This window comes from Haliotis rubra, unplaced genomic scaffold (genome assembly GCF_003918875.1).
Source record: "Haliotis rubra isolate DU_JTF1 unplaced genomic scaffold, ASM391887v1 Scf274, whole genome shotgun sequence".
Taxonomy (NCBI): domain Eukaryota; kingdom Metazoa; phylum Mollusca; class Gastropoda; order Lepetellida; family Haliotidae; genus Haliotis; species Haliotis rubra.
Window position 1 is genome coordinate 531,166 of NW_025766825.1, and position 242,074 is coordinate 773,239.

Sequence of the window (242,074 nt, forward strand, 5' to 3'; positions counted from 1 at the left end):
AATTCACCCCAGCGCTTGGGGTGAAAAGTGGTTTCAACAGCTGTGCTGCACTGGTTGCGCTCATAGCACATGCGCAGTGAAATGGATTCGGGTAGCTTGGAAGCGGGATGTCCGGTTATAAGGTCGTGAGCAGGAGTAGTCTAATCAAAACAAATAGTAAATAATCTACTCATTACATAAAAGAATCTTGTTAGGATCTAGATCTACTCAGCTATGTGTAAATCAGTGAGGCGTTCGACATTTCAAGACGGAAAACCTTCGCTGGTGGTGAATACTCGGTGAAGGCTTTGATGTGAGCTATTTTTCAAATGTTTTGTTGATATTTCACAGGTGCGAGCTTTTTATATGTTATGACAGTAGATTACCGATTCAACTGTTTATATTATTTCATTTGTCCATTTCACCACACGTTCTTCTTACCGAGTCACTTTCTCAGTTCGATACTTAAAACCAATGTCGTTATTTAGCATTGACAGAATTTCTAACTTTGATATAGATATGTTGTTGTCACAGACAAAACTCAGTGTCTGTTTTATTGACACCTATGTGTCTGCCTGCCTGTCTGCTAATGACAATATTCAATACACAACTGAGATCACTGACCACATGCAATTTGAACTTAACACCTATCAGGCTATACACCATAAACAAAACGCATTGATTTATGGCCCGAGTTCGGTCTCTGTCACATTATGTAATTACACAGACAGGCAGGTGTGATACTTGTACACATGACATGTTATGACTGTTGGTTGCAAAATGTTATACACAAAAAATCAGCGTGTATGAGCATATACACACACACAATGACCCGTGAGGGCATCGGCAAATGAACCAGCCGTTACACTTGAGTGCACACCCACCCGCTCTGACTGGGTTCGGTATCTCGGGTGCTTGTCGTTTTGTCGGAAGTAAACACAAGTACAAAATATTGCACTTTTGATTTGCGATAGTGCACTTATAATTTTGTTTATATGTTTTTTCATAATAAGCAATGTATATTATATGTCATGAATAAGTGATAATTGTGTTTTAATTATTTTTGATTTTTTTGTTGCATGTGACCTTTAAGATACATAAAATTCATGTAGATATTTGCACTAATCTAATACATATATTAAATCCTACACTGTTTTAACTACGAACACACTAGCTGAATCTTAAATTGGTCTGACACATGAAGGTGACTTGAAGATAAAACCTGGTGCTCTCAACGATCTGAGGCCTTTTTTAATCATTGTTTATCTGTATTCTGTCTAGAAACAAGGCCAATACATGACATCTTCATATACGTGTCACTTTCCATCTGAATCTGTCCTAATTCTGAGTATACCCTGACAACTGCACTAAATAGGATTGCTGACAGGGATATTATATGGAAATATAATAAACAATGCCAGGACGTGCACCCTACTGCAACACTATTCTACTCACCAGCTCGTGTCACTTCCCGCCAAGGTCACTCACGTCTCGATCGAGTAGTCATGTGACGTGATCATGTGACTGAATTGTTCATGTTTTCTATCTAATATAAGAATCAAGTTATTATGCTAAACAAAACCAACATTTATTTCATTTCGCATACTTCCATTTTCGCTTAAACAAAAACGTGAAATGTAACAATTCAACTTGTTTTAATGGTCGCAGCAACTTCCGGTGGCTATTCTCTTGTCCTCCCTCTGTATTAGTCTGCATGGACCAAAAGCACTTCGTACTGTGTGTTTTTTCATGAAATAATTATTCTTTACGGAATCAGTTTCCATCTTTCATTAATCAAAGTAACTGGAGTATAATCTGGGTAAAGATAGCGTAAGCAAGTGTAAAAGATCTCCACAAATAATTCAGCACAGATTATCCGAAGGCGGGAAACGGAATGGCCATATTTGAAAACATGGAGGCACTTTGTGTTGTTTGGTGAGGAATATGTTGAGGATATTGTAAGTATATGACTCTTATTTACTCCTAAATTTGAAAATATGTTTTCTTGCAGTTTGTTTATATGCTTTGAAAATCATGCCATGTTGAATTTGAAGGAGAAGCTCTGTAATTCATGCATTATTTCCATGCATGTCCAACAAGGGGAGGGAGAGTGTTTGTTTAATGGGGGCCGCAGGTAAGGGGATTTGAGCTACCTTGATTCACACGACTTTCATTCAATCTCGGCAGGCAAATTCACTCCACTTAATCCCAAATCAGTCTTTGGCGTAGTTCAACGTTCCAGTGTCGTGTCGTTGTTTATTTGAATTGTTGAAAAGCAATTACTCTGAGAAATTAGTGAGAGTTTCGGTTTCCGCTCAAACGTCAGGTGCGGATCCCCATGGTGGGATCTGTGAGTGATCGGGTACTTCGTGTCCCCCAAAATTTATTGCCTTCGCCACAATATAACACCATTATGAAATTATTTTTGCAGTGTGCGGCGGCCCAATGTATTTTTGTATTCTTTTCTCCTACAAAATGGCTTATATTTTACTGAACGGTGAATTGCGGCCATGAATACCCAGTGCATTAGTACGAGTTTGTTCGGAGAGGCGCTACACAAAGCCAGTAAACCGTAAAACGCGAGGTCCACTTTTATAGATTGAAGAACATTGTGTGTTTTTCATATGAGAAGATAGAACACACATGTTTCTTATTTATATTTTAAAAAGCTGGGTCATGTGAATGTTTATTATTAGCAGCTAACATTGGCAAATCCAGGGAAGGGGTCTGCTCTACACCTGTTTTCTGACACCATGAAATTCCAGCTTATTTCTTTTCAAATTTCAGTTTGAAAATTCAAGTCCTAGTTGTTATTGTTTCATGTGAACGTTAATCAGATATGTTTGCACTGCCTGGTAGGACATGAGACATCCCCTGTTATCTGGGGTGAGATACATTTGATAATTCTGATTTACATCCAATTGAAGTCGTTAATTGTCAGGCCATTCGGATCACCTGTGGTAATTACTATTCAAAGTGTTGTGATGTCAATTACACTAGTCGAGCCTGATGCACTCAATATGCGAGTTATAAACATGACCATCGCATGCTTATCTCTGTTTTGGTATATAAACGATAAATGCATGTTGTAATTATTTTTTGCGTGTTTGAAATATGCCGACTTGTGTTTCTTGTGGGCTGTAGAGACGGACATTGTTTACTTTGTGTTGAGGGTCTTATCTCCCATGTTTACATTTTACAGTGTGTGATATATTAATGAGATAATTTTCCTTAGCTTCTTTCCTTTTATAAACTGAAGTGCACAGTTTGTAATGGGGAAGGGGCGGTGGGGTAACCTAGTGGTTAAAGCGTTCGCTTGTCACGCCGAAGACCCGGGTTCGATTCCCCACATGGGTACAATGTATGGAACCCATTCTAGTGTCTCCTGCCCTAAGATTAATGGAATATTGCTAAAAGTGGCGTAAAAGAATTCTCACCCACTGTAATCATGAACTATGGCCTTCACCTGGTGATAGAAGTAATGCTGACGTTTGAACTGTTCACATGTGATGGAACATCTTGAAGAAATTGGGATGGTTTGAACTGAATAAGTACTGAACCTGTTAAGCACTTGCGGAATCTGTATTCCATAATCTCTAATATTGATTAAATATGTGTTTGAAGGCTGTGATTCTACGATTATGATGTTCGGAGAGTTGCACTGCATGGCAAATAAAGTGTACTTATTTCATTGTATTTGAAATGGATCAGTAAGTTGTTCATGACACTATTTGTTGAACAGTTTTGCCTATAAAGATGAACCCTCGCTCACCATGTCACATGGCCCCACCTCTTGTATGAAAAGGTAGCAGAATGACAATAAATATGAATACATTTTATGGTCAGTACACATTTGAAGGGTCACCAAAATGTGTTGAATGTGACCCAGTAATTTTCTTTATCTTCCGTCACTAATGTGATACTTCATGTATTTTTTCATTTCCAGTTTACAAAGTGAAAACATTTTTATCATCCCAGTTCCATCTTTCAAGGGTACAGAATGTAGAAGAATCTTGTGAAAACTTTTTTTAATCTTCAGTGTGTGTATTCATTACCAAATCCTGCACTAAGTATAAGGTGTGCAGACAAAACCCCCAGGGACAAAAACCCGTAGGACAAAACCCCCCACCACGTAGCTCAAAAAAAACCCAAAACTCCAAATGAATAATGAAGATTGTTTATCAGTCAAATATTTATTCAGCCCATCTGAGCACTAATTTGCCTCCCAACACAACCTGATGTTATGTCCCACACCGATCAGAAAGTATAAGACTCATAAGCCCTTAATTGAAATACTCCTTTAATACTGTGCTATGAAAACACCAAATCACATTAAGTGCAAAAAGCATGGTTTTATGATTTAAACAGTATTTTTTTAATTTCCATTAATGTTTACATTTTTCATAATACACGACATAACAAAATGGAAATAGGATTAGCAAACAGGCCATATGGCCTATGTCAATGCTTCTCCGCATATAGTTCGTTATTATCTTGACATAATTCTATGGAGCAGATATTAGGACATTAATCAATGAATCAAAACAAAATAAAAATAAAGAAAAGAAAATATAGAACAAGATACCAAGTGCATTTTATGTTTATAGGTTGTTACTTGAATTCCGTAGAGCGGTTAGTTTCAGTTATGTAATTCTGAACCGATTTTATAAGGTTTTCATTGTCTAAAGGAGATAAATCGTCATTGCCGTGAAGTATAGTATATATGCTGAGGTGGTTAAGGACGGCTAAGCATGGTTTTACCCCACATCCGCCATTGTCTAAATGGTAAAAAAAAAAAAAACACCTTGATGTGTGTATTGGAGATTGTCTGGACCCCTAAAATTATCCATGTCTCATATGCAAGTAAGATTGTTAGTATGACCAGTTAACTACGGTACAATCTGATGGCCCTACTATGTATGGAAAACTGCTTGTGAATCAGTGTACATATTTTGAACCCTCAAGGAAGTACATGTAATTCCCGATTTGTTATGTAACCTATGTAAGGTAAAGATTGTTATCATAACATCTTTGTTATTAACACCTCTGCTTCTGTTGTTTGTACTGTTGTACATTTCGTGACTGTTTTTGGGGGGGGGGTGGATGTTCAACCATGGGATATGTAGTTAACTGCACTTAGGGCATTGTACTTACAGATCTGTGTATGACACGTTTCACAAGGTTAATTTTCTAAATGATTATATGAAAATACTAAAATCGCCAATCAGAACACTTGATAAATTTTTTTGCAAGACTGGAAAACACTTATCTAATATCACTAATGCTTATAGAGATCAGTTTTTTTTCCAGATCCAAATTGGAACATAATTGGAATATTTCTTCGAGTGAGGACTACTGTCAGTTGATTTTCAGTTTTTTTTCAGCACAATTTAGAAATCTGGGACTTGTGAAGACTGATGTTTGAATTTTAAAAATTAAAAGTGTCTGCAGTCAGTCAGTCGGTCAGAACCTAAAGATTGGCTCTCTATTTTGTTCATAAATTTATAAAATATACTGTAAAAAACTAATGTATGTAATCCTTATTGAAAGGTTACCTAGACATTCTCAACCTTGTATACGTAGAGACAATTTTCTGTATAGATGGTGTACCTGGTTAGTGTAAGTGAGTGAGTTTGGTTTTACGCCGCTTGTAGCAATATTCCAGCAATATCACGGCAGGGGAGACCAGAAATGGGCTTCACACATTGTACATATGTGGGAAATCGAACCCGAGACTTACGGGCGACCGTTTTAACCACTAGGCTACCCCACTGCCCCTGTTTAGTGTGCGATAAGACATTGTGTCTGTGCACTTTGGTTAGTAATGATTAGCTGCTTCGTGGATTAATAAAATATATGTTTAGTTAAAGGTCAGAATATTTTGATTTGGAATCAGTTAAATAAAATGTTCTTAAGTCAGGCTCCCCGCTGTAAAGTATTTGAGACGGTGAAAAAAACCATAGGAAAACTAGTCTTGGAAAAAAAGTCATAAGAAAAATTCTTTGAGACATGACTGGCATTGTGTGATGTGATCATTCTGATACTTATATTATGGGTTACATGTAGGTGTTATGGACTGACTCTAAACATCTAGTAGGATTTGTTTCTATCGAACATGAGGCAAATGTCAATGTATGATCTGTCAATCATCCAAATGGTCTAAGTTTTAATTCTTTGTTTATGAAAACGGTAGTAACAGGATATATGTCAACCACAGTGTCATGGACTTTGATTACAGGTCAATATTCCAACAACTGTGACCAAGTAATTGTATTCTGTAAAGTATATGATTATTTCGTATAATTCCTCAAGAGAAATGTGTGCGGTCGGAGTACAATCACTTGACTGTTCTAATCAATTGAGCGTGAAAGGCAGAGTAGATTTCCATGTCGTTTCCTGGCTTGATAACACAGTAGATCTGATAGAGTTGTGTCACAAACCCTAAATTACTTCTAACTGTATAGAGCCCTGCCATGATTTCACAGGTCCCCTGTGGCAGGTGCCTTTAGGACAATAGATAATGGAGGTTTGTCACCAACTCACCAGCCTCTGATTGAACCTGGCCGTTCTGCTTGAATTAACAGGTGCTTGTTATTGAAATAAAACAATTGTCAGCTAGCTTTTTTGTGTTATGAGATCAGGCTTTGAAATGCAAGGTGTGAAAAACAATGCTAGTGTGAGAAAGATATGTTTAGCGACAGTGGAATGAATGTAATTGTTTAATTGGACATGCTGGCCGGCTTGTGGTGGGGATTAGGAAAGATTTGTGTTTAATGTGACTTTGTGGGGATTAGCAAGAGGGGATTATTTCTCAGGATGCAGCCAATGTTTTCATTGTTTGACATGTTTTAGTCTCGGACCCTTTAGACATTGTCGTCTAAGACTTGGAAATGGAGGTAGGTCGTGGAAAAATCGTCCATTTTATCTGTCGCTCATTCACGTGTCAATTCCTCGTTGGATGGATGAGGTAGGGCTGAAATAACAGGTGCTTGCTTTGTGACATGTTTTTAAAATTCTTTATTTATTCTGCTTTAGACATTTGCCTTGTGGAGTATTGTCTGCTACATGTTTAGCTGATTAAAGGTGTGGGTGATGAGACTTAGAATCTAACCTATGTACAAAATTAGAGTGTTTTGAAGGAATCAGAACCAGAAAACTTTCATATTCACCCTGAATGTACAAATTCTGAGGTTTCAGTAAACCTACTGAAGATTTTCTGCAGAAGTGTTACAGTAGACAAGATATTGCCAGATCATTATGCCCTAAACATATTTATTTCAAAATGTGGAACTGGATTGATAAACGAGATCATTATATTTCTGTGATGTAATATAGATCTGTCTGAAAATATTGATTGTGGGCTTAAATTCAAGATGTTTTCAGCACGTGTACTTAAAATCAGTATGTATTCTTCTAATCAATTATTGAATATTAATGTTTCAAGGAATGTCATCCGTTCTCATCCAGTGAAAATATAGATAAATTTGTAAATGTAATAATGTTAATAATCTTTTATATACCTGTATGCCTTTCAGCTTTCAGCTATGGCAAGAAAAGAGCAGTTCAGTGTGGCTATTCAAATGATGCAACAGTTTTTATGAAACTTTATCCTGAATTCATCTCTTGCCTTTTGTGAGTTTTGAAAACATTTGTCAACATTGTTAATTCATGGATTTGGCAGGGAAAGGTTGTAATGTCTTAAAATGTATGTTTGAAGTTGTTACAGAGCGTTAGGAGCCTGTCTGTCGGTATCCATCCCTGACAGAATGAATTATGTCATCTCAAATCGTAGCGCCTGCCTGCAGAGCCCCTGTCTGTGTGCTGTTATAATAGATTAGCCATCTATTTGCAGCCTATGCCACACATCTGGTTAATGTAATACCTTGAAAGAATTTATGTTATAAAATACCTACCTGACAGTGTGATGTTAGCTCAGTGTGTCAGGCTCGAGGGATGACCTACATATGGAGTGGTATGATATAAGCTATATTGACATGTAGGGACTCTGGTTATTCAATAACTGATCTGTCAACTCCATATTATGTCATGGCGTATGTGCGATAGTTCAACTCTGTCCTGGGGCGGTGGGGTAGCCTGGTGGTTAAAGCATTCACCCATCTTGTTGAAGACCCGGGTTCGATTCCCCACATGGGTACAATGTGTGAAGCCCATGTCTGGTGTCCCCCGCCGTGATATTGCTGGAATATTGCTAAAAGCGGTGTAAAACCTACTCACTCACTGTCCTAGTGTTAGGGTATTTGTACGTAAATGGCTGGCATGAGCAATGAAACACTTAGTAAAATATATCTATATATATATATTTTAATATTTGCTATTATTATATGTTTATGTAATGCAGGTAGATATATAAATTTGATTACATATGTGGAGATACTTTCATTATAAATATGTTTGCAAAAAGTAACATTTCTTTCTAGATCTTAACCATTGAAATTATTCTGACAGAAATCTTAGGTCAGATGTGAAATGTTAGAATTCTGTTAGTCATCCTGCTGAGATCTGTCGACAATTATTCTGTAATCCTTCATTTGGCCGTATGAGCATGCTACACATAATCTTAGTCAAATCAAATCTCAATTTATTTTCTACTATATAAGCTCACTGCATAACATGAAAAAACCCAAACACATTTAAAAAAACACTTCAGGTTGATAACCAAACTGAGAAAGTCATGCATGTCTTTTGTAATTGGCTGAAATGTTTTCATAGAGCTCTGCATCAAGGCGTGTAGACAGTGTAAGGAGTCTATTGACTGGGGCATGTACATGGTTGAAGGACTTCTGTAAACGTTCACCCCGACCAAGGGCTTACTGGAAGCTTTGTTCGCGTCATGTTCCTTAGATTAGGCCTCATTTCCTAAGTACATGGGCAGCCTGAACGGACTTGATTCTGTAATAACCGTACAACACATGTTCGTGCCATGTTTATCAAATCAATACCAATATGTACAGATGCCACGTTCCTACAACTGATGTTCTTTAGTAGTCGAGAGCGTGATACTTACGGGGTTTATTGATGGTCATTAATATAATTGATCTGACGGGGAAATTTGCAAAATGATTAAAAAGTGTTTTTAGATGATCATTTGGCATTTGTGATGCAGTATGAAATTGGGTACAGTATGTCTGCGGAATGATACAAGGGCTCTGGATAATTTTCTGAGTCATGGAGTATTTATACACATGTTATCATTCACATGTTTTTATAATTTTCTTTGGGTTCAGAATATTTTTCTCTCTTTGAGTCTATTGTTTTTTTATGATCCCAAAATAAATGGCTTAAAACGTACTTGGTTAGAAGTCATTGAAGTAGAATTCATGTAGACTGGTATTGGAATGGCAAATAATGATCGGGAAAGAAATAATGGCACACAAACTGAAACAGCTACTTCATGTTCTTTCACAATGATTTGCTCTGTTATACAAAGATTTGATATTTTCGTGCATATCTGTATGTAAGAAACTCAAAACCAGCACATTTTAGTCAGATCTGTAGCCAGTCTGGAGTTCTATTTGCTTCGACTGATCTCCATGCCTACATGACATTTGGAATGGTTTCCATGCTCGCTATTTAGTATCCAGGAAAGCCACTCAATTACGAAGTCCCCTGTGATATTTACAGGAAACCATATTGTGAATAAGTAAATTCTGCTTTCATTACATGGCTTTTGAATGGTGCATATTGCATGTCAAATTTATACTGGGTACAAGAGCTTCAAAGCTACCTAGCAAATTTATAAATGATTTGAGGGGCGGTTGGGTAGCCTAGTGGTTAAGGCATTGACTTGTCACACTGAAGACCCGGGTTCGATTCCTCACATGGGTACAATGTGAAAAGCCCATTTTTGTTGTCCCCTGCCATGATATTGCTACAAGTGGCGTAAAATGAAACTCACTCACTCACTGTAAATGATTTGTGAAATATTCCTAACAAAGCCCCTTTGTCAGTCCTCTTGGTGAAAAACGATTTTGTTCAAAGTTAGGAATTTTCAGCTCTCATTTTCTTCAATTTGATAGCACTGCATTCAAGACAGTTATGTTCATCTTCATATTTATTGTTCGTGAAAAACAATTTTTGTTGAAAATGGGGAGTTTTGAAGCTCATATTTTCTGAAATTTCGATTGCACTGCATTCAAAGCAATAATGTTCATCTTCGTATTTATTGTTCGTGATCGGTGAACTACAAGTCGGCATAAAACAGTGTATGGGGCCCTGACATTAGTCATAGCAATAACATGGACATGATTAATTCCAGTATGGGAATTTGACTGACATTTGCGGAGACTCGGGACCTGACAGTCCGCCTCTGAGTCGGTCTACGTGCATCCATGCATAACGTTCCATTACCTAAGCATCCGAACATCATTGTGTTATAAACTGAGGGATTTGTTCAGGATTCAAATCTTAACTGCCTTTGGCTGGCAATTGAGGAAAAAAATGTTATCCTATTCAAAATTAGAATTCTCATTCTGAAGTTCAAGGCTGTTTTAACATGGTATTATGAACTGCCATTCAATGCAATGAAATATTTCTAGGCATAAAGCGCTTTTTCTCTTTGACTGTCTTTTTATCAGTGAAAACCAGGCTACCTCTACAAAGCCCATGAAACTAATTTATGAGTTCTTTCATGGTGTGGAGAATTAATAATTCCAATTTTGGAATATTTAGAGACTTTCTGCAGACTTTGGCCAAGATAAATCCCTGTGTGATGTCATTTTTCCTGAGCATGATGTTATGTCTTCTTAGCAACCTGATGTCATTATTTTGTAAAGTATGCATTTTCTTGGTAACCAACATAATTTCACTAGGTGACAAATTGACAATGATTTTTCACCACCATGGTTGCCTCACAGTGGCACTGTGTTCAATGGGTTTGATAATTAGGAATAAATGAGAATTATTTTGTTGGCCTTTATGTTAATTTTCTTCGCTTGAAAATTCCACAGCCATTTATCATGTTAATGGCTTTCAAGAGACGTTAAGAGCAAATCATTAATTGTACGAACCAAATGACCCTCTTTTAATATGCGGAAATAGTTTGTGAACCTGCAATTGAAACTAATGTTGTACCCTGTACTGGTGAGGGTATTGATGGACACTGTGGGATAATAGCGCTGTGATTGTGTCTGTTTAGCATGTTTAACGTTGGCTGGTCTGCTGTGCCAGTGAAAGTGCTATATATTGATTGTACGAGATTTCTCTCGATAATGGATGTATGTCACGGGTGTGGGATTGCAAGCACGATTTGCCGTGGTAGGTTAGGGTGTCCTAGAAGATTTGGCTTGTGGCATTTACATTCCCAACTCCCTGGGGAGAGGGAAGATCCGGGATTAAGGGTCAGGCTCACTGATTTGGGTTGACCATGTCTTCAGTTCCTAATTGTGTAGATTGGTGCTCATGCTGTTAATCACAGGATTGCTTGGTCCAGACTTGATTATTTACAGACCACCGTCATATAGGTGGAATATTGCTGATTGCGGCGTAAAACTGAACTCACTCACTTATCCTGTGGGGTACGGTACAGTGGGGTAGCCTTGTGGAAAAAGCATTCTCTTGTCAAGATCCTGATTTGATTCCCCAGATGGGTACAATTTGTGAAGCCCATTTCTGGTGTCCCCGGCCATCATATTGCTAGAATATTGCTAAAAGTGGCATGAAACCAAACTCACTGCCGGGTACCCATTCGTTGCTGGGTGAACTGGTTTGTTTCAAAAGAGCCACTTGGCAAACGAAACACCACTTGAAATATGACCTCTGACAGACAAAATCCTCATAATAAACCAAATTGTCTCCTTGAAGCAGTGTATGAAATAAGGCCCATCCAATGGTCTGGTAAAAAGTTTTGATGTTTCATACATCTGAGTAAATTCACTATGTTTTGGTGTCTGGTCTGGTTAAATCAATTTTGGGCAGGTAACATTTAGGAGAATTCATTTGGAACCACGGCATCAGCCGGAGGTTTCAAATGAAATATTCCCGTGCTTCAAATACTCAATAACACCCCGAAATTGGCCAACACATGATGTTTATCGACATTGTAAACACAAAAGTAAACCAAAAGGTCTACACACGTTTTTGTGTCTGCACTCGAGTACGGGTACAGCAGTGAAACGTCATCAGCCGGCTGTTTCGGCTGTCTCCCATGGTAGCATCTGGAACTGGCCATTTGTGACGTCATTCGGACTTTACCTCACAATATGATTTTAATGACGTCATCACAGCTGACGACGTAACAATACAATGGTGTGAGCGATGTTTGTATGTATTAATACGCTGCGAATTTCCGGGAATCGAATACCATTTGATCACGTTTTTTCAACCAATCAGATTAAAGAACACAGTGACTTTTGGTTTACAATTTGAAATTACCGGTACCAGCCCTAATGCTTGGCTGGGTTTTTGCTTTATTTCATACACTGCTTGAAGTACCAGTCAGTCTAGACAATAAATCTACAGAAACAAAGTAATAAAAAAAATAGCTTTTTCTCCTTTATTTACCCAGCTGCCTTGCCTTTGATTAGAAAAATATACAGCACTTCTAGTGGTGCCCCAAGACCTAATTGTGTCTGTAATCATATCAAACATCTTATATAGATTTTGATTTATATTACTTTGTTATTAAAACAAGTTAAAGCACTCCCCAAATGTATTTGAATTTCAAACCACCAGAGCCAATTAACTACAATTCCATGAACCATGCAACAGGATGCCCTTATAAAGAATTATCATTTAAATTACAGGTGTTCAAGTTTAATAAAAAACCTGAACATTTTCAGACAAAATCACAGGTATCGTATTCCTGTCCTAAAGCTTGAATATTGCTAAGTGCAGACAAAACTACAACTAACAGTTAGCTTCAAGTTGCAGTAGCTAAAATATTGTGCAATAAAGTTCCTGACAAGTATCTCTCAGCTTGAAGCTATTGACAATAAACGCCAGGGCTTGATGTTTATAGGGAATATATACTAATATATGTCTAGTAAAATATATAGTGTACTGGCCAAGATGGAATAACATTGTGAGTTAAGGTGTGTAGTAGCAGATACATTTGTCAGATGTGGGATTATTTGTTCAGTGTTTATTTATCATGTTTATTTGATTAAAAGAATTTACCAGGCAAACTGATGATGATTTGGAAATTTTAATGTGCGCTTTCTGACATAATGCATGTTTCACACACTGTTCCACTGTTGTCCATAGATACAGTGGACGATTGCTAATGATCTAGTTCAATTCATGGATGATTCTAGATGTGTCTATATAAGGATTTATCATCCAAAACTGTGTTCCACAGGAGATATCGCTTGTGTGAGATCAAACGATATCTCCTAGGAGATATCGTTTTGACAGTAGATTTTGTACAATGCCCTGACAATGCTATGACGTCATGTACTTGATGACGTCACAATGCTATGACATCGCTTCACTGCAAGTCTAATGGCAGTACCATGTTCAGAGATGTACATTTTTCATTGAAAATTAATGAAGAGTGATTTTGGATGATAAATAGAATCTCACCCTCGTGTCTTCTGATATCATATATATCAACACTCGTTGATAAAAGTAAAAATATCCTCGGCAAGCCTCAGATATTTGTAACTTTATTAACTCGTGTTGATATAATTGATATCAGAAGACACTTGGGTGAGATTCTCTATGTATCAGCTTAATCTTCAACTTACTTGCAGCAAGTGGCAAGACAAATTTAATAAGGGCTCCAGATAAGGGCTGTATCGACGTATGCACGGATAAAAAAATGTGCACGATACAGTAGGAAATAATTTAGAAAACATAGCACATACGCACCACAGCAATGGTGTACGGTCTTAGAATCATTTACAGACGTATTTATCTGAAAATGTATTGTTTTATTGTTTATTGACCTGTTTACACAAGAGTAGCAATGTTGTGGTGCATATATGAAACGAAACACAAGATTACTGATACTCCAATAAATTCCATTCAGTACTTTAAATGTACTCTTAAGGTTTTCAAGTACTCCTGTGTTAACAAAATCTTGAAAAATTATCTGGAGCCCTTTTTTAATCTAATCAAAATTTAATCCTAGGAAAAATCCCTCCAGTCAGTCAGTGAGGGCAAACTGTGTGGTGGGGTAGCCTAGTGGTTACAGCATTCACTTGTCATGACAAAGACCAGGTTTGATTCCCCAATTGTGTAAAATGTGTGAAGCAAATTTCAGGTGTACCTCACCATGATATTGCAGGAATATTGCTAAAAGCTGCGTTAAACCGTACTCAATGCATTCGCTTATCATTCCTGTGTTTAATCCCCAACCTGGGTGCAAAAAGCAAGGGCAGTTGATTGTTTCCTGAGAATCAGTTCTAAACACACCGCACGCCGAAGATCCGGGTTCGACTCCCCACATGGGCACAATGTGTGAATCCCATTTCTGGTGTCCCCTGCCGTGATATTGCTTGAATATTGCTAAAAGCGGCGAAAGTCACTCACTCACTTTAAACACACCTGTAATAGTAAGCATGGTAAGTGCATGTTTCCAGACTGTTTAGTAAAGTGTATTCGACGAGTCCCTGTCTCCTTGTGCACGATGTCATATGGTTAAAGACAGGTTTCTATGTTTTGTTGTCATAATAGTAGTTGTATGGAAAATAGGAGAGTAGGTGTCTGAAGAGTTTTTGCAGACAGAAGCAGTCAGGCCATTACAGTCTGAATGTTAATTCATGTGCTTTCCACTTCGAGCTCTGTATATCCCCAAATAACTCACTGGAGATGTTTGTGATCAGAAATAAGTTAGGATTCTTGTTCATCTGAGTTCAGTTTTTTTTTCTGAGTTCCTTTGAACAAGGTATTGAGTATAGTTCTTTGTGTTAAATATAATAAATGAGATTGTCTGGATTAAAAAATATAGTGTATTTGATAATGCTATTAATACCAGCTCAGTGACGTGGGTAATGGAGACTTATTGACCTAGAGGGTCTTTATGATGTTTGAAGGTCCTGGCCAAGTCCCAGTTCCACAAAACAATCGTAGTGCTGAAGTGATCGTAACCCCCATATAGGGCTGGGACGATTCACCGATACATCATGATACATTTAAGTTTGATACAGCTATCGTATTGTCGACTGGTGTATCGAAACAAAACGATACATGACTTTTTTCAAAACAGTATTATCTTAAACATGTTAAAGTACTTATTTAGAGAAAAGTATGCAAGTATGATAGTTCCTGGTTGGTTTATTACAGTAATGTTATCGTTATACACAAATTCCTTGAAATAAATCATTTTTAATCTTAATACTGTGTCATTCTTTCAAGGTGTATGTATATTGATACGTATCATATCGCAGGTAAAATATCGCGATACGTATCGTATCGTGACATAGTGTATCGTCCCAGCCCTACTCCTTTACTTTAACATAGACTTACCACTGTCGTAGTGCTACAATCGCTTTGAGGAACGGGGGCCCAGGTCTTAATATATGGAACTTGGAGTGAGTAGGTTTTATGACGCCTTTAGCAATATTCCAGCAATATCACAGTCGTAGACACCAGAATTGAGTTTCACTCATTGTACCCACATGGAGAATCGAACACAGGGTCTTTGACATGATGCGCAAACACTTTAACCACAAGGCTACCCGATTAGAGCTTAAGAACACAGACTGACAACATTTATAAAATGGAGGATCAATAAATCAGACCCATTTTCAATCTTAAGCATTAGCAGCTATGTGTGTTATCTTAGTAATATCGAGAGTAACTTTAACTTAAATTGAACAGCCTATCCAGATGGTATACATGTGTGAAGTACAAAAAGAGTTCGAAAGACAAGTGTTCTCTGTAGGAAGCGAGTCAAAGAACATCTGAAGGAGAACTCCCCAAGGAGTATACAACCCAAGCAGTCTGTTAGCAGATTTGCATATCAGAGCTACAGATAACTTTTTGGGTCATTGAGTTATGTACTCTCTTGTGTTCGTCTCAATTGGGTATCCTAATTTTCCTTTGAGTAACGAAATAAATTGTACTCACCTCACTCAAACTCAATTGGGTATTTGGCCATTTTCCATTAATTTTAAAAATATAATAAAGTTTAAATGTTAGTGTTTGTGATTTACATTTGATTTGTAATATGAGAAACGATAAGAAAGACTGCAAGTTGTCAAGTTCACATCCTGAAATAGAACCTCTCAATATACTTCAGCTATTTTATCTATCTACCGGTACGCAAGCTAACATTTGACATTTTTGTATGTACACATGTAGGATCACATTTATTGAGTATTTATCGAAACTCAAGCGTACTTGTACGCAATAGACTTAATAGGAATTGAGTTTTCACATAAATATTTGAGTAATTTACGCAGATACAGCTTATCTGTACCTCTGCATATTTATTCTGAAAGCTGACATGGATCATTATTTTATTTTGTTTGTTTCCAGATGCAAGCAATGACAGAGTTCCAGGTGGTTGAAGTGTAATCCTGTCAGTTTGGTAAGTTTGGTCAGTTTGCTTTCTTCATTTTGCTTAGGAAACACATTCCGTGTGCAATGTTGTTCTAATGTATCATTTATGCTGAAGACAGAGGTAGACTTGCTACCCAGTAACAATAACTGTTAGGGCTGGGATGATTCACCGATGCATCGATACATCACAATACATTTAAGTTTGATACAGCTATTGTACCATCGACTGGTGTATCGATACAAACGATACATGACTTGTTTTCAAAACAGTATTATCTTAAACATGTTAAAGTACTTATTTAGATAAAAATATGCAAGTATGATAGAGCTACTTGTTTGTTTATAACAGTAGTGTTATTGTTATACACAAATACCTTGAAATACATCATTTTAAATCTTAATGCTGTCATTCTTTCAAGGTGTATGTATCGTGATATGTATCGTATCGCAGGTAAAATATCGCGATACGTATCGTATCATGACATAGTGTATCTTCCCAGCCCTAATAACTGTTAGCTGGGGTGGAGTAGCCAGGTGGTTAAAACATTCACCTGTCTCACCAAAGACCTGGGTTTGATTCCCCATGGTGCAATGTGTAACAGTAAAGCCCATTTCTGGTGTCCCTCGCAATGAGGTTGTTGGAATGTTTCTTAAAGTAGCATAAAATCATACTCACTCACTTCGCTGGTGAACTGAAATGACAGTGAAAGCGTGACTTGACTCATTGGATCCTGGTTGTAAGGATATATGCTCATGCTTTCACTCACAGGTTTGGGTGGCTCTGTATTTACAGTCCATAAGGATATGGCCAGAATATTGTACTCACTCGCTAACTAAGAAAGTCAACTGTCATTTTCATTTTGAAATCTCGTATTCTGTTGAATGGAACAATAGCTCCATCATAACAGATCCAACATGAGAACAGCCTTCCTGACTTGGAGGGACGGCAAGGTAGCCTAGTGGTTAAAGTGTTCACTCATCATGCAGAGGACAGTTCGATTCCCCACATGAGTACAGTGCGTGAAGCCCATTTCTGGCATATATTGCTTGAATATTGCTAAAAGCGGCATTAAAATAAACTTAATGACCTGGACTTCAGTGAATTAATGGCCACAAGGCAACTGTCTGCGTATCACATAGAAAATATTTATTATTCATTAACAATAGGTATTGATGACCAGTAACAATTTAGTCAGTTTCCTCCCTTTTAGTGAAGCATGGTTACGTGTTCATTGTGTTTCCCTAACCACTACTGTTACCATAGGCAAGTAAGCATTTTGCTGGTGAAACAAATCTCAAGCCCCCAATTTATTTTTAAAATAATTACAAATTTTACTCTTGGAAGGGAGAATGCATTGCATAAATTCAATGTCAACCCAGTATTTTCAGTCATTTACTTCAAATGGGCTTATGTGAGTCATGCATTTTATCAGCTCCTAAATATCACAAATGGCTCCCGAAATTGTCGAGCTCCTATCGCAGTTAACTAAGAAGCTGGGGTAATGTGGCATTATGGGGCTTCATCTGACAAGGGACTCCTTGCTAACTTATAGCCAGGCTTTAAGTAATAGGAATGTTCCACTCGCACTGCCATATCTGCCACAGGGGACACGTGATTCCGTACACTCTGCAAGGGCGGGGTGGTCTCCCTTTGTATATTAATCTATGCTGCTCAAAACACTTTAAGGAACACCTTCAATTGGAAGACTGCTGTATTTGCAAGCCACAACCTATAGTCTTAAGAGAAAATTGGATTTAATTTTGAGTTGTATAAAAAAGTTGTTTGGGATATTTAGAACGAATCAGGATTGATTATTGCTTTGCAATTATTGTCCTGATTTTAGGGGCGGTTGGGTAGTCTAGTGGTTAAAGCGTTGGCTGGTCAAGCCGAAGATCCGGGTTCAAATCCCCACATGGGTACAATGAGTGAAGCCGATTTCTGGTGTCAACCGCCGTGATATTGCTGGAATATTGCTAAAAGCGGCGTAAAACCAAACTCAGTCAGTCAGTCAGTCCTGATTTTAATAAGATTTAATGCAGTTCAAAGTACACACAGGATACACAAAGTCTGTGGTCTAGACTACCAGTTGTCCATTTTTTGTGGAAGATGCGGTGGCTGAGTGGGATGGATGGCAGGCTTTGTGTGCTGGCAGTGCCTGACTCAGAGAGTGGGTTCAAATCCCAGATGGGTCTCAGAGAGTGGGTTCAAATCCCAGATGGGACTCAACCCAAAAGTACAAGAATCTGTACTTAAATGAGAAAGTGTAAACCCAAATATAATGTGTTACATTCAAAGCATTCTTAACCAGTAACCTCCACGTAAAGAAACGTTTAATTTTCCAGTGATATTTTGTGAAACTACAAAGATTTACACTCCAAGAAGAGCAGAGACATCTGCTGGACCCACTGACTTCTCTGCTATTATTTCACCTCCCTAAATGAATCTCATAATTGGAAAACAATTTGTCAGAGGTTCATGATTTAAATAATTTATTGGGATTAATTCAGTGACTTGAAGCTGAAATTAGCCAATTGTCAGTCAGCTGATTAGAGCAGCACAGGACCCCCGTTGGGAGTGAGGGTTACAATAGGTCTGCAGCAGAGTATGCTAGCCGAACGAGGGGACTTAATGGATTGGGATGGTCATGCTCCGTGACCTGGTTGATTGGCGCCATTCTACCCTGGTTGTGTGGATCAGTGGTCAAAATATTATTCAAAATGTTCAATGGACGTATCGACCACCTAATTTAATGGTTATTATATTGATCACTTGATTCAATGATTACAATTTTAATAACTAGATTCAGTGGTTATGATATTAATCACTGGATTCAGTGGTTATAATATTGATCACTTGATTCAATGGTTATAATATTGGTAACTGGATTCAATGATTATAATATTGATCCACCCGTGAAGATCCAGGATAGAATTGGTCTTCAGCAACCCATGCTTGCCACAAAAGGCGACTATGCTTGTCGTAAGAGGCGACTAACGGGATCGGGTGGTCAGGCTCGCTGACTTGGTTGACACATGTCATCGGTTCCCAATTGTGCAGATGGATGCTCATGTTGTTGATCATTGGATTGTCTGGTCCAGACTTGATTGTTTACAGACCGCCGCCATATAGCTGGCATATTGCTGAGTGCGGTGAAAACTAAACTCACTCACTCACTCACTCACTATAATATTGATCACTGATTCAATGATCATATCACTCACATGATTTAATGGTCATAATATCAAACACTTGATTTAATTGTCATATTAACAATTGCTCGAATCAATTGTTATAATATTGATCACTAGATTCAATGATCACTGGATCATTGATCATCGCTGACCTCTGGATTCATTGGTCATAATATCGATGACAGAGTTTTATGTTGTCCAATCAAAACTATTTATTGGCTGCCATCTTAAAACTGAAATATTTATTAAAACTGGTTTTATCAGAATTACAGTTTTCAATTTGTACCAAGATATTTCTTAAAAGATGACAACACGTTCACTCTTTTAGTCAATTTCTATTTGTGTTAGAGAGGGCATTTAGTAGTTGGCACCAAATAGTGTATATTGGGTTAAGAACATAAAGACTAGTAGCCCTAATGTGTTTAACCTCTCTCGGAAGTGTGATGTAGATGTAAGAAATGGCATTAGCAAGTACGTGGAACATATACGAAGACAAGTGTTGCACGAGGTGGGATTCTGGTATGTACGATGGCGTTATCAAGACTTGGTCCATACGGAATGGGGGATGCTTGACACGTGGTGGCTGTTTTCACATTCTACTCACAACGTCACTGGTATCCTGTAATCAAATTATGCTGTCAAGTAATTTATAAAGTGTGACAATACAGGAACACCTTTTGTCTATTCTTGTTCATGGTGAGAAGACAATTCTCAGTACCAGAGGGGGCGTACAACAATCTGTGCTTTTGTTATCGGCAACTTAGCTTTTATCAAGATTAATAATTGGATTCTTGCCTTATACTCACAGTGTAATAACATAAAACCAATATTCGATACATGAATAATATATGACAGTGGGTAGAAGGGTGTAAAGTTCAATGTTCTACCAATATTATTATTAATATTCTTACTTCCTTATGTAAAACATTCAATTTTTTATTACATATGAGCCATTAAGAAAACTTAAGATAACTGCCTGCCAGTCGTTATTTTGTAATAAAAAAATTCAGAACCACACAAAGAATAATCTAATTATTTTTATAACCTGAAAATTTGAATTTGGCATTAATTTATTTCTATATTACTGTTGACACGACCCCTGTTCGTGAGAGGTGCCTCCTTGACCATGGTGTGGTGTGGCTACTCAAGTCATTATACTGACAGCTGATTGGCTGATCAATGTTGCAGGCAGCCATCTTAACAGAGAGGCACTTTGTGCTGGGTTAGTCAGACTTAGAATATCCCGTAGGGAATTTAATTCCAAATTCTATGCTCAGCAAGACACCATTCTCCAGATCTGTCAAACAAACCTAAAACTGTAGAGGTAATTATATTTGTTGTGACAGCACCGAGTGACCTTTACTGCAGTACCCATTTACCCTGAGTACAAAGTTTACCTGAAGCTTTTTAAAACCACCTTTACATTCCTGAATCAATTTGACAAATAAAATGTTTTGGGGTAAGACTTAAAAATGCCCAAGGGGAAAAAAGAATTAAATTTTTTAAATTTCTCATTTTGGCATCTAAAAATGGATTTTGTTTACAGGGGTGCATTTTAGGCATATCAAAGTATTTTGTCAGATTGATATCAGTTTAGGAACAAAAGTGATCTTGGTTATTTTTGCAATAACATTTCACATTTTGAATTGATTGCTAAAAGCGGCATAAAATCATACTCACTCACTCATTTTGAACTGAAGGTTTTCATTAGAAATCTAATGAACATATTTTACAGAAAAAATCTGTTTCTAAAATATGCTTATAGAATACAATAAAAAGGAGCCCAGAGACTTTCTTTCTTTCCAGAAACTTTGGTAATCTATATTTGCAGGGTGTGAAACTCCCAAAATTTCAGCCAGACCTCAGGGCTAGTTAGATGTAAAACTTGCCATATACATGTCTAAATTTTAACCCGACTGTCAGGCAGGTGAATTTGAGAATCTGGCAGTCCGTGTTGAAAATAACCTATCCATGGCGGTCGCTGATATTTGCCATCATATTCTTGACTTGCATCATATTCTAGGCTTGCATGGACTGCTAGATGTATTTGCCATCATATTCTAGACTTGCATGGAGTGTAATGGGTATAGATGTATTTGTTTCAGGGTCTGTATAATAGACTGGGGTATTCCCCAGATTTTGAAATGTTACCAACACTAAAATGACCAGAGGCCTTCATGGTTTATGTCAATCAAATCTGTCTGTTGGCAAAGAGGTCCTCCCTAGCAGATCCAAAACCCAGCTTGAGTCGATGACTAGGTTTTCATCTAGACAACTGGAGTCCATATCCCAGTTTGCTTTGAGTATGTTTATAAGCTTTCCAGCACCATGTAATCATGCGGGTGAGTTTACAAGAGTGCCTATCGTCAGGAACATTCATCACATCGGGCTCTCTCTCTCTCTCTCTCTCTCTCTCGCTCTCTCTCTCTCTCACTCACTCTCTCTCTCTCTCACTCTCACACACACACACACACACACACACACACACACACACACACACACACACATGATATAACTGGCGTTGTTAAACCAGTCTCTCACTCCTTGACTCAACATTTACTGAATTCTTAATCTCTGTTAAAAAATTACTTGCTACTAATAAAAAAATTATGCGACTTGTGAATATTAGACTCTCTGGCACAACAGACAGAACAGTTAAATAGAAAGTAGAAAATTGGAATTTTCTGCACTGTTCATTTCATTATAGGTAATTAAGGCAAATAGATTTTCAGTTTTCTTGCAATTTAACACCAGGATCGCTTTCAGGAACACGAATGTAAACATTGTGGACCCAGCACACTAAACTGTGTTGCAACCAATAAAAAACAAGGTCGAAATGTTTGCTGATTCCCATTATTGGATAATCTGGATGCAGGGTATTTAGATTTTTTAATATCAGTATTTATATTGTCTGTTACTAAACTGAAGGCAGACAGTAGAAAAAATGAGAAATTTGTTTACATTTTGCATCAATGGAAATATTGCCAGAATAAATGGACGGGATAAGGCGCTACAAAACGGTTCATGGAAACCGCTGTGGTGGTATGCTGGGCCAGCGGTGTTGGCGTGCGTCTCCATGACAGACTTGATGAAGATGACTCATCGCCCATCATTGCTCGATCAAACCAGATCAGCTTGCTTCCTCAAGTCTTCATTCTTCATTCATATGCCTGGGAAAGTTCACCCGCGTTCTAGTTTAACTTAAGAGCTACTTTTTTCTTTTAAACTTATTTTGAATTGATTTTCAACTTTTGTTTTGGCAAATTGAGAAAATGCTGATTCAGTGTCTATTTTCACTGGTAACCATAGAAATTGTGTTCAGATTTCGTCAAGTGGTGGCTTTCTACATCTTAACAACTTTAGTGTTGGGAATTGGTTAAAATCTCATAATTGATGATTGGTTTATTACAACCGATCAATCATCGAAAAAAATTGGTTAGCGTCATTAATGGAATTTGTTAATGCACATAAAAATGAGGAAAAAACGTAGTTCTATGGGGTTTTTTTGGCAAAATTTCACATCTTTAAAGGATGACTAGTATGTCAGGAACATAAATTTCTTGGAGTCTTTAAGATAAATTCAATCATGACTTGAAACGAGCTTGTAGTGCTTATGAAATGTAACAGACAAAACCAACCTTGTGAAAAATAAAACAACAAAACCAACCATGCTCTTTAGCAATTTGATGCATGATCCTCATGATAAAGCGTTGGCTCGTCACGCCGAAGACCCGGGTTCGAATCCCCACATGGGCACAATGTGTGAAGCCCATTTCTGGTGTCCCCCGCCGTGATGTTGCTGGAATATTGCTAAAAGCGGCGTAAAACCAAACTCAGTCAGTCAGTCATGATCCTCATGCAATTCATCTGCATAAGGTTTGCAGTTGGTTCCCCCACGTTAAAAGAGAAATTCATCTTCAATGTGACCATTTATATACATAACATATAGTGAGTGTTTTAAGTGAGTCTAAACTTTTGATGGGTAGTATAAATAGGATATTGTCAGCATCAAATGAACAGACATGGAGTCTTTCCTGGTGTACGACAACATTGGATAAAATTAAATCGGGGCCTTAGAAACAAACCTTGTTCATTGGAACAAAAGTTTCTCACCATATACAAGTTGCTTTGAAGTGACCAGATACTGAACCAAATTGAAAGGCTAGATTTGTATGAATTAAAAGACTTTGAACCTTGAGATCGTCCAGATGAATTTTCGATTGCTTTGTTGACCTGATCTCGGCAAGGAGGGTCCCGCGAGAGGAACAGCCTCTTTGCCAGCTTGGACGCAGGTGTAGATGGGGTCGACGGGCGGCTGATCGGACACAGATTCAAATGCAAACGTTTACTAATCCCCTGCTACCTGTGCCTTGTGTGCACAACTGTCTGTGAACAAGGTCAAGGTCGACTGCATACAAAGGGTTTCAATCTCCTAGCTTATGTGTGTCTAAAATACATGGGGGATTTAAGCTGTCGTAGGTCTGTTGGTTGGGTGATGTATGGGATGCCCTGTTGACGGTAATGGAGGAGAATAGTAATTTCATTCATCTGACGGACCTTGTCTGTAGAGGTATGGTCATATGCAACTTGCGATATTTAATCAGGTATTGATTTATGATCGATTGTTTGAAAAATAACAGTGGCGGTTGTGATATTTTTGTTGTCAAGTTATTGGTTAGGGGAGCGTGTTGCATGATAGATTTTCGGTGTCAGAGGGCTCTGTCTATTGTCTCGACAGATATATGTATGGACGTAGTAGCCTAGGTAATAGAGAGCACCTGTTGGACTTGGGCCTGCTGGGATGGCCTCAGTCATATCAGAGGTTTGGGGCAGTGGATATATTGTAATTCTGTGCTATCCATATTTATTTAATCCACTTCATTGAACAGTTTTCCCCAGCTAACTAAGAGTAAATGAGGTTTATGCATAATTGTTGTATTATGAGTGAGTGAGTTGGGTTTAACATTGCTTTAAGCAATATTCCAGCAATATCACGGTGGGGGACACCATTAAATGGGCTTTTCACATTGTACCCATGTGGGGAAACGAACCCGGCCTTTGGCGTGACGAGCAAACGCTTTAACCACCAGGCTACCCCACCTTCCCTGTTGTATTATGCGTTGATATTACATGGTAATAATAACCATGTTCAAACTATTGCAATCTTCTCAGCTATGTGGTTAGAGCATCCGCCCGGGAGAGCGGAAGGTCGCGGGTTTGATCCCCGACCACGTCATACCAAAAGACGTTAAAATATGGTACTTGTTGGTCCCTGCCTGGCGCTCGCCATTAATGGGTACAACAAGGACTGGTCGGCTCGGAGTCAGTATAATGTGTCTGAGTTGGGTATTCATGCTTCACTGCGGCATGGTATCTCAGTAGGCTAGCACTATAAAACCAGCTTAAGTCTGGACTAGTACAAGCAGCCGCACATACACATACACACGCATGCACGTCGTCATATGAGCCAAATATTCTCAAGCACGACGTTAAACCCAATTTCACCTCACCTTCAGTACCACCTTGGAGCAAGGCTACCTTGGCCAGTGCCAGTATTGTTGAACTATCCTCAACCAGTTTAACGAGGGCCAGTCCCGGGTTATCGATCCTTCTGACATCAGGGCTTCTGACGTGTTGTTCTGTGTGAACACGACTTTCGCTTCATTTCATGATTAACCTCAGTCTGGAATCAAATTGATTCAATGGAAACAAAAAAAACACATTGAATGAAAATTTAATATTGATTTTACTGGAGACGACAACCAAGGAACTACAGATAATCACTGGCTCCAAATTACTCCTGGTTGGGAATGATCCGTCACTGTACTTCATTGTATGGATCTACCTGGCGAGTGTACAGAACTCGGTCGTACAGTTGCTTGCTACATTGTGTCTGTCAAAGGGCGTGTTTGCCGAAAGGATGATGGATTAATCTTAAAACTGTTCTGTCAGCTTCTCACAGGCCAACAAGCTCAAAGAAATTGCACCAAATCAAACGCAGTTTAGGAAATTAAGGTTTTTAATGAAATCTCTTGTGATCATCTTATTCTCAGGATGTGGTTGGGATGTAATTTACTGGGATTTCTTTCTTCAAGTCTGAGATTAGACTTGAATGATGCATGCTGGGATAAAGTGGTAAAAGCCGAAATTCTTGTTGCATGTTTATAGTATATTTAGCCCCTGCAGATACGGCTACATTTTGATTGAAGATATCATGTGTACATGTAGATAAAAGTGATTTACTGCCATGGTTACAAATTGAAAATATTTTCAGCTGATAATTTCATTTGACTAGTATCAGAAAGGTTGCCATGGTTACCTGCATTTTACAACTGAAAGAATATAGCAGTCTGTCCTTACAGCTTTGCTGCAGGAATGCATTCGCTGGGGGGTCAGAAATCAAATCCAGATTTTCAGTCTAAGGATGGTTGATTAAGAACTATTGCTCTAGCCCACATTCATTTGGGTGGGGAAAAACTGGGGATACCGCTTTCCTGTCTGACCTGGGTGGTTTTTTTTGTGAGATTTGAGTTGCATAATATTGATTGATCCTGATAAGGCTATAGATAAAAATATTCTTGTTTCTCAGTACCACCTGACCCCCCCCAAAAAGTTGTGTTTTTTTTTTACAACAGAGAATATGCAAGGTTGACACTCAAAATGTACATGAATTTTTCACACTTAAGTTTTGATTTTCTATCAGAAACGGTGTAAATGTCCACAGAAATCATGGGGTTTTGGACATAAAATAAAATAAAATGTAAAAATAATATCCGCCCACCCGACCCATATTTTGTTTTTAGAAGTGATGAGAAACAAGAATGTTTTTTTATGTGGCCCATTGTTGGCCATAAAAGTAGTTGTCGTTGCCGTTGCAATTGTCAAAATCTGTCATCATGAGAGAAAAAAATCACCCATTTCTTCCTTCCATCCGTACATCCATCCAGGGGCAGTGGGGTAGCCTAGTGGTTAAAGCGTTCGCTTGTCACGTTGAAGGCCCGGGTTCGATTCCCCACATGGACACAATGGGTGAAGCCCATTTCTGGTGTCCCCTGCCGTGATTTTGCTGGAATATTGCTAACAGCGGCGTAAAACCATACTCATTCACTCACTCACTCACTCACTCACTCCACACACAGATCCTCACCACTCCATCCTCCCACCCTCACACACCGTCCTTCCAGCCAACCATTCCTCCATCCTGTGACTGGGCTAATTGGGTAATTTCTGTCTTGCTGGTCAACAGAATACAACATGGTGCTCCAGCCACACGACATTAATTTCAATCCAGGCTGACAAGCGGAAACGTCCAAATGGTTTTGTAATAGGCATGCCATAAATATACCCATGTGATTAGACCAGGGAACAGATTAAACAAGTTTGTTGCTGGGTACTGTTCGGGATGTTCAGCCAATGTGTTGAAATGTGATCTTAGCTCAGTAGGTAGTGTCATGGGTTTGAATCTTCAACCAAGGTGAAAGTGTGAAGGTTATGTTGGTTGGTTATGTCATGGGACAAATGTCAGGTTTTCAATGTTCGGTGTGAGCACATCCCTGTTGGTTCTATATACCTTACTCCTGTAAGAGTCTCTTGTGAAATCGGGGTGGTGGGGTAGCCTAGTGGCTAAAGCGTTGGCTCGTCATGCCGAATACCCGGGTTCGATTCTGGTGTCAGCCACCATGATATTGCTGGAATATTGCTTAAGCGGAGTAAACTAAACACACTCACTCTTGTGAAATCTACAGAAATAGTCTACCCTGCAACTTCCACTGTTGAAGTGTGGAGGAAGCAAAGCTGCATCATCTACGTATTGCTGGATTATTGCTAAAAGCGGAGTAAACTCCAGCTGCTGGTGTTGGCTTCCGTTTAGATGTAGTCTCTGAATCAATAGAAGTTTGATAGTAATAAATAATCCTGTTCATATGGAAAAGAAGCCCCATTGAGATTTGGGATTCTGAGCCTGAGGAAATCTAGACTTGCTTCATTTAGGGCTTTTAGCATTGCAGGGAGGGCTAGGCAGTAGGAAAATGAATGCGGCTCAGGGATTGAAACTGACTAGTTTCCTTTGACGATCTAAAACTTTCACTCTTTGTTTAGCATGCCCATAGATTAATACAGATTCTCTGAAAATATGTAATTTTGATGGAAACGAGGAACTCCATGTGGTCAATTTGAATAGTTTACCTGGCTAAAAGAGATATGTTCTGTCAGTATGACATCAGATTGACTTGACACCAGTGGGAATGCTGAATTTGCTCATGTGGGTCACCCACCAGGGTAGCATGTCTCTGATAAAGTCTAATAAGACATTTTATAACCAAAATAGTAAGTGCAAAATTAAAAAAAGCCCATCAATGACTTTCATTAATTAAATGACTGATAGCATTCCGTAGCATGTCCAACAGCACATTTTTTTGTCTGGACATATGTTGTTAAGTTTATGCTCAAGTTCTTCGTCATCATCTGGTGTGTATTTTTTGTTATTCTTGATTCTGTGCTCAGATGTCTTACAAAGTTAATTTCTTGTAAATGACTCCTTTAATGACACCAGAATGAAATGGAGGAAGACTCTCCTGACAAGTGATGAGACTTCCCCAAGACATTGAGTCATCGCCACACCTTTGAAGTGTGCTGGGTCTCTAATTAGCCTGTCAATCCCGCCATGCGATAGAACAGATCTTTGTTGCTCAATAACTGACCGTGAGCCTTGCAAAGACACCACGACTGCCCTCCATAAACATCAGTGGCTGCTTCTACGACAAAAGCGGGTCTGTATGGGCGCAGGCCGTGTGGCTGGGGGATCTGTAGGGCTAATTACCCTGTTTGATCCCCAGCGTCTATAGAGACAGGCGGTGAACGGCATGTAGAGGTCAGGCCAATCGTGCTGGGCAGTGAATGGATGTCGCCAGAATTTCATAACTGACCTGTGTTTGAATTTTTGTCCAACAGGGCTGATTTTTTTAAGAGGGCAGTTGTAATTTTTTGCTCTGAAATATTAATGAGGTAATCTCAATGAGAATTTTTTTTAATCATTTTCTTGCCTGTTTTCCTCCCCAGACCTTCCCTCCATCCAATATTTTTCTTCTATCTTTATCCTTTTGTGTGAAGTCTTTTCATCCTTCTACATCATCTTGAAACTGCCCTTAGGGATGAAATATTCAGCAGATCTGCTGTGGCCTTAGATGAAAAGTCTGCTACTTGTAAAGTGGTTGCCATATTTCTCAGATGATGTGGCGTTCCACATCGTATATATCCTTCATATGCACAAGAAGAAGATATTTGTAGTTGAATTTTAGCAAATTTCAGAATTATAAGTATAAAGGATTTTTAAGTGACCTAGTGGTTTAAGCATTCGCTCATCACGAGAAGACCCGGGTCTTTTCCCACATGGGTACAGTGTGTGAAGCCCATTTCTGGTTGCTGGAATATTGCTAAAAGTGGCGTAAAACTAAACTCACTCACTCTTTGAAGATGGTATGTGATGAGTATATATTCCAACTGTGGGATACGGATGAGCAGCCATTCACGGGGCATTGTATATATCAGATACAGTTTACCCCTCTAATGCTGTAACCACGACAGCAGCCTCTTCAGATGGGGAAACATTCCTGTGGTGTATTGAGTGTGTGATGTCCTGCGTTCCGCCTGGGTGTGCTGTAGTTGCCGTCTCCTCCGCAGCTTCCTGTCACAGGACGCTACCCTACATACAAATAACGGCTCGACTGCCTTCTTCCAGTGAGTCAATACTTCAAACAGGGATGTTGGTTTTCTAACATAATCCTGTGTAAAGAGGATAAAGTCCAATCATTAATCTGTGTGTCCCCAACCTCCCACTCCCCGTCTTACCTCGCTCATGGGGATTCCGAACCAGGATGCTCTGCATCCCCGGAACTTAGCCACGGCCCATTACCTCAGAACAAACCCAGAACCTCGGAACAGACCCAGTACCCTCAGAAAAGACCCACCACCCACCCACACACAGGCCTAATAATATAAAAATGTTGCAGTTTCTTAGCAGGGATAGAAATAGTTTTTTTTGTAAGTGTGCCTTAGGGCACCAGACAAATATTATAAGCGTGCCTTTCAGAAATCGAGTATGCCCACATGTTTTTAGAATAAGTGACAATGATAATGTTCATTTTGGATTTATTGTTAAATAAAGAAATGGGTTTAGGAGCATTTAGATATGTATGGCATTATTCAATTTGGAAAAAAATTATTGTTTGGGGGATTAAATAATTAAAGGTGAGTTATGTTTCAGAACAAATTAGGCATGCCATAAGGCCACCGAGAACATTTTTTATCCGTGCCATTTCAGCATTTACCGTGCCATGGCACACTAATATATGGGGTATTTCAAACCCTGCATAGTCTTTCGTTGGCGTTTTTGACTGTTTCAGTAGCAAGGTATTATGTTTATGTTGCTATTTCCACGATTAATATGGACTTTTCTGCGTTTTTCTGCACAGTAGGAAAGTTTTGTTTAGTAGGCCTGACACATAACAAGTTACAAACACCACAGGCCTGTCTCTGCAGGTTTCATCGGAAATTTCACAATTTGAAAAGTTCACAAATATGGATAAAACCTTTATCTGTATTTAAGAAAACTCAACAAACCTACACTTTCTTAGTAAAGTACAGATAGTACTTTGTGGAGTCTTTATTAATTTACTTACTAAACTTTGTGAAAACTCATGAAAACTGAAAAATTGTTTTCTGAGTATATTTCCAGAAAACGCAGGTATATATTTATTTGCCTGTTTTATCTTCATGGAAAACACAGGTATCTATTTTATTTTTTTACCTGTTATCTTTATCGAAAACACAGGTATATTTATTTTATTTTTTTACCTGTTACCTTTTCCCCAAACACAGATATCTGTTTATTTTATTTATTTCCCTTATGAGAAGCAGTCCATTGTGCCCCTTTTCCACTGTCACCATTCAGTGATTTCAGTAATCCTGCAGCGTACCCCTTGACATGAGCCTGTATAAAAGAGACAAATAACATTCCAACAGTCTCATCGCGACAGCCCCCCTCCCTCTACCCCCTCCCCGGCTGCCGTGGTGTGCAGTGACCATGCAGTGCTCTGTCTATAACTATGAGGTCCGCAGCACAAACACAGAGACCTGTGTACCCTCCCTCTGCAGACACCCCATTCTCAACACAACAGGCTTGTTTAGTTAGCCACAAGTCAAGAGGATTTGCAAAGGATTGTGGGTACAGCAGACATTATGCTAAAAAACATGGCTGCCGCTAGGTAGCAGAAGCAGGTGGGAGCTATGGCCGTTGACGAGATTGGATTAGGTCTGTGACTTCTAATGGAAAAACGAGTTGGGAAATGGAATGTGGAACACAGAAGGGAGAAGGTAGGTCGGGGAGGGATGCAGGGGGGACGTGTATCGCTGGTCTAGGTACCGGCTGTCTTGTTTTGTCTTGATCACATTTCTTGGTACACATGTAAACATGGAAGTCGTGCACTCAAGGTGATCAGCAGGAACTGATCCCTGGTGAACGTTGATCGGGCCGGTTTGGATTTCGGTTGATGAATTTAGGGCTTGTTTGTGGAAGGGATCAGGTCGTGGCTACAAAATGAGTCATTGTGTATTATGCAGGGCTCCGTAGGTATGATACATTCTTATGATAATTACCTACGTTTGTGTCGGCGCATGTGTCATTGTGTTGTTAAATCAACACATTGTGTCATTGCATTGACACGATTCATGAAGAGTCGTGTTACTCATATAGACATCCAAAATATTGACAGGTGATAATTAAATGAACTGAAACAGTGGTGTATGTAGGTGAGTCACCTGACAATAAATGGTGATTTAATGTATTGGAATTTATGTGAAGATCAGGGTTGAAAATTTGCTGATACAGCTGTAAATTAATTTCCATTATTGATCATCAGTTAGTCATCCTGTTTTTTTATCATATATAAAATACTTACACCTAATGTGTAAGTCTTGATGGACTAAAGAAGAATCAATATTTTATGATTTAAAATCAGATTTCTTAAGTTGTTAAAAATTCTGTCATATTAGGAGACATTAATATTTGCCTTGAGGAAATATGCAGACTATATCGATTATTTTGTGTATTTATTTTTTTTAAATTACAAAAATATGAATTCTGTCAAATAGAGCAGGAAAACAAACAATCGCTTGTACCTGTGAATAATCACTCCTTTCTATGTTTGTTGTTCCTTTGGAGACCACAATGCCAACTTTGTAATGTTAATGGCATGGGTCATTTTCATTATGTGTCATTGTATCGTATGCGGTTGGGATATATCAACCAGACTAGATTACTTACAGGTCATTGTGCTAGTGGTGGTCCGATTAATTGAAATAATCGAAGATTGGTCGCAATGACAAAACGACCAAGCAATCGATCTTGTTTTCTCATAATCGAACACAAACAATTCTGGAACACTTGTTTGCATTAACAATATTTTTCACAAGGTTGGTTTTGTCTGTTACATTTCATAAACATTTCAAGCTCGTTCCAAGTCAGGAATGAATTTATCTTAAAGACTCCAGGAAATTTATGTTCCTAACATACTAGTCATCCTTTAAAGATGTTAATTTGCACATGCATTTTGTGGAATTTGCAAAAAGGCTCATAAGAACTACATGTTTTTTCTTTGTTTTATGTGCAGAAACAAACATAACCAGAAAAAATTGATAAATGATGCTGACCAATTATTTTCGATGATTGATCGGTTGTATTGAACCAATCATCAATTAAGAGATTTTATCCAATTCCCAACACTAAATTGTGCTAGAGCTGGAATATTGCTGACTGGCTTAAACAATAAACATTATTTCTTTGACTGGTGTTTTGGTTAGGTTCTGTTGAAAATTTAACCCGATTCGCAATCAGGATTTCAAATAAACACTTAGACTGTGCACATGCTAAATCTTATCTGTTGTTTATATCAGACACTCTGTGCGGTTTATTAGATTTATGCCATTGCACAGATGTGATTCTGGTATCTTTTGGCAGAATGCTTGTGTTTTTGTGTTTGTTTGAGGAGATAGGGTTTGTACAGGATACAGACGGCACCCTGATGTACTTGTACCTGTTGTTGCTATCTGTAAGTAGGCCAGTAGTGATTGGTTAATTCATTCATACTGTGTGCCCCTTTATATCCCGCTGATATAGGCTGTATACAGCAGATAGACACAGCTCTTATCACACAAGAGAGACTGGTGGTAGATAATACACTCCTCCACAGTATGTATCCCAGGTAGCCCCAGGCGTTGTTCTGTATTGCTGCAGGAGTTACGAGACATGGTCGTATTGCCTAAAATACTGTCATAAAGTACAATACGCTGTAAACAAGGTGTGTTTTATTGGAAGCCTGGGGGGATACATGTTTTATTTTTCACCTACTTTGTGATTTCCGTTTGTTAGAATGTTGCTTTTATTGTCAGAAGCTTTTTATGATGGTGACAGGTTTTGACACTCACTGATTTCTCCCACTTGCCAAGAGGCCAAGTAGAAAAGTTAAACTACTTGCCAATCACAGATACTACTTGCCCCATGTTACTTATGGCATAGAAAGAACTAGACAAACAAAACACAGCAAGTGAAGAGTTTTAATGAATGAATTGAGGTTAGAAGTTGAAAAAATATGTACTTGCCACTCAGGCAAGCCTTTTAGCAATTTTACTTGCCCTGATTAATTAGTACTTGCCACGGGCAAGCGGACAAGCATGAGTGTCGAACCCTGAATGGTAGTTTTGAGAGACGGGTTATCTGGGATGTTATCTGGATGCAGAATATTGTCCTGCACATACAAAATGAAGAAGGAAAACAGATCAGCCACAAGACCCTTTGACAGAAATGATTACAGATTTTTCAAATGATTGGAGCATATTAAATTGAAACATACCTGTATTGTCTGATATTTTTTTTATTTTTTTTATTTAGAATTCCCATTTCCAATATTCACAGACATTCCTGTCATTTGTAAACGTACTACTCTATTTGTCGATTGTACAGTGGTCTAGGTTCCCTCCCGGGGGGGTAGCCTTGTGGTTAAAGCGTTTGCTCGTCACACCAAACACTCGAGTTTGATTCCCCACATAGGTACAATGTGTGGAGCCCATTTGTGGTGTCCCCTGCCGTGATATTGCTGGAATGTTGCTAAAAGTGGGGTATAAGTCAACTCACTCACTGTTGTGATATTCGGATTATCCAATAAATGATAATCAGTGCCTTTGGTAACAACTCTACATCTATTGTAAAATAATAAGTCTATTAAAAATCAAGACACAGTTATCAAAAACTTTTTTATTAGTTCATTATTTAATATATGTCGCCATGATGCAGCCTTGTTTTGTCATTTGCAGCTATCTTTCCATGTCAGGCCGGTAGGGAAGCCTAGTGGTTAAAGTGTTTGCTCATCACGCCAAAGACCCGGGTTTGATTCCCCACATGGGTACAAGTGTGAAGCCCCTTTCTGGTGTACCCCACCATAATATTGCTGGAATATTTTCCATGAAAGGTATTCCTCTTCTGCGGGAATGTTGCTAAGCGACATAAAACTAAACTCACTCACTGCAAGTTAAATCAATATCTGAGCCCTGTATGCACCAGGAACATGTTTTCAATCCCTAATATGTGTCAGTAACTTCATTAGCGTGTGTTACTGTTAGGATCATGTTGGAGTGCTGGCACCTAACACAGAAACACGTTTCTAATGCAGTTAGAGAATGCACTAGCTCACACAAACCATCAGCATGTGAAACAATCACTTCAGTTGATGGGGTATTACCGACACGCTTCCCGGGACCAGCACCGCCTGGCAGTCTGGCCCAGGGAAACCACAACGTCCCTCAGGTCCCTACTGGGCGGCCATTTTTAATTCACTTCCATCATCCAGCGGAGGATGATGGATGTAGATTTGATCGCTCAGCAGTTTGAGCAGCTGAAGGGAAATCATGAATTATTGACCAGAAACTGGGAATGTGTGTGATATTTTGTCGGAGTGAAATTAATACTCTGTAAACGGACAGTCATAGACACATTTGCATCCATGTTGTCCTATTTCACTGGACATTTAAAGCCTTGCGTCATGAGTTGAGATAGATCAAATCCAGTTTTCTCTCATTTATTTGATCGCAATGACAATCATAGAAATTAACTAAGTCTGATTCTCTTTGTTTGGAATGCAGACCTGAAGTGAATAACAGCATCTCAAGCTTGTGTCCACTTCCAAATCACGAACACGGAAACAATACAGACTAGATCATCCAGTCTGCATTTCTCATATCTACTGCCTGGGTGTTGTATACAAGTATGATGCTATACAGACCATGTTTATATGCTGATAACAGTGTTATACTTCTATGTTTATATGCTTGTGACAGTGTTATACAGCCCATGTTTATATGCCTGTGACAGTGTTATACAGTCTATGTTTATATGCTTGTGACAGTGTTACACAGCCCATGTTTATATGCTTACAACAGTGTTATACAGTCCATGTTTATATGCTTACAACAGTGTTATACAGTCCATGTTTATATGCTTACAACAGTGTTATACAGTCCATGTTTATATGCTGGTAGCAGTGTTATACAGTCCATGTTTATATGCTTGTAACAGTGTTACACAGTCCATCTTTATATCCTTTTGACAGTGTTATACAGCAGTCCATGTTTATATGCTTTTGACAGTGTTATACAGCCCATGTTTATATGCTTATAACAGTGTTACACAGTCCATGTTTATATGCTGATAGCAGTGTTATACAGTCCATGATTATAAGCCTGTAACAGTGTTACAAGTCTTGATATTATATATGCTTGTAACAGTGTTACACAGCCCACGTTGTTTATATACTTGTGACAGTGTTTCATGGTCCTCACATCAGGTTGTGTGTAGCAACACAGTTTGGATATGTGATACCTTGTTTGATCTGATACAGCTTCTGGGAGAGTGACAGACAGGGAATAATGGACATATCTTGACAGAATTTAATACACTGATGTTTTATGGTTGGACTCGTCTGAATAGTTGTCCGTCATCAAAGTTTGAGATAAAAATCGTGTGTGATCTCCATCGAATCGTGTTACAATAAGTTGACAAGGATTGTTGGCCAGAAAGCGGAAACACTTTGTGTGCTTGGGTGAACATGGCTTTCTCTAATATCAGAGTCATACTCTGAGATGTATAATTAGGTGTGGAATGTGACATCTATCCATCAATATTGTACTTAATGGTAGATAGCCATTGTGTTGGGAATACGCACTCGTATCACCTGATAGTTTACGACAATATGGTCCCATCTCACATTAGATTGGACTGGTATGGGGTTGTTGGACATTGTGAATGTCCCTCCATAGCAGAGCAGTCTCGTTGGATCAATAGCATATGGATAGCTAGGCATGTAGACTCAAGTTTGGGTGATATGGAGGTATATGATACGGTTTATGTCACAACTTATCATATCTGTACTGTTTCATAAGAATTTGGGACACTTGCCTCCAAGTTTCATGTCATGAAAGTAGCCGTTGGAAAAATTTCTTTGTAGATCATTATTTTTTTCGAATATTCACATGCATAATGTTTGTTACAAATTTACAGCAGGGCTCCAGATAACTTTTGGGGGTGCAGGTGTACTTACACCTCATATTGCAAGTGGAGGTGTACTGAGAATTTTGGAGGAGTACGGACATGTTTTTGTGGGAGCGAGTTGGTGATGTGGTTTGTTATTTTTAATATTAAACAACTTTTCAGCTATGAAACTTTATATATGTAAGACTTACAAAGGTATTTATGTGCGTCCATGATACGCTTGAAATGTTATATTATGTCGTACTTCATTGAGTTTTAGGCGTACATTACGCCTGTACGCCCCTTGTCTGTTGTCCTGTACAGTTCTAATGACCAAGTGCTGAGTGTTCAGGTTTCCTGACAAGTGGGTTGACCAATCGCGTCCACTCTTCCATGGGGCCAAAATCTTTGAGATCGGTGTGGTACTTGCTATGATGGTGTTGTATAAGAATTCTACTGGGACGCAATATTGTATTTATCACATGGTTAGACAACTGACAGGATGATTGGATGTTTTTATTTGAGAGTGAACTGGTGTGTTTTTCTGTAAATGTTGTAATGATGTGCAGAAAGGGGGAAGGTTGGTGGTTGAGTCCCAGTCTGTCAAACTTCAAGACTTTGAAACAAATGGAATTAAATGACTGGTGTGAGTGGGATGTCCATGTTAAACTGGGGAATGGTGTCTCAGTGGGCTAACACTAACCCGGCACTAAACAGGATGCTATAAACATGACGTTCAACCCTTTTCCGCCTCATTCTGGGTTGGACTTATTTGATCAGGCTGTGACATAAAACAATACTCACTCACTCACTCACTGTGCCTACTGAAAAATATTTCAGGGCATGTACCCTCTTAGGTCTGTCATTGTTGCGGCTGGGTAGCCTAGTGGTTAAAGCATTTGCTCGTCATGTCGAAGACCCATGTTCAATTCCTCATGTGGGTACAATATGTGAAGCCCATTTCCGGTGTCCCCCCGCTGTGATGTTGCTAGAGTATTGCTAAAAGCGGCGTAAAACCCAACTCACTATCATTGTTGCCCTTGCTTTATTCGAGTGTTATGCACAGGTAACATTAACATGTAACCTTGAACTGGGAACACAGCTGAGGGGAGATAGTCCCCCTCTAACAAAGGTAAATGTACTGCTAGTCTGCTATCTATGTAATTGGTACTCTTCTGTGACAGGAGACCACTAAACAGACAGTTTAGAATATCACACGTCACAGTCGAACTGGGACCGGAACCGGCATACTTTATGCTGCCCAAGCCAGTGACAACAAACAGTTGATTCTTATAGACTGGCTGACTTTAAATAGTCTCTCCTGAAAAAGATTGTCAATGTTTGCAGACACTTTAGGGAGAAAATATCAAACAGGTGACGTGACTTGGAGAGACGGGACGTGTGGAGTTGTATACGGACAGACTGACATTGGTAGCCATATAACTTTTACATTCACTCGTAGAATATAAACATGTTCTTGATTCTCTGACTCAAAACGCTCCCCGCTCGCAGGAAAACAATTACTAGATAGGGCTGTGATGTTTGTATATATTTTAATTGCCTTTTTAGAGTATGTGTTTTTGTAGCCTTGGCCAGTCTGGTAACATTGTTAGATTTCTATGACTTCTTCATGGTATTAAAGTTTGATTCAGCATTCTTAGACATCAAGAAGAAATTTGAATAATATCTGAAGGACATTTCGGATTAAATGTCCGAGAAAATGTATGGATCTCAAATGTGTAAGTTCATTTCTCACATTGAGAAGCCTGTCACTGATGGTCTGTACACGCATTGGGCATTTTAGAATGTTCTTTTACAAGTAGGGAACTCTCTTGGAGTTCAAACTGAGTGCCTTTGGCCAGAAAAATTGAAAAATTCTAATTATGCCCAAATTTTATTGATCTATTTTTAATATTATTTTTGTAAAGTCAGAGAAAATAGGATTTTTTCATTGAAACTGCTAGTATTTACTGCCATTTGATGCAGTTTTTAGCCAAATATCATCATCTGATCAGGGGTTAATACCCAGAAGATCGTTAGGGCAACTAATAGTGTGTAAATGTCCAAGTTTATGAAACCTTGACCGATCTCATTGTACCCTCTTATGTGGCTGCAAACGGATGTAAACAATGGTTTCATCACAACATTGTCTGATCTGATACTCTTGTTTAAACCCATTCCAGCCAGATGAAATGATTAAAGAAAATCCCAAATTTCTCACAGCAAACATTGAGTTGAAATGACCCAGGACCAAAAATAAACTTGATAGAATGTAACCGAGTTTAAAGTGATAGTTCCTGTGTTCTCTTAGAAGTATTAACAACCCATCACCTGGGTCCTTGCTCTGCAGCTAGGGAAAGGCAATCGCATAGGAATTCATTACAGAATGCTTATATATTTAGCACAGAACAGATTAGACTAAAGAGGTTCTGAGACAGTTAATGCTTTTATAGCCATCCATCAGTTAGTGAGAAAACAAAATGGCCGACAGCAGCTTGTGAAGTCGTTGTTTATAAACAGCACTCCGAGCTAAGGTTCAAGTCTTTCACACTACCTATCTATTTCTTCTATTCAACCACCATCTGCTTCATGGTGGGGCTCAAATTAAATGTTTTTGCCTGAGAGGCAAGATGGCAGCCCTAGATTGGGAGGATCATGACTGTACTTCCTTCCAACAAATTGCATTATGGGAAGGCACTTTGTGGAGCATCAGATGGTAGATCTAATTAGCAGAGCTGGGTGTGAGAGGTGATTCCCCAGCGACAGATAGTGTTCTGTACATCAATACAGAAGTCGGAGATCGACTGTGTTAGGAGTCCAATAGTGTTTGTGCATTTTGTGAGCAATAGTTAAATGGTCTTTGTGATTTCAAAACAAATTTGGAATAGTTATAGAAACATGTTTTTCTGTGAAAATGTGCCGCTTTGAGCACACACGAGTGTTATTAAAATAAAATGGTCAGATGAGAGTTAGTACATTTGTTTGAGATTGCTGGGGATGTTCACTTCTGAAGATCCGGGTTAGAAGTGATTTTCAGCAACAAATGTTTGTCATAAGAGACATCATAAGAGACAATAAGGGATTCAGTCGACAGGCTTGCAGACTTAGTTGACATGTGTCATTGTATCAAAATTGCATAAATTGATGCTCTTGATGTCACTCACTGGATTGACTGAGTCTCCGTTACTTACAGATGCCATTTAACTCAGACCATTGCTGAGTGCAGCAATAACAAATAAACCTGGAGATTTTGATTTTGTTACTGTGCGACTGAACAGGAAGACATGAAAATATTGGATTATATTTTAAAGTATGGGAACAAATACGGCTTGTTTAGCTATACTATGTTAACAAAAATTTAATGAAGTGAAATATAGTAATAATGTGGTGGGGTGGCCTTGTGGGTACATTCCCAGATAGCAATGGTGTGTTGGGCCAATGTTGGTATATGGTTGGTTGGTTGGCCAACGGTTTGACAACATTGGCCCAACATTACCTTAATGACTTAAAAGTAACGGTGGCTTTGAACACATTGGTCCAACAGTGGGCCAACATTTGAAAAACTCTGCCTATTTTCCCTGGTCTTACATCTATTTCACAAAGTTGGCTCAACGTTGGCCCAACATTGTGAATATAAGAGTGAGCACACAGCCATTTTTAGCCGTGTTTTCGTATTTAGATTTTGATGAAAGTTGAGATAATTACACGGGCAAAATGAAAGAATCTATTTCCCTGTCTTTCAACTATGATGCAGTGAATTTTACAGCATTGTTTTCTCCAAATTGAATACCACACTTGTCATCATTGATAGCTCTACCTGATATTCAAAGAGCAGACGACATTACAGTTCTGGAGGCCAACTGGTAAATATCCATTGTTATTTCTGTGATACTGAATTGCAAATATATTGTGTCAGAATTGGTTTAAATCATCATTTAGGTTAAATAAACTGACACATTGAAAGGCAATTGATTGAGTACATAAAAGATTTAATTGACTCTTTTCTTTAGGTAGCCAGTTTTAACCACTTTGATAAGCTTCATTTCTTTTTCGATTATTTAAATTTATTGTGTTTACTTTATTATCATTATGTGTTTGTCAGTTACACTCCTGTTTACATATATACAACTCTCTCTATTATTCATCTTTACAACCAATAATTGCTAAACATCATCATATCAGATATATGTGTCACAGTTATAGTAGCTACACGTCATATCCAAATAAGCCATTGTTTGAACGGCATTCTAGAAGTTGGTGAGTCAAAATTGAAACATATAACTTCATGGATGCCACCTTTTTAAATTGTATAGATCGACGTTTCGATGTAGATTCTTACACTGTTATCAAGCTAAAAGTCACTACAACCAAATGATGAGAAGTATATACACTCGCGTAACCTTGATTCATGGATACAAGGGAAGTGCGGCGAAATTCATATCTTAAATGCATGATTTCATTTTGTATACGCACTGCTTATTTTATTCATTGATTCAGCAAATTAAAAATGCCTAATATTCCACTCGTGAATGAAACATTTGTTTACCGAAGCCAGTTTCAATCATCACTAATTCGCGTGCCCATAAAATGTGACGTCACCTTGTTCGTGGATTACTTAGTCGGTCAATTTGTACCACAATGTACGACATCCCACTGCAGTAGGTATTGACACCAAGGAAAGCAGACAACAAGAAGTGAGAAGGTTGGAGCTAACGGTATCTTTTTTACTTGACATTTTGTAAAAATAAAATTTGGTAATGGTGGCATTAGTGATCTGGGGCTATTTATCTCAGTGCTGGACAATTATATTTAGTGTACTTGCGTGTAATGTAACTTTCTCGTCAGCGAGACATAGCATTGTATGTACCTCAAAAGTACCGCTTCGTGACGTCAGTTGAGACTTAATTTACGAGATAGCATGATAATTTCTGCGATCCAAGAATCAAGGTTATCCACGAATTTAGGTTACAGTTCTGTACATGTACATTGTATGTTTTGTCCAATATACATAATTGGGAGCGGCCAGTTAGGGACTTAGAACAACAAATGGATCTAGTGATAGATCTACAACCAATAAACAGGGGGGTTGGGGGATGACCTCAAAAGTTTTCTTTTTGTGAAGTCCTGATTCTTGGTGGATAAGATTTCGAATTTGCCCAACCACCCTCCTAAAACTAAGTCTGATCAAGCACGCTAAGAACATTTGCTCCAGCAGCCATGACCTAGAACATGAGCTGAATCACCTACAACATGTCTTCACGAGCCTCAACCCACCAACTCAAAGTCCGTTTGATTTCATTTGAGACCAATGAATTGCTCACTAACACAAAATCTAATAATTGCAACAAAACCAAATTTTGCAGTCACATGAAAACGACAGACCAACTCTGACCGAAGGGGCCCGTTTCACAAAGCTCTCATAAGCCTAAGATCTCGTAACTTTTCTCGTAGCATTCGTACCTCCTATACCGTAACTGTAGACTTATGATAGTCGTAGCACTACGAGAGTTTTGTGAAACGGGGCCCAGGTGAGCATGTTGCACGTGTGCAACTGAAATTTCACAACACAAGCTTGATTACCTGGCTGTTCTATCTGCAAGTGGTCCTCCCTCATAAGAAATAGCGAAAAGTGACAACAAAATAATGACCGGGTGTCCAAAATTATGAGACAAATCATCAGAGTTGGTCTGTTGTTTTTATGTGACTGTGCACAATTGGTTTTGTTGCAATTATTAGATTTTGTGTTAGTGAGCAATTCATCGGTCTCAAATGAAATCAAATGGACTATAGTCAAGAGGACCACCTCCACCACCCTCCACAACAAACCCAAACTGTTAATGTTAATCTGCTGGTTGTCAAAACATACTACACATAATACTTCTCATAATTTTGTTGTAGTCACTTTTAGCTTGATAACGGTGTAAGAATCTACATCAGAACGTCACTCTGTGCAATCAACAAGAAGGTATCAATCATCAAGTTGTATGTTTCATTTTCAAATGAAACATAACGTCAAATACTATTTCCTTTTACGATAGATCTCATGTCTAAAATTATGATATCTGACAGTTTCATGAAATTTTTTTTGTGTTTTAGGAGCAGTTCGAAAAAACCCGTCAGCGGCGACAGCCGAAAGACCTAAGACAAGAATATTTTCAAGAAATACAATATTGTTCAAATAACAATAATAAAAAAAGAATTAAATAGTTCACTTGATTAACTTGTTTTGTTGTTTATATATGTTTCTGATTGCAGAGGTCAGGAAAGAGCTAAATGTTGAAATACAGTTGTGCCAACATAAGGCCAACTAAATCACAATGTTGGGCCAAGTATGGGCCATGGTTTAGTACAAAGGTCAAGAAAGAGCTAAATGTTGAAACACGGTGGTGCCAACATAAGGCCAACAAAATCACTACGTTGGGCCAATTATGGGCCATGGTTTAGTGTGAATTTTCATTTGTTGGCCCAACAATTAGCCAACATGATGGGCCAACGTGGACCTGATGAGCATATCCAAGTGGGCCCATCGTCAGTTTGACAACTATGGGCCAACCAAACCGGTGATTATGGGCCAACTATGGGCCAACATATCAATGCTATAGCTGGAAGTTTGCTAATAATGACGTATGACTGTACTCATTTATCAAGCAGACAGATTTAAGATGAAATGACATGACAGGGCCTCCATGTTAAAGGCATATACCATGTAATGTTTAATCCCTATTACTTTTTGTCCTCCCAGCCAGGAGAGTTAATGAAGGGAAACAACTCTGACATACTGTCATTAGTGGTTGGCTTGTAAAGCCATTAAGTTGGAGAGATTCAGATGTTTTCATGCTTTCGTAATGGCAGCTTATGAACAGGGAATGTATTTTTAGCTGTGTTGGCACAGTATACCCAAGAGTTAATATGGCCGCTCCCAGGAGCCATATTGGGTATTGTGTTGGCAAATTGGATCACATATAATTGTCGATGTTCACTCGGGTCATTCTCCAAAAATGAGGTCTCTGAACCCATGAAATTAGGTTAATACATTTCAGCGTTTATATGAATGCAGTATAGAAAGTCTGTGAATAGTATTGAAACCAGGTTACAAAGAAACATTTAAGAAAAGTGCGTTTTGGACTTTTTGATCAACTCTTGACAAAGGGAGCTCTGAGTCTATATACTTTCCGTTTATAAAAAGTTGAGTACATATACACATCTATACAATATTGAGTACATATTCAATATGTATATATATGCAAAATTGTTATCAATATTTTTGTGATCTTCCTTGACAGTGTGTGTTCAGTTTTTGTTTGTTTATTCACATTGATAATACCTGAAGATGTACAATGAATGCTAATTCGCTGATTTTATTTTCAGTCACCCTATTAGCAGTTGTCAAGTAAGCGGTATCTAAGATGGACGGAGCAGAATCAGTACGTTCTGGTCGCAGTGACAGATCCGAGCGGTCCCACCGTAGCCATGGCAGCCACCATCACCGTCACCGTCAACAGAGTGGGCGACCATCCAGTCACAGAGGTCGGAGCCGTGACCGAGGGGACCGTGACGACCGCTCAGTCACGATCAAGACGCCAGGTCACATGTCTGACGATTGTCACGAGGAGGAACGTATAGAAGTCCAAGTGATCCCTCAGGATGACAACTGGGGCGATAACACCACCGCCATTACAGGCAACACCAGCGAGACCGGCTTCTCGATGGAGGACATGCATAAATTCTCAAAAGAATTCGAGGACAATGTAGGGTTTGACTGTACACGATATGTGGGGTCAGCTTTAGCGGCTGTGCTCAGTATATTTGGATTCTTTTCGCCTATTGCGATGGTGGTCCTACCCAAACTGGGTATCGTGGACTGGAATGTGCGAACAGATGGCACACTCGTAACAGCACCGGGGGACGACATGATGTGTAAGCCAGAGTGCGAAGGTCTGCTCATTAGTTTTGCTTTTAAACTCATCATACTATTTGTAGGAACATTTGCGCTGTTTTTCCGTCAACCTAAAGCCACGATGCCGAGAGTTTTTATTTTCCGAGCAGTTGTGCTTTTCCTTGTATTTGTGTTGACATTTGCATTCTGGCTGTTCTATGGTGTTCGGATATTCAAGGAACGAGAGCAGAAGTATCACTCTATAGTTCAGTTCTCGGTGTCGCTAGTCGACGGACTTCTTTTCATTCACTATCTCGCCATCATTTTGTTGGAAGTGAGACAGATTCAACCTCAGTATGTCATTAGCGTGACGCGGTCGCCGGATGGGGAGAGTCACTCGTATACGATGGGCGTGCTCAGCATCCAGAGAGCAGCTGTCTGGGTGTTGGAGCAGTATTTGAAGGACTTCCAGTCTTACAACCCATACTTAGAGAACGCCACCCGTCGCCCCGCCAAACTTACAGGGTTCAAAGTGTACGATGTGGACGGAGGGGCCAACCAGTCCAACCAGCAGGGCCGATCACGTGCTGTGTTTGCCGCCGCGGCCAGGCGAAGGGACGCTAGTCATAATGATCGGTTCTACGAGGAGCAGGAGTACGAGAGGAGGGTGCGGAAACGTAGAGCCAGGTTGCTGGTCGCGGCAGAGGAAGCATTCACACACATCAAGAGGATGCAAGATGAGCAGGGTAGGTGGAAAAAGATACTTGAGGAAAATGTGAAAGTTAATTCTTTATTGTTGATTTCAAGACACTTTTTAGAAACATTCTATTGTCAAGACTCTTTGCTATGGTGTCATGTCAGGCACCTAATCACCAGCACACATAAAGTCAGCCATCTAACCCGCTCAGCCACCGCTGCTTCCACAAAAACAGAAGTTTGACAACTCGTAGTCTAGATCACATATTTTTTGTACCCATCTGACAAGTGTATGTTGGCATGGCTTCCATGGCCGAAGATATGAACACACAGTGCCTTTTAGAAAGTGGTCAAATGTAATATTATATTGGAATTCCACTTTTCTTAGTTAGAAACAGTCTAAGTAAACTTAGGCTCAGTATTATTCGTTCCACTGCTATACTGAGTCTAACAAACCCTAGTAGAAGGTCGCGTCAGCTAACCTTTTGGACTGACCAATCAGAACACAGCTTACCAAATCGCGAAAGTTAACATTCACACATATCGTTTGAACCTTTACCTAAAAAACGTGAAAGATTTTGAATGCTATTTTCCTCTCGATAGCTTCCGAGTGATACACATGGAGGACGTAATGAGTAAACAGTCACTGAAAATAGCGTTTTTGTCAATGCACATTAAATGAAACCCTGAGAACAAGAAGGGTTGGCTTCTACGGTAGTCTAAATTAACACTCATCATGCACCACACATGCATTTGTTTGACTGTTCCAACTACTGCGCATACCCCCTTGTAAAACAAACCAATAATAGCGATTTGAAACTATGATCGTTTGTGAAACAACTTTTATCCTAAGTTGAATAAAATTCTGAGATTTAAATGTTCAATTGGCAAAGTGAAATTATGAGGATTTGCAATCTTAATTTCACTTTATTTGATTTACTTTTTTTGTTTAAAGTGAAATTCATCGGTGCATTTTCACTGCAAACAGACTATAAAGTTAAAGACCTCTCCTGTCAGTATAACTATTGTATGTTTATGCTGGGGGTGAAACATTGCAGTACGTATTGTGGTACAAGGCCTTCTGTTCGTATGAGATATGATCATATTAATGCAAAACATTTACAAGAGCAAACCTTACATTGTTTAATGACATGTAAAAATATAGCCACAATCTTTGTTATTGTGAATGAACAAAACAGTCATTTTATGACTAGATAAAAGAATGGTACGAAAACCGAAATGCTGAATGTTTTTATTGCATTACGGTATGTCGAACCGAAAGCAAAATACTGCAATATTAATACTACATACCACAGTATAACGTTTAACCCCTAGTTTGTGCCTGATGTTCCAGTATACCTGATCCTTTGTTTTTAAACCATGAATATTTTAACAAAATTGTTGCTGTAAAACCAGAGTGATTTGAGCAACGCTCTGTCTCACGTCATGAGGAACACGTCCAGTGGGGAATGAGGGAAGACACTATACATTAGATAACAGTGACAAATCTGTCAGTCATGTCAGTGGGTGTCTCTGTCATTGACACGTGTCAGAAATAAAGAAATAACCATGGATGTAAGTTCAAAAACAGATTATGATTCTGATGTGGCCGGGACGCGAAGACCGGCCATTATTCTGTCAACTCCACTGCATTAGCGGACATGACAAGACAGGGTAAAATTAACATTCCTCAGTGTCCATTTGGTTGTGTGGTTTTGATGGATGGTTCTATCAGCTTAGGGACTCAGTGTAGCACTTAGCAGCTAGTGAGGGCCTTACAAACTTAGTTCTCTGTAGAATAAGATTAGCTGTGAGATAATCTAATCTATCAGTGAAATACTCCCATTGCTGAGTGCTAAACAGTTATCTCCCTTTGAAATTCAGAGCAGGAACATTTCTGTAAATATTTCTTAGAATTCTTCTGCAAATAATCTCGTTTGTATTGTCTTGGTGCACATGCTGTTTTAACAGTAATATCCTTTTTTCTGCTGTTAAATCAGATAGGTGCTGAAACAAAGATCCTTCTAATCAAAGGACTGTTCGTAATATTACAGTACCTCAGATACCAGAAACACCTCAGCATGTGAAGGAAGTGTTCTGGTATTTTTTTATGTGAAATATTTTCAAATTGTGTTAGAATAATAAGGCCAGACCAATTTTATTTCTTGTTTTACGGATTTTGTCCTCAGAAAACCTTAAGGCAGGAGGGGGAAAAAATAATAAATAAATAAATACTAAAAGTATATTACTTTTGGCAATTTATGAAGTGTATATGGGGCAAAAAACAATCTAAAAAAACGTTTCTTGTAAATTGACCTATTTGACCAATAAAACATTGGGATTTTATTTTTTGAGCTGGGAAAATTAACTTTTATTTTTTTTCTTATTCTTGAAAAAATATGACAGGCGGATCCGTAAAACAAGAAATAAATTGGTCTGGCCTAATAGAGAATTCTAGAATATAATGTTTACATTATGGTGAGACTCACTGGCTTGGTCCATGCACGTTATCGTATACCAACTGGTCAGTCAGTGTATTGTATAGCCAGTCATTATTTACCAACAACCATCATATAACTGGATTAACTCGGAAGGGGACATAAACAGCAAACAACATCATGTCAAAAACCTCCAACACTGTAGGCTATCAAATTTTAACATGTCATTTAACCCCTCCTCTAGAAATAACCTTGTTTTATCACCACAAGGGGGCGATGGGGTAGCCTAGTGGTTAAAATGCTGGCTCAACACACCAAAGACCTGGGTTCGATACCCCACATGGTTACAAAGTGTGAAGCCCATTTTGGTGTCCCCCGCCATGATATTGTTGGAGTATTGTTACAAGCGACGTAAAACTAAACTCACTAATACTGTCATCACAGGACCTCCAGCCCCAAGACCACCACACTTCAAGTTTACATAAATTAATCTGTCATTTTACTCCGTCTCTCAAACTAAGGTTGTTGTTGTTCCTGCAGGTCCTGCGATCCCGATGGACCCACAGGAAGCCGCCCAGGCCGTGTTCCCATCCATGGCCCGAGCCCTACAGAAGTTCCTGCGCGTCACCCGTCAACAGCCGCGCTACACCATGGAGTCTGTGCTCAACCATCTTGCCACGTGCATCGCTCACGACATGAGTCCCCGTTCCTTCATCGAGAGGTACCTCACACAGGGGGTCGTCATCATGAACGAAAAATCTTACAAAGCCACGGAACGTTGGGTGCTTGTGTGTGATCAGCTGGTCACGAGGGAAGTGGAGCATGGGTCGTTGTTTCAGCTGCGGAGCGGGGACGTGTCGTTGTTGTGTTCGGTCCGCAAGATCCCACATTTCAGTCTCACGGAAGAGGTCATCGACCCCAAAAGCAACAAGTTTGTGCTGCGGTTAAACTCCGAAACATCTGTATAGTGAAGTGTTGTGATCTCTCATTGGCTGGCAGCATTGTCATGTGACCTTGCATTATGTTATGTGACTGATCATTGGTTGTGTGGTTGTCATGTGGCCATTGTGGATTGACCAATGGCGTTTGTGTTGGTATTTGAACAAAGTCACAGCATGATTGGTCAAACTTCAGGTGATCTCAGCACATGGATCATGTGACCTCAGTACACGGATCATGTGACCCAGACACTCAAGTCATGTGACACCGTGACCAGGACATAGTCAGGTGACCAATATGCACCTTTCATTGTGAATCACAATCGGAAGTGGTATAACACTTTAGATTCTGAAACAACATGAGTAGCTTGATGTTTTGCTGGACAGATTGTGATTGTCTCCCCTGAGCAGGTACAACTTGTGGTTTTGTCAAGTTCACTAACTCATTGTCCATGAACTGTTGAGGGTGTTGAGCCTGTGTGCGTAAGGCCGAAAAACAATATATGTGTTTCCTGATCCAGTCGATCAATATAGGAGGGCGATATATCAGCTGTTTTTTTTAACTTTAACCATTTTGTAAACTTTTTAAAGATTCATCTATTGCTTCTTTAATGTCATTAAGAAGCTTGAATGATGAAACAGAACAAGTTTTATGGATAGACAACTTCTTTATTGCAAGAGATGCGACATTTCAGTGTAAATGCTAATGCCATCATCACTGGATTATTAACAGTCGGGGCGGTGGGGTAGTCTAGTGGTTGAAGCGTTGGCTCGTCAAGCCGAAAACCCGGGGTTCGAATCCCCAAATGGGTACAACGTGTGAAGCCCATTTCTGGTGTCCCCTGCCGTGATGTTGCTGAAATATTGCTAAAAGCGGCGTAAAGCCAAACTCAGTCAGTCAGTATTAACATCTACACCCAAACGTGGCATCTGTTGCATTAAAGAAGTTGTCTATCTATAAAAATTGTTCGTCTTCATCTTGTTATTGAACTAATTATATTTGTCATAAAATGTGGACAGTGGGGTGTTTTATAAACTAGAGAAAACAAGTCTTCGAATGACATTTAGAAGTGATACACTTCAGGAAGAGAGTTGTTATGGATGTCAAGTTCTTTATAAGGAACGCAACGTTTTTGAGAAAGGATATACTCCAAAACATTGTGTTCCTCATAGTAAAGAAGTTGACATCCATATAAACTCTTCCGTAGAGAAAACAGGGAAAGGTTTTGGGTTCGGGGCTGAAGATAAGGGTCATTTGGTTCCTGGAAACACCTATATTGTTTGTATCTTGTATTTTTGGCCAGAGTATGAGTGAGTGTTGCGCAGATAGTGACTGTTGCATGTGCTGCTGTAGAATCTGTCTGTACAGTGGGAAACAGGGGATATTCACCAATATCTCATACACAGATATTTTCATACTTTCGGTGAATTCTTCTCTCCTCATATAAGTTCATGTATTTCTTTCTTATTTCAGATTAATAATTTGGTAGGAGAAATATGTTGACTTTTCTTGAGTATATGTTGTTTTTTGTATAATGAAACGTGGAGGTTGTCTCGTACTGCATCAGCTTGTATGTTGATACGTGTCATATTGCATGGCATTGTTTGACAGAATACAACAATATGTGTTGGTGTTTCTTCCATAGGTTCCTACACAGGTGTTTATTCCTTTCAGTGCAAGACTCCACTGATACTGGTTGAGAAATCTCAGTGTCAACAATGTACAAACTTGGAATCTCATTCTAACTTGAAACATGTTCCATTTTGTTTAGAGAATCTGAAATCTCACAGATACAGAATTAAAACTAAACACCTACACCTAAATATCCATGAATCTATGAATTCTAAGACTATCCAGGTTTATGGTTGAGTTGGTGTTTAAAATGTAAAAAGTTTACATAATTTCATATATGGTCGATTTTGGCAGGTTGTATTTTTGAAGGATACGTATTTCTCAGTTCTATACTTCCAAGACTAGTGTTCCCGAGCTGCGTTGTGCCAGTTGCGTGGTGTACAAATGTTGTGCGTTTGTCTGAAGTGATAGTGAGTAGCACCACTTGTGCCATATACTCCTGTTGCCATGGAGACATTTCAAATACTTCAGAAAACAAGTAAATGTCAATTATGAACAGATATGCACTTTTTGCAAAGCTCGAATTAGCAAACTTTCTTCATGTGTAATATTGTCCACTGCACTGTGAATGAATTGAAAGTGATATAAACATAGACTCCTAAAACAACACCCATTTCATTGATACTTTGACTCGATGAATTTTAGTTAGATGTTCGATGGCTTGTATGAATGCAATTTGTGAAGTTCTAATTCGGTCAGACCTGAAAAGCATGCACCTTCCACTCAGTCAATCAACAGTAGGGACAGAGTTATCACCCTTTGATTACATCGCCACATTTTTTCGATGGCTCATATGGATGCAATTTGTGAAGTCAAATTTCTGTTGCAGCTATGCTACAGTGTCCACCTTCCACTCATAGTCCATCTTAGAGACAGTTATCTCCCTTTGATTACATTGTCACATTTTGCCTTGACTTATCTCAGGATAAATCTGTGTGTACAGCCAACGTCGTCGGCCATCTTTCATGGACCAATTTTTAAACATTAACCAAAGAATCAGGAAGGTTGAATGAATGTTGCACAAATTCATTTTTAGAAATCAGTTTCTTAGTCTCATCTCAATCATGTGACGATAATGGGTGATTGTCTTCGAAGAAAAAAAACGAAAAAGAATTCTGTCAGTGTTTAGTGGATGTGCGTAAATCTGATCAGGCATAAATCAAATCTGTGGGTGACAAATTACCATGGTTACTGCCATTAGTATTGTTACCAGTATTCATATGGAATAAGATTAAATTAAATGTGATTCACACAAGCAAAGTATCATTGTCCCGTGATGGTTGGTAAGAAATTACTTCCTAATTAGCTTGTCAGGTTATATCCGTATAAATGTCTACAAGTACTTATGATAAATTGTTCCATGGTAATATTTATGCTTGAACATATTTTATTTTAGCAGCAAATATTCTTAAAACCTAAATAAATTGAATTTATTATTTAGTAAGATGTTTGAAAATATGTTAATTTACTTAATAAAAGGTGACTTGTCTTTTTCTATTAAAAAATCAAAACCTTTATTTCTTCTGATGTATTTTTATCCAGTGTATTGAGATGATATTAATTTGTTGTACAGCAATCAAATAATTTGACCACCTGTGAATGATTGTATTGGCTGATTGTCTCTGTCTTCATGTGTACCAATGTTCAACCAATCAGAGCTCAACAGGGATGTTTCAACCAATCAGAAATCAACAGTATAAACATTTGAAATAGTGCTGTTTCATTTACATCATTGTGTAATGATTGAAACTTGAATCGTACAGCTTCTGATTGGCTGAGTTTGTAAATGCCATGAATATGCGAACATGCTGTTGTACAGTGTAGTAGCAAGACTGTTTATATTCTAATTAGAGTAGTTGTTCAGATAGTAGTACCGTGTTCAACCAGTTAGTCTCTGGCTCCAGTTACTAGGAAATGGTTGGTTTATGGTAATTTCAAGAATGTCCGTATGTAACTGAATCAGTTGTATGCACAGTGTTTATCAAGGGCCTGTTTATTATTTCTATTACTGATCCTCCTGAAATACTGCAAAATATAGGGGGCGTGGCAGTGGGTTAACATAGTGGTTAAATTTTCCGCGCGTTACGCCAAAAACCTGGGTTCTTTTTCCCACGTGTGTACAATGTGTGAAGTACCTCGCTGTGATATTGCTGGAATATTGGTAAAAATGGCGTAAAACTAAACTCACTCACTCACAAGTTTACACGAATGTTTACTGATTCTAATGCCAACCTTAATTTCTGTCACCTTAGCTTTCTGGATTGAGAACAGCTGGGGCTGAACCTGACGAGGGCCAGGTACTAATTAGGTTGAATACAGTGGCTGAAGCATAGTCATATCAACTTTTATTTATGATATTTTGTACAATTTTGCAACTATTTTCTACACTGATAATTTATTTTGCCTTTACAGCTAACAGTACTGCTGTCCTGAATGTTGAGTGTCTGTGAATAAGCCCATCTGCTTACAGAATAATTTGCCATGCAGGGAAGGTTGAAATACTAAGGGAAATAGGAAAGTGAAAGATCTGTGTCGAAAACTTTTGAACGATGTAAAGGTAGTCTAGACCTAGAATTTGTTTCAGTATTTTCACATTTTTAGATGAACATGTTAAAATTTATAGGAAGAATCTCTGTTTACAAGATGTAACTTAATTTAAAGGTTTTGGAGACACTCCATGTTTGGTTGAGTTATTTCACCTTACATTCAACTGTATTAAGACGCACCCTGGTGGAGCTTGCCCTGGTACATCAGCATGCCTGTCCTCATCTAGGTACATTCACAATGGCACATTGGAAAGTGGGGTGAATTCTGAAAAGTTTGGATTTGCCTGGGGTAAAGTAGCAGTACAATTTAATGAAAGTTTGATTTCAGCTTGTGAGATGTTCAGTCCCCACCTCCCATTCCTGTCATTAGTGAATGACTGTAGGCTAGGAGTGTTTACCATGGGTCCAGGCCCTCCAGCAGGTGCTTGTCCTGGCAGTTTGTTGGGGCTCCAGCAGGTGCTTGTCCTGGCTGTTTGTTGGGGCTCCAGCAGGTGCTTGTTAGGTGTGATGCCCTTCCTCACCAGTATTTTGTATTGCCCATTGCCTTCATTTGTACAAGCTTCATCCTCAGTTCATCTTTTATAGTCAAAGTTTTGTACATAAGTTTATGGCCAATAAATACTTCACAAACTTATATCTGTCGTCTCTTCTTTGGAGTTAATGTGAATGTTTTGAGTGAATTTGTATTCCAACTATGTGCATTTTGTGACATGTATGGGATATGCCAGGATGTGTTATTTGACATCTGCAGCCCTCAAAATATTTTGGACCCGTGAAGATCTGGGTTAGAATTTTCAGTAACCCATGCTTGTCGTAAGAGGTGACTAACAGGATCGGGTGGTCAGGCTCGCTGACTTGGTTGACATTGTCATTGTATCCCAATTGCGTAGAACGATGCTCATGATGTTGATCACTGGATTGTCTGGTCCAGGCTTGATTACTTACAGACCGCTGTTGTATAGCTGGAATATAGCTGAGTACGGCATAAATCACTCACTCAAAATGTTTTGGATCCCAGGTATTTTAGTCAAAAGGGTTGCCACAGTGTATTACATCAGGCTTTGCCAAGCAACATTACAAGGCTCTTCTGCCATGGCCATCTGTTTCTCTCAACAGATCGATACCCACAACAGGACCAGAGCCAGCTGCCAATGCTAGCTCCTTTGGTTGACATTTGAAGCTACATCCCCAAGGCTGTTTTCAATCATCTAGACTGACTGAGTTTTAGGCCGCTTTTAGCAATATTCCAGCAATATCACGGCGGGCCAATCATCTAGAGGGGCGGTGGGGTAGCCTAGTGGTTAAAGCGTTTGCTCGTCACGCCGAAGACCCGGGTTCGAATCCCCACAATGTGTGAAGCCCATTTCTGGTGTCCCCCGCCGTGATATTGCTGGAATATTGCTAAGAGCGTCGTAACACAAAACTCAATCATCTGGTGTTTTCCTTGCTGCTTGACTTTATCAACAATAATGGTGGTCACAACAGATACCGAACTGGTCTTCAGAAACCCATGCTTGTCGTAACAGGATCGGGTGGTCAGGCTTGCTTGACTCATGTCCTATTCCAGTTGCATATGTTCATCACTGGATTGTCTGGTCTAGATTTGAAACAGTCCTCCGCCATATGCACAAGACAAATCACTCTCGTTCCCCCTTCTCTGTCACGTGTTTTGTCAATACATTTTTAACAATTCATTGACATGTTATATAAAATGGTGTGAATGTTATGGTATGAGTGAGTTGGGTTTCATGCCGCTTTTAGCTATATCCCAGAAATGGGGTTCACACATTGAACCCATGTTCGGAATCAAAACCAGGTCTTAGGCGTAACACGCTCGCGCTTTCCCTTTGAACACAAGGCCGCCTTCACTTTTATATGAAACAGTCACGTTTTCCATTAGTGCAATAATCTTGAACATGACTTAAAATCCAACCCAACCTCCAAGAAACATGTAAACCCCGAGTCTGATAAGAGTTGCCAATATATATCATCTGGCACCCCGACAGCAACATAAACCAAACACATGCCATACTTTGCAATTTGTATTTATTTTGACATTTTGCCACGGCCGACTGAAGCGGCAGAGAATCACATAATGCTTCATGCGTAGTGAAGACTGTAGACACACAGACATGGGATATATGGACATAAATATGCAGTTTGTACACAAGCGAACAGCTAATTGTGTTTACAGAGCATACTTAGACATAAACTGGTGGGCACACAGGCAGTGACGTGACACTGGTGGGCTGATCTCGGCAGTGACCGCTAGCATTAACATATGGGAATAACAAAACATGAAATCATTAAGTGAACCTTTCAAAAATGAACCAATCTGTATGAAAACTGAAAATGATATGACAACAATTAAATAAACTTGAAATGTAATTTTATATTAAACTGATTGTCAAAAACATGAAATGTTTAGGTCACCTTCCATTAAGGAGACAATATTCTTTTATGAAAAACATGAAACCTTAATTTGGCATTGAATAAACAAGATCTTTGAGTAAGACATGATATTATTCTTTGACAAAAATAAGCCAGATCAAATCAATTTGTTACATTTTCCTTCCAATTAACAAAAGGAAGCAAACTGCACCTAAGTTTAAGGGAACACTCCTAGCAGCACTGACTGACTGAGTTTGGTTTTACGCCGCTTTTAGCAATATTCCAGCAACATCACGGCGGGGAACACCAGAAATGGGCTTCACACGTGGGGATTTGAACCCGGGTCTTCTGCGTGACGAGCCAAAGCTTTAACCACTAGGCTACCCCACCGCCCACTAGCAGCACTGAGGAGAGCATGATCAACATATAACAAGGCTTTATTCCCTATATCACATACTTAGTTATTGTTATCAACTACGTAAGTGTTTTATATTCCCCACCATAAGCCATTATTCTCCACTTTATTTGCTAGCTCTACCTCATTTTCCCCCTATAAACCCTTATTCCCCACCATAAGCATTCCCCCTGGGCACAAGCCTTAATTCTCTACCTTAAGCTGGCTGTTCCCCACTTTCAACCCATTGTATTCTACTAGAAGTCTTATTCTCTACCTATGATCAGCCTCCCATCTCTTCACTGCAATATGCCATTATTACCCACATTAAGCCCTTCTTATGAAGGTAATCTCCAAATTTCAACAGATTCACAGAAAGTTGTAAGGAATATATCACCTTGACTAGATATATCTGTTTGAAGAAGACACTTTCTGCCAACAGTTTCTACTAAAACATTGTCAGAATTCTCATCTGAGAAAGGAATCTACAAATAAATTATGAAATCTATAAAACTACCAAAAAAAGTAAAAGATAAAAATCTACTCATCTGCATACAAACATTTGGACTATGGATGGTAACCATAGCGATGAACAAAACCCTAGTGACTAAGATGCACAACAAAATATGCTGAGTTTGCAACTTGATGTAAATTAAATGAAGCACGTGAGAAATGATATACAAGGCCGATAATGATCGGCTGGGGACGGAGACACAATAAACACCGGTCATACCTATGACCTCTTAATGTGACAAAACAGTCACGTACGTAATAAGACTCAACAACATAATGGTAAGATAACAAAATCTTCACGGCGGAATGTTCGATGCGAAACGATTCTTCAAATCACTGCCTCTGTGACTGTAACAAAAACGGACAACTGCAGAAGAATTTGGAGAATTCGACTAGACCGATTTAGAAATTTCGACTGACAGGAAAATTCTGAAATTATACGTATCATGTATTACAGTGCAGTAAACTTCCAGTCTGCTGTTGTCAATCTCTGTGATAACATATGTAGGATTGAGATTTGACAAGAGTCAGCAGAGATACCCGTTTATGAAGTATCCTCTTGGAATGGTAAAACAGTACTCACAGAGAACCAGTGCAATTCAGGAATTCATACATTGATATAAAAACAGCTGGCTCATTTACATATAGAACATGAAGACAATATATTGATATTCCGTAACTAAAAACACTGGATATGAATTATTACACTGTTAGAAAATAGCTGGCTCATTTCAGATATATATATACCATGAAGATTGTATACAAGCATTATACCACACCTCCCTGCAGGGTGAGATCAGACATACTAATATCATCCAGGAGGAATGGCGGAAACTGTTAAGACCCTGAAGTATATTCAAGCAATGCAGCACCAACCCATCCTCGTCACTTGCTCCGTCATGTGCAGCTTCCCATGCTTGTAGCAAGGCTACCTTGCCAGAACGAAAACGTGCTGATTGTCATATTGCAGTGATGCTATTCTCAAATAGCTGTCACTGTCTTTACACTACGAAAATCTTACGTTCACTTCTCAATCAACACTGGTAAATCTATTTTTAGCTGATAGCCCTGCTGAGATCTCAACAGTGTCATGAATTTTAATGTTCAAACAGTAACATTTGTTTTCCTCCACCCAAATTCCAACAATAAAGGTCTGATTTTGTTTCTTTTATACTTAAAGGAAAGTTACCTTAACACACAAAATTTCAACAGGCATAATGAACTCAGTAGTGAGTCTGAACCAAGATTATGACTGACTGACTGACTGAGTATGGTTTTACGCCGCTTTTAGCAATATTCCAGCAACATCACGGCGTGGGACACCAGAAATGGGCTTCACACATTGTGCCCATGTGGGGATTCGAACCCGGGTCTTCGGCGTGACGAGCCAACGCTTTAACCATTAGGCTACCCCACCGCCCCACCATGATTATGAAGTGTAGAGCTCGGACAACTAGATCACGCTGCCTGACTCATTGTTCGATGACTAGTAGATTAAGTTTAAATATTTCTAGCATTAACTCACAAATTAACAGAAAAATGTCGATTTAGTTATTATTATGATGATTCTGATATTCTGTTGGTTACCAGTTACTCCTAAAAGCAAGTCAAAATTACATGATCAAAATTCCAGATTGTTGACTTTGTTGCCTGTTGATGTAATGCACCTGTGATGCACCTGTGATGCACCTGTGAAGCTCATGTTGATGGAAGTGGGATGATAGCATTGACTGGTGGGTGGTTTGACTTCTGCTGAAGCTTGGCGACAAAACTGTGGCAAAAGCATTGACATCAATATCTCTGCAGTTGAAAGACACGAAACACCGCATTTCAAAAACGAAGTACAAATGTCAAGTGAAAAAGCTACTAGACACTGCTATACATTGGTACACTCACTGAGCATATATTCAAAATTGCCAGTAGCCCAAGGGAGGTAACTCCTTACAGACTTGCACAAACTATCAACATCCTAATACTGATATCTACCACAGTGACAACACGTAGTGGAACTTAACCCTTTCAAGGACAGAAGTGTGTGTGTGTTGTGATCGTGGCACACACACACCACTGCAGTGAGGGCTAAGAGCTTGTCATGAACTATGAAGGCACAAACACATGGTATATTAGTGTCCGATACTGATACAGTGAGGAATATCAATAATCATGTTTCTTGTAAAATACATATGAATCATGACCTTAGCTCCATTCAACAAAACAATCACAGGGAAACATCGGACACGCCATAAAGATAGATGACTGGAATTCCCTTGTGAGGATTAATTTCTTGTGAATGTTGAATAAATGTTGACACAAGAGCCCAAAGTGTTACATAAAATTCAGAGATATCTTTGTGAAACAGGTACTTTGTGATGACTGTGATTGAGATAAGAATTTGACCGTTTCACGTCAACAGATGAAGAGTTAAAAGATGCACAATGTCAGTAGCAGTTGCACAATGTCAGCAACTGCAGAGTTGACAATAACTGCATTGTTGACAGTTGCACATTGTTAACAACGGCAGTGATGACAGTTGCACATTGTTAATAATGACAGTGTTGACAGTTGCACATTGTTAATAATGGCAGTTGCACATTGTTAACAACGGCAGTGATGACAGTTGCACATTGTTAATAATGACAGTGTTGACAGTTGCACATTGTTAATAATGGCAGTTGCACATTGTTAATAATGGCAGTTGCACATTGTTAATAATGGCAGTGTTGACAGTTGCACATTGTTAATAATGGCAGTGTTGACAGTTGCACATTGTTAATAATGGCAGTTGCACATTGTTAATAATGGCAGTGTTGACAGATGCACATTGTTAACAACAGCAGTGTTGACAGTTGCATGTTGTTAACAATTGCAGAGCTAACAATTGCAGAGCTAACAGATGCAGTGTTAACAGTTTCACAGTATCATCTGATCAGCACGAGTTGTAGAATACGTCTCTCATATCATACAAGAATACATATGCAGCATTACAGAAGCAGAATAAATGAACCGTCAACAGTTTCCAAAGAAACATGGAATGGTGACCAGAGTTATCTCCCTTCTCATATATTTGAATTCTCCAGAATTACGAAGATACAAAATAGAATGTTTACAAGGGTTATCTCCCTTCTAAGATTTTGAATTCTAACGAGCCATTATCTTCCATATGTCAAGGAGAAAACTGACAAAAATACAAAAGAAAATGGTTCAAATTTCTCATACATATGAATGCATATGAACAGAATCCTCCATATTCATTATGGAGAAAACTGACGAAATTACAAAATGAAATAAGATGGGTAACTCGACAAAAATCAATTTCATTTGAATATGCCTTCAAAATATCAGTTAACATCTGCGATTATTGCACTTATAGAGTTGTGTCTTGACACTCCGACACGACACAGACATTCAACCACTCAGGGCCTGATTCCGGTTCCACAGAGCGATCGAAAGGTGATCGTAACTCTCATACATAGACCTACGATAGTCACAGCGCTTTGTGGAACAAGACATTAGGCAAGGACACTGGGGAACACCAACATCACCCTCAAATGCTCAAATGTCGCAATGTAATGGTTAATGGTTCGGAAGATAACGAGTGTGTGAGTATGATTTTACGCCACTTTTAGCAATATTCCAGCAATATCACGGCGGGGTTGCCAGAAATGGGATTCACACAATGTACACATGTGGGTCAAACCCGGGTCTTCGGCATGATGAGCCAGTGCTTTAACCACTTGGCTACACCACGGCCCCTCTGAAGATAATGAAATTTAAAGCTGGACATAGTAACTTGCTTGCCTTCGTGTGGCTAGATGTGGCGTCCACACAGTAGTGATTCTACACATATTTTGCAAACACGACAACTGTTAATATCTGAGAACTTCTGAAGTGACAATGACATAATGTTTTTAACACAGCCTACATGAAAGGCAAGGTTTTGTGAAAGGCTAGAACACTTTCATATCTTGTTTCACAGATACACTTTGCAAATGAAAATACAATTTTAACAAAAATCAATATTTAAATCATTTTTTTTATACTTTTTTAAAATTTAAGTCAAATTTAGTTCTGTGCAGCAAGAAAATCAACTGAACTAGCCTCAATGCCTTACAGAAATCATCTGTGTCATGTTAGATTAGTTCATGTTTTGATACAATGTGAATGGTCAGGTACAGGGTTTAGCAGGTGCCCCTTTGTTTCCATGACGACTGATGGCTGCTTACAGGATACAGACTAAACCAGTGCAGATGGGCGATGGTGACAACACAAACATTCTCAAACAATGGATATTTGGCAACTGAGGCAGTAGGAGGGTTGATGTCAGACAATCACGACACAGCCTGGCCCCAGAGGAGACGATGATTTGAGGACTGCATAAGTCCAAATTCACAGGGTGTCAAATGTTTGTAATGAAACACTGTCATAAAAATTCCGAAAATCTTGAACAGTATTACTGGTAAAACTGGTTCAGAAAATCAGTACTGGTTGCAGGTGTCTCGTGTGATGGTATACACAGTTGGTAAAAGTCTCTACGTCTCACTGGAATGAGGATGATAATTGTTTAAATGCTGAATCTGCAATCTTTCTGGTATTCATGGGTGTTCTCATGGAAGTAATTCCCTTATATCATCATATGTACCAATGACAATATTCATATGATAACTATGTTTCCTCTCTAAGGGTGATACTTTCCGTATCATCACTCCTGTGTCGTAACACCTCACATGGAAGGAGCGGCATAACAATTGTAATGACACATCATGTGACATACCTTAAGGGTCCTATTTCATAACTCTTACCTGTCCTGAAATATCTGAATAAAATATTATCATCTAGCTTGACATATTGTTTGACAATGTTTGACACATTGTTTGCCATTCATGACACCTATCCTTCCATGAGTTTGACACCAGACCTTTCAAAAGGGCTTGCTTGACACAACATTTTACAACTGGTGTGACACATGGCTTTCAAAACAGTTTGCTTGACACTGTGTTTGACCTCTAGCCTTTCATGACAGATGGCTAGAGACAATGTTTGACACACTGTGTGGCAACTTGCCTTTCATGACAACTGGCTAGCGACAATGTTTGACACATTGAATCACTCTTATCCTTTCATGACAACTGGCTAGACATAATGTTCGACACATTGTATCACTCTTACCCTTTCATGACAACAGGCTAGACATAGTGTTTGACCTCTAGCCTTTCATCACAGATGGCTAAACATAATGTTTGACACCTGCACTAAGCTGCATATCCTCATCCGCACGTCACATCCACCCAGCGTTATATAACACCTCTCTTTAACCTACACAATTTTCTGAATCAGTACTACCAGCAGATTCTTTACATAAGTACAAAACTCAGTTAAGTTGTCGACCATCAAACATTTGAAACATGCAAAAAACATTTGGGAAACCACTCCATTAAGTTTTCCACGTGGTCTATTGCAATCATTAAAATAATTGTCATATCACTACCATTAACAGAAACCTTCCTGCAGTGGCCAAGCCTTGTTAAAACACTGAAGAAAAGAGAGCATTGTTGAAGCACCTTCCTATAAACACATGAACAAAAGCCTGCTTGCTTAGCAGAAATCAGCGTCAGCTCAACTTGTAAGCCGACACTTTATCCCACGACTAATCCTGGCTGGAAACCTTTGCCAAATGTTGCACGGAGTTCTACAGCATCAGGCAGGTCCTACCTCGGCTGACTCTATCATGAAGCAGGAATATCGTCGAGAGAAACGTAACCCACATGAACAGCAGCAATCAGAAACAACTGGACAACTGGTTTTGGTGTCGGAGTCTGACCAGGGACCATTTCCGTACATGGTCTTTGCTTTGGTTAAGGTTGTGTTCGATTTAGGGAACATATGAGTTGGAATGCTGTGTGTTGTAGTCCTGAAGTATCCAATCTTTCCAGAATGTGTCACAGGAATGTTGGGTAGTTTTTGTGAGAGGAAGTGGTTGTTGGTCTGAATCTCAACAACTTCTAACTGGAATATTCTCTACATGTCTGTATCTTTTCATTTGGGGAAATATTATTACTTCTGTTTGAAAAACAATCACATTCTGCCGTAGTAGGAGTTCTCTCCCTTGTAAGTAAGTCTGATAAAATATCCTCCCTTGTCCTTCGATAAAATCCTCCAATAACATCCAGAATTCAATTCTGTTTACGCATACTATTATCTCAACAACATATGAGACAGTCTTCCAATATCACGTCTGTGTTAAGTCGTAGGGTTTTATATTCCATTCCTTAAAAAAGTCTCAAGGAAAATCCAACAAAATTGATAAATACTATCCTCTTGACAACTCATCTCCTGAGGCGACACAGCACATAGCACTACTTGTCAGAGTTACTTCCTGCAATCAGTCCCCAGCAACTTCCGATATGAAATAAACACTATTGTCCTGACGACTGTGCTCAGCAGGCCGTACTCTGTTCCTCTTCAATCCAGGCAACAATCTTCCCCTCCCAGCCAGGGATGATAGTATCATCATTGGAGATCTGAAACAGACACACAAACCTATCACTGATGTATCTATTTGTTTCTTGTTCAACACCACATGCAGCAATATTCCAGCTATATGGCAGATCGATTCAGTCATCAACATCATGAGCATTGATCACACAATCCAGTGATCAACATCATGAGCATCGACCAGACAATCCAGTGATCAACATCATGAGCATCGACCAGACAATCCAGTGATCAACATCATGAGCATCGACCAGACAATCCAGTGATCAACATCATGAGCATCGACCAGACAATCCAGTGATCAACATTATGAGCATGTATATCTTGTTCCGCCTCATCAACATTGGCTTCCTCCCATTGTTATTCTATCATTACCGATTCCATTGTTGTTGTTGTTAATCCCTTTTAATCACATGTTGTCTTACTTAATCCCTGTCACATGTATATAAGTCGGTTCTGTGCTGTAAGAACTATAAGAAGCTATACCGAAACGTCGCATCATAACAAATAAAGAAGTTGTTATCCATAAAGTATTATACTTTTCTGTTATCGATCAACTTCTAAAATGCGAATCAAACAGAACATAGGCTAAACGTTAAGTCATCAAGTCAAATATCAGTTCCAATAAACTTTTACTTCCTGGTGTAGAGCTGTGTCTAACTTTCAAACTATGAGCAATAAGCATGGGTTACCTCCTCTTTGACAGTGCCATATTCTGGATCCAGTGCCTTGAAGTGGTACCGGAACTGGTTCGGCTTCTCAAATAGCTCCTTGAAGTCCTTTAGATTTATCTCCCCCAGTCTGAAAGTTGCATTTGAATATGAGGTGAGGTGAGGTGAAACTGGGTTTAACGTCGTGCTTGAGAATATTTCGCTCATATGACGACGTGCATGCGTGTGTATGTGTATGTGCGGCTGCTTGTACTAGCCCAGACTGAAGCTTGTTTTATAGTGCTAGCCCACTGAGATACCACGCCACAGTGAAGCATGAATACCCCACTCAGACACATTATACTGACTCCGAGCCGACCAGTCCTTGTTGTACCCGTTAATGCCGAGCGCCAGGCAGGGACCAACAAGTACCATATTTTAACGTCTTTTGGTACGACGCGGTCGGGGAACGAAACCCGCGACCTTCCGCTCTCCGGCATTTGAATATGAGCCCAACAGACAACACCTAGCCCTTGTATTTCATGAGATTCTCTTCTGTCTTTACTTAATGAAATACAAAGTGTACAAAATCCAATCAAACATTAATGTGAATCACTTAAGCATCATCTATTCAACATGGTGTATCATCATCATCATCATCATCATCATCATCATCATCATCACCATCACCTATTCACAACGTGTAGGCCTTCAGCCATTACATATATAGCATCATTGCTAAAGCCATCTGATCTCAACTTAATTTGTTTGATAAGAAATATAACATGTCCCTTATCTTTGAAAATTTTGGATGACATATATTATTGTGGCATGATATTCTATTCCTAGGCTGTCCCACAGGCATGTGATTTGACCCAACTGAAAAAGACTGAAATTTAGCTGGGGATCTGGGATCGGAAAGTAGATGAGTCCAGATTTTACACATTACGTTAGGGTAAAAAAAACACATAAACAATAGATATTTTTATTTTTACATGGAGATTAATAAGACTTTAGACGGAAAAATCAAATGCCTGGTCCCAATACCGTAGCTACAGCCAACAGACTCCAGTACTACAATGACCACACCCACCTCTTGTATATGGTGCACATGAAGGGTGTGACCATCTTGTCCGTGAAGTACAGCACTTTAGTACACACCTGTCCCGTAGAGGGTAGACCGTCCAAGCTGGTTCACCGTGAAACCTGCAACAAATATGTACAACTCAAAACAAGTCAAGGACATGCTGGTTCTTTCATGTTAGTATCTGGCATGGCAGACCAGCTATGTTTAGTGTTTTTCTGTATGAAATGAAGCTTAAAAGGGACAGAGATCACACACCGCCATCTTAGATACAAAGGGAATGGTTCCAGGTCACTGTCTGTTTGTTTGTTGTTTAATGCCACACTCAGCAATATTCCAGCTATATGGCGGCAGTCTGTAAATTATTAAGCATGGACCAGGCAATCTAGCATGAGCATCGATCTATGTAACTGGGATACCATGACATGTTTCAACCAAGTCTGCGAGCTTGGCCACCCAATCCCGTTAGTCGCTTCTTACGACAAGCGTGGGTCCAATTGTAACCTGGATCTTCATGGGTCTTAATGTTTCTGCACTATGAAGGAACGTGTATCTATTTGTAGCCTGTTCTGTATGACTAATGCCAGTTTTACAATGCTAGCAAACAGATACCATCAAAATACAAGCACACAAGCTCTTGTGTTACACCTTTGTGCCTGGCGAAAAGCTAGGTACTAAAACCACGACCTTCACCTCTCTGGGCTGATGCCCTATCCACTAGAGTGAGCAAGTTAAGTTTTATGCCTTTTTTTTTAGCAATATTCCAGCAACACCACGGCAGGGGACACCAGAAATGGGCTTCACACATTGTGCCCATGTGGGGATTCGAACCCAGGTCTTCGGCGTGATGAGCCAACACTTTAACCATTAGGCTACCCCACCGGCCCAGAAACCTTGGAAAAAATAAAGGAACACGTGGCCTTTCATGTCATCCCTTATTTGTTTCCCTCAGTATATGATGAACATTTTCATCAGGCCATAATCTTGCATGATTAAAAGTGTATTATAATTTAACAAGTCGGAGAGTGATATATTTACAAAATGCCCCCCATGAAAATTCACTAGCCAGTCGGGCCAGTGACTGAGGTAAGAGGGCTGAGAAGAGAGCGATACTACACCTGAGGACTTGTTACCTGTAGCGGAACTGTTGGAGGCTCTCCTCACATCACTGGCCTTGTCGTAGTTCATTCTCTTTGGTGATGATTCCACTGACTGAAACATAACAGACATGACTGAACTTCTGAGGTGGACCGTCTACAGCATACACTGACACTGGGCCACATGGTGAGGGTAGGGTGGAGTTAAGAGAGGTTGTGAGGGGTTGAGAGGGGTTGAGTGGGGGGCAGTGGGATAGGACGGAGAGTTGAGTTTGGTAGAGTGGACTGTTTCAGAGATTCGCTAACACTGATGCCAGGCAAAACAGTGATTGTAGTTTGGGTTAAGAGAGGTTGTTAGGGGTTGAGTGGGAGTGAGTGATCAGTGAGATTGCGTAGAGTGAGGGTGGAATGAGAGGGTGGAGAGTGGTGGAGCGTGGTAGAGTGGTGGAGGGTGGAGAGTGGTGGAGCGTGGTAGAGTGGTGGAGGATGAGTTGTATCAACAGCCACTCACATTGACACTGGACCTGTTGACGGGTGTGGCACAGTTGCTGAAGGAGTACAGGTGTTCTAGGAGTGACGCAATGCTGTGCTCCAGACTGTCTACTGACTTGTACTGGGGGTCTGTGGGTTGGTACTGAAGCCTCAGGCTCTGCAGCGACTCACGCACAGCCTGGAGCTCGTCCGGCCCGCTCTGCAAGGAGAACACACCCTCATATTTGTGATTACAAACACCACTCCGCACCAATCTCACCTCAAGAGATATTATATTTAATGTTACTCTTATTAAGAACTACTGTAACATACAGTGTGCGAAATAGTTTCCAAATTTCCAAATCGGAGAGAGTGATATATTTACAAAATGACACCATGAAAATTCACTAGCCAGTCTGGCCAGTGACAGTGGAGATTTACTGGCCCGACTGGATTTTTACTAGCCACGGGCTAACGGCCAGTGGCTATTTCGCACACTGGTAACATATGTTATACTATAGTTTCAGAACAATATTACACCTTGACCAACACCTCACAAACATGCAACAATGTCAATCCTAGTTGATTAGTACTTGTTAATACACATGACACATGAAGATCCGGGTTAGAATTGATCTTCAGCAAGCTATACAAGTCGTAAGAGGCGACTAACGGGATCGGGGGGCCAGGTTCGCTGACTTGGGGACCATTAACAATATGGCTAGGGGGGACAAGATGATGATTTTAACGGGAGTGGTTGTGTGTCACCCATCTTATTTTGGGGAGGTGGGGGTTCATCAATTTAGTACGTGTACTAGAGGGGTGGGGGTGGTTCATTGATTTTGTACATGACATGCAGAGGTGTCACTTACTTTGTACATAAATTTAGGGGAGGGAGGAGGGGGCCATTCATGTTTGTACATGCTTCTCCATAAAAATCATCATCACCCCCTTAGCCATAAATTATGAACGTGCCTTGGTTGACACATGTTATCATATCCCAGTAGCGGAGATCGATGGTCCAGACTCAGTTATTTACAAACCGCCGCCACATAGCTGGAATATTGCTGAATGCGGCATTAAACAACAAACCAATGTTAATACACTTGGTTTTGTCAAGAACTGTGTTGTCAAGTATGACCCAGTACTGGATCTGGACTGTGCATAAAAGTGAGTCAATATTGTTTAATGCTGCATGAGTTTGTTTAGTTTTACGCCTATTTTACCAATATTCCAGCAATATCACTGCGGCGGACACCAGAAATGGGTTTCAAATATTGTACCCATGTAGGGAATAGAACCCCGGTCTTTAGCGTGACGAGCAAACACTTTAACCACTTGGCTACCCCACCGCACCTTTAAAGGCGAGTAAAATTTTAGTTAACGATACAGCTTAACAAGGATCCAGGGACATATCAGGTTATGTCAGAACAAACTTTTGTCGTCTCTTAGGACAAGCACGCCGCAAATTCTCAACAGGACTTAAAGCTCAAGAACTCACAGCTTCTTATATCCTGTCCATCTCAACCATCTCACGGTACAGAATTAGTCATGTACTATTGAGCTCAACATACATTCTGCAGACCATATATATCATCATAGTGTGTGAGTGAGAGGGGTTTTACAGGGCTCCAGATAAGGGCCGTATCGGCGTACGTACGGATAAAATATATGCACGATACGGTAGGAAATAATTTAGAAACAGTAGCAGATACGCACCACAGCAGTGGTGTATGGTCTTAGAATCATTTACAGACGTATTTATCTGAAAAAAGTATTGTTTTATTGTTTTTTACCTGTTTACACAAGAGTAGCAATGCTGTGGTGCATATGTGAAACGAAACACAAGATCGCATACTCCATTAAATTCAATTCAGTACTCTAAAAGTTTTTCCAGTACTCCTATATTTAAAAAATAAGGAATACGTACTCCTGATGTTGAAAAATTATCTGGAGCCCTGGTTTTAAAACACTTTTAGCAACATTCCAGCAATATCACAGCTGGGGACATCAGAAATGGGCTTCACACACAGCATCAATGTGGAGAATCGAACATGGGTCGTTGGCATAACAAGCAAACGCCTGAACCACTAGGCTACCATCATCAGATACATCACCTACTACAGTGTTAGTACTACTGACTTGCATGCAAGTTTTATCTAGCAAAAGATCTCAACACTTAAAACGATCATTTGTAACAGGTTCCACACTGATTCAGCTAAATGTATCTAAAAAACTTTAACCTCATACATATTAATATTGAAACAATATCACCTCTATATAATTTTGACTTATAGCAATATTCGACCAAAAGCATTGGAGGGAAAATGACAAACACAACTATTCATAAAACCTTGACCTTATGACCCTGACCTTATACATGTCACAACCTTTTCCAATCTGGTCACGCACCAAAAATAGTATCAAGGTTGATTTACCTTCTGTACAGTCTTGAAACAAACTTTATTAAACCAAAATTACTTTCCCCTATGGCACAACTGATCTTTGTCAAACACCTTACGGTTTCAAGAACATGATACTCCCGGCTGTGACTCTGGCAAACTCCTAAAGCGTTTTCCATTAACATAACTTAATTAGCTGCTATTTCTGAAATCTACACACAGTCCTTCTATCCAAATTCCAGAGGGCAACTCTATGGCAGATTGTTTCTGAGAATGCGTGAAATTATAAAACCATAATGTTGACAGAAATTCTCGAATGCAAAAACAACTTTCCAAAAGGTCTTGACAGTTATGAATGGCATCATATTCTTAGAGTTATCTGTCCTTAGATAACACCAAAAGCCCTGACATTCTCAAAGGAACTGAATGTGAAGGCAATGATGGGTATGTGATCATTTCTGAGGATTCTTAGAGTTATCTGCCCCTTAGGTATCAACAAAAGTCCTGACATTTCTCAGAAAGTAAGTGAGTGTGAAGGCAGTTTGATGCAATATTCAGCTCCAGGCGGGGACACCAGAAATGGGCTTCACATATTGTGCCCATGTAGGGGAATCGAACCTTGGGTCTTGGTGACGAAGTCGCTTTAACCACTTTACCCCGCCCCTCAGAACAGAATGTGAAGGCCACGATGGGTATGTTCGCCTTGACCACTGAAATACAGTTCCTCCACCGTAAGAATGCAGCACCTGTCTTACAGACTAAATCCATACTGTTCATGCACAATATGCACACCCCACTTGAGGGGAGATGTGATGGCAGGAACAGATATAGGAACATAACGTGTCAAAACTACAGCTTGTGCTCAAAAAGATGTAAATCACCATATTTCCTCATAGAGACAAAGTAGAGGATAGGATGTGATGAAAAAATAATATCAGATAAAAAAAAACACATTCAACACACAAACACATGAATAATATCCAAAACAAACGAAAACTTCCCTATTTTGAGTCAAGATCCCTTGCAATAGTGCCAATAATTATGTTGATATTTCAGGGAAAGAGCAGGAACTAATCTCCGGTAGAGTGAGTGAGTGAGTGAGTGAGTTGGGTTTTATGCCGCTTTTAGCAATATTCCAGCAATATCACGGCGGGGCATACCAGAAATGGGCTTCACACAATGTGCCCATGTGGGGAATCGAACCCGGGTGTTCAGCGTGACAAGCGAACGCCTTAACACTCTCCTATAGAACGTCTACAGTTTAGAAAACAGGTGTTAACGGTTAGTGACATCTAGGATATAGTTAGTTACTCTTACACTTCGAGAGGTGGGACTTCCGTTTTCTGGGTGTGGATGGAATATTTTACCCTCTAACTTGGCCATTCTCTTATCTTGAGTGGCAACTTGCGCAGACAGTGTGGCCTGACAAGACACAAGAATGAAAAGGTTACATTAAGCCTTTCCCTTGCTGAACTTCTAGTTTCTGTATTACCAACAGGATATGTCTTGAGTACCCCTTTACATTCTCTTCCAAACAAATGGTAAAAGTTACGTTTTTAATTTATCCCAATAAATATCATGATCAATAATTTTTTTCCTCTGTTCGGTTTTATCATCTTTCTTATTATGAAAAAATTATAAACATAAAAAAAACTGACAAAAACATCCATCAACAGATTTCTTTCTTCATCCCATGGATGACACTTATTTTCTTTCATGTAAATAGTTGAAATAAAAAAAATTATAAAAGAATTGAAAATATTATCGATCTAAAGCTACTTTTAACAGTCTAATTAAACTTAGGCTCTGTATTATTCGTTACACTGCTACACTGAGTCCTACAAAACCTAGTAGAAGGTCGCGTCAGCTTACCTTTGAGCGACCTATGACCGTCCAATCAAACGCGAGACGGCCGAACGGATTAAACCACTCAGACAACAACTACTTGTTAGGGTTCAGTGGGACTTACAAAACGGTTTTTGGATTTTCTCTGACACTGATCTATCAACAAACGAAAATCCGCATAAAACGCAGATATTTGACCTGCAGTATATACACTTATGGGTTTCTAATGACATGGTTACTATTTGCTTATATTTTCGCAAGATTACATCCTTGAATATTGACAAAAACGCTATTTTCAGCGACTGATTACTCATTGCGTGTATCACTCGGAAGCGATCGTGTGGAAAATAGCATTCGGAATACTTCAAGTTTTGTAGGTAAAGGTTCAAACGGTATGTGCAAATGTTAACTTTCACGATTTGGAAAGCTGTGTTCTGATTGGTCAGTTCAAAATGTTAGCTGACGGGACCTTCTACTAGGTTTTGGTAGACCCAGTATAGCAGTGTAACGAATAATACTGAGCCTAAGTTTACTTAGACTGGCCCTTTTAAATTCCTGATTTATCAAATACTGCATTGGAAATGTCTCGTAAATATCTAAACTAAAAAAAAGAACTTTGACGTAGAAAGAAAATTGTAAGACTCCTGAACCAGTTACAACAAAACAGTGCTGGGGTAGAGGGGTCTAACTGTGCACTCCTCGCTACAGTCATACACAATCTCGTTATACACCTGGATGACGCTGAAGGCAGGTAAGACTTCTCTAGAAGTTCAGCAAAGATGGATACAAGGTGACATATTTAGGACATGTTCAAGAGAGTCCATTGAACATGTCGGCATTAATTTCCAGAAAGTGCTTTCATTATTTTCCTCTTGTGATACTGAACGGCTTTTTTCACTGACTGTAGCAACCTGACTGATGTTACAGCTGGTCAGGACGCCTAACAGTGACATGGGGTACCCTGGTTAGGACAGTTCCAGGATATTAAAATCTAGGGAGCCCCTACAGAATATGTTCACTTTTACCCTAACCCGATGTCTCAATAGAATATGAATTTTGGTCAAAATTTCCATTTCAGTTTTTGTTTTGAAATTGAACCTTAAAGCGCTGACAATATGTTGGTTGGCCAAGGAGGTCTATGAAGCAATAAATATGGTCTGAAAATAACCTTTGACACAAGTGATCTTTGTCACAAAACAAGTATCAGGCACCTGATTGTTTCAAGAACATGATACATTGTGTTTTCTGTTGTTGGAATGTTACCTGTTTAATCAAAAGCTAAATACACACATGGTCATAGCCGAAACTCATTACTACAAGAGGACAACTGACACCACTGGAAAATAATGAATATATCACCTTTGAAAATGATAATACACACAATAAATAATAACAGAATACAAAGCTATCTTCCCTCATACCCTTAGAGTTCTTAGTCTAAGAAGGTAATCGAACAGATATACATGGGGCATATCACTTTGCTCATACAAGGTAGGTCCATATATCCCCAATAAACTTTGATTTATCCCAAAACAATACCCAACGATAAATATCTGAAACAATAAGTCATGCAACCTTCAGCTTGTCAAATAAAAGCAGAGAGACACATAATCAGCATGCATGAACCACTGCTTGTTGTCCAGGTCTCCCCGACCACCTTCAGCTTGTTGTTGTATGTACAACACCCTATCTCCCGACCACCTTCAGCTTGTTGTCCAGTATCTACAACACCCTGTCTTACCCGTCTCCCCGACCACCTTCAGCTTGTTGTCCAGTATCTACAACACCCTGTCTTACCCCTGTCTCCCCGACCACCTTCAGCTTGTTGTCCAGTATCTACAACACCCTGTCTCCCGACCACCTTCAGCTTGTTGTCCAGTATCTACAACACCCAGTTTGTTTCCAGTATCTCCCGACCACCTTCAGCTTGTTGTCCAGTATCTACAACACCCTTGTCTCACCCGACCACCTTCAGCTTGTTGTCCAGTATCTACAACACCCTGTCTCCCGACCACCCCTGTCTCCCCGACCACCTTCAGCTTGTTGTCCAGACCACCTTCAGCTTGTTGTGTACCCTGTCTCCCCAACCACCTTCAGCTTGTTGTCCTGTATCACCCTGTCTTACCCCTGTCGACCACCTTCAGCTTGTTGTCCAGTATCCCCGACCACCTTCAGCTTGTTGTCCAGTATCTGTCAACACCCTGTCTTACCCCTGTCCCCCCGACCACCTTCAGCTTGTTGTCCAGTATCTACAACACCCTGTCTTACCCCTGTCTCCCCGACCACCTTCAGCTTGTTGTCCAGTATCTACAACACCCTTTCTCCCCGACCACCTTCAGCTTGTTGTCCAGTATGTACAACACCCTGTCTTACCCCTGTCTCCCCGACCACCTTCAGCTTGTTGTGGAGGTCCAGAATCTGAGACTTGAGACAGCGAGTGGTGGACTCCTTCTCCTGAATCTGGAGCAGCAAGTCATGCTGGAGAGTGTCGATCTTGTTGTCACGCTTCTGAATGTCCTTCTGCAAGCACCACAGAAAGCCACTGGTATTGGTACACGGCAACACAGGAAAGCAATAAACCAGGTTTGGTCTACAAATCAATGACAGAGGACAAAAGTATGAGTGAGTGGGTAGTTATGACATATATCTCCCGGCCGTATCTACCCACCTTGGTCTACAAATCAGTGACAGAGGACAAAAGTATGAGTGAGTGGGTAGCCATGACATATATCTCCAGGCCGTATCTACCCACCTTGGTCTACAAATCAATGACAGAGGACAAAAGTATGAGTGAGTGGGTAGTTATGACATATATCTTCCGTCCGTATCTACCCACCTTGATGTCTGAGATCAGTTTGTCCCGCTCCTGCAACTGCTTCAACAAGCTGGCCTGAAACACCAATACAACCTGTTCAGTCTCTAGCTTTTAGCAATATTCCAGCAATATCACGGCAGGGGACACCAGAAATGGGCTTCACACATTGTACCCATGTGGGGAATCGAACCCGGGTCTTCGGCGTGACGAGCCGACTCTTTACCCACTTGGCTACCCCACCGCCCCTTTCTCCGACAGTCGATGAGTCTCCACACAGTAGAGTGGGAATGTCCTATCAGTTTCTTAAACGCGTGGTTCCAACCTTCTCACACATTGTTTGTTCGAGAACCACCCTCGAGAGTGATCTCATGGACGTTCCAAACTTGTGGAGGATACATCGGCTTGATGCGGCGGAAACGCAGTGAGGACTGTCCTGAGCGGCGAATCTGGCAGTAGGTGCCTGTGACGTATGTCGTGTCAAAGTAGTCGACCAGTGGCTCAAGGTCCTCGGAGACGGCGTCTGTTAGGTAGGCCATTCCATCCTTGACGTCGGTGACAGGCAAGAAAGCAAGCCCATCGATCATAGCACAGAACTCTCTCGCGTCTTCATTGTCTGTGGTCACTGAACCCTTGCAAGACAGCGGTTTCCGTTGGGAACACTCCCACCTAATTGTTGACTTGCTCTCTTCGTTCTTTATGTACGAATAACTCTGATATAGCAACTTCGAACCACCCTTGTTGTTCCGTATCACTTCCATGATGTATGGTGAATTTGCATTTTTGACACAAACTATATATATACTATAGAAGCCTTGCATCTTAACTAGATGATCTCAAACTCATTTAAAATAAACAGGATGATCTCAAACTCATTAAAAAGTATGTTCTATCAAAAGGGCTCCAATCAGGCTTGCAAAAACATCTTAATTCTTTAATTATACATGAAAGGGGATTAAGTAATGATCAAAATATGAGAAATGGAGAAACCTTTAATGTTTGAAACAACATCTAGGAACAACAGCCAATTAGGAAAACGTAAATGCTATCAAAACAATGCTTGCAATGCTTGAGAAAAACATCTTGATCAAAGATCAGGACACACTAAAACTTTTAACTACAGCAATTTGAGAATGGTGGATTTTGTCCATTTTACTGTTAAGAAGAGGTGGATTTTGTCCGGGGTGGCAATTATGGGGTGGATTTTGTCCGGTTACCAGATACTTGTACCAGTATACTGAGCCCCCAGATTATTCAAGGGTTAACTATCACGTGACAAGGAACATCGCATGGAACACTATGACATGATATCTGTGTAGACCGGCCACTACCCAATCAGACAGCTGGATAGCTTGTACCAGTATTCTGAGCCACCAGATTATTTACAGAGTCAACTATCATGTGACATCACATGGAACAGTGCGATATGATATCCGTATAGGCCGTCAACTACCCAATTAGACAGCTGGATACATCCACCAGTTTACCGAGCAACCAGATTCCGTATCGGGCCAACTGACCTTCTCAGCTTCCATGTTCTGTTTCTGGAAGTCCTTCTGCAGGAGTTCTGACTTAAGAGCAGACAGAGAGATGTTCTGTTCACAGAGCCGATGTTGGAGGCCGGACTAAAACACAAGAGCATGCACTTAACCTTGCTGCTATTTGTTTATATTACCTACGAGGGCGAACATATCAGGGTTTATATTTTTCATACGATGCCCTAGGCCAAAATATCACTTTGTCATGGTGACGTGACATCATGAACAATACAAGGACGTCACATTTCTTCTGTGACATTGCATTCTACATACGGCAACGGCGGGTAGACAGCCTATGTTTGAAAGTAGATTTGGATTTATTTTCCTCAATTCGACGACTTCGGTAATAAACATAATATTATATTCGTGCCCATGTCATACTATGTTTATGACACTCGTGCCTAAATATCGGTATATCCCTCGCTCTCGCTCGGGAAATACCAAAATTTAGTGTCGTGTCGTAAACATAACATGGGCACTCATATAATATCCTCTACATATTGTATATACTAATAATTCATCCTGAAATATCAGCTCATGATGTTATAATTTCAACACAGCATCATGAAAATTCTACAGAGCATTTTGCTGACTTGATAACGATGTTAGCATATATTGCAATAAAAAAGTTGTCTATCCATAAAAAAATTGTCGTCTTCATCATATCAGCTTCTAAATACCACTAAAAGAAGTCATTTTGAAACTTCACTTTAGTATCGGTAAATTTCAAAATAACAATTTAAGGCTAATGGCCCTAAAAGGCTTCCGAAACAAATACCAACTGCTGGAACCAAACGCTGGAACCAAACGTTACATGACCTACCCTTGTCCCTTGGAGCTGCATACACTCGTTCTTCGACTTGGACAGCTCCGACCTCAAGTCCTCGCACAGCTCACTCTGCTGCAGCAGCCGACTCCGCAACACCGCCTACAACATTACTCCATTGTGTCACATCATTCTTTGTGTGAGTGAGTGAGTGAGTTTGGTTTTACGACGCTTTTAGCAATATTCCAGCAATATCACGGCAGGGGACACCAGAAATGGGCTTCACACATTGTACCCATGTGGGGAATCGAACCCGGGTCTTCGGCATGACGAGCGAACGCTTTAACCACTTGGCTACACCACCGGCCCCATTCTTTGTGTGAAAGTTAGTGGGTCCAAGTCATAACTCTGATGTGATGTGATTGATGTGTTGTGATGTGATTGATGTAATTGATATCATTGACAGATTGATTGATTTGTGAATATGGCAAGTATCAATATCACGAAGAAAACCATATCGTAACAACTGACTAAGAACACTACACAAAAAATGATAAAATGAGTTACATAAACAATTAAAGATGATTTCAGGAATCAATGGCTCAGCTAGATTGGTATTTTTAAGTCTGTGATCTGTCAGCATTTCTGCAAGAAAGACACAGAAACAATTTGATACATACTATTCTGTCGTGTGGTGTGCAGCCTTCAAATGTGTCTTCCTGCTTCTCATTGTCCCCCTCTGGAGCCTTGCCGCTCAGGAGCTGGGGGCACAAGATCACCAGTCAAACACAAGCAAGTCTCTTCTGTAGTACTTTAGTTTGCACTCTACAATATTCCAGCCCTATGACGTAGGTCTGTACACAACAAGTCAGGCCAGATAATCCAGTGATTCACATCTATGCAATGACATGGTTCAACCTAGTCAGCAAGTCTAGCCAACAAGACCAGACAATCCAGTGATTCACATCTATACAGTGACATGGATCAACCCAGCCAGCAAGTCTAGCCAACCTAGATCCCCAGTCTAGTCAGTTTATGACAAGTATGGGGTATGTCATTCCATATTCCATATCCATTTTACCAGTTAAATGACAACAGGGTGGAAATAATCAAGTCTTGACCAGACAGTAATTGAGTGAGTTCAGTTTTACGCCGCACACAGCAATATTCCAGCTATATGGCGGCGGTCTGTAAGTATTCGAGCCTGGACCAGACAATCAAGTGATCAACAGCGTGAGCCTCGATCTACGCAATTGAGATACGATGGCATGACATGCGTCAACCAAGTCAGCGGGCCTGACCACCCAATCACGCATCTGCGTGAGAACTACAAAGTGCGACTACGATGGTACGTGTCTCTCACCAGATCTTGTAGTTTAGACAGCTCCTGCCTCGTCTCCTTCATGGCCGTAGCCAGTTCCGTGTACTCATTCAGCAGTTCCTCATATTGTGTCTTGTCAATCATCGTCATCGTGTCCTCAAACTCAGCACCACTGTCTTTCGCTGTCGATCAAAACAACTCACAATGTCATGATGAACACGCCTCACGACCTCATTATGAAAAGATCACATAAAGAAGATGTAGTAATGAAAATAAAACAAGAAGACAAAGTCATCAATATCCCCCGCAATGGCAAAATACTCTTCATGATTATGTCTACAAGTTATGATTATGTCAAATATTTAGGTGTGTATATAGAAAAGTGGAAGGAGAGTATTGAAAGGTTTTGAAAGTTCTGCTCCAGAAAGACTGAAATTGGTGATAGTGCTCCTAAGTCAAACTTGTTGCCATGGAAACGCCAAAAATATTTTATTCAGAATTCCCAAACTACCAAAAGGCACCAGTACACCACCAGATCTATCTATGTGCCGAGTTTGGTGAAGAAACATTGAACGGTTTTAGAGTTCTGCTCCGGAAAAGGGCACTACCACAATTTCAGGCTAAGTCAAACTTGTTGCTATGGAAATGCCAAAAATATTTTATTCAGAATTCCAAAACTACCAAAAGGCACAAGTACACCACCAGATCTATCTATGTGCCAAGTTTGGTGAAGAAATAGTGAACAGTTTTAGAGTTCAGCTCCGGAAAAGAGCACTACCACTAATTTCAGGTTGTCAAACTTGTTGCCATGGAAACGCCAAAAATATTTTATTCAGAATTCCAAAACTACCAAAAGGCACCAGTAGACCACCAGATCTCTCTATGTGCCAAGTTTGGTGATGAAATAGTGAACGGTTTTAGAGTTCTGCTCCGGAAAAGAGCACTACCACCAATTTCAGTCAAAGTCGAACTTGTTGCCATGAAAACGCCAAAAATATTTAATTCAGAATTCCAAAACTACCAAAAGGCACCAGTACACCACCAGATCCATGTATGTGCCAAGTTTGGTGAAGAAATATTGAACGGTTTTAGAGTTCTGCTCCGGAAAAGACAAATGTGCACGGACGGACGGACCTTGACGACGCAGACCGGACGGACGACGCGCGACGACGCCGACGGAGTCCATTTTAATACCCCCCGCAAAACGCGTTGCGGGGGATAAAAAAGATGACGGTGTAATGAAACTACCCAAAGATGATGTCATAATGAAAACACGGTATAATGATGTCCTTATGAAAACACGTCACAAAGATGAATTCACAAAACACCTCACAAAGATGATGACATAATGAAAGATGATGCCATAAATGAAAACATCTCACAAAGATGATGTCATAATTGAAGATGATGTCATATTGAACACACCACACAAAGATGATGTCATATTGAACAAACCACACAAAGATGATGTCATATTGAACACACCACACAAAGATGATGTCATAATGAAAACATCCCAAAATTATGATGTCATAATTAAAGATGATGTCATATTGAAAACACCTCACAAAGATGATGTCATAATTAAAGATGATGTCATAATGAAAACACCTCACAAAGATGATGTCATAATTAAAGATGATGTCATAATGAAAACACCTCACAAAGATGATGTCTATTAAAAAGTCCACAAAATACCATACTGGAAACATGTTATACGACGTTATGGTAATGAAAACAAGAGTCATCTGAACATAGCATACCCTGGTTTGGTGTTATTCATAGGTTGGCAACTTAAAACCCAGTTTTGGTTCAATGCCATCAGATATCTTCAGAGAAGACAAAAGCATAATGCTGTTCAGTGTTATTCCATATACCATATCATTAAATAAACTTCACAACTAGACTGGGCCTAGATTTTCGAAATGTTCGTCGCCCTACAAACTTCTTAAGCCCATTCTTAACACATTGGCTATGATCAAAATTAAGAATTCTTAGGGCTACGAATGTTTCGAAAATCTAGGCCCTGATATGTGGGAAAGTTTCATCCAGAAATATTTGACAGTTTTGGAGTTCTGCTTCGGAAATGAGCATAAGCTTCATTTATGATTTAAGTATAAAAGATATAAAAATAAATCCCACGGAACTACTTCACCAGCTGACTGATCTGTATTACAAGTTCTTATTATTGTGAAGATGATATATAAACACACGCTTACACATGTTAATAAATAAATCAGCAGCAGCAGCAAGCCTACATCACGGACATATGAGTCTCAGTGTTAACAGGTTCTCCTACCTGTGACATAGTCAGTGGACTTGCTACGAGATATCAGACTATCCCTTGATGATGCCTTCAGCTTGTCGAGGTTGGCGCTGGAGCGAGGGCTGCCGTAGATGCTAGTGGTGGGGCTGCTACTGCTGCCCTCCACGTCACGCCGAGCATGACGAGCCCGGCTCCGACTTGTTGGGCGGTAACATTCATCTGACTCACTGAACTGGTCGGAACTACTCTCCTGGTACCTGGAGTATACAGACGCATGCTCAATATACTCACAGAATAAAATAAGGGAACATAGCAATGTGGCAGACTTTAGTACGATATTTCTTACAAACAGACAAAGACAGAGCTACAGCATGTGTTTGTTTTCTGACCAGTGGATAACATATATATTTACTGGATATACTGACAGATAAAAGAAAGGGAACATACAGCAATATAGAGGACAGTTTCATGTAGCATTCAGATATTTGATACAAAGAGATACTGACACAATGGGAAATGTTAGTATCTTGTGTATACTTATTTCAGCTAACCAATCATCTGAAAGATACTCGCAGAAATGACAATATGCAAGATATTCATGCGTGAAACAAACGATTCTCTTCATGTATGTTACCTTTTTCTTTCCTTCAGTATACAACAGCAATGCTGTTATAACCTATAAAACCTGTAAAGGTATACTGCAACAAGCTGCCATGATAGAAGGTTTTACCATACAGCTTCCCAAATGGTCGTTTCAACTTTGTTGAATCATTGCTAAGCCATGCCGTAACATAATACAGATGCGAATTTTGCAGAGGGTTTTACCATACAGTTACGAAATGGTAATTTTAACTTTCCTAAATCATTGCGAAGCCATGCTGGAACATGACACAGAAGCTTATGTTGCACTAAGTTGAGGTTTCTAAAAAGCATTAGCGACATCAGGGAATAACAGCACACTGGTTATTCTATTATAAGGGTTTAACGACTGAAGAAATTCTAATTTGATAAAGACTATCTGCCCTAAAAAGATACACACAAGTTGTCAGTATGACATGTGATACATGATGAACCCAGTAACTGAGCCAATTCCACAGACAATATAGTGAGTAAGGTTTTACGTCACTTTTAGCTATATACCAGCAATATCACGATGGGGACACCAGAATTGGGTTTCACACTTTATTTATTTATTTATTTAATTTTGCTTTACATCCCTAGATCTGTCTTGTCATTTTTAGAAGTAATAATAGTAATAGAGAATATGATTTATTTACTGATTTATTTATTAATTGATTGATTGATTTATTTATTAATTAATTTATTTATTTAATTTTGCTTTACATCCCTAGATCTGGCTTGTCATTTTTATAAGTAATAATAGTAATAGAGAATACGATTTATTTATTTATTTATTTATTATTTATTTATTTATTTATTTTTGCTTTACATCCCTAGATCTGGCTTGTCATTATTAGAAGTAATAATAGTAATAGAAAATAGGATTTCTGATTTCTTTTAAATTACACAGGTAAATCCTACCTCAGGAAAATGGAATCTGCCATACACATGATGGTGTTGTATCTCTAGCCAGTTGACACAGGTGCTCACCAGGTGGGAGATAACACAGATATGGGCCAATATCGTATACCATGCATGGTGAATAACTCATGAAGAACAGTATCTAATTTCACTAAGTACTAACACCAACATCATAACTTCTCAAATTTGTATTTCTATTTTAATCAAGAATTATTAACACTGATGTATTAATTAGGTATAATTTTACAGGGGATTATTCAGAGGTGACAATAATTATGCCAACTACACACTCTTAACATAACAATATTGTGTTTCAGTAAGTCCTACTGACCCTTGCTTGGAATACTGAATTAGTAAACATGGGAAACTAAACTAATTAAAGCTTTAGTATTTTGAAAGGTGTTTTCCTAATCACTACATCCTCATCTGTCGAGCGGAAATATTACATGATCATATTGGTTGTAGGTCAGGTAATCTCAGTTTGACCGTGAAGATCCGGGTTAGAATGGCCGTCTGTAACCCATGCTTGTAAGACTAAGAGCATCATAAGAGGAGAGTAACGGGATCGGGTGGTCAGGCTTGCTGACTTGGTTGACACATGTCATTGAATCCCAATTGCACAGAATGATCCTCATGACATTGATCACTGGATTGTCTGGTCCAGACTCGAATATTTACAGGACGCTGCCATATAGCTGGAATATTGCTGAGTGCGGCGTTAAACAACAAACCAACCGACCAATAATCTGAGTTAACAGCAGAGATTGTGACAGTCAAACAGTACGTTAACAGCAGAGATTGTGACAGTCAAACAGTACGTTAACAGCAGAGATTGTGACAGTCAAACAGTACGTTAACAGCAGTTAACAGCAAAGATTGTGACAGTCAAACAGTACGTTAACAGCAGTTAACAGCAGAGATTGTGACAGTCAAACAGTACGTTAACAGCAGAGATTGTGACAGTCAAACAGTACGTTAACACCAGAGATTGTGACAGTCAAACAGTACGTTAACAGCAGAGATTGTGACAGTCAAACAGTACGTTAACAGCAGAGATTGTGACAGTCAAACAGTACGTTAACAGCAGAGATTGTGACAGTCAAACAGTACGTTTGACTGTCACAATCTCTGCTTTTAGCTCAGATTATTGGTTGGTTGGTTTGTTGCTTAACGCCGCACTCAGCAATATTCCAGCTATATGACAGTGTTCTGTAAATATTATTCTACATGGTAGAAACTCACTGACATAATTAACTACAAATTGCATAATACACATGACCTTGACCTTGTCCTCTTGTGTGTGTCTGGGGGTTGATATTATTCTTCAAATGCTACACTAAATATTTTCTGTAATCAAACCTAAAAATCAAACATTTTCTATACAAACTGGAAGATATTCATGAAATTTGTAATTCCTCTGACAGCTTGTTTACATGTAACCAATGTTAAATTTGGGATTACACTTTCTCAATAAAGTACAGATTCTAGTACTTTTGTTGGGTTGAGTCGCATCTAGGATTCGAACCCACACCCTTAGAGTAAAACACCTAATCGCCAGCCCACAAAGTCAGCCACATAACTTGCACAGCCACTGCGGTTTCCACAACATGTAAAGTACTGTGAAAATAAGCTCAATCTAACAAATAGTGCAAAGGACATTTATGAAACTGAGAAATTTATCGATAAAAACAACGATAAGAAACATTTTTACAGAAAACTGGATGTTCTAGATGCTGTCCTGTAATTTAGATTTTAGTTTTTCACACTCTCTGTGTTACTACATTTCAATTGTTTAATCTATATTCCCAATGCAATATACCAGGGGTTCAAATTTTTTTTAAAAGCCACTTGCCACAGGGCAAGTGACTTTAAGAAAGTAACTTGTCCTGACTAATTTTCCACTTGCCCTGATTTTATGACATAATTATGATGATGTAATTATGAAAGAAGAAATCAACATGGTATTTGATATTAATGTTTACTGGACTATTTATTGAAAAGTGATAAATAGCAAAGAAAGATAACTCTACTGTATTATCATTCCAAAATGTAATAACTACATTTTGAGCAGATATGAAATTAAATCCAAGTTTATTTGCGGTTTAAAACCATAAGTGGAAATTATCTAGTAGCCCACGGACAAGTAAGATACCATTATTTGATTGCCCGAAATGAAAACTGACTTGTCCCGGGCGTCGGGTGATGGGATTTTTGAATCCCTGTATACATTATATTGTCTGCTTTTTCAGATGTGATTGGTACTAGTTTGCTCTACCCATGTATCATGTTCAACTGTAACCAAGTAAGTAAATAGATAAAACTTTTAAAAAACAACAACAAAAACCAACAAATTTTAAAACAATATGTAGCCATATCAAATGAAAGTGGACTTCAAAACACCAACATTAAAAACAACAAAATGGGATTATTCCCCAAACAGATCCAAAACCTCTGTTATGAATACTGACTTAAACAGTTGGAAGCACACAAACATTTTGACACAAACCACAATGTCTCAAAGAATTATACAAAAGGAGTTCACCTGCAATATAGTCTTACATCAAAATATACAAGGGGCGGAGGGATAGCCTTGTGGTTAAAGCGTTCGCTCGTCACCCCAAAGACTCGGGTTCAATTCTCCACATGGGTACAATGTGTGAAGCCCATTTCTGGTGTCCCCGCTGTGATATTGCTGGAATATTGCAAAAAGCGGCGTAAAACCCAAGTCACTCACTCAAAATATACATTAAAATTGAATCAGATATTAGATGATAAAATCCAATAAAAAAATTGAACAGACCGGAATAGTAGTCACTGAATATCTGACACGTAATCCTAAATGTACACAAATGATTAGAACAAATAACAAACTGTACGTTTCACATGGGTCGTGTGTGAACTGGTTCACGTCGTGTCCTGACAGACTGTTCTCCAACATCACAAACAACGACCATCAACCTTTCCTTCCATCCTGCTCTGAAACCTCGGGGTTGTGTGAGCGGCTGAACAAACAGCCAACATTTTGTCAGACTGGTGTGAATCTTTGGGTTAAACACATCTCCACATTCATATGCACACTAAGGTTCTCTGTATGACCAGATCTGGGCTATGTCCTTGTGGCGATCTCTGTCATATACTGCTGTATTACACCATACTCGAACTCCACTTCGCACCTATGCTCGGTAGAACACGTCTCCTGTCCCACCCTGGGACAGAACATTCAATCACTCGTGTTTTAGCTACACATCCTCAGTCAGAGTGAGTGAGTGCAGAGCTCCAGATAAGATTTAGCTCATGTGGGTACTGTACCCACTGTATTTTTTTGGAGTGGGTATTATGAATGTTGAGTGGGTATTTCATTTCCGTTACCCACTGCTTTCAAATATGAGCGTATTTCAGTCATTTAACTCACCTAAGTATTATGTCATTGAGTTAGTTTACTAAGCAGGTATGTTCTGCCTTATGTCATACTTAGTCAAAACCATCTTAAATATAAGGGAAATGATTTCATAAAATATCACTCATCCTATACTGACAGTACAACACTTTTCCTATACTAACAATACAACTTGATAGCAATTGATGTCTTTTTCATTACGCAAGCAATTTTTATAAATATATTCCGTACACATTTGTTTTAAACTCTTTGAGTATCTAACAGTTTAAATGTGTAATTGGTACGCACAGCTCCCATACAGGGCCCCACGGGGCCTCATTGAGGGATACCATGGATTGTACACATGTCACACAACCACACAACGCAACAGTATCCTACAGACCAACAGTATTTTTAAAAGTGATTCTGAGTTCTAACGTCAACCAGCAAAAGGGGAACAAATTTAAATAAAAAATATTTGTTTTTCACTATCAGTGTAACTCATTTTTTGAAAGTTTGAAATATAGATAACCTGAAATTAGGCTTTAAATTTAACAATGGGCTTAAAATTAGCTTAATTTAACTTTTTAATACATGCAAATGATGAAATACCAAGCTGACCTGGATTTTATTTTTTCAGTTTGCAAACATAATTTTTTTTATTTTTTTTTATCACATCAAGGTATGAATTTTCTCAGTGGCAGGGAAAACCAGGGATTGGGAAATACAGGGGCCATGGGCCATTTTGCACATTAGAATAAAAGATGGCCCATTAAAATTTGGAAGTTTACTATTGATACAAGGGCAATGGCCCATTCTAAATTCAGAAAATGGCCAATAATGCTGAAAATGGCCCATTGTCAAAGTTCTCTATCCCAATCCCTGGAAAACAGATAAAAAAATATAAAAATATTACATTATTATTATTTCAGGTTTCCTGAAACATCAAGGTGGGGAAGATGGGAAACAGGAAACATCACGGCCACCTTACATGCATGGGTTGAACAGAACACAGAGTGGGACTGTCACAGAGACATTACACAGAAACAAGGCTAGGCCTGCTGGGGTTGTACACAAAGGATGAGCAGCTATTCTAATAGAAGTTCTTCACATGCAGAAACTACATGGGGAATCATTGCTTGGAGTGAGTGAGTGAGTTTAGTTTTACGCCACACTTAGCAATATTCCAGCTATATGGCGGCGGTCTGTAAAAAAATCGAGTCTAGACCAGACAATCCAGTGATCAACAGCATGAGCATTGATCAGCGTAATTAGGAACCGATGACATGTGTCAACCAAGTTATCAAGCCTGACCACCCGATCCCGTTAGTCGCCTCTTACGACAAGCACAGTCGCCTCTTGTGGCAAGCATGTGTTGCTGAAGACCTATTCTACCCCGGATCTTCATGGGTCTCATCGCTAGGAAATTTTAGCATTGATATATCGACTCAAAACTATCATGACATATCAATATACATCAATTAAAGGATGGTTGGCTGTTGTTTAACGTCGAATTCAGCAGTATTCCAGCTATATGGCGGCGGTCTATAAATAGTAGAGTCTGGACCAGACAGTCCAGTGATCAACAGCATGAGCATTGATCTACACAACTGGGATATGATGACATGTGTCAACCAAGTCAGTTAGCCTGACCACCCGATCCTGTTAGTCGCCTCTTATGACAAGCATGGGTTACTGAAGATCAATTCTAACCCGCATCTTCACTGGTCATCAATTAAGGAGAAGTTACTTTTTCTGTCTACATGGATAGCAATGTAGATCAAACAGAAATGAAATTGATCACTTCTACTCAAAATATGAACTGGGGTGATTCACTGAATTTTGAAAAATTCATTTTCATTATCTTGGAACTATGACCATGGGGTTCTTAACATATGTAAACACTTTTATATTAATATTTTTGCATTGATATTTCATGATTTGAAAAGCTACAGCACAACAACTAAAAATTAAACCATATCATATACAGTGACATCCCAAGATGTAAATGTTTCCTTGCATGCAGAAGTGTTGATGTAAAAAGTGCTCCATAGATTATCTCCCCTGAACTATAACAATTCCCCCTTTCATATGTGAGTGAGTGAGTGAGTAGGCTTTTACACTGTGTCTAGCAATATTTCAGCGGGGGACACTAGAAATTGGCTTCACAAATTGTACAAATGTTGGGAATCGAAACCAGGTCTTCGGAGTAAACGCTTTAACCACTAGGCCCCTCTTATTCAGAGTTAGTGATAAAATGTTGAACATTATTATTGGTGTTTAACCTCAGGTAGGATGTTAGAACCAGAGGTAAGGGAAAGGTTTCAGTTGGACCAACAAAACAAAAAGAAGTGAATAAAAAATAAACACAAGGTTTGACAAACAGATTCTTCATCTGGTCTGCTGGCTTGTAATAAATTACTAATATACTTTAAAGTGTTTAACTTAAAGAGAATGCAAGAAAGAATTTGTGAAATATACAGTTTGTAATAAAGTGTATACCAAATTTTCTTGAAGATAATGGATACCCAAGCAAATTTTCTTGAAGAAATTTGGAGGACTATAAGAAAAAATACATAGTGTGCCCTCCACAGTTATGAAAGAACCCATATTTGCAAATTGATCAATAAAATTTGGAATTTTGAAATAGTTAGTTTAGTTTTACACCGCACTCAGCAGTATTCCAGCTATATGGCGGCGGTCTGTAAATTATCGAGGTTGGACCAGACAATCCAGTGATCAACAGTATGAGCATCGATCTGCGCAATTAGGAACCGATGACCTGTGTCAACCAAGTCAGCGAGCCTCACCACCCAATCCCGTTAGTCGCCTCTTTAGACAAGCATGGGTTACTGAAGATCAATATTCTAACCCAGACCTTAATGGGTAGGAAATGTGAAATAAAATATCACAATGCATAATGATTAAACTAACATAAATAGTCAAAAAATGTTTTGCAATGGGCAATTTTCTTGCTTGTTCTAACAAATGGTGTGTGACTTGGCCTGTCCAGCCTTGGAACTGAGAGCACTGTAAGCCCTATTAGATCTACATGTTACAACAGAATATGCAACAGGTAAATGTTCTTGCTTGTCTTTGTCTCTAATAAACAAGTATTAAGTTGTCACAGCACACACTGACTTGGGAACAAGAGAGGAAGCAGCTGGATGCTGGTTGGTTTGTCACTTGTATCATTCTAAAGGAGTCACCATCTTTTGGAACAAAAAGATTGCCCATTGCCTAGTAACTTTTCCATATCACCTGTGGTAGGTATGTAGCACTGGGTCTTGCTCTCCAAACCAACCTCAGCACTCAAATCAGTGATAGTCAATGTTAAATACAAGAGTTGAGATCATCTAAGCCCTGACATCATTTGTCAAACCTTGTATACAGGGCAATGAGTGAGTGAGTGAGTTGGGTTTTACGCCGCTTTTAGCAATATTTCAGCAATATCACGGCCGGGGACACAAGAAAAATGGGCTTCACACATTGTACCCATGTGGGGAATCGAACTCGGGTCTTCGGCGTGACGAGCGACCGCTTTAACCAACAGGCTACCCCACTGCCCCCACAGGCCAATAAGTGAGTAGTGAATGAGTCAGTAGGGTTTAATAGTGTGGTATATTTCTTATATCACAGCATGTCAGCTTAGGAACTACAGCATATAGCAACAGCAGAATGAAATGATTTGGATTGTGATTAGTGTTTCCATGACAATGAAATGAAGAGAAGTTGAATATAGAAATAGAGATTGTACTAGGATGAATACAGACAATAGCATTGACAGATAAAGGATAACTACCGTGAAGGTCTGTTGTATATCTTCGACTGAATAATCAACACACATTACAAACTCAGTGGTCCCCATCAGCATACCTTGATAATTAAAGGAGTAACGATACGGTGAAGTCATGATATGACACATGTCCCTAATTAAAGGTGTGATGCAATTTATATCCTTGTAACAATACTCTTATTTCACAGGTTCATGGGAATTATAATCAAACTTCATAGGCACTGAATTCCAACTTTCAATGACTTTGTAGCAATTATACTCAACATATTATGTGAACATGGATTATATCGTAAGTTTCTGTACCTAAGCTTGATTTAAATTACACCATGTTTTTTGCCTTCACTAATTTTATATATTCTCCAGATTCTTTCTTAATCTTCATATACTTCAAGACTTCATGAAATACTAATTATCCAAAACTGTATTAAAGAGGGTAATTTCACACATACTATCTAATAAAGAATTAGAAGTTTTAGAAACTGAATAAGGATCCTTGTAACACAAGAAAAAAAATCACCAAAACAAACTTTGCCTTAATCAGGTTTAACAAAATGTTTGTGATCAAAACAGGTTTTGTTCAAATTTGTCTCCAAATATTGACAGACATTGTTTGAAGATTTCCAGATGAAGATTTCCAGGATTAGAAGAGCATGAACAAATGACAGTCCCAAATTTCCTTAAATGGAGATTGCTTGTCAGATACATCATCAGGTTATGAACAATCAAACTGAAATAATTTCAACAAAAATAGAACGGAAACAAAAGGTCACAAAAATGTACGAAATCGTAGTAACGATTCTACGACAAAGTGAAATGAAGCCTGGGCCATATTACTTCAGAACAGGTTTGCTGATGGGGAATACCAAGTACCCATACCTACCACAGGGTTATATTTAGTAACAGGGGAATCCCCAAACCAAAACCGCTGCCAGTATTAAAATTAAGGCTTGTTTCAATGGTGAGAAAAGCAGATAACTAGAAAAGCAATTTCGAAAAGTGGGTCACCGTGACCTACATTTTGCTTGAAATTTCTGAGTACTCTGGACTTAGGCGTTTCCTAAAAAAAAAGAAACATGAAAAAAATGACAATTTCTGGAAAAGAAATGCTTGACGTGTTAGTAAGAGATGAAATGAATGAGATGAAGAATGAGCTGTTATCAGAGGCATGTGTTAGTGTTGGGACTGTGGAGGGAACTGCTGAGTCAGCAATAACAGCTGAAATCTGCTACAATGTGGTAACTGGGAAACCTTCACCAGGGACCAAACTCTTCGGTGCAAGTACATGCCTTATTTGGTGAATACCCAATCCTAAGGTTCCGTATATTACCATAGATAAGTCCAATTTTGAGGACAAAAAAATACAGTCTGCAGAAGGGCGTGAGCTTATCTACAGGTTACACATTAGTCAAATAGGTTTTTTTTCTAGTGGTAAGAAAATGACATCGTAGTATCGCTTCGCGTGAACGAACAAGTCAAGACAGCTTTGTCAATAAAGGCGGTAATATACATCATACTGATTTCAATCTATGACAAAACCGATCGACAACTAATCCAGTTTTAAAAAATGCATTTTTATCCGAAATAATTTCATGGGCATTGTACACCTGAGAGGCAGGTAGTAAACAAAACGGTTTTGTTAATAACAGCTTCTAAAGTAACAACATAACACGGCTCCCTTTCCATAACCTTTTGTACCCATTAATGTTATTAACCATTAATGTTTTCATATTTTTTTCAAAGGACTCTTTTTCCAAAAAAGATTTCTATGACACTTAGAGTTACCTCCCTTCCCAGTATCCACAATATGTTTTTTCTGAACATCAGTCTCTTCCCTGTGGCCTTTTAAAGCCAACTGACTTATCTCCCTTGTTTTGGGCAAGTGATCTTCAAGAAGATGTCACCTGAACACCTGGTGTCATTCTGCATGCAGCATATATTCAGTCACATCAAGATAACATGCAGTCATGCATAGGTTATAAATATATGTAACCTTTCCCCATATCAACATATTGGAAAGGGCAATAACTCTCATAATGCACTCGGGCTGCAAATCAAAGTGGCACACTGTAGCAGAGGAGGAGAAACGAAGTCCCATCGACTAACACTCCACGATGCACATTGAGTATAAGCACTACACTCAAGGATATATTCAAATTAACACAACAGCACATCTTACCATCTTCTGATCGAAACGACAAAAGATGTGACATATTCCATATAATTGCAGCTCAGATATATCATAGTTACATCAAGCACATGGTTAATTAAATATTTCATACATATCAATGGTCTCCATATGAGTTGAATTAAACATTATAATATGAACTGGCTGTGATATTTAACACAAAAAAAACTACAACTGTGGAAAGTTGATTACTTTTTAACACAATATCGACATTAAATGTAAAGAAATATCTTCTCTAGTGAATAGGATTTTGTGCCGCCTTTAACGGGGGTTTTCAGCCACATAACGACTCCCCGCACTGTACTTCTGTGGAGAGTTAAACCCAGATCATCAGTGGGAGAAACCAACACACTTACCACTGGGCTACCCATCACATCAAACATAATCTTGTCAAATGAGGCTGGCATCAGTTTTCTATACATGCTTTAACACAGGATTGAGAAGATTACTCACCGTCGCTCATTGAAGGCTGCGTCCCTACTGCGGCGATAACGGTGGCCGGCACGTGCTGCATGGCGGCGTGCATCCGCTAACGCTGCTGATGCACCCTACAACATCAACACCGAGATCAGACAATTGTTTGAGCCGTGAGTACATACTTGCATTCTTTGGGGACATTCAATATACGGTATTTTAAACACAGACAGGTACACCTTTCCAAAAATAATTCTATTTCTAAGCTTAACTTCATGCTAATGTTCATGTGCTGCCCTAAATTAGTCACATGTAACTCATGAAGATATGGCGTAGAATTGGTCTTCAGTAATCCATGCTTGTCGTAGAGGCGACTAGCGGGATTGGGTAGTTAGGTTCGCTGACTTGGTTGACACGTCAACATATCTCAGTTCTGTCGACTGAATGATCATTGTTATGGAAAAACATGTAAACTGTGAATGACCATCCCCCTGCTCCCCGCCAAAAATCATGTACAAAGTATGTGACCCCCAGCATGTTATGTACAATATCAATGACCACCGCCCCTAGTACATGTGTAGAAAATTGATGACCCCCTCTACATCCCCAGAACAAAATGGGTGACACACTCTCCTTCTTTCTCTCCCCCTTCCTATCAACTCCCTCCCTATCACCCACCCCTCTCTCTCTCTCCCCACTAGCCATATATTATGAACGGTCCCTTATTTCACTAGAGGCAGACAAAGATTTAACTCAAGCCATTAAATGTGAGAAACATCAACACAAACCTTGACCATTTACAATTTAATCTGTAGCCTGTGTGGCCAGAGCTGTCAGTTGATGTTTGTTCCACACACATTTACTGCTATTAAAAGACAAATCTGATGATTTGATCAAACTGGGAGTATGTTTACCATGTGACAACGTCTTCAGTTCACCAAGACTCTTCTCAACAGTAGACAACTAGACTTGACACAGGTCCTATGACAGTAGCATCATATGCCTAGGTGAGGTGACATAAGGTTTAATGTCGTACTTGAGAATATTTTACTCATATGACGACGTGCATGCGTGTGTATGTGTATGTGCGGCTGCTAGTACTAGCCCAGACTGAAGCTGGTTTTATAGTGCTAGCTCACTGAGATACCATGCCGCAGTGAAGCATGAGTACCCCACTGAGACATATTATACTGACTCCGAACCGACCAGTCCTTGTTGGACCCATTAATGCCAACCGCCAGGCAGAGACCAACCAGTACCAAATTTTAACGTCTTTTGGGATCAGGTGGCCGGGGAATGAACCCGAGACCTTCCGCTCTCCAGCCCGGAGGCTCTAACCATGCCAAGTGAGCAGTAAATGTGGAAGCACTTTCCTAATGCAACAGTATTCAACATTCCCAGACAGGTAGGGAGTATAAATGTCTTATACTGAATATATATTCAATACTAAAGGCAACTAAACCAAAGAAAATACTCCTACAGGGATTTTCCTAATTTGAGTGTCCCTGGGACTCATACTCTTAATTTTCACGGGGGCTGCGCCCCGTTTCACAAAGCTATCATAACGCTACGACTGTTGTAAGTCTATGTTACAGTATAGGATTTATGACAGTCGTAGCGGTGCAGGACTACAAAATGTGGGTCCCAGACACATAAATATTATTAATACAATGTTGTAATATTGTTGTAATTCACTTACTGTTATTGTATTGTGTATCATGATCATCACATTGTCACAGTAATTAAACTGCAAATAATACCATAACCCAGCTAGTAGCAAACTCAGTGATAACTTATTGTTACTTGATTGGAATTTTACAAAATGAATGTGGACTTTTTCTGCACCCCTGTGGATGCGCTGTAACATTTTGTTGCGTCCATTGCCAATCTTTATGCATATAGGACGCAGGAATTCACGTCCCATAAATCCCTTCTCTTACAATGTAATGTTAACACCCTGGCTCACTGGAGTAAGTATGTGTATACAACAGTGTTCACCAATAGCGTCTGACCCTCTGACAAATCCAGCAGAATAGAAGTCTACAACCCGCCAGCCCCAGTGTCTGACTGTATATTTCACAATGACTTTGAAGTTGTTATATGTGACATGTGACACTTGTTTGCTGTTTATAAATCTTATGTTTGTTAATAATTTCAATGCCAATTATAAGAAATGATAAATCTGAAATGTGTGCTTAATATTATTCTATGGGTCCTGATAATTTTCAATGGGTCAGACAGACATCTGAAACTCAGAGGACCCAATGTCCTGTTACTTTAAACACCATTCGTGAACACTATATACCACATATCACCATCTCACCGAGAGGTGTGACAAACTGACTATTCATGCATATAAATAGTTATATCCAACTGACATCAATGTTTACACCACTGCTATGATTGTTGTCACACAAAACATTGTTTGAAAATGAGCCTAAGATTGGACAACAAAGATATGCATTAAAAGCTCTGAACTTGGACAACTAAGCTATTCTGCAACCAACACCTTACCATACTAGAAAATATTACCATCTTGATCATAGCCTGAGAGAGAGTATTTTCCACAGCATCATGACCAACATACCAACAATCCAACGTTCAACCAGTGTTTACGTCTATTATACCCCATACAATACACAGTCAATACAGTCGTAGCACAACGGTAAATAATGTGTTATTGCTGTATTGACTACAACAAGTGTCACTGCATTTACATGTGTCAGGTAACGTGACCAAGTCCATAGTGATCTCAAGCATTATGTATAATTTTATACTGAGCTGCAGGTGCAACCAGTTTTTTGACTGGTGCAACATGGTTACTACGTAAAGTTGCACCAGGGGAGAGTAGGTTTCACTTCTTTAAACTGAGCCCTGCTATGCATTAAGCTTCTCCTGCCCTAATGGTCCAATTATTGGTGAAATACATGTAACTTCGAAAAAGCTATAACTGACTGACTGACTGAGTTTGGTTTTATGCCGCTTTTAGCAATATTCCAGCAACATCACGGCAGGGTACACCAGAAATGGGCTTCACACATTGTGCCCATGTGGGGATTCGAACCCGCGGGTCTTCGGCGTGACGAGCCAACGCTTTAACCATTAGGCTACCCCACCGCCCCTTCGAAAAAGCTATAACAGTAGTTGGAAGAATAGGAAAAGTATTGCACATTTCTTAATTCCAATTGGGGAACTTTAACTGACATTTGTAGCACACTTTAGGTCTGACTATCAGTCTCGGAGCAAGTCAACACAGATCCCATGATCAAGAATCAGGCATATATGGGGTTTAAACCAATTACCAGCAGATCCTGGCTCTACTGAGGAAAATAACCCTGCACAAGAAGTTGTGTTTCCTAAACCCTGAGTCATATCAACTGTTTTAAATTCAGAGTAATGTTGAGTTAATGCTCATCAGCAATATTCCAGCTTCATCATTGCAGACAAAATGAGTTTCTAGATTCCTCAAGACATTTTCCTGGAACTCTTTTTTTAACACAAATATTGTGTTGTAATAATTTTTGTTATATCAGTGATAAATGTATCCTCCCACAAAGCAAAAAAGGACCAAAATTGTACATAAGTTTGTTTTACATTAAGAAGTATTCGCCACTTTGGAACACTTCAATATCGAAATCCACACCTAGACATACTTAGGTACCCTGACACACTTTAAACAAAATACATTTCCATCACTGTGCATGAGATGATTGTATTAGTATTTCCACTATGAGTGAGTGAGTGAGTATGTCTTATCCCTGCTTTTAGCAATTTTCCAGCAATATCACAGTAGGCGACACCAGAAATTGCTTCACGCCATTGTACCATGTGGGGAATCGAACCCAAGTCTTCAGCATGAAGAGCAATGCTTTAACCACTAGGCTACCCCATTTTACACCTTGAGTGACATGCATCAAATACGACACACATGGTACAACACACAGAATCAATAGCCTGGCATATGGTCTCCATCAAGTAGAAACGCCATTTCACTCACAATACAGAGTCAGCGAACCATAGCAGTTGCTGATAACACTGCACACAACATTACGAAGAATACAAACAGCGTGTATCAGAACAGATGAGCAAACATGTCAATTCAGTTTCCATCCTGCCATTTCAATATTGCCAAAGTAAAAAGCCATTGTTATTTTGGTTATAGCTGCACTGGCTTTGATGCACAGAGAATAAATTCAGCATTATTTGAATATTTGAGCTAACACAAACTCCAGTTGCTATCCCGTTGCTTCAATGGTGCTACATGAAAAAGCCATTGTTAGCCTGACAATAGTCATAGTGGTTTTGATACCACCCCTTAATTGAATTCCGATTTGTGTTATATGAAGGTCTTGTTGACCTTACAAGACAGGTGTTCAGCACGGTGTCATAATGAATTTGCCAGACGATCAATAGAAGTAATAGTGAATATCAGTGTAAAAAATGACTATTTTTGTCATCAAATGTATTTATGAACCTTGAACTATAATAGGCTTGATTTTCCAACTTCAGGTATAACAGTGAAGTTACCTGTTTTTCCTTTAAAAGAATAAATTATGGCACCTGTCTGTTGGATAAAATGACTATTTTTGTCATCAAATGTATTTATAAACGTTGAACTACAATGGGCTTGATTTTCTAACTTCAGGTATAACAGTGAAGTTACCTGTTTTTCCTTTAAAAGAATAAATTATGGCACCTGTCTGTTGGATAAAATGACTATTTTTGTCATCAAATGTATTTATAAACGTTGAACTACAATGGGCTTGATTTTCTAACTTCAGGTATAACAGTGAAGTTACCTGTTTTTCCTTTAAAAGAATAAATTATGGCACCTGTCTGTTGGATAAAATGACTATTTTTGTCATATGTATTTATTTGTCAATGGGCTTGATTTTCTAACTTGTAACAGTGAAGTTACCTGTTTTTCCTTTAAAAAGGTTATCAAATGTATTTATGCGTTGAACTACAATGGGCTTGATTTTCTAACTTCAGATATAACAGTGAAGTAACCTGTTTTTCCTTTAAAAGAATAAATTATGGCACCTGTCTGTTGGATAAAATGACTATTTTGTCATCAAATGTATTTACAAGCATTGTCACTAAGGTGACATAATCCCCCGCCGCAAATTATCAAATCAAACTTATAAAGTAATGAAAGTTTAAGATGAAGTTAAATGTCAACAAAAACATTATCTTGCTCTTTAGTTGTTCAAACACACACATATTTTCAAGACTGACTTTGACCTTGACATGAATGTCATAGTGTATGAAATATGCAAAACTAGTACTAAAGAAATTGCTTATTGAAAAACATTCAAGGGAGGTCTTGAAAGTCTATGAAGAAAATCCAGTGAACCGTTCTTAAAATATCTTGCTGACAATTCAGGTTAACATTCTGAAATCTTCATAGTGTCGTCGTGACCCTATAAATTATGTGAAGGTCACCAAAATTGACTGGGCCCTGGGCCTTCCCTAGATGAAGCTTGGTGTCAAATATGAAGAAAATCCACTGAATATTTTTTGCGATATCTTGCTGACTATCTTAACATGCAATTTAACATGCTGAAATCTTCAAAGTGTCTCTGTGACCTTGAAAATTAAGTGAAGGTCACCAAAATCGACTGGGCCCTGCGCCTTCCCTGGATGAAGCTTGGTGTCAAATATGAAGAAACTCCAGTGAATGGTTCTTGAGGTATCTCGCTGACAAGCATAACATGTAGGTTAATATGCTGAAATCTTCAAAGTGTCTCTGTGACCTTGAAAATTAAGTGAAGGTCACCAAAATTGACTGGGCCCTGCGCCTTCCCTAGATAAAGCTTGGTGTTAAATATGAAGAAAATCCAGTGAACGGTTCTTGAGATAGCTTAACATGCAGGTTTACATGCTGAAATCTTCAAAGTGTCGCCATGACCTTGAAAATTATGTGAAGGTCACCAAAATCGACTGGGCCCTGCGCCTTCCCTAGATAAAGCTTGGTATTGAATATGAAGAAAATCCAGTGAACGGTTCTTGAGATAGCTTAACATGCAGGTAAAACGTTAAAGTCCCCTTGTGACCTTGAAATGAAGGTCAAGGTCACCAAACCTGACTTGGACCTTTCTTATAGTGTGATGAACCTAGGTACCAAATATGAAAAAAATCTAGTGAACGGTTCTTAAGATATTCCAATCCAGAAATGGGCTTCACACATTGTACCTATGTGGGGAATCGAACCCAGGTCTTCGCCGTGATGAGCGAAAGCTTTAACCACTAGGCTACCGCACATCCCCAAGTGAGTGAGTGAGTGACCATGCTGCAGTTTAACATGGATACCTAAGTCACACACTGTACACTGATTCAAGTCGTATCCCCTAAATACCGAGTGCAAGCCAAGGTAACAACAAGTAACATCTATAAACGACTTTTTTAACCTCCAGGGCAGACACTCCAAGCACTGCCCAATGGAGGCAGTCACATGGGGGGTATGTTACAGTGACTGGGGCAATAAGTTTGGTTCTTGACACTGTAATTAGTGTCTTGTGTCAAATTCAGTCTCATTAGTATTAGAACCTTGTGATTGCTATCTCTGGACAAAGATTTGTGGACATCTCATTGCAGGTCAGATTGACCTTTCATTCGACCAATCAGAGCTTCCCTTAAGAGATTGTGAAAATGAAAGTCCAGATGTGTTTTCTAATCATGCAGTCTCCAATTGGCAGACAAATTACGTGTTGTATGTGCAACTTAATAAAATAGTGCAAGGTTTGCACATTGGACTTAACCTTCCCTTTATTGTGGTGTTTTTAGCATTTGGGCAAATTTCTCAATACTGGTAAAAGGAGTAACACTGTTGGGCTTACCTGTGCAGCTTGCTTGGTGAACGATAGTGCTGGTAAGCAGAGTGTTTGACACTGTTGGGCTTATACTAAGGACCTACCTGTGCCATTTCGGCCAGGTTTCCCTTGCTTGGTGAACGATAGTGCTGGTAAGCAGAGTGTTTGACACTGTTGGGCTTATACTAAGGACCTACCTGTGCAATCCCGGCCAGGTTTCCTTTGCTTGGTGAACGATAGTGCTGGTAAGCGGAGTGTTTGACACTGTTGGGCTTATAGTGAGCTGCTAGCGCCAGGATGAGACGCATGATAGCCTTCAAGTTGCCGTCCACAATATCTGAAACATAGACACACATTACAGCAAATCAGTTTATTGAACATAAATGGCTTCATATTATCTATATCTCAACACATGATTAAAGTGTACTTGGGCCTTCAATAGAAGCCAATGCATTAGTATTCCTGTTATAGGTGGATAACCTCCTCTGCTTGGTTGCCTAGCAAAAGTAACCACTCCTCTACTTGGGTGCCTAGCAACAGTAACCATGGTAACCACTCCTCTAATTGGGTGTCGGGCAAAGTAACCCCAATTGCACACGATTCCCTGACAACAGGAACACCTCCTGTGCTTGGGTGCCTGGCAACAATAAGTCTTTTACTTGGGTGCCTGGCAACAGTATCTACTCCTCTACTTGAGTGTCGGGCAAAGTAACCCCTACTGTACATGGATGCCTAGCAACAGAAACCCCTCTTCTACTAGGGTGCCTGGCAACAGACACCCCTCTTCTACTTGGGTGCCTGGCAACAGACACCCCTCTTCTATTTGGGTGCCTGGCAACAGTAACCACACTTCTACTTGAGTGTCGAGCAAGGTAACCCCTACTGTACACAGCTGCCTGGCAACAATAACCGCTCTCCTACTTTGGTGCCTGGCAACAGAAACCCCTCTTCTCCTCGGGTGCATGGCAACAGTAACCATGTCTTACTCAGGTGACTGGCAAAGTAACTGCTAGTGTACATGGTTGCCTGGCAACAGTAACCCCTCCTGAACTTGGGTGCCTGGCAACAGTATCCCTTATTAGCCCATTTGGTGAAACTAACACACATACCTGCTGCGTTAGTGTGATGCATCCTTATTCTGCTTTTACACATGAACTGTAGCACCTTCTCGACGTTCTCCTTCATCTCCCCATACCCAGAGGGATCGGGGTGCGTCCCTGTCAGCTTCTCTCCACCTGAAATACAACAACATCCGTGAAACTACACCGTCACCTTCCTACTTAAAGTAGCTCCTTAAACACTGGGACAGAAAACACGGAAAACAGACAGTAACAGGCACAAAATAATTGTGCAAATGAGTTGTCTCACAAAAGCCACACTTGTATTCATCTAGTGTAGTAAAAAGATATAGAGCACAGACATATTCACATATGCATCAAGAATGATGGCCCTCTTGCCCACTTTGGGACATGGAAATGACTGATATTGATATATATAATGTGACAAGGATCAGCAGCTCACAAGACTTTCTCCTTGACTCTACTAAACTTTATATACATGTTAGATAATAGTTTTGCCATGTACTGATTACAGTAATAATTTATGGAAACATTATTTTTTTGTGTTTTCCGTTGAAACCTGACATACAATTGAACTTGTTGCACACAATGAAGTGGACGTAGATGAAGATTGTTATTTTTTAGCACATGGCATATCTGTGGGTCATGATTAACTTGTGTATTAAGTTTGGTGAACCTAGCATGTATAGTTTTGATGATATGCTCTGGCCAGGTAACCATCAAACACATTTTGCACCAAGTCATGTTTCCATGGAAACAACAACAAAACAAATTCTGAAAAACTTTAAAATAGCAAAAGGCACATCAATGGGTAATGATTAACATGTGTGTGAAGTTTGGTGAACCTAGCATGTAAACTTTAAGAGATATGCTCCGGACAAAACCATCAAACACATTTGGCACTAAGTCGTGTTTCCATGGAAACAGCAATAAAACAAAATTCTGAAAAAAAACTAAAATAGCAAAAGGCACATCAATGGGTAATGATTAACATGTGTGTGAAGTTTGGTGAACCTAGCATGTAAACTTTAAGAGATATGCTCCGGACAAAGTTTGAACCTAGCATGTAAACTTTAAGAGACGGACGGACGCACGGAGGGACGGACAGACTGAACGCTATATGCCCCCGTTACTTCGTAGGGGGGGTATAAAAACACTATGTGGGTAATTATCTCTTTTATCATATAACATCATGTTCAAAATAATGGAAGTACACACATATTCATAATCACCAGACTCACATTAGAAACTACGTAGGAATACATAGCCTTAGTGAACCATCCCAGAGAATATAGTGCGAAATGACGTAAACAAGCATTCCCACATAAGGAAACCAGAATGTAATAGCTGCAAAATACAACACCAGTGTAAAGAGTCAACTAAAAAGTAGTTCCTGCTGGGTGACCTAATTTACATGTTTATTACATCCCTTCTCTACAGGATTTTGCGCTTGATGATAACGGAACCAAATAACCTTGGCGGCCAACACGAAACACTTTTATATCAATTTAAGGCCACACCAATTTTATTTCTTGTTTTACGGATTCGCCAGTCAAATTTTTTCAAGAATAAGACAAAAAATTAAAAATAAATTTCCCCTCTCAAAAAATCATTTTTTAAATATTTTTATTGGTCAAAAATGTAAATGTGCAAGAAAATGTTTTAGTGTTTTTTGCCCCATATACACTTCATAAATTGTCAAAAGTAAAATACTTTTAGTATTTAAAAGAAATATTACTCTGACTGTCGATTTCTATTTTATTTTATGTTTTCCCTCCTGCCTTTAGGACCGATGACAAAAATCTGTAAAACAAGAAATAAAATTGGTCTGGCCTTATTTATTTATTATTTTTTAATAAACCTGAATCAAACAAATAACTGACATCAAAACAAAATAATATTCAAACAAGTCTTTATGTAAACAATCACTAAGTGAACAAACATCGCCAAACCTGTAGAAACATGCCTGTAAACTGGGAATCACAAGGAGTGGCTTGTGCTACAAATGCCTGCTTGCCCATGAAATATTAAATTCCAATTACACATGAATAACACCATAGTGTGTGCATGCATAACAATGCAAAATAGTTTATTTATATTGGAGTGTGGTGCTTTGGGTTTATTTATTATTACGTGTGATTAGGATAGGATTCGTGATGTCAGGTGTGATTAGGATCTGTTAATTAGTGACAGGTGAGATTTAGTTAGTAATATATGTCGTGACGTGGGTATGTTAATAGTGAATCAGGTATGATTAGAGTATGTTAATTACTGCTAATTTGCCCACAGTGTCCTGCCGACTGACCATAACCTTAGGTTCATGATTGCACCTAATCATCTTTTCAAGCAAGTGAGCAAGTGAGTGAGTGAGTGAGTGAGTGAGTGAGTGAGTGAGTGAGTGAGTGAGTGAGTGAGTGAGTGAGTGAGTGAGTGAGTGAGTGAGTGAGTGAGTGAGTGAGTGAGTGAGTGAGTGAGTGAGTGAGTGAGTGAGTGAGTGAGTGAGTGAGTTTTATGCAAAATTCCAGCAATATCGCAGCAGGGCACACCAGAAACAGGCTTCGCCCATTGTACCGATGTCGGGAATCAAACCCGGATCTTTGGAGTGGCGAGCAAACCCTTTAACCACTAAGCCCCAATATACCCTAGTAGAGCCCCCATAATTCTGAACAATTATTCTCAAAGTTTTTGAATGGCATTTGGAAATGATACACATAAAAGGTAAAAATTTATGACGAACATTATCTCATAAAGAAGTTGACATCCATATATGTTCACATTTTCTTGAGGTAACAAAGAGAATCACAACAACGGTGGCTGGTTGGTTTGCTGCAATCAGCAATATTCAAGCCATATGACAGCAGTCTGTAAATAATCGATTCTGGACCAGACAACCCAGTGATCGCATGAGCATGATCTACGCAATAGGATACAATGACAAATGTAAACCAAGTCTGCGAGTCTGACCCGTTAGTCGCCTCTTACGACAAGCATGGGTTGCTGATCTTCACGGGTCCACACCAATGTAATAAGGTTATTCCTCGTAAGTCCCTAAAGTCTTACCACAGTCCCTGGTAGCCATTAGACTGTTCTACTGTTGACAGCAGCAACCTAAAGATCCCTGCCTATCCAGAAGCTGACTACCGGTTGTCTCACACAGTGGCAGACAGTGTGGGAACACCACCACATGCCTATTGCACAGAGATCTCCTGAGTCACAAACATTCCGGTATAGGAACTCTCCAAGTAGGAGGAAGGAAAGTGATTAACTTCACTGTCTGGTCCTAAGGATGACTGACTACACACTGTCAACAGTGAATAAACCTGGCCACTAAACTACAGTCTCTGAATACAATATAGAACAAACTTTATGGATAACAACTTCTTTTTATTCGTGATACTTCATTCCATCCGCTTATGATGCATTCATCCACCAAGCCCAATCTACTGTATAAACTCTGCTGTATAAACATCTCATTATTATTTGTACATCATTGGCTTCCACGCCGGTCTTTTGTCTACTCTATGGCTTCATCAGCTTTCTGCCTAGCCAATTATGTTAATTATGTTGTTTTCTTTGTAACATTGTTACATCCAGTATATATACACTTCCCCCTTCTTCATGTTCCATTATGCTTGACAACGGTACAAGAATCTGTATCGAAACGTCGCACTCACGAATAAAAAGAAGTTGTTATCCATAAAGTTTGTTCTATATTGTACTTCCCAACTTATAAAATGCCACTCAAAGAAGTCTCTGAATATATATACATATGTTGATAGTAACATATAAACCCATTTATATTGAAAAGGAGCCTTGAGTTGGGAGATTCTGAACCTGAGGACATCTAGACTTGCTTCATTTAGGCCTTTAGCATTGCAGGGAGGAGTGAGTGAGTGAGTATGGTTTAACACCGCTTTTAGCAATATTCCAGCAATATTCCAGCAATATCACGGCGGGGAAAACCAGAAATGGGCTTCACACATTGTGCCCATGTGGGGAATCGAACCCGGGCAATCGGCTTGACGAGGGAACGCTTGAACCACTAGGCTACCCCACCGCCCCTTTGCAGGGAGGACTAGGCAGTAGGGTAAATAATGAGGTTCAGGGACTGTGAAACAGACTAGATGACGGACTCAAATTATCAGCAATGAAATAAACCTGGCAACTAAACTACGCTATGTAGCATTAACTGAAGAGGAATACTGACTCTTAAACAGGATAGTTATATTCAAGTGTTCTCAGTGGAAGTGTTTTGTCTCCAGACATACTTCAGTAGCCAAGAAGTGTTGCTGGGAACATTCTTTCCCTTTGCCTTAAGGTTGACAGGTTGTATTCAATGTTAAAACAACTGATATTTCCAACAAACACTTTCATAAACTCTTCAATGAAACTGCTCTAATGAATGAGTGAGTGAGTGAGTTGGGTTTTACACAGTTTTTAGCAATATTAAAGCAATGTAATGGTGGGGGACACCAGAAATGGGCTTCACACATTGTACCCATGTGGGGAATCGAGTCCAGGTTATCGGCGTGATGAGCACAAGCTTTAACCACTAGGCTACCCCACCAACCCTGAGTGAGTGAGTGAGTGAGTGAGTGAGTGAGTGAGTGAGTGAGTGAGTGAGTGAGTGAGTGAGTGAGTGAGTGAGTGAGTAAAAAAAGTGAGTGAGTGAGTAAAAAAAGTGAGTGAGTGAGTAAAAAAAGTGAGTGAGTGAGTGTGCTTGTTTTTTTCCTTGTAGCAGCATGGGGCACCAGAAATTGGAGCACTAGACATTGTTGGGAACTAAACCTTGTTCTTCTGTCCGACGAGTGATGACACACCACTGGGCTACCCTACCAGCCCTGTGGGGCGATGGGGTAGCCTAGTGGTTAAAGTGTTTACCTGTCACGCCGAAGGCTGTTCTATTCCCTAAATGGGTACAAAGTGCAAAGCCCATTTCTGGTGTCACCCAACGTGATATTGCTGGAATATTGTTAAAAGCAGCATAAACGTTACTCACTCACCAGCCCTGCAGTATGGCAGTGGAGAGTGGCATAATGTACACATGCACTTGGTTTAGCAGATACAAACTTAAACTTGTCGAAAGTATTTTTTGCATATACTCAATCCCCAACTACATGGTATCTCAAAATACAGTCTGGGCTATGCAAGAACAGGCGCAAAAACTAAGAATGAAACATCTGCTTAATAATCAACATATTCAGAAAACCAAGGAAAGTCACCTGAGTTTTAGACTACAGCTTTGATGTCAACATGATAAGGGAATAGCAGGCCCAATGCACCATTACTTTAAAGAAACTTTGAAACTGAAACACGTTTTTGATGGCCAAACAAGAGTTGCCTCCCTTTGTTCAGACATGCCAAGAGTAACTGAATCCAATCTGCATGAAGTAAATCCAGAAATGCCTCATGATTCAAACATAATATTTTGGTCATGTTTGGGACTTTTTCAAATGTTAATGATAACAGAAACTGTCCAAGAACCAGTTTATGCAGATTCTGTGTTATTTTCTGGTTGACTATAAATAGCAGAATATGCACAGTGCCCCCATTCTCCCCTAGTGAGTGAGTTTGGTTTTACGCCGGACTCAGCAATATTCCAGCTATATGGCAGCAGCCTGTAAATAATCGAGTCTGGGCCAGACAATTCAGTGATCAACAGCATGAGCATCGATCTACGCAATTGGGATACCATGACATGTGTCAACCAAAACTTAAAATCGTAAATCGATGCTCGTGATGTTGATCACTTGATTGTCTGGTCCAGGCTCGATTATTTACATACCGCCACAATATAGCTGGAATATTGTTGAGTGCAGCGTCAATCAACAAACAAGTTGCCCCATATGACCGGCACTGGTTGCAGGGGATCACTATTCGTATCCCCAGGGGTGGAAATAACTTTAAAATTGCTAGTGTACACCGGTACAGTGGCACATGTAAAATCACTTGCCCTGAAAATTTTTCCTCTATACCGGCCAATTTTCTTGTTAATTGTTTAAATAAACAACATAATTAACATTGGAAAGTCAACTGGACATTGGTACAGCGTGATATACAAATTTGCTTGCCCGACTGGAAAAAACACTGGACTCGGGCATCGGGCAATGGGTTATTTCCACCCCTGATCCCCATTGGTTAGGTTATAGGTATACTACTGGTATTCGACCCGTGAAGATCCGGGGTAGAATAGGTCTTCAGCAACCCATTCTTGTCATAAAAGGCGACTATGCTTGTCGTAAAAGGCAACTAACGGGATCGGGTGGTCAGGCTAGCTGACTTGGTTGACACATGTTATCGGTTCCCAATTGCGCAGATCGATGCTCATGCTGTTGATCACTGGATTGTCTGGTCCAGACTCGATTATTTACAGACTGCCGCCATATAGCTGGAATATTGCTGAGTACGGCGTAAAACTAAACTCACTCAGTCACTACTGGTACTCACCAACGATGTCGATCAAGTGAAGCAGGGCCACCCCATCTCGCATGTCCACACGCAGATCCTCCACCATGCGGATCCCCTGTCGCTTCTTCAGTTGGGAGTTCACCCAGGCAACGTACGCATTTAACTGGGCCTGAAACAAACAACAAAACACCATGTACATACTTTACGAAAATCCTTCAGTCAACCATCTTATTTCTCAAGCAAGGATCAAACTTATCAAGGTGAGTCAAAATGGGAAGGGACTGATTGTCCAAGAAATATACCGTTGTAAATGGAAAGAGAACAGGTTTGGTTCAAACAAAGAATTATAATCAGAGAGGCTAGGAAACCAGACCCACCCAAGGGAAATAACTCTGTATGGATAATAGTGCTGCCTTAGTCAAATGGATAGTCTGTCGTACAGACCCTGAAGCAAATATATCCAAGAAAGCCCATGCAAGTCATGAAAATGTGGCAAGTCTAGATTTCCTCAGCTTCAGGAAAATGAAGAAAGTCTCAGGGCTCCTTTTCATTATATTATATTTTCTTTACTATGAACTTTTTTCAGTAAAATATGTTCACTTCAGAGACTAGTTGTTAGTCTATCAAATGGACTATTCTGTTTCACAGTCCATGCTACTCATTTTCCATTCTACATAGTCCTAATTGTAATGCAAAATCCCTAAATGAAGCAAAATTAAATTTCCCCACTTCAATGGTAACCTTATTCAATTTAAATCGTGTGCTTTGTCTTTATCAAAAGTATACATATTCCGAAACTAAGCATTAGTCCAACGACTGTTTACCTGTAAGGGGATCCACAAACCAAAAATCATAATCTGGGAAATAAGCGATTTGGACCTGCAATTACAGGATTCGTGTATGCCTAAGTGACTCGACACTGCATTGAGAACTGCTGTAAGTAAGTAAACTGGGACTTCTAAGTGTAGACTATCATCTAGTCTCTGAAATGAACATAGTTTATAGACAAAAAACTTTCATAGAAAATACTAGTAATCATAAAATATAATGAAAGGTGCCCACCGACTGGAAATCTAGACTTGTCATATATTCTAGACTTGCATGGGCTTTCTTTGATGTATTTGTTTCAGGGTCTGTATGACACACTAACTTAAGTGCATAACTGGTCAAGATTTGGTTGCATCCACCTGAACATGATTCTGTTTGATCCATGCCTCAGAACGAAATCTATAAAAATGTCAAATATTATCAGCTGTGACTGACTGTATGTGAACAATATGCCATGGACTGATGATCATGCATGTCTGGTCAAGAGTAACACTCTAACAGAACAGATATTTTTTTAACTGTCAAGATTCCACAGATTAAATCTTAAAATCCCTTTTGCATGTTGATCAGCACCATTTCGATTTGAAATTTTGGCTAAAATTTAACATCATTTGTAATTTGCAGGAACCTTCAAAAACATGTAATTACAATTTGTAGAAATATTTCTTGAAAATGCATTCATACGATAAAACATCCTTAAGCATGCTTGAAATCCTAAATCATGACACACAAGATGGAATAATGCCATGAATATTTCAAACAAATATCAAGAATACAATTTGCAAAATAATTTAACAATTACAGATTGAGTTTTTGGTATTTCATCGAAAAATGTGGCAAGCAAAACAGAACAGACAAAACTAAAGAAAACAAAACATTAAAACCAAAGTGAAGCAAATCTGTAAACAAAGTTCTTACTTTGACATTATGTAGTTAATGGGCACCTGATTATTCCTCGTAACAAAAGCAACAATATCAATAGCATACTTGCTTGACAACATTCTGACAACAGAGGTTTACTCAAATACTGATGAGTTTTGTACAACACGATTAACGTAACATACATGAAATGTGGCAGAAATTTGGACATCTTAGCTGTACAACTGAATACAAGGCTGCATCATACTTAAAACTTGGATAACTAAATATACCCAGCAAATGCATTTACACAAAAGGGGTCCCAAGTTCTATGAAACACACAATCAAGGCAAGCTACATTTTCCTAACATGGCATTTTCCTAGCAGTGGAACGTTCAGCTTGGTTGAACAACCCCTCTCTATGTTCAAACGTTAATCTGTTTTGGAAACAGGTTTGTAACTTTGTAATTTTTGCATGATGAAAATTTCATGAACGAAACATACTGAGCAAAATATATTTTTTATGAAATAACGTTTCTTTGATGATTATGGCGATAATAGGAATAGCCTCAGTCCTCAAAGTTTACATTATTGTTCTGTGACAAACATCATTATAAAAATTAAGGAGCCAGTCTGAAGTTGAGAAATCAAAGGACCCAACATACATTCAAAATTCAAAAAATGAAAATTTGACAGAAGGTTGTTCATTTTCATGAAAGTAGCTCCCTGTCCTATGAAGAATGACCAATCGTCAATGAATTCATAGGTCAAACTTATTTAATCACAAGCATCGATTTGAATTACTTAACAGCTACTTGTCATAGTTGCCAAATATAAAATCAAATGACACTGGTGAAGAAATAAGTCACCACTTTGAGGACTGAGTATCACACAAAGAGGATTGTTGTATAAGTGCTGTACCTGCCACGCTCCCCAGGTGGCGTTGTCGTCACTGTCATTACTTTTGACAGGACTCGTGAATCCAGACGACATGTTTTCCAACAGTTCTTGATACTCTTCCAAGATAACCAAATCGCTATTTCTTTTGGATGACATGCAAATGATTCGTGACTGCACCAACTTCTACCTAAAGTTTCCACTATCTCAGGGCTAGTATCCAACAACAAGGTTCAACTAGCATCAGAAAGTTTTCATTTCTTGTCGCCAAGAAAACTCCACATCTGTTAAAATTTCTTCAACAAGTTTGATTAATTATATTCACTGAATTTTCTTGACAAAAGTCCTTTATGACTTTTGATTCAGCGTTCCCTTCAGTTATGTTTTGACAATGGTCGCTCAATACTAACAACAATGCAAATGAATATTCATCACTGGTTTCAGCGAACACAATCACAGGTGAGCCAAACGAGAATATTCTAGTTGCGTCATAAATAGAGTCCCTAGTGATCAATATTACACAATGAAATACTGGTATGCGGACAGAATACCTGACAGATACTGAATGCTAAATATCCAGACTAGAAAAGGAATAATCAGAGTTAAAATAAAACAGGCCAATAAAACTTAATAATACTTGTGTAAAAGTAAAATATCACAAAGAAATCACAGAGAAATTGTTCCATATAAGAACAGTATAAATAGTGATTAGTACAAAGTCATAAATTATTCTGTTAAATTTTCAATGAAAACATAATAAATTAACAGGGATGTGTCAATATGTACAAGAGTCCATTAACTACGTGAGCATATTTTATAAATATTCTACAAATACTGCGTAAAATAATGAAACAAGCCTCCTTTCTAATTTTTGACGATTATGGTTGAGTCATTTTGAATAAATTAAGGATAATGCGGCATGTTCCAGGATGTTCAAGAATCAGTCAGATATCTTTCACCGGAAATAATCTTCAAAGATTTGGGTACAAAATAATATGAACCCGTCACGTATGGTTAGAAACAGCCATATGATAAACAACAGATGGTATGCCAAATGAATATTCTTCCACACTATCTGGACAAGATGACCTGGGGGATGTTCGTTCGACTGCCGACTCCGCGCACAGACAATTACACCCTATCCAACAACATCGATCTAGACAAGGCGAGAAACATCTACCATTAGCAAAATCCTTCCTTGAAATCACACATGGACCAGTTATCAAATCCCTGGCGATGCTACCAGTCCGTCTGTCATATTAGCTGTCGAGCAGACGAAAACCGACATTTTTGACATAGTGTCTGGTTAAGAAAACGCGAAAACGTTACACATCCGAACATGAGGTCAGTTATATTCGCCATTAGTAGTCACACATCCTCCAAAAGGTCAAGGCAAATACGATCGAGAGACGTTTGTTGCGAGATATGTCCCACTGGCCACCTGTTAGGACATGAATATCTTTAGACGAAGCCTCACAAAATCGGCTGCCATGATGTAAATAAATTATCCAACATGGCGAAGGAAATAATTTGCGAACGAGATCTTGTTAAGTGTCAAGTGCAAGGGAACACATTTCAGCGTCCGTCACTCTTCAAATGCACAATAAGGGGCACTGAAGCGCGAAGAATAAATTATTAATTCCGAAATTAGTAAAAACCACCTGCCGTTCCGTCAAGTTTCTCGGGTCAGGGTTTTCACTTCCGGGTTATGTACATGTAAACATTGTCACGTGGTTACTGACACACGTTGAAAGAGCGATATCTCGCGCAAAGCCACGAAGTAAAGAAGGCGCTTGTTGACCTTTGGGATTAACGCACTGGGTTTAGTGGATTATTAGAGATAGTCGTCACCTGCTGAAGTGCTCTAGATGGTAATTCACGGGTGGTCAAGCTTTGTTTGAAAGAGGACTCAAGTTAATAAAACCTACCTTTATTCTCGCCACACTAGGTTTACTACCATTCCATTTCGTCAGAAACACAATTTGCTTTGAACCAAATATTGTATTTCCATTCAATCAATAAATTTTATTTATTCTGATCCGGGAAGGGGGGGACTTGATTGGGGGAGATAGGCCAACGGTTGTATTTTTTTCAAATGAGAAAGACGCACTGTCATACGCTCAACCGGAGAGCGGAAGGTCGCGGGTTCGATCCCCGACCGCGTCATACCAAAGGACGTTAAAATATGGTACTTGTTGGTCCCTGCCTGGCGCTCGGCATTAATGGGTACAACAAGGACTGGTCGGCTCGGAGTCAGTATAATGTGTCTGAGTGGGGTATTCATGCTTCACTGCGGCATGGTATCTCAGTGGGCAAGCACTATAAAACCAGCTTAAGTCTGGGCTAGTACAAGCAGCCGCACCTACACACACACGCATGCACGTCGTCATATGAGCGAAATATTCTCCAGCGCGACGTTAAACCCAACTTCACCTCACCTCATACGCTCAATGTAATATGTAATTTGAAACAGAACTCGGAGCAAATTGAGCACTAATGATTCTTCACTGTGAAAAAAAAGATAAATTCAGTACAACTGTCGAAAATATGTGGATATATAATCATTCAGAAAATCTTACTTAGCCTAGTTTAAGAATGTGGTCGCGAAAACATACTATACAGAGGGGCCCTTTAATTTGCCAACCATAAATGCATTTTACTTGACTCAGGCACGACCCCCCACCCCCACCCCACAACACACGGTTCATGTTCTTATCGCCTTAATTGAATTGGGTGTTGTGGACAGGCCAGCCCGCCCATTTCTTGTTTCTACACAGCTCGTCAGAGGGGGAGAAAGAAGATGACCCAAGGGAGATAACAGACAGCCCTCAGGAGGAGTTTTAATGACCCCATGTAGAGTTAACCGTAGTATGCGCACCTGCTGTTACCAAGGTCAGAGGTCAAACACCCGGCATTGCTGAGGGGCTCTTGGCACAATCTATTAACTATTGAAATTGATCGTTGACCCGATTTAGATCTCAAATTTGAGCACTGATCCGATCTAGGTCTATACTTGACCACTCACTCGATTAATATCTAGAACCAGAGCACTCAGTTGATAAATATCTAGAACCAGAGCACTCACTCGATATACACATCAGGAATTTGACTAGAACATTTGATCGTTGGTCCGATGTATATCTATAAATGCTGACTGCCTTATAATTAAGAATGTTGTATCTGAAGGCTATGGCCGATTTTGGAGATAGTATAAGACTATATTTCATCAAGATCTTGAGGCCGTGCCTTGAAACTGTGTACAGTCACAAACGTACTGGCAAGAGTTCTGGGACTCGAAAACGGAGAAGTTAGATTTGCATCTGTCTTACTTTGCACGGATTCCACGAGGATTACACAATACAAAACGTAGATCACGTGCAGGATACAAGGACCACATTTGTTGCAGTGCAAATGATCCGTGATGAGATCTAAAATATTTTTTTGTGAGTGAGTGAGTATGGTTTTACGCCGCTTTTAGCAATAGTCCAGCAATATCACGGCGGGGGACACCAGAAATAATCTTCACAAATAGTACCCATGTGGGGAATCGAACCCGGGCCTTCGGCGTGACGAGCGAACGCTTTAACCACTAGGCTACCCCACCGCCCCAACATAATTTTAGAGGTGTTGTAAAAAATATATAAGTTATATACGTGGAGAGGGTGAAGTTGGGGATTGGGGTCAGCAAAATATTACAGTCTTGAAACTAGTTTGTCAAACACTACGACTTGGACCTGCTATTACAGGATTCGTGTATGCCTAAGTGACTCGACACTGCATTGAGAACTGCTGTAAGTAAGTAAACTGGGACTTCTAAGTGTAGACTATCATCTAGTCTCTGAAATGAACATATTTTACAGACAAAAAAACTTTCATAGAAAATAATCATAAAATATAATGAGAAGGAGCCCACTGACTGGAAATCTAGACTTGTCATATATTCTAGACTTGCATGGGCTTTCTTTGATGTATTTGTTTCAGGGTCTGTATGACACACTAACTTAAGTGCATAACTGGTCAAGATTTGGTTGCATCCACCTGAACATGATTCTGTTTGATCCATGCCTCAGAACGAAATCTATAAAAATATTACAGTCTTGAATCTAGTTTGTCAAACACTACCTGAACCGCAATATTTCTCCTATACTATAAAATCCTGCTTACCCTGCAGTACTGAATCCCTAAATTGATCAAGTCAAGACTGGGGCGGTGGTGTAGCCTAGTGGTTAAAGCGTTGGCTCGTCACGCCAAAGACCCGGGTTCGATTCCCCACATGGGTACAATGCGTGAAGCCCATTTCTGGTGTCCCCAGCCGTGGCATGGCTGGAATATTGCTAAAAGCGGCGTAAAACCATAGTCACTCAAGTCTAGACTTCCCTGGTTCAGGTCCCATATCACTATTATATATATTCAGAGACTAAGCCTTAGTCTATCATAAAACCAGTCACACCGGCCACACCCCAACCCCGTCCCATAGCTTCAAAATACGAATCATTTGATACTGAAATAGATCTCCAACAGGCATTGTTTAAAACGAATTTAGAAAGCAGGTTGCAATAATTAAGATACACATTTGAGTGTAGTCCCGTCCATTGTTGTCGCGGATGGATGGACGGTGACGTATTTGTTGACCTTCTTCTCCATGAACAGACACGTCAGACAGTTGTCAACAAGAACATATTTTCTGAGACAACATTCTCTGATTATTCAGGAACTAACAAATAATTTCAATTAGAATTGCAGTATCTTTTGCAGCTGTTTCCAGTGTCAACCAGGGCGTGTCAATCCCAACCGAAGTTTCATTAAAACTTTCAAAACAAACTATGAGAAATATAAATACGACATACTATTTTGAGACGACCCCTCGTCAGTCATTAATTGCAATCGACTTCTCGCAGTCAAAGGTATCAACCTGTGTTTACAGGAGTCAACTGCCCGAGGGGTTAACCTATCAACGCCGAGCACTAATGTGTTACAAATACCCCGTGACGTAATAACATGTGTAGGTCTTATTATGACGTAAGAATGTCACGTGATAATCTGTCACACGTGTTATGTCATGGCGGGAAAATGTAACACAGAATCTATTGACATTCAGCAGTCATCCGGTACCTGCTTCGCTTTGATGTCCCGCTCCACTCACAACACGTGACGTAACGAGAAGCTGTTTCAAAATGTGCGTCACTTGGCCAGAAACACTTGAAAATAGAATTTCATCACACTGGATCGCTAACAGAGTATTGTCACTTGTGGACACTGACTTCAATAAAGAGTGTTATATATGTGCTTAATCTTGTCAGACAGTGCTGATATATAGCCTGTAGATACGTCTTGTACACGAGCAATATGATACCTATGGTAGGCCAATGGCAAAACTGCTAACTTGAGTTTGTGGCCATGTTTTGAGATTCGACACGTTACGTAGTTACTATTGGTGAGGTGAGGTGAGGTGAAATTGGGTTTAACGTCGTGCTTGAGAATATTTCGCTCATATGACGACGTGCATGCGTGTGTATGTGTATGTGCGGCTGCTTGTACTAGCCCAGGCTTAAGCTGGTTTTATAGTGCTAGCCCACTGAGATACCATGCCGCAGTGAAGCATGAATACCCCACTCAGACACATTAGACCTACTGACTCCGAGCCGACCAGTCCTTGTTGTACCCATTAATGCCGAGCGCCAGGCAGGGACCAACAAGTACCATATTTTAACGTCTTTTGGTACGACGCGGTCGGGGATCGAACCCGCGACATTCCGCTCTCCGGGCGGACGCTCTAACCACTACACCACAGAGGCGGTCCCTGTTGGTGAGAACTGGTGGGATTCCATGTTAGAATTAGTCCCTAAACTATGCTGGTAGGTTGCTGAACGCCGCACTCAGCAGTATTCCAGCAATATATAAGGTTTGTAGTGAGTGACTTTAGTTTTACGCCCCTTTTTAGCAATATTCCAGCAATATCACGGCGGGGGACACCAGAAATGGGCTTCACACATTGTACACATGTGTGGAATCGAACCCGGGTCTTCGGCGTGACGAGCAAACGCTTTAACCACTAGGCTACCCCACCGCCCCTCTAGATGATTGAAAACAGCCTTGGGGATGTAGCTTCAAATGTCAACCAAAGGAGCTAGCATTTGCAGCTGGCTCTGGTCCTGTTGTGGGTATCGATCTGTTGAGAGAAACAGATGGCCATGGCAGAAGAGCCGTGTAATGCTGCTTGGAAAAGCCTGATGTAATACACTGTGGCAGTGTCCACAGTGACGAACCCTTTTTGACTAAAATAACTGGGATCTAAGTCTGGACCAGACAATCGAGTGATCAACAGCGTGGGCATCTATCTATGCAAATGGGATATGAGATACGATGACAGGCCGGGTTCTGCTGTGTGTGTGTGTGTGTGTGTGTGTGCGCGCGCGTGCGCCCCAAGATGACATGTGTCTGATCCTGTTAATGGCCTCTTACGACAAGCATGGGTTACTGATGACAAATTCTAACCCGGATCTTCACGGGTCAAACGCACTAAGCGGACTGTTATGTGAGTGTGAACTTCGTCTCGTCGCTTAATGGATGAAATAAGGCTGATACGACATTAAATCTTACTCAGGAAAGATTGTCGCTTTAAGCAATATTCCAGTAACATCACGGCGGGGGGACCCCAGAAATAGGCTTCATACATTGTACCCATGTGGAGAATCGAACCCGGGTGCGCATCGTGACGAGCGAACGCTTTAACCACTAGGCTACCCACTACTCACGAAAGAGACGATCAAATGGACTGGGGGGTAAGGGTCGCTGACGTTGATGTTGTGCCGTCGTACCCACACTGTTTGGGCTGTTGCTCACAGTAGCAATAATCACTGGACGGTCTGGTCCTGACGCGTTTACATTTACAGACTGGGGCGAGCTAGCTGGAAAATTGTTGACTGCGGCGTTAAGCAACATAAAACACTACTTTCTGTAATAAGTTACTCGCCAAGGTGAAGTTGCCTTCAACAGACTATAGTTTCATAAGGGACCGTTCATAATTTATGGCTAGGGGTGGTGGTGATGATATTTATGGAGAAGCATGTACAATGTAAATGCCCCCACACACACACACACACACATAATTTTAAAAAAATTCATGTACAAAACAAGTGAAACCACACACACACACACACACACACCCCATGTCATGTACAAAATCAATGGAACGCCCCCCACCCCATAATTTCCCTAACAAATCCGTTTAAATTCAGAAAGAAGTTCCTTTACAGTTGGGCTTGGCTTGTTGTATGTAAACTGGTGTTCATGTTATCCAACACTGATTTGGCTACCCTACATTGGTTATCGGCAGGCCTTGTGAACTGCGGCGTAAATGAACATTCACTCACTTGTATCACTGAGAGAAATTGAGGGATATATCATGATGTTGAGGAATTAATGGGTTTTATTTTATTTAAACTGAGAGAGAGAGACGTGATCAGTAGATCGTGTCGCACCTGTCAGTGAGAGACGCGGAACACTACACCTGCAGGTAACAGGTTGTACGGGTATCATTACACACCTTTGTAAGGTAGCCGACAAACGTCAATTCCCATATATATTCATTTCAGTTGTACGTTTAAATTATGGAGAATTGGGGTTGCTGTTTTGTTAAAAATAAAATCTTTTTGTTAAGGCGTTTTTGGTTTATCAAACAAATATCCCCGTGTTTGGTATCTATTACATCGAAATGTAGTGGGCAACGTATTGGAAAATACACATTTTGGATCGACTTTTTAATTTAAATTTAAATCCATTCTAGATAATTTAACGACAGGTGTATATGCGATTTGTAAGATGGCGCCAAGGGAGGGCTAGACTAACGCTTAGTCTATGAATATATATAAAATTATGATTGTAACCAATAAACCTATTTAAATTGAAAAGGAGCCAAGGGTCACCTGAGATTCACAACCTGAGGAAATCTAAACTTGATTCATTTAGGATTTAGCATTGCAGGGAGGTCTAGGCTGAAGGGAAAATAATAATATTATTATCATTATTATATGGGTATTTATATCGCGCTAGTCCATCCCATCTATATGCATGCTCCAAGCGCTTTGTTTTTTTTCCCTCGATCATTGGATGTCATTCTCATCGTATTTTCAATCTCAACTCCCTGGGGACCATACAACTCGTGCAGCTACTAGGTACAGGTAATACATAATATGGTTCAGGGACCGTGAGACAGACTAGGGGACGGCTTCAGGCACTATACTTACACATCATGGACATTCAGATTCCTTTCCGGTTATTTCTAAAACTGGTGCCACTTGTTAATTATGTTAAAATCATATATATTCTGATACTGACCGTTAGTCTATTCCACAAGGCGATATTTAACAGCGCCAAGGTGATTGGCTCTCATACTTAAAATTGGTTTACGATAGTCGTAACGCTACGATCGTTTTGTGAAAATGGACCGAGGAATCTAGAAATGTCTTTGACCTTGTGGCCCCTAGCCCAACGTGCTGTCATTCGCCGTGCACCCCTCCCCTCCACCCAACTATACCCCACACATTGCATGTCGGACAGTGCCCGTCTTATTTTCACCGTCAAGGAGATACGGTTGGGTTGTCCAGACGACAGATAGTATTGTTTTCACTGGATTGAGTTTCCCCTACCCGTGCAATTACAGCGTGTCTCCAGGTGGAAAGTTTGGAAATTAGTTTCCCAGCTCGACTTGATGACATCCGTCAAATACCTTCAGTCCGTTGCTATGGATACGTACAATCGGAATTTCTCTTTATGGCGTTGTATTCTACAGAGGTTGCGTGTCAAGGCGTACCGAGATGTATTGTCATCGGTATGGGTACGTTACCATGTTAAGGATGGTAATTCCAGAAAGAGGTTGTAACGTGACTGGGCTCCGTCTGCACTTCTTCAGGCTATGTTTATACACATTTGTGGTGATGGAAAAAGTACTGACGATGACTGGACTCCTGTCTTATCTGCAAGGTATCTGTATAAGTGCAAAGGTGTTGCGTGCATGCACAACGGAACCAGTTTTATGGCATGACACGACAATGGACATGGCCAGAGGTTCAAGACTCAAGTTTGTTTTTTTTATTATTAGCGAACTGAAAACAATTACCCTGCCCTTATGCTCGTCACAGTTGTTCTAGTGAAACTGCACAAATTTCCCAAAATGCAAAACCACTAAATATTCCATTATAAAATATACCCAGTGCAAGTCCTTTGAAATATTCTTGCTGTTTAACGCCGCACTCATCTATTCCATCTATATGACGGCGGCCTGTAAATAATCGAGTCTGGACCAGACAATCCAGTGATCACCAACATGGTCATCGATCTACGCAACTGGGATGACGTGTGTCAACGAAGTGCGCGAGCCTGACCACCCGGACCCGTTACTCGCCTTTTACGACAAGCATGGTTGCTGAAGACCATTTCTAAACAACAGAGAAAACAACCATAATGACTGGGGTAAACCCACTAGACAGAACTGGGCCTAGATTTTCGAAGCTCTCTTAGCGCTAAGATAGTCAGTCGTAAGTTAATGTTAATGTATGGCACTTACGACTATCTTATCGCTAAGAGAGCTTCGAAAATCTAGGCCCAGGGCCCCGTTCCTCAAAGCGATCGTAGCGCTAAGATGATCGTAACTCCGGTACTTCAACATAGACTTACGACTGTCGTAGCGCTAAGATGATCGTAACTACCATACTTTAACATAGACTTACAACTGTCGTAGCGCTAAGATGATCGCAACTCCCATACTTTAACATAGACTTACGACTGTCGTAGCGCTAAGACGATCGTGACTCACATACTTTGACATAGACTTACGACTGTCGTAGCGCTAAGATGATCGTGACTCACATACTTTGACATAGACTTACGACTGTCGTAGCGCTAAGATGATCGTGACTCAATACTTTGACATAGACTTACGACTGTCGTAGCGCTACGATCGCTTTGAGGAACGGGGCCCTGGAAGCTAAGAGTGCTCAGTGACATACCAAGGATCGTAACCGGAACGAGATCCAAACCCACAGCCTAATGATTCAACTAGTGGGAAAAACGAAACACGCATCAACTTTGGAAATAATCAAATGTAACCCGACTTCGTGACACTTCCTAATTTTCGTTTATCTCCACTTTAAATCAGCCTGAATCTCTCTGTCGGTGAAAACCGCCAATGGAGTACGCATGCGTGGTTGTAGGCATTTGGTGTGCAATTATACCCAACACGGATTTCAGTGAAACTGTACACCGCAGCAAAGTATGTATGGGCGTTTTGAGGAAACAATCAACCCCACCCAAGACTAAAGCTTAAGTCTCTGAATATATACATTTTGACAGAAACAAACAATTCTTTGTAAATTGTAAGGGAGTCCCAGTGAAAATGGATAGTCTCACAGCTCCTGAGCCTGAGGAAACCCAGACTTGCCTCAACAACTAAATATTGAGATATTTTAAGCTGCAACATCAATCATTTCTACACCTAGACTTTTTTTAAACAAGTTTAAAAAAGACTTGTTTGATTTAGGGCTTTAGTATTGCAACAGAAAGGGCTGGACAGGAGGGAAAATAAAGCGGTTCAGGGACTGTGAGACTGGCTACCCGTCAAACACCCTCCCACCTCACCCCACGCTCTCCTCAATATTACCCAGCTAAGCAGCGTCTTGGGTAGTCTCACAGTCCCTGAACCACATTATTTTCCCTACTGCCAAGCCCTCTCTGCAGTGCTAAAGCCCTAATAAAATGTAGATTTCCTCAGATTCAGGAGCTGTGAGACTCTCCATTTCTGAATGTCTGGTCTCCCTGGGGCTCCTTTTCAATTTAAGATGGGCTTGTTTGACAACGGTATAAGAAGCTATACCGAAACGTCGCATCATAACAAATAAAGAAGTTGTTATCCATTAAGTATTATACTTTTCTATTATCCATCAACTTCTAAAATGCCAATCAAAAAGATCGTTTGTTGCTATCAAAATTATATATATTCAGAAGCTATATTCAGAGGTCTTGAGGACCTCAGGTCGAATACCATCCGCTCTGAGGCAATATCACTTTTCCCGCCATAACGGACAGTCATTGTCATGGGGGGGGGGGGAGATGCCAGGTGGGGAGACTTCATGTGGTGGTACCTATATAATTTTGGGTCAATACACTTCAGTTCAGTACACTCCAGGTATAGTTTCTTGATAGAGTTTACGTTTTAATTCCACGCGGCAATTACTGTGTACTCACGCATGTCCACTTAACACTTGAAACGGAAACACCTGTTATATCTTATTTCAGCAGCGAGGGTCCTTTGTTCAGTGACACAGCTCCTGGTATATCTTAAATGAATTTAAATACAGCCTTATGCATTTAGACTTAAATATAAGCTTAGCGGTTGCCAAATGTGATCGAAAATCAGATATGGTTCACATCACCGTGACACGCATTTGTTAGTGAGTGGGGAGTTTAGTTTTACGCAGCTTCAGCAGCTATATTCCAGCAACATCACGGCGGGGACGCCAGAAATAGGCTTCACACATTGTACCCTCGTCTGTCTCACAGTCCCTGAACAACATTATTTTCCATAATGCCTAGCCCTCCCTGCAATGCTAAAGCTTTAAATGAAGCAAGTCTAGATTTCCCCATCTGAATATCTAAATCTCCCATCTCACTGGGGCTTCTCTTCAATTTAAAGGGTTTACTAGTATTTGTTACTTTCAAAGCGTTAGTCTAATTGTACCCATGTGGGGAATCGAACCCGGGTCTTCGGCGTGACGAGTGAACGCTTTAACCACTAGGCTACTCCACCGCTCCTTTACGCATTTGTATTTGTACTCAGGTTTGAAACAAAAAGATTGTCAACACTATACAAGGATCCACACATAAATGAGACATAGAACGCATCTCGCATATCTGTTTGAAATCGGAGTAGTCATTTAGTCTTTAGCAACATGCCAGCAACATCACGGCGGGGGACACCATAAATGGGCTTCACACATTGTACCCATGTGGGGAATCAAACCCGGGTCTTCAGCGTGACGAGCGAACGCTTTAACCACTAAGCTACCCCACCGCCCCGTCACACATTTGTATTTGTACTCAGGTATAAAACAAAGAGTTGTCAACACTATTCAAGGGTCCACAAGGACATAGAACGCATCGTTGAACTCGGAGTAGTGAGTGAGTTTAATTTTACGCCGCTTTTAGCAATATTCAAGCAATATCATGGCGAGGATACCAGAAATGGGCTTCACATATGAACCCCCTGAAACCCACCCCCACCCCCCAACCCACACACACACCTCTGGATCCGCCCATGGGGCGCATCTCGCATATCTGTTTGTGCTCGGAGTATGGTAGACTAACAACTAGTCTCTGAAATGAACATATTTTACTGAAAAAAATATATAATGAAAAGGAGCCCTGAGACTTTCTACATTTTCAGAAACTGAGGAAATCTAGACTTGCCACATTTTCTAGACTTGCGTGGGCTTTCTTGGATATATTTACTTCAGGGTCTGTACGACAGACTAGGAGTATGGTTAAAGGTGATCAACACACTGAACAACGTTCCACATATAAATAAGATATAGAAGGTCTCTTGCACGTCTGTTTGTTCTCGGAGTATGGATCAAATGTGATCGGGGTACGCTGCTACACAATCCGCCAGTCCCCACAGTGTACACACATGGTATCATGCTTTAGAAACCCCTCAAAGGTACAAGCGAATGGCGCTGGAGGACAAGTAAGCGCATTCAGAACAAGGGTCTTGTGTCACTCGACGAGACGCCCGACGTGTTCCGATTGCAATCTCCGTGTCTTTTCACGTTCATGAAATCGAGATTCACGCCAAAGTCACGTTACAACACGACATAAATCAAGTGACTTTTCACCATGGCAGTGTTCAGCGTCCTTTACACATGCACGCGCTAATTGCATGGCGTGGGAAAGTGCTAAATAACACTGGAATCCAACCACTTCACCCATTTCTTATCAAAACATGCCTTATGCCCATCCGCCGCTCAGGGATAGTCATACATCACGGCCGTGGCATCCCACGCGATGGGCGACTCTCCTCGCCGTGTCTGGTGTTATGTTTGTCAGAGACATCACAAGCCAAAAGCTATACAACTCTCAGCCGACATGCACGAGGGGAAGTCTACGTGATATTGCTGGAATATTGCTAAAAGCGGCGTAAAATCCAACTCACTCAGTCACTCACTATTTTCCCTACAGCCTAGCCCTTAGACTAACAACTAGTCTCTGAAATGAACATACTTTACAGACAAAAAAGTTCATAGTACCCAAAAAAATATAATGAAAAGGAGCCCTGAGACTTTCTTCATTTTCAGACTTGCCACATTTTCTAGACTTGCGTGGGCTTTCTTGGATATATTTGCTTCAGGGTCTGTACGAGAGACTACCTAGTCCTCCCTGCAATGCTGAAGCCCTAAATGAAGGAAGTCCAGATTCCCCCCAGGTTCTTAATTTCTGACTGGGGCTCCTTTTCAATTTAAATGTGTTTCTTATATATATTCAGAGACTAAGCGTTTTTCTATGTCGGTTACGACGGAGTCCTGCAACTAAAAAGCGCGCCTGAATATATACACGTTTATCAGCCTGGATTGGGGACGTTGTCGTCACACGTGACCTCATGCGGTGCACTCGATTATCCATGATATTGACTACGTTCGACTGGGTAATCGTACTATGACTATAGAGATTTGTCTTTACAGGAAGCACAAAGCCACCAAACAAATAAAAACAACTTACTTTAGTTAAAGGAATTTCTCCACGATCACCATATTTACAGGAGCACCACATACTTTACGTGTCTTTCAATGAGAACACATTGGTGATGCTGCCCCAAAAGCTATTTACAATGCCACTATTCAACAGGTAATGTCACTGATGTGCTGTAGTCGACATATGTCGCCCAAAATAGCCGAGCGTTGATGAGGCCGAAACACCACTCAGATCGTTTATCTTTTGATGAGTCCGCTTGAATGAGAAAAAAAATGCTATGTCATATTTGCCAGAAGCCTTTACATTATTGAGATTCTCCTTATAGACAGACATCGTCACTGAAAGAGCGATCACTTTGATGGCGTGTGGATATATCTGCATCAGAGTTATCACATCTCACTAGGACGGTATCACTCTGTATCACCTGCCTGGCTGGGGCGAGAGGTGATCACTTAGAATTGCCTCCCCTTATCGCACTTGCAATCTGTGCTGACCTCTTCGCGTCAACGAATAAAAGCGGTGTTAAGCTGTCGTTGACGGTGGATGGAAAGATGAGCGATGAAAGTCAGTCTTTATTACTTCATTCGTTCCTTTATTTGTTCCGGGTTGATGCAGGGGCCATTAGCTTGAACACCGTCTCTGGTTGAGTGAGTGAGTGAGTGGGATTAACACTGTATATATCACGGAGTGATACAGACCGTCGCCATATAGCTGGAATATTGCTGAGTGCGGCGTAAAACTAAACTCACTCACTCATTCACTCCTTTTCAATTTAAACGGGTTTATTTGTTACTATCAAAATGATATATATTCAGGGACTAAGAGGTAGTCTAAAAGTCATCGATCTTACGATCAGTCACAAAGCAACTGAAGCCTGACAACTTTTTAGCAGTCGAGATCACCTACTGTGTGTACCCCTCTGACAAGTTTAAACTGACACGGCGCCCACGGTTGCAAGCTATGAATGCACAATGCTAGGTGTATATATGCACGATGTGGGTATCAACAGCATCATTATCAGGACATGATGAACACATCATTTCCCGGTGACTCTATCTGTCAGATTGCCGACCCTGACGTTTGACAACGTGGTGAAGGAATTGTGGTGTTAGGTGTCCGAGGACGACGTCCGTCACTCAACGCTTCCAGGGACGTTGTCGTCTCGCCCTGACACGTGATGAGCCATTGATAGCCGGCCATTGAAACGTCGCTGTGATGTCCGTATACATCACGTCGCGGAGACAACTGACGCCGTGTTGATGTATTCACCGTACCACGACCAGGGCACGGCACGGACTGACATCTAGTCTGTATAAAAGTTATCTTATTCAGAAATATGAAAAAATATATGTTTATCTGTGAAACTGATCCAGAACAGGTGTTTGCCACTAACATGGCAATGCTAACCTCTGCTGAAGAAGAATGAAATATATCATATTTACTAGTTTCTATCTTTTGGTCACATAGAAGATTACCTTTTGTGTGATGTAGTTTTTAGTCATGGTCACTTCTCAGAATCGCGTTTACAAGATTTTGAAACGGATGTGACCTAGAAAATAAGGCCAAGGTCACCCTGAAATGACTGGTGTCTGCGTTATCACCCAGTGTGGGCTATTGACATAATTGAAGACACTGGGTGCAAGGTTTTATGAGATATCGCGTTTACGTAAGTTTGAAAAGTGGTCAAAGTGTCGTGGTGACCTTGAAGATACGGTCACGGTCACCCAACTCGATTGGTACCTGCGTTATCCCCCAATATAGTCTGTCATCAAATTTGAAGACATTGGTGCAACAATGCATGAGATATCGCGTTAACAAGAGTTTGAAAAGTGGTCAAAGTGTCGTGGTGACCTTGAAAATAAGGTCAATTTCACTCAAATCGACTGGTGTCTGTATAATCCCCAAATGTAGGGTGTCACTTAATTTGAAGACATTGGGTACAACAGTTCATGAGATATCGCGTTAACAAGAATCGGTACGTCCGGACGCTGCTGAATACATAGTCCCCCGTTCCGCGTTGCGGCGAGGGACAATGAGGCAATGAAGGGTGAGTAAGTGTGTTTAGGCTTACGCCGCACTCAGAAATATTCAAGTTATATGGCGGCGAGTCTGGACCAGACAATCCAAGAGTGAGTGAGCGAGTTCGGCAATATCCCTGAAATGGGCTTCACATATTGAACCCATGTGGGGAATCGAACCCGGGTCTTCGAAGTGACGAACAAACGCTTAAACCTCTCGGCACCGACCCCAATCAAGGCTTGCTTGATCTTTCCCGACTTGAGTAGAACCGGTATTTATTTTATTCTGGGACACACACTAGGCATGATGCGACGCTCCTTTATAAAGTGGCACAAAGATCGTTAAAGTGGTCTCTTTACGGGTAGACCCGTGAAGATCCGGGGTAGAATAGGTCTTCAGCAACCCATGCTTGCCACAAAAGGCGACTATATGCTTGTCGTAAGAGGCGACTAACGGGATCGGTTGGTCAGGCTCGCTGACTTGGTTGACACATGTCATCAGTTCCCAACTGCGCAGATCGATGCTCATGCTGTTGATCACTGGATTGTCTGGTCCAGACTCGATTAATTACAGACCGCCGCCATATAGCTGGAATATTGCTGATTGCGGCGTAAAACTAAACTCACTCACTCACTCACTCTTTACGGGTATGGGGCGATGGGGTAGCTTTGTGGTTGAAGCTTTCCCTGGTCACGACAAAGGTCCGGGTTCGTTCCTCGTTAGGACGACGATTTCTTGTGCCACCACCCAACCTCGCGCTTAAATTGCTAAAGGCGGTGTAACGGTTGTATATAGCGAACTCTCTTTTATCCGGACGCTACTGAGACCCTTAACCTTAACGGATTAACCCCTTTTGTCTGTCAAAAAATTGGAGTAGCGTCCCTCGCGGTCTGTCAAACAGACCCTGAAACAAATATACCCAATACAGCCCATGCAAGTCTAGAATGTGTAGCAAGTCTAGATTTCAACAGTTTCTGAAAGTGAGGAAAGACTCTGGGCTCCTTTTCAAGATTTGTTTTCGATATAATTTAGGAACCGGTTTTTCCGTAAAATGTTCATTTAAGAGACTAGTAGACTAACAACTATAAATAGTCTCTGAAATGAACATATTTTACAGAAAAAAAGCTCATAGTGAAAAAATAATAATATATAATACAAAGGCGCCGGAGACTTTCTTCATTTTAAGCTGTGAAATCTAGACTTGCCACATTTTCTAGACTTGCGTGGTATATATTGGATATACATGTATTTGCTTCAGGGTCTGTATGACAGACTAAGAGACTAGATGTCAGTCTATGTTAGAATGCCCATCAGATACGGTCTCAAACTAAGGATTGACGAACTAACGGGGTTTCTGTCACATGCCGCGTCTTAAGACACTTACCCAATCCAAACACTGAATAGCAAAAGGCATAGCGGACGCGTATACGACATCAATAAATAAAAAATGTTTTAAACAAATTGTTCTAAATTATATTGAAGCACTTTTTAATGAATAAATGTCAACATCAGGAAAGAAAGGATTACGGTTTTCAAAACAAAAAAGACAAAACAAAACAAAAACAAAGCATTAAAGATGTATTTGTTTCTGAAAGACTCATTTAAAGCTGTATTTCGATTTTGATAAATACTCACTTAAAGCTGTATTTTGATTTTGATTTAAAAAAAATGTCAACATCTGGTAAATACCTAAAACAATCTGACCTACATGTTGTCACTGAGAGGGCAACACTGCTGTATCTACAACCCCAATTGTCAGTAATAACAGGCTAACAGTCTCTCAACGACGCGCCTGGGGTATAACTACACACAAAGCATACAGTTGGGAGATAAATAATAATATACCCTACCGTAGTCACGTGTCTAGTACAGCAGGCGATAATTATCCTTAATATGGGCTGCAATGTCCAGACTGGTTCTTGCTGTGATGGAGAATCCAACGGAAGAACTACATATTTAAAGACAGAGCCAAGTTTAAGCGTCGGATCAGCAAGTTGGCGGCAGCGGTGATCGTATTAATGGCTGCATGGACATTAACGGTTCTTTGTGATGGATGCGCGTTGTAACTTCAATCGATAGGTAGGTGTAAATATAGATGGATGCGTGTTAAGTGTCCACTGGCTGTCTCTTCATTGCTCTGGCCTTGAGGTGTGCGTGATGAAGACGGATGTATACTACATACATCAGCCCACCGCCGCAACGAACATCACACAAAAATGACATTAAACCAGGTCTACCCCGGGTAGAAAATAATGTCGGAGGATACGTCAGGTAGTACTGACATCCAAACTAATATGTTTATCTTTTTACTTGTTGTTTATTTTTGCTTAAACGCATGACCGTTTTAAAAAATTTGAAAAAATGATAATAATAACTCGGTGACATGGTGACCATAATCATGAACAAATATGTTGTTAAAAGATTGTAAACAATTTCTGATAATTGGGTTTCACATTCGGGGACAATGTTTTGGGAGTTTTCCAGTTTCAGTTTTAGTAGCCCTACTAGTCTGTCTCACAGTCCCTGAACCACATTATTTTCCCTACAACCTAGCCCTTCCTGCAATGCTGAAGCCCTAAATAAAGCAAGTCTGGATTTCCCCAGGTTCTGAATCTCCCAACTCACTGGGTCTCCTTTCAATTTAAATGGGGTTATTTGTTACTTTCAAAATTATATATATTCAGAGACTAAGCATTAATCTATAAACCTACCATCATTTTCATTAAAGTTCAATCTGTCGTCATGAAAACATAGGATAGATATTTAAGTTTAACATCCCAAATAATCACGATGTCAATCACTAGATTGTCTGGTGTAGTCTCGAATATTTACAGACCGATGTCATACAACTGTAAAATTTCTGAGTGTGGCGTTAAACAACACGCAAACAAACAAAAAATAAACTAATACGCTTTTTCATTCTCTTTCTGAAAACGACAATTATAAATAACCCATTTACCTACCCAGCAGGATTAACATATTTACGGCTTCACAACAAAGGATGTTAGTCTATTGGATCGTAATTCCTAGCAGGTCCAATAATCCCATGAGATGTATATCCGTTCTGACATTGCATTCCGCTTAACCATCATGTTTCATTAACACTTCACTAAATGATAAGGCGAAATAAAAAGAAAATACCTTCCAATAATTTGGGACGCCCCCTACAGCGCCAGGTGCGTTGTTTAGACCTTCCGGCCTGTCCGCGCCGTCCATATAGGAAACCATTTGTAGCCTTTGTGTCGGGGTCGTTCTCATCGTGACAATCACCGACGGCAAATTTGCCGGTAATAACGGGTTTTCTCAAATTTTACATAAAATAATGAGAGGAATAATGACCGCAGCTCAAAGGACTTTGTTTATTTTGAGCGTCTCCAACGACCAGCTATCCCACTTCAAAGGATAAAGATCGGCAAGTCATCGTTAACTCGAAATAAAGGAAAAAATTGAAATGTGGTCAGTGATTATCCCGATAGCCAGAACTATTTTAAGATTTGACCAAAACAGGTCAGCTTAACCGCCATACTGCTAAAGTACCAGATAATTAAGCCATTAAAGCCAGGGCTGTAAATTCCATTTGACATTTGAAGAATACGTGGTTTAACTTAATGATTGACATTTAAGGGGTAAAGGGCGTGTATCATATTTAAGGGATGAACGTTTATTGACTGTAAACGGGAAAATAGTATTTTGACTTTAAAACATCAATATCAATTACGGAAATGGTTATTTTTACATGTAAGCTGATAAGAGATTCAAGAAGCACAAAGGCAATAACTAAGTTGCTTCCCTTACATTGGGGATTGTATACTAAGTTGGTCCGGAAACACAACACTACGTCAAGTGAGTGAGTGAATATGGTTTTACCATATGGTTTTTACCAGTTAGCAATATTCCGGCAATAGCACGGTACCAGAATGGGCTTCACACATTGTACTCATGTGGAAAATCGAACCCGGGCTTGAGAGTGTTGAGTGAACGATTTAACCACTAGGCTACCCCCACCGTCCCGTGTCTATGTGAAGCAGAAAATCCTAATTCAGGCAAAACATGGCATAATTACAGCCAACATAAATTGGGGATACACGATGCCATTAGAGAACGAGTAAGTGCGTTTTTTCAGTTTTAAGCCGCTTTTACCAATATTCCAGCAATATCACACCAGAAATGGGCTTCACACATTGTACCCATGTCGGGAATCAAACCCGGGTATTCGGCGTGACGAGCTAGCGCTTTAACCACTAGGCTACCCCACCGCCCCTATTTACAGAATGAGCAAATATCTTAAGAAGACCTATATAGAAGAGAAACTGTCCCTATTTATGATCCCTTCTCGGAATCGGTGCTCTCACTATTGACCACTATTTTGCTGGGATCACGTTCAGTTACTGACGTCATATACTATTATTACACGGACGTAACAGATCTTCAGTCGTTAAAATATGACGTAGAACGTTGTTTTCAGACTGCAAATGGATGTTGTCGACGTTAATCTTTAATGAAATAATCCTGTATCCTTAATATTCTCGACGACAGAGAATATCCTTTTCTGACCGTATTCCCCCCCCAGAAGCGCCATCGATTAAGGAGTTAGTATCAATACAATGTGAGTATCGGTTAATTATCGGCACAAGGATAAATATATCATTAATGACATGGCCAAGGTGATCGACCTGCTAGCCGTTAGCCATTCTCTGTGGCCGTGTTTGTTGGGAGCAACTTCCGGTGTCATTCGGAACATTCGATGGCTTGCAAGATCTCGGCTCTCAAAATCACAACTTGTGTATCCGCGTTAATGGAGCTCGTTGAGAGACAGTAATCCACATCCAGCTGTACAAAACAACATTCATGCGCGGTTTGTGAAATTTCGACATTCTCATTGGCAATACCGAACCTTCCACAGCATCCAGGGCGGTGGGGTAGCCTAGTGGTTAAAGCGTTGGCTCGTCACGCCGAAGACCCGGGTTCGAATCCCTCAGTTGTTGTCAATAAAAAATAAACTTGATTTACTCACAAAATCCTTTTGATCCCATCTCTGCATATCATTGTTACCGTTTGAAACGCATATTCTTGTCCTTACGAGCTCTTCCATAAATAAGGGACGGTGGGCTAGCCTAGTGGTTAAGGCGTTCGCTCGTCTGACCGAGGTCCCGGGTTCGATTCCCCACATGGGCACAATGTGTGAAGCCCATTTCTGGTGTCCCCCCGCCGTGATGTTGCTGGAATATTGCTAAAAGCGGCGTAAAACCAAACGCAGTCAGTCAGTCAGTCCACAGCATCCAACATCGGCCTTGAAAGGGTATTTGTTTGTTTGTTGTTTTACGCCGCATCCAGCTATATGCTGGCGGTCTGTACATAATCGAGTCTGGCCCAGACAATCCAGTGATCAACATCATGAGCATCAATCCACGCAATTGGGATACGATGACATGTCAACCAAGTCAGCGAACCTGACCACTCGATCCCGTTTGTCGCCTCTGGACAAGCATGGGTTGCTGATGACCAATTCTGGCCCTGATCTTCACGGTACAGACAAGGATGGGATGCTGTAGTCAATTTCCGTTAGCCGGAAACTCCTACGGTTTTCAAAATACACAGATAGTTCATGTGGCGCTAAATAACCAACCGACTTTCCTCGTCTCCCCGTGGGGACCTAAACAGACTTCAAGTCCCCAGTCTCTATATACACTGACCAGTCTGGGCTACTCTGCTTCGGGTAGACTAACATCTAGTCTCTCAAATGAACATATGTTACAATAAAGTAAAAAGAAGCACAGAGACTTTCTTCATTTTCAGAAACTGAAACGGTAGTTATCTAACTTCTTTGCAAGGCATTTAGACTGACTGACTGACTGAGTTTAGTTTTATACCGCTTTTAGTAATATTCCAGCAACATCACGGCGGGGGACACCAGAAATGGGATTCACACATTGTACCCATGTGGGGATTCGAACCCGGGTCTTCGGCGTGACGAGCCATCGCTTTAACCACTAGGCTACCTCACCGCCCCCCCGAGGCATTTAGAAGTTGGAACAAGGATAACACCGAAACGTAATAAAGAACTTGTCCGTCCATATATTGTTATCCTTTCTGTTGTAATCTAGACTTGCCACATATTCTAGACTTGCATGGGCTGTATTAGGTATATTTGTTTCAGGGTCTGTTATACAGACTAATCTTCGGGCTGCTGTATAAAAAGTTATATATGTTTTTCAGATATGTCTGTGCATGCAGAACTGTATCCGACCACCCGGCATCAGCTTATTGTCCCATACTAAATATAACTATCAATATTTACTCAGGTATATATACTTGTTACTTACATAGCAATGTCGGCATTCAGTGGGGGTGATAAATTGCATTAAATTCCATCTATGCTTGGAACCAATGTAAAGAGGTCAAGCATTTGGAATCTACTTCAGTAGGCCCGATAATACCAGATTATCTCCCCTAATCTTACAGTACATTCAACTTGAACTTGTCACGGAGCTAGGATCAATTTTCAAAATACCTGTTAAGGCTAAGGGAGATAAACGGTGCTGGACATACGCGTCAGATTCGTCCTGAACTCAGTTCTCTCCCCTTTCGTGATACGTAATCGTGTATAATGACAGGCGGGTGATAACGTGCATATATTGTGTTAGTCATTGTGGAGGAATTTTGTCATCGGTTGTCGGATTTCAGAAGTTGTTTGACAACAGTTGACAATGAACCGGCTAGTGGTATCAGTAGTTATCTTTAACATTTCTCAAGTGTATCGACAGATCTACAGTGAAAATATTTACTCCAAAGTGTGCGGTTTAAGCTCTCCGTGCTGTTGGCATTCTGTGACGACGCTAGTCCCAGCAACGTGGTGGATTATCTCTCCCTGGTGTGTTTGTGTGCACGTCGTGGTGTTTGACGGAGTGGGGGTTCGTTTAAGTTAAGTGTTCGTTATTTGCGCATAAAAGACGCGTTTGATTCCCGAAGTGAGTGAGTGAGTAGGATTTTATGCCGCATTCCCTAATGAATTAATTTCAACTACGCTGTGAGGGGGCGGTGGGATAGCCTAATGGTTAAAGCGTTGGCTCATCACGCCGAAGTCCCGGGTTCGAATCCCCACATGGGCACAATGTGTGAAGCCCATTTCTGGTGTCCCCCGCCTTGATGTTGCTGGAATATTGCTTCAGCAATCCCTGCTTGTGGTAAGAGGCGACTAACTGCATCGGGTGGTCAAGCTCGCAAACTTTTTCCGTTGAATATTATTATGTTGTACAGATTAAAATGAAAATGCAGTAGAGAGGGTTCGGGTGATCCTGGCACAGTCAGGCTGGTAAGGCTCATCATCAGCTCAGGGCCCTTGACCCCTCTACACGCAGCCCAGACAGCGAAAGGGACATCTCCCAGGAAACACTGCCTAGCCCAATCCACCAAGAACTTTCCGGAGAATGTGGCGACTCCCCAACACTGCAGCCTTCTGCATTTCCCAGAGTGTCAGAAGGGCTGTGCTCCCTGTGGAGAACCCGGACACTCTCCTGATCTGCGCCAAGGGATCAGTAGGTACCAAACCAACGGCACCGAGAACAATGGTGACTCTGACGACAGTGCGCTTGTGGTGCAAGCGAGAGATCTCAATTATTATTATAATTATTACTTTAAAAACCGTTTTCTCAACAAAACAACGTAAAGAACAATGAATTCCTTAGCACATTTCATCAATATTCTTCAGCATCTACGACAACAATGCACAGAAACACGTTGCCATACCTTCAAACTTGAAATACAAAATACGCTATATCATAAACAGATGGCGTTAAGACTTTGTGTGTTAAGTGTGTGACCTAGGTATAGATTTCAGGCGTCCAGACATGCCCTGATTGAGTGTACGTAAACATAATACTTGATACCTTACGGTAAACTCCATTGCATCACCGTGGTATAATCTGGTAAGTATATATAATAACACTCGGTGGGATAAGGGTGTGTTTCAGTGCGTGGAGATTATGACGGCCGATTTCACTGCGGAATGATCTGAATGTACGTACAGTAAAACAATAAGCCCCCTTGTTTGAAGTAACGGAGACGGTCGATAAAATCCGAATGTCGTCGAAGCCAGTGATTGCCCACCGAGCTGCCAAATACCGCCTGGAAGTGCGGTAAGTCGTCAATACATGTCTGCGTGCAAGAGGTCAAGTATCACGTGACCTTGCACACTGACCATCATTGTCTGGCCATCACTTGTCTCCCTCATGTCAACATTCCCACCCATTAAGTTGGAATCACCATCACGGTGGGGATGTACTAGTTTAATATTAAGTTGATCAAAGGGACAGATGACTTTATCGTGTTTGAGGACCAGGGTACCGTGTGTGCTTTAAAGTGGGGCTATTGCACTTCTCACATTGGGATATGCCATAAAATCTGTTTAACAACCTTGCCATTTCAACAGGGTGACGGGTTTGGTCGGGAGCGAGCAACAGACGGTTAGGTAAATAAATGAATCGTATGAATCCGATGACCAACGCCCTTGGTTGTCAATTTCTTTACTGGTATGAGTTATTCCTTCTTTTCTCTTTGTCACTGTATTGGAGAGAAATGGGATATCCCACTGCACTGAAAATATACATGATATCCCACTGCAGTGAAGGTAAAAGTGATATCCCACTGCACTGAAAATATACATGATATCCCACTGCAGTGAAGATAAGTGATATCCCACTGCATAGAAAATATACATGATATCCCACTGCAGTGAAGATACACGTGATATTCCAATGCACTGAAAATATACATGATATCCGACTGCAGTGAAAGTAAAAGTGATATCCCACTGCACTGCAAATATACATAATATCCCACTGCAATGAAGGTAAAAGTGATATCCCACTGCACTGAAAATATACATGATATCCCACTGCAGTGAAGGTAAAAGTGATATCCCGCTGCCGTTAAACTATAAGTGATATCCCGCTGCCGTTAAAGTGATATTCCACTGCATAAGATAGAAGTGATGTCCCACTGCTGTGAAGACAAAAATGATACCCCACTGCTGTGAAGACAAAAGTGATATCCCACTGCAGTGAAGAGAAAAGTGATATCACACTGCAGTGAAGACAAAAGTGATATCCCACTGCAGTGAAGACAAAAGTGACATCCCACTGCAGTGAAGACAAAAGTGATATCCCGCTGCCGTTAAAGTGATATTCCACTGCATAAGATAGAAGTGATATCCCACTGCAGTGAAGAGAAAAGTGATATCCCACTGCTGTGAAGACAAAAGTGATACCCCACTGCTGTGAAGACAAAAATGATACCCCACTGCTGTGAAGACAAAAGTAATATCCCACTGCAGTGAAGACAAAAGTGATATCCCACTACAGTGAAGAGAAAAGTGATATCGCACTGCTGTGAAGACAAAAGTGATATCCCACTGCAGGAAACACAAAGTGATATCCCACTGCAGTAAACACAAAGTGATATCCCACTGCAGTGAAGACAAAAGTGATATCCCACTACAGTAAAGACAAAAGTGATATCCCACTGCAATGAAGACAAAAGTGACATCCCACTGCAGTGAAGACAAAAGTGGTATCCCACTGCAGTAAACACAAAGTGATATCACACTGCAGTAAACACAAAGTGGCATCCCACTGCAGTAAACACAAAGTGGTATCCCACTGCAGTAAACACAAAGTGATATTCCACTGCAGTAAACACAAAGTGATATCACACTGCAGTAAAGGCAAAAGTGATATCACACTGCAGTAAACAAAAAGTGATATTCCACTGCAGTAAACACAAAGTGATATCACACTGCAGTGAAGGCAAAAGTGATATCCAACTGCAGTAAATGCAAAAGTGATATTGCCCTGTGTTGAAAAATTATATCATCCCACTTCAGTAAAGAGACAAGTGTTATCTCACAACAGTGAGTAGAAAAGTGATGATCCTACTACATTGAAAATATACACGATTTTCCACTGCCAAATCTCATTTCACCAGTATCACGCACTCAAACGTCTTCTACGTACCTTTCATCGATTGTTTGGATATGAAGATTATATCTGTCACTCGATACTGGATTATCACAACAAAAACATATCACACGCCTGTCATATATAGATCTATTCAAACACTTCAATAACATTTAGACTTGTTTCCATACCGGTGTCAATGTACGCACTATATTACTTACACTTCGACACGGGCGCTATACATACAAGAGACCAGTTTAACAGAGGTAGGCAAGAGTGTATTATTTTCCCTACTGCCTAGCCCTCCCTGCAATATTAGTCTGTCTCACAGTCCCTGAACCACATTATTTTCCCTACTGCCTAGCCCTCCCTGCAATGTAGTCTGTCTCACAGTCCCTGAACCACATTATTTTCCCTACTGCCTAGCCCTCCCTGCAATGTAGTCTGTCTCACAGTCCCTGAACCACATTATTTTCCCTACTGCCTAGCCCTCCCTGCAATGTAGTCTGTCTCACAGTCCCTGAACCACATTATTTTCCCTACTGCCGAGCCCTTCCTGCAATGTAGTCTGTCTCACAGTCCCTGAACCACATTATATTCCCTACTGCCTAGCCCTCCCTGCAATGTAGCCTGTCTCACAGTCCCTGAACCACATTATTTTCCCTACTGCCGAGCCCTTCCTGCAATGTAGTCTGTCTCACAGTCCCTGAACCACATTATATTCCCTACTGCCTAGCCCTCCCTGCAATGTAGCCTGTCTCACAGTCCCTGAACCACATTATTTTCCCTACTGCCGAGCCCTTCCTGCAATGCTAAGGCTCTACATGAAGCAAATCAAGATTTCCCCAGGTTCTGAATCTCCATTCTCACTGGGGATCTTTTTCAGTGTAAATGGTTATATTTATTACTATCCAAATTATATATATTCAGAGACTAAGTGTTAGTCTAGGTTGTATATATGTCATATCAACTGACTGAGTGATCTATAAAACATACAGAACAATCACATGCCACGAACGTCTTCACACACAACAGCTATACAGTGAATGGGTCTTTAGATAGTGATACAATGTATTTGGTCACAGAGGGACGTTTGTGTAACGTGTAGTAGGTCTCAGGAGAAGTTCACGTTCATTCATGTTTGCGGTCGTGTGGTCGTCGTAGACTATCCAGCGTTTTCAATTTCCATTTATATTAGAAATATAGTGGCCCCATCTGCCACCTGAACTTCGTTTTCAGTCAGTTTGAAGCGCTAAAAACAGCCGGCCAATCAGATTTCTCTGACGAGCGAGAGGAAATTTGTGCTAGGTTCATTGTTAGGAGCAAGGGAGGATGTGACGTCACTTTCGGGACGAAATTAATAGAAAAGCGATATATTACACTGTATAATATAAGTTGTTCACTGGTCTCGAGGGGGAAATGGGCTGATGTACCCTCGATGTTTGTTTATATTCCCGAGCGACCAGTGAGCAACGTATTTATCTTACCGAACACCTCAATGGTAATTTTGAACTGTTTGAAGCTCCGGTATCGGATCACAGTATGGAGTACCAGACGACAAGACGACAAGAAAAACAAACTTAGAGTTATCTCCCTTCCATCGATTTGCATTCGCAAAACATCGGTAATTTCCGTACATCATACTTGATTCAATGTTATTCGAGATAAAGAATTACTACTACGAAGTACCAAATTAGTTCGGCATTCCCAGCTGGGTACATAGAAAATGTTACTCGCTTGTAAGCGGGGCACATTGAAAATAATAGAAAAGAGCTCAGCCAATCAGAAAACGGCATTTATGTGTGAGGCAAGATAATCTTGCATGTGCGTCGTGTGATAAAAGCGGATATTTTGTGAACCTCACATGTCACGTGATCATATATAACAGTGAAGTGTGTATTTGTCTGCTGCGGGAAACAAAGCTGAGGGTCGTGAATAAAAACAGATCATGAGATCCAATGATAGTGTGGATTCTATGCGCTTGAAATATTCGTGACATTTCACTGGCGATCATTTGTTGGTCGACATTTCGAATTGGGTTCCTGACAGGCTAATGACAGATTATATCCCGACATGATGGATTATGTGAAGGGCAGATTATATCTTCAACCGACAACAAAGAGGCCGCCACATTTAGAGACTATTCAGTCACGCTAGCTAGTGTAAACAAGGTCGTAATGTTCAACAAAGCCAACTCCCTGAAGCTACGCTTTCCTCTGACGTCACATTCATTATGACGTCATTCCACAGAACGACGTGTCATAACATCGACAGAATGACGACAAAATTACGTAGATTACATATGAAATCAAATACACGCTAATGTGCTACTATTTATTCAGTAGGTACAGAACATACCTATGCATTCGTGTCCTATTTAGGTGATGAAATTAGACACATTTACAACCTACATTATCGATCGAACACCGCGTACTGCATATCTCTGAGTCACCGGGTGCTGTTATTGTGGAATATTCTTTGCCTGTCAGCAAGTTGCATGGCTTAATGAAAGTGGAGCCCCCTCGCGACACTGACAAATGCACTGCCAGGCGTATTAATTCAGATAGGGGCGGTGGGGTAGCTTAGTGGCCAAAGCGTTCGCTCGTCATGCCGAAGACCCTGGTTCGATTCCCCACATGGGTATAAGGTGTGAAGCCCATTCCTGGTGTCCCCCGCCGTGATGTTGCTGGAATAGTATTAAAGGTGGTGTAAAACTAAACTCGCTCTTTCACATAGGGACAGATGATGATTTGTATGGAGAAGCATGTGTGAATGCCCCCCACCCCACCACCCCAAATCTATGTACAAAGGAAGTGACCCCCTGCATGTCATGTACAAAATCAATTATCCCCACCCCTTCCCATAATTTTATAGCATAACTCTAAACATAATCTTATGTGCAAAATTGCTGCCCCCCTCCTTGTACGTGTGTAAAAACTTGCTGACACCCCCAACGCTCCCCAGAACAAAGTGGGAGACAAATAAACAAGAAATAAATCATCATCATCACCACACACACACACACACACACACACAGCCATAAATAATAAACGGTCCAACTGTCCCTTAATTTAGATATGTTTCTCCGTCTACTGAAAATCTGTGAAGCGCCGTGAGATATGAATATATGAATACACCTTCCGCTACTGTAAACAAAAAGACCATATGAAGACATTCTCTTGTCGACTCAAGACAAACGATTTGAATAGATCCACATTTTTAGGGGAAAATATCTTCTTATCAAATCAAAGTGGCTGTAAGAAATACCAAAGCACCGGTACCACACACAATAAACTCCAACGAAACATGATTCCAAAGTGGATCAAAACCAGGGAGAATAGAAGACGTAGAGTATCCCTGATCAAACCAAAGGAATCAATCCGGGGGATAGAATCAAAGTGGGGTAACAGAAAACCCGAACACCGGTACACGACTGAAGACAGTAAGCGTATTCGATGATTCAAATTAACGAAGGCCAACACCAGGTGAACACGGACGTGAGTCTTAATCATGGCTAAATCAAGGTCAGGTAACGTTGTATAACAATGTGTAACTTATTAACCCACGTGAGGCGGCGAATCAAACACGCGTGACACAAACAATGCACAGGTGAAACTCCTTTGATGTCATGCAAACACCACCAAAGTTTGGTTAAGGGAGAGGGAATGTGGGCGACCTCTGTAATGCTGACACCGTGAGGTAAAACACACCTCAGTGTGGGGCAGTTGTGGTTGTTTAAAGAAAAGTGTGAAAAACACCTTTTTTTTCACCTGATTCAAATTGGCAATGGATTTTTAAAAATTCAAAATAATCAAATAAAAATTCGTGAGATGATGGATGACGATGTGGAAAGTCTTTGGGGATATTAGTCATGTGTTTCAACGTTCATTTGTTGCCGCAATATTCCAGCTACGTCGGTGGTCAGCTCGCTTACTTGGTTGACACATCATCGTATGCTCATGCTGTTGATCACTGGATTGTCTGGTCCAGACTCGATTATTTACATACCGCCACCGTAAAGCTGGAATATTGCTAAGTGCGACGTAAAACTAAACTCACTCACTCCAGCTACGTAACGGCGGTTTGTTAAATAAATGGAGTCTGCGCAGTAAAGCGACTGACATCACCAATCGATCTATGCAGCTGAGATATGATAGCATGCATCATCCACAAATGGAGTCAGACCACTCGATCTATACTTACATCTCGACTCTGAAATGAACATACATTACAGGGGGAAAAAACTGTTCATAAAACATAATCACAAGAGCCCAGGGGCTTTCTTCATTTTCGGACTTGCCACATATTCTTGACTTGCATGGGCTTTCTTGGATATATTTCTTTAAGCCATTTAGGGGTACGTATGACAGACTACACTCGATCCAATATGTGGGACCAGCTCCAACTCGGGAGTCCCGAGGGTGACAGAATACATCTAACCAGAAAGGTCAGAGCTTCCAGGCTAAACGCCATGTTTATCTGTCTGGAGTCTCGCGAGACTTCACGAGATCACGACCAGAAGCACTTTGTTGTTTCTGTCCTTCTTTGTCCCTTTCCCATGGTGTTATTCATTTATACCAGAGGTCCGCGTGCCACCGGTGTAGACGCCCTGATCATGTACAGTGTGAGTGAGTGAGTTAGGTTTTACACCGCTGTTAGCAATATTCCAGCAATATCACGGCGGGGGGACACCAGAAATGGGCTTCACACATTGTACCCATGTGGGGAATCGAACCCGGTCATGTACAGTGTGACTTAGTGTGTATGGTTCTACGCAGCTTTTAGCAGGGACACCACACGTTGGATCCATGTGGAGCATCGAACCCGGTTCTTCGGCGTGACGAGTGAACGCTTTAACCACTACTGCCAGTAGACTACCCCGCCACCAGCCTGTCACTGTAAGGTCATTCTTGGAACACACATCGATTTCAAACAAAGGACATTTACTCCACGCCTTGTCCTTAACACATAATATTTTTAACCCCGACATCTGACCTTCACCTACAGGATAGTATCTGCCAAACAGCTGGGGGAATTCCGAATTTGACGTTACTCCTTGACCTTTCCACATGATTGTTTTACTCATTGCTTCGAGGCCGTGGAGTGAGTGAGTTATATTTTACGTCGCATACACTCTCTGTTGTATACAGACAGGCTACCTTTTGGTTCAATCTCACAAACTGCCCCCATGCGGAAACTTTTTTCATATTGTTATTCACATGATGCGGACTTTTATGTTTTAACAAATACTGAAAAACGTTTGTTGTGTCAAAGTGGTGATATTTTTTACTATTTTATTTATGGTTGTAAGTTTAAGATTTTGAAACGACTATTGTCTCTCATAACTCATATTGGGGCGATGGGGTAGCCTAGTGGTTAAAGCGTTCACTCGTCAAACAGAATGCGTTGTCCCCCACGGTGATATTGCTGGAATATTGCTAAAAGCGGCGTAAAACTAAAACTCGGTCAGTTAAGTCATAACTCATATTGAGTGGTTCTGTACTTTAACTCATGTTCTACGTCTATATGTATTTAATATTATGTTGTACTGAAGTGAGATGTAAATAAACAATTGTCTGTCTGTCTGCGGAAGATCGAACCCGGCCCCAAGCGTGACGACCGGACGCTGTGACCGCTCCGCCACCCCAGGAACATGTCACGGTATTCACATCAACACAAACGAAGTAGACAGACATGCAGCCAACAGCCAGTGTCAGCCGGTCCACCCGTCGCTTCACGTCTGTCTCATGACAACCCCACTACATGATGAGTTAATAGGCTAGGACAAGCACTGAACAAATGCATGGGAATAACTCCTGCGTCGGCACACCCCCACCCACCCCCACTCCACACTAACACACACAAGCAGTTGCTGGCTTCAGGACTTTATACGTCCAAGTGTTTTCTTTCTTTTTGCATCTATACGACTCATCACAAATCAAGGATCAGCCAGCTGATCAATTACAATTAACACTTATAATCGTCTCTTAATAAACAGATCATTAGCAACGTCGAAATTCTTTCCCGACTCGTTTACTGTATCAGCCATTTTCTGGTTCTGTCCTTGAAGTTCAAAACGTCTGTCCCACAGTCCCTGAACCACATTATTTCCCCTACACTGACTGACTGAGTTTGGTTTTACGCCGCGGGGGACACCAGAAATGGGCTTCACACATTGTGCCCATGTGGGGATTCGAACCCGGGTATTCGGCGTGACGAGCCAACGCTTTAACCATTAGGCTACCCCACCGCCCATTTTCCCTACAACCTAGACTAACAACTAGTCTCTGAAATAAACATATTTTACAGAAAAAAGGTTCATAGTAAAAGAAAAATCAAATATAATGAAAAGGAGCCCTGAGACTTTCTTCATTTTCCTGAGCTGTGGAAATCTGACTTGCCACATTTTCCCGGCTTGTGTGTGCTTTCTTAGATACCTTGGCTTCAGGGTCTGTATGACAGGCTACCTTCAACCTAGCCCTCCCTGCAATACTAAAGTCCTAATTAAATTAATGAAGTCTAGATTTCCCAAGGCTTAAGTTCTGAATCTCCCATCTCACTTGGGCTCCTTTTCAATATAAATTATGGGTGTTTGTTTTTTAGAAATTATCATTTAAACTATTATTTTTGCCTAAGAGACTTTTGCAAGTCTGTCAATACATATGCACTCATGCGTGTACGAGAGTGTACTTGGGAGAAGGCATATATCTGTTATGACACAAGTTATAAGTAACCTTGAAGACAGATGCAGCATCTCTTCCCTCGCTTTCAGATCATTTTCAAGGCAGCGAAGTCCTCCCAAATGTGAGTGAATTAGGTTTACGCCGCTTTCAGCATCATTTCAGCAATATCACAGCGGGGTACACTAGACATTCACACATTGTACCCATGTTGGGAATCGAACCGGTCAACGGAGTCACGATCCAACGCTTCAAACACTAGTACACTACCCCACGGTCCCAGAATGTCCCGTAATGTGAATGACTGTGCATGTATGACAGCAAGTACGTATGACCGTGTGTACGTACGTATGACCTACTGTATGCGTAATTATGCATGTGAGTCTATGAATGCATGCATACGTGTGTATGTGTGTCTGCGCGCGCGTCCGTGTGTGTACTAAATATGGCAGAGCTTCCGGAACAACATAAATCGTCCCGACTAACGAGGATGGGACACCTGTATTAAGATCTAATTAGAAACATCCACTCACCTGTTTTATATGCGTCTCCTTCTTCCCTGTCCCTGCTACCGCCCCCTTCCCCTCCCGTGAGGTGTCAGAATCAGACAGCAGTGGGGAGGGGGTCGGGGTTCGACTCCGGAGGTAGTGGTTCACAACGGTTGCAGTATCCACGTTCTGGGGCCTGACGAACGACAGATCGACGTCGACCATCACCCGTGGGGACAGACGGGGGTCTGAGGGAACGGGCGTGGTGATGGGGGTCGGGGTGTTTCTCCCAAGTCTTAGGAATTTCTCCGTGTGGGGTACGATAAGTGGCGACTTCCTTTGCCCTGATATCATCCTGAGAGATAACGGGTTATCACACGGCTGAGGGTTTCACAGTGCCCGCGTTGTCCAATCGAACATCAGCACCCTTGTGTCGTTTTGTAATATCATCATTTTGCATGAGGTAGGCCTATTATATCCTGTTCAAACACTTTAGTGAAGTGATATCGGACCCTGATATCTCTTATTCGAGAGTCATCGTCGCAATTCCATGCGGCTGGACAACCACCCTGTCATTTTTCCGTCGGCTCAGTGAAATCTGTTCACCCGTAAATATCAAATAAGCACCACTGAATGGTTTTCCGTCACACACACACTTCACCCAAAGCAATAGCGATTAAGGTCACTCGTAATAATTACATCGCGACATATTTGGCCAAACTGCTCAAGCGTAACCTATAAACTGGTCAGGACAAAGCTTTCCTACGTTCAGCCCCGATGTTTTCTCTCTTCTTGGGGTTGCCTTGTGGTCACAAAAGTTCGAAAATAAAAAGGCACAGAAAAACGCACCTTGTGAAGAATTCTCCAGAGGAATGCGTGTTATCTCCCAGAGTCAACTTTACCTGGCGTTTGGGCAGCTGTGGTTCGTCCGGCCCTTACTGAGCATACACGAATTTTGTACATACACGCTGTGTAGATAATACTTTCCATACAGTGTCAGAAGTGTTGAACTTTACACTCCGGATTAATTAAGAATTGCCATATTTATCTCAGGGATACATTGAATATTGCAAATGAACACAGTTCACGCGACATTAAATATATCTATACTGCCGATATTCAATATTTTGAATATATGAACACCCTTATGTGAGTAAGCGTTTGAACGAATGTTGCTAACGAGCTTACTGAAGCGAGCGCCTGTTTTGATGACAGCATATTAGTCAATTTCACATCAATCATTACGTCGACAGATTTCACGAGAGCCGCCGCTTCACGTGGATATAGTCACCTATCCAGGTTCAACATAACTGGGTTTCACCTGAACTCACAAATACTGGGGTAACGGTCAGGGATCCTACACAGGTAAACACAGGTATAATCCAATTAGGAAACACACTCTCCTTGTAAACGCCACCTTCGACCGTCCTGACACATTCCACACTGAAGGTAACTTGATGCTTCTAGGGGCCTGTTCCAATCTTCAATGTCCCACAATCAAACACTGTCTGTGCAACACCTTGATCAATTTCTATTGAGGAACATTGTGAGTGGAGTCCATAATCTATTTCGAAATGTCAAAATTTAACGATTTCATGTCTCATATTTAATATCCGTGAGTTGATATTATGCATGGATCTCGGTCGCTTCCTTGAGCGCTATTTCTACACGTATACACAACACAGCCTGGCTTTTGTAAAGTGTATATCTCTTGTATACGTCGTTTAAGACCACATGCATTAGCGCACCTGTCATTGTGGCGACTTTCATTCGTATACAGTGGCTACTGTCAATGGTGTCACTTCACATTAGGCCAAGTACGTTTTCCGCTCGAGCTGAAGCAGTGTTTACACCCTGTCAAGGCACTTCGTGGGAATTCTGCTCATCCAACGCCAATAAAACGCTTGGGGTATTTCTCAAGTACCCTGTGTACAAAGTGCTTTAGTCCTCTTGTGTCCCGCCACACAGGGGTCGTTTGCTTCCGGGGTTAAAAACAATATAAAAATAAACCTGGGTTTCACGTTGTCAGAACATCGAATGCTGACAATAATTTTTTAAAAATTAAGTCCCGTGAAAATAAACTTTCATATCCAGGATATTTTATAAGAAAGTTGCAATGTTCACACATTTCTTGGATACATACCGTATTTAGAAGCACTGTCTTGTGTCATAGTATAAAATCCCTGGCTTTAGGAAGTACGGTCCAAAGTTTATCAACTCATTTTGTTAATGCCAAATCTTCGTCACTGCATACGGAGTCATTCGCTGCCCTTCTTTCAACCAGTGACCACTACACCCGACTGTCTCTCGCGCACTCTCGTCTCGCCTGCGTGACCGCGGTGTTGTCAACTGTTGATCCCCCACGCGAGCTCGCTCCCACGACTGAGTCCGAGGTTTCTCGTCGTTGTTTGTACTCAACTTCCGACCTATCGATTTCCTTAGGGTCCGACCACTCTGAGCTGGTCACTTCTCGGTCTGGTCAACTGATTAGGCCTACTGCTCTTCCAGATGGCCGTCGCTGGACAGCACGTGTTTGTTTACAATACGCTGGTTCATGGGCCGGGACATCAATAGTAATATTTCCTGGTGTGGGATTTTCGTGTCAGTCATAAACCGGACGATTGGGTTTCAAGCACGGTGGTTGATTGTTTTTAAATTGCGTTCGCTTTTACTCTGAAGAGAATCCAATGTGAAAGTAGAAATATAAGTGTCTACAAAAATGTTCGGAAGAGAGTGGGATGTAAACAATTCCCACGTGGTATGGCGGACCTCTGAGAAGACAAGAATAAAGCGACTCTGATCTCTTCCGGGAAAACGTCCACCGTTCACATGAAAACATGTGCTATAAATTTAAAACATAACAACGGGCAGGTCGTTAATCTGTTTGCCTTTAGCAAGTGTGTCTACAAAGTACACACGGTCTGTTAGAAGGCAAATTTGACAACGATGTCAACAAGAGAAAAAGTGAGTGGTCGCACGCTCGTCACACACAGGCTTGAGAAGTGTATCAATATATCTGTCAAATGACAAAATTCTTACGAAAAAGCAAAACCGTTGAGTGAATAGCTTCATTTTAAAGAAAGATATATTATTGTATCAAAAGACAGTATATAAACCGATATTGTATTGAGGAACACAGATCCCGCTGTCGCTTAAAAGGGGGAAGGTCTTCTCGGTGTAAATATAAACAATGGGGCTGGCCTAAGGAATGACGGTTTTCAAGTGAATAAATACGTTGCGCGTTTAAAATAATTTTTTAAAAAAGCTTTGAGCGCCGTAACAACTTTATTTCGGCATTAAACCAATTTTAGAACTATGCGAGTGGGCGTTTAGGCTATAAAATAACGGAAAAGACGACAAGAGCACAGAGGTCATCGTATTTGGCGGGTAAATGCTGCCTTCTAATTGGTCTATTTCTCCGCCCCAATCGAGTCTTACGAATGAAGCGACGGACTCAAATTAATATAACTTTATGACTAACCAATAATTTTGAGTACAAATATATTTTCTTGAAACCAGAACTTCACATAGTTATCCAGATCGCCCCCTAAAGAAGTGTTACAACAGAAATACAACGTTTTAACCTCCAAAAGCGACTTCGCTGCTAGCGCACTGCGCCATATTGGTGATCTGCATACGCTACAATTGTCCTACGAACTAGCTACATGTGTTTTACAGACTTCAGGTGGATTGTGAACACCGAAAGTTGCGGTGCATTTTGTCAACAAATGTCTTCGCCAGTCATTTAATCTTATCAACAGGTAAATTCATTTTGTTGCAGTGACATATCGTATCCATTACACCTTTCGTCCAGTCGAAACGCTTTTTCAGTGGAATATGAATGGCAGTGCGAGAAAATGGGCACAGACAGTGTGAGGCACTTGCGTTGGCAAAGTAAGATCTCATTGTATGACCTCACATAAAGTTCCCATAGTCTTGACATCCACTCAGCTGCCTTATGCATTGTCCATACATAACATATATAATTTATAAGACATGAGTACTTATGTGTGAGAGAGCCACCCATCACGGCATCTCGAATATCGTAAAGACATGTAGTTGTCTGGGAAACCTTTCGCAGTCACAAACTCACAAAAACATAGATACCAACCTAAATTTAGGAACGTATTTATTTTGTGAACTTTGGGATTCTACTTAGCCTACATTAAATTTATACTGATTTATGAACACGATTTCCCAACACGTGATATCTTTACAATATATGCAGTTTCTAATGCTGCTTCCATAGGCGGATCCAGAGGGGGGGTGCAGGGGTGCGCACCCCCCTTTTGTCCTGAAAGTTTATTAAATGACCATTGAAACTCGGGTGAAAATGAAGTGTGCACCCTCCCTTTTCTCAATAGTGTGCACCCCCCCTTTCTCAAAAAGCTGTATCCGCCCCTGGCATCGAAACATTAGGAGTTCGGTTATTGCGACAACTCTGTATTCCGCGTTCGTTTAACTATTGGGAAGTTCGTATATCTAAGCATGTTGTTATGGCAACGATGTGCTTACGACGCACACTCGTCTAGACAGAATTAACAACATCACTGCATCCCTTGGTATTAATCTAATGTGTTAATTAATGAGCAAATACGTGCGTAATTTTACACTTACAAGATATATATTATAATAATAATTTACATATCACAAAAGAGGCACCAAGAATGGTAGGACATGACAACACTGAACCATATTCCGGGCAAAAAAGGACAATATAGCACATGCCGGCAACACACGTACATATCAACAGTGAGTGAGTATGGCTTTACGCCGCAATAATCCAGCAATACCGCTGCCGGGGACTCCAGAGATGGGCCTCACACATTGTACCCATGCGGGGAATCGAACCTGGGACTTCGGTTTCATGAGCAAACGCTTCCCTCTAGGCCACTGTACCGTCCTTAATATGTAGCAACGGGCAGACTAATTATCTAAGTCCGGCTTCTTTATAGACATTTCTAACAGAACGGGAACCCATTGGTTCGAAACTGGGACAAATACGCGATAACACTTGTGAGGTTTAACCCGTCCCTTTGTGAATAGGTTCCCCCATGGGTACAATGTGTGAAGCCCGATTCTGGTATCGAGCACCCGTTGGGATATATTGCTGAAATATTGTTAAAAGCGGCGTAAAATCAAACTCATTCTTTGAGAAATCGTGCGTGCCAGCAATGGTTTGTCTTAATAGAATTTGGAAGGGTTTCGGATGGTTCAATGGATGTGTTGTCATGGCTACATATACCAAGGCAGTGGATCGTTTTTTGTGATATTGATAAACCAAATATTGGTCTGGTTGGTCCACGTTTGAATTTTACAAGATACAGTGTATATACAATACTGGAATAAAGAATGTACGCAGTCGTGTTTGATGGAAGTAAAACTGACACTAACAACAAACGGTTATTTGATGGTGATCTATTTAATGCGGATATCTGTTTCCAGTGTTTCAGTGGAGATTTTCAGCCTTGTGACGTTTTTGATAACGTTCTAATATTTTAGTCAAATCAAATTTTTCAGTGTATATACTTACGAGATAAACATACTGTCTTGACAATCAGAAATTATAATACACTTTCGGTTTTAAATCAAATTTAGAGCTATTATGATTTCGTTATATACATCAGATTTTCCAACACATAACCGCTTTATTAAGATTTTTAATAAAAATACATACTGTGTTGGAAGATCAGAGGTATATGTCATTACATACCTCTGAATGACTTCATTATCCAATCACAATCCAGTATTACTGAAGTCATGGTAGAATTTATTTTGTCTACTAGCTATGAGCTGTGTATTGTCACGTGGTTCGTAGGACAGCTTTCACTAACTCACTCACTACATGGAATTATTATTCTCATAGTATTCTCTTGATCGAAATATACAATGAAATATGTATTGAGATATCTGTTTGCATGGAGACTGGCTAAACGTGCACGGTCCCCCCAGTTAGCCAGCTGGACAGTATGTCTCACAGTCCCTGAACCACATCATTATCCGTTACGTCTGGTGAGATACAAGACAACCAAAGAGATGCAAGAGAATTGATTACACAATAAATGTTATATTATACTTTAGAACTGCTGATATAAATTGTATACCTAAAGTGAACGTACCCTTCTCTCTCTGCGTTAATGGAAACAAGACTCGGAGACTTGGATTTGTGCATGAACAGGCATGGTTACATACAGCTAAATATTTTTGTGATTTGTCCATCTCAGTAAATTAATTTCTCTCTCTCTCTCAGTAGTTGTCAATACAAAAATAAACTTGATTTTACTCACAAAATCCTTTTGATCCCATCTCTGCATATCATTGTTACCGTTTGAAACGCATATTCTTGTGATTACGAGCTCTTCCATAAATAAGGGGCGGTGGGGTAGCCTAGTGGTTAAGGCGTTCGGTCGTCTCACCGAGGTCCCGGGTTCGATTCGCCACATGGGCACAATGTGTGAAGCCCATTGCTGGTGTCCCCCGCCGTGATATTGCTGGAATTTTGTTAAAAGCGGCGTAAAACTAAACCACTCACTCACTCACACTTCCATAAATAGATATTCTGGTACAAAGGTATACTAGTGTACTGCTAGCGTTGTTTCTATAGTTACCGTTCCGTTATGCTTACAAGACGTCGTAGTTCTCAATACATGTGTATAGCAATAGTTCTACGAGCATTTTAGTTTGGTTGTTACAATATAGATAATATACTCATGCCAATAATTGGAGAGGGGATGTGGGGTTGGGGTTGGGTGGGGGGTGACAACCATTATTGGCATGAGTATATGTTGGTAAAACTGTTCCAATTGATTGTTTTATATATTTTGATTGAACTGAACAGGAGACAAATGCTCGGCAAGCAACTCTTACCAAAACTCATGAGTAATACAACTGATGTATGTAGATTTGTCTCACTGCAGTGATAAACATGAGAGAATTGTGGACAATAATTATGCGTGTGAATGACCTTACCGCTTTTACCCCTTCCCATTAAATGTAACATTCATATCAGAACGTTATACATTTATGGTAGAGAGAGTTCGATAAATATTCTTCACATTTCCAACTGGGGCTGGGTTTAATGTGTGTACCTAAATATCAGGGGAGAATGGTTTCGTCGTTTATCACATCAATTGCCATTAGGTTGAAAGTAAGCCAGGATTGTCTGGGGCTAGTTTTAAACTAGCGATATGTCACACGTGTCTGTTTATTATGATGCACAAATATAACAGCAACATCCCGTGTCATATATTTTTTCTGAACATGATAATTAATGAACTAACACAATAACAACTTCATTCAAGAATTATTTTGATTTCTTAACCATGTAGCCGACATGTTTGGTATATGCATGCGTTTCAACTTATAAATATAGCCGAATAACATATTTTGGTTGTTTGGAATGAAAACGTAACAATTTGCCTCAGGCGATATTGGATCTGTTTCCGACAGACGCCCCAAGCTTATTTAGTAATAACAGTTAGTCGTAACGAGATTAGGATATAGAGCATTGGCGCTGAAGCAACATGGCGCGGCTACGATTCCCAGGCCGTCCAGGATATAGATTCGATCGGTTAGGTGTCAGATACGGTGCCGATGAAGCTAGGAATGTAAACGATCCAAGTCTTGCAATTGTTGCATACATTCACCATGGATTACGCCAATTTAGAGAACTTTTCGGAGAATCCGACGAGGTAATTCACCCCATATCGCATCTTCCTGGTCAAGATGGCGGACTCCGCCAGATTCCTTCCGATAAAATTTCAGATTTTTGCTAATTCACGCTTTATTAATAGTTGTCGTATCGATTTTTGCGTCGGCTGAAGTTGAACTAAACGTGTTTGCTTGGTTTCAATTGCTTGCAGTGCTATTCATGCTCTAGAATTAGTATTATTACACATGATAGGCAGCATTTTTTTGGTCAATATTTTCAAGATGGCGAGAAAGAATCGCGTGTTTCTGATGAAATGTACGCAGAAATACCGAGTGACATCACTTTGGTTTTTACGTATGACACATACACAAACCTTTTCGACAGTTGTCATGAGAAATATTACTCCACACTTGACTTAAACAGCGATATGTCAACAGGCATGCCTACAAACTTGTAGCCCTGCCCAATCCTCTCCCACACAGGTCGTGCGTATCCTAGTTTCGAGGTTGAAAGTCAGGGCCAGGTTTTGTTAGTCCCCCTTTCTGCTCAATATCCTGTTGCTAATGGGAAAATATATTTTCATCACACGATGTCTGCACCATCACCAGTCAAATAGTTGTATAATAATTATTTCACAATGTTTTGAATATTTCAGATTTTGCCTATATTGTTATTCAAATTATTAAAGGATTCGAATAACTATTAACAGAGCAGCTTTTTGCACTACTGTCATGTGTTGAAAAACAAGCTATGAAATTTAAAACCAACTTATACAAATGGTTTAACTGGAGCCATTCAGTATTTGCTGTTGTATTTATATTCTCTTGGTCTTTATAAAAGATGAATCACAAATATTCATGCTCATATGTAAAGTCTTTATGCTTGTAAGATAATAATTGTTATAAACAACCACCTGACATTAATACCAACATTTAATTGTCATCAACCAGAAACACACAACCAAAAAACATAAAAATGCATTGCATCATTGTAGCTTCTGTTTTAATGCTTTCCAAACAATACAATGTCGATCTACTGTGTTTGGAAAGAATATGAGAGATAGACAATCTGTAAGCTTTATAAGGAAGAGCTGACTTAGTTCTTGAGATATCAGTACAGTGCCAATGCATTGTGAAACAGGGCTTAAAAGCAATCCTCTGAAACACATATAAATAGAACAATATAGTTTAATTCAGCTTCTATAAAGCTAATTAAGATGTTGACAGAAACATATGACTGAAATAGTGCCAATAAAAAAGTTAAAACTAGCTCACTAGGGTAGGTAGGTAATGTAAAAGTAATGATGTATGTGAATTAAGGGGTCATTGTCACAATGCCACTAACAGGTAAATATTTTAAGGATCTTTAGATTAAAATACTGTGGTCACTTATCAGAACGCCCAAACTTGGGACCAGGGCCATGAGACCATCAAAGGTTGTGACACTGCTACTGGCTATTGAAAACCTACTTCTGGATAAATGCTCAATGGAAATGCTGTCTTGGCGTATATGTCTTTCAGAAACGCATCACCTCTGGCGTTTAATAGCAAAATTTATATGTAGGTGAATCCTGTGCATGAAATCAACCTGGTTAACTGGAACTCAGCATTAAATCAAAGACAGAGAACAGTATATTTGAAATCCTGACACTTCAAGGCTGGTGTGAAATATGAAATGTCAGTTTCCAGAATGTTTACTTGAGTTAAAGGACAAATGAGCGATCTATGGAAGTGAAATATTTCAGATGTGTTTCTTTCATCGCATTACAATAAATTTTCATGGAACCAATATTATCCATGGCACCTGCTGGGCACCAGGGTAAATGCTCTACATCAATGACAATGTACTTTTCTTGATAATTAAATGTACAACATCAAGTAATGTGAATATTTTTTGCGTAAAGGTAACAAATTGTAAAAATAGAAAAACTAAACTTTGTTGCTCTGACCGTTCAGATTAATATGGGGCGGTGGGGTAGCCTAGTGGTTAAAGCGTTGGCTCGTCACGCCGAAGACCCGGGTTCGAATCCCCACAAAGGTACAATGTGTGAAGCCCAATTCTGGTGTTCCCCGCTGTGATGTTGCTGGAATATTGCTAAAAGCGGAGTAAAACCAAACTCAGTCAGTCAGTCAGATTAATATCTTTCAAGAATGTTTTATGATGTTTATTGACATGATACAACCAATATATCGTTGACTCAAGCAACAACATCTCTTCGCACCCACCCCAAAATAAACCTTTTTAATGATTTTAGACAAGCATTTATCATACTATGCTCTATTTATCAGTGGCGGTGGGGTAGCCTAGTGGTTAAAGCGTTTGCTCGTCACGCCAAAGACCTGGGTTCGAATCCCCACATGGGTACAATGTGTGAAGCCCATTTCTGGTGTCACCCTGCTGTTATATTTCAGGAATATTGCTAGAAGATGTATAAAACCTCACTCACTCACTCACTTGCTTGCTCACTCACTGGATTGTCTGTTCTTGTCTCAAATATTTACTAGCAGCTGTCATATTGCTGGCATAACAACAAAGCACATCATTCTGAAAAATACCAGTTATCTCATCAGGTTTGCTTTGCAGCCGATGCAAAATAAGTGATGCTGTCCAATCAAAATTGTGAAGTTACTATGGTTACTGATCGGAGAGGCAAAGGTGGTGATATCATTTTGGTATGGTTTTATGGATGAAAGGAATTCCAACCTATATGCATAAAATAGGAAGACACAAAGTGTCAAGTGGAGTCACATGAGGAACGATATTTGATTATTTGAAATGAAATATGTGGAAACAAATCCTATTTATCTGATATTTCTTTTTTTTGGTGAAATTATGTCAAATTCTCTTTCCACAACAGATCATTCCCCTAGGTATTGATCACAACAAAGTCGAACTACCTGATGCCAACCCATGAAGATCTGGGTTAGAATTCAGTCTTGTCGTAAGAGGCAGTTAACGGTAGTCATATCTAGGCATCAGGTGAGTGAGTGAGTTTAGTTTTACGCCACAGTCAGCAATATTCCATCTATAAATAATCGAGTCTGGACCAGACAATCCAGTGATCAACAACATGAGCATCGATCTGCGCAATTGGGAACCGATGACATGTGTCAACCAAGTCAGCGAGCCTGACCACCCGATCCCGTTAGTCACCTCTTACGACAAGCAAAGTCCCCTTTTGTGGCAAGCATGGGTTGCTGAAGACCTATTCTACCCCGAATCTTCACTGGTCGGTGAATGTGTAAAGGGGTATTATGTAGTATGTGTTTATTTTAAAAAGTTGACATCAATTAAATTCTCTTCCTTCTATGTTTAATGTCAAGAAATTATAATAACAAACATGTAATTGCTGAAGTTTAAACATTTAAATGATATTTTCTATAAACAAACAATGCAATACATTTCGAGCAATGTTGCTTGTAGCCTAATTACAGTATTGTGAGGTGTCTTGGCAAAATAACTAAAGTTACACTACTGCGTGGCTTGGATATATTCCAGGGGTGGTGGGATAGCCTAGTGGTTAAAGCGTTGACTCGTCATGCCATAGACCCGGGTTGATTCCGCACATGGGTACAATGTGTGAAGCCCATTTCCGGTGTCCTCGCAATGATATTGCTGGAATATTTGCTAAAAGAGGTTTAAAACTACACTCACTCACTCACTCACTTGGATATATTCCAATTTGCATTTCTAAAAACGTAAAAACACTAGCTTAAATATATTCATAAATATTCAGTTGTCCGTAAATATTGAACTGAATTCATGAAGTGATATGAGTGAAATGTAACAAATTATCAGACTTCCTTTGACCAACAGCTCTCTTTCATCATGTTCATAACAAAGACTATGAAAGGTTATAAACAAAGTACAAGCTGGTTTTGAATGGGAGAATGACAGAAAAATCAATGTGGTCTGTTTCAAAGTAACAGAGCGTTCAATACCAGCATGGTCAACAAATTCATGTTGCCATGGTTACTGTGTTGTCATATTTTAGTTTATGGAAAAAGACTGGTAAATTTGAGAAATATATAATATTTCTGATGATGATCGCTGGACATAACTGGAGATGGTAAACCAAGCAAACGACCAAGCAATCAGTCATGTTTTCTCATAATCGAACACAAACAATTCTGGAACACTTGTTGGCATTAACAATATATTTCACAAGGTTGGTTTTGTGTGTTACATTTCATTAGCACTACAAGCTCGTTCCAAGTCATGATTGAATTTATCTTATAGACTGCAAGAAATTTACGTTCCTAACATACTAGACGTGAAATTTGCAAATGCATTTTGTGCAATTTGCCCCCAAAACCCCAAAGAACTACATGTTTTTATTCTTTATTTTTTGTTCATTAACAAAAATAACCAGGAACATGTCATAAATGACGCTAACCAATTATTTTTGATGATTGATCGGTTGTAATGAACCAATCATGAGTTATGAGATTTAAACCAATTCTTAACACTAAAAATAAGCAAATTTTTTAAAATGTACCTGTTTGAGTAAACAAACTTCCAAACTGCTTATCATTGTCTGGTCCAGACTCGATTATTTACAGACTGCTGCCATATAGCTGGAATATTGCTGAATGCGGGGTTAAACCAATCATCATCATCATCATCATCATCATCATCATCACCACTCACTAAACTGCTTATCAGTTAGCTTTGGAATGATCAAGATCGTATCTTTCCGTTGGCACACCTAAACGTGTGTGATTGGCTTGTGGTGTAATTGAGAAAATGTTTCTTTGTAATCACCTTTCTACGGTTGAGTTGTGAATACCGTAATCATAAATTTAAACAACAGGGAATGTTCATGTTTGATCATGAGCTTCTGACATAAATAATTCATGACGAGTTAAATTGAGACAGTTTGAGTGTGTTGGATCAATACAAGGTATTGCGGCAGACTAGATCTTGGTGACGTGTTCAGCGAGGTGTCGCCGTCGCTCGTCACTGTGCAGCTGTTGAAGTCGGGCTCCACGGCTCAGTGATGCTTTTGTAGACTTCGCTTACTGTGGTTGTACATGTACATGACTTTAAAAACTGGCCAGAATTGGAGGTAGACAAAGAACGTTGTGCTTTTGACTGTAGACTTTATGGAGTTGATTTCAGCAGTTATTAGATTTGCATGCACAGAGGAATTGAAGTAAAAAACTCTCTTTTAAAAAAATCGTGAATAGTTCGTTTTAGGGATCATTAATAACAAATTGAATTTCTGAAACGATATTGTTTGATGATTGAATTAACTTGTGAATCTAGGTGAGTGGTTTAGTTTTATGACGCTTTTTAGGAATATTTCAGCAATATCAGACCAGAAATGGGCTTCACACATTGTACCAAAGTGGGGAATCTAACCTGGGTGTTCGGCGTGACGAGCAAATGCCTTAACCACTAGGACATCCCGCCGCCCTTGTGAATCGTAACAGCCTTTATGAATGGCATCATCAATAAGAAGATATAGTTCTTATTAAGAAGATACGTTTATAACTGATTTAATTCTGAAGTGACAATTTTGATGTTTAGAACTAGTGATGTAAGAAGTCCGCTGTACAGGAATTGAAATACGAGGTTCATGATACAATACACTGATTTTCAACGCCTGTATGCAATTCAAGTTGTATAGTTGTAAAAATAAATAGCAGAAACCTTTCAAGAACAGGTTATTGCAGATTCTGGCATTAGCAGAATCTTCACAGTGCCGCCAAGCCAATGTGTTTCTCCCCTACAGTATCCTATCTTTGCTGTCTGACATTAGAGAACAAATATTTCTGAATTGTGATTCACCTGCAAAGACAGAATATGAACTTATGAAATATATTATGATATCTTGATATAAATCGTTTCGCACCCATATTATCATTGGTTTGTTTGTGTGGTTTGTTGTTTAACGCCACTCTCAACAATATTCCAGCTTTATGGCGGCGGTCTGTAAATAATTGAGTCTGGACCCGACAATCCAGTGATCAACAGCATGAGCATCCATCTACGTAATTGAGATACGACCATAGAGCTGTGACGATATATTGTAGTATCGATAATCGTGATACTTTATCTGACGATAAATATGTCGATACTTTGATTTCTTATCGTGATATGTATCGTTGACCTTAAAATTGTTAAAATGTTTCTTATCCTGACTCGTGATCTTTTTGCTTATCTCCCTTTCCCTTGCGAATGCTAGTGGAACACTTGAATCCCTTGAAGTTCCCGAAGCGGATGTAAAAATACACTCACCCATGAGTTACCTCCCTTTTCCCGCGTAAACAGTCATGTGACCAGCCTTACTTGTCACTCTCTCACTTTTCGCCCAAGCGGACGGTTGGACGAGCACTAGAGTCCCGTATACAGCATTATATCCTTTTTATTTAGATCCTATTCTTCAAAATTACAATGTATATGGATTTGGCTGTAACTACTTTGTATTATATGTAAAAAAAATTGTAAAAAAACTTTTTGTATTTGTGTCATAATTTCATCGTAATGTAACTTGTTTACATTTCATGAAATCTTGCATTATTTGCAGGCACAGGTTATCCGTGGCTGATCCTCACCCCCAATACCCTTCGTGCATCAAACCATGTTCTTCCAGCTTGCGTTGTACTTATTGTGTTGATTTATCAATCTACAATTTAATCAATATTTGTCATATATCTATAGACGTGCCATGGATCGGGTGAGGAAGTCATCACAAGTCAGGGCTGATAAAACAGGAGATCAGCCTACAAACCGTATGTTGCTTGCTACTGCTGAAGTTCATAATACTGGTGCTATGTTGAGTACGTGGCAGGGGCAGTCGTCTGGTATGGGGCGAAAAAGATATCGGCTGCAAGTAAGAAAAAGACGTCGTCTGCTTCTACGTCGCAGAGGAGAGCATCTGTTACCAGATCGGGGGGTAAATCTACGTGGCCTAGTTAGTCAACTCATCAGAAATCCTTCAATGAAGAGATTTTACCTCCGCATGAAGTAGATGTTTTTTGATGATCCCCCGTTACTTCTACCCTAAGTACCTACGAGATCGGCGACTCAATCGACTTCCACGACTACTAGATCGTCTCCTGCAACTGCCACAGCAGGCCAGCTGTTTAACTTACTACCACCAACTTCTCAACAGAGTGAAGCCGAGGCACACAAGTCATCAGCGTTCCGAACGCTTCATCTACACCGCAGCAGCTTTAATCAATGCAGAACTTTGATCCGGGTGCATTTATGAGACAATTCACCAACCAGATGATGGCCATGATGGAACGTAGGTTCAAGGAAGAGGCGAAGGCTCGACGGAACCTCTCATCTGATGACAACGTGCGCGAACCTACTCCTCAGAGAACTATGTGTCAAAACTACGTTGGCGAACGTACACCTTTGCGAAGATCTCCACAGTCTGACGACTCTGTCATCTTGGAGGAGGATAGAAGACATGAGAAGCCTACTCACCCTTCAACATCTGCGAACCCTCAACGTTCGAGAACATCGAAGGATCCATCTCCTACACTTAGCCGCTCTAGATCAAGATCTCATATCTCTCACAGACGTTCGCAAAGTCACTCATAACGAGACAGAGGTTTGCGAGAGAAGGCTCACGTCACAGAGGTTCGCGAAGAGATGTATCAAGAGATAGAGGTTCGCAAAGAGATGACTCTCAAGATAGAGGTTCACAAAGGGATGATAGAGGTTCACGAAGGGATGATAGAGGTTCACGAAGGGATGATAGAGGTTCACGAAGGGATGATAGAGGTTCACGAAGGGATGAATGAGGTTGGAGAAGGGATACAGGTTCGCAGAAGGATGATTCGCGGAGGCATAGCTCTACCGATCAGGAGATAACTGATGAATAACCAGACTTCGTCTTCCCAGACTCAGAGCTTGGATAGTCAATGGTTTGAACTTGGAGTTTCCTTCTAAGGATAGATGAAGTCTACACTTATAAGATGCGTAATGACGACTTTGACTCGGTGACTATTCCTCTGATTGAACCTATATCCAAGGTACATTCTAACCTACGCACAGCTTTGAGAAAGCTGCAAACATCTACAAGGTTCGAGAACTCTCAGATCTACAGGCAGATAACAGCAACGCAGACATCTACAGGATTCGCGAACCCTAGGGTTAATGAACCCTTACATCAACAGGCAGGATGTTGAAATCGACTCTATTACCATAAGGCTGAATAAAACGAAGCAATGATGAAAACGGATGGTTTTGTCAGATTTTATAACTCAACAAAAAGATCTACAACATGTGTGATCTCTACAGTTTACAGCCTGCACAATTCTACAACCTGCACAATTCTACAACCTGCACGAACCTTACACCTGTAATAGGTTCAGTTTCGGACGACAACCTACTTGATGAAAGGAATCCCTTCATCTAAACGGATGCTGAGGTCTTATACCGGGTAGCAGATGGCCTGCGGATATTGTCGCTCACTCACTCACTCCAACCCAACAGAGACGTACTGCATATTCGCTGATGACCTTGACTCGAATATGATATCACCTATGAAGCCGATGTGTTAAGTACTGGAGAACCTCAAGGCGACCTTTGTAAAGGGCTTAAGGTTAACAACGCCTTCAAGAATCCTTGAACGGACGTACAGATGATATTATTAACACTCGTCACTCAGTGTGGGAATTAGGATTTTATGTCCTATCAACTGGAGAATAAAAAGAAGATGTAACCCAGAAAAAATCTCTATGTTCAACTGGATTCAACATCGGTATTTCTTCAAGATCCAAACAGACATGCGTCTCGACAGCCTCCTTCGTCATGCTGGCTTATATTATCTACAATGGGAATACGTGATTTATATCACTGAACAAGAATTTACACTTGGAGCAACCCTTATTCAAGAGGTTTATATGAGCAGCGTAGAATTACGCACGCTTTTACTCAACCAACTAATTGCACCAGATTTTATGGAGGCCAACTTGCTACAACTGTGGTGACGTCATGCTTGGAAGCTGATTGGTCCACGTCAGACAACGCCTCCCACTGACAGAGAAGGCACCAGCAAGTTTACTGACTTGTAAACAAACCCGTGGTACGGGGAATACTTCATCGACAGCCTTGGAAACAGTATACAACTACGGCCTGTTATCATCATGGGAATCTAATAGATGTCTAGCCTTGACAGCAGCATAAACAATGTTTATTTTGGAAGTTGTCGCTGATATAAGTCGGTATGAGTACCTGTCCCCTGCGATGCTACACTGGAGCCAGCCTTGCTATAAATAGACAACGCTTCGATGTATGCTGATCAACATAGATCGCCTGCGTATATAAGGGGAAGAATGATGTATCATCACTGCAATGGAGCACTTTCAATTGAACGTCCTACCGTTTAGAATATCGTCGGCTCTATGATTATTCATATAAATAACAAAGCCTATCGGCACCTATCTGCACCTATCTGCAGCATCGAGGTCTACGCAGTGCCGGTTATCTGGACGACAGCATACAGGTTCTTCAAAGTGCCAATCAAGTCTGAACTTCACAATTTGGTTGCTTACGCAACTAGGATGGCTAGTGAACCTGATGAAGTTGGAGTTAGAATCAAACAAGATCTTCAATTGCTGGGAATAAGAATTATCACAACACAGAATCGAATTGTGGTCCCAGAAGATCATTGGGTCAAGATACAAGCCATGATTCCACAAGCAGTCATCTCTCCGTTAACACTACAAATATGGCAATGTCTACTCGGTCTACTAACCTCGGCGCAGGACTTGACCCGCACAGGAAGATTACAACTAAGGCCGCTGCAACGGTTCCTGACAAAACATCTGGACAGCGTCAACCCTATCTTGCTGCCAGACAATGTTGCTGCCAGACAATCTTAAGAGGTACCTACTTTGGTGGACACACAGGTCGAACGTGCGGAGGGACCTATTTACAAGAGCCGGCCTTCGACACACATCTCTACGTAGACGCATCGATACAAGGTTGGGGTGCACATCTTAAAAATCAAGTTGCATCAAGGAAGTGGTCCAAAACAGAGCAGCATCTTCACATCAATCTGCTGGAGATGAAAGCTGTGATAAACGCCTTACAACTATGGTCGAGCTCGCTGATCAACAGAATGCTGATGGTCCACACGGACAACTCTACAGTGGCATTCTCCATAAAATCGGCAAGGATCTACAAGATCACCAAGCCTACTACAGCTCACATTCCAGTTGTTTGACATCACGGAGGAGGCAAACATCTGGAAAAAGGCGTGTCACATACCCGGAGCCAAGAACGTGCTTACAGACTCTCTCTCCCGACAACTGCACCCGTCACCTACGGAATGGATGCTCTATCCAGAAGCATTTCGGCTCATCATAAGGGAAATAGGATCCCCTTGCATAGACCTTTTTGCCACGAGATTGAACAAACAACTACAGACATTTGTCTCACCAGTTCCAGATCCTCAAACCTGGGCAACAGATGCACTGAACATATCATGGAAAGGACTAAACGCTTATGCGTTTCCACCACTGATATTACTACCCAAAGTACTGTTGAAGATCAAACAGACGCAGGCGCTACAACTGACTTTGGTCGCGCCATACGGGCCACCGAGAGTATGGTTCCTAGACCTAATAGAAGATCTCGGAAGTCCAACAATCAAGTTACAGATTGGCCGAACCTACTCATACATCCGCACACCAAACAAGTCCACGGGAACCCAACACTGTTCCAGTTACACGTGTGGACCGTATCAAAACATGTTTGAAGAAAAGAGGATGCTCCGCCAGGGCAGCCAAGGCAGTACCGTACCGTTACGCAGATCTACTTGTAACCTGTATGATGACAAGTGGCTGAAGTTTGAGACTTATGCAAGGCGAAAAGGCTTTATTGCAATGAAAGCTACTCATCCTCAAGTGGCGGAATACCTGTGTCTTTTTAGACAGACTAGACATCTGAAAGGTTCGACATTATCTACATACCACGCTGCCATCAGTACAGTGATTACCATGTTGATTGCATCAAGTTGACGAAAGTACCAGAATTACTTGCTCTGCTGAGATCTTTTAAACTGGAGGACCAGCAAAAGAAGTTCAGAGCTCCGGGCCTGGGATCTGAATGTAATTCTATGTCATCTTACAAGTGATGCCTACGAACCTCTAGACCAGACTACCTTCGAGCTGCTGACACAGAAGACTCTGTTCCTGCTTGCGCTAGCCACGGCAGCTCGGATATCAGAGATACATGCGCTGGACTTCGGTCGAACCAGATTCGACACGGGGCAACATGCTGCAGTTCATCTAGGACTTAGATGGGACTTCATTGCCAAGAACCAACTACCTGGTCGGCCAGATAAACAGTTCCACGTACCAGCGCTATCTACAATCCTCGGACCAGAGGATATAGAGGACCTATCCTTGTGTCCGGTCAGAGCCCTGAAGATATATCTTCAAAAGACTAAGACAAGGAGACGAAAATTCAAGCGCCTGTTCGTCCCATTATCCACAGAGACATCAGTAGAAGTCTCAAGAACGACGATATCGTTCTGGATGAGAGCCGTCATATTGAGAGCCTATAAAGCAGCAGGACTAGAACCTCCTAAAGCTTCCAACCCACACAAAGTCAGAGCACTGGCGTCAACATTGGCTTTGCACGGAAATAGCTCTATATCAGCAATTATGGAGGGCTGCTTTTGGAAGTCGGATACAGTGTTTGCCAACCACTACCTCCGAGACATAGCCACTGAAGATGTCTCAGGCATTCACCAATTTGGGCCTCTCGTTGTAGCACAGCAACTAATGGTTCCTCAAAGGCGCTGAGTTGGAAAATCTCACCCTTTATCACGTTGACTTGTTGATAACTTTTACTAAGGAAAAGTATTAGTTTGAAAGTCCATGCGCACAGTCTAGGACAGGCTAGCATGAGTGATTGAAGATCCTGTACGGGTAAAGATCTTACTTGTACGTGAAGAGGTCGCAACTCATTTATGATAAAGATCTTATCATAATCTATGGGTTGTTATAAGATATCTAGTAATAAGAAGATGCTAGTTTATCTGAAGCCACATGAATCAACATGATTCAACTTGTCTGAGACTGAAGTAAGACAAGAAAGTGCCCCCCCGCCCCCCCGAGTTATAACGGAAGTTGGAAGAATAGGATCACCAATCCGCAGGATTCTATAAGCAAAAGATCATGAGTCAGGATAAGAAAAAATATGTAAATTTTCAAGTTAAATTGATATTTTTTACTTATCCTGACTCATGAGGTCAAGCCCTCCCGACCTCCCTGTTGGAAACACTTCGGATTGCACTGCAGATCCAAGTGTTTGGGCAGAAAAATCAGGAGAAAGTGACAAGTAAGGCTGGTCACATGACTGTTTACGCGGGAAAAGGGAGGTAACCCGTGGGTGAGTGTAATATTGCGTCCGCTTTGGGAACTTCAAGGTATTCAAGTGTTCCACTACCATTCGCAAGGAAAATGGAGATAAGCAAAAGATCATGAGTCAGGATAAGTATAAAATATAAATTTTACTTGAAAAATTACATTTTTCGCTAGAATTTGAAGGTTATGTCAAAATTTACTCTCTTACTTGCTATCAAAATACTTTTGTAAAGAAAATAATTAAAGATAGCATAGTGTGATATGTATCGAATAGAATCGTATCGTTCCAAGATATCGCAATACGTATCGTATCATATTGTCACACCTCTTTAAGACCATAACATCATGTTACGTATTGTATCGCGAGTCTGTCGTATCATTACACCTCTTTTTAGAACTTCTTTGACTGGCATTTTAGAAGTTAAGAAATTCAATACTGACAAATTTATTGATAACAACTTCTTGTGAGTGCAACGTTTTCATACCAATTCTGGTACCCTGCTAGACAGTGTTACAAGAATCTGGGCGGTGGGGTAGCCTAGTGGTTAAAGTGTTAGCTCATCACGCAAAAGACCCGGGTTCGATTACCCACATGGGTACAATGTGTGAAGCCCATTTCTGGTGGCCCCCGCCGTGATATTGCAGGAAGTGGAATATTGCTAAAAGTGGCGTACAATTATACTCAGTCATTACAGGAATCTGTACCGAAACGTTGCATGCTCAAAACATTAGGTGTTAACTGTAAATTTGTCAGTATTCTCATTTTAGAACATCACATTAACATATATATTTTGCTGTTTGTAGGAAGAAGACTTTGATGGCTTTTCAGCAAAGAATGTACAATATGGGGAAAAGAAGCTGGAGCGAACAACATCAGATCTTATCAAAAAGTTGTTCAACTCGGACGAGGAGACTGAAAGAACTCCAGTACCCAGGGCCAAAACGATGCGATTTGGTCGTACACGATCAAGTGTGGATACCCCTCTTACCTCAGAACGAACTGGAGGCAGGATAAAAGCAGTTGTGAGGAAGTCCTGCCAAGAATTGGTGAAAGGGGGTCTGTCTAAGACATCTAAGTCGCATGTGACAGCATCAGTGAAAGAAGTCAAACGCATGAAGATGCCAAAAGAGGGGCCGCCTAAGAAAATAGTCCGAGGGAAGAGGTTTGTGATAGGGCAAAGAAAAGAAAATGTAAAGTTTAAGAAGCCAGCACTGACCGTAAAATTAAAAAACTTTGATCCGTCCAAGAGTCCCAAACCTCGAGGTCGTCCCCCAAGGGTGGATAAACTAAAAACAGAAACTGTAAATAAACAGGAGGAAAAAGTTCCTCGGAAAGTTGGGAGGCCTCGGAAAACAGGAATTCCGGTGAAAGAAGTTAGAAAAAAATTGCCTGTTAAGGTTGTGTGTGTTCCAAAAACAAAGCAGACAGAGAAGAAGAGGGCGAAACAGCTGTTGGAGAAGGCGAAGAAAGGCCGACCTGTGTTACAGAGCCGGATTTCTCAACCAATGAAACCTAAGTCTGATCCAAACGTGGTCCATATACCAAAACCCAAAAAGGAGTTTGTGTTGCCAACTGTGAGTTCAAGGTCGTCTCGTGTCATCATTCCAAACAAACGTTTCATTGAGGAAGATGGGTATTATGGGAAAGTTTGGAAGAAACCGAAACTGGACAAATCTCCCGATGCTTCTCTTGTTTCACCCAAGGCTAAAGAAGAAGGGAGCACGAAGAAGACGAAGGTCACGCCTGGCAATAAAGTGACGAAAACACCCGATAAAGGCGTCACAAGTGAAGGGAAAGATAAAACACCTACACGTAAAAAGAACTCTGACAATTTTGCTAGTCCAGATGTTGTGATGAGTCCCATTTTACATCCCAAGGGAGGTAACTCTGTCTCACTCTTCTCCTCGGTCGTGGCAGGGAAGATGAAGAAGGACAAGTCGTTGATAGTGGAAGGAAAACGTCAGCGGAAACCAAGTCTTAAGGTGGGTACCGACAGATTTACAATCCAGAACTATCTTGCTCAGAAGCAATGCCGATCAAACAATTCGGGTGTGAATCCTGATACAATATTCATATTTCATGTTGTTTTGATGGTGTGTGATATGATAAGACTGGTTGATATGCATGAACAATTTCAAAGACCCAGAGATATATAGCACTACCTCTCAGAATTACCCAGTTATGATCCACAATTTGCGATATGTATTTTGTTATTTGTTGGAGGCGCAAATGCCCTATTTCATGTTGTGTTGGTGGGGTGTTATAAGATATCCTTATTTCATGTTGTGTTGGTGGGATGTGATAAGATATCCATATTTCATGGTGGGGTATGATAAGATTTCCATATTTATCGCGTTGCGGGGGGTAATAAAATGGACTCCGTCCGTGCGTGCGTCTGTGCACATTTGTCTTTTCCGAAGCAGATCTTTAATATATTCTTCACCAAACTTGGCACATGGATAGATATGGTGCTGTACTGGTGCCTTTTGGTAGTTTTGGTATTCTGAATTAAATATTTTTGGCGTTTCCATTGCAACAAGTTTGATTTCGACTGAAATTGGTGGTAGTGCTCTTTTCCGGAGCAGAACTCTAAAACCGTTCACTATTTCTTCACCAGACTTGGCACATACATACATCTGGTGGTGTACTGGTGCCTTTTGGTAGTTGGGAATTCTGAATAAAATATTTTTGGCGTTTCCATGGCAACAAGTTTGACTTAGACTGAAATTGGTGGTTGTGCTCTTTTCCATAGCAGAACTCTAAAAGCTTTCACTATTTCTTCACCAAACTTGGCACATAGATTGGTCTGGTGGTGTGCTGGTGCCTGTTGGTAGTTTTGGATTTCTAAAGGAAATATTTTTGGCGTTTCCATGGCAACAAGTTTGACTTCGACTGAAATTGGTGGTAGTGCTTTTTCCCGGAGCAGAACTCTAAAACTGTTTGCTATTTCTTCACCAAACTTGGCACATAGATTGGTCTGGTGGTGTGCTGGTGCCTGTTGGTAGTTTTGGATTTCTAAAGGAAATATTTTTGGCGTTTCCATGGCAACAAGTTTGACTTCGACTGAAATTGGTGGTAGTGCTTTTTCCCGGAGCAGAACTCTAAAACTGTTTGCTATTTCTTCACCAAACTTGGCACATAGATTGGTCTGGTGGTGTGCTGGTGCCTTTTGGTAGTTTTGGATATCTGAATAAAATATTTTTAGCGTTTCCATGGCAACAAGTTTGACTTCGACTGAAATTGGTAGTAGTGCTCTTTTCCGGAGCAGAACTTTAAAAACCTTTCAGTACTCTCCTTCCACTTTTCCATATACAGTGAAGCCTCGTTAATCCGGACGGTTGCGTTTCTCAGCAAATTTGTCCGGATATCGAATTGTCCGGACTACTGAATTAAGACCCAAGTTCAAGCAAGAGTTGCATCCCTTACTATTACAAAAACGACACGACTCTGGATAAAACAAATAAGCATTTAATGTAAAGCTTATAAAACGATGGATAGCTGGCACAACAATAAATCAGAGCAAAAAGTCTTTCATGGTTGTCTGTGTTCTTTTAACCTTTTTCATGGAATTCTTGACGTATTTCATGTGATGGTGCAGGGCAGCCATCAGGTGGAGTGTGATATGATGTATGTGATATATCCGTATTTCATGTGATGGTGCAGGGCAGCCATCAGGTGGGGTGCGATATGATGTATGTGATATATCCGTATTTCATGTGATAGTGCAAGGCAGCATCAGGTGGGGTGTGATATGATGTATGTGATATATCCGTATTTCATGTGATGGTGCAGGGCAGCCATCAGGTGGGGTGCGATATGATGTATGTGATATATCCGTATTTCATGTGATGGTGCAGGGCAGCCATCAGGTGGGGTGCGATATGATGTATGTGATATATCCGTATTTCATGTGATAGTGCAAGGCAGCATCAGGTGGGGTGTGATATGATGTATGTGATATATCCGTATTTCATGTGATGGTGCAGGGCAGCCATCAGGTGGGGTGCGATATGATGTATGTGATATATCCGTATTTCATGTGATGGTGCAGGGCAGCCATCAGGTGGGGTGCGATATGATGTATGTGATATATCCGTATTTCATGTGATGGTGCAAGGCAGCATCAGGTGGGGTGTGATATGATGTATGTGATATATCCGTATTTCATGTGATGGTGCAGGGCAGCCATCAGGTGGGGTGAGATATGATGTATGTGATATATCCGTATTTCATGTGATGGTGCAGGGCAGCATCAGGTGGGGTGTGATATGATGTATGTGATATATCCGTATTTCATGTGATGGTGCAGGGCAGCCATCAGGTGGGGTGAGATATGATGTATGTGATATATCCGTATTTCATGTGATGGTGCAAGGTAGCCATCAGGTTGGGTGCGATATGATGTATGCGATATATCCGTATTTCATGTGATGGTGCAGGGCAGCCATCAGTAGGAGTGTGATATGATGTAGTATGTTGTATATCCGTTTCATGTGATGGTGCAGGGCAGCCATCAGGTGAAGTGTGATATGATGTATGTGATATATCCGTATTTCATGTGATGGTGCAGGGCAGCCATCAGGTGGAGTGCGATATGATGTATGTGATATATCCGTATTTCATGTGATGGTGCAGGGCAGCCATCAGGTGGAGTGCGATATGATGTATGTGATATATCCGTATTTCATTTGTAGATGCGGATGAGGAAGGGGGAGATACCACGAGGGATGCTGCTAGATATGGATGAGTCTTCTTCCGCTAGTCAGGAGAGCTCTCAAGGATCCTCAGAGAACTCGTCTAAATCGGTAGATCTGTTCCCCAAGTCTGTGAGCGCCTCCACTGGCGTGAGCGTGTTCAGACGGGCGGGGCCGATGTCCCTGGGCAAGGGGGGTCAGGACACCCTGGCAGCTAAACGTAGCGGAGACAACATCCTCCGGAAAGCTAAACTGCAGCTGAACAGAGTCGCAGTCAACCGGTCGAAAGCAGCTTTAGCCAGATCTCTGAAGGCACAGATGAAGAAGGAGGCTAAGCTCCAAAGGCAGCAGCTCCGAAAGAAATCTTCATTCTCCCCTCAGTCGCCAACGTCGCCCCTGGCACTGTCACCAATATCTGGTACCCGAGCTTTCATTGATGGACCTGGCAGTCCGCCACGCCCTCTGTTTGATAATAATAATCTACCTCTCTCTCCTGACAATGGTATGCTATTGTCTTTTACAGAATAAGTTATATGAGGCTCACATTTGTTTCTTATATTGCTTTTGAAGAATGTATTTAATGAAAAACTTGTTATTAATTTAGTAACTGTCTTATAGCTATGTTTACAGTTTAACTTGCTATGTAGAGTTATATCCCTTTGTATGTGTAGGATGATCAGCAGGGTTCCAGATAATTATTCAACATCAGGAGTACGTACTCCTATTTGTTCAATATTGAGTACTGGAAAACCTTAAGTGTACATTTAGAGTACTGAATGGAAGCTAATGGACTATCAGTAATCTTGTGTTTCGTTTCATATATGCACCACAACATTGCTACTCTTGTGTAAACAGGTCAATAAACAATAAAACAATACTTTTTATCAGATAAATACGTCTGTAAATGACCGTGCACCTTTGCTGTAGTGCTTATCTGCTACGTTTTCTAAATTATTTCCTACCGTATCGTGCATATTTTTTATCCGTACATACGCCGATACGGCCCTTATCTGGAGCCCTGGATCAGTCTGAGATATCTCTCCTCTTCAAAATCTCTTTCTCTGATCATAATTCTTCAAAATCTCTGTCTCTTTATCTGAATATAATTCTTCAAAATCTTTCTGTCTCTGGTTCTTCAAAATTTCTCTTTCCCTCACTGAATACGATTTTTCAAAATCTATCTTTCTCTTTCTCTGAATATAATTCTACAAAAACTCTATCTCTGATTCTTCTAAATTTCTCTTTTACCTCTCGGCATACGATTTTTCAAAATCTCTCTCTGTGTACATTATGATATGATTGCTCAGAATCCTCAGCAATTAGTTTTTCCTCCAGAAAAATCCGCTAAGGAGAAGATAACTCCGGTCAAACGAGGTTCCCACATATCCCCCAAAGTCATGTCATCTCTCGCTGCCAAGCTGGCGACGTCTGCACAACAGGAAGTGGACGTCGTCATGGAAGGGGAAGAACAACAGCCAGTGGAGGGGAGCACCGACAGCCGTGGAGGGGGTGGTAGCGGACCACGGATCAAACATGTGTGTCGGCGGGCCGCTATGGTGTTGCGCAAGCCAGTGGCGAAGTTCCCGTCTCCACCGTCATTGCGACTGAGTGCGCTGCCAAGTCTTGAGAAGGAGAAAATGCTTGAAGAGAGCAAGGCACAAAGAGAACGAGGTGAGGGGAATTGTGAGATATGTAGCATATGTCTACACTGAAGGATGGTCCAATTTTCACCACCCAGAGTATTTCTTGAGTAATACTTCTGAATGTATGATATTGAAACTAGTGGCAGATTATTATGGCAACTGAATTCTTATAATTTTTTTATATTAACTTTTTTATGTAATACTCAATAGTTCAAATGTACTATTTGATTAATTTGCTCAATATTATCCTCTAGGAAAGAAGTTTGTATTTGAAATTATCAATTGTAGTGTACTGGTGCCTTTTGGTAGTTTTGGATTTCTGATTATTATATTTTTGCGTTCCCATGGCAACAATTTTGACTTTGACTGAAATTGGAGTTGGTGCTCTTTTCCGGAGCAGATCTATAAAACCATTCAATATTTCTATACCAAACTTCTCACATAGATAGGTCTGGTGGTGAACTGGTGCCTTTTGGTAGTTTTGGATTTCTGATCATATTTTATGCGTTTCCATGGCAACAAAGTTGACTTTGAGTGAAATTGGTGGTAGTGTTCTTTTCCAGAGCAGAACTTTAAAACTGTTCACTATTTCTTCACCCAATAAAATTCTGAATAAAATATTTTTTGTGTTTCCATGGCAACAAGTTTGGCTTCGACTGAAATTGGTGTTAGTGCTCATTTCTGGAGCAGAACTTTAAAACCTTTCAATACTCTCCTTCCACTTTGCCATATACACACCTAAATATTTGACATAATCATAACTCGTAGACATAATCATGAAGAGTATTTTGCCATTGAGGGGGATATTGATGACTTCGTCTTGTTAATTTAGGACAACACTAATGACAGACTTGAATTCACAATGTATTTCTAGTGTTTGATGCTAATCACATTACTCTGTTAGTATTTGAATCAAGGGATCCCTTATAACCTATGACGAGGATCACTTGACCTTCACTTGACCTTCACTTTTGATGATCACTTGACCGTCACCCTCAATCAGTGTGCAAAATAGCCACTGGCCCGCTAGCCTGTGTCTAGTAAAAATCCACTCAGGCCAGTAAATCTCCACAGTAACTGGCCTGACTGGCTAGTGAATTTTCATGGGATCATTTTGTAAATACATCACTCTCTCCGTCTTGTTAAGTTATAATACAGTTTTATATTGTACAAGATTATGAATTTATTTTGTTGGCTAGTAACTTTCAGGCATAGCTAGCCCGACTGGCTAGCAAAATTTGGAAACTATTTTGCACACTGCCCTCAATGATCACTTGACCTTCCCCCTCGATCACTTGACCTTTACCCTCAATGGTCACTGGACCTTCACCTTCAATTTCAATCTGTTTTCATTGGAGAAATCTCTGCTGCAGAGTCATCGGACGACGAGCGCCCAATGGAGGAGATTATCCGTAACGCTGCCACCCAGGAGTCCCACGTCATCAAGAAGTCGCCAGTCAAGTCACATGCAGCCACGTACCCTTTCACCAAGACGGGGCGCCGTCGGAAAGTCCGATGCCGCCAGTGTAAGGGTTGCATGGCAGAGGATTGTGGAAAATGTATTTACTGCCTGTAAGTATACTTGAGATGAAGACACTTGACAGACAGACAGACAGATTTATTGACCATAGGCCCATAATACAAAATGCAGGCACTTTGGCAACATCATATTGTACACGCCTAAGTATTATCAAGGAAACTGGCATACTTCTTTATAACTGTTCCTTGTGTTGGCAGACTAGTGTGAATTTCGGAGGCTGTATATTCGAGATATTTTATCCACTGAGAACGACAGTAATTTCAAGGGTTTGATTTTTTCAAAGTCCAGAGGACTATGGTTGATAAGAAAGAGGCAGTTCCTTTTCATTTTCAACTAGTCAAAATAATGCTGTCTGACATTTAACAATTTGGAAATTGAAGTACGATCCTGGTTCCTGAAGTGGATTTTTAGATGTCATTTATCATTTGTCTCGAGTATTTGTTACGTGTAGTCTTTGAAAGAAACCTCGGAAGATTGGGTTAGAATTGGTCTTCAGCATCACACGCTTGTCGTGAGAGGAGTCTAACCGAATCGATGGTTAGACTCACTGACTTGGTCGTGTTTTCCCAACTGCTTAGATCGGTGCACATGTTGTTAATCACAGGATTGTCTGGTCAATTATCATTGATTATTATTCGACCACTGACATATAGCTAGAATATTGTGGAGTGTGACGTTCAGCGACTACACGAACTGTGAAAGAGTTGCTGTAACTACATGGAAAGTTGCGACTATGATTAATGGGTGATTTACAAGCTAATCCTGGGGATTCAGAAAATATATCGTCATGATCAGTCTCTGGGACTGAGAAGGGGCCCAACTTATTCAGAGGCTCAGATAAGCTGCGTATCCGGGTAAAATACGCTTAGAAAATTCCCAATTACGCATTGAAAAATTATTGTTGCATACCGATCACGCATTTAAAATGTTAGATACGCAAAAAGTTTAAAACAAATGCGTACGGAATATATTTATGAAAATCGCTTGCGTAATGAAAAAGACATCGATTGCTATTAAGTTGTACTGTTAGTATAGGACAAGTGTTGTACTGTCAGTGTAGGATGAGTGATTTTTCATGAAATTTCCATTATATTTAAGTTGGTTTTGATTAGGTATGACATGAGGCAGAACATTCCTTCCTAGTAATCTTACTCAATGACGTAATGCTTAGGTGAGTGAAATGACTGAAATACGCACATATTTGAAAACAGTGGGTAACGGAAAATAAAATACCCACTCAATATTCATAATACCCACTGCAAAAAAATACAGTGGGTACAGTACCCACATGAGCTAAATCTTATCTTATCTTATCTCTGTTATTGTCTAGCTCATGGTAAAAAGGCGTTCTCCAAGTTCAGTGATGGATCAGAAGTGGTGTTAGTTGTCTCCAGTTTAGTTCTCAACTTATGGGGCGGTGGGGTAGCCTAGTGGTTAAAGTGTTCACTTGTCACGCCGAAGACCCAGGTTCAATTCCCCACATATGTACAATGTGTGAAGCCCGTTTCTGGTGTCTTCTTCCATGATGTTCCTAGAAGCAGTGTAAAGCCATCCTCACTCACATAATCTGATGTATTTTTGCCTTAAGGGTCTGTTTTATATGTCCAGTGTATGTATATTGAAACTATATGTGCATCAGTTGGTTAAGTTTCTTAACATACAAATACAATGCCCTAGTTTCTTGACATACATCTTGGCATTTTCTGGTGATATGCTATTCCTGACATCCTTGCAGAGACAAACCCAAGTTTGGAGGGCGGTCCGTGATGAAACAGGCTTGTGTGTAAGTAGCCATCTCTCATTTTACTTTTGAAGGAGACCCGTGTATATCCGGGTTAGAATTGGTCTTCAGCAACCCATGCTTGTTTCTCTCTCTGCAACCCATGCTTTTCCTGAGAGGTGACTTACGGGATCGGGTGGTCAGGCTCGCTGACTTGGTTGACACTTATCATTGTATCCCAGTTGCGTAGATCGATGGTCATGCTGTTGATCACTGGATTGTCTGGTCCAGACTAGATTATTTACCGACCGCCACCATATAGCTGGAATATTGCTGAGCGCGGCATTAAATAACAAACAAACAAAACAAATGTTTTTGTTAAACCAGTCTCATTATACTGTTGCATTAGTCCTTCGTATCTTGTCCTTCATCATTGAGACACAATGGTTTTCTGTCAGTTTCCAATTTGTACCAGAAATAAAGAAACGGCAATGTTTGCCCTCATTAGCGATTGAGGGTAATTGGATTATTACATGTTGTCAGCACAGTTTAATAGCTATGATCTAGTGTGAATGTTACAGGCTGTAGTTTGCTATCAGTGTGAGAAATAGTATCCAAATTTTGCTAGCCAGTCAGACTAGCTATACCTGAAAGTTACTTGACCAGCCCGAAATTAGAATGTAGAAACTAAGCAACAGATTACAAAAATAGATGAGAATAAGATATTGTCGGCATGACACGGGTTTCATCATTGATAGTATCGCCTGAATTTTGCTTCCACTGTCAGACATATTGATTCTGTATTTCAGCGAAAGGAAATGCTCAAACCCGAAATATGCAAAAGTTGCAACGACATTCGTGTTAAAAAATATTAAGTCACGTGATCGCGAGCCCGATGATGATTCCCACACAGACGGTGACGGTCGACACTCCTTCTCCTCAAAGTCTTCCCACAATTCAACAGGAGGAAACAATGGTGGACGTCGTCTCCCAATGGTGCAGGACGGCGATGGCCGGTCGTCCAATAGCTCCAACACGCCCCCAATGTCTAACGCCTCTCTTCATGACGGAAAAAAAGCGTCACTGTTGTCACAAGCAAGGCGAATTGCCAGGGCCAAAGAGAAGGTAAAGTACATTGCGTTGGAGTGATTATCTGTCAGGTTTTTGGTTCAGGATACTGTTTATTAGCAACAGCTGTAAACATTTTAATGTTTACTTCATTTCAGAAAGTGTTGCTAGGTTACCGAATGATGTGATGAATTATTGTTAATGTCTTCCTGACCAAAATGGTTTCGATTTTGAACGTAAAAATGGTTTGCAGTGATAACCAGGCTGTCATTGGAAGCCGTCTTGGAAACAAATATGTCTAAACTCACATGGTTTCACTTTCGAACTTCAAGATAGCCATAATCATTTGTTAACACTTCAACATGGCTGTCATTGCAAGCCATCTTGAAATGATATTAACCCACGTGTAGGTGATCTTTTTGAAATATTTCTGACTCAGTCTACATGGAGGTTGTGTTTTTTGCCAGGCAGTGACATCCTTGAAGACACCTGGTGCTTCGCTCAAACCGATCTCAACTGGCTCCAGACGCTGGATGACTTCTTCAGCAGACGCTCATCTTCTCATGGCCGACTTCAGGGTAGGAAACAATGTCATAGAAGTAGTCCTGTAACTTGTGTCTTTTTTCTGTCTAAAATTTGAATTCCATCTTTTTGGTGTCCTTAATCACCCCCAACCAGGGCGGACTGCCTCCGTGGTGTAGTGGTTAGAGCGTCCGCCCGGAGAGCGGAAGGTCGCGGGTTCGATCCCCGACCGTGTCATACCAAAAGACGTTCAAATATGGTACTTGTTGGTCCCTGCCTGGCGCTCGGCATTAATGGGTACAGCAAGGACTGGTCGGCTCGGAGTCAGTATAATGTGTCTGAGTGGGGTATTCATGCTTCACTGCGGCATGGTATCTCAGTGGGCTAGCACTATAAAACCAGCTTCAGTCTGGGCTAGTACAAGCAGCCGCACATACACATACACACGCATGCACATCGTCATATGAACGAAAAATATTCACAAGCACGACGTAAAACCCAATTTCACCTCACCTCACCTCACCAGGGCAACCTCATGGACTGGTCAGAGATGTTTGACCTCAATGTCTGCAGAATATTATGTTTTCTTTTGTCATGCTTCCAGGGAATGAGGCTCCATCGAGCTAGAACACAAAGTCGGTAATTTAACCCACTCATCCACCAAGGCTTCCGCAAAAACGAAACTCTGACCGTTTGTTTGACTCTCAGTTTGACACGGGGCAGTGGGGAGGCATAGTGGTCACGCCAAAGATTCCCCACATGGCTACAATGTGTGGAGCCCATTTCTGGTGTCCCCCACCGTGATATTGCTGGAATATTGGTAAAAGTGGCGTAAAACTCACTCACTCACTCACTCACAAAGGAGTTTGTACTTTACTATGAAAGTGTAATCCGAAATATAACACACATTACATTTGACCATTATGTAAAATCATTTGTGTATTGGTAGGGCTGCGCAATATACTTCATGCAATATAATGCAATACATATCGCAATACATGCTTTAGCATCGCAATATATCGCAATATGAAAATTCTCTGCAATACCCACCCCTATGTATTGGTCTCTCTCTAGGTGTATAAGAGATCAAAAAAGAAATTTGGGTAGATTGGGCAGATATTCCTTTCTTCTCTTTTTTAATGTTTTTTTTCCTGATTTTCTATGCAATGTTAGTCGATCACTTGGAATGCCGGAAACTGAGACGGATTTCGGAAGTCGGCCTGCTTTATGCACGTAAATTTACCAGTGCAAAAAATTAAAACATTTAAGGGTCGGGCAGTAATGAGAAACAAGAAATTATTTTAGGTGGCCTTAGATCCTAGACACGACCTGGCCACTAGTCTGAGACTAAACCAGCTTCTCCAGGACTCCAGTGAAGATGGAAATGGCTGATTGTTTGTCAACATTACCCCCCAGCCATGTTAATCATTGCTCATGCTCTGCTGGAATCGTGTGTAGCCTCAGGGTTACAAAGCATTAGCTATTCATGGTCGTCACACCAGAGACCCGGGTTCAATTTCCCACATGGGTAAAATGTGTGAAACCCATTTCTGGTGTCCCCTGCTGTGATGTTGTTCTTCGTTCGTTCGTTCGTTCGTTCGTTCGTTCGTTCGTTCGTTCGTTCGTTCGTTCGCTCGCTCGCTCGCTCGCTCGCTCGCTCGCTCGTTCGTTCGTTCGTTCGTTCGCTCTCCGTTTGCTCGCTTATTTCATTGTTTTCTAGTATTGTTCAAATATTGCTGACTGATATAATCTCCGTATTTCATGTTTGGTTCCAGGAGAGCTGTCAGGTGGAGTTGGCATGGCAACAGGGAATGGCACTGACAATGTTGGCACCAGCATGTGTCAGGACGGTCTGCTACCTGTGTGGCAGTGCAGGCAAACACGAGGTGAGGAACAGTCATGCACCAAACCTAAGGATTGATAAGCATACCTTTTAAAAAAACAGAGAAGCATTTCTTAATGTCAAGTCGTCCTCCCTGATTGGGAAACAAACTGACATAATACCCCCTGCCCTTGTTGCAGCTTATCTACTGCACGGCGTGTTGCGAACCATTCCACCTGTTCTGCCTGGACTACGAGGAGCGGCCGGAGGAGGAGAATATGGAAAACTGGTGCTGTCGGCGCTGTCAGTTCTGTAACGTCTGCGGCCATCAGAACCATCTCCTTCGATGTGACCGTTGTCAGGTCTGTAGAGAGATTTGTGTAAATGTCCCCAGTAATTCAAGAATGTTGAAACTGACCCAATGAATGGTGAGCACTATGCCTGATTTTGTAGGTCTCAGCAGTGACCCTTGACTGCTAACCTTTGACTTTACTCCAAGTTTTTATCCCCCCGGCATGTAATGCAGGGTGGATATAGTTGACGCCTCGTCTGTCCGTAATCATTTTGTTTCCAGAGCATAACTAAAAAACAGTTCAATATTTTTCAACAAAACTGAGTAGATATATCAAACAGAACCTTACGTGGTGCCTTTTGCTATTTGCATATTTTTGGCATTTTTAAATTTCCCTGTTTCCATGGAAATGATTCGGACTTAGTCCCAAAAGGGAGGGGTGGGCTTCATTTCCGGTGCACAACTCGAAAAGCATTCAGTATCTTTCAACAGAACTTGGCAGATATATTAGGCAAAGTTTGAAATGGTGCCTTTTGCTATTTACAGATTTTTGGCATTTATATTTCTCATGATTTCCATGGAAACGATTCGGACTTTGTTTAAAAAAAAGTCAAGCTGGACTTTAAGTAACTCGCAGATGATTTGTTCTTTCAAATATGTGCGGGCCGGGGGGATATGTCATCTTCTGATGACTCTTGTTTGAGGTTACTGTCTTCTACCTGACTCTCATTCATTTAGACCAGTTAACTCACCCGTTCTCCTTCCTGTTCACACACCTGTTCTACCTGGTTACTTACCTGGTCACACACCTGTTAACTCACCTGTTCACACACCTGGTTAGTCATCTGTTCTGTCAGCTGATAACTCTCCTGTTCTACCTGGTTACTGTTCTCCTTGTGTTCTGCTGTTACTCCTTGTTACTCATCTGTTCACCTGGTGACTCACCTGTTCACTCACCTGTTCACTCTTGCAGTCAACATATCATCCAGAATGTCTTGGTCCAAGCTACCCAACTCGGCCGTCGAAGAAGAACATCTGGGTGTGTACAAAGTGTGTGCGGTGTAAGAGCTGTGGTGCCACCACCCCCGGCACTGGCACCAATGCCACCTGGACCTACGATTTCTCACTCTGCTACGAGTGCGGAAAACTCATGGATAAGGGTAAGTGTCATCACACATCGTTACATGGGGGAATTGTGGGATAGAGTAGGTCCACAGCAACCAACTCAGCAAATACCTGATTGGGTTGGTTTGTTGTTAGTGAGTGAGTGAGTTTCGTTTTACGCCACACTCAGCAATATTCCAGCTATATGGCGGCGATTGTTAAAGGGTTCGCTTCCCAACAGTGTGTGAAGCCCATTTTTGTTTGGGGTAGCCTAGTGGTTAAAGCGTTTGCTGGTCACACCGAAGACCCAGGTTCACTTCCCCACATGGGTACAATGTACGAAGCCCATTTCTGGTGTCCCCCACGTGATGTTGCTGGAATATTGCTAAAAGCGGCATAAAACCATTCTCACCCACTCGCAATGTTACAAATGTTTTCTTGCCAGCACAATCTGTGATCTCATTATCACATAATTATTTCACTGACAATATATCTTTGTTCAGTGTGCACATGTCCCCGACGTTAAAATATGGTACTTGTTGGTCCCTGCCTGGCGCTCGGCATTACTGGGTACAACAAGGACTGGTTGGCTCGGAGTCAGTATAATGTGTCTGAGTGGGGTATTCATGCTTCACTGCGGCATGGTATCTCAGTGGGCTAGCACTATAAAACCAGCTTCAGTCTGGGCTAGTACAAGCAGCCGCACGCACACACACATACACACGCATGCACGTCGTCATATGAGCGTAATATTCTCAAGCATGACGTTAAACCCAATTTTACCTCACCTCACATGTCGTGACATATTTGCTCATGTGCTAAAGGCAGGATGTTTGGGCCATGAGTTAAGGAGCTCATTATAAGGCCCTAAGAAACACACACCCCAGTCAAAGAAATATATTTTCACTTCGGTTTGAACCTGAATGTTTGAGACTTTCTTACCATTATCTACCCTGTTGCCATGGTTGTAGGCAACTTCTGCCCGATCTGTCACAAGTGCTACTCAGACGACGACTGGGAGTCCAAGATGATCCAGTGTGTCAAGTGTGAAAGCTGGGTGCATGCTCGGTGTGAGCAGTTGTCAGGTGAGTAGTACTTCAGCAAGATGACGACTAGTCTTAGTTGAGTAGAAATATAAATCCCATGATGGTAGTTTTCATTGACTGAACAGTTTTCATTGCTTCAGATTTTTTACAAATTGAAACTAAATATAATTGTCAGGAGTGAAAACATAGGTAACAATTTTTGCCTGTTTTAATCCGGAATAGCTGAGCACTTGTAAAATATGTTTACACAAGTCTTCTGGACTTCTGCAACAGTATTTAAATAAGATAATTAGTTGTGCTGCCATTATGATGTTGGAAGAATCGTCCATGTTTTGTACCAAATTCCTTTTATATACATAAGTGAAATGTTACTCTTGCTTTTTTGTTGTCGTACGAAGGTTCGAGTTCGATTTCTTACATGGGGAAAATGTGGAGCCCAATTGTGGTGTCCTAATTGTGAAATTGCTGGACTGTAGCTAAAAGTGGTATAAAACCATACTCACTCACACACAAACAAATTCATTCATTCATCCATCCATTCATTCATCCATCCATCCATCCATCCATCCATCCATCCATCCATCCATCCATCCATCCATTCATTCATTCTAGATGAGATGTACCAGCTGCTGTCGTGTCTGCCGGAAGATGTGCACTACACATGCCGGATCTGTGAGAAACAGCGTCCCGCACCGTGGGAAAATCTCCTGAGAGCAGAGTTTGTGGCCAGCCTCAAGACCGTCCTGTTAAACCTGCTCAGTATGAAGTGTGCACAGCATCTGCTCAAGCGTGACGAGAAGGTGAGTTGGAAGTACGGGCCCCTTGTGTGGTGAGGATGGGTGGACATCAGCCTACAGTGATGGTGTGATCAGACATGTCCTCGTGCTCCGATAGCATGGATTGTTGTGAACAATGTCTTTCACTGGATTGTCTGGCCATTGTCGTACAGCTGCATTTTGAGTATGACCTTTACCAACTAAAAGTCTAACACAGATTGTAAGTGCTTTTGAAGTAGAGGATTAAGTAAAGAATACTGAAAGGCAAAAGAAACGTCGTATGTAGATGGGATAGTAACTGGTGGAATAGATGACTCTATGGTTATAAGAAACAAGGACACAATGAAAAGATAACTTTTGGCATTGTTTGCCACTTCCTATTCACCGATGACGTCACTGGAAGGAACCGAAGTCAATATCGGGTGTGGCCACCGTTTGCATTCACAACTGCAGCACACCTCCTGATCATAGAGTGCACGAGGCGATTCACATAGGCCATAGGAATCCGAGCCCACACCCTCAGGAACGCTGTGCGTAGTTGTTGGCCTTCGTCTAATGTCATTGAGGCGTCTTTGGATCTCATCCCACAAATGCTCTATTGGGTTGAGGTCTGGGCTCAGGGCTGGCCAAGGCATGGTTTCCACATTATGCTGCTGCAGAAATTCTCTAGTGAGTCTGGCAGTGTGTGCACGCGCGTTGTCCTGCTGGAAAACGTGACCCGGATGACGTGCAAAAAACGGCACAAAATGGGGCTGTAGCACTTGGTTGATGTACCGGGCAGCTGTCACACCATTCCCTATTCTTGGACCGAGATTCTGGAAAATTACAGGTCCGATTTTCTGGTTGTCCGATTCCACCCCAAACCATAATGCTCTGACCACCCCAAGCGTTTATCTCCATCACACACTCATCATTGAAGCGTTCTCCTCTGGGACGCCAGACCCTAGTCCTCCCATCAGCCACAGATACGCAATAGCGACTTTCATCAGAGAAGATAACAGTTCTCTGATGCCAGTGTTGTCGCTGTTGTGCCCAGTGTAGACGTTCGCGGCGGTGACGTTGTTAGCACTGGACCCAGGGCAGGACGTCTACAGCACAGGTTGCTGGCTTGTGGGCGTTGCCAAACGGTGCGGTCACTGATTGCTCTTTGGTGGGTGCCAATGGTGTTTCGAGCTGTCTCTGATGCCCTGTTGAACCGGTCTTGCAGGTGGTGACAGACGATCTGACGGTCCTGGCGACGGGTGGTTACCCAGGGACGACCACTATGTGGACAGTCATCTGTGCTGTTGGTGGTGTTGAACCGCTGTCGGAGACGTTCAGTTGTTCTTACAGAACAACTGAAGTCATTGGCTATGACAGTAGCACGTTGACCTGCGTGTAGACGTCCGATGGCCTGTTGGCGTTGATCCCTTGTTAACCTCGGCCTAGCTGCTGTAGTCAGGAAACGACTGGCGGATCGGTAGTCAAGCTGGGAATTTATACCTGTATGCCCACGAGATGCACGTGCAGTGTGCTTTCAATGTTGCGTTTGGTTGAGCTGTTCCTTGTCCGAAAACAGTGAAGCGTTTTGAAACCATCCAAAAAGTTGGTGTGTTGTACAAACTTATCATTTAGTCTTCGAATCATGTTTTTTCAAAGGTTGTTTTCAGTCATCAGGTGACAACTAGTTCATCAAAATACATCAATGATACCAAATCCATAATCTAAAAAATACGACTTTTCTTTTGCCTTTCAGTATATTTGGTGTTTCCATTTTGGTAAATTTGGCAATAACTTTTGTTAAGTTGTTACTTTTAGTGATTGGTAAAATATATGATTTGTCTTTGTGAAATTGAAAAATTGTCTTTAACCATGACACTGTATATTGGGACCAGAAGGTCAGAGGTTGTAGGCCAGACGCCCACTCATGATCAATAGGTCAGCAAGCAGACAACGAACGAACACATCTGATACTTTCAAAGTTCCTTACTGACCACACATGTAAACATCAATCAGTCTTGTTTCCATGAATTAATTTCCTTCTCATCTTCCAGAAGGAGAGAAAGTCTGCTGAGAAAAGAAAGTCTAGTCCAAAAGGCAAGGGCTCTCCTGGAAAGTCTGTAACTCCTGTTGCCATGGCAACGCCCTCATCCACATCCGAAGTGCTATCGTCCCCACAAAACTTACATGTGTTATCCACTCCCCAGTCAGACTCAGAAATACAGGCACAAGGCGCAACCCTTGCTCAAACAGACGATGTATTGGAACAAACGAACACTGTTGCCATGGAAACTGATATTAACGTTGTGCCTGGAAGTTTGTCCGAAAATCCCGTGAACACAATCTGTGATAGTGCTGTTAACTGTGAAAAAGAGACAGAAGAGAAAATCTCCATAGAAACGGAGAGGAATATTTTCCGAATAATTGATGAATGTTTGTTGAGTGACAAAGAAACAGCAGCATTGTGTAGTGATGCAACTAAGTTAGATAGCCAGGAAACAAGTGACTCTGTGAAACCTGTTGCCAGGGATACAGTTTCCATGGAAACCGATAGTTGTGAAAAGAGTGATTCAAGGAAGGAGGATGTCGTTAGTGGAAAGTTTGAAAAATTAATATCGGAATTACCAGCAAATGACATAATGGGCACAGACGATGACCAGGAATTGTTGTCGTACCTAAAGAGTTACGGAGAAAGTCCTGAAAGAGACACTGGTTCTAAAAACGACCATAGTTCTCAGGATCAACCAGAATCATCTCTTGTTCTTCCATCTGTCCCAGGACCCGTTCTCGACAAGACTAACAGTCTTGCAGAAACGGAGGGCAACATATCAGGGGAGACAACCCTCAGTGCCAGCACGCCACCAATGTTTGTGGATACACCCGACTCGAGCATGTCAATGGCCGTGCAGGTAGACTCAGTAGAGAAGCTGGCAGATGAACAGAAGTCGTCAGATCTGGAGTCTCCTGCCAGCATGCAAACACTAAACAATCAGACGCCCACCAAGTCTGCGTCTGGTAGTGTAACCATCACAACGCCGGGAGTCGTCCGTGGGGAAGAAGAAGTACTGTGACAGCAGAGATTTCCCGACCGACTTTGAAGCCGTGCGCGACAAATTGGAGACTAACCTGTACCATAGTGTGGTAGGTTGGCAGTTTGTTCTCGCAGGAGTAGTATAGACTTTTTGTTTAGGAGATCATCATTTAACATATGTTATATTTGGGATTACACTTTCTTAGTAAAGTACAAATTCTAGTACTTTTTGAGTTGAGCCCCATCCGGGATTCCGAACTCACACCCTCAGAGTGAGAGATATTATCATTATTTTTCTTTATTCTGACTGATACTATTTGCTTTTCACTCCCTTAACCCGAGATTGATAGACATGATGCATAAAGGCCTAAAGAGATAATCCAAGCCTAATAAAAACAAAACATAGTCAGGAGCTGGAATTTGGCAGCAAACAACAACGAAATGTTATGTTTTGGGTTATATACCTGGCACCTGTGTATATTTAAAGTCAGTTACCATGGTAACCATATTGCAGGAGGAGTTCAGCGAGGACATGGTGCACATCATCCAAACGGCACTCAACAACCCTGAGGAGCAGACGCACACCCGCAGAAAGGTCAACAACTCTGTCAGATCCGTCTTTGTCAAGGTCAGTTGTAACCTTGTGGTGTTAGACAGCAGTGTGTCATGTAGTAGAGTGAAATAACTTTAAAAGCTATCATAAACTTACTGGGAGTCAAATGTTTATCGTAAAAAAATTGTGTAAACTGACAATATTGTTCCGCTTCCCTTTCACTACAGAAGCTGGGTGGTTGGGTAGCTTAGTGGTTAATGCATTTGCTCGTCAAGAAGACCTGAGTTCAATTCCCCACTTGGGTAGAATGAGTGAGACCCATTTGCCATGATATTGGAATATTGCTAAATTAATTACTGTTTTGGAAATACCAAACACTGACTAGTTTTGTTAGGTCTGATTATACAAGGGGCGGTGGGGTAGCTTAGTGGTTAAAGTGTTGGCTCGTCACGCCAAAGACCCGGGTTCGAATCCCCACATGGGTGCAATGTGTGAAGCCCATTTCTGGTCTCCTCCGCCGTGATGTTGCTGGAATATTGCTACAAGCGGCGTAAAACCAAACTCAGTCAGTCAGTCAGTCAGTCTAATTATACAAAACATTAGCATGGTCAGTATTGTTAACCAGTTTCAGATGCTGCCATGTTTCCTTTCACTGGGATGATTTTGCATTTTAGTTTTAACCTGACAACTTGTCCACTGTTTATTTTTTATTTTTTTCTCATTTATTTTTTACTTAACCGAAAAACTACTGACTAAACTAAAGGCCCCCATATTTACTGACTTGACTGTGACATGTGACACCAGGAGACTCCAAATCGCATATCATGGCTTCCTGCCTTCTCTTATCTTATCCATCATCAGGGCCCAGATTTTCGAAGCTCTCTTAGCGCTAAGATAGTCGTAAGTTAATGTTAATGTATGGCACTTACGACTATCTAAGCGTTAAGAGAGCTTCGAAAATCTGGGCCCTGGATATCTAGTGGTTTATTGCTCTTGCTGCACATAGTTTCAAAAATCTTTTCAGGTTTTTAATAAATCTGTCGATGATTAATTTATCTCACTCTGAATATGCCACAATACTTTAACTCTAAACACTGTGTTATCCCATATTGTATAGACACTGATTTCTTTAATGATTTTTGGTTGTATTATGCACATACTTGTTAAGCCAGCCAAAATTAAACTCCAGCCTTAAGGTGGTAAACTGGCTAGCTATTCTCAAAACCTTCGTAGCCCTACGAACTTCTTAAGCCCATTCTTAACACATTGGCTACGATCAAAGTTAAGAATTCTTAGGGCTACGAACGTTTCGAGAATGAGGGCCCTGGACTGTAACGGTCAGTTAAGTTCCTTGCCTGGGTCGGGCGGTGGGGTAGCCTTGTGGTTAAAGCGTTCGCTCGTCATGCTGAAGACCTGGGTTCGAATCCCCACAATGTGTTAAGCCCATTTCTGGTGTCCCCCAGCCGTGATATTGCTGGAATATTGCTAAAGCGGGGTAAAACTAAACTCACTCCCTCCTTGCCTCAGTCAGATTATGCCTACAGGAAGTATGATTGTCTTGTTTCAGCAAATGGAGAAATGCTTCCCTTGGTTCAACATCAACACCTGCAAACTGTGGGAGCACAACAAGAGTCTGCCAGAGTGAGTAGGGGAGAAGAGAGAAGTCTGGTGGAATGTATTGATGGAATGGGTCTGAATATCTTGAAACGTTTGAATAAATCCCTAGTTGTGTGTATTGTTTTGGAATGAAAAGGCGCGCTGGTTTTACTTCAACCATGACATTTATCATAACTTGGGAAATTTCTTTTGAAATATATTGCTGAAATTAGTCTGAATATCTGGGCATGTATTGATAAATTCCTGATTGTGTGTAATATTTGTGGAAGGGTACTAGACTAGTGATCATTGAGCCAAATTTGCTGTTGATTGCTGTTGTTATCCCCCGCAACGAGTTTTGCGGGGGGTATTAAAATGGACTCCGTCCGTCCGTCCGTCTGTCTGTGCACATTTGTCTTTTCCGGAGCAGAACTCTAAAACCGTTCAATATTTCTTCACCAAACTTTGCACATGGATAGATCTGGTGGTGTACTGGTGCCTTTTAGTAGGTTTGGATTTCTGAATAAAATATTTTTTGGCATTTCCAAGACAACAAATTTGACTTATACTGAAATTGGTGATAGTGCTCCTTTCTGGAGCAGAACTTTAAAAACCTTTCAATACTCTCCTTCCACTTTTCTATATACACACCTAAATATTTGACATAATCATAACTTGTAGACATAATCATGAAGAGTATTTTGCCATTGCAGCGCGGATATTGATGGCTTTGTCTTCTTGTTTAACTGTGCTTGGCAGGGGTAATATGGGGAATAGAACGACCTGACCAGCCGTCAAAATTCACTTCAACACCACTAAATTGAATACAAGCAGCCATGCATACACACGCAAATATTCATAAGTGCGACATTAAACCCCATTTCACCTGACCACTAAATTGTGCTGAATAGAAGTAAAAATCCAAAAAGTCCCGAAACATTCAAAGGAAATTTAAATTTACCAGCTGTTTTAAATGTAGTATTTTTGTTATTTTAAATTTCGGCTTAACCTTCCCACCACCGCCAGCGGCTGAAGGGATGATATAAATCCAGCTAGGGTCCATGCAGGTAGCAAAAGTAATGTAAGTCCCCATGGTCCCTAGTTTGGTGATTTACCTCCAGTTGTTGGCGATCTATAGCCAGTTATTATATTGTATTGTCCAAATAGTGCTATAAGTTTTAACTTTCCACACTAGTTTTAGTTGTAATTGTGATATTCTCGTTGTTTTACTGTCCTTTGAAGACAGGTTTTTTCTAATATACACATATTACATTTCAATGACAAATATGTACTCGTCACGATATGGCTGAAAAATTGCCAATGTGACGTTAAATATTAACTCACTCACTCACTAAAAATCCAATAATGGTAGTCTGCACTGATTGTTGACATTTTGGGTCCATAATTCCCGGTGTTTGGGTTTTGCTACAAATCGAACTGAACAATCACTGACCGAACATGTGAACATTTTTGTCTTGTCCGGGCAGGACCAGTTCAAACTGCAAGGATTGTGAAAGAGGTTTTCCAATGAAGTCAGGTCTTGTCGTATACGATTCTAAGGTTGCCTGACCATGTCCCTACTCTGTTTGACAGCGGGATGTTGCCGGATGCAGTGCTGCCACCTAGTGGTGACCACACGTACGCACAATGGCTGGAGAGGGAGGACCCACCGCTGTCGCCGCAACCGTCGCCATTCAAGAGAATACAGTGCAGCCCTATCAAGAAGATGGTGCCCATGTGTGAGTGTGCATGGTGTTAATTCTGTACCTGTGAAGATCCAAGTTCAAATTGGTCTTCGGCAAGTTGTAGGTGTTATCTTGTACATTACCCATGAAGATCCGGGTTAGAATTGGTCTTCACCAATGGAGATCCACAACATATTTGGTCTTCATCTACTCATGCAGACTAATAGGATTAGGTGGTCAGGGTAGCCGGGTTAGAAGTCCGTTTGGTCTTGACGGACCAGTTGCAAATTTTATCTTGTACATTGCCCATAAATATGAATAATCACATGTTTATCATTTACTCTACCCAACAAGTTGTAGGTGTTATCTTGACTCCACCATTACCCATGAAGAACTATCATTAAAATTTTGGTCAGTTCACTAAGTTGTAGGGTTATCAGAGTACATTACCCAGGTGAAGAAGCATGCACAAGTGGGTTAGAATTGTGCCGTCTTCATCCCAATGGAGATCCACAAGTGAACTATTCAAAAATTTTAATGGTCTGGTAACAAATCATCAGACTAATAGAATTAGATGATCATGTGGGTTTATATTATGTTGTCTGTACAATGATAAAATTTGCAAAGTCTGCATTGGGTACATGGATACTCATGATGTCAATCACTGGATTGTCTGGCCCACATCTTTTTACAGACTGCTGCCCCATCGCTAGAAGGCGTGTGAGTGGAGCATTGAACAACAAGCACACAACATATGAAAATGAAATTGGAAATTGGATAGTTTCAAATGGGGTTTGGGCAAAAAAAAAAAAAAAATTTCTGTTCATTAGCTTCGTAAAAAAAATAGGGACGATTTTGATAAAAGATATGGGTCACTGACTTTTCTTGTCATCCACCTGGTGCTTGACTGTTACATGCGTCGATGCCAGTGTTATACAGCAGCTGACAGGGACATATCTAATGCATCTAATTCCCCACTAGATTCAAGTTAGGTAGAATATCTCCAACGATCTGTCCTTGTAGTTGTACTCGTGTGGTTGAGGTAGCCTAGTGGTTAAAGCTATCGCTCGTCATGCTGAAGATCTGGGTTCGATTCTCCTGCTGTGATATTGCTGGAATATCTTTAAAAATGACATAAAACTGAACTCACTTACTCATAACATAACACCCCCACTTAATATTGCTGTAATGTTGCTATAAGCAGTGTAAAAATAAACTCACTCACTCATTCACTCACTCATTCACTCACTCACTCGCTCACTTGTACTCAAGGAGACAATGGATCAGCACGCAAGGTTAATATCAATCTCTAGGCTAATTGGTTAATTTTTCCCTCAATATTTTCACATGTGATCTGTTGTGCGGAGTTGCCTCCCTTAGGTGTGTGAAGATCCTATCATTGTATTTGAATTAAAGATTCACCTTAATTATGATACTTGCTATTCAGCCTCTATAGACGGTGACAGTGAGACCAGCTCGGTGGTGGCGATGTCAGACTACGGAGGTGACGATCTCAGACAGTGCCTGTTGTGTTCATCTTTCGGAGATGATTTACCTAATGTAAGTTGACTTGTCACAGCTGTTCAGTCTCAGAAAATACAGTTCTTTGATAGTCTGCAATACTGTGAGTTGGAGGAAACGGTTTCTAGTTTTTCACTTTAAATATTAAATGTCGTCATTATGACTGAAATGACCCATGTGGTCCTCACTGCTCAATATGTTTGAAAATCTTGATCGTTTTAGAAATTTATCATCAAAAACTGTGTTCCGCAGGAGATATTGCTTGTGTGGGATCAAACTACATCTCCAAGGAGATATCGCTTTGACAGAAGATTTTGTACAATGACCTGACAATGGTATGATGTCATGAACTTGATGATGTCACAGTGCTATTCGGAAATAATAATTTACATTCCACAATATATTCTTTTTTAAAGGAAACTAATACATAATAAAAAATCCTCAAAATTACAGTGGGTGTTAATTAATCTCCATAGAGAAGCAAAGCTTTCCTAGTGCTGTGATGTAGCTAAGAGTTATCTCCCTCTGATGGTTGATCCCACATTTGACCAGCCTTGTGTGTAGTCAACTACTTGTGTGTTATATGTGTTTCTAAAGATCCTTAAAATTGTTGTTGGCCTTGGAAAGCCACTACAAAGGTAGGCGTCCCCAAAAGGGTAGACTGCACTTTATGGGTGCCCGGAAGTCTTTTTGTTTACTCTAGCGAGGGTTAGGGTTAGGGTCCCAAAGGCAGGGACCCGTAAAGTGCCCGTGTCCCGGCCAAAATTTGATGGCAGATAATATTAGGTACAAACCCTGTTAATAACAATAATAGACAGTGTTATGTAGAGACGACATGTTTTCACTTATAATAGAACTGATACAGAGGATTGAAAGAGAGGTGACAAACCTTGATGGAATACTGTTCAAAGCATTGTTTGAACCACGCACTTGATACTTTGCTAAATCGCAGTGCAGCGGGGTAGCCTAATGGTCAAAGTGTATGTTTGTCACGCTGAAGACCTTGGTTCAATTCCCCACATGGGTACTATGTGAGAAGCCCATTTCTGGTGTCCCCCGCCGTGATTTTGGTGGAATATTGTGGCGTAAAACATAAACTCACTAACTCGTCTAAGCTTTCTGTGGAATATGTTTCACCGACACTTTTACCTTTGACCTGCAGGAAGCAGGCCGTCTGCTGTACGTGGGTCAGGATGACTGGGTTCATGTCAACTGTGCGTTGTGGTCCGCTGAGGTATTTGAGGAGGCAGACGGCATGCTCCAGAATGTCCACATCGCTGTTGGCCGAGGACGACAGATGGTAGGTTCAAATTACTGGTAATACTTGTCCCTACTTCTGCATGGGCCAGGACAAGGGTAAAAACAAAGTAAAACAAAATGCACCTACCTGGAGGTAGACCCGGGTTTGATTCCCCACATGGGTGTAGTTTGTGGAGCCGATTTCTGATGTCCCCTGACGTAATATTGCTGTAATGTTGCTATAAGTGGCGTAAAAATAAGCTCACTCCAGCTGGGGTCGAATATCCCAACAACAAGGAGACATACTGGATGAACAGGCATGGTTGATACCAATCTCCGGTTTAATTGATTAATATAAACCACACTTTTCACATGTGATCTGTTCTGCAGAGTTGCCTCCCTTAGATGTGCGAGGATCCTAGCATTGTATTTGAATGAAAGATTTGCTGTAATCATGATCCTTGGTATGGGTCCAAGTAATGAAAGTATTTTAGACCTGAATCGAGGTAACCATGGTAACCATGACATTTCACTTTCTGTCGCCAGCGTTGCGACTACTGCAGTAGGTCTGGTGCCACAGTGGGCTGCTGTAACCGAGGATGTTCTGCCAACTACCACTTCAAGTGTGCCAAGGCCGACCACTGTCTGTTCCAGGAGGACAAGAAGGTCTACTGCAAGTACCACACCACACAGGTGGACGGACAGGTTGGTTGCTTTGTAGATTTACATGACATACTGACTGGAATTATGCAGCAGGGACCTTGTAATTAATATTAGTTCATTGTTCTACATGGAGTCCTGTATTTGAGGGTCCTTGGGACTAGTACTCTTAATTTTCAGGGGGCCTGGACAACAAAATGGGGGTCCAAGACAGTAAAATATTATTATTAATACTGTTATTGTATTGTGTATCATGATCATCACATTGTTACAGTAATTAAATTGCAAATAATACCACAACTCCGCTTGTAGCAAACTCAGTGATAACTTATTGTCACTTTATTGGAATCTTCACAAAAAGTATTTGGACTTTTTCAGAGTCCCTGTGGACGCACTAATAAATTTTATTGCGTCCATTGTCAATTTTTATGACAGGGCTCGATTTATGAGATGATAACCTGCTTGCACGAGGTGCAACCTAAGATAAAAACCTAGTTGCACCAGCTAAATTCCATTTGCACTGCTTTTATTGCAATATGTAATGAAAGAAATATAATACTGTTGAATTATTTAGATGTTTTATTCAGAAGTTTACCCATTCCAAACTTGACTTGCACCTGGTGCAAGTCGACTGATAACTAGGATGCACTTTGTAATATTGGGTTGCACCAGTGGAAGTAACAAAGCACTAAATCGAGCCCTGTATGAGTATAGGATGCAGGAATTTGCTTCCTGTAAATCCCTGTTACTTTAAACAGGTGTGCAATAGCTCCCTGTTTCTATCAAGTAGATCCGGGTTAGAATTGGTTTTCAGCAACCCATACATGTTATAAGTGGCGAATAATGAGATCGGGTGGTCAGACTCACTGACCTGGTTGACACATGTAATTGTATCCCAATTGTGTAGAACGATGCTCACTGGATTGTCTGGTCAAGACTTGAATATTTACAGAAAGTTACTGAGTGCAAACCCACCAATTCTATCAAGTAGCTGTTGAGGGAGAATGTGAAAGTTTGTCAACTGTGTTCTGAATGTAAAACCTGTGAGCATAGGGTACAGCTAAAAATAACAATGGCGACAGTTAGAAGACACTTGAAACTAACTACAGAGAAATTTTATTTTTTTACCAAACTCATGAATAAAGAGTAAAATTACTAATATTTATTCCAATTTGATCCGACCCGTGAAGATCCGGGGGTAGAATAGGTCTTCAGCAACCCATGCTTGCCACAAAAGGCGACTATGGTTGCCGTAAGAGGCGACTGACGGGATTGGGTGGTCAGGCTTGCTGACTTGGTTGACACATGTCATCGGTTCCCAATTGCGCAGATCAATGCTCCTGCTGTTGTTCACTGGATTGTCTGGTCCAAACTCGATTATTTACAGACCGCTGCCATATCGCTGGAATATTGCTGAGTGAGGCGTAAAACTAAACTCACTCACTCACTCCCATTTGATCCATATATTATTTATAGAATTAATTGGCCAACAGAAGCTGATATGTAACGGTATGATTATTGTTCATATCAATAAAATTGTAAATGAAAATGAATCAATTAAATGTAATGCACTCAGTTGATGACTTACAATACTGACATTAAGGTGAGGTGAGGTGAAATTGGGTTTAACATCGTGCTTGAGAATATTTCGCTCATATACGACGTGCATGCGTGTGTATGTGTATGTGCGGCTGCTTGTACTAGCTCAGACTGAAGCTGGTTTTATAGTGCTAGCCCACTGAGATACCATGCCGCAGTGAAGCATGAATACCCCACTCAGACACATTATACTGACTCCGAGCCGACCAGTCCTTGTTGTACCATTAATGCCGAGCACCAGGCAGGGACCAACAAGTACCATATTTTAACATCTTTTGGTATACTGACATTAAGATAGAAAACCAACAAGGTATGGAAACTGGAATTGGTTCTCAGCACTGAGGAATAGATTCAAATCTCTCTGAACACAACCATTTATCTTGCTTGACGTTTTGCTTCAGCTGGTGGAGGAAGATGGGTTCCGGGTGCTGAGGCGGGTGTGTATTGACACCAAGGGCCGCTACCAGAAGAAGACGTGGAACAAGGGCGTCCACCCCCTCCACCCTCAACATCCTCATCGGTAAGATATGCATTTACCTAAAAGATGTTAGTGACAAGATGCCGTGACTTGGCTGACGGGTGGTGGTAGCCTTGTGGAAAATGTGTTCGATTGTCATGCTGAAGACTGGGCTTCAAATCCCCACATGGGTGCAATGTACAAAGCCTATTTCTGGTTTCCCCTGCTGTGATATTGCTGGAATATTGCTAAAAGCGTTGGATAACTGACTCACTCACTTGGTTGACAGTTTTATTGTTCCCTCATGGTTTTATTCGTAAGAGGCAACTAACAGAATTGCATTTTCATTCTCGCTGTCATGGTTGACACATGTCATCGTATCCCAATTGCATAAATCGATGCTCATGCTGTTGATCACTGGATTGTCTGGTCCAGACTCGATTATTTACAGACCACAGCCATATAGCTGAAATATTGCTGAGTGCAGCATTAAATAACAAACAAACAAAACAAATGTTTTTGTTAAACCAGTCTCATAATACTGTTGCATTAGTCCTTCGTATCTTGTCCTTCTTCATTGAAACACAATGGTTTTCTGTCAGTTTCCAATTTGTACCAGAAATGTAGAAACAGCAGTGTTTGCCCTCATTAGTGATTGAGGGTAATTGGATTATTACATGTTGTCGGCACAGTTTAATTGTTATGATCTAGTGTGAATGTTACAGGCTGTAGGTTGCTATTAGTGTGAGAAATAGTATCCAAATTTTGCTAGCCAGTCAGGCTAGTTATACCTGAAAGTTACTTGCCCACAAAATAATTCACCAGCCCGAAATTAGAATGTAGAAACTAAGCAACAGATTACAAAAATAGATAAGAATAAGATATTGTCGACATGACACGGGTTTCATCATTACACTGCTAGTATGATGAACGTTTTTATCAGGCCATAATCTTGCATGATTTAAAAGTGTATTATAACTTAACAAGTCGGAGAGTGATATATTTACAAAATGACATATATAGCCAGTCGGGCAAGTGACTGGAAATTTACTGGCCCGACTGGATATTTACTAGCCACAGGCTAGCGGGCCAGTGGCTGTTTCGCACACTGGTTGCAATGGTAATCAGCAGACAAACTACATGACACATACTGTATGTTTCAGGTTCATGTACCATTGAGAGTCTAGGGTACCTGGGGCCGCTGTCGGACGTCAAGGGTTGCCTCCTCCCAATAGACTTCATGTAAGTCTTGCATGCAATGTATTGGTTCAGTCTGTGGAAGTTGTGTTGTGAACAGGCAGGTTATTGTTGAGGACTGAGTATAGTAATGGATCTTATAGTCTTGTTCGCTATCATGGTATTGGAAATAGTGAACAAGTGGTTAAGTATCGATAATTTGTTACGGTTAATGTCTGGGCACGGGTGGCCCAGGGCAATTCATTTCATCGTACAGAGTAACAAACCTTGGGCACACCAGAAACGTCAAGCACCTGCATCACCACGGGTTTTCCTCACAGATTTCATCTCCTGTCTCCTCCCATACATGGTGTAACAGAACTAGAACACTGTTCAAAGTGGGGGTGGGGGTTGCTAGCCTAGTGGTTAAAGCGTTTGTTTGTCATGCCAAAGGCCAGAGTTCAATACCCCACACAGGTACAACGTGTGAATCCCATTTCAAGTGTCCCCCTGCCATGCTGTTGCTGGAATATTGCTAAACGCGGCGTAAAACCCAACTCACTCACTCACTCACTCACTGTTACAAATAGCATTCACTCACTGAGGTTATAAACTGCTACATTGCTATATGGCTGCAAAATTGCCGATGCGATGTAAAAGTTTAACTCGCTACAAACTACTACAAACATTTATAAACTACTCAAAGCAACAATAAAGCCAAGTCACTCAGGTTGTGTACCACTATAACCACTTATCAACTCTTCAAAGCTGCCATAAAGCCAACTCACTCAGGTTATAAACTAATCTTTCGGCTGGGATATTTTATATCTTTCTATTGTAAATAAAACTGATTTTCGTATGTGAAGTGTATATTTAAATATATCGGATGTATCTGATAATCCTCATCAATAGTTGTATAAGGTTGTATAAATATCCCAAGATTCTATTGATGCATCACTCGCCTTATCTGGCAGTGGCTTTTTATTTAGTCATTTTGTGTAATATAGAAAGCCAGTTTGTTACAGCAAGCATACAGATCCGGGTTAGAATTGATCTTCAGTAACCCATGCTTGTTGTAAGAGGCGACTAATGAGATCGGGTGATCAGGCTCGCTGGCTTGGTTGACGCGTCATCCTATCCCTATTGCGTAGGTCAATGTTCATGCTGTTGATCACTGGATTGTCTGGTCCAGACTCTATATTTTGACCATGACCATATAGCTGGAATATTGCTGAGAGCAGCGTAAAACTAAACTCAATCACTCCGTGGAACAAGCATACAGGGATCATTCTGTTTCAGATGTACGCGAGTGTATTGGAGTACCCAGGATGCTCGGCGGCGATGTGTGTACACATGTCGGATTGTTGAGATGAGACCCAACCCTGCCAGCCCCGAGGTGAAGATCAGCGACATGAGGATCATCCATGATGAGACCCATCCTGACTTTGTCCCCATGGATCAGCTCTCTCCAGATGCTCTGGGTCTGCTGCACATGCTCAGCCCCACTTCCAACACCAACGTTTCCATCATGTCAGAGACCTCTGTTGCCAAGGTAACAGCAAGGGACCTGGCCTCCACATCCGTCGTACGCCCATGCAGCAGGATCTACATGGCCTCGCACAGTAGGAGCGTATCTGTCTCCCCAAGCCAGCCTTCATCTTCTCATCTTCCCAGTCAACAGAAAGAACCGGTGTCGGAACCGCAGCCGAAGTTTGATCTGAACTTACTTTCACCCAATACATTAAAATACCTCAGTAAAGCTGACATGGAGAAATACATGGCAAGTCAGCCCGAAACAGCCTCCACAGAAACCAGCAGATGACGAGTTTGGAAACCTTTGTAAGATTGTTGACAGACTAAATGAGGCTGCTTGGAAGTCGGGTAAGAGAGCTGACAGTGCAGACCGGACATTTAGAGCAACATCCCCTCCAACGATGGCTAGAACCAAACGTTCCTCTTCATGTGATATTCAGCCGTACACAAAAAGATGGCCCCAAACCATCTCAGACGATCTCCACGTCTCCAGCACCAAGGCCAGCTTCTGTAGCTTCCATGCCAATACGGGTCAAGGTCAAATCTGGTTATAGTTTAGGAGCTGATCAACCAATCAGAATATCTGTTACTTCCCATAAGACACCTCCCATTGTAGATCTCACTCATGAGCCCTCTGATGTGATCGTTCTTGAGGATGACGAAAACAAGGAGGTAGGATCGACTCCAGATGTTCCTGATGGGGCAGAACGGGATGGCCTTGAAACTGGACCAAGTGACCTTGAAAATGACCCTCTACTTCTGTCTCCAGAGCAAGAGATTGCACAGCAGGTTCTTGACAGCGTTCCGCCAGAGATTCTGGAGAGCAACAATGGGCAGACAGTTGTCATCATGACGGACAACCCTGACATCTCGGAGGAGGAGGCACTGCTCCTGGCTCAAGCTGCCCTCGATGAGGATGCAGGTGTTGTTCAGGATGAGGACATTCTAGGTGAAGAGGAACAGAAGGAGGGTAAAGAAAAAGATGGCAAAGATGAAGGAGAGATGGAAGTAGATGATCAGAGGGAGGAAGAACCAATCAGGGCTGAGGATGCTGCTGTTGGCGAACAGGTGAATGAGGATGTAACCATGCATACCACTTGTGAGTCTGAAAAAGAAGGCCAAGAAAGTAAGCCTTTGGAGACAATGGAAATGGAAGACGATAAGCAAAAAATTGTTGATGCAGAAACAAAAGAAAGGGATGATGAAGAGAGAATAATAGAGCTTGACGCATCTGATGTACTTTCTGATTCAGAAACAACAGAAGGGATGCCTTCTACAGAAGTTACATCTAAACCTGATGTCACACAAGTTATTCCTCCACCAAATCTTAATGAAACTCCTGCTGCATCTGTCAAGGATAATATGACAAATGTTTCAAATGTTCCTGACAAAGGAGTTCCTGATTCTTCTACCCAAAATCTGGTTTTGAATCCTGTTGAACCACTTATGAATACTTCTGAGAACCTTGAAAGTTCTGTAACGGCTTTTTCCATGAGTCCTGAGAATCCTGAAACTTGTCCTGAGAATCCTGAAACTCATCCTTCTCAGCCTCTTGAGGGAAGTCCTTCAGGGAACCTGGAGGCCAGATCTTCTGAGATACTTGAGTCAAGCCTTCCTGAGAATCTTCAGGCAAGTCCATCAAAGAATTTTGAGGCAAGTGCTTCTGGGAACCTTGAGACAACTCCTTCGGGAAATTCTGCAAAGTGTCCATCTGGGAACCTTGAGACAAGTCAATCAAAGAACCTTGAGGAAAGCCCTTTGAAGAATCTTGATGCAAGTGTTTCAAAGAACCTTGAGGAAAGCCCTTTGAAGAATCTTGAAGCAAGTCCTTCAAAGAATCATGACACTGGTCAGACAAAGGTTCCTGGGGCAAGTCCTTCCAGAAATCCTGCCAGGAGTCCGACAGGGAGTCCACCAACCCCTGGACACAAGAGGGAAGCAACTGGTGTCATTGATAGGAAGATAGTTGAGCACCATGAAGAACGTGTCCCCATCTACAAACGGGGACTGCTGATTGGCTGGAAAATCAACCTGGATGATGTGATGGAGGACAAGAAGGATGTCAAGGAGGAGATCAAGGAGGAGGTGGAGGACATTGTGGAAGTTCCTCATCCAAGGTTGTCAGTGTGTCCAGAAACATCACATCTTGCTGACATGGAAGAAGAGACATCTTCAGGTATGAAGTTACCTGTGACAATGACCACACCTGAGCGAGTTAAACGAGTTGCTGCTGACAATGATCAAGTTGCCAAGCCAGTTGAACAGGACTGCGGTGTCCTTGATGGTGATGACGTAGGATCCCAGTATCAAGAGAAAGGTGGTGTGAGAGTTGAGGATTGTGCAGGGCAGTTCACAGAATCCGGACTTCTGGCGCATGAAGTGGCTGGTGATAAGATGGACATAAGTGTTGAAGATGTGAAGGTCGAACAGGAGTGGGATGCCGAGTCGGAAGACAGGAATGTGGATGCTGAGGACAGTTCTGAGGAGTTCACTGTCAAGTTGGAGATGAACAAAATGACCAGAAATGTTTCTGAGATTCCAGATGATGCATGTAACGAAGACAAGACCGAAGTTCACAATAGGACATCTGTGAAGAAGGGCTGTGGCCCCCTGAAGACTTACCCATTGAGACGCACAAGTCAAAGACTGGGCGATGGTGGAGACTCAGGTAGACAAACTGCTGAACCCGTGTCAGAAGAACTGCCACTTCATGACAAGATTGCACGCAAAATTAAAGCTGAGAGCCTGGCAAAAAAGCAGTCCAGGTGTGAAAGGACCGTTTAAGTGTCTCACGTGCAAGAGGTTGTATCGAACAAAGGAAAGCTTCAACACTCATGTCCAGAACTGTGACTTTGAGGTGAGCACAAGTGAAGAGGAGGAAGATGATAACCGACTACGAGAGGATGAGGAACCCAAGACGAGGTATCCTGTCCGGTCCAGGTACAGATCTGTAGACAGCCAGGATTGTATTGTCAAGCTGACTGACATCAGTAAAGCAAGTGAATTTTCTAAGTACAACAAGACTGATAAAGATGATACGACTCCTGTGAAGAGAAGACCAGGAAGGCCACCCAAAAATAAAACTGTTCCAGTGAAGGAGAAATTACCCGATGTTGTGGACTTGTGTGAAAGTGGGGAAGAATCCAAGCAGGATGAACCTGTCCGACGTGGTAGATCATCAAAACGTTTGTTAAGTCCACCTGATGCCTCCGAATCAAAGAAAGTTGTCTCCCCTGAAAGTCAAGAACCTCCACAGAAACGAGGTCGTGGACGGCGTTCTAGGCGAAGCGATCCACTTTCTCCAAACAAGAAAGGTGAATCAGAGAACGAGATGGACAACCAACTGTCTCCTGAATCCAGGAAAGCAAATACGGAACTTTCTCCAACTCATGTGACTCCTAAAAGGGGCCGAGGCAGACCCAAGAAGCAAAGCACATCCATGGAGAATATGGAAGTGGGCGAAGACGTTGGGATCAAGACTCCAACAAATATCAGACTGCAGAAGGACGAGAGCTTGAGTCCTGAGTTCCGATTGTGTGAGGTCACTGGAATGTTAAAGAACAAGAAAGGAGATCTAATTGACATACCGATTCCTTCACCATGCAAAACAGACCAGTTGGGTACACACACAAGTGATGAAGTAGGTACTTTAGATCAGAAGCTGATAGAAACTGCAAACTCTGTTGAAAATTCTTCAGAATCTGTCCCGAAATGTTCAGATCCAAAATCTATTTCTTGTGATGAATTTCCTCGGGTCCAGAAGACGGTATTTAACAGCAAAGCTGCTGATGAACTGCTGCCAGTATCTCCACATGATGTGATAACAGACATTGACATTGAGGACCCCTTGGACAGTGCCTGTGTAACTGATGAGGTGAGGAGCATTCCTGCTGTCTGCCCTGAAGGCACGTCTGCAGAAGCGGTGTCCTCAGTGTTGAAGAGAGATGTGTCCAAGGTGGTGGAGATACTGGAGGGTAAAATACTCCCGAAACCTGCAGAGATCAGGGTTAACTCTCAGGCTTTAGACCATGCCACACACATCAATAAGGTAGAGGCCAAGCAGTATGTGAAGAAGGCAGACGACAAGAATGTGAAAAAGGCAGACGTGTCAAATGTGAAGAGTGTAGAGCAAGGATCTCGAAGTATCCCCCACGGGGAGTTCGAGGTTGATCTTAGACGCAGGAAGAGTAGGGACGAAGGTTCTTCAGAACAGTGTGCCCACTTCATGGACAAGGAAAAAAGTACGAAACAGGTTCAGTATTACATGGTTTATCCTCCAAATGCAAAGAACATTCCTGAAAAAGACATGTCTGCCCAAACTGACACAGAGGGAAGATCAGATTCGGGGCCTCACCCTGCAGATAAGCGATGCGAGGTATCCAAGGATACATGCAAACCAAGAACACATAACACCAAGCACAAGAATCATGTTAAGGTCAGTAAGTCTATTGAGCCAGCTACCCAACATGTCTCAAAATGTATGCCTTCAACAATCACTAATCTTTTGAATCCGATGGGAAGATCTGCAGCTCACCCAAGTATTCCTCAACCGCTTACCATCCCTCCACCAGGGGGAGACAACTCTAACATCATTGGACGCACATCAGCTCAACAGCGGAATATTTTTGAAGCTTTCCAACCTCAGCCGAATGTGAATATCATTGGGAGTCCACCTCTCGCTGGAGTCCACACATCAAATGTACTGGAGAATGCTGTAGTTCAGATGAGCCATTCCAGAATGTTACAGACAACGTCGCAAGCAGTACACCCTCAGATACCTCAGCCTTTAACCATCAACACCAGCCCCCAGCAGTCAATCAACACGTTCTCACTGGATCAGGGTCCGAACATCATCCCCAACATTCCAGGACTCCTCCAAAGAACTACACTACCCAGCATCATCAACCAGATGAACCAACCCAGCATCATTCACACCAATCAGACCAACATCCTCGGAACTAGCCTTTCAGCCAGTCCTGCAACTCTGCTGCAGTCAAACCCAACCTTGGGACTACTTGCTCAACAACAGAGCCCTTCAAATGTCATTGTTCCTCCGAGCCAGCAGGTCCTGCCTCCAAATCTCATCTCGCAGCTAGGGAACCTCCTTCCCAGTCAGTTGACTCCACAGCAGGCCAGCGTTGTGTCCCGCCTCAACCTCCAACAGCAGCATCAGGGAGGGATTGAGTACATGGGCAGCTTCTTGTTGGACCCCAAGACTCCTCCCCAGCCATACGTATCGGTATCCCAGGCGTCGCCCGTCTTGACTCCCTCACTCACTCCACAGCAGACGCAGCAAATCATGAACCTGGTTTCTGGATCTGTCTTGAACAAGGGGCCCATTGTGAACCAAAATGTCGTGCAGTCTACTGGAGTGCTTCACCAGCCATTCCCTGGCCCCTCCCATATCTCTCCACCTCCCAACCCTGTAATCAATGTGGTCCACTCCAGGGCGGACACCATCCTCCATAGCAACCTCATCAGACATCTGCCCGACGGGTGCAAGACGGTTGTATGTAGTCATTCTGAAGCTTTGTCCATGTTGAAAAAGATCCTTCCGTCAAACAAGCAGACTGTCAACCCTGCCATCACGACCTCTCCAGGAAGCACAAAGGTCACAGTGAGCTCACCAAACCTCCGGAACATCCTGAACGACAGTCCAATCAAGAGTGGGTCTGTCTGCTCAGCGTCCCTCCAAGAATCCACTGTTCGACCTCACCATATTGTCCACAAGCCTAGCGTTGGGGTCCACAAACCAGGCTCTGCTGTCAACAGCCGACTGACGGTTCTCAAGAAAATCCTCAAACCAACCATCCTCCATCGAAAGAAGGCAGCAAGTAGCATTACCCTGACGGCAGTCAAGCATCACCTTGGTCTCAGTCCTGAAAAAAACGGTATTATTCAAGGACAGATCTCAAAAAACATTTGCAACTCTCTCGAAGATCACATGCAGCAAGAAACGTCACCCTCGGCAAGCACAACACCAACATCCCACATCGATGCAGGCCATACATACACAAAGGCTCCAACTCACATCAAACATTTGTCCGTGTCAGGAGGCGAACATGTCCCAAACTTCTCATCCAAAATGGTGAAGAACCGACTAGGGGCCAAGGTCAAGAAGTCTGCCATCAAGGTTGGAAAGATCTACAAGAAGAACATGGCAGGTGTCAAAGTAGGGGTGAAGGCCATTGGAGCCAAGAAACGGAAAAGCCCACAGCGCCCCAGAAACATCCATGAAAAATACAAACGTAAGTGCTTTAACCATTGGAGTTATGAGGATGAAAGTAAAAGTATTTGGCTTATGTAGTTAAATGAGTAAAAAATACAGATTGTTTGATTCTAGAAGTTGGTGAGGGGATGATAAATTATACGACATTATGGATAACATGTTCTTGTTTATTGTATGGAGTGATAAGACCTGCGTTTTGGTGTAGATTATTACCCATTTTCAAAATGTGTTAAACCGAAAAAACTAAGTCGACTGTCGAAATTTGTCAACTGTTAGGATGGTGACAAAAAAGATGATCAAGTTAGTGTCCACTCCCAGAACTGTATTGGTTGTTTTCAGCAGCGAGTGCCATAAGCCATCCCATGATTCACCACCAGAAGGAAGTGATGTCACTGCCTCAGCCAGAGATGGAGGAGGAGGTGCGCGAAACTCCCATGATGCCGTTCTTTGACATCACCAATCATCGACGGAGATCAGAAGCCAAGCCCAAGGACGAGCCTCGACTCATGTTTGAGATTACAAGCGATGATGGTTTCCAGTGTTCTGGCGAGACAATGGAGGGTGAGCATGGGATATATGTACACTGCTTTGTTTGTTTGTTGTAAATGGGGGCGGTGGGGTAGCCTAGTGGTTAAAGGGTTGGCTCATCACTCCAAAGACCCGGGTTCAATTCCCCACATGGGTACAATGTGTGAAGCCTATTTCTGGTGTCCCCGTGATATTGATGGAATATTGCTAAAAGCGGCGTAAAACTAAACTCACTGTTAAATGCAATATTTCAGCTATATGGCAGTGGTCTTTAATTAATAATGTCTGGGGCAGACAATCCAGTGATTGATGTCATGAGCATTCATCTATTCCATTGGGATACAATGTGTCAACCAAGTCGGCGAGTCTAACCACCCGATCCCGTTAGTCCCATTTTACGACAAGCATGGTGGCTGAAAACCAGTTCTGACCTGGATCTTCACAAATTACATACATAGCAAATCCAAAACACCAGTCAGCTTATCCCTGTATATATTTAATGGCTGACAGGATGTACATATTCCCTAGGAGGGTGTAACCGCCTCCGTGGTGTAGTGGTTAGAGCTATCGCCCAGAGAGCGGAAGGTCTCGGGGTTCGATCCCCTGCCGCGTCATACCAAAAGACGTTAAAATATGGTACTTGTTGGTCCCTGCCTGGCGCTCGGCATTAATGGTACAACAAGGACTGGTTGGCTCGGAGTCAGTATAATGTGTCTGAGTGGGGTATTCATGCTTCACTGCGGCATGGTATCTCAGTGGGCTAGCACTATAAAACCAGCTTCAGTCTGAGCTAGCACAAGCAGCCGCACATACACATACACACGCATGCACGTCGTCATATGAGCGAAATATTCTCAAGCACGACGTTAAACCCAATTTCACCTCACCTCACCTAGCAGGGTGTGACACAAATTCCCATAATTATGCGTTTTCAATGTAGAGAGAATTATGTTTTAGCTTTGTAGGTAGTCTCCTAACATGGTAGAATTCAGAAACAAGACAAGGTATCTTTTCTATCCAATGATGGGTAGACCTGATTTAGTGTGGTAATAAATAGATCACTCGGGAAATGAATATTATTACCCCTATTTCTCCCAAGTATATGTAATAATGATTATTCTGTAACCTGTGAAGATCTGGGTTAGAATTAGCCTTCAGTAACCCATGCTTGTCGTAAAAGGCGATCTACAGGATCGAGTGGTCAGGCTCGCTGACTTGATTGACATGTGTCAGCGTATCCCAGTTGCATAGATTGATGTTATTATTTATAGACTGCAGTCATGTACCTGGAAAATTGCTGAGGAGATCATTAAACAACAACATAATTATAATCCTGTACAATGGGGCTGTGTATTCTTCAGATGCATGGCGGCAGGTGACGGAGAAAGTACAGGATGCCCGAGCTGCTGCCAGGTTGAAGGCGTTGTCGTACGCTGGTATGAACAGTGCCAGCATGTTCGGTGTCAACAACAGCACGGTGGTGTACCTGGTGGAACAGTTGTTCGGGGCACAGCACTGCCACAAGTACAACTTCCATTTCTTCCAGCACGAGGTGGAGCAGCAGGAGGAGGTAAGCCCTGGGGGAGACAGGCATGGGTGGGGCAGGGGCGTGGCTGGAGCTGGGTGGGAGATCAGGGCAGGGGCTTGGCTGAAGCAGGGTGAGGAGAGCTGCCAAATGATAGGTGATGATGTAATTGCCACAGGTTCAATGTAGTTCGTTTGACTTCATTTTAGACCGATGAATTGCTCACTAACACAAAATCTTATAATTGCAACAAAACCAAATTTTGGATAGTCACATGAAATCGACAGACCAACTCCGATTAATTTTCTCATAATTTTGGACACCAGAATATAAAAGTTGTTTAACAAACGATCATTATTTTGATGTCACTTTTCTCTATTTCTTACGAGTGGGACCGCAGGTGGTAGAACAGCCAGGTAATCAACAAACGTGCAGTGAAATTTCAATTTCACACATACAACTCGCACACCTGGCTGTTCCGTTAGTCGACTCTTATGACAATCATGGGTTACTGAAGGCCAGTTCTAACTGGGACCTTCACAGGTAATGAAATAGGAGTTTATGTAGGGGTCATACATTTTAATCAATACTCTATAAAGGTTCTTGCTCCAATGAACTCAAAGTCAATTCTTATATAAGGTTTTTGATCTTTTAGTTGTTGATCGTGCGTGCTTGCGTGGTTTAATGCCACTTTTAGCACTATTCCAGCAATATCACGTCGGGAGACACCAGAAATGGGCTTCACACATTGTACCCATGTAGGGAATCGAACCCGGGTCTTCGGCGTGATAAGCGACCCGCTGTAACCACTAGGCTACCCCACCGTCCCAGTTGTTGATCATGAACGGTAATGAATTATGGAAATGGCTGTCAGTAGAGCAGTGATGGGAAAGCATTGTGTCTTGTAGGATAGGATCGTTGCTTGTAGTACTGTCACACTTACCAGCCATTGCTTCCCTCCAGGAACCTGCGGAGAACCCCAGTGGGTGTGTGCGAGGCGAGCCGTTCATGTCCCGTAAGCCGTACGACATGTTCAGCTTCCTCATGTCCCGGTATCGAAGCAAGCCCATGTCGGACGCGGGCCAACAGAACGTCGAGATGATTCACAAGTCGGCCAGGTAGGTGGTCACTATGACAACTGTTGTAAAACATCAGTACAAAAGAATACCCACTTACAATAGATCTCATTTAGTTCGAGGTCACAAAATAGCTGTGAAGATTATACGGAAAATCCGTGATGACACCAGGTGTTCAAAATCAATTATAAAACATCCGCGCAAAAGAATACCCAGTCTTTATTATCCTTAAAAACAGACTGGTGTATGGGACAGAACAGCCAAATGGTTCACTGAAAATCATTGACGACACCAGGTGTTCAAAATCAATTATAAAACATCCGCGCAAAAGAATACCAAGTCTTTATTATCCTTAATAACAGATTGGTGTACGGGGCAGAACAGCTGAATGGTTCCTTGAAAATCATTGACGACACCAGGTGTTCAAAATCAATTATAAAACATCCGCGCAAAAGAATACCCAGTCTTTATTATCCTTAATAACAGATTGGTGTACGGGGACAGAACAGCTGAATGGTTCACTGAAAATCATTGACGACACCAGGTGTTCAAAATCAATTATAAAACATCCGAGCAAAAGAATATCCAGTCTTTATTATCCTTAAAAACAGATTGGTGTATGGGACAGAACAGCCGAATGGTTCACTGAACATCATTGATGACACCAGGTGTTCAGTGCCAGTCATCGCACACATGTGGTATTGTTGTATACCATAGTTTGGTCTTACTATCCTGGCTGCAAGAGAAATCGATGGCATACTATCAGGAAGGCAATATGACCCCAGTTGTCAGGGGTGAAATAACCCATTGCCCGACGTCCGAGTCCAGTGTTTTTTACTGTCGGGCAAGCAAATTTGTATATCACACTGTACCGGTGTCCAGTTGACTTTCCAATGTTAAATATATTGTTTATTTAAAGAATCAACAAGAAAACGGCTGGTATAGTGGAAAAATTGTCAGGGCAAGTGATTTTACATGTGCCACTGTACCGGAGTACACTAGCAATTTTAAAGTTATTTCCATCCCTGGTTGTTATTGAGGGTCAGATTTTGTTTCTAACAACCTGAGCTAGACATAAGAAGTGACTCAGGTGTTCAGGATTTTTGCTGATTTTTGTATGCGTATGTAGACTTTATTTTTTTGTAGCTATTGTCATTGTCATCGAATTAGTGATAAGCTTGTAAAATGGCAAGTGTTAATGTGGCCAGATTATACAGGAAGTGATGGGAGTTTTCTCCCCTGGTTGCTTACAGACGTTACCGACTTTACTGTTGGTGGTGAACTTTCAGGATGGAACAGTGTCTAGACTCAATGAATTTGTTGTTGCTTAGTCTGTCATCACACACGAATCACTGGTTTGCGTAGTCCAAATTACCTGCCCCATTTGACTACTGGTAGGTGGTTGGCATCAGTCCCACCGTGACTCCACACTGAATTTTTAATAATTCCGTGGCAAATTTAGGTAAATTCTGCATCCCATTTTTCAAAATTCTGCTGTTAATAAACACAAAATAATGCAATTTCAATTTTACAAAGAGATCGATTTTGTGAAAATAATTGCATTGTCAAATTCAGATAATAATATTGTTGTGCTTAAGAAAATATAACCTGATGAATAATTCATCTTTATTCATGAATATTTTGAAAATATCGTTATAACAAATTTCTCAGTTCGTTTGTGTAACCGATCATACTTTTGACATTTACCCCTTCTTTTCGTTTTGGTTGATAGTCAATCTTGATCCAACTTTCAAAATAATTGTGCAGGTATTCTGCATTCCGCAGACCATACGTTTTTCTGCATCAAAAAGTAATTCCACGATATATTCTGCAATCGCAGAATCCAGGAAGGACTGTTGGGATAGTGCAAAGAACAAACATGGGTATGATTTACTATAATAACAGACCTTCACCATAGTTGCCATGTTGGTGTTTCCAGACGAGCCACCAGCATGGACCTGCCGATGGCGATGAGATTCCGCAAGCTGCAGGAGCATGCGAAGGAGGCTGTTGGAGTGTACAGGTGAGATAAGCGATGCATGCCTGTGATTTATGTCAGGTGATTTGTTCAGAGTAGTTGTGTCACTGCTAGCTTCTTTAGCCTAGTGGTTAAAGTGTTGGCTCATCACGCCTCGGGTTCGATTCCCCACATGGGTACAATGTGTAAAGCCCATTTCGGGTGTCCCCCGCTGTGATATTGCTGGAATATTGCTAAAAGTGGAATTAAACCAAAGCCATGCAAACACGCACGATCAACAACTAAAAGATCAAAAACCATTTCGGATTTCATTTGTTAAGTTTGTTTGCCCTTGTTTTCATCAGATTGACCCTGTTTTATTGCTTTGCCCTTGTTTTTAATCAATTTGTTCTTGTGTTAAGCTGTTGTTTATATCACTTTGCCCTTGTTTGTTTCAGTTTGCCCTTGTTGTTATCAGTTGATCTGTGACCTATTTCCATACCAGCTTTATTATCTTGGTGATGACCTATTATGTCTATTCTAGGTCCCACATTCATGGCCGAGGGCTTTTCTGCAAGCGCAACATCGACAGTGGTGAGATGGTAATCGAATATGCAGGGGAGGTAATTCGTTCTTCCCTCACAGACAAGCGAGAGAAATATTACGAGAGCAAGGTAAGCAGACTCAGGAAAATATTGTGTGGAAATTATTTACAGCTTGAAAGTTTAGCCCAGAGAGCTCAAGGTCGGTGGCCGCATCTACCCTGAAGACGTACTTGTTGTTACCCAGACTGTTGGCTGGCAACAAAGGTGTAAACAAGGACTGGCATGTGTGGAATCAGCACACTGCGTCTGAGTAGGGTATTTGAGTTAAAAAACTGCAACATGATATCTCTGTTGGCTGGCACTGTACAACTCATATACAAACACACAGTCATTCACTATAGCATGCATACACTCACTCACTCCATACCTCAGAATTCTCAGCACCATGCTTTCCTCTACCCCTGTCCAGTCCCCCTTGCAAATCCCTTTCTCCATGCCCCTCCCCTAATCAATCTTTCAATAAGAATTAAATGACTCCGACAAATTCCCAGCCACCCTCTCATTTATCGCACACCTTTGTTTACTCTCTCTCTCTCTCTCTCTCTCTCTCTCTCTCTCGGCATGGTTGACATGTCATCGGTTCCCAATTGCGCAGATCGATGCTCATGCTGTTGATCACTGGATTGTCTGGTCCAGACTCGATTATTTACAGACCGCTGCCATATAGCTGGAATATTGCTGAGTGTGGCATGAAACTAAACTCACTCACTCACTCTCTCTCACACACACACAGTCACTCGCATACATGCACACACACTCTGACAAGACTCTCGATGAAATTATACATGACTTCAGACAAGTCATTGCCTCCACACTGTTATATGTGTGTGACAGATGCAGACCTCAGATCTATTCTGACATTCTCCACTTGTTTCAGGGTATCGGATGCTACATGTTCCGTATCGACGACTTTGAGGTGGTAGACGCCACCATGCACGGCAGCGCTGCCAGATTTATCAACCATTCCTGTGAGGTGAGTAGACTGATGTGGGTCATCAGCTCAAATGTTGTTCCCCAAACTCTGCTTGTATGAGAAGACTAGGCAGGTTCATATTTATCAGCCATTCCTGTGAGGTGAGTAGACGGGTCTTGGTGTGATTCATCAGCTCAAATAATACTCCCCAACAACCTCTGCTAGTTATCCCCCGTCGCACGTTTAGCACGAAGCGGGGGATATAGTATTAGGCTCCGTCCGTCCGTCCGTCCGTTACGTAGGAATTGGAATATCTTAAGAACCGTTCACTAGATTCTTTTCATATTTGGTACCTAGTTTCATCACAGTATAAGAAAGGTCCAACTCAGGTTTGGTGACCTTGACCTTCCTTTCAAGGTCATAAGGGGACTAGAACATTTTACCTGCATGTTAAGCTATCTCAAGAACCGTTCACTGGATTTTCTTCATATTTAACACCAAGCTTTATCTAGGGAAGGTGCAGGGCCCAGACAATTTTGGTGACCTTCACATAATTTTTAGGGTCACGACGACACTTTGAAGATTTCAGCATGTTAACCTGAATTGTCAGCAAGGTATTTTAAAAACGGTTCACTGGATTTTCTTCATAGACTTTTAAGACTTCTCTTGAATGTTTTTCAATAAGCAATTTCTTTAGTACTAGTTTTGCATATTTCATACACTATTACATTCATGTCAAGGTCAAAGTCAGTCTTGAAAATATGTGTGTGTTGGAACAACTAAAGGGCCAGATATCAAGAGAGGTTGATTAGTCATGTTTTTGTTGACATTTCACTTCATCTTAAACTTTCATTACTTTATAAGTTTGATTTGATAATTTGCGTCGGGGGATTATGTCACCTTAGTGACAGTGCTTGTTGTATTAGAGACTGGGCAGGTTCATATTTATCCCTCCCTTGATTCAGTGACTCAGTGTTGTTTGTTCTTGTTCCAGCCCAACTGCTATTCCAGGGTGATCAACGTGGACGGGAAGAAGCATATCGTCATCTTTGCCATGAGACCGTAAGTATTCTACAGATGTCCTTGGAAAGCACTGTACGTCTGGCATACTGGAGTGAATGATTTGATTTTGCTAAAAGTGGCGTAAAACCCATACTCACTAACTCACTCAATCACTCACTGTTAGGGTCAAACACTGTGGGACCAGGGAAGATATGGGATATGGCCTTTAGCGACCCATGCTTGTCATAAGAGGCGACTAACGGGATCGGGTGGTCAGGTTCGCTGACTTGGTTGACACATGTCATCATGTCCCATCAATGCTTATGATGTTGATCACTGGATTGTCTGGTCCAGACTCGATTATTTACATATAGCTGGAATGTTGCTGAGCGCAACATTAAAATCAACCAACCAATCCAAAGCTTTGTTTGAGATTTTTGTAGATGGCATCTCTGTCCTGGTTGACACGTCATCAATTGCATAGATCGATGCTCAAGACGTCAATCACTGGAAGGTGGTCCAAACTGGATATTACCGGCTGGGGGCTGTGGGGTAGCTAAGTGGTTAGGGCGTTCACACTGAAGACCCGGGTTCGATTCCCCACATGGGTACAATGTGTGAAGCCCATTTCTGGTGTACCCCACCATGATATTGCTGGAATATTGCTAAAAACGGTGTAAAACTCACTCACTATTACAGGCTGCCGTGACAAAACAAACACTGTGATGTGATAAATGCAAGGATTTCCATGCATAGCTTAATGGTAAAATGTAACCTGTTGTTTGCCACAGAATCAGCAAGGGCGAGGAGCTGACTTACGACTACAAGTTCCCCATTGAGGAGGTGAAGATTCCGTGCTCCTGTGGCTCAAAGAAGTGTCGCAAGTACCTCAACTAATCCCGGGCGTCATCACAGCTCATGTGACCATTTAAACTTTGGAAAAAAACACTACATGATGGTTTGCCCTGAAGATCAACTTGTTTTCTTTGCTATTCGAGATTATGCAATGAAAATATTCTATCAGAAATGACAGGAGGCGATAACATCTGACGGTCCCTGCAAGTGTGAAGTAAGACACTCTGTCAAAATGTGAAAGAATATACAGTTTCAAGGAAATCCATGGGCAGTGGAGTAGCCTAGTGGTTAAACCGTCCGCTCGTCACGCCCAAGACCAAGGTTTGATTCCCCATGTAAAAACTTAACTCGCTAACTCAAGGAGATCCGATGAAGGGTCAAGGTCAAGGTCATATGCAGAGGAATACTGTTAGAGATGTTTCTATGGGGATGGTTACCATTGTGATGGTTCTCATTTCCATGGTGTGAGAGGTGTTTCCTGGTCAGTCTGAATTAACAAGTACATAGAGTGTGAGGAGAGTTTGTCCTGTTGAGTCAAATACGTGTTGAATGTTGGATAGATGTGCGGGCAGCTAGATGTCGAGTACCTCATGACAAGAGACAAAGCTGCAACACTTACACATTGTAAGTCACAAGTGCTTCCTGACTGCAACGTGCAGGGTGATGTTTGACTTCCAGGGGGCACCTGTTTTACTGTTTTTAGAGGTTTGTTGACAGCCTGGCTCAGACTCTGTTTACAGAAGTACTTCAAGGTCAGCGTGGTGGTAGATGCTGGAGTGATATAGTTTACGTGGGAGAAGCGGAAACAGTACCCAACACACAAGATTCTAAGGTCCTCGACTATTTGTCCTGTAAGCTAGAACTGATTCAGAGCTTGACACTGGGTATTATTTTCATTATTTGAACTTCTCTGAATAAATGTTGTGACAATTCTGTTTAGCCATGGCTGTAATCAGGACAGGGCACGTTTTTCTGTTGAGTTGCTCACGCGTGTGAAATGTGTGACGGTCATGCACCCTGTACCTATCAGACATGACGATGTTGTGGAGACTGGTTGCCATGGCTATATTCATCAAGGCAGCTGTTACCATTGGCGACTGTATCTTATTTTCCAGTGGAGAGGGTGTTGCAGTATATGTGCAACATTGTCATTACTCGCTACTGGGGACCATCAACTGCTTATGATAAGATTTTGTATTAGTGGTGGTCCGATTAATTGAAATAATCGAAGATTGGTCGTAGTGACTAAACGACCAAGCAATCGATCATAATTTCTCATAATCGAACACAAACAATTCTGGAACACTTGTTTTCATTAATAATATTTTTCACATGGTTGGTTTTGTCTGTTACATTTTGTAAGCACTGCAAGCTCGTTTCAAGTCATGATTGAATTTATCTTAAAGATTCCAAGACATTTATGTTCCTAACTTACTAGTCATCCTTTAAAGATGTGAAATTTTGCCCAAAAAACCCAGAAGAACTACAATTTTTCCCCTTATTTTAGTGGGCATTAACAAATTTCATAAATGACGCTAACCAATTATTTTCGATGATTGATCGGTAGTAATGAACCAATCATCAATTATGAGATTTTAACCAATTCCCAACACTAATTTGTATCATTGATTGTGTGGGATAGAGTTTAACAATGGAACTTAACTGTCAAATATGGACAAAATTCTGTGTACGTCCTTTGTTTGTGTTGTTTAGTTTGGCCAATTTTCTACTTTTTGTTTCCAAATACTGAAGATGAGTTAAGATAAGAAAATATTTCTGCATGAAAAAGCTACAAAACCTCTGAGATGACCAAAATCAAATTCACTCAGTCATAACAAATATCTCTATAGATTTGAGAGTTACTTCCCCTTGCACTGTATGGACAATCTTAATACACAGAATTTACTTGAAGTGTGTTGGGTCTATGTATGCAAAAGAATATCAAACTATCAAACAATTTTTATGTGGACTGAAACAGTAGACTTGGGCGAAAGTTGCCAAATGTCGATGTTAACATTTGAAGCAGTGAGTGACATAGTCTGTGTTGATAGTTCCGTCTTTCCCATGATTGTTTCTTGTATGAACAAATGAGATGTGATTGGCCAGAGTTTGCCAGGAACTGGTAGCTATGTATCCATGTATATTTCCTGAGTAATTTCAAATTATGTTTTGACGTGGCCCACATCAGTGCCCAGAGGCGACGCGAATGATCGGCAATGTTCAGTTATCTATAGGTGGTGGACCTAGTGGTTAGAATGTTCGCCTATCACACCAAAGACCCAGGTTCGGTTCCCCTCATGGGTACAATGTGTGAAGGCCATTTCGCTATTTCTGGTGCTTCTCCCCCTAGGCATTTTGTGGATCGGGCCCCTGTAATGTAATTAGCTGCTGCGGACTGTAAAGACTAGACAAACCCTCTCAGGTGGTCAGACTTGCTGAATTTGTTGATCGTGTGTCATGGCATCACGATTATGATCGATGCTCATGATGTCAGTCACTGGATTGCCTGATCCAGATTTGAATGTATGCAGAGGTGGAATGTTGCTGAGTGCAGTTATTTACATCTATAAGCTAATAGCATGAACTGGTTGAGGACTATGGACCCACCCGCTGTAGAGGGTATTATGTACTGAAACATATATACAGGTCACTGCCATAGCTGGAATATTGCTGGGTTGAATAACAAACAAACAAAACACTGACATGCAAAGCGGTCTTAGCTCTAAGATTGTCATATGCCTATGTTAAAGCATGGGAGTTACGATCCATATGGCCTTAGTCACTTTGTGGAACAGTGTCCTGGAATGTCTTATATCCCCAGCTGGAGGTGGGGTAATTATACACAATTATATCTCCTTGTACCTCATACACAACTGTAACAGGTGTCCAAACAGAACAACTTATACAGGAGTGATGAAGAAAGAGGTTGTGCATGTCAGTGTAATAATTTCATTAAAAAATCGTTTCATTGTGAAATGAACTTGATAATCATAGATTCATGACAAACTTTTAGATTTTATTTATTTGATCGTGAAGACCAGCAATGTTATATTACATGCCAATTAAGTATTATGACATACTGCATAATGCCCTCTCCTCAGTTGCTACATTGTATGAGATGAAATACAGTGTTGTATATAGCTGTATATAGTGTTATATATCCCGGGTGACAATATCAGATGTGTTCAATTGTGTGTGTTTGTAACTGTACGTGTTGTTAGAACCAGCAGCAGGTACACCTATGCTGTCCTACAGTTGTCTCCCTTGCATGTGTGCAGGATTGTGTTGAGTCGAGGAACCATGCATATCAGTATCCAGGCACTTTTATCAGTGCCCTGGGACACTGATGTACTGAATGTGGTTCAATGCATCCCATGTTTACCACGAGCCATAGTATAGTATATACCCTGTTGACACTGCTTAAATGAATTTATCTTGCTAACATGTTTTAGTCCTCCATTGTAAAAAAGTTCATACAAATTGATAGAAATCAGGTTTTTAATTGAGTTGTACTGTGCCATGTGACGTTGTAAACAACATGCAACTTTGTAATGGGATAGAAGGGATTTTTGTCTCCCACTAGGAAATCCATTATAAGCCTGTTTTCATTGTGGCAGGATGTAAGGGATTTTTTCTCCTGCCCAGAAATGTATTTCCCTCCCAGGAGGGTTACATGTTTTTTTATTAAGATCCCATGAACCAAACCTCAGTATTCTGACATGGAGGTAACATAGGCATATAACACATGCATGCTTATGTCCCAGAACATGGTAGTAGGTCATTATAGCCAGCGTTGTAAACTCCCCAAAATTTCGGCCAGACAACTGGTCTGGTAACTCTCAAAAGTTACCAGACCGGCTGGAAAGTTACCAGACCTGAATTTTCAGGATTAAGATAAAATATAGGAGGTAAATAGGAGGAGGGAACTTTTTAATGTCAGGTTATTGTCACAATAACACGTTTTTAAATGTTTTTAGTCATTATATACATTACAAAATTACGCTGATTCAACAGCCAGACCATCGGGCGTGCAACTTTTTAAAACTGACCGTCCGGTCGCAAAACAGACCGTCCCGGACGGTCGGGCAGGCGGGAGTTTGCAACGCTGTTATAGCCATGTCCCAGAACATGGTAGTAGGTCATTATAGCCATGTCCCAGAACATGGTAGTAGGTCATTATAGCTATGTCCCAGATCATGGTAGTAGGTCATTATAGTTATGTCCCAGAACATGGTAGTAGGTCATTATAGCCATGTCCCAGAACATGTAGTAGGTCATTATAGCCATGTCCCAGAACATGGTTGTAGGTCATTATAGCCATGTCCCAGAACATGGTAGTAGGTCATTATAGCCAGCGTTGTAAACTCCCCAAAATTTCGGCCAGACAACTGGTCTGGTAACTCTCAAAAGTTACCAGACCGGCTGGAAAGTTACCAGACCTGAATTTTCAGGATTAAGATAAAATATAGGAGGTAAATAGGAGGAGGGAACTTTTTAATGTCAGGTTATTGTCACAATAACACGTTTTTAAATGTTTTTAGTCATTATATACATTACAAAATTACGCTGATTCAACAGCCAGACCATCGGGCGTGCAACTTTTTAAAACTGACCGTCCGGTCGCAAAACAGACCGTCCCGGACGGTCGGGCAGGCGGGAGTTTGCAACGCTGTTATAGCCATGTCCCAGAACATGGTAGTAGGTCATTATAGCCATGTCCCAGAACATGGTAGTAGGTCATTATAGCTATGTCCCAGAACATGTAGTAGGTCATTATAGCCATGTCCCAGAACATGGTTGTAGGTCATTATAGCCATGTCCCAGAACATGGTAGTAGGTCATTATAGCTATGTCCCAGAACATGGTAGTAGGTCATTATAGCCATCTCCCAGAACATGGTAGTAGGTCATTATAGCCATGTCCCAGAACATGGTAGTAGGTCATTATTGCTATGTCCCAGAACATGTAGTAGGTCATTATAGCCATGTCCCAGAACATGGTAGTAGGTCATTATTGCTATGTCCCAGAACATGGTAGTAGGTCATTATAGCCATGTCCCAGAACATGGTAGTAGGCCATTATAGTTATGTCCCAGAACATGGTAGTAGGTCATTATAGCCATGTCCCAGAACATGGTAGTAGGTCATTATAGCCATGTCCCAGAACATGGTAGTAGGCCATTATAGTTATGTCCCAGAACATGGTTGTAGGTCATTATAGCCATGTCCCAGAACATGGTAGTAGGTCATTATAGCTATGTCCCAGAACATGGTAGTAGGTCATTATTGCTATGTCCCAGAACATGTAGTAGGTCATTATAGCCATGTCCCAGAACATGGTAGTAGGTCATTATAGCCATGTCCCAGAACATGGTAGTAGGTCATTATTGCTATGTCCCAGAACATGGTTGTAGGCCATTATAGTTATGTCCCAGAACATGGTTGTAGGTCATTATAGCCATCAAGCAGCTGTGAATAATGTTATTATTTTATGTTCTCAGTCCACAAAGGTACATGTGGTAAAATCAGTTTGTTGGTTTTTGACATTTTGTCGTCCGAATGTTTTGATTGTTGTAAAAGATGATTTAGTCCAGAACAAAGTGCCCGCCCTTGCTGCCAACTTTAGTCAAGTTACTACCATTGTTTTCAAATGCATGCAGATGGCATTAGTATGCAGTGCAGAGTTAGTTCCCTTGGTTATACCAGGATCCACTGCTGATGGGTCCCTGATTTTCCTCTACGGGGAGTACTAGGTCTGTCAGCGCCTTACCTAGTGAGAATGAATATTGTCAAGAGTTTGACAAACTTGGGCTTTCCTCCTGTGCAAAACTGACCCTCAGTGTTGGAAGTGTGGCCGAGCATGCTCACTCTACACTTAGTATTTATGGTGAACAAATGGAAGTGAATCTCAGAACACCATCTGTTTGAATAATGAAGCAACCAAGTTCATGGATAATAACAACTGCTTGTTAATTTCAGAGAGAGACAGGGATGGCATTTTTCCGCTGATTTAATTCATCTGAAACCCCATTTGATGACACAATAAGTTTTCAGCTGAAAATAGATTTTCCTGTTGCCATCCATGGAGACATTTTGGTGTAGATTCTTACACGGTTACTTAACGCAAACACTTTTAGGTTCATAATGGTGACGAATCTAAACCGAAAATTGCTGATTGCAATAAACAAGTTGTTATCCAGATCTTGTATGATTCCTTATTGACTCACCAACTAGTATGCGATCAAACAACCATCTATGTGAATCCTGTCAGGTCAGACCGTATTCTGTGATGTCATGTAGCTCATCTACTTCATTGTTATATGGAAAAGTGCCTTCAATGTGCTGGGTTTTGGTCCTCTGTAAATTAGGGAACAATATCAATGTTTTAAGAATAAATAATTTGAATTGAATTTAAAACGAATTACGCTCTTTATGTTTCTTTTCATGCTTCAAAATATGAACATTTACACAAAACAAAAATACAGAAAATTGGAAAGTTATGTGATCAAAAACAGATTGTGATCAGTCGTAGATGGAATAATGAGTTGAAAATATTAACAAATCTGTCAAATGTACGGGTAGCGTTTTCATGAAGTTTTCATATTTTCTCACAGTAACAGCCTCACAAAACCATCCTACCAAAATACTGGTGGTAAGATAATCAAGTTTGATAACAAATATTTTCATCTGTCTGTAGTATGCATTTGATGAACTTGTTTATACTCATTCCATTTTGTAAATCCGAATAATGAGATTGCAATTTGTGCTGTTAATGAAATAGAGATACGATTGGTTGTATTTTCCGTTTGCCACCCACATTTGCCTCCACATTTTATGCAGAACTGTGCCTTATGCAGGTGTAGTTGTGAGATTCTGGCCAGTGAAGATGTACCGGGAATGTTATAACATTGTTATGAGGTGTTGTATAACCTAGTTATTACCTGACGGAGTGATACAGTGTAACTGTGTTGTGCAACATGATGAAACATCTGCTGTGGAAGCTGTGGAGAAGTGGTAACTCCTGTCGAACATTTGTTGCTTGAAATAAGGGAACAAGTTCTAGTTTGAAAATTAACAAAGGGAGACCACTCCCCCAAGCAATCTGTACTTGCCATGCAATAATTGTATATTCCTTGCTTTGATATACACCAGACTTGCTGTTCAAATTGATATATGGGATCAGTCTACACTGGAGCTATCATTAGACATCCGAAGTCCATCACAGTCATTATTTATATCTTGTGCAGGTTGCATATTATTTTATATCTATGGTTGTTGAGAGTGTGTATATATGTAAATATGAACCAGAAGGACGCCTCTCCCAAGGAAGTCCAGGACGTGGCCATCACCAGACTTCGGTTGTGTAGATAATACACATTGTTTTTGATGAATTATAAGAATGAATCATCCTATATTTTAGTATGAATCTCATGAACATATGCACAAACTTAGATTGAATCAAGAGATGTCAGTGTTGTACCTAATGGTTGACTCTATTGACATTTGAGCAGGATATTTAGCCTGGAAAAGCGTTCTACAAATGCTCTATTATTATTATTTTTATTATTATGATTATTAACGGTCACAAAAATCAAATTGTTTTATTTTTTAGGGACACAGGATTTTATTTGTAAGTTGAAATGTAAACCGAATTCATTATTGTACATTACCGTGGGAACTATGAAGTGAGGACGGCAAGATAATCACAAAAGTTGAACCTTGGTATTTCAACAGTTGATAACAGTTCACTACATCTAAGAAAATGTTTTCAGTGTAAGTGGTGTTTTCTTAAATGACAAGGACGGTAGGGTAGCCTAGCGGTTGAACCGTTCGCTCGTCACGCCGAAGACCCGGGTTCAATTCCCCACATGGGTACGATGTGTGAAGCCGATTTCTGGTGTCCCCTGCCAAGATTTTGCCGGAATATTGCTAAAAGGGGGGAAAAACTAAACTCACTCACTCACTCTTAAATGACAAGGTACATGTATGATGTACTGACTTTCCATCAGAGAAAAAGACAAATGTATACATTTCAGCACAAAGGATATTTTGCTGCATGAAAATGAATTAACAGTGGATTTCAGTGTAACCTATTTCAGTTGGATTTGCTCAGACCTGATCTGTCTCAAAATAAGTCATTGTGCTTGTGTTTCTGAAAGACTTGGCACAAAATGCATGAAATTGCCTTTTTTCAGTATTATGTAGGTTGATAATATTGTTTTCAGTCATAATCATGATCTTAGTTTTAGAGTAACCACAATGTGATGTCATAGGTACTCATCTGTATGAGGGCGGTGAGGTAGCCTAGTGGTTAAAGCGTTCGCTTGTCATGCCGAAGACCCGGGTTCGATTTCCGACATGGGTACAATGTGTGAAGCCCATTTCTGGTGTCCCCGTCGTGATATTGCTGAAATATTGCTAAAAGTGGCTTAAGACTAAACTTACTACAACTCATTCGTATGATATACAGAGGAACATGTAGAGGTTTCACCCTCTGGTATAACTGTACGTATCACTCTGTATATATTCATAATGATATCCACAGGAATATGTGGAGGTTTCACCCTCGTATCACTCTGTATATATACATAATGATATCCACAGGAATATGTGGAGGTTGCACCCTATGGTATAACGGTACGTATCACTCTGTATATATACATAATGATATCCACAGGAATATGTGGAGGTTTCACCCTATGGTATAACTGTACGTATCACTGTATATACACACGATGATACCAATAGGTACATGTAGAGGTTGCACAATATAGTAGAACCGCACGTAGCACTTTGTAAACATTTTGTCACACCATTTTATAACAGTTAATCATTGTTGTGATTGTGCATTTATTTCATGTTTGCAACTTCCATGCTTTTCATACATTTTTTACTTGTTTGAAAAACAATGTACAGACTAATTTATTGTACATAGTTCGACCCAAGTGGCTCTTGTTTTTATCTCAAGTTGATGTATATATGAATAAACCTATCTCAGACAACAGTCTTTTGTTTTGTTAATTTGACCTTGCATCAATGAACAAGGGTTTCACCAGGGAATCGTTAGTGATGCTAGCTTGTTTCACCAGGAAATCTAGTGATGCTTGTGGGTTTCACCAGGGAATCTAGTGATGCTTGTGGGTTTCACCAGGAAATCTAGTGATGCTTGTGGGTTTCACCAGGAAATCTAGTGATGCTTGTGGGTTTTACCAGGAAATCTAGTGATGCTTGTGGGTTTTACTAGGAAATCTAGTGATGCTTCTGGGTTTCACCAGGAAATCTAGTGATGCTTGTGGGTTTTACTAGGAAATCTAGTGATGCTTCTGGGTTTCACCAGGAAATCTAGTGATGCTTCTGGGTTTTACTAGGAAAATCTAGTGATGCTTGTGGGTTTTACTAGGAAATCTAGTGATGCTTGTGGGTTTCACTAGGAAAATCTAGTGATGCTTGTTGGTTTTACTAGGAAATCTAGTGATGCTTGTGGGTTTCACTAGGAAAATCTAGTGATGCTTGTGGGTTTTACTAGGAAAATCTAGTGATGCTTCTGGGTTTCACCAGGAAAATCTAGTGATGCTTGTGGGTTTCACCAGGGAATCTAGTGATGCTTGTGGGTTTCACCAGGAAATCTAGTGATGCTTGTGGGTTTCACCAGGAAATCTAGTGATGCTTGTGGGTTTCACCAGGAAATCTAGTGATGCTTGTGGGTTTCACCAGGAAATCTAGTGATGCTTGTGGGTTTCACCAGGAAATCTAGTGATGCTTGTGGGTTTTACCAGGAAATCTAGTGATGCTTGTGGGTTTTACTAGGAAATCTAGTGATGCTTCTGGGTTTCACCAGGAAATCTAGTGATGCTTGTGGGTTTTACTAGGAAATCTAGTGATGCTTCTGGGTTTCACCAGGAAATCTAGTGATGCTTCTGGGTTTTACTAGGAAAATCTAGTGATGCTTCTGGGTTTTACTAGGAAATCTAGTGATGCTTGTGGGTTTCACTAGGAAAATCTAGTGATGCTTGTTGGTTTTACTAGGAAATCTAGTGATGCTTGTGGGTTTCACTAGGAAAATCTAGTGATGCTTGTGGGTTTTACTAGGAAAATCTAGTGATGCTTCTGGGTTTCACCAGGAAAATCTAGTGATGCTTGTGGGTTTTACTAGGAAATCTAGTGATGCTAGCTTGTGTCACCAGGGAATTTAGTGATGCTTGTGGGTTTCACTAGGAAATCTAGTGATGCTAGCTTGTGTCACCAGGGAATCTAGTGATGCTTGTAGGTTTCACTAGGGAAAGTGAATAGTGGGGTTTCACTAGTGATGCTTGTGGTTTTACTAGGAAATCTAGTGATGCTTGTGGGGTTTACTAGGAAATCTAGTGATGCTTGTGGGGTTTACTAGAAAATCTAGTGATGCTTGTGGGTTTCACCAGGAAATCTAGTGATGCTTGTGGGTTTCACCAGGAAATCTAGTGATGCTTGTGGGTTTTACCAGGAAATCTAGTGATGCTTGTGGGTTTTACTAGGAAATCTAGTGATGCTTCTGGGTTTCACCAGGAAATCTAGTGATGCTTGTGGGTTTTACTAGGAAATCTAGTGATGCTTCTGGGTTTCACCAGGAAATATAGTGATGCTTCTGGGTTTTACTAGGAAAATCTAGTGATGCTTGTGGGTTTTACTAGGAAATCTAGTGATGCTTGTGGGTTTCACTAGGAAAATCTAGTGATGCTTGTTGGTTTTACTAGGAAATCTAGTGATGCTTGTGGGTTTCACTAGGAAAATCTAGTGATGCTTGTGGGTTTTACTAGGAAAATCTAGTGATGCTTCTGGGTTTCACCAGGAAAATCTAGTGATGCTTGTGGGTTTTACTAGGAAATCTAGTGATGCTAGCTTGTGTCACCAGGGAATTTAGTGATGCTTGTGGGTTTCACTAGGAAATCTAGTGATGCTAGCTTGTGTCACCAGGGAATCTAGTGATGCTTGTAGGTTTCACTAGGGAAAGTGAATAGTGGGGTTTCACTAGTGATGCTTGTGGTTTTACTAGGAAATCTAGTGATGCTTGTGGGGTTTACTAGGAAATCTAGTGATGCTTGTGGGGTTTACTAGGAAATCTAGTGATGCTTGTGGGGTTTACTAGGAAATCTAGTGGTGCGTGTGGGGTTTACTAGGGAATCTAGTGATGCTTGTTGGTTTCACTAGGGAATTTGTAGTGAAGGTAGTGGATTTCACCAGGGAATCTAGTGATGTGAATGGGTTTCACCAGGGAATCTAATAAGGCTTGTGGGTTTCATCATGGAATCTGTAGTGAGTTTCACCAGGGAATCTGTAGTGATGTTAATGGGTTTCACCAGGGAATCTGTAGTGATGTTAATGGGTTTCACCAGGGAATCTAGTGATGTTAATGGGTTTCACCAGGGAATCTAGTGATGTTAATGGGTTTCACCAGGGAATCTAGTGATGTTAATGGGTTTCACCAGGGAATCTGTAGTGATGTTAATGGGTTTCACCAGGGAATCTAGTGATGTTAATGGGTTTCACCAGGGAATCTAGTGATGTTAATGGGTTTCACCAGGGAATCTAGTGATGTTAATGGGTTTCACCAGGGAATCTGTAGTGATGTTAATGGGTTTCACCAGGGAATCTGTAGTGATGTTAATGGGTCTCACCAGGGAATCTGTAGTGATGTTAATGGGTTTCACCAGGGAATCTGTAGTGATGTTAATGGGTTTCACCAGGGAATCTGTAGTGATGTTAATGGGTTTCACCAGGGAATCTAGTGATGTTAATGGGTTTCACCAGGGAATCTGTAGTGATGTTAATGGGTTTCACCAGGGAATCTGTAGTGATGTTAATGGGTTTCACCAGGAATCTGTAGTGATGTTAATGGGTTTCACCAGGAATCTAGTGATGTTAATGGGTTTCACCAGGGAATCTAGTGATGTTAAGTGATGTTAATGGGTTTCACCAGGAATCTGTAGTGATGTTAATGGGTTTCACCAGGAATCTAGTGATGTTAATGGGTTTCACCCAGGAATCTAGTGATGTTAATGGGTTTCACCAGGAATCTAGTGTAGTGATGTTAATGGGTTTCACCAGGAATCTAGTGATGTTAATGGGTTTCACCAGGGAATCTAGTGATGTTAATGGGTTTCACCAGGGAATCTAGTGATGTTGATGGGTTTCACCAGGGAATCTAGTGATGTTAATGGGTTTCACCAGGGAATCTAGTGATGTTAATGGGTTTCACCAGGGAATCTGTAGTGATGTTAATGGGTTTCACCAGGGAATCTAGTGATGTTAATGGGTTTCACCAGGGAATCTAGTGATGTTAATGGGTTTCACCAGGGAATCTGTAGTGATGTTAATGGGTTTCACCAGGGAATCTAGTGATGTTAATGGGTTTCACCAAGAAATCTAGTGATGCTTGTGGATTTCTACTTCATTACAGCCAGTTCATGTGTCAATAGCTGGACGTACAGACCTGTTGCTTCAAGACACAACCATCAGCGTCTTGTCTTTGTAGCTCTAACCACCTCTGTAGGTTGGGGTTCGATCCCCAGCCGTGTCATACCAAAATACTTTAATATATGGTACTTGTTGGTCCCTGCCTGGTGCTCGGCATTAATGGGTACAACCTGGACTGGTCGGCTCGGAGTCAGTATAATGTGTGAGTGGGATATTCATGCTTCACTGTGGCATGGTACCTCAGTGGGCTAGCACTATAAAACCAGCTTCAGTCTGGGCTAGTACAAGCAGCCGCACATACACATACACATGCATGCACATCGTCATATGAGCGAAATATATTCTTAAAGGTCACATACAACCAAAAAATCAAACATAATTAAAACACAATTATCACTTCTTCATGACATATAATATGCATTGCTGATTATGAAAAAACAAATAAACAAAATTATAAGCGTATAATCGCAAATCAAAAGTGCAATATTTTGTACTTGGGTTTACCTCCCTCGAAACGAAGCAGCCGGGATACCGAACCCAGTCAGAGCAGGCGGCTGGTTCATTAGCAGATGCTTCCTTCACGGCTCATTGTGTGTGTATATATATAGAGATGTTGGGTTTTGTAAATACATGCTCATTTTTTGTGTATAACATTTTGCAATCAACAGACATCATAACATGTCATGTGTTCAAGTATCACACCTGCCTGTCTGTGTAATTACATAACGTGACAGTGACCGAACTCGGGCCATAAATCAATGCGTTTTGTTTATGGTGTATAGCCTGATTGGTGTTAAGTTCAAATTGCATGTGGTCAGTGATCGCAGTTGTGTATTGAATATTGTCATTAGCAGACAGGCAGGCAGACACACAGGTGTCAATAAAACAAGACATTGAGTTTTGTCTGTGACAGCTTACATATCTACATCACAGTTAGGAATTGTGTCAACGCTTTAAATAATGACATTGCCTTTAAGCATCGGCGAGAAAGTGACTCGGTAAGAAGAACGGTGGTGAAATAGACAAATGAAATTATATAAACAGTTTATTTACTGTCATAACATATAAAAGCTCGCCTGTGAGATATCAACAAAACATTATGAAAATAGCTCACACCAAAGCCTTCACCGAGTATTCACCAGACAGCCCGCTTCCAAGTTGCGCGAACCTATTTCACTGCGCACGTGCTATGAGCGCAGCCCAGCTGTTGAAACCCGTATTCCCCAGAAAAGTCTGGGGAAAATTAGTGAAACGTTTGAACTCCGATTTCACGCGTTTTTTTTCATCGCGTTATTTTTCAACTTTATAAGTTGAATTTGCATTTTTGACGATTTGTTTCGGTAAGTCCATACCGAAAGGTATCAGAATCTGCAAAGTTGTGTTTTACGTTGCATGTGACCTTTAAGTACGACGTTTAAACCCCATTTCACCTCACCTTTGTGGCTCTACTCCAAGATCCACTCATACAAGGATTGTTTAATTGTTTTAAGCAACATGTATCAAAATGGCTTAACCAGTTCAGGCTGAACAGGAGTTGATCTTCGTTTACCACCGATCTCTGCAATATTCCAACTATACGTTGGCAGCCTGTAAATAAAATCTCTACCAGACAGTCCAGTGATTGACATAGTGGGCATCGATTAAATGAGTGAGTGAGTTTAGTTTTATGCTACACTCAGCAATATTCCAGCTATATGGTAGCGGTCTGTAAATAATCGAATTTGGACCAGACAATCCAGGGATCAACAGCATGAGCATCGATCTACGCAAATGGGACACGATGACATGTGTCAACCCAGTCAGCGAGCCTGACCACCCAATACTGTTAGGCGCCTCTTAGGACAAGCATGGGTTACTGAAGATCAATTCTAACCCGGACCGTCACGGGTCTGGATTAAATGACCGCAAGCATGAGTATGTTAAGTCATGGCTTCATGAAACAACAGACAAAAAATAACAGTATTGGATGTGGATGTGTTTATTTCATGATTGCAGTCAGTACAACACGACCAGACCATGTGTCACGATATGCTGCACACCATAGTTGTCTCCCCTTCATACATTGCAGAGGGTGCTGTAACCGATTCTGATGTAAGTCAGATAATAAACAAAACGTCGAGTTATACACACAGACTTGAACTCTTCACAAATATATCCTGTAATGAATTTGTTGGTCTAAATGAACTATTTCAGTTTCCAGCAATATCATGGCAGGGGACACCAGAAATGGGCTTCACACACTGTACCCATATGGGGAATCAAACCCGAGTCTTCGGTGTGAGGAGTGAACGCTTTAACCAGTAGGCTTCTCCACTGCCCCAAATCCCATAACTATCTTCCAAATGATCTCAATAAGCTCCAACTCATCTTTATTTGTGTGGCTGACTGACTTTTCAATTTGCGGAAGTAATAACACAATCCAGCAGCCTCAGTGCACTCCTGGGCCTAGATTTTCGAAGCTCTCTTAGCGCTTATATAATCGTAAGTGCCATACATTAACATTAACTTACGACTATCTTAACGTTAAGAGAGCTTCGAAAATCTAGGCCCTGATTACTAATATCAATGAGAGCCTCCCCATTGTTACCTTAGGTAACTTTAATGCTTCAGGACCCTTTTTTAGGGCAAATACAGCATGTACATACATAATTGAGTTTTCATTACACCCACCAATCTGGGCAACTAAACAAAAGGAAAGGACGTGTAACATACTGATTACAACCATAACAAATGCCTTGCTTTAAGATATTTCCTTTAAGAAGTCATATTGATCTGTTCAGCACCAGCAAAATATTCCCAGGTTGACAACTACATGTGCAGCAATTTGAACAAAGGGCAGACAACTGGGTAAAAACTGGGTCATGGTGCCATATTGACAATGGCAACAGGCATATGCTGACAAAGGCAAAAAAAAAAAAAGCAAATGATCTGAAACCATCACATTAGATCTTATAAAAACATACATCTATATTTGGTCATATTTTCAAATGAATTTGAACCATTCGACCAGACTCCATGCATTTTTGGCCATATTTCCAAATGAATTTGAACTATTCGAACAGACTCACGCATCTCAAACAGAGACACTCTTGAAATATTTCCATGTTGTAAGTCTTTCGAGTCTGTTGAGAATCTAGGTGGTCAACTTGAAAATTCAATGCAGTTTGCAAAGGAGTCAATAAGAATTTTGTTCAAATAGCTTAGGAAATAATATGGTCGGTTGGCAAAAGTAAAACATTTGAAGGGTATGAAGGTATTTCATTAGCAGGTGCTTGTCTGACTGTGGCTATAGAGTTCTGGACTCTTTACCATAAAGTGATATCAGAACGGTCAAGCATTATCACAACTCCCATACCTCAACAGACACGACAGTCGTAGCACCAAGATCACTTTGTGAAACGATGGCCATAAAGTGTATGCTGAGGTATAAAAGTTATGATCACCTTAGCACTAAGATCACTTTGTGGAATGATGGCCGTAAGCCTTTGTTGAAGTATAAGAGTTATGATCACTTTAGCACTATATCACTTTGTGTTGAAGAATGGCCGAAGCCTATGCTGAAGTATGAGAGTTACAACCACCTTAGCACTAAGATCACTTGGTGGAAAGACAGCCATAAGCCAATGTTGAAATATAAGAGTTACAATCACCTTAGCACTATATCACTTTGTTGAAGAATCGCTGAAGCCAATGTTAAAGAGTTATGATCACTTTAGCATTTAGATCACTTTGTGGAATAACGTCCATAAGCCTATGCTAAAGTATGATTTACGACCACCTTAGCATTTAGATCACTTTGTTGGATGATGGTCGTAAGCCTGTGCTAAAGTATGAGTTACGACCACCTTAGCATTTAGATCACTTTGCTGAATGACGGTCGTAAGCCTGTGCTAAAGTATGAGTTACGACCACCTTAGCATTTAGATCACTTTGTGGAATGATGGCCGTAAGCCTACGCTTTAGTGTAAGAGTTACGATCACTTTAGCTCTATGACCACTATGGGGCCCTGAACACCAGTGTGACTCCGACCCAGTCTTCGAGAGCACAATATCACAAGTCCACATGCTTCATATTAAACTCTCCGTCATCAATCCAACCACTGTAACAGCAATGGTACAAACATCTCATCATTTACAAAAATAAACTTGAATTACAATCCTGATTTCAAACACATCAGATAGACTCTTCCTCTCTAGACAAACCTTAACTGGTTTTGTTTGCACCTTGAGCAAACACGACATGGAGTGGATATTTTTTATAGACTACACATACCAACATAACAAATAACTTGTACACAATGTACAGATTATATACATATATACAGGGTAATATTCAGGAAGCTGGATCAAGCATCCAGGAAACATATTTCTTTCATGAAAGAGAGGAAAATTGAATGAGTCTCAGTAAAATCAACAGCACATCTTTGTGGGTAATACACAAACAGAGTCCTATAGTCCGTTTGGCTTAAAAGCGGACCGATGAATTGCAATCTAACGCGAAAACTTACAAACATATAATACTCAATGAAATGCTGATCATAATCAAAACACCAGACCAGCTCTCAGTTTTTGGCAGAATTTATGTCCTACAAATATAAACATTGTTAAACAAACTATAATTAAAATATTGACACAGTTCACTATTTGTTACGAGGAAGGACTGCAAAGGGAGGAACAGCCAGATGTGCGAGAAAGGATGTAGACGGCACAGCACAGGAATAATGAATCAATGACTTTGTCGGCACTTGTGCATGTGCTTCTTGTACCCCTGGCTGCTCCTCTCCAGACTATAATAATAAACTCACAATATCATTAGGGGTATCGCACAATGTACACACATACAGAATCGAACCCATGACTTGTACCAGACAGTTTTAAGTGAATGAGAGATTGAGTTTAGCTTTACGCCGCTTTCAGCAATATTCCAGCAATATCATCGCAGGGAACACCAGAAATGGGCTTCACACATTGTGCCTGCGGTATGAAATGCAGAATATTTGTTATACCTGAGAAAATTGTTTTCGGTCCGAAGTTCAATTTTTCTTCACACAAGGAGAGTAACTTTACTTCTGCTGATTAACTTGTTGAACTCTTTCATGAAACATTAAGACATATGATAGATTGTCAGTTGTCAGGTTAACGCTATGACATGAGCTTCATGTGTTGTTGAGGATGTTTGAGGGTGACAGAATGATTGGCTGAGGATGTTTGAGGGTGAGTGAGAATGATTGGCTGAGGATGTTTGAGGGTGAGTGACAGAATGATTGGCTGAGGATGTTTGAGGGTGACAGAATGATTGGCTGAGGATGTTTGAGGGTGACAGAATGATTGGCTGAGGATGTTTGAGGGTGAGTGACAGAATGATTGGCTGAGGATGTTTCACGATGTGCAGAAAACTCCTGTGCTGAGAAAGCGTGATTGGTTCAAGATGGTGACCTGACGAACCAAGTGGTGACCTTCTGAGACTGAAAGTTACGGGTTGTATGTTTGTGGAATTCATTGTGGGCATTGGACGATGTGAGATGTATGAAGTGTCCTGCCCTTCTACGTCCAGAGTGAGTGATTGAGTGTATTTTTACAATGCCTTAAGCATTATCCCAGCAATATTATGGCAGGGGAATCCAAAAATGGGCTTCACACATTGTACCCACATGGGGAATAAGCATGACGAGTAAATGCTTTAACCATTTGGCTACCCCTCCAACCCTCTGAGACCGGAGATAACAGATCATATGATGGAATGATTCACGGATTTCTTTGTGATGTTGGGTCGTTTGCTCATCATGCCAGAGACATAGGTTTGATTCTCCACATGTGAAGCCCATTTCTGGTGTCCCTCGACGTGATATTGCTGGAATATTGATAAAATTAGAATGAAACTAAACTCACTTGTTTGTTTGTTCAGTTTTAGCAATATTCCAGCAATATCACGGCAGGGGTCACCAGAAATTGGCTTCACACATTGTACCCATGTAGGGAATCAAACCCGGGTCTTCGGTGTGAAGAGCGAACGCCTTAACCACTAGGCTTCCCCACTAGTTTGTGATGTATGAAATGTTCAATCCTACTGAAACCGCATGCTACAGGTTGTGCAATGGTGTGGTTTACCAAGGAAGAGTGAATGTATGAAGCGACAAGCCTTCCAACTCTTGGGTCCTCAGTGACGTTGACTGATTCAAGTGTAGTGATGCATTCAGCCCTATTTGGTCATGTTGGCCCAGCAATATGAATTATTACAATGAAATTATCATCTGTGTCCATCTCCCCAGACCATCCAGATACAGGGACTCTTTAAACCTCAAGGAGAATGTTACAGAATATCACCTAAATCTCAAGACACAATGATAAGAAAATGGCAAGAGTCACAGAACACAACAAATAAGAATGTATAGGATCTTCTATTAAACGTGGTCAACTGATTCACTAAGCACATTTCTTTCAAAAGACAGGGACTCTGTTTTGTAGAATTTACTGTCCTAATGAAACCATCATGATTGTAAGATGGCTCTCTATACCATGAGTGAGTAAGTTTAGTTTTACCCCGCACTCAGCAATATTCCAGCCATATGACGGTGGTCTGTAAATAATCGAGTCTGAACCAGACAATTCAGTGATCAACATCATGAGCACCGATCTACGCAATCGGGAACCAATGACATGTGTCAACCAAGTCAGCGAGCCTGACCACCCAATCCCGTTTCTATACCACAGTTTCACATCTCTGTGTGATTCTATGAAACAAGTGCTGGTCTCAGACAGCTGCACACTATGTACCATGACATATGGTATCATGACTGATGACACGCTTCCAGGGGACATATTCGCACATGAAATGTCCTTCACATTTATCGAACAAAAAAACCCATACATAATGTTCGGATATTACCTATCAACATTCACCTCACACATCACATATTATTATACCTGTCAATTATATTTTCAAACATGGCTTTCTTAGGATTCTTAAAATACAAATCTGTCCCTTGGGATGAAACGGTACACCGCGGTATCAGTAGAACCGAGGTATTTTGCCTTTGGTTTGGTATACTGTAACGCAATCCAAATATTCGGTTTTCGTACCATCATTTTATTCTCATTTTAAAACCTTTTATAAAATGTCTACAAATCGAATCAATTTGTCGAAATCTATATACATGTATTTCTTTGAGAGATGCAGTAAGTTCTCATATACCGAACCGAAACGGACCAAACGAAGGCCTTGTACCACAATATGTACCATACCGTGGTAAGAGCGTACCATTTCACCTGTCCCCACAAAAATACTCTTGTCGACAAGTTTTACAGCAAAGAAACCTGTTCACAGCACTATTATACTTCTTTAGAAGTCTTTGAGCACAAACTAAAATATTTTGACCACACAAACAGGTTTCACTCCTTTCACCCATCAGGAAATAAAATGGTGACTCAATCTCAAAAAGATATGTACACGTGTAGTGAGGCACAAAGGCCTCCTGTACAGTAAGGTATTGTCACCAGAAATCTCAATCTGTACCACTGGACAACTCTCCCACACACTAAACACAGCACCAGCAGCCTTGAAAAGTCACAATCTTTAACACTACCCTGGAAAAAGGTCAGGCAGAAACTTGATTTCACTTGTCCTCTGAGTCTGAAGCCAGTCCTGCTTCAACAAGACTGTATATTACGATAGATAAGCTGATCTCATATATAAACCCACTCCCTAAGCTGACCCTTAAAATCAGTATCAATGGTATGTTTCGTACATAAGCCGTACATGGGGTCTTAATTGCGAGCTACTCAGACCACAAGACAACTGACAGTTACCGACAATCATACAAGTTTGACGAAAGTGTTACCTGTAGATAAGCCGACCCCCTTCCACAGGATGCTTTTTTGGGGCTTCAAGATTTGGCTTATCTACTAGTGGTGGTCCGATCAATTGAAATAATCGATGATTGGTCGCAGTGACTAAACGCCCAAGCAATCGATCATGTTTTCTCATAATCGAACACAAACAATTTTGGAACACTTATTTTGCTTTAACAAATGTTTCACAGGGTTGGTTTTGTCTGTTACATTTCAAAAGCACAACCAGCTCGTTCCAAGTCAGGATTGAATTTATCTTAAAGACTCCAAGAGCTTTAGGTTCCTAACATACTAGTCATCCTTTAAAGATGTAAAATTTGCAAAAGCATTTTAGGCAATTTGCAAAAAACCCGAAAGAACTACATGTTTTTTCTTTATTTTTTGTGCATTAAGAAACATAATCAGGAAAATTAGATAAATGACACGAACCAATTATTTTCGCTGATTGATAGGTTGTGATGAACCAATCATCAATTATGAGATTTAAACCAATTGCCATCACTATTATCTACTGTAATATATGGTACATTTTCTGTCAGTTTGGTTCCCAACTAGTACTGCTTCAACAAGACAAACATATTTACTATGTTTACATTTCCGGCTTTATTCAACGTCATTTGCAGCAAAATTGAACACGCTGAACAGTGGTTCAGAATAACCAGGGGATTTTTTATTTCTCTACACAATATCCCTGTCTCAGGCCAGTGGACTAGTGTGAATTTTGAAGGCTAGGAACAGGCACTGGTTTAGAAAACAGGAGTGAGTGAGTGAGTGAATTGGGTTTTACGCCGCTTTTAGCAATATTCCAGCAATATCACGGCGGAGGACACCATAAATGGGCTTCACACATTGTGCCCATGTGGGGATTCGAACCCGGGTCGTCAGCGTGGCGAGCCGACGCTTTAACCATCAGGCTACCCCACCGCCCTTAGAAAAATGGACTATTCAGCAAGCCAAGAATATGTAATATGATATACTCTAACATAATTTAGCACAATGTTCTGTACATACAATGGTAACAAAGAAACAAAAAGTATGTTCAAATGTACAAACACGCAAGTTCTAACATTCAAAAGTCACTTCCAAAAGAAGACCCCAACTAAGTGTACAAGCTCCTCCCTCAGTTCTAGCTGTATACATACAGGGTTCTACTGTCACAGCCAGTGTAGATACACAACATACACAAACCTCTGTCGGATGGACACTCTCACACCACAACACCATCACTGTTCCTCTATCGTCAGTGAAGACATCTGGACCCGATTTCTCAAAACAAACTTTAGTCTGAGTTTCGACTTAAGTTAGAGTTTTTACTCAAATTTGAGAAAATTCAGGAAAATGCATTTGCCAGAATGAACTGAAATCGATATTGAACTCAAACATGGTAGACAATTTGAGTTTTGTGGATAGATTACTTAAGTTGTTTGGGCTTTTTTATTTTAAAAATGCAGTTGAGTTAAAAATTCATCTGTTTAAAATTGTCAAACTCAGTTTGAAATTTGAGTAAAAACTTAAGTTTGTTTTGAGAAATCAGGGCCCGGCTTTGATGCTGTTTTGAACAAAATGAGTTTAGAGGACCACTCACATTACCCTGGCTAAATAAAAGCCCATAAATAAATATTTAAGACGCAACCCCAGTGTCAGATGCTGGCTAATCTTGTCCCGAGTCCAAATGACCAACATATGGAAGTATCTTTTGGTCTCTTTGCATGTGTAACAGACACAAGGGGAGCGTGTATTCCTGTGCACAGAGCGCAGGTAACGAATCAGTTTTAGTTCAACGGCGAGCTCGGACAGTCCTTGGATGGGTGACCGTGTTTGACAGCTTGACTCCTGAGAGTTTCTAGGACTTTCCGTCCTGCCCCACAACGAAGCACATCTGATACATGAGGTCTCACCTTAGGCAAGGGAGTTTATTCAAAATTGCCTCTGTTCACCCAGCAGAAAATGGGTACCCGGTTGGATAATGTCATGTGACAATAACCTTCTAGCGTCTAACAGGCAGCTTGGGTTATCCGGGGTAATAATAATCATGGTGTTAGCGCTTTGAGCATTCTTGTTGCGTGGAGATCAGTGCATTATAAGACTTCTCATTATTATTATTTTTAGGTGGGGTGGCCTAGTGGTTAAAGTGCTCGCTCATCACACTGAAGGCCTGGGTTCGATTCCCTACATGGGTGCAATGTGCGAAGCCCATTTATGGTGTCCCCTGCAGTATTGCTGGAATATTACTGAAAGTGGCGTAAAACTAAACTCACTCAATCTCACTCTACCACACACAACCGTGCTGACTAAACAGGGTTATAAGTGGTAAACTTCATTCAAATTCTACAAGATCAATATCCGCCACATGAGCATAATAAAATGTATGTTAATGCCTGAGGTTCATGTTTATGTAAGTTAGTTTTACGCCGCTTTTAGCAATATTCCAGCTATATCACAGCTTGGGACACTATAAATGCGCTGAACACATTGTACCCTTGTGAGGAATCGAACCCAGACCTTTGGTGTAATGAGCGAATGCTATGTCCACTTGTCTACCCCACCTCCCCGAATAACAATCTGGATAACAGTGGAAGTGATAGTAGATCTATCACAAGGAACAGTTACACAGTTTTGTTAAAATCTGACCTCTTACTCAGTAAAGAATACACAATGCCATTTAGAAAGTGGTCAAATGCAACATGCTGTATTTGGGATTACACTTTCTCAGCGAAGTACAGAATCCAGGGAATTGGTTAATATGTCATAACTGATGATCGCTTCATTACAAGTGATCAATCATTGAAAATAATTCGTAAGCATCATTTATCAAGTTTTCCTGGTTATGTTCATTAATGCACACAAAAATACAGAAAAAAACATACAGTTCTTTCGTGGGGGTTTCAAATTGCACAAAATGCATTTGCAAATTTCACATCTTTAAAGGATGACTAGTATGTTTGGAACATAAATTCCCTTTAAGTCTTTAAGATTAATTCAATCAATGACTTGGAACAAGAATGTTGACCAAACCAACCTTAAGAAAAATATTGTTCATGCAAACAAGTGTTCAAAATTGTTTGTGTTCGATTATGAGAAAAGATGATCGACTGCTTGGTCGTTTAGTCACAGCCACCAATCTTGGATTATTTCAATTAATCTGACCACCCCCAACAGAATCCAGTACTTTTTTTGGTTGAGTCTCTGTGTGCTGGCCATTATGTGCCTGGCTCTGAGAGTGTGGATTTGAATACCGGATGGCACTCCAACCCCAAAAGTACTAAAATCTGCTTTTAACTGAGAAAGGGTAATCCAAATATAATATGTTGTTCTTAATCGGTTGTGATACCTATCTGTTTGAAGATCAAGGACATTCTCAAGTCAGGTGAATCCTAAATAAACACTATTCATCTGGATGAGTGAGTGAATAAGTATATTTTTAGTAATATTCCAGCAATATCATGCCCGGGGGACACCGAAATTGGGCTTCACACATTGTACCCATGTGGGGAATCAAACCTGGGTCTTCGACAAGACGAGCAAACACTTAAACCACTTGGCTTCTCGACCTCACCTTCATCTGGGTGAAGATATCCCTGTCCACTGATACAATAGGCTAAAAAAATATGTTTTTAAAATCTGAACTACTTGACTAATTCATTTTGAACAGAGAAATTATATACAATAAACTACAGTTGCAATGACATCAATTCTAACATCAATTCATTATAACTATACTTCATTATACTGATTCAATATAAGTTAACTTCATTATAACTGTACTTCAATATACTGTTTCCTTTCAACTGTCCTTCATTACACGTAATTCATTACAACTGTACTTTATTGCACTGATTTGTAATAACTGTACTTCTAACATACTCAACTGATAACTACTTCTTTATACTGAGGTTATAACTGCACTTCATTATACCGACTATACCTGTTATAACTTTATTTATACTGATTATACATGTTATAACTATTTCATTATATCAATTATACCTGTTATAACTGTACCTCATATCAATTATACCTGCTATAACTGTACTTCATTAAACCAATTACATTATACGCAATTTGTTTTAACTGTACTTCAATATTACTGATTCAGTAGAACTGTACTTCAATATACTGATTCAGTAGAACTGTACTTCAATATACTGATTCAGTAGAACTGTACTTCAATATACTGATTCAGTAGAACTGTACTTCAATATTACTGATTCAGTAGAACTGTACTTCAATATTACTGATTCAGTAGAACTGTACTTCAATATACTGATTCAGTAGAACTGTACTTCAATATTACTGATTCAGTAGAACTGTACTTCAATATTACTGATTCAGTAGAACTGTACTTCAATATTCAGAGCTACAGATAACTTTTTGGGTCATTGAGTTATGTACTCACTTGTGTTCATCTCAATTGGGTATCCTAATTTTCCTTTGAGTAACCAAATAAATTGTACTCACCTCAATCAAACTCATTTGGGTATTTTGCCATTTTCCATTAATTTTAAAAATATAATATAGCTTAAATAATAGGGTTTGTGATTTACCTTTGATATCTAATATGAGAAACGATAAGAAAGACTGCAATATGTCAAGCTCATGTCCTAAAATAGAGCCTCTCAATATGTCAGCTATTTTATCTATCCACCGGTACGCAAGCTACGACTTGACACTTTTGTGTGTACGCATGTAAGATCACATTTATTGAGTATTTACAAAACTTCAAGCGTACTTGTACGCAATAGACTTAATGGGAATTGGGTTTTCACATAAATGTTTGCGTAATTTACGCAGATACGCAGCTTATCTGTACCTCTGAATATTACTGATTCAGTAGAACTGTACTTCATAAAGTCAATAAGGTTGTTATAACCATTGTAGGTTTGTCTGAATTATACATAAAAATTAAGAACACCTGTTGGCCAATTAGAGTATCACTTGTACAGCCTCTCATGATAGCGTCCGCCTATCTTCAAACAGAAAGGTATCAAATCCGAGTAAAAGACTGGTTTCATCCAGATTAAACAGTTACACAACAAATCTGTGGCCAAGGTGACAGGGTCATCCACTAAAAACAGACTGGCACATACACAGCACTTCTTTACCTGTCTCCAGCTACAGGATAATCACAAATGAACATATATTTCTAATGAGTTTTGTTTACCTCAACAACTTAATTAAGACAATAAAGTATAGTTTCAATATAACATAATCAAGACAATCACATACCCACTGATCTCTTCATCCCCAACATGAAACATCAGAGGATAACAAAGTTGCACAAAGGCCGAGCGTTTCTCTGAATAATCCTTGTTAAAGAAACCCGCTAATATTAATAGTGTTAAACATGTATGGCTGCCCGATGGTCCTTCAACTTTACCCCTGGAGTGTTTTGGCCAAAGAATCAACAAATTCTTCCATTTTAACAAAAACATGATGACAAAGACATTTTCAAATCCATACATAATTTCGAATGATCATGAATAAAGGTTTATGATAAACATGGAACTGCCATAACTTTCAGGAACTGAATAAAAAGTATGAGGACTCCCACGTCAAATTTGTCAGTGAGAGCCCTTTGGGACCCTTCTAAGCATTACTTACTGCTACACTGAACCTAAGTTCAACACTTAATCTTACCCAAGTTCAAGACTGAACTTCTCAGTTCAACACTGAATCGTACCCATTTGAACACTCAACCATACTTAGTTCAACCCTGAACTTACTTAGTTCAACCTGAAAGTAAGTTAAACATGGTAACAAGTTTCAAACAAACATCCCAATGACTTAAATATGAGCTGACACGGTGAGAGTGAGGCGTCCACCACCAGTCCACTAAGAGGTATTAGAGAGTGCTCCCTATTCTGACAGGTTCTGCAAGAGTTTCAGACGACCAGCCTCATAGTCATCCTCATCCACGTTCACCAGCAGCTTAATAGCCTCATGACCCACAGCCTGCTTCAGGGACTCTGTAACAACAATGCAAACATCATAATAATAACAAGTGTTTGCCACTGATATGTCAATGTCCCCGGCCGCTAAAGAATGGAACACATTTCAAATCAACTGGTGTCTGTGTAATCCCCCAATGTAGGCTGTCACCAAATTTGAAGACATTGGGTACAACAGTTCATGAGATATCGTGTTAACAAGAGTTTGAAAAGTGGTCGAAGTGTTGTGGTGACCTTGAAGATAAGGTCAATGTCACCCAAATCAACTGGTGTCTGCCTAATCCCCCAATGTAGGCTGTCAACATAATTGAAAACATTGGGTGCAATGTTTTATGAGATATCGTGTTAACAAGAGTTTGAAAAGTGATCAAAGTGTCGTGGTGACCTTGAAAAGGTCAAGGTCACCCAAATCAACTGGTGTCTGCGTAATCCCCCAATGTAGGCTGTCACCCAATCTGAAGACAAGAGTTTGAAAAGTGGTCAAGTGTCGTGGTGACCTTGAATCAGTACGTACGTACGTACAGAGGCTGCTGAATACATAGTCCCCCGTTCCGCGTTGCGGCCGGGGAGAACAATGGACATTTATACTGCACCTGTAACCACACACTTGTGCATGTTCATGGTGCTACAATTACAATTACAAGTCCAGTTATGATTCACTCCGGTATTCGTCGAGTCGAACCATATCCCTTCTTGAATTTAATTAATTATTCATGGTCACTAGAATCGAATATTTAGGCAAAGAACCAATGAGGTCCACTTATCAGCAGGTTGTAGCACTGAGGATCTGCTCAGCTCCTAGTGCAACCTTCAAACAAGCAAAAACAAAGGCATTCTAACCAATACCACACACTCGATATGGATGTGCAACTTCTATACTATTTACACACGACGTTTCTGGGCTAATGCTTGCCCCTTCGTTCACCCGATGAAGGGGCAAGCATTAGTCCAGAAACGTTGTATGTATATAATAAAGAAGTTGCACATCCATATCGAGTGTGTTGTATTACCCTACCAACTTCTAAATGCCTATCAAACGCCTTCTTAGCAGCTGTTTCCTAGCAACACGATGAAGCCTGACAACCCACCTGTGATGAAGACTCCCTTGAGTGCCTCCAACAAGGAGCCGTTGATGTAGTCCCTCCAGAACGCATCCAGGTACGTCAGTTCAGAGAACTTAATGTCACAAATGATTGATCCCAAGTCTCTCGGGATTTCAGTATCGTGTTGGCCTGAGCAAACTTTTCAAACTGTCTCTCGATAAGCTCAGGTTTATTTGAAAACACATTCCCATCTAAGGCATTCTCATGTTGGCAGTATTCTGCTCGGACGCGCAGCCGGATATCTGGGACAGAACAAACAGCCAGTCAGTTAGGTTGTGATGTCTAGAGTGAGTGAGTGAGTGAGCGAGCGATATAGTGAGTGACTGAGTGAGGTGGGAGGGAGGGAGGGAGGAGCGAGCTGGGTTCAATTGAGGGAGGAGCGAGCTGGGTTCAATGCCACCTAGAACTATATTCCAGTTATACCGCGGCATGTCAGATTATTGACGGATGAAAGTTCGAGATGATGCGGGGTCTCATTGGTGAAACCCAAAAGGACATGTATGGTACAAACAAACCTAGAAACATAATTGGGGCAAACCAACCATTGTGACTGAAGTCATAAAGAAAGCAAATCTGCAGTTCGAACTGCAGCACCATGGATGACTGGGCCAGCCGCGACCAATTCTGAGTACAACATGCGGCCTTCAAGAGCGACTGGACGAGTCACTGGACATATACGGAAGAATATTGATCCATACCGTTGCCATGACGACATACATTCAGCAGGGTCTGGAGGTGGTCTTCCTTGGTGGTCACCCATCCAAGTACTATACAAACACTGCAGAACATCCTTCATCCTTACATGACAGCCTCCTAGTCACGTGACTCTGCAGCAAAACAGAATAGCCCTGGGGGTGGAGAAATGAAACATATTTAACCAATCAGGAAGACCCCTTGAAAGTGGGGCTTTACAAATCCACCTACAAAACCTAGTTTTCTCATACTTGGCCACCAAAGTGCACATTGGATGGTTCTGCATGCTCTATGTAATGGCGTTATCAGTCTTGAGCATTTCATTTCGAGCCATTTTTCACAATGAAATAAACGTAATTTATATAACTAATAATGCATGTCAGAAAGTGGGACTGCTTCTCATCTGAAATCAAAACAAGAGTCATCAGAAGATGACAAATCCCCCTGGCCCCCACATATTTGAAAGAACAAATCATGACAGGTACTTAAAGTCCAACTTGAATTTTTTTAGACTAAGTCGTTTCCATGGAAATCATGAAAAATATAAATGTCAAAAATTAAAAAGGCACCACTTCAAGGTCTGTTTGATATGTTTGCCAAGCCTTGTAGAAAGATATTGAAAGGTTTTCAATTATTTTAAGTGAATTCCAACACAGTGTAAAGGAAATTTGCCACTCCAAAATCTGCACAAACAAGAGTGAGGTGCATTAATGTTATATTGCAATGTATCAACTTAATGAGTGGGGAGACAGACACAGTTATCAGATACAACCTCAGATGTTTGGTGAAACCACAAATGTGAGTATGGTGCTGACAAAACAATGAACATAACTGGGGCCACCTAGGATTCAAACCCCAATCTTGGGTTTTTGTACGCCAGGGTAATGTAACTCTGTAAAGACAAGAGTGAGTGAGTTTAGTTGTTTTAGCAATATTCCAGCAATATCCAGTGTTTCCATTTCCGTTGACGAGAACAAAGTCAGAATGTCTGGTAATTTAAAGGGCTGTCGGTCATCGTGTCCGACATTTTTTAAAATCAATTTTCTAATTACTTCTGTCAATCTTATTTCCCCTCGAAAAGGATTATGTTTTCACAATGACATTGAGGTGTGATCAAAGAAAAAATAGCAGTTTTGGAAAACCCCAGGCTAAAAATAGCGGCATTAGCACATTGCGATACCCTTTACATTTCTGATTGGTTGTTAGGGTGCAAGGTCTTCCTCACAATGAAAAGCATGATCATTTGACCGGTAAAAGTTACAAATAAAATGAAATGCTAGCCGGTCACAATGTCCAGCTGTAAAATGCCAGTGGAAACACAGAACGGGTTAGAATGAACCTTCAGTAACCCATGCTTGTCGCAAGAGGTGACTAACGGGATCGGGTGGTCAGGCTCGCTGACTTGGTTGAAACATGTCATCAGTTCCCAATTGCGCAGATCGATGCTCATGCTGTTAATCACTGGATTGTCTGGTCCAGACTCGGTTATTTACAGACCACCGCCATACAGCTGGAATATTGCTGAGTACGGCGTTAAACTAAACTCACTCACTATTTTCTTGTCCTGTAACCACTGTAACAACTGCAAGAGAAATTATGTCAATGTGGAATGCAGGGTCATCTTCTAGAAAAACATGATGGCAACTGAATCACCTTGGCGGCAGAATGCAATAAAAAATGAACAAGGGTTAAATTGAATACATACTATGACTACAAAAAACCGTGCATATTGTTCTTCCATTTAATAAATATCTTTCGCTATTTTCAATTTTGGTGGGTGATGGAGAACTCTCAAAACTATTTTATACAAAGAAAATAATAAACTCCATAGATGAATCCAAAAGATTTTAATGTTTCGAGTCCCCTTCAGTTAGAAAATCACACTTTGGAACAAATGCAAATCTACTATGATAAACATTTTAGAGACAAAACATTGTCTTTTTTACAGCATCAAAACACAAAATTCTATGAAAAAGGTGCCAGAACAATTATTTTCTTTTCACAGATCATATTCAAGGGCAGCCAGTAAGAGAGGCTTCTGTGAATTCCACACAAAAGTGATGGTTTGTGTCAGCTGGTGAAGTGCCATCCAGACATCCATTAGGTCCAGAAAAAAATGCGTTTTGGCAGAAGTGTAAAACCTGAGAACAAAGTACATTTTCCTATCATTCTCTTTATCAATCAATTTAAAAACTTAGTCCCGTGCCCTACACGCTTTGAATAAATAATGATCAGTCCCAAAAAATGGCGGATGCCCAAACACAGACCGCTGACTATTAAGGATGTCACAATACTGACTGACTGACTGAATTTGGTTTTACGCAGCTTTTAGCAATATTCCAGCAATATCACGGCGGGGTACACCAGAAATGGGCTTCACACAATGTACCCATGTGGGGATTCGAACCCGGGTCTTCGGCATGACGAGCCAACGCTTTAACGACTAGGCTACCCCACCGCCCGATGTCACAATCAAGTTTCATGAATTGATACATATCACGATACCCATGTCACGATTCGATACGTAGCACAATACATATTTTCGCAGCATTATTGCGCAAATTTAGTTGCTTTTTGAACAGTAATATTTCATATTTTATAATTGTCCATGAAAAGATCAACATTTTCTATTCTGAGAGATTAAAAAGGTTTCCATCTTTGTGCATGAAAAATAATCATTTATAACTCTCATAACATAAAAGACATGATAAAATTGCAAAACGTAAACGATACATAAATATATTTAAACCGATACTTTCAAAACTAAATATAGATACTCTGAATGTAATGAAAATTGTATCATCTTAGAAAAAGTAATGTTGCATCGATGTATCGTGGCATCAGTACTCACTATATGAATATATCCTTATTCTGCATGAACAGTCTCATGAATCAAATTGAACAGTCTATCGATTCCTTATGAGTGAGTGAGTTTGGTTTAACGTTGCTTTTAGCAATATTCCAGCAATACCACACCAGCAATGGAATTCACACATTGTACCCATTCACACATTGCACCCTTTTGGGGAACCCGGGTCCTTGGTGTGACGAGCGAATAATTTAACCACTAGGCTACCCCACCACCCCCGATTCCGTATGAACAATGTACTGCCTCTACACGAGTCGTTTACTGACTCTCATAAACCACCTACTAACCACAGGTTACTTTCTTCTTTATCTCTTCCTCCTCATCTTCTGCTGGCCTCTGCTCCACCTCCTGTGGGGAGGCACATGGCGGCTCCACCCTCTCACACTTCCTGATGCTATTCCTCGTCTTCCTCCTCTTGACTGCGGCAGCTGATGCCTCAGGCTGGTCTGTGTGTCTGGAGACGCTGAGACACGAAGAACAACTCATGCGCTTCCGGGAGGATGGGACCCGGGATGTGCTGTTCTCCAGGTATTCATCTACTGGGTCAGGCTCAACTGTCAACAACAAACGTCACACTGCTAATGAAACAAATGGAGGACCACCAAAACTGATACTTCTTGTCTTGAAGTAAAACCAAATCTTTCGCTGAGACAAGTGAGTGAGTTGGTATGGCTTTTTTGGCAGTATTCCAGCAATATCACGGCAGGGGACACCAGAAATGGGCTTCACACATTGTACCCATTTGGGGAATAGAACCCGGGTCTTCGGCAGCAACCACAAGGCTACCCCACCGCCCCGCTGAGACAAGAGATACACATGTAGCTAATCCATACCATACCTCACAACTAAGGATTGTAAAGAGGTGTTTGATTGGCAAGTGATGCCAACACCTGTGGATGTTTGACTGGAAAGGGGTCCTTAACACCAATAATTTAAAAAGGTGCTTCATTGGAAATTGGTGCAGTAGTAACATGCGCCCAATAATCTGTATTTTTACCAAAATAATAATAATAATGATATTAGATATGATATGAACCTTATGATGACACAGACTATTGCTGCTGTGAAGGGAGCTTACAAAAAGATCAAAATTGTGGCATGTGCCTTTACGGCTTTAGATGACAGAAATATCTAGTCCTAGCGGTTGCCATATCACCATTGACTAAAGAGGGAACTGGACAATTCATACACACCGAGATTCATACGCAAACATTTTTGGCAGAATGGTAACTACTCGTACCTGAATGACTGGAGTGGAAGACTCGTATCCAAAAATGCGAATGCACACCCAATGAATATATATATGATCTGATGTTTGTTTGCTGTTTAACCCTGCACTCACCAATATTCCAGTTATATGCCTGTAAATAATCAAGTCTTGCCTGGCAATCCAGTGATCAACAGCATGAGCATAGATCTACGCAATTGGGATATAATGCCATGTCAACCAAGTCAGGAAACCTGACCATTAAATGATTTGAAGTAATTGTTTGCATTCTAAACTGCATCTTTTACCCAAAGAAACTATATGCAATGACCACAAAATGATATTTTAGACAGGAGATGTGTTGTGGTGAACCGGATATGTTATTACAAACCAACAGCTTAAAATCCAAAAACTTGTTTAGTAATTTCAATTGCTTCTGAACATCTGCATACTTAATAAACAGAATAAACAGGTTCTGAACTAAGATTTTGTTTGATTTGTGTTTCATATAACACATGACAATTTCAATCACCAACTGTGTGGACTTCTAGTTACTCCGACCAACTTCCAGGCCTACTTAGTTTTAAATGTTTAATACTAAAATAACAGTTTGCCACTTCGGCCAACAAATAACTCAGAATAAGTTCCTATCAAAGTGCAGGAATATGTGATGAATAAATTATCACAAAAAAATAGCTTTCATCCTTACACACAGTCTATACTAGACTAGTAGTTAATGTAATCTGATTTTGACCACAAACTAAATGGGTACAGGGCATCCTTAGTAAGCAGGTGCGTAGCAAGTCAATTTCCGTGTAAGCCTGATAGGTTGCAAAGCTTTACATCTAGATAGTATTGAGGACTTGCCCAACCTTTTTAGCAACAATCATGTGTAAGCCGGGGATTTTTTTTATAATGGTAGCTACGCCCCTGGTAAGATTCATCAAACTAGGGTACAAGGGTCAATATTTGGCTCGACAAAAAAGGTACACTTTTCCAAAACAGGGAAAGATTTCCGCCCGTAACCCCGGTATCATGTTGAATAGTGAAAAAATAATTTAAGAAAGAAAATGTCAGATCAGATAAGCTGTTTATTTATCAGTGACGTCGCCCGATAACAACTATAGTGTCCTAACGTTCGTTTGTGTAACGTGAGCGGTTGTCACCAATAAACGAACAAATGCGTTTCAAATTGTTTACTTTTGAATGTTCAGAAGTAAACACAGCGTAACAATGAAAATAGAGATCTGTTAAAAGGTGAAGTTGATCCGAAATAATGATGTTTCATACCAGTCTTTCTCCTCCTGAGTGTTAAGTGTTGAACAAGATCCTGCCTGGTTAATATTCGCAAAAGTTCTAAAATATGCTTGAAATTCGATTCGTCGATTCTGCCCAACCTCTCCAAGCTCAGGAGAAAACTGTAGCCATCTTTGGCCTGGAGAAAGAAATCGTTCGCATGGTAGAGACCTCCGTAGATAAATGTTAAAGCTTTAATGTCGTCTGGTGTAAGCTGATCTCCGACAATGCGGAACATTTCATGTAGGGCTAAAACATCACCAACATTTTTCCCGTCGGAGACGATGGACGCCATTTTGGAGATGAAGAAAATATTACTCCGCAGTGAATATTCATTCCCACAAGCAATGAACATAAAATGTGTATTTTATTTATTTGCAAAATTATGGGAACGACATAAAAATGACACAATTGAAATTGTTGATTTTTTGCTTTCAAGACGTTTCAACAAATCACTTTGCGAAGGAGCACTATCTCCGAGGCTAGACACTGCTTTACCGACAACTACGACAAATATCTTTTTTTTTTATTGAAAACACTGCGGGTGGGTGTCGAACTGTGAAATCTTCAGTTGTAACTTGTCAGTCTGTGTAGTTTAAATACGGCCCAAAGCAACGTTTATCCTTATTGTTGTCATTCATTAACTGTTACATGTTCAAAACGAGATCAGGCTCGCTGACTGAGTTGACACATGTCATCGTATCCCAATTGCGTAGATCGATGTTCATGCTGTTGATCCCTGGATTGTCTGGTTCAGACTCGATTATTTAAAGACCGCCGCCATATAGCTGGAATATTGTTGAGTGTGGCGTAAAACTAAACTCACTCACTCAAAAACGAGATCTTGTGGCCCAAGCATGGCATTATTCCCGTGAGATATATATATCCATGATAAAGGGACCGTTCATAATTTATGGCTTGGTGGTGGTGGGTGTGTGATGATGATTTTTATGGATAAGCATGTACAACGTGAATGCCCCCAAAAAAGTACCCCCCTCCCTGCTTGTCAGGAACAAAATCAATAACCCCCCTTCCCCTTCCCATATTTTTAAGCATAATTTTAAAATATTTTAATGTACACAATTGATGACCCCCAACCACCCCAGAACAAAATGGGTGAAACACACACACACACCCTTAAAAATGATCGTCATCCCCCTAGCCATAAATTATGAACGGTCCCTAAAGTTTTCAGTCGTACAGTGAATAAATGTCTATTAAAGGGGCACTGATCCAGAGCAATTTCCGCGGGCTGGTTATTGCTTTTGTTATTGTTTTTCTCCCGCGAGTACCCGGGTGATATCCCAGAGTTCTTGACTTGTTCGTGACCTCTGCTGCGCCACCCGCATGCACAATTGATGGTATAAGTATAGACTGATCAACAAAGATGAAATCTTGTTTACTTCAATATTATGATAGCAAATGAGGGACAAAGTCACACATTGAACCCACTAGTAACCACTAACCACAAGGCTACACCCTCGCCCTAATAATTTATGGCTTTGGTGTGTGTGTGTGAGAGAGATTTTAAGGGTATGTGTGTGTAGAGGCGGGCGGGGGTGGTCACCCATTTTGTTTTGGGGAGGTAGGGAAAGATCAATTTTGTACACATGTACTATGGGGAAGGTCAGTAATTTAGTCATTGACATGTGGGATGGGGCTCATTTACTTTCTACATACATTTTAGTGTGGGTTGGGTTTTGTTTTTGTTTTTTGTTGTTTTGTTTGTATGTTTTGGGTTTCTTTTTTTAATGTTTTTTTGGTTGTTTGTTTTTGGTTTTTTTGTTTTTTTTGGGGGGTGTGTCATTCACATTGTACATGCTTCTCCATAAAACATCATCAACCCAGGCCATAAATTATGAACGGTCCCTAACGTGTGTATAAATATCAGTTATAATCAAATATTCAAAAGAATATAAAGATCAGCTATGCACAAATTACTGATATAATATATGAATATCTGTTCTACACGTATGTATTAATTTTTGTGTTGAAACACAATGAAGAAGGAGACAAGAATCTAATTGGACCATGGAGCAGCTAACGCAGTACACAGAGAAGCAAGGAAGAACGGCCCTGATGCATTAACTCTATAGTTGTAGATAACTGTGACCTGACTTCAATACGGGATGAAGATGTTATGCATTCGTAATTGAGTGAGTGAGTTTAGTTTTACGCCACACTCAGCAATATTCCAGTTATATGGCGGCGGTCTGTAAATAATCGAGTCTGGACCTGACAATCCAGTAATCAACATCGTGAGCATCGTTCTAAGCATTTGGGACCAATGACATGTGTCAACCAAGTCATCAAGCCTGACCATCCGATCCCGTTAGTCGCCTCTACAGGGTGGAAGCGATGTCCACGCGAAATGTGGAGTTGCCTCAAAAACAACTCCATTTCCTCGCTGGACAGTGAAAGAAGAACACGTGTCGCAAGAGTAGTGGTCAGTTTTCCCTCGCATTTTCATTATTTTGCAAGTATATCAGGTTTTGCTATATGGCAGACGGGTCTAGATGTGTACAGATCTTTCTGTAATAGTTTGACACCCTCTATATTTATTGCAATTGCGCGTTAAGCGAGGGCACCCTCCTGAGTGTCGAAACAAGATCGCGGAAAATGATCGTTTCAACACGAAATATGACATCCTCATCAGCAGACACGCCTTTTTTTGCTGTCAATTGTTAGATATAGTTATTTTAGGTCTTCATTCACAGTTTAGACTTTAAAGCGTCGGTAAGTTATCAATTATCATCGAAAAATCAAACTGTACATTTTATAAGGAGTTGTTCACATTTAGCAAACAAACTGTCCATTGCGTTGTGATTTTACTGTGCAGGGAGTTGCCAGGGAGGTGGGGGAAATCTTAAAACATCAGGTGTGTATTTTCTTTTGTACGTAAGTTTATGATGAATTCAATAAAAAAAATGTATGATAATTATAGCAGAGATGCCAACCCCAAAGTGTTGAAAATAGTAGTTTCAAAGATCAAAATTAGTATTTTGACCATAAAATTAGTAGTCATGATGGATTCTGAGAAAGATAATAGGACACTAATCAAGAGTGAAGCTTTAATTTCACATACCACCAACAACCGATTTCCAAATTATCAGCATTACATTTCTTCTTGTCGACTCTTTTTGGCAAAAATGTATGTTTTTGTCTATATATCCAAATTTTAATGAATTTTCTTCAAATTTCGTAGAATTTCTAGTGCAGTTGTATTGGCGTAGTTAGAGGCTAAAATTCGTAGCGACTACGATGAAATCGTAG

The 242,074-nt window shown here is 40.7% G+C and overlaps 4 protein-coding genes and 1 long non-coding RNA gene across 9 annotated transcripts; 3 read left to right on the plus strand and 2 right to left on the minus strand.

Annotated features, from left to right (window-relative positions):
• Window positions 1-1,682: 1,682 nt before the first annotated feature.
• On the plus strand, window positions 1,683-48,884 carry LOC124280789 (vang-like protein 2). Of its 2 annotated transcripts, XM_046716760.1 has the most exons (4): window positions 1,683-1,937; window positions 16,420-16,471; window positions 43,577-44,830; window positions 47,759-48,884. In XM_046716760.1, exons 3-4 carry the CDS (start codon window positions 43,615-43,617, stop codon window positions 48,184-48,186), a joined length of 1,644 nt encoding a protein of 547 aa, XP_046572716.1. In that variant the 5' UTR covers window positions 1,683-1,937; window positions 16,420-16,471; window positions 43,577-43,614; the 3' UTR covers window positions 48,187-48,884. The 2 variants fall into 2 exon arrangements, with proteins under 2 accessions (XP_046572716.1, XP_046572717.1); XM_046716761.1 differs by lacking the exons at window positions 1,683-1,937; window positions 16,420-16,471 and adding an exon at window positions 30,769-31,005.
• A 5,480-nt stretch (window positions 48,885-54,364) lies between these two features.
• On the minus strand, window positions 54,365-140,574 carry LOC124280790 (dixin-like). Its single transcript, XM_046716763.1, is given in 21 exon segments — window positions 54,365-54,906; window positions 55,084-62,151; window positions 62,818-62,926; window positions 63,869-63,943; window positions 63,945-63,981; window positions 64,978-65,071; window positions 65,468-65,647; window positions 69,147-69,251; window positions 72,048-72,194; window positions 72,511-72,564; window positions 74,007-74,111; window positions 74,848-74,952; window positions 75,471-75,551; window positions 76,154-76,293; window positions 78,411-78,634; window positions 88,107-88,148; window positions 89,730-89,824; window positions 96,700-96,839; window positions 97,612-97,737; window positions 104,029-104,158; window positions 139,498-140,574. Coding segments are annotated over 20 exon segments (2,382 nt in total). The 5' UTR covers window positions 139,807-140,574; the 3' UTR covers window positions 54,365-54,906; window positions 55,084-62,067.
• Window positions 140,575-146,969: 6,395 nt separating this feature from the next.
• Window positions 146,970-205,903, plus strand: LOC124280812. Its single transcript, XM_046716792.1, is given in 35 exon segments — window positions 146,970-147,143; window positions 160,246-161,424; window positions 164,137-164,638; window positions 165,472-165,807; window positions 167,153-167,351; window positions 169,055-169,102; window positions 169,849-170,164; window positions 170,575-170,685; window positions 172,405-172,515; window positions 172,652-172,813; window positions 173,717-173,903; window positions 174,819-174,932; window positions 175,506-175,693; window positions 177,703-178,681; window positions 178,683-178,789; window positions 179,194-179,307; window positions 180,800-180,873; window positions 182,422-182,567; window positions 183,961-184,073; window positions 185,197-185,334; window positions 185,820-185,978; window positions 187,934-188,023; window positions 188,025-188,052; window positions 189,153-189,231; window positions 190,465-190,979; window positions 191,024-193,449; window positions 193,451-196,946; window positions 197,267-197,488; window positions 198,817-199,025; window positions 199,944-200,098; window positions 201,996-202,079; window positions 202,558-202,687; window positions 203,496-203,591; window positions 204,526-204,593; window positions 205,325-205,903. Coding segments are annotated over 35 exon segments (13,155 nt in total). The 5' UTR covers window positions 146,970-146,975; the 3' UTR covers window positions 205,431-205,903.
• A 1,024-nt stretch (window positions 205,904-206,927) lies between these two features.
• On the plus strand, window positions 206,928-214,389 carry LOC124280791. Of its 4 annotated transcripts, none has more exons than XR_006899775.1 (3): window positions 206,928-209,165; window positions 209,527-210,666; window positions 210,700-214,389. It is a non-coding gene; the product is annotated as an uncharacterized LOC124280791 (long non-coding RNA). The 4 variants fall into 4 exon arrangements; XR_006899773.1 differs by having other exon boundaries at window positions 209,527-209,628; window positions 209,662-214,389; XR_006899774.1 differs by having other exon boundaries at window positions 209,527-209,628; window positions 210,091-214,389.
• A 16,129-nt stretch (window positions 214,390-230,518) lies between these two features.
• LOC124280793 (death effector domain-containing protein-like) lies at window positions 230,519-239,098 on the minus strand. Its single transcript, XM_046716766.1, is given in 5 exon segments — window positions 230,519-231,651; window positions 232,722-232,842; window positions 232,845-232,978; window positions 236,586-236,852; window positions 238,796-239,098. Coding segments are annotated over 5 exon segments (933 nt in total). The 5' UTR covers window positions 239,097-239,098; the 3' UTR covers window positions 230,519-231,541.
• Between the last annotated feature and the right edge of the window lie 2,976 nt (window positions 239,099-242,074).

Bases quoted from the DNA above. Each gene is read 5' to 3' on its own strand.
- LOC124280789 (XM_046716760.1), top strand. From the start codon at position 43,615: ATGGACGGAGCAGAATCAGTACGTTCTGGTCGCAGTGACAGATCCGAG. The intron at 44,831-47,758 runs GTAGGTGGAAAA...TTGTTCCTGCAG, and splicing joins GAGGATGCAAGATGAGCAGG to GTCCTGCGATCCCGATGGAC.